Source organism: Nothobranchius furzeri, chromosome 1 (genome assembly GCF_043380555.1).
Source record: "Nothobranchius furzeri strain GRZ-AD chromosome 1, NfurGRZ-RIMD1, whole genome shotgun sequence".
Taxonomy (NCBI): Eukaryota; Metazoa; Chordata; class Actinopteri; order Cyprinodontiformes; family Nothobranchiidae; genus Nothobranchius; species Nothobranchius furzeri.
This window is the reverse complement of record NC_091741.1, coordinates 62,806,755-63,025,603: the sequence shown is the minus strand read 5'-3', so window position 1 is coordinate 63,025,603 and position 218,849 is coordinate 62,806,755. Positions and strand designations below refer to the sequence as shown.

The window sequence follows — 218,849 nt, the reverse complement described above, 5'->3', positions numbered from 1 at the left end:
CACTCAGAAAGATCTGAAGATGCAAAGTTTCAACCCTTAAATATATTATTGCGGGTTGTTTTTACTTTCAAGTGGTTTCTGCAATTTCTGGTTAGTGCACACAAGTGGACAAATATGGCCAGAGAATAAAGTCAAATATGACTTTCCCTTCTTTTGAGAGAGGAAATGTTTCATTAGTGGCTGCAGACCAGTCAGATGTAGATAACAGATAAATCTAGTCTAAAAATACTGAAAGACAACTTTTACTTTGTCGAGATGGAAAGTGTGGGCTGGACATACAGATTGAATAATGGATTACCAAGTGATTAACATAAAGAATGACATTTGGAGCTGAGAGCGAAATGAACATAATGAAGTCAGATTGCTCCTCTCACATCAGGCATTTGCATTCTGAAGGTTATTGCTGCCATAAAAATGTCACTTAGAGGAAGAATCCAGCACATTACAAGTGGTCTGATGGGAGACGGAGCAGCTGAAAAATAAAAAAAAATGAAAGATGTAGCCAAATGAACTGCCTTGAAGCCGTTTGTTTATGTCAGATTATGTCGTTAATTCACATACTAGGAGTGAGTTACTACAGTAGTTTCATTCAATTGGGCTACATAGGTTTTTGAAGCTCTCATTCACACATCACATATTTGCAGTGGTCTCTAGTTTAAATAAATAAATAGTTGGAATGGGGCTTGAACGACTCCTTGTGAGAAAAAAACATGATTCTGTTATAATATCTACCGAAGTATCACTGTTTTATGATTCTTGCCTCTTTACTTTATGCAAATATACACCCAACAGCCACCTTCTAAGGGACACCTGTCTAATTCTTGTTAACACAAATGTCTAATAAGCCACCCACAGCCAGCTCAGTGTATAGTGATTAAGTTCAAACTGAGAATCAGAGTGACGAAGATAAAAAGAACAGTCGTGTTTCCTTCCTGACATCAAAGGCATTGATTTATTCACCTGTTCTGGTGAAATCAAAGGTCTTCTGAGCAGACCAGTTGGTTACCACAGGTAATTTGGGCTTTGTCATCTCCTGGACACCTTGGCTATTTTAAAATTGTTTCTACAGACACTGTAAAAAAATCGCCAGGGCACTCAGTCAGTTAAAAACCAAATATTTTTAAAATTTGAATTTCTACATAGGAAAACAGGCCTAACAGTTCACAGGTATCTATAATAAACACATGCAGCAGTGTAGAAATGCTCTCGTCACAGCCAAAACTACTCTGATTTCATCTCATTGTAGGAAGAAAATACCCATTAACACCTTCTCAAGACCACCTGAAGCTCTTCCCCGTCTGTACTCAGCTTCTCAGTTTAATCATTTAATTTATCTTAATAACCTAGGTAGATAATATTCACCAGCAGATTCTATCTTTTGCTGACATTAACATACTCATACTCCCTTCCCATTCCTCTCTGATCTTGTATTCCCTGTGCTTCAACTCCCAACTGTCAATGAAATTTCCAGTCTGCTGAAAACCCAAATCATCACCTTGCAAGTTCCACCCGCAAAATTCAAACTCTGTATTTCACAGAGTTTGAATTTTGTGTGTGCGTGTGTTGCACGCGCACATGCGCAGGCACACGCACACGCACACGCACACACACACACACACACACACACAATTAATGTAAATAAATTAGTTTAGCTGATAAGAAACATCTGTGTCCATTACTTTGTATTTGTTTCAGCCATTTTTTCACCTGAGAGTGAAAAGTTTTAACATTTGTTAACAGTTTTATTGCTGAAGGTAGATGCCAAATCTGAGGTCCTCTAAATGAGAATGAGGATTGACTAAATGATGTTTGTATTTTGGTGGTATGCAGTCTCTGTTGGCTGCTCCTCTGGTTGTAGCTCCTCTGCTGCTGGCTTTTACGATCAGTCTGCTCAACAGCTCTGGGACAAGGCAGTTTAAACATTTGAACGTCAGTTTTACAACAGAGAAGTTTATAAAGTTATCGACATTTAGGAGATTGTGTTTCTGTATTTTGTAATGGTGCCACTCTATTTGTTTTTAGTCCTATCCCTTTCTGAATATGTCTATTGCTTTATGACCACAGTGGACCCATCTTTTGATGGCTACGTCCATAGGATAATGCACCATGTCACAAAGCTCAGATGATCTCAAACTGGCTTTTAGTGCATGATGATGAGCTCATTTTTCTCCAACAACCTCCACAGTCAGCAGATTTCACTCCAGTTCAGAACCTTTGGGATGTAGTGGAGCAGGAGATTCACATCATAGATGTACAGCCAACAAATCAGTGGCGACTGTAATGCTGCAACGTCAACATAGACCAGATCCTCTTAGGAATGTTTTCAATACCTTGATGAGTGTATGACATCAAAAATGGATCTAGTTCTGAAGGCAGAAGGGTTCCAACCTGGTGCTACCTAGGGCTACCTAATAAAGTGGCCACTGTAAAATGTCTAGTCTACTTTACTAATGCCATGCTACAAAGATCTACTTACCCGTTCATTTAAAACAGAGAGCGGGTTCAGAGTATTTAATGAGATCATTTTAGATGTTATCCTTGAGTAAAGTAGAATGGAAAAACGCCGCTCATCTGGGTTGAGGTGCTGGATCAAAAGAAGAAAAACAGAATCCGCACACTTCAAGCGTTCGCTCCCAGTTCCTGATGAAGGTCTTGGGACCGAAAGCTTGAAGATATTATCCCTGAAAAAGTTATTTTTCAAGTTTTCATTACTTTGGTCCGAGTATGTTGTTGTGTATCCTACTCCCTCCTCTCAGATGTTTCTTGTAATTGCATTATGAAGGCTAAAAGACATGAACGCTTTTTATGTTGTAGACCCTCTGAACTTAGCTTGAAAGGGAATTTTTAGACAGCTTTATGACTCAGTAAAGAATGTTTATGGACAGATTGTGTGTTTTCCTCCGGTAAACAACACACACGCTGCTCTCCATGTTTTCCACAGCCTTTATTAAGCCTCTTCAGCACTTCAGCCTCTTCTCCAGTTGTGCTTAATGTTTGAAACTAGTTCTCCGAATAAAAACGCCCCCTCCCAGTAAACACAACCATTAGTAACCTTTGACACTAATAATTATGCAATTATTTAGTTGTGCTACGTGCTTTTACATCTATGTTTCTTATTAATAAAATGTCAGTGAAAATTCAGCTGAAAGCCTGCAGTTATAATGGGTCATCAGAGCGTTTTAAACACCCATCATGCTGCCACAATAATAAACCTCCATGACTAAAATCTCAGAGCATCGAGTGCCTCAGCACTTGAATATTTACGGTAGCTGCTTTGAATATTGACCTCAAGTACATAAAAATTGTTTTACAACTGTGTTCTAAAGTAATGTTTAGAGCTGTGTGTGTGTGTGTGTGTGGGGGGGGGGGGGTACATACATTTTTGTTTTAGGACTAGAAGAGCTGTCGTGTGGAATGTTTTGCAGACTTGAGGATTATAAGGAGTTGATGAGATCCTCTGAACCATTTTTCTCTTTCTGCCTCTGTTTTGTTTGTGTCCATCTGCATGCACTTGTCTGAACACCTGGGGCTTGGCTGATGGGCCCACAGGCCTCTGGAGAAATCTGTTTCCAATTATGTTGTGCATGAAGCGTCTATTGTCTTCTGCAGCACCCCAAGGAGGTGGTGGGGGGGGGAGGCCTCTACTGCCGCCAGACCCCCCAGACTCCCCTTCCAGCTGACAGTGTCACATTAATAGCCTCGAGAGTGGTTGGCTCAATCATGGTGACAGAAGAGGTAGTGAGGAAGGGAATGAGTGTGTGTGTGTGTGGGGGGGGTGGGGGGTGGGGGGTTACTGCTGCTCAGGTTCTGTATTGACCTGCAGATTTGTACCTTCAACGCTTTTTTGAACAAAGCTAGTACGCCTACATCAGACTTGTTAAAAATAAACCGTCTAGACTCTGACAGAGGTCTGTTGTGAGACATGGAATGAACTCAGATCTCAAGGGACTATTTTTTTTATAAACATTATGATCCAGAAGTGCCTGGGGGCATGTCTGCTCAGCTGTTGTTACAGGAAGTTGCTCTCAACTCATCTGAAACCAAATGAACTCACAGGAACGTTTCTTCACTGTGAACGATGAGAACCGAGTTCTCGAAGGAAACCCTTCACACTTTTTCATCAGCAGGACTTTGAGTTTCACTGTTTCCTTCAGTATAAATAATGAAAAATGACCTTTTCTGTTTTCAGTTATCTTTCATTTGTTTATTGGTCTTTTTGTTTTTATTGATCTTTGTGAATTTTCTTTGGTGATAAGTCGTGTATAAATAAACTTAACTTACTTGCTTCTTATTAAAATGCTGCAAAAATGCTTTAGCTTGGAAAATAAGAAAATATATTTTTTTAAATTGCAAGTCTACACATATATATTTCATATAATATGGCATGTTGTTATGCTGATATTTGCATTGTGACAGTGCTGGCAGTAGATCATTCTGACCTAGAAGAGCATCTTAGAGAAGTGGTGATGCTCCAGCACATCTAAACATGATCGATTCATCGTATCTCATGTAATTAATAACAGCACAATGCATGCCTGGCACTGCCAAATAAACAAGGGTTCCTCCTTTTTTGATGTGATGTTGTTATTCAACACAAACCTTGTGAGAAAAAGAAAAAACTTTAAAGCATCTGAATCTCCTAGCTGGGAGAAAAATCCATCAGCATGAATTATGTATGTGTACCTCTTCAGCTTTGATCACACAAGAGGTGAGAAAATCTATCTGACAATGTGAAAAAGTTGTGGATTTTTTTTTGTTTTGTTTTATCTTAAAAAAAAATTTATATAATCAATCAGATACATGAGCCAGGACCTTGAACCCCACCCCCCCATCATTCTGATCCTCTGTCTCTTCTGGTCACCAACACATGCTTTAATGAAGTCCAACGTGTCCTAAAGATGCTGTTGAAGCTACTTTCCTTGGTTGAGGGAACACACAACTTACTGTTCTTGCACCAGTCTGCGCTTGTTTATAAGCCAGTTGTCACCTGACACTTAAAGCACCCAACACCAGAAAAAACTGGGACCAGAAACTAATTTGCTGAAGAAAATGAATAAAGGTAGATTCAAAACAAGAGTTCAAACAACTGATCTAAAAACCAATTCAAAGGCAATTCAATGCAAACCATTCATGAAAAACAACTATGAGCACACAACTTCTTACTAAAGCCTAATTTATACTTCTCTGTCAGCTCCACGATGGAGATGACTTGCCCTCGGACTTCTAGGTCTCCTGGTGAGTGGTGCAAAGAAATTCCCCGCCAGGACAACAGAGGATGTAGCGCCGTTCTGTGGTATCCTGTCATGTATCCGGTTCAAGATAATGTGTTTATAATTGTTTTTTTTTTTTTTTGTATTAAGACTTAACACACACAAATTTGTCCCTCATCCTCCTCCACCTCTTCATGTGCTTGCCACCTCTAAACGACGTTTCTTATTTCCGTTCACAAATAAAATACTTGCTGTGCATCTTTTTACTCCTCCAGTCACGGGGGAATAAGACGACATTCTTCTAGCTGCTCCGTGTCTGCCACTAGGTATCCTCGGCTGTCTATGTTTTTGAGGGCGCAATGGCGGCGCTGGGAAGATCCCGCTGGCTGATTCTATCAGCCAATCAGAGGCCCCCTAAAAGTAGATGTGAATTTGAACTGGCCAATCAGCTGGCAGTTGGACCAGTTCAGCTCGAAGCAGACCACCTTGGAAAGAGGGCTGAAAAGATGACCGGTTGCACACAAAACAAAATCCAGGCTATGCAAATGTGAACACCTCCTACCGTATCTGGGCAGAGTAGAGCGGGTGCTGGTGTGGAAGCCCTATAACAGAAAAAACAGACTCTATATCTGCAACCTTTTTCAGGCAAACAGGGAAAAGATGGCTAATTTCTATTAGGACTCCTGACCACTTCAAGTTTCCAGCTGTAGTAGAGCTAAAGGTCAGGTGTGTTTCTCTCTCAGGGTGGCCACATCCACTGCAAAACCCTCTAACAAAAAGTAAATAAATAATAAAACTACTACCAAATGTGAGGTTCTGTGTGTGTGTGTGTGTGTGTGTGTGTGTGTGTGTGTGTGGTTCCTCACCTCTTCTCCTCAGGTGTGACAGGCAGGCCGCACCAGGTGCCATTGATCAGAGGCAATTAAGGTGGAGCACTTAAAGCTGGCCGGAGGAGGAAAGCAGATGCCAGATGATTAAGCCACACAGCTTGGTAATCAGGTCAGCGCTGTGTTTCCTTGCGCTTCCCAGTGTTTCTCTCACAAGTAATGTTTTGTCTCGCAGTAGTCCCGACCTTCTGAGTTCCCAGGATCTCCCAGCGTCTTCCCTGAACCGTGGTGTCTGCTTCACCCAGTGCTCCTCCTGGCTGCGGTGCTTCAGCCTTTTCATCCACGCCCTGTTGGATCCTCCTCTTCTCCACCTGCCTGTCCACCCTCGAGCCTCCAGCAAAATCTCAACCTCAGCCTGCCACACTCCCACACTGGACCTCACCTCCTCTCCAAACACTCCTCGCCACGCAGACCAGTAAGCTCACCCCCTTCAATTCTTTTATCGGAACAGTCTCCTTGCTCCTCGACTCACCTTCTGTTTCCCCTTCAGAACCGCCTCTGCAAACCCGTCCAGAGTTCCTCCACCATTTTGAGAACCCGCTGAACTTTTCAATAAAACTGTTAAACTTTCTCCTGTGTCCGGGTGTGTTCGCTCCAGAGTCTCTTAGAATCATGACAGAATCATCTGGCCCTTCAGACTCTGCGGCACACCTGCGCACTGCTCTGTCCGAACAAGGCATCCTGTTGGGCCGACACGAAACGGCTCTCCAGAACATGTCTCAGCAACAGGATACGTTACTCCAAGGAATGAATCATCTCACTAAACTCTTTCATGATCTGAGTTCTAGGCTCCCCTCATCTGATCCACAACCGTCGGCACCAGTCCCGGTCCGCCGTGATCCTTCAGCATCGTCCGGTTTCCATGATGCGGTTTCTCCGACTCCTAATCCGTTCTCTGGCGAGTTAGGTAAGGCAAAGGGCTTTCTATTGCAATGTTCCTTAGCTTTTGACCGCAGTCCCCACTCTTTTCAGACAGATGAGAGTAAAATTTCATGTCATCTCCCTCCTTAATGACAAGGCTCTGCTTTGGGCCCAGGCTACTCTTGGCTCCGACAGTCTTTCAGATCACTCATTTGACTATTTTCTCGAACAATTTAAGCAGACTTTCTGCCCAAAAATTAGCGAGGAACAAGCCACCAAGAGATTATGGAATCTAAGACAGGGTAGTAGATCAGTAGCTGAGATGACAGTCGATTTCCGCATTTTGGCTGCGGAATCAGGTTGGAACGGTCCCGCGCTGAAAGGGGCGTTTCAACATGCGCTTAATGAGAATCTGAAAGACGAGTTGGCCAGCAGAGACGAGCCCGACACCTTGGATGAATTAATCAATCTCGCTATAAGGATCGACAACCGTCTTAGAGAGCGAGCAAAACTTAGAGGTCCGGGTCCCCGATTCCCTGCTCCGCGTCGGGCTGAACTAACTGCATCGCCGTCTCCTCTCGGGGTTTCGGCTCCGCCCCTTGTGTCCAGCGCACCGCCAAACTTGCCTCCCTCTGAGCCCATGCAGATCGGCCGTGCTCGGCTTTCTCCGGCGGAGAGACAGCGTCGTATGGAAGCTCGTTGCTGCCTATACTGCGGTTCCCCTGACCATTTCATTGCAGCCTGCCAGCTCCGCCCAAAAGAGTTTGCTCGTCAGTAAAAGTGGGGGTACTGACGGGCAACCTAAATAAAAGTAATCTTCGCCTCACGCTTTCCGCCACCATCCAAATTAATTGTCTTCAGGTCCAAACTAGTGCCCTCATAGATTCTGGTTCAGAGCAAAATTTAATTAGTGCAGGTTTTGTTCAACAACATTGCATTCCCATCCTAGAGCTCGATCATCCAGTGCAGTTTTCTGCATTAGATGGTTGTTCTCTTACTACAATCACCCATCAGACTGAAACGGTTAACCTAGTGGTTTCTGGTAACCACTGTGGAAAAAATTACATTTTTGGTTTTCCCAGTCAATGATTCACCTGTAGTTTTAGGTTACCCCTGGTTGTCCCAGCACAATCCCTCCATCAATTGGTCCCAGGCCCGTGTGGAATCTTGGAGCCCTACCTGCATTCGCAAATGCCTCCATTCTGCCGTTCCCGTTCAGGTTTCCTCCGTCCCAGAACATTCTGAGCCCACTGATCTCACTAACGTCCCCACAGAATACCATGATCTTCACAGGGTTTTTAGTAAGGAGCGTGCCCTCTCCCTTCCGCCTCATCGGCCCTATGACTGTTCCATAGACCTTCTCCCAGGGGCCCCTCTTCCCTCCGGTCGTCTGTTTAGCCTCTCAAAACAAGAACGTGAGACTATGGAGGAATACATTAACGATTCATTAAAAGCAGGCATCATCCGACACTCCACTTCCCCCATGGGAGCAGGTTTTTTTCTTCGTGGGGAAAAAAGATGGAACCCTGAGGCCCTGCATTGACTATCGTGCCCTGAACAACATCACCATAAAGAACAGGTACTCCCTCCCTTTAATTGCTTCTGCTTTCGAGCCTGTCCAGGAAGCTCTATTTTTTACCAAGCTTGATCTCAGGAACGCTTACCATTTGGTCCGGATCAAGGAAGGGGATGAGTGGAAAACAGCGTTTAAAACACACATTGGACATTTTGAGTACCTGGCCATGCCCTTCGGCCTTTGCAACGCCCCAGCAATATTCCAAAATCTGATAAATGATGTACTCCGGGATTTTTTGAATGTCTTTGTTTTTGTCTATCTGGACGACATTCTAATCTTCTCCAAATCATTCTCAGACCACCAGGTCCACGTCCGCCGAGTCCTACAATGCCTCCTGGAAAACAACCTCTTTGTGAAAGCTGAGAAATGTGAGTTTCACACACGTACCATCACTTTCCTTGGTTACGTCCTCGGGGGTGGGCAGGTGAAGACAGATCCAGAAAAGATCAAGGCAGTAAAGGATTGGCCCATTCCAGAGTCGAGAAAACAACTGCAGCGATTTTTGGGTTTTGCTAATTTTTATAGGCGGTTCATTCGCAATTTCAGCATTCTGGCAGCCCCATTAACTGCTCTCACCTCCACTAAGCAGATTTTCCGTTGGACCAAAGACGCAGACCAGGCTTTTCTGTCCCTTAAGCAGAGATTTGTTGATGCTCCCATTCTGGTTACACCTGACAGCAAGGCCCAGTTCATTCTGGAAGTAGATGCCTCCAACACTGGCGTGGGGGCAGTCTTGTCTCAACGTTCATCTGCTGATCAGAAGCTCCACCCCTGTGCCTTCTACTCCAAGCGTTTCACCCCCACTGAAGGCCGGTATGACATAGGGGATCGAGAGCTTCTGGCCATCAAGCTTTCCTTTGAGGAGTGGAGGCATTGGCTCGAAGGTACCGAGTTACCAGTAATCGTTTGGACTGACCACAAAAATTTGTCATATCTACAATCGGCCAAGCGTCTAAATCCCCGACAGTTTCGTTGGTCACTGTTCTTCTCCCGTTTTAATTTTGTTATCACTTACAGGCCAGGCACCCGAAATGTCAAGCCAGACGCTCTTTCACGCCAGTTTTCACCCGACGATCCCTCTGAAGCCCCAGAACCCATCTTACCGGCCACATGTTTGGTGGGCAGTCTCACCTGGGACATTGAGAGACAGATCCACAAGGCCCAGGAGACTGAACCAGACCCGGGTGGGGGTCCCCCTAACCGACTCTATGTCCCCGCAAGTGTCCGGTCCCAGGTCATCCGGTGGTTGCACTGCTCCAGGTTCTCCTGCCACCCAGGGGTGAGTCGTACCATAGCCTTTGTTCGCCGTTACTTCTGGTGGCCTGGCCTGAATAAGGATGTCACGAGCTATGTTACTGCCTGCACTACTTGCATTCGTAGTAAGAACTCTCACCGTCCACCTGCTGGGCTCCTGCAGCCTCTTCCAGTTCCAGCCCGACCATGGTCCCACATCGCGCTGGATTTTGTAACAGGTCTCCCCATCTCCAAAGGCAAGTCAGTCGTCCTCACTATAGTAGATCGTTTTTCTAAGGCATGTCACCTGGTCCCGCTGTCCAAACTACCCTCAGCTGCAACTACCGCTCGACTTTTGTTTCTCCACGTGGTCCGACTACATGGCATCCCATCTGAGATCCTTTCAGACCGCGGACCCCAATTCATCGCCAAAGTGTGGAAGGACTTCTGTCGCTCCATTGGGGCTGAACCCTGTTTGTCTTCTGGCTTTCATCCCCAGACAAACGGCCAATGTGAGAGGCTCAACCAGGAAGTCGAGGACACCCTCCGTTGCCTCTGTGCCGATAACCCTACATCATGGAGCCTCCACCTTCCTTGGGTTGAGTACTCTCACAATACTCACGTCTCTGCCGCCTCAGGTCTGTCTCCATTTGAGGCCTCACTCGGGTATCAACCACCTCTCCTTCCTGGCACCTTCCCCGATTCCATCACTCCCTCTGTCCGTTCTCACATGATGGCCTGCAAACGAGTTTGGAACCATACTCGGTCCGCCCTGCAGCGCACCTCAGCCCAAAACAAGAGGTATGCTGACCGGCGTCGCATTTCAGCCCCCGCATACTCCGTTGGTCAGGAGGTCTGGCTGTCATCCCAGCATTTCCCGCTCAAGGGCGCTCCCAGGAAATTGTCTCCCCGGTTTCTGGGCCCTTTCCCTATTGCTGCTATCATCAGTCCTTCAGCTGTCCGTCTGAGACTCCCTAGCCACCTTCGTGTTCACCCAGTTTTTCATGTTTCCCAGATCAGACCGGTATCCTCGAGCCCCCTGTTCCCTCCTGCCGATCCCCCTCCGCCCGCCCGGGTTGTTGATGGCCATCCCGCCTTCTCTGTGTCCCGGATCCTGGACGTCCGACCTCGGGGACGTGGTCGCCAATACTTGGTCGACTGGCTGGGTTATGGTCCTGAGGAACGCTCCTGGGTTCCTCGTTCTGCTATCCTGGATCCGTCCCTCATCCGTGACTTTGAGCGGTCTGTTGCCTCGACCTCTCGGGGTCGGCCGCCGGGTGGCGTCCGTTGAGGGGGGGGGTACTGTGAGGTTCTGTGTGTGTGTGTGTGTGTGTGTGTGGTTCCTCACCTCTTCTCCTCAGGTGTGACAGGCAGGCCGCACCAGGTGCCATTGATCAGAGGCAATTAAGGTGGAGCACTTAAAGCTGGCCGGAGGAGGAAAGCAGATGCCAGATGATTAAGCCACACAGCTTGGTAATCAGGTCAGCTCTGTGTTTCCTTGCGCTTCCCAGTGTTTCTCTCACAAGTAATGTTTTGTCTCGCAGTAGTTCCGACCTTCTGAGTTCCCAGGATCTCCCAGCGTCTTCCCTGAACCGTGGTGTCTGCTTCACCCAGTGCTCCTCCTGGCTGCGGTGCTTCAGCCTTTTCATCCACGCCCTGTTGGATCCTCCTCTTCTCCACCTGCCTGTCCACCCTCGAGCCTCCAGCAAAATCTCAACCTCAGCCTGCCACACTCCCACACTGGACCTCACCTCCTCTCCAAACACTCCTCGCCACGCAGACCAGTAAGCTCACCCCCTTCAATTCTTTTATCGGAACAGTCTCCTTGCTCCTCGACTCACCTTCTGTTTCCCCTTCAGAACCGCCTCTGCAAACCCGTCCAGAGTTCCTCCACCATTTTGAGAACCCGCTGAACTTTTCAATAAAACTGTTAAACTTTCTCCTGTGTCCGGGTGTGTTCGCTCCAGAGTCTCTTAGAATCATGACACCAAAGTGGCATGCCTTTTACGCTGTTTATTCAACTGTGTTCACAGCAGATTTTGGATTATTTAAGCCACAAAATCAAAGTTTATTTCACTTTTCTGTCATCTCAGATGATCTCCCAAATTCCACATGTGGCAGTAAAAAAAACTGCTTCATAAACAATGAAACTGAAAAGAAAAAACATAGATTTGAGTATAAAAGTGCAGTAGAAACGAACTTGCATTGAAGGTATGACACAGAAAACCCACGTCAACCACGTTAAGAGGCACAAACAGAAGTTAAGGAGAACCTTTAGCTGTGTTCCCATGAAGACAACAGGTAAGCCTGTTAGGATGAGGTGTTTAACTGACCCAGCATTAGAGCTGGGATCATTCTAGCCAGAGTCAGGACTGATTTCAACCTGTGGCTAATAAATAATCTCCAATGGAGCTGGTTTGGAAAATGTGACTTATGACAAACACAAATCTGGCTTTTAATTAAGTTGTGTTATTTAACTACACGTTTGTTTATGCTAGCTGAATCTACGCGCGTGTGTAAACAGGATGCTAGCATCAAACGAGTCATCCTCCCCCATGTAAACCTCAACACCAGACAAGCAAACAGAATAAATATAAACAAGAGGGTTGTTTAAGTATAATCTGAAGTACTCCATGATTGCCCGTAAAAGATCAAAATAGGTTGTCCACCAGCCAGCAAACAACTGCTGCAGACATCATCGTGATGCTCAAGTACCTCGCTCCAGTTATTATCTCTGGCTTACTGAATCACTTTGGGTTCTTGGTGTGAACAAATAACTTTAACCCTCAAATGTGATGTTAAAGTCAGTTGTAGAAAAGTTGATCCAAAATACAGAATTTTGCTTCTGAAATCTGGCTGTAAACATCTGAATACATCAATGGTTTGCCTTTCATTTCATTTTTAGCCTCCCAGAAAAACATGGAGGATAGTGTTCATTGCCAAGCTTAACCGAAAACCAATAAGGCCAATTTATTTGAACCCTGATCTGTTTTGTATGATTTAGGGTGAAAATATAAGACAACAGAAACAAAACAGAAACATCCCGATAACAAAAACACAAACTGATCACAGTCATCAAGTGTTGTAGGAATGATCCGAAACAAAACAAGGATTTTTGTCCTTCGCTCCTCTTCAGGCTCCACCCACTGACTCTGATGCTAAGCTACACAAAGCAGAAAGGCAGGTAGCAAATTCTAAAACACAGTTAGCGGTAAGTTCCCTAAAAAGAGTCCCAAAAAGTATAAAATGTAGTTTCAGGAGAAGATCTACAGCTAATGCTTGGCTGGTAAATAGCACCGCCTTCATGTTTATGTTTTCCTGTTTCTCTTCATAAAACCAGAGTAAATTATCCAGATGCTTTAGTACAAATGATGCAGATCAGAACAGCTACTGAGAACAGTCTTGTTTGAAGAATGTAATGCCTTCAGGGTGTAGGAAAGAGTCTGCTGGTCAGCGAGAGGAAGCACTCAAGGTCCCAGGTTAGGAGAACTCAAACTCCAGGATGCCCGGAGTCACTGCAGCGATGCTCTCAAAGGCCTCTTCAGTCACCCACGTCACTGTCCTGGTCTCCGATGAGCCACAGGAAGTGGAAGCTGATAGCCAGCAGGCCAGTGCCTAACAGATCACCCAGAGCAGTCAGGTACGGGATGGAGAAACTGTCCGGATCTTTGCCGCTTCGCCACATGGAATGAACCATCCAGTCTGCAATACACAGCAGCAGCAAAACCTGGAAGAAAAGGACACAGAACGTTCCAATTTATACATGTTAAAGAGAGCCTGCTGGACGGGAGTTTTATGATTGGTCTTGGTCTCGTCTTGGTATGGAGGGCATTTTTACTGTATTGTCTTGGTCTTGGCAGACTTGTTTGTTTTTGAATGACACCTGTCAAGACCATTGCTGATAGGCTTTTTGTCCACACCTCACAGATAACCCTCTCAAAACAAGAAAACAACCTTTACGGGGTTATTGTTGAGCTCAGACTTTTAGGGGTGTTTTGTTACCACATGATGTTCAGGCTTGGTGCTGTGACATCACCTTTAGTTGAACTGTTCCTGATTAAGGTTGTAACATTATGAAGGGAAGACCGATGTTCAAGAATGTTAACAAAAACAGGTTACTGAAATGTCAGCATTTTCACACAGCTCATTAAACTGACCCTCCTCTTTTGCTCTGAAATGAAAAGTTTATTGTGACTCGCAGGTCAGTTCGGTTCTGATAATATGAACTTTTTCAAGAAGTGAAACACGACACATTTGCTACCATCTGAGATTTGCTTAATTCATTATGCTGCTTTAAAACAACCAAGCAAACACCATTATTGTTGTCACATTTATGACACTTACACTCTAGCATCAGCTCTACTCAGCCTGGAATGGAATTGGAGTGTTCTCAGCTTGAAATCTGGATTTGCATGTAACGAGTCCATGTCGTACACTAGTTTCTCCTTTAAAGTTGAATTACTGAAAATAGATGATTGGTACCAACACTGTCAGATTCAGATGGATAGAAAACAGAACTCCGTTCACACAGAAGCTCTTTATATAGCAGAACCCTGAACCTGCATCCAGCAATAACAGAAAATAAAAGCACAGTCCTTACAATCCATAGAAGGAATCATTTGCTTTTTTTTATCCCAGCTGTTATTTTAAAGAGTGAGCCTGATTTATTCTTCTAGAACACCAGGAAGTTAAAAATAGGTCAAACAATAACTAAGAAGCTTTTTATTCTAAGAATATATTTTAGTAAAAGCTCCATCAGCAGGTTTACCATGCTTCCTGTTTCCAAAAGGGAGAAGATGATTCTGGTATCAGAGCCTGGGGGTTAAACCCTGAGAAACTTCACTTTCTACTGGTCTTTCGTGGTTCCAAATTGCAGTTATTTTGACAAATATGTGTGGTTTTATGTTTCTTTCATGTTTCTGAAATCAATCAAATTTGCATCAAAGAAATATGAAAAAAGGAAATGGTGATGGGTCATTTGTAAATAAGGCAAAAAAAAATTCTATTAGAGAAACAGAGAAATTATTTTAATGAAAACTTAAAAACATTGGGACAAAAATATAAATAATTATCTGTTTACACTCTACATGTAAAATGGCAATTATCAAAGATGGCAATGCTGAACATCTGTAAAATAAGCTGATAAACAATTGATCTCAATGTGACTAAAGATTAATAACAGAGGAGAACAGGCTTTTTTTTGTGAGTCAGGCTCAGAAAATACCTGTGAAAGTTGTTTATAATGTTAGCAGGAATGAGCAGTCTAGAGATAGCAGTGGAGACCACAACAAAAACATCAGATGATGATAGACGCATCATGGGATACAGAGAAAACTGGATTATTTCATTGTGTGTTAATCCTGCTGCTGCTTACATTCTCACTCAGAAGTTATTGTCTTAAATAATGTTTTTGTTTTAATATTATCCTTTACTGTTTTTACTGTATGATTATGGATTTATTTAACTCCTTATTTTTATGCTTTCTCACTGCTATGAATTCTGTAGTGTTGTGAAGCACACTGAATTGCTTTACATGAAATTGGCTAAACTTTTTAATCACAAATTTTTATTTTCATGGTACTTTTTAAATCCTCTTTTTAATCTTAAAATTTTTGTTTTTGTGAGGCTTGTGATTTTTATCTTGAGGGGTGCCATATAAAAGATTGTTTCTTCGTCTTCTGTAAAAATAAAGTTTGATTGATTGTTTGATTTTATTTACAATCACTTTCTTTAGTTCCTGCTTCGTTTAAACAGTTGTTACTAAAAATGTACCTGGATTCATTCCATTTCCAAAACACTAGGGTGCATCCCTTCACCCAGACCCCAGAGACAAGCCCCGCCAGACCACCTCCACCTGCACCACCCACACCTCCTTGGTGAATCAGAGCTGTGTGGACGCGCACTTCATATTCCACACCTTAAGTGGCAACAGAACAGAGGATAATAATGTCTGACCTAAGAAAGTTGTTAAAGATCTTTTTGTTGAGCATTTCACTTCTGAACAGAGCTAAGTGATTCAAGGACCAGAAAACCCAACAGGCAGAGACGATAAACAGAAACTCTTAAAACAGCAGCAGTGAATAAATAATGGTAGGCGAGTTTCTGAGGAAAACACTTTAGAAATGTGCTTTTAATGCATCTATGAGTGTTCCTGCCATTATAATTGTAATGTGATGAAGGAGCTACTCCTCCAAGGTAATTAACCTTTATCCACAGTCCCCTTTGACACAGCGCCAGAGTGCATGAAACAGCCTCAAGGTCATGCATTCGCTTCTAAACTGTTTCATGGTCAAACTTCTTCTGCTTAAGTCTTGTTTCCTTGAGTCTCAAACAGTTTTCTGACAGCTTAGAAGTTTTTAAATTGTGATCCCTTTCAGTCGATTCACTCGGTACAGTGAAGGTACTATGGGACATCACGCCCTCGTGTGGCCTGGCTGAAGACACATCTAATCACACCTGTAAGGCAAATGAAATTGACGTTGCGTGGAGGCCCTGCTCTCCACTTATAAGTGACCACGTCACCTCAGTTCTTACGCTCTTCATCTTGCTGAGAACACACCTAAAAACTAGCTGTGCTATTGAAGGATAGCTTAACCGCTTGCTGACTGGACTCCGCCCACCGAGCCAATCGAGCGCTATTTTTCGTAGCCCTTCAGCTTCTCTGCTTTCATTCAGTCAGGTGTACCACTCCACTTTGTGTCTCGCAATGAGCACCATGTTGGACGTCGCTTCACGGAAAGCCGCTTTGCACCCCTGTCCTCAGGGCTGGGAATTTTCTTTTCATGAGAAGGACCTACATGAAGCGTGCCCAGTTTGTCTGGGAATTCTCCACGCCAGGAGAGCTCTTGTGGACCTGGAAGTGTGCAACTTCTGTCGCCAACTCCGCCGTCCCACGCTTAAATGGCGTGTGAAGTTCATACAACGTCTCCTGGGAGATGCTGCAGTTTCACAGCAGGACCCCATGCTTTCCCATTCGGCTCCGGCTTTGCCCGGCTCTGACATGGACAGCCTAGTGATCGAGGTCCCCGCTACTAGCTGGGCAGATCAGATGGAGATGATGGACAATTTAACCAGACCAGACCTAGAGGATTCTCAGTTTCCTCCTCTGTAAGAGGATGAAGGAGACATTTTGGACATTTGCCCCGATGACCTCTTATGATGAATTATATAAATGGAAACCGTGTTCCCTCGCCCGGACGTGGGTCACCGGGGCCCCCCTCTGGAGCCAGGCCTGGAGGTGGGGCATGTTGGCGAGTGCTTGGTAGCCGGGCTTTCACCCATGGAGCCCGGCTGGGCACAGCCCAAAGAGGAAACGTGGGTCCCCCTTCCCATGGGCTCACCACTCGTGGGAGGGGCCAAAGGGGTCGGGTGCAGTGTGTGACGGGTGGTAGTCGAGGGTGGGTACCTGGGCGGTCTGATCCTCGGCTACAGAAGCTTGCTCTTGGCACATGGAATGTCACCTCTCTGGTGGGGAAGGAGCCCGAGTTGTTGTGTGAGGTTGAGAGGTTCCAACTAGATATAGTCTGACTCACCTCAACGCATGGCTCTGGCTCTGGAACCAGTTTCCTTGAGAGGGGATGGACTTTCTACCACTCTGGAGTTGCTCCAACTGAGAGGCGCTGAGCAGGGGTGGGCATACTAGTCTAAGGAGCTTTGAAAGAAAAGCGTCTGGACTTCTTTGAGTTGAATGAAGACGTTTCACCTCTCATCCGAGAGGCTTCTTCAGTTCTAAGGTCAAATGGTGGAGAGTCCAAGATTCAAACCCAGTGGGACCTCTTTCAAATCAATGGTTTGAAAGAGGAGTAAAGGAAGCCATTTATGTCCACTGTGAGCAACCATCTTTGAACAGAGGCGGTGGTTTATGACACCAACTGTCTGCCATCTATAATCCAGTTTTGAGATCCCTTCCCAGATGCCTCAACGCCCACGCATATCCTGGGCCATCTGACCTCAGGAATTCACATGATAGGGTGGGGCCAGGCTTCACAATGAGCTCACCGGAAACTCTGGCTGAATAGGACCCACACCGACCCTCACACCTGGGCTCATGTGTTTATGTAGAAGATCATCAGGGGGTCTTTTGTTCCCTCTTCGGGGGGAAACTCCCACTGGGTTTGAATCTGGGACTCTCCACCATTTGACCTTAGAACTGAAGAAACCTCTCGGATGAGAGGTGAAACGTCTTCAAGCAACTCAAGAAGTCCAGACGCTTTTCTTTCAAAGCTCCTTAGACTACAATGACCTGGATGACTGAGAACCTTCACAGACACGGTGGGCATACTAGTTGCCCCCCATCTTGGTGCCTGTACGTTGGGGTTTACCCCAGTGAATGAGAGGGTAGCCTCCCTCCACCTATGTGTGGGGGGACGGGTTCTGACTGTGGTCTGTGCTCATGCACCAAACTATAATTCAGACTACCCACCCTTTTTGGAGACCTTGGAGGGGGTGCTGGAAAGCGCTCCTTCCGGTGACTCCCTCGTTCTGCTGGGGGACTTTAACGCTCACGTGGGCAATGACAGTGAGACCTGGAGAGGTGTGGTTGGGAGGAACGGCCCCCCGATATGAATTCGAGTGGTGTTTTGTTATTGGACTTCTGTGCCAGTCATGGATTGTCCATAATGAACACCATGTTCAGACAAAAAGGTGTCCATATGTGCTCTTGGCACCAGGATACCTTAGGCCGCAACTTGATGATCAAATTTGTTGTTGTTTCGTCTGACCTGCGGCCGCATGTCTTGGACTCTGGGGTGAAGAGTGGGGCGGAGCTGTCAACTGACCACTACCTGGTGGTGAGTTGGCTCAGATGGTGGAGGAGGATGCCGGTCAGACCAGGCAGGCCCAAACGTATCGCGAGGATCTGCTGGGAACATCTGGCAGAGCACTACCAAAATTATCTATAGTGGGGACAGTGTACAGCTGACCTCTACTCAGGGCGTTGTGGATCGGTGGGCAGAATACTTCGAAGACCTCCTCAATCCCACCGACACGTCTTCCAGTGAGGAAGCAGAGTCTGGGGACTTTGGGTTGGCCTCTCAAATCTCTGGTGCTGAGGTCACTGAGGTGGTTAAAAAGCTCCTCTGTGGCAAGGCTTCAGGGGTGGATGAGATCCGCCTGGAGTTCCTTAAGACTCTGGATGTTGTGGGGCTGTGTTGGCTGATGCAGCTCTGCAATATCGCGTGGACATCGGGGGCAATCCCACTGGACTAGTAGACCGGGGTGGTGGTCCCCTTATTTTAAAAGGGGCACCGCAAGGTGTGTTCCAACTACAGGGGATAACACTCCTGAGCCTTCCTGGTAAGGTCTATTCAGGGGTTCTGGAGAGGAGGGTCCGTCGGATTGTTGAACCTCAGATTCAGGAGGAGCAATGTGGTTTTCGTCCTGGCCGTGGAACACTGGACCAGCTCTATACCCTTAGGGAGATCCTGGAGGGTGCGTGGGAGTTTGCCCAACCAGTCTACATGTGTTTTGTGGATTTGGAGAAGGCGTTTGACCGCGTCCCTCGGGGGGCCCTGTGGGGGGTACTCCGGGAGTATGGGGTACTAGGCCCTCTGATACGGGCTGTTAGGTCCCTGTATGACCGGTGTCAGAGCTTGGTCCGCGTTGCCGGCAGTAAGTCGGGTTCGTTCCCAGTGAGAGTTGGACTCCGCCAAGGCTGCCCATTGTCACCGATTCTGTTCATAACCTTTATGGACAGGATTTCTAGGCGCAGCCAAGGTGTGGAGGACAACCGTTTTGGTGGCCTGAGGATCAGGTCTCTGCTTTTTGCAGATGATGTGGTCCTGTTGACTTCATCAGAACGTGATCTTCAGCTTCCGCTGGAGCGGTTCGCAGCCGCGTGTGAAGACAGCTGGGATGAGAATCATCTCCTCTAAATCTGAGACCATGGTCTTGATTTGGAAAAGGGTAGAATGCCTTCTCTGGGTCAGGGATGAGGTCCTGCCCCAAGTGGAGGAGTTTAAGTATCTCAGGGTCTTGTTCACAAGCGAGGGAAAACTGGAGCGTGAGATCAATAGGCGGATTGCTGCTGCATCTGCAGTGATGCGGGCGTTTTACTGGTCTTTCGTGCTGAAGAGAGAGCCGAGGCTGAAGGCGAAGCTCTCGATTTACTGGTTGATCTACATTCCTACCGTCACCTATGGTCATGAGCTTTGGGTAGTGACCAAAAGGCTGAGATTGCAACCTAAGATTGCAAGTCATACCCAACAGAGAGAAACGCATGGGCCACTGAAGGGGTCAAAACATCCAAGCAGTAAAACCTCACAAAGGGATGGGGTGAAGCCCAGCTTGCAGCTGAGCACACATCACCAACTGAAACACCTTTACACAGCGCCCAAGAAGCAGCCACAGCTCAAGTAGAGTGTGCCCTGATCCCTAGGGGCAGCTAAGAGCCAGTGACACTCTAACACAGGGAAATGGCCTCCACAATCCAATGAGAGAGTCTTTGCTTCGACAAAGCTTTTCCCGTGGAGGGTTTGGCAAAACACACAAACGGTCTATTTTTCTGATACTCTGCATGCGATCTATATAAGCCTGCAGAGCTCAAACTGGGCACAGACAGTGCAGTCTCCTCTGCTCCTCAGAGGCAAAAGGAGGACTACTGAAGCCCAAAGCTCTATGATCATAGAACCATAGTTGAGCAGCATGACCTTAGGCAAATACGCAGCATTCGAATGCAGAGTGACCCTTGATCCATCTAATGACATTTTCAGACAAGAAGGGTGAACTGAAAGAGCATAAAGTTCTCCCACCCTTTTAGCCGATACAAGGGCTAAGAGCAGAGCTGTCTTATAAGACAGAAGCTTCATACTGATTGATGCAATGGGCTCAAATGGGGGACCACACAGGGTCTCCAGCACCAAAGTGAGGTCCCAAGAAGGGACAGACGATCTAATAACAGGTCTCAGTCTGCGAACCCCTTTCATGAACCAAACGGCTAAAGGGTGAGCGCCAGGACAAACTCCATTAAAAGACTCAAGGCAAGTTGAAATGGCTGCCAGGTAGACCTTTTAAGTGGAGATTGACAAGCCCTTGTCCAGCAGATCCTGTAGAAACGAAAGAATGTCCACAATGGAGCTCTGTGAGGGAACTACAGACCTGCTCAGACACCACACTTTAAAAGCCTTCCAGTAAAAGTATAAACCCCCCTAGTGGAGCATGCTCTTGAGCTCTGAATAGTATTCACCACAGCGGGGGGAAGACCTTTAGCTAACAGGTTGGACCTTTCAGTAGGTAGGCCTGCAACTTCCACAGATGTGGGCGAGGGTTGACAAGAGGTCCTGTCTCAAGGGGAGCTTCCATGGGGGGCTATCATCAGACTGATGATCTCTGGGTACTAAGACTTTGTGGGCCACAGAGGGGCCCACCAAAATCAGAGATATGCTCGATCTGTGCACTCTCTTCAGTACTGCTGGAATCCGTCCCACCGGAGGAAAATCGTAGAGTAGAAAGTTGGGCCAAGGGTGCCAGAGCATCCGATCCTATTGGAGCAGTCGGATCCGTTAGGGAAAAGAACAGGGGACAGTGTGTGTTTACGCTCGACACAAACAGATCCACCACTGCCCTGCTGAAAGTCAGTCAAATCTGGGACACCACCTCGGGGTGGAGCCTCCATTCCTTTGACAGAAGTGCGCTCCTGGAGAGCAAGTCTGCTTCATGGTTGAGGCACCCGGGGACATACGCTTCTCTGAGAAACAGGAGATTCAGATTGCACAAGTGCAGCAATGTGTGGGTCAGATTCAGTAGAGGAAGAGAGCGTGTTCCTCCCTGTCTGTTTACATATGACATCACAGTTGGGTTGTCTTTGCGCACTAGCACATGCTGTCCTCTCAAGTGATGACTGAAGTGTTTCAGGGCCAGAAACACGGTTAACAGTTCCAGAAAGTTAAAATGGAACCTTGACTGGGTCAAGGACCATACGCCCCTCACCGCTAAACCCTCACACGGAGCCCCCCAGCCTCTGAGGGAAGCATCTGTGGTCACCACTATGTGTTCTGACACCCTCCCGATAGGGGAACCCTGGCAGAACAGCCCTGGTTCTCTCTATGGGAGGAGAGCTACCATGCAGGCTCTGGTGACCGTCAACCTCTGGCAGAGATGACGTGAAGGATGAAGATTGTGAGAGCAGACCCAATGCTGGATATGTTGCATTTTAACAGTCCGAGAGGCACTACGGCTATGGAGGAAGCCATCATCCCTAGCAGCTGTAGAGCTGTGCGGAGTGTCAGTATGGCTCCCAGTTGAGAACTCTTTCTGTAGTTCACGGAAAATCCCAGGGCTTGAATATGGGAAAGTAGCCGTGCAGTGTGAGCTTCTGCCTGTGTTTGGGAATTCGCTACCAGAGCCTAGTCATTTAGGTAAGCGAGGACTGTAGTTGGTAACCCATGGCAATCTTGGGCTCGACCCAGGGGGACACTGCATGCTTGCCAGAGGTGAAGTTTCGCCGCAAGCTCAGCACCCTGGTGGGGGAGCTGCTGCCCTCTAGTGAAACAAGAGGTTTTCTGAGCATCATGTCTGCCACCGGAGGAAAGCTGCACAGCAGCCTTTTCCACTCCCAGAGTGGCTGATTGCAGACAGGATTTGATGTGAAAATTGAGGTGTCGTTCACCAGCGGAGCGGGTTGACGTAGCTTTATGGGGCCAATTTGAGAAGCATTGTTGAGACATATTGCATCCACACATTGTCGAGTGCAAACAGCAGCACTCAAATCTAACCTTTTTAATCCTTTTAGTTACTTGATTGAAATCATGCAAATAAACTACCTATTCATGTGTTCCTTAATGTTTAAAAGGTTTTCACACTCACACTCCAGTTTGCCATTTCTAACTGTAATCTTCTAACTGAACTCACCACAGACGTGATTAAATTTAAAAACAAAAACAAAGCATGTCCATGCTTTCTGGTCAGTTGGTCTCTCTCACACACACACACACACACACGCACGCATGCACGCACGCACGCACACACACACACACGTTTCCTACTTTTATTGATGAAATCTGCTGCATTCAGTCTAATAACAAGGAACTGTAAATCTGTCTGGGTTTGCACAAAAACACTGATGACACAGCAGATTAAATTGTGCAGCTCGCTTGGGTAAGTAATTCTTCTCATAGTTATAATCATATTGCTCTAAAGCAGTGTTGACACCCCCGTTCAAGGCAGAATTCAGCATCTGACTCATCAATATTCTCTCGTTAGAGCTTGTAAATGCTGAGATGTAAAAGGGGCTGGATGCAAACTCTTTTTACACGTACGACACCCCCTAACTTGCCTTGTCAGTTCATCTGAGAACAAAGCCCACCTAAAGACGGTTCAGTGGTAAAGGACCCGGTTAGTGTGGAACTTCTGAGATCAGGACAGCATCTTTATGTTACATCTCTGCGTGAAGATTTAGGGGAGTACTTAAAAGTATTTCAGAGGAAAAGACTGCATGCAGACACAAAAACAGGCCAGCAGAATTAGAAAATCATAAACATTCAGACAGATCGCAGTGAACCAGAGCTGTTCTTTATAACTAAGTCACTCCATAATTGCATTCATTGTTAATTAATTAATGGCCTGGAACTCCTCAAAACGTTAGGTTATGCATTAAACCACTGTTCCCTGAAGGAGAGGAACGAGGTACAATGAAGGTACTATGGGACATCACGCCCTCGTGTGGCCTGGCTGAAGACACATTTAATCACGCCTGTAAGGCAAATAAAAATGACACTGCGTGGAGGCCCCGCCCTCCACTTTTAAGCGACCCTTTCACTGTCATTCCTTAGTTCGATAGCAGCTCTTCACCGAGCTGGGCTGTGAAATGGGGCAACTCTGCGTTGTACCTCGTTCCTCTCCTTTAGGGAACAGTGGTTATATGCATAACCTAATGTTCCCTTTCAGTCGATTCACTCGGTACAACAAAGGTACTATGGGACTTATCGAAACGCCCCATGAGCAGCCATCAAACCTGGCCTGAGATTGAAACATAAGATAGCAACTCAGATCCTGCAGAGAGAACCGGAGGGGCCACTGAAGGGGCCAAAACACCCAAGCGGTAAAACCTCACAAAGGTGTGGGGTGAAGCCCAGCTTGCAGCTGAGCAAATGTCAACAACTGAAACACCCTTAAACAGCGCCCAAGAAGCAGCCAGACCTCTAGTAGAGTGTGCCCTGACCCCTAGGGGCAGCTGGAAGTCAGTGACACTGTAACAAAGGGAAATGGCCTCAACAATCCAATGAGAAAGTCTTTGCTTTGACAAAGCTTTACCCATGGAGGGTTTGGCAAAACACACAAACATTTGGTCTGTTTTTCCGATACTCTGAGTGCGATCTATTTAAGCCTGCTGAGCACGAAGCGGGAACAGACAATGCAGTCTCCTCTGCTCCTCAGAGGCAAAAGGAGGACTACTGAAGCCCGAAAGCTCTATGGTCATGGAACCGAAGTTGAGCGGGATGACCTTAGGCAAATACGCAGCATTCAGATGCAGAGTGACCCTAGCTCCATCTGATGACATTTTCAGACAGGAAGGGTGAACTGAAAGAGCATGAAGATCTCCCATCCTTTTAGCCGATACTAGGGCTAAGAGCAAAGCTGTTTTATAAGACAGAAGCTTCCAACTGATCGATTCAATAGGCTCAAATGGGGGACCACACAGGGCCTCCAGCACCAAAGCGAGGTCCCAAGAAGGGACAGACAATCTAATAATGGGTCTAAGTCTGCAAACCCACAGTTGTGTTGTCTGTGCGCACATGTTGTCTCTCAGGTGATGACTGAAGTGTTTCAGGGCCAGAAACACGGTTAACAGTTCCAGAAAGATGATATGGAACCTTGACTGGGCCGAGGACCATACCCCACTCACCACTAAATCCCCACACAGAGCCCCCCAGAAACTCTGACTCGGAACTAGAGAACTCTTTCTGTAGTTCATGGAAAACCCCAGGGCTTGAACGCGGGAAAGTACCCGTGCAGTGTGAGCTTCTGCCTGTGTTCGGGAACTCACTACCAGAGCCCAGTCGTCTAGGTAAGCGAGGATCGGGATGCCCTCCTCCCTGGGGGGGGGGGGGGGGGGGGGTAGTGCAGCTTCCACACATTTTGAAAAGGTGCGGGGAGCTAGAGCTAACCCAAAAGGCAGAACCATGTACTTGTAGGCCTTCACTTCGAAAGCAAAGAGCAGGAACCACCTGTGATCGGGGTGGATTCCCACATGGAAACAAGTATCTGTGAGATCAATCGTAGTAAATCAATCTCCAGGACTGACTGTATCCAGTAGCTGTTTGAGTGTTAGCATTTTGAACCTGTATGTGCACAGATACTTGTTTAACACACGCAGATCCAAAATAGGGCGAAGTCCGCCCCCCTTTTTCGGGACAACAAAGTAGCAGCTGTACCAACCTTTGTTTGTGTCCCTTGACAGGGACCGCTCGAGTAGCTCCTTTCAACAGTAGAGTCTGACTTTCCTCCCGTAACACGACCACAGCGTCTATTTACGCATGTCTGCACAACAGAGGTAAATACGGGTGGTTTGACCATGAACTGCAGTCGGTAACCCATGGCAACCGTGCGCTCGACCCAGGGGGACACTGCGCATGCTCGCCAGAGGTGAACTTTCACCGCGAGGCAACCGCTCAGCGCCCTGGTTGGGGAGCTGCTGCCCTCTAGCGGAACGAGAGGCTTTCTGAGCATCATGTCTGCCACCGAAAGAAAGGCACTGTTCTCCAGCAGAGCGGGAGAACACAGCTTGCCCAGCTCCCACAGAGGCCGATTGCAGACAGGATTTGATGTGAAAACTGAGGTGTCGTTCACCAGCGGAGCAGGTTGACGCAGCTTTATGGGGCCAATTTGAGAAGCATTGTTGAGACACATTGCATCCACACATTGTCGAGGGCAAACAGCAGTCTTTATTACATTTGTGTGCATTTGTAAACAGTACAACTCTCGCCCCCTGGGGGCGGTAAACAAAGTCTCTTTGGACTGTGGGGTCGAACTGTAGCTGAACCGGTCAGTTTCAACCATGGAAAACTGGGTTTTTGTAGCCCAACAGGGTCCAAAACCCGAACAAGGTGGGTCCCGGGATCAGGACGACTGAGGTTTCTTCTTGCGGCTCACAGAGCGTTTCTGTGAGTCCCCAGGAGGGCCTTTACTCCAGGCGGTGTGGCGAGGACAGAAGACAGGGTCCGAGCTGGGACCAAGCCTTTTGCTGCCGCTGGAGAGGCTGTCCTCTGAGGTGGAGGAGGAGAGGTCAGGTTCTTCCTGTCAAACCCAGGTGCCATGCGCCACCCTTCCCGCCTGGGGATGATGGAGCGTAGCGCCTCAGTCAGTTTTCGCTGGGCCTTGAACTTTGTCTGAATAGCGTTGAGGGACTGTCCAAACAGACCACTGGGTGAAACAGACTCATCCAGGTAGTTAGCCCTGTCCCCGTCGAGAACATTAGAAAGGGCCAGCCACAAGTGTCTCTGAGCCACTACAGTTGAGGCCATACCTCTTCCCAACAGCAGGGCGACGCCTCGGGCCGCTCGCAGGATGTAGTCTGACATGACCCGTATCTCATTGATGAGGAGGGTCAGTGGGCTGTCGGGGGGGGACCCTTGCTCCAAGGTCCACCAGGCAAAGTGCTTGGTAGGTCTGGAGCATGGTAGAAGAGCAGAGGACGCGGGCAGTGGAGGCCTGCGCATGGTAAGTCTTCTCCAGTTGTGCAGCTGAGAAGCGGCATGGCTTGGAGGGTAAATTAGTTTATCCACTTACTCCATTATTGCAGGTCGGAGCCAGGTAAGCCGCGAGAGAGGGCTCCATCAGAGGGAGGTTAACCAATCCCGCCATTTCTGCGCCGTCGAGGCCAGGACCGTGGTGCAGGTGGACAGCGGCTTGGCCCAGGATGTCATGAGCTCAGCCACAAAATCCGGGTACAGTGGCAGAAAGTTCTTTACCTCTGCTGGTTCCAAGGGGAGGTAAAATCCAGAGAAGTGGGACCTCTTTTGTGCAGGTGGAGGAGCGGGCCAGTCCACTTCTAGCCACCCCGCTGCACGCCAGCAGAGCAGGAGAAAAGAAGTGTCATCTCACAGCTCGGAGGCTGAAGTAGCGGCCGGAGCTGAACACTCAACCGCCGAGAGGACCTCTTCATCCTCAAGTAAGTGCTGACCGTCGGGGCAAATGTCCAAAATGCCTCCTTCACCTTCTGCCAGAGGAGGAAACTGAGAAGCCTCTAGGTCTGGTCCGGTTAAATTGTCCGCCATCTCCATCTGATCTGCTCAGCTAGTAGCGGGGACATCGATCATAGGCTGTCCATGTCAGAGCCACCCAACGGGAAAGCATGGGGTCCTGCTGCGAAACTGCAGCGTCTCCCAGGAGACGTTGTAGGAGCTTCACGCGCCGTTCAAGCGTGGGATGGCGGAGTCAGCGACAGAATTCGCACGCCTCCAGGTCCACAAGCACTCCCTGGCATGGAGAATTCCCAGACCAACCTGGGTACGCTTCGTGTAGGTCCTTCTTGTGAAGAGAGAATCTGCAGCTCTGAGGACAGGGGCGCGAAGCGGCTTTCCGTGAAGCGACGTCCGACACGGTGCTCATTGCGAGACACACAGCAGAGCGAAGTGGAGAAGCTGAAGAGCCACAAAAGATAGCGCTCGGTGGGCGGGAATGCTATCCAGAAGGCATTAGAGTCCTGTCAGCGAGCGGTTAAGCTATCTTTCAATAGCGCAGCTAGTTGTCAGATGTGTTCTCAGCGAGATGAAGAGGGTAAGAACTGGGGAATGACAGTGACGCGGTCGCTTATAAGTGGAGGGCGGGGCCTCCATGCAGCGGCACTTACATATGCCTTACAGGCGTGGTTAAATGTGTCTTCAGCCAAGCCACACGAGGGCGTGATGTCCCATAGTATCTTTGTTGTACCGAGTGAATCGACTGAAAGGGAACACAAGTGTAAAGAGGAAACAGCCTTCTCCCACCGAGGAAAACATCTGAATTCCATGATTCTGATGAGTATGTGAGAATAAAGTTAAAATCTAATCAGTGGATTAGGCTTATACAGACGAGCTGCCTTAATGCTCATTTTTGGTCTGGGTTGTAGCTGTTATGGTCAGATCTCAGATGAACTCACTCTTCAAATATACGTGTTAAGAGTAACTCATATAGAAAAAGACTATTACTAGTTAGAATGTGCTCACCTGCAGCAAAGCAGCAGCCAGGTAGACCGACATAAAGATGGGCGTGAGGGTGGTATGGCCACTCTTCATCAGGTGTATTGTGTACAAGAAGATCAGGTGCCCAGGAATCAATAAAAGCAGGAGCACCTGAGCCGAGCGATGATTTGCACCTGAAAGAGTTTAAACAAATTGAGAAAAGAAGTTTAAAGTTCAGAGAGTCAACCCTAATGGTTGTTTCCAGATGAGCCAGGTGGTGGAAAACAGCAGTGAGGAACAACAGTGTGATGGCTGTGTTGCTCCAGCTGCATCTTGACTGTACAGCTTTTCTGTTACCTATAGCGTACCTACATCTTTGGTCTTGTCTATGTCTCATATTACCTTTTTTTACTTCAGTTATTATTTATTTTACAAAAAACATTGGATAAAAAGAAAAACTTGTGTTATTGAATAGATATTCGTTATACACTCACTGGCCACTTTATTGGGTACACCTGTCCAACTGCTCGTTAATGCAAATGGCTAAATCAGCCAATCACATGGTGACAATTCAGTGCTTTTAGGCATGTTGACATGGTTGAGACGATCTGCTGCAGTTCAAACCGAGCTTCAGAACGGGGAAGGAAAGTGCCTTAAGTGACTTTGAACGTGGCATTGTTGTTAGTGCCAGATGGGCTGGTCTGAGTATTTCAGAAACTGCTGATCTTCTGGGATTGTCACGCACAACCATCTCTAGGGTTTACAGAGAATGGTCCAAAAAAGGGAAAACATCCAGTGAGCCTTGTTGGTGCCAAAGGTCAGAGGAGAATGGCCAGACTGGTTTGAGCTGATAGAAAGGCAACAGTAACTCAGATAACCACACGTTACAACCGAGGTAAACAGAAGAGCATCTCTGAACCCTGAGGCAGAAGAGCTACAACAGCAGAAGACCACACCGGGTGCCACTCCTGTCAGCTAAGAACAGGAAACTGAAGCTACAATTCACACAGGCTCACCAAAATTGGACAATAGATGATTGGAAAATGTTGCCTAGTGTGAGGAGTCTCGATTTGTGCTGCAAAATTCAGATGGTAGGGAAAAAATTGGGCATCAACTACATGAAAGCATGGATCCATCCTGCCTTGTATCAACGGTTCAGGCTGGCAGTGGTGGTGTAAAGGTGTGGGGGATATTTTCTTGGCACACTTTGGGCCCCTTAGTATTAATTGATCATTGTTGCAACACCACAGCTTTTCTGAGTATTGTTGTTGACCATGTCCATCCCTTTATGACCACAGTGTACCCATCGTCTGATGGCTGCTTCCAGCAGGAACGGGAGATTCACATCATAGATGTGCAGCCAAAAAATCTGCAGCAACTGCGTGATGCCATCATGTCAATATGGACCAAGATCTCTGAGGAATGTTTCCAGTACCTTGTTGAATCTATGCCACGAAGGATTAAGGCAGTTGTGAAGGTAAAAGGGGGTCCAACCCGGTACTAGCAAGGTGTACCCAATAAAGTGGCCAGTGAGTGTATATTCATTAAAATGCAGATTGAAAAAATAAAATAAAATTTGACTTGAATATATTAAACTCAGGATTCCTTCAAAGTTGCTTGTTGGGTCCTAAACTCTTTAAAATTTTTGAGATGTGCCTAAAATACTGCAGGTACTTTTGTTTGTAGAGGAAACAAAAACTCATTGCTGTGATTATTATTAACAGAACGTCTGGTTAGAGAAATAACTATCATCAACATAATGACAATAAACTACTCATGGATTGGAAAAAAATACTACATTTACAGCTTTTTGTACAAGAAATATGTTATACGAGTAAATAGATTGAAAATCAGTTGAAAAGGTTAATAAAAATTAAAAGTGTGAGTTTATTTTTTTTAAAATAAACATGATTGAATACTCCATATATGATATACAATCAGAAGTTTGTGAAACTATTGCAGCTGTAAATAAAGCTGGGTGTTTCAGAATGATCAACAGGTTTTATTTTGTATTATTCACTTGTTCCAGTCCAAGTTACTTTTTAGAGGTAACAACTGCTGATTAATCTTTACCCTTTGGTTTTTGTTAAACAGTAATAAGAACTTAATGTACTTTACATACTTTAAGCTAAGTATTAGTCTGACAAGATTCCTACAAACTACTTAATAAGTGTTAATTCAGTTTATTATCTGAAACAACCCAAAACAAATCTGTGTGAGAAGTTGGCACATCGTATGAGAAACAGTGAGCTTATCCATATTTGGTTTGGACTAACCTGTGCCACAGAAGGTGCGGCAGGGGTAGTAGCAGCCCTTGGCCTCATCAGGAACCTCCCCAGGTACACAGTGGAAATGTAAGTGGGTGGAAATCCTACTGGACTGAATGGCCACAAGGTTTCCACCAATACCTGAACACATAACAGAGATGTGTGTGTCACTTTAGTTTTTAATCATTCACCTTTTGGTTGTAGAAGATAATGTTTTAGCCTATGTCTGGTCCGATTGGTACAAATCAACAAGAGGACAGACTTGAACAAACTCTTGAAATGTGATCATGAATGGATGTTTACAGTAGGACTCAAACAATTCAGTGAGTAATTTGGTTTCAAAAAAGCTGCTTTTCATAAGTACTGGTTGGAAAAAGCTAGCTGGTATTTTAAAGAGTTCATCAAAACAGATATAACTAAAACAGACAACGAGCTTAGAACAGGAGCCTACAGGAGCTGCATTCTCACAAAGAAGCTGAAGCCTTCAATCATCTATTTTCTACATGTATTCTCCCCTAGAACACCTCTGCTTTAGGGTGTATCACTGTATCATGCAACTGTGTTGTTCATTATAAGTAAATTTCTGTTTGAATTTTTCACTAATCAATCTTTTCACAATTTTATAGTCAGTTGAAAACATACCCCTTTAAATCAGTTTTTTTCTTTATATCTTTCATTTGAAATTGTTGGCTAATACACAGATCAGTGGGATCGTGAAATGGTACATAAATAGTTTTACTTGCTTACTTTCCAACTAGGGCATGGCGATATGGCCTATAATCAATATCATGAAATACTGAGGGTGTCACCTCGATAAAGATAAATGGACGATAACTACAGGTATTCACAGAAACAAAAGTTGTCCACTAGATGGGGCTGTCACATGTATTAGTTGAGTCATATTTTTACGTGACTCAAGGTGGTGCAGCTTCTTAAAGGGACATGAACATTGCCAACCTACACACAACTTTTAATTTTTTTATTATCAAATTTATTGACATGGGAAATATTATCTCTATAAGAGTCAGAAATGTTGATAACGATACATTTTCGATTTATTGCCAAGCCCTAATTCTAATGCAATATTTTCAAAAACTATCAACCAGATAAAATGATCCTTAAAGGACAATGTGCAGTTTTTATCATTAATCTCTAAAAATATTCATCAAAATGTTGTTGAAAACGAATTAAAAGGTGCCCAGTTGTTGAAAAATATTGGCGGCTTCTTAACATAAAGCCATAAAAATAAGGTCTAGAATACATGGAGCAGGTCAAAGGGTGTTTCTTAATGCCAAGGAACCTCGATCCCGAGAGCCAAGACCTGACTCAGTTCGAGGTGTGAGACTTTCTGCTAAAAACTCTAATTAAGATGTATCTCCCGAGTGTTTTTATTGTCATGAAGAAGGACATTTCATCCGTGACTGTCCTCTCCTCCAGCAGAAACCCCGGCGGAGTGGAAACTCTCCTCCAGCTAAACCAATAGCTGCCTGTGCTGAGGAAATAAAGAGTGTGGAGAAATGTGAAGTGCCTCATGCCAGTTTTAAACCCTTTTTATCCTCTGGGGTCGTTTCACTGAAAAATAGTAAAGTCAACAAGGAAGTGGTAATTCTACGGGACACGGGAGCTTCTCAGACTCTAATAAAACGTGGTGTGTTGCCCTTCTCGGCGACTAGCCATGCTGGTTATGCCTTTCTACTACAAGACATAGAAATGGGTTCTGTACCGGCGGAGATTCATCATGTTCATCTCTCATGTCCTCTGATTACGAGTGACATAAAAGTAGCCATCTTGGATAACCTACTGACCCTAGGTGTTGATATGATATTGGGAAACGATGCTGCGGGTGGACTGGTTCTTCCCCCTCCTGAGATTGTTTCTCCTCCTGAAATCTGTGACAGCTTGGATATCTTGCCTGCTTGTGTCTTGACTCGTGCCCATCGTAAGAACGACTCGGAAGTTTCCCTTAAGGATTCTGTGTTGTTCCCGAAATTATCTGATGAAATAACCAGCCCGGTTCGTGCTGTAACTAAGCCGGAATCGGCCGCTAGAAGTCCTCAGATGGACTTACCCATTTCTTGCGAGTCATTAGCTGCAGCTCAAAGAGCGGACCCAACTCTGGCTCCTTATTTTTCTCTAGTTGACATTGCTTCATCGTCCCCCAACACTCAGGCCACTTATGAAATAGAAAATGCCATATTGTTTTGGTGTTGGACCTCATCCTCCTCCAAAGAGGCCGGTTGGGCCCGAGTTAAACAGATCATGGTCCCTGACAAATTTAGGCCTCATATTCTCAACCTGGCCCATGAAAGCGAGTGGTCTGGCCACCTAGGGATTAACAAAACCTATAATGCTATCCTACGCCACTTCTTTTGGCCCGGTCTGAAACAAGGTGTTTCTGAATTTTGTTGTAGCTGTGCTACTTGTCAGACGGTAGGGAACCCAAATCAAACAGTTCGACCTGTACCTTTGTGCCCAATTCCGGTGGTTTCTACGCCCTTTGATCATATTGTTATAGACTGCGTGGGACCTCTTCCTCCATCCCGGTCTGGACGCAAATATCTATTGAACATCATGTGTTCTGCAACTCGCTTCCCGGAAGCTATTCCTCTGCCCTCCATTTCAACCAAAAATAAAATAAAAGCTTTAAATGGGTTCTTTTCGGTTTTCTGGTTGCCTAAGGTCATACAATCAGACTAAGGGACACATTTTACGTTGCGGATCTTCTCCCAGGTAGCAAAGACGCTGAAAATTAAACATGTAACCTAGTCTATTTACCATCCCGAAAGCCAGGGTGTGATAGAAAGATGACACCGAACTTTAGACTATGCTATGGAAGCACTGCTTTTCCTCGGGTCGCTCATGGGAAGAAGGTCTTCCCTTTGTTTTGTTTGCCGCCAGGGATGCCGTGCAGGATTCCACTGGTTTCAGCCCGCATCAACAAGTGTTTGGTCATGCCCTAGAGGCCCGCTGAAGGCTTTAAAGGAAAAAATTCTCTGGCCTGTTCCTCCGGCTGGGTCCAGGTTACCCACTTCTGTAAATACCTTTCAGAGAAGACTTAAAGAAGCTAACTAATTAGCCCAGCAGCATCTGAGGATGGCAAAAGCCTCCGTGAAGGCTCGTTTTGACCTAAAGTCTCGCTCTAGAGACCTCCAAGTAGGAGACCAAGTCCTCCTCTTGAATCCCACTATGGATACTTCGTTATCTCCAAAGTTTGAGGGCCCCTTTGACGCTGTATCAAAATTAGATGACCGCAACTATGTTATAAAGACCCCTCTGATGCGCCGGAAAGCCAAGGTTTGTCACATAAACCGCCTTCAGTTGTTCCATGCTAGAGACTCCGGCCCCTCTCAGTCCGGGGTTGTGGCCACTACTGTGGTTCCTCCTCCACCTGAGGACCCTGATGTGTCCTGTCGCGCCTCCGCTGTGGGTCCTCCTACGCCCCCAATTGTGCAATTCGGAAGCATTAAAAAATGTACACGACTGCCTAACTCATCTTCCGCCTTCCCAGCAGGTTGAGCTAAAAGATTTAATTCACTCGTTTCCGGAACTGTTCTCAGATGCCCCGTCTCAGACCCATCTCATAGCCCATGACATCGCTCTTTCAGACCCGACACCCATGCGTATGCACCCCTACTGAGCCAGCTCACATGAGTGGGAGTTAATGAAATAGGAAGTGGAGTATTTACTTGAGAATGGCCTGGCGAAACCTAGCACTAGCTCCTGGAGTTCTCCCTGTTTGTTGGAGAACAAACCCGACAGTACCCATAGGTTTGTCACCGATTACCGTAAGTTGAACGCCGCGACTGTACCAGATGCGTTCCCGCTGCCTCGTGTCGATGACTGCATAGATAGTGTGGGGGCCGCCTCCTTTGTTACCCGCCTTGACCTCCTGAAGGGTTATTGACAGGTACCGTTGACCCCGTTTGCCTCTTAAGTGTCAGCTTTTGTAACTCCAGACAACCTCTTGCAATACACTGTTCTGCCTTTTGGGTTAAGGAACACTCCTGCTACAATTCAGAGGCTCGTGAACCAGGTTCTGGGTGATGTTCCTCACTGCAGTGCGTATTTGGACGACATTGCTGTTTTTACTTCGTCCTGGGATCTTCATGTCGAGACTTTGCATACCGAGTTCGATCACCTCAAACACGCTAATCTCACAGTGAACCTAGCGAAATGAGAGTTCGTGAAAGCTACCGTCCGCTACTTGGGGAAGGAAGTCGGCCATGGGAAAGTGAGAGCCTTGTCAGATAAAATCCAGGCTATGATTTCGTTTCCCCCTCCGAAAACCCGTCGTGAACTCTGGCGATTTTTAGGCCTAGCAGGGTTCTACAGGTGTTTTTGCCGTAATTTCTCTGTTGTGGCCCAGCCACTTACCAACATGCTCAGCCCTCGAATTCCTTTCTCGTGGACTCCAGATTGCCAAACTGCTTTTGTCTCCTTGCAACGTCTGTTATGCTCTGCTCCCGTTTTAGCTGCTCCTGACCTCTCCCGTCCATTTATGCTGGAGGTTGACGCCAGCCACACCGGTGCAGGGGCTGTTCTCCTCCAGGAGGATGCCGGCGGGCTTGACCACCCTGTATGCTATTACTCCAGGAAATTCAACCAGGCTCAGCGGAACTATTTGACCATCAAAATGGAAACTCTGTCACTCATCTGGGCTGTACAGCATTTTCACGTTTACCTTGGGAACAGTTCATTCACGACTCTCGTTTTTAGAGATCACAATCCTCTGGTATTTCTCCACCGAATGTTCAACCATAACCAATGACTGATGAGGTGGGCCCTACTGCTCCAAGAGTTTAACGTCCAGATCCAGCACAAAACAGGGGCCGACAACATCATCGCAGATGCCTTGTCCAGGACTTTTGAAAACAAGGCTCCCTTGTAGGCCTAAGATCCTCGCCCCTTTGGGTGGGGCTCCTTTGTAATTTTTGTAGTGTTGGGAACAATGGAGGATAGTGTTGTCTGCTTTGGCAGACATCTCGGGAACCCTCAGCGGGGCCGGGGGAGCGGCCCTGCTGATAATTTGTGTTTAATCAGCCCCCGTCCTGTGCCCATGAAGACTAGGGTGAGTTAGCTAGGCATCGTTGGACACAGATAGCGGGAGACCTCGTTTTTTTGGAATAAGTGTTGGCCCTTTTGAGACCCCCCACTTATTCTCTTAAAGGGGGGGGGGGGGGGGGTGTTATGTGTTCTGCCCCTTTTCGGCCTCAAGATGGTCTCAGTGGCTTCTGCCTCGCCTGTCTCATGCGCAGCTGTGGGTAATGGGCAATTACGGGCAGCTGTTAAAGGCTGCTCTCCTGCCTACAGTCTTTGAGAAGGTCCAGGGCAGTGAAGGCTTGGAAGAGTTTTTGCTGCTCTCTTCTCCTTGTGTGTGTTTGGCAGTCTCGGCTGTAAATATTCGATTTGGTATTAGATTTTGACTCTCTGGTAACCCCGACCTAGGAACGGCTATTTGACTTCGATTGTGGACTTTACGATTTGGAATTAGGATTAGATTTTGACACTCTGGTAACCCGATCTAGGAACGGCTAATTAACTTTGATTGTGGACTTTTCCCAGCGTCCCTACTTAACAGGGCGTCCCTCCGTACGTGCATGTCTCTCCCTTTTGGAGCTGACGGAGAAGCATGAATCAGGCTTTACTTCAACACAAAAATATAGCTTGCTTGCAACAATTTAGGTTTCTACTGCCCTCTATTGCCAGGAAAAACACACACTGGCACTTTAGATGAATGGGTGAAGTGCTTTTGAACGGATTAATCCTAATGTAGATTGTTTTTGGCTTAATCCTGTTAGTACCCGTCTCTCTACGGAACAAGTGGAATGGACTAGATGGAGTTGATGTATTCTCAATTTTAAAAAGTATGCATGTGGCTACTAAATCATCCCTTTAAAGAAAAGAGAAGTTAAATAACAAAGTGTCTCTATAGGTTCCCGACAGAAGGCTTACATACATAAATGTATGAGCAGTGAAGTAGCAGATGGGCTGACAGCTGAGTTTACAGCAGCTCAGTAGATAGGGGAGCAGTGAAATCGAGGAATATGAGCAAAGGGGTTGGTTATTTTATTTACAACTATAAATAAAATCGACATTGTAGTTTACGTATATTTTGATGTACTTTGAACTTATTTACTGAAGGTATTGTGCAATAGAAAGCAGGGACCATGACAGAAAGCAGCACATCTAGTAGTATAGTGGTGAATCTATTAGATTAGTTCCTGCCATCACCTCTGGGTGATGTCTTTTTAATGGAATTGCTTGTGTCTCTGTCTGACTGCTGACATTTTCCTGCAGATTAGCTGACCTCCCAATTGGCAGATAAACACGATATAACTGCAATCATTTTACTCGCTCCGTCTCTAAACTTTCACCTCACATTTGACCCATTGATCTTCTGCAGAGCTTAAAGGAATTAAGCCCCATACTGACAACATAAAACTCTTGTTAGGGCAAGAAAAATGGTGTTGAGGAAAAGCTGGAATACCTGCTTCAGAAATGTGGAATGCAGTTTGCACTAATAAAAAAGATGGCTGGTTACACACACACACACACACACACACACACACACACACACACACACACACACACGCACGCACGCACGCGCGCACACACACACACACACACACACACACTCACACACACATACACACACACACACACACCTCCGCTGAACTAAAGTCACTCATTATCGATAAGATGAGTCCAAATGCAACATGTATAAAAATGTTACAAAGCTTCCAGATATTGTTGTGAAGCTACACATGGTTCGTCTGAATGGATCTACATCCAGAGCAGGTTGTTCTCTCTCTAAACAGATTTAATATCCTAAATTTCCCAGCAGATAGCATTAGTACTAGACTAGCGAATGGATTTAGAACATTTTGCCCAGTGTTAATTTCATTGACAAAATATTTTTGTTTTTACTTTTTTCCTAACAAATGAAACAAAAACAAAAAAAGTCATTCTATGAAGACTAAATTATGACGAATATTGATCAACATTTGTGTTGATGATTACAAAATGACAAGTTGACAGTAATAGAAATCCAATCAGAAAAATGAAAACATGAGAGAACGAAAAAAAAGAACCAATCAGCAAATGGAACAAGTGGGACCCGATGAGAAAAGAACCAATCAGAATCTGGAGCCCGCCACTGCTTGAACAAGCTACTGGTCACAGTTGAACAATTTTTGTCTAAAATGAGAAAACATCTATGGCTGGGAAGAAAAGCATTAAAAGATGATCTGAAAAGTATTTGCTTGATGAGTACTGAGGGGTGGTAGCAGCAAGTCGAGACAGGCAAGGTCAGGATTAGATTGCTACCAGATTGCTGCCAAACCAAACTGATGGGATGATGCATTTGGTCATTGAATCATTTTTCTTTTTTGTGGTGCTACAGTCAATATTATGGGTGTTCTAGTGGTGTTTTTGTGAGGAAAACCATTCAGGTGATCCAGAAAACCAATCAGGCAGCACACCTTGGTAAATTAGTCCAGGGAAAACTCTAATAAATACACCAGAAAACAATTCTTACCTTTAGTTTACCACCTTGCATTATTAGAGTAACATCTTTTGATGTTTTGATTGCATGGTATAATTTCCTGTCATGTTTACAAATATTACTGCACAGTATACTGATTTTTTTTACTTTATACGTAAATATTGAGTGGCACAATTTGAAACTGTCACCCCTTCTTTCCACCGGAGCCGTCAGCAGCACGTTACTGCAGCAGCACGTCTTGCTCGCGTAAGCTGCTGCTTGGCCCTTCCCACGAGACACGAAGCAGCAGGGGAGCAGCTGTCACCAACAGAGCACGAAGTCATACGAGTGATTTCGTCAGTAAACACAACAACAAGCAGGAGAAAATTACAACATTGCTCCAATAGGTTTGTGTTTTATGTTCTGTCCGTTTTATAATCGCCAATACGGACCTGAAAAACAAAGGAGACCGCTAGCTAGGTGATAACTTCTCACGGGGCCGCACAGTTAATAACTTTTTTTTAAAGTAAAGCAACCGGGAGGCAGTACGTTTCTTTATTCTGAAAATCGCGGGAAGCTTCGCCCCATTTCCGCGTCCGATTTCCTGTCTTTCCTTGCACAAAAATGTCGAACTTTACCCGTTTCAGAGGCGTCGCGCGTAGAAAATAGAACCGGCGCATGAACCCTTCTTTCCACCGGAGCCGTCAGCAGCACGTTACTGCAGCAGCACATCATAGCTGCTGATAGGAACCGCTGTGGTCAACAGAACCTTTTCCGCCGGAGCCGTCAGCAGCGCGAGTCGGCCGCGTCTCAGGAGCAGCATGTCGCGGCCTTTACGCGCCGGTTCTATTTTCTACGCGCGACGCCTCTGAAACGGGTCAAGTTCGACATTTTTGGGGAAGGAAAGACAGGAAATCGGCCGCGGAAACGGAGCGAAGCTTCCCGAGATTTTCAGAATAAAGAAATGTACTGCCTTCCGGTTACTTTACTTTTAAAAAAAGTTACTAACTGTGCGGCCCCGTGAGAAGTTATCATCTAGCTAGCGGTCTCCTTTGTTTTTCAGGTCCGTATTGGCGATTATAAAACGGACAGAACATAAAACACAAACCTTTTGGAGTCAAGTTGTAGTTTTCTCCTGCTTGTTGTTGTTTACTGACGAAGTCTGCCGGTGACAGCTGCTCCCCTGCTGCTTCGTATCTCGTGGGAAGGGCCAAGCAGCAGCTTACGCAAGCAAGACGTGCTGCTGACGGCTCCGGTGGAAAGAAGGGGTAAGGCCCGCGACATGCTGCTCCTGAGACGCGGCCGACTCGCGCTGCTGACGGCTCCGGTGGAAAAGGTTCTGTTGACCACAGCGGTTCCTATCAGCAGCTATGACGTGCTGCTGCAGTAACGTGCTGCTGACGGCTCCGGTGGAAAGAAGGGGTCAGTGTGCATTTTGGTAAAACTGTTGTTATTAAAACAATTAGATAGAATTTTACTGATCCAAAGTGTGATATGTGAAATTTTCATATAACTTTACAGTTTCAAGTAAGTGTATTTATCATTTCCTTTACACAAGTTGAAAATTATTCCATCAGAAGAAATATGTATTTGTATTAGTCAACTAAAATAGCTTCCTATTTCAGTCCAATAATAAATGGAAATTAAAAAAAATATTCAGAAGATCAAGACTAAAACTAAATTAAAACTTCTTGAAAAAATGACCACCAACTCTGATACAGTTTAGCACTTCAACCAGCACAGTACCACCCTCCACCCCCACTGGATCTGGGTTTATAGTTTGTGGTGTTTTAAACCCATCCTCACCTGATTCCCTTTTCCAGCTCCTCTGTACCGTCCCAGATCACCACACCACATCATATAGTGTTGGTGTCAGTTCAGTGTTTGAAGTATAATAAACACCCTTCCAGGTCCTGAGATTCAGAAATACTCTCTAATCTGTATTTTTCCATCTAGGAGGCAGTATGACCAAATGACTGAATCACTTCAGCTGAATCATGGGTAACATGTTTCCTTAATTCAAGAATAGCATATAGAGATGAACGCCACAATTTGATGATATCTGGACAGAAAACTAAACATCCAAAGGGTTCAAATGAAGGCAACTGGACTTCTTTGGTTTCTTGAAGATGTTTTGCTCCTCATCAGAGGAGTTTTGTCAATTCTAACTAGAATATGGGAGAGTCAAGCTTATAAACTGTAGCTGTCTGTTGTTATTTAACAGTTGCCTTCATTTGAACCCTTTTGGATTACCATGACCTGGATGACTGAGAACCTTCCCCAGCAAAACTAAACATCCCTTCATTAAAACTCAGACACTGGCTGCTTAGTGCTGAGAAACATCTAAAAAAGACCCTCGGAGCTAGATAACTCCATCTATTTAAATGTCTCATTGATGCCTTTTACTTAAAGCTTATCTGGTGCCGAGGCGCCAGAACACAACGAGAGAGATCCAGTTGTGTGAACCGAAGACAGACTGCAGCTGAATACAGCCTCCATGGGTATTTATGTTCTCTGTTGAAAAACATTTTGAAACTTTTTATGCACCTTCTTCTATTTGCTGAGCAGACCTGCTTCCACCATCTCCACAGCCCCCATCATTTACATCTGGGAGCTTCACATCACAAGACCAATAGACTAAGCAGCCTGTTATCCATCTTGTGAATAAACAATTTGTCTCCATCTCTGCTCCCAGGGTCAAAGACAGCACTAATTAAAAACTCTGAGAAGGATGAATGAGACAAACAACAAGAGACCCTGTTCCTTTGTTCCCTGCCCTCTGATTTAAACAGCTTGCTACCCACCGTCTGTGTGAAATGAATTTGTGGCGTATCGATGCTGCTTATTCAGGGAAGATTTTATCAAGACAACCTTGACTAATCGCAACACTTGAGGAAGAAAAACAGCAAAACTGTGGCAGAGAGCTATTCCATTACCTTAAGTGGCAGTTTTCAGGTCAAATGACCTATTTTTGAAAGTTTTATTCTAACAACAAAAGTTAATAGAACAAAAGCACTTGTGAAACTGGGACCAACCACTTTAGACTACAAAATACACCATGTACTGTATAAGTACTGCTTATTCAATGATCATAAAACAGGAGTGCATGAGTTGATGTATCTTAAATAAATAATGGATTATATCTGCCCGGGTTTTGTTTACATCACGCAGACCGGAAAAAAGAGCTACCAGGGAAGACGAAAGGAGGTGGAATCTGCTTCTACATTAATGAATGTTGGTGTACAGACGCTACAGTTCTCAGTAAACATTGTAGCTCAAACTTGGAGACAATATTTTTGAACTGTAAGCCGTTTTACTCCCTGCGGGAAATATCTTCATTCATTTTGATTGGAGTATACATATATATATCCTCAAGCAGATGTGAGTGTTGCACTGCAGACTCTTGCCGATTAAGTTACCTCCACAGAGAACAAGTACCCAGACTCAGTGCTCATTATTTTGGGTGATTTCAATAAGGCTACAGCACATCAGATGTCCGACTAGAGGCAAAAACATATTGGATCATTGCTATACAGTTCTTAAAAGGGGCATACCACTCTGTCCCTCGTGCAGCTCTCGGCCTCTCTGACCATAATTTGATTCATCTTATCCCCACTTATAAACAAAAACTAAAATCTGTAAATCCAGCCACCAGGACAGTGAGGAAATGGACAAATGAAGCAAAAGAGGAGTTACAGGACTGTTTTGACTGTACAGACTGGAGAGTATTTGCAGATGCCACAGGCGATCTGAGCGAGCTAACAGACACTGTGACATCCTACATCACCTTCTGTGAGGAAGTGTGTGTGCCAACAAAGACTTTTCGCACCTTTAATAACAACAAGCCATGGTTTACAGCAACACTGAGCCAGTTGAGACGGGCAAAGGAGCAGACTTATAGGGCAGGAGACAGGCCTCTGTACAAATCACTCAGGAACATGTTGAACAAGGAGATCAAAGCTGCTAAGATTAAGTATGCAGCAAAGCTGAAAGACCAGTTTTCAGCCAACAACCCCACATTGACTACGTTTACATGCAGCCAATATCCGGGTTATGATCGGGTTAAGGTCGGTATTCGGGTTTCTGAGTTGATCAGAATAACCCGTTTACAAGCATAAGTAGAAAGAGTTACCCCTAACTTGCATAACCCAATTTAAATGCGGACGTTGGGGTAGCGTCATGACGTATGGACTACGTCCAGATGCAATATGTGTCATTTCCGGTTCTTCTTGTTTCGATATCCGTGAAAACAACAACATGTTTCCCAGTTCGGAAGAGATAGCGACCGCGTTTGTGCTTTAGTTTCTTCGTCACTCCAAAGTGTGGTGCTGTGCCGCGACTCGCCATTTTGCTCCCAACTTGTTGTTTACTTCCGGTGTTCTGGCGCATACAAGACGTCTCGCTACTCAAAAGACCAAGATTCCTTGCGAACAGAGCATGCGCAGAACACACGCTTTGATGGGGATATCCCGATATGCGTTTACACGACCAAACATTCGGGTTAGAAAAGGGTTACAACAGGTGTTGTAACCAGGTTTTTAAAAACCCGGTTATGAGCATATCCGGGTTTTTGGCGGTGTTTACATGGACCTGCGGAACCGGGTTATTGTGAATATTCGGGTTTTAAAAGGGTTACTGGCTGCATGTAAACGCAGTTCTGGCTAAAGGACTAGCTGTTGTTTTCAGAGACCATCTTCCATCTAGTTCTACAACCTCTGGTCACTTTGCTTCCTTTGAACTGCAGCTGATTAAAGTCGGGCGTAAGGACCCGTTCTACTGTGCTGTGGTCTATCGTCCACCTGGTCCAAAAAGTTCTTTCCTTCAGGAGTTTAGTGACTTTCTATCCTCCACTGTGAAGCTGTCCAGACTGGTGATTGTTGGTGACTTTAACATCCACGTTGATGATCCCTTCGATCTCTTTGCCATGAATTTCTCCAGCCTCATGGACACCTTCGGCTTTACCCAGCATGTTTCTGGCCCCACTCTAGACCTTGTTTTTACCCTGAGTCTAAATGCTGACAGTGTTTGTCCTGAGGATGTTTATATTTCAGATCACCATTGCATTTTCTTTAACTTGTCAGTTTCTGCGTCCCCACCTCCTGCTCGCCGTATGGTTAGTTCTCGTTTTCTTAATGAGAGCACAGCTAGCCATTTTTCTGCTGCTTTTGATCCACCCTGTTCTTCTGATAACGACCCAGATTCCTTAACTTCTCAGTTCAACGAGCACTGCCTCTCCACATTCTGGACAACATCCGTCCTGTCAGAACCAGATCAGTTCCTGCAGTGAACCCTACTCCCTGGTTTAATGACAGCCATCACAGCCTGAAGCGCCAATGCAGAAAAATTGAGCATTTGTGGAAGAAAACCCATCTCCACCTCCATCTGCTGCACCTAAAGGATCTTCTGACATCCTTTAACACTGCAGTCAGAGACGCTAGGGTTTCCCATTTCTCCAACCTGGTGTCCCAGAGCAAAGGGAACCCCAAGGTGCTGTTTAACACCATCAACAGCATCGTGTCTCCTGCCTCTCCTACAGCCTCCATCCACTCTGTTGCAGACTGTGAGAACTGTCTGTCTTTCTTTGTGGACAAAGTCAATAAGGCTAGATCTAGCATCTCTCCTTCAGCCTTATCGCTGCCTCTCCCGACTCCAACCAGGCCAATCATCCTAGATAGCTTTGCTCCTGTTTCTTTGCCTGAGTTAACCAAACTAGTAAACTCTATGAAGACCTCTGCATGCCCCCTCGACATCTTACCCCCATCTTTGTTTAAAAATGCTTTTCTGTCCATCGGTAAGTAAGTAAGTAAGTAAGTAAAAGTTTATTTATATAGCGCCTTTCACAGATATAAATCACAAAGCGCTGTACAACATGATAAAGATCAGGGCAAATGCCTCTAACCAATAAAAACATCAGAAAAACAATAACAGTGATAAAATAGAAAATAAAATCATGAGTATAAACAAAGTGAAGGTGTGAACCCGAACAAAGCCATCTTTTTGAACATTTAGGGAGGGAACGCCTGGATGAAAAGGTGAGTTTTCAGATGATTTTTAAAGACCTCTACAGTGTTAGAGAGACGGAGATTTGAAGGTAGACTGTTCCAAAGTCTGGGTGCAATAGTCTGAAAGGCCCTGTCCCCTTTGGTTTTCAGTCTGGTTCGAGGAACAGCCAGGAGGTTTTCAGATGTGGATCTAAGGTTTCGAGAGGTGATGTGTGGGGATAAAAGCTCAGATAGGTAGCTTGGAGCCTGGTTGTTAAGAGCTCTATAGGTCAGGACTAAAACTTTAAACTGTATTCAATATTCTACCGGGAGCCAGTGGAGGGACTGTAAAACTGGAGTGATGTGAGCTCGTCTGCTGGATTTGGTTAGGAGTCTGGCTGCTGCATTTTGGATGGCTTGAAAGCGTGAGAGGGAGGTTTTGCTGAGACCAGTAAAAAGAGCGTTACAGTAGTCTAAGCGTGATGACACAAAGGCATGGATGATTTTTTCCAGATCTGCAGTAGAAACCAGTTTACAGACTTTTGAAATGTTTCTCAGTTGAAAGAAACAAGAGCGGGAGATGGTTTTGACGTGTGAGTCTAAACTTAAAGCTGGATCAAAAATAACTCCCAGGTTTCTAATGTTGGCCTTGGCTGATGGGCAAAAAGAGGCAATTTCTTGCTCGATTTTTGGCTGAAGTTCCAGGGGTGCAGCGATCAGGGTCTCTGTCTTGTTAGCATTGAGGACAAGAAAGTTGCTGGACAGCCAGTTACTGATCTGGGTCAGGCAGAGTACAAGTGTGGCCAGCCTGTCCAACTGGTGTGGCATAAAGGACATATAGAGCTGGTCCCAGCGTGCTCTCTATAATTAATGCTTCTCTGGTCAGGTCCCTGCTTACTTTAAGAACGCTGTAATCCACCCGCTTCTTAAAAAACCGAGTCTCGACCCCTCTCTCCATAGCAGCTTCAGACCCATCTCTAAACTTCCGTTCATCTCCAAGATCTTGGAAAAAGTTGTGGCTAAACAACTCACAGCTGCTCTTGATGAACATAACATCTATGATAGCTTCCAGTCAGGTTTTCATAGAGCTCATTCTACTGAAACAGCTCTTCTTAGGGTCTCTAATGACCTTCTGACTCACAGTGATGCAGGGGACTGTTCTGTTCTGGTCCTGCTGGATCTGACTGCAGCCTTTGACTCTGTTGACCATCACCTGCTACTGGAGAGGCTGAGAGACTGGGTAGGCCTATTAGGATCTGCTCTGGAGTGGTTCTCCTCTTATCTCTCTGAGCTCTCCTCTTCTGTGGCCGTCTCCAAGTTTAGGTCCTCCACCACCTCTCTTACCCATGGTGTCCCACAAGGTTCTGTGCTGGGGCCTCTACTGTTCCTCATCTATCTGCTTCCTCTTCAGCACATCCTGAGCTCCATCAAAGGAATCTCCTACCATCTTTATGCAGATGACATCCAACTGTACATCTCCTTTAAGCCCCATGAGATGTCTAAGCTGCAGCTGTTACACACCTGCTTAGACTCTATCAAAGCCTGGATGGCTGGGAGCTTTTTTCAGCTGAATGAAGATAAGACTGAGATCCTCATCTGTGCCCCAGACAAGCTGGTTCCCAAAGTCAGAGACTCTCTTGGTCAGCTTGCTTCCCACACCAAACCTTCTGTCAGGAATCTTGGCGTGGCCTTTGACCCAGCTCTCACCCTGGATTCTCATGTCAGTTCTCTTGTTCGCTCTTCCTTTTTCCATCTCAGGAACATTGCTAAGCTGAGTCCCATTCTGTCCCGCTCTGAACTTGAGACAGTTCTCCACACCTTCATCTCCTCACGCTTAGACTACTGTAACTCTCTTTTCACGTGTCTGAGCAGAACCTCCCTGAACCGTCTACAGGTGGTTCAGAATGCCTGTGCTCGGCTTCTGACCAAGTCCTCCAAACACACCCACATCACCCCGCTTCTCCTCCAGCTTCACTGGCTGCCAGTCAACTTCAGGGTTCATTTCAAGATCCTGGTTCTGGTCTATAGGGCCTTACATGGACAAGCACCATCTTACATTGGTGATCTTCTTAGTCCCTACACCCCCAGCAGGTCCCTGAGGTCCAGTGATTAAAGCCTACTGGTTGTGCAGCGCACCAGGCTAAAGACCAAAGGTGACAGATCATTTGCTGCTGTGGCCCCCAGACTCTGGAACTCTCTCCCCCTGAGCCTGAGATCAGTGGCCTCAGTGGTCTCCTTCAAAAAACAGCTGAAGACTAACTTGTTCAAGCTGGCTTTTGTATGACCTTCTTCACCACTCTCTCTTTATTCTGCTCTCCCCACCTATTCCACCTTCCTCAGGATCCACTGATTTCCCTCTTTCCAATTCACACTCTCTCTTTCTTAACATTTTTTCTTTTAAATCGCAATTGCTTATTCTTGCTCATTTTAAATTTATTTTTAAACATTTTCGAAATGCTTTTTTATATTTTTACAATTTTTATATTTTTGTGAAGCGCCTCGTGATTTTTATCTTGAGAGACGCTATAGAAATGATATTTAGACCCGAGCAGCGAAAGCGCTGCGAAGGCCTCTTGTTTTTGCTCTGATTATTCTTTCTTTATTATTCCGTGCGCGAAATGAATGGCTTTTTGGGGACCTTAACATACCCCAAAACTCACAATATTTTGCAAACTTGTCAGGCCTGGTGAAAATTTTGATATTTTAAAGGTCCCCAAAAAATCGCAAAGAAAATGGCTGAACAGCGCCCCCTACAATGTGAAAAAAAACCCTCTCCATAAAGCTTAGTTGATCGTACAGTTATGAAATTTGGTACACTTGTAGTACTCAACAGTCCACACAGAAAAGTCTCTTGCAAGCATGGTGAATATCAAACAGGAAGTCGGCCATTTTGGGTTGAAATGGCGATTTTTGGCCGTTTTTGCCGGTTTCTGATTGGATTACTCGATCAATTTTCACACAATCGTCTCAAAACTTGTGCAAATTGCTCAGAAGGGATGGGCGAACAAAATGAGACAAGGATTCTGAGTTTTCGTATATGATGAAGGGGCGGGGCCAGGCCTCGAAGTTTGACTAATCGCCAAAAAAATTTAAATTGCTATAACTTCATAACTGAATGGAATAGAGTTACCAAACTTTCTGTGGTCATTTGTCATCCACCCACAAAGTAAACTGAATGGTCGGATGATGACATCACACAAGCCCCGCCCCCTCAGGACCAAAAAGGTCAAGTTTTACTATGAAAGGTCCCAAATTGCACCGTTTCACTTAATCACCATAAATTTGTAGCTGGTAACTCAAGACAAGTGGGGGTTGCTTGGCGTCACTTTATGGGAGTTTTCGGCAGAGGGCGGGGCTGCGGCGGCGCGGTGAAGTCAGGCGTACCGCCGTGGCCTTACGTTTGCCTCCCATTTCGTCATTTCTAGAGATATCGTCACGAAACTTCTTGTGAGTAATCCTAGTCTGGCCTCTCAAAAAATCTGATGTCAACATCCGGTGGGTGTGGCCTATTGTCTGAAATAGCGACCCCTAGGACCATTAAAACTGTCAGCCCCAAGCCATGCTTTGACTGAGGATTACGAAATTTGGTACACTAATGTGGTGTCTCAGGACCTACAAAAAAGTCTCTTGGAGCCAAGTGCAAAGTCGCACAGGAAGTCGGCCATTTTGGTCCAAGTACGCGATTTAGTGGTTTTCGCACACGTTGTTTGGAGAGTGATGCTCCGTCGCCCTTTTCACCAATCTCCTTCAAACTTCTGCTATATACTCTTAAGACATAGGGGAAAAAATTCAACCGTCGGATTTTTCAAAAGTTGAAAGGTGTGGGCGTGGCTAAGCCTCAAACTTTGACCTGTTGCCACGCCACTCTTTTTCACAGCTCCCTACTGGACTCCTTTTACCCAATCACCAGGATTCTGTGTCAAACAGCAGTAGACAAGTTGAGGTTACTTGGTCTCCAGTACTGGCAGGTTTCGAAAAAAGGCGGGGCTTTGGGAGCATGGCGAAAATCGCCATCACGCCATGGAAATACGTTTGCCTCTCATTTCTTCAGTTATCGTGATATCGCTACGAAACTTCGGGTGAGTGATCCTAGTCTGACTCCCAAGAGAAATAGACAGCTGAAGTTTGTGGGCGTGGCCTATTCTCTTAAACAGCGCCCCCTGGGACCATTTAATCTAATAGCCCCAAGCCATGCTTTGACTGAGGATTACGAAATTTGGTACACTAATGTGGTGTCTCAGGACCTACAAAAAAGTCTCTTGGAGCCAAGTGCAAAGTCGCACAGGAAGTCTGCCATTTTGGTCCAAGTGCGCGATTTAGTGGTTTTCGCACACGTTGTTTGGAGAGTGATGCTCCGTCGCCCTTTTCACCAATCTCCTTCAACCTTCTGCTATATACTCTTAAGACATAGGGGAAAAAATTCAACCGTCGGATTTCTCAAAAGTTGAAAGGTGTGGGCGTGGCTAAGCCTCAAACTTTGACCTGTCGCCACGCCACTCTTTTTCACAGCTCCAAACTGAACTCCTTTTACCCAATCAGCAGGAATCTCTGGCAAATAGCAGTAGACAACGTGAGGTCACTTGGTATCCAGTACTGGCAGTTTTCAAAAAAAGGTGGGGCTTTGGGAGCATGGCGAAAATCGCCATCACGCCATGGAAATACGTTTGCCTCTCATTTCTTCAGTTATCGTGATATCGCTACGGAACTTCTGGTGAGTGATCCTAGTCTGACCCCCAAGAGACATAGACAGATGAAATATGTGGGCGTGGCCTAATTTCTGAAATAGCGCCCCCTAGGACCATTTAAACTAATAGCCCCAAGCCATGCTTTCACTGAGGATTACGAAATTTGGTACACTAATGTGGTGTCTCAGGACCTACAAAAAAGTCTCTTGGACCCAAGCACAAAGTCGCATAGGAAGTCGGCCATTTTGGTCCAAGTACGCGATTTAGTGGTTTTCGCACACGTTGTTTGGAGAGTGATGCTCCGTCGCCCTTTTCACCAATCGCCTCCAAACTTCTGCTATATACTCTTAAGACATAGGGGAAAAAATTCAACCGTCGGATTTTTCAAAAGTTGAAAGGTGTGGGCGTGGCTATGCCTCAAACTTTGACCTTTCGCCACGCCACTCTTTTTTTTCACATCTCCCTATTGGACTCCTTTTACCCAATCAATAGGAATCTCTCGCAAATAGCAGTAGACAAGTTGAGGTCACTTGCTATCCAGTACAGGTAGGTTTAGAAAAAAGGCGGGGCTTTGGGAGCATGGCGAAAATCGCCATCACGCAAAGGAAATACGTTTGCGTCCCATTTCTTCAGTTTTCGTGATATCGCTACGAAACTTCTGGTGAGTGATCCTAGTCTGACCCCCAAGAGAAATAGACAGCTGAAGATTGTGGGCGTGGCCTTATTTCTGAACTAGCGCCCCCTAGAGTCATTAAAACTGTCAGCCCCAAGCCATGCTTTGTCCGATTGATGCCAAATTAACAGAAAGACATCTTGTCAACCAAAGCTGACCTCAATGGGATTTTTCTGTAGTTGGTCACAGCGCCCCCTAGATAACTTTAACCTACAATAACTTCAAAAAATGTGATCAGAAAAGCATTACAGTTGGTCTGTGTCATCACACCACCAGTGTGGTAAAGATAGAGTCTGCCCTAGTGGTGAGACGTGTAATATAATGGTGGGCTCAGAGGGGATGCTGAGTCAGGGTGAGGTACGGATGAGGTGACGGTTAGCGGTTTCTGGTGTCGGGGTGGCTGACGTTTCTGTTCCGCGGATGTGCCCTGGTGCCCCGGGCTGCCGGCCAGGCCGGAGCGGCGCGGAGCTGCGAGGGCCGAACGATGCTGCTTGCAGCTTTAATTTCTTCTTATTCTTCTTAAAAGCACTACAGGTCACCAGCTGGATCCCCTGCAGTTTGCATATAGGGCAAACAGGTCAGTGGATGATGCAATTAACATGGGGCTGCACTTCATCCTGGAACATCTTGATCAAGCAAGGATATTGTTTGTGGATTTTAGCTCTGCTTTTAACACTGTTATACCAGAAATCCTCACCACAAAGCTCTCTCAGCTCACTGTTTTCCCTGCCATGTGTCAGTAGATTTCCAGCTTCCTGACAAATAGGAGCCAGCATGTGCGGTTGAACAATGTTACATCTGGCACAAGGTTGATCAGCACCGGTACACCACAGGGGTGCGTCCTTTCTCCACTGCTCTTTTCTTTGTACACCAATGACTGCACCTCTAAGGACACAGCTGTAAAAATCCTGAAATTTGCAGATGACACCACTGTCATTGGGCTCATCCGGGATGGTGATGAGTCTGCTTATCAGCGAGAAGTTGAGAGGCTGGTGGTCTGGTGTAGTCAGAACAATCTTGAGCTTAACACCCTTAAGACTGTGGAGATGGTCGTGGATTTTAGGAAGCTTCCCACAGTGCTGCCCCCCCTCACAATATCCAACAGCCCAGTGTCAATGGTGGACTCATTTAAGTTCTTGGGAACTATCATTTCCAGGGATCTGAAGTGGGAAACAAACATCAACTCCATCCTCAAAAAGGCTCAGCAGAGGATGTATTTCTTACGGCAACTAAAGAAGTACGGCCTACCACAAGAGCTGCTGATCATCTTCTATACTGCTGCAGTCGAATCCATACTTTGCTCATCCATCACTGTCTGGTTTGGGTCAGCCACAAAAATGGACAAATGCAGACTACAGCGTATTATTAAAACAGCAGGAAAAATCATTGGTGCCCAACTGCCCTCTGCCCAGGAACTGTACATCAGCAGGACCAGGAAAAAGGCAGAGAATATTGTCCAAGATGCCACACATCCTGCATCTACTCTCTTCCATCTCCAATCATCTGGCAGACGCTATAGATCACTGTACACAAAAACTACCAGACACAAGAACAGTTTCTTTCCTTCAGCCATTTCTCTCCTGAATCTGTAGATTCTTTTACCATCCTTTTTTTTTTTTAATACTTATTCAGTATGCTTATGGATATGAGTGTGTGTGTGTGTGTGTGTGTGTGTGTGTTTACATATGTGTGTGTGTGTGTGTGTATGTGTATGCATATATGTATATGTGTGTGTGTAAATGAACATGTGTGGGGGTATACATGTTCTTATGTGTTTTTTATGTATTTTTATTCTCATTTATTGTGGTTGTTGTATGTTTTGGAGAGCGAACATCTACCAAAGCTAAATTCCTTGTAAATGTAATTTTACTTGGCCAATAAATCTGAAATCTGAATCTGAAATTGGGTTGTTGGCAGCTTATCGACATACATAGTGCATCAGCCACAGATGCACAACTCCTGGTAGTTGATGTTCAATAAATCTAAACATCAATGCGAAACAAAAACATAGCTCTTACCACTAATAACTGGGGTGTACACAACAATGCCAGCGAGGTTTGGGTCAGACACCGTTTTGTCCAGAATGAGTCCTCCAATGCTGCACAACACAAAATACAGTAATTATACATCTGAGGATTCTAACAAAGACAAGAGAAAACAGAGTTTGGCCTCATCTGGATTCATCAAAAACATGTGTCCGCCTCGGTCCTTATTGTCCTTATTAAAAGGTCTTCAGCTCCACTGATGTAACAGAGGACATGATGAGACTGATAACAAAATGATTTTTCAGCTGCTCTTAGCCAACGCTGCAGATTACCAACACTTGTATTTACTGCTTCCATCCCTCCATCAATGTGTGAAAGGGAAGTTTTATCACCTGGGCCGAGTGCAGGAAGCTAGTGCTGGAGAGAGAAGAAACTATAATTCCTGTTTTGTTGATTTCAGACGGTCATGTTCAGGAGGAAGATGGGGTGAATGTTTCTGGGAGCTGTAATCTTTTTACAGGATGATTCAACAAATAAAACAAATCAGATGCTGACAGAAGTAGACTCAGAATAACTGCCACCTTCCCTTTTCCAGACTAAACACACACCTGCTGATGACCATAGCAGTGATGACCGGCTCCCATCCGGAGTAGAGCAGCGTGCGGCTGGCTGGGTGCTTGGAGGAGATGACGATCCACAAAGGAGTCAGACACATGAAGAAAGCACAAACCAACGACGACACATAGGGGTAGGAGTCTGGAGAGGGAGGAGAGATCCACACTGAAATGACACCTCGCTGGACCACATGAAGGAGGACACGAATGAGAGTCCCAGCTTTTCTTAGACCCGTGTGGAGAATAGAGTTTGGTTTTACCTCAGATTTGACTACCGGTAGTTTATGAAAAGTACTCGTAACAATGAGCTGGTTCAGTCCAAAAAGCTTCCACCGGTTTCCATGATTGGGGTGCACCAAGAAACCTGCTATCAGTCACTCATACACTGTCACTATGTGGAACAACAGAGCGAATATATTCTCTCTGTAAGGCGTTTTAAAACCAAACGAATGGAAAAGTCTGTTAAAAGGAAACTGTATTTTACTGAGGTATATCTAAATGAAAAGGAATGCTCTGGTCTGACCTGGAATATGAGCTTGTGGCCCCCATTGAGACGTTTTTGATAGTAGAGTTACTTATCATCTCAAGTTAGCACAACATAACCGGGGAATTCCATAAAACGTGCTGGAGAGGATAGTTACAGCTCATTCAGCCCTCCCAACAGGATCAGATGGAAAACGATTTAAAGAGCAAGTCACCCCCAAATCTACTTTTTTTGTTAATAAACTATATAAATGAGTGTCTAATTGTGCTGTAGATGCGTGTAATCACTAATTTGGCACATTAGTGCATCTTAGTTAAAATTTAAATATTCTGCCTAAAACTCTCAGTGTTGCGCCATCGTCAGGTAAAAACTCTGCACTGCATTTGAATTTAAATCTTCCATCCCTATTGGCTAAGAGGTACAAAATGAAGTTAGCTGGTACATTATGATATCACAATGTCATTGTGAACCTGTGTGTGTGTATTTGTTGGCGGATTAGCCCTCTCGGTCTGCCAGGCAACAGCATTTGTTGCATTTTTCAAACAGAAGGTGGGAATGGAGTAACACTCTGGTAGGGAGTGAGTTGCTCTTTAACAAGTCCTTAAAACATACAAACTCATGTTTAAGCACAAAGGTGTACTCTGATTCGCAGCAAAATGATAAAACTGTTAAAAACCTTACAGTAATGGAGTCCAAAAGGTTCCAAAACAGTTCCCTTTAGAAACCCAGCTGGTTTGTCTCTTCTATGGAGGATCCTAGGGCTGGGTGATATGGCCTAAAACTAATATCACGATATATTGAGGATTTCACTTCGATAACGATAAATGGACGATAACTACAGGCATTCGCAGAAACAAAAGTTGTCCACTAGATGGAGCTGTCACATCATGTATTATGTTGAGTCACATTTTTATGAGACTCAAGGTGGTACAGCTTCTTAAAGGGAAGCTGCCAACCTACACACATCGTTTCAGTTTTTACTATCAGATTTATTGGCATGGGAAAAATTATCATGATAAGAGTCAGAAATTTCGATAACGATATATTTTCGATTTACTGGCCAGGCCTAGAAGATCCTGACTGCTAATTACCACCATAGAAGTTTTGTCCTGTTGAGAGGAGGCATCAAAGGTCACGCTGATTAATATTTATTTACTTTGTTTTTATTTAATTTGTGTTTTATTATATCCCATTTTATTACGAGTCAAAAATTGTAATTACCAGGGTAGTTGCGTCCAGACCTTTGACTGGTACTGTACCAAACTATAACTCTGGTAGATTATCAAATGGTTGTAAAGATGCAAAAAAATGATGTTTTTGATGCACAAACACAATGCAGAATTATCAAAATGTCAACTAATCCCACTGTTACTGAAGTAGTAGTAGACATTTCCAGCCTGGATGATGTTAAAAACACCTGAGAAGATGAGCTCACCATCATTCTGTGTCACAGAAATATGTCCATTAGAGTGTTTACAAGGGTTTCGTTGTAAAAAGAATGTCTTGTTCTGCCCAGACAAGACGAACGTGCAGTTTTAGGGTCATTTCCCATTTAAAACAGTGTGCCTGTAGGTGGGGACACTAAAAAACAAAGGAACCTTAAATGTGCCAGTACCTGGACACAGGTATGTAGATCCAAGGAACTACTTATTCATTAGCTGCATTGACATGTTAGTTAGGGCTGGGCTATATGACGATTTTAGACCGTTTTACGATCTACACATCTGACGGTCTGTCATTTTTGAGAGACCTTTTTATCACGATTCACAGCTCTGCTGTTGAAATTCTGTCTCTGAATGAAAAGGGAACTTACCTCAGGCGAATGACTTAGTTTGACCCTTAACCAATCAGAGTGAGTGATAGTAATATATTAGTGCCCCGCTTGTTTTCACCTGTGTGTGAACAAACATGGCTTCGGCCGCGGCTGAGAGCGACAACGAGGTTTTTGTTCCGAAGAGGAACGCCTCGTCCGTTATATGGAACTGGTTTGGTTTTTCACCAGATGACAAAGAGCAGCGAAACGTCATTTACAAGGAGAGCGCCAAGGCAAGTGATGGCAACACCACAAACTTGTTTAATCACTTGAAAAGAAGGCATCCCAAACAATACAACGAGAGCCAGCTGGCAGCTAAAGCTAAAAAGCCTGCGGCTGCAGCGGCTAGTGCTTCTTCCAGGCAGCAAACGCTAACAGAAACACTCACAAAACTCACTCCCTACGACAGAGACAGCAGACGATGGAACAGCGTGACAGACGCAGTGACGTACCACTTGGTTAAATATTTGTGTCCCGTGCGAACAATAGGAGCGGGATTTAAGAAAATGATAAAAACATTGGATCCGCGCTACGAGTTTTCCAGCCGCAAGTATTTTTCGAACACCGCCATTCCACGCATGTACGCTGAATGCAAAGTGAGAGTTGCAGAAAATATTCAGAATGCGCAGTTTTTTGCTACTACAAGCGATCTCTGGTCCAGCCGCACATCAGAGCCGTATTTGAGCTTAACTATCCACTACATGAGCAACTGGGAGCTACATAGTATTTTGAACAAGTTAATGTTTGCACAATACGTTTGCAATTGACATGTTTGCACTTTAAATATGTTTACGATTTTAATTTATGTTAAGTTACTTGAAAAACGAGAAAAACTGATTTTTGTAATTGTTTCTCTCAGGGCTTTTATCATGTCTGGTGTGAGTTTAAAATATAAGTGTGTTAGCACTGTGTTGATTATCCCTAATATGAATAAATGTTTATTTATTCAATGTTTCTCTTCTTTAATACGCAATTGAAGTTATGCTATTCATGGATAAAAAATCGTGATAAACTCGAAATCGTGATAAAATATTGGAAAAATCGTGATATTCTATTTTTGCCATATCGCCCAGCCCTAATGTTAGTTCAATGCAACTCCAGTCCAGTCAGTCAATCTTGGTTTCTGCAGCTTTTACACCTGTCAGTCATCACATCTGAGTCAGCTGGATTTCTTTATTTAAACAGATACAGAGCTGAACTTTCTATGACGGATCATTCACATTCTGATGATAGTTTTACCAAATGTTCAAATTTAACAAGCAAATAGCTCATCTGAAGAACTGGTCAGACAAATACAACACAGTTAGCATTCTGGGAGCATCACTGACAGCCAGTCTCACTGACCTGCCCCGGCAAGGAAACGTAGATGTACAGTTCCCAGTGCAAAAAGTTGGTTATCATACTGGTGAAAGTATGTGTGAAATAACTCAAGACAAGAAGATAAGAAAAGCAGGAGTAATGTGGAGGACCACAAGGCTGCTGGTGCAGCTCTGAGCTGAAGCAACAGTGGCCTCTGCTGGTGGACTGGGAAATGTTTCACTCAAAATGCAAAACCTAAAAAAGTCACAATTCAACCAGATGTATAATTAGTTTAACTTTAAACCAAGGTGTGTGTGTGTGTGTGTGCACGCGCGTACGTGCGCTGGGCATGTTTTTTTCTTTTATAACATTTCCTTGATTCGTGATTCTTCACAGCATCTAATATGTTAGTTTTGTTCTACACGTTTGTTATACACTTTCAAAACAAAAATATTAGAGATAAGTATAAGAGTTCCAGAGTCTGGGGGCCACAGCAGCAAATGATCTGTCACCTTTGGTCTTTAGCCTGGTGCTGCACAACCAGTAGGCTTTGATCACTGGACCTCAGGGACCTGCTGGGGGTGTAGGGACTAAGAAGATCACCAATGTAAGATGGTGCTTGTCCATGTAAGGCCCTATAGACCAGAACCAGGATCTTGAAATGAACCCTGAAGTTGACTGGCAGCCAGTGAAGCTGGAGGAGAAGCGGGGTGATGTGGGTGTGTTTGAAGGACTTGGTCAGAAGCCGAGCACAGGCATTCTGAACCACCTGTAGACGGTTCAGGGAGGTTCTGCTCAGACACGTGAAAAGAGAGTTACAGTAGTCTAAGCGTGAGGAGATGAAGGTGTGGAGAACTGTCTCAAGTTCAGAACGGGACAGAATGGGACTCAGCTTAGCAATGTTCCTGAGATGGAAGAAGGAAGAGCGAACAAGAGAACTGACATGAGAATCAAGAGTGAGAGCTGGGTCAAAGGTCACGCCAAGATTCCTGACAGAAGGTTTGGTGTGAGAAGCAAGCTGACCAAGAGAGTCTCTGACTTTGGGAACCAGCTTGTCTGGGGCACAGATGAGGATCTCAGTCTTATCTTCATTCAGCTGTAGAAAGCTCCCAGCCATCCAGGTTTTGATAAAGTCTAAGCAGGTGTGTAACAGCTGCAGCTTAGACATCTCATGGGGCTTAAAGGAGATGTACAGTTGGATGTAATCTGCATAAAGATGGTAGGAGATTTCTTTAATAGGGCTCAGTAAGTACTAAAGAGGGAGCAGAAAGAGGAGGAAGAGTAAAGGCTCCAGCCCAGAACCTTTTGGGACATCATGGGTGACGAAGGTGGTGGAGGACCAAAACTTGGAGATGGCCACAGAGAAGGAACACTCGGACAGATAAGAGAAGAACCACTCCAGAGCAGATCCTGATAGGCCTACCCAGTCTCTCAGCCTATCCAGTAGCAGGTGATGGTTCACAGTGTCAAAGGCTGCAGTCAGGTCCAACAGGACCAGAACAGAACAGTCCCCTGCATCACTGTGAGTCAGAAGGTCATTAGAGACCCTAAGAAGAGCTGTTTCAGTAGAATGAGCTCTACGAAAACCTGACTGGAAGCTATCATAGATGTTATGTTCATCAAGAGCAGCTGTGAGTTGTTTAGCCACAACCATTTCCAAGATCTTGGAGATGAACGGAAGTTTAGAGATGGGTCTGAAGCTGCTATGGAGAGAGGGGTCGAGACTCGGTTTTTAAGAAACGAGTGGATTACAGCGTTCACATTTACAAATTTATTTTAAAAAGGGTAGTGCAATACAAACAAGCCAAACCCATCAGAGCAAGGAATTACAGTGTGTTAGCTCTGTTGGACTGAAACGTCTCATGAGCTTAGCACTGATGCACGTACCCAAACATTTGTAGAGGCCCTGGCTTATCCAGGCCAGGATCGCCAAGGTGATGAGGTCACCGAAACTCGCTGCAATAGGTGTGGCTACATTGTCTGGATTGATGCCCGTCTTCTTAGAACCCACAATTACTCCAACCATGATGATACCTGGATATGACAAGATTACAGGTTCTTTTATTAACAGTCACTTCAAACACTGTTTTCTTTGGTCGTTTCTTTATTTTTAATTTTAGTCCTGACTGGGATATTTTAAAATTACAGTGCTGAAATAAATCCTACTGCATTTTGTTCACATATAGTTCAAAATGTTGGACAAGGACCAGCCCAGAGGAAACTGAACTTTAATTGCACGTGTCAAGGTGTCAAATAGTTTTAGTTTACATGAGAAATCACAAGGATCTCATCTCATTATCTGAAAAACATCAGCAGAGTTTACCGTTATTTTCTTCTTTTCCCTTCAGGAGTCTCCACAGCCAATCACCTGTCTCTATTTAGCCCCATCTTCTGCATCCTCTACCCTTACACCATCTAACCTCATGTCCCCTTTCACCGCAAAATCTCCTCTCAGCCTCCTGCCTGGTGGCTCCAACCTCAGCGTCCTTCTAGCTACGTCATCGCTGTCTCTCCTCTGGACATGTCCAAACTAGCTTTAACTTTATTACCAAAACATCTAACATGAGCTGTCCCTCTGTTGGACATTTTCACGTTTAGAATTTATTTTCAGGAGTTTTATTGTTTGCTGGTGCACGCTCATTTATCAGAACTCAAACTCACAATGAGGTGTGGTTTTCTTATTCTGGCCTTCGTCCGTGGAACACTCTGTCCCGGCAACAGAAAACAGCATTTTAAAATCAGTCATAGTCTTAAGATAAATTATAATTTTAAAGGGGAAATAAGCCGTTTTGGCTTGCTTTTAGAACCCCCTAGTGTCTGTTCGTAGAACCAAAAGCAAAACTTATCTCCTCGCTGTGCATTTGTCTTTTTACCACGTAAATCTAACAGCTGAAATGTCTCCCAGCCTTCCTTAGTACCTACAGGAGTGATTCATCACTAAATTAAACACATCAGCTGTGTTCATGATCTAAAAAGTGCTGGAAACAGACCGCAGTGGCAGGTATGTCAGCTCAATTTTTCCTACGTCCCAACAGAGCGGCCCACCAGTCTGAAGTGGAATATTCTGGCTAGTCTTATATGGTTCTAGTTTTCATCTGTAATTACGGTAATTTACTCACATGTCGGACTTGGACCTTGCCACACCTCATTCATACCTGTTCTTGTCAGCAGAGAACGGACAAACGATCTTAAATGGAACAAATACAACCCCAATATTCAAAAACAGTTACCATAAGTCCCAGTCTCACTAAGTAATACAGTCACTCCATCATCAGTACCCGTTAATGTGGGTATGGTACGACTGTGGCAATGCTTTTAACTGGTGTGGGAGGTATAGCAATAGGGGTTGTGTAGGGTCATTTTAATCTGTAAAGCTATTTGAGTTGCACTTTTTGTAGGAAAAGCGCTTTATAAATAAAGTTTGATTAATTTTAAATCAAATGTGGTTTTTCAAAGTGTTTATTTTTAGACTTCGGTAAACAAATGCTCTTATTTTTACTTCTGTTATCATCATAATCATTACCATTGTTATAATAAATGAGACGATGGTTTCTCCTGTTCTCCAGCTCAGACTGGTCCTCTCCATCATTGTTCAGTCAAGTCACTGTGGGTTTCTCTATTTACTGTTTTATCAGATGTTTGTTATTTCATTGTCTGATGTGAATCACTTTGTGTAAAAGTGCTGAATTAAAAACCACTGAAATTCTTTCTTTTTACTGCTGTTTATATAGTTTAGCTCATCACCCGTCTGACTTAGCTTGTGCTGAAGAGAAAATCAGACAGCTATGTAAAGCACCCTGGGGGACCTTCGTTATAAGCTGGCTCCATACACTGTAAATATAACTGAACTATGCTGAATTAAAGTGAATCCTCAGCGAGATCCTCATCAACAGTTTACTTTAGAGTGTGGGGCTCAGCTCACAGCGTGTTTACCTTGCAGCAGGGAGGCAATGAAGGCTGTGGCCACACTGCTTGAGCACAGCAAAACAGCGTGGCTCATCTGAAACTTCCCCTCAGGGATCCAACCGAGAACCACGGCTGCTACAGCTGCCAGGAATCCCACCACTGTGGCCTGGACCTGCAGAAGCCAGAAAAGCACTGGGATTTACCACGTTTCATCAAACGACTGCATAAAAACAAGCGTCAATTAGCAAGCATAGCGTGCAAAGCTCACGATTGTGAAACAGTAAAGAATCCCTTGTTTTATTCCCTCACTTTTTATGATGCTGTTGCATAACGTAGCTAACAAACAGCTCCTTATGAGGTGTTGACATTACATGTGGGCAGCAGAGCTTTGTACTGAACAATCACAGATCAATCAAATAATCTGAGAGAACAGCCAAGTGGGTTCTAACAGTAACAACCGCCTGCTGCAGTGTTGCAGCTTCGCTGCTGTTCATTACGTTAGAACAATGGTTCCCAACCTTTTTCCCAAGGGACCCCGTTTTTACCAGTAAAATTTTTGACGACCCCCTCCCATTCTCTCTTCCAGTACAAACAGTATTAAGAAATGATAAAATTGTTCAAGCACATTTTAATATGCTTTGATTCAATAGATAACAGTAATAGTAGGCTCCAGTACAGAACAAAGTCATTAACAAAACCAAACAGAGCATAATGTGCTTGACAGCTTGTATTACTTTTTTGAACACATTGTTTCTTGTAAACACTGATAAACAATCATTCCTTTCAATAAACGTTTGACACATAAAAAATACACTGAGGAAAATGTACTTAAATGTGTATATTACTGTTTATACTAGATTATTTACTGTAAACGCTGTGATTAATCAACCAGTCCTATCTTTAATGAACTTTTGACACTTGAAAATAAAACAGTGAGCTGAGCAAAATGTTCTTAAAAGTGTGTTACTTTTTCTGTACTAATTATTTCCTGTCTTAATATCAATAAACGTTTCACTCATGAAAAAAATGTGAGCAAAATGTAGAATATAAACAAGTAATAAATGAAGTTTTAACCCCTTAAAGTGGAGAGGTCCTGGCGACCCACTGAGAGGCTTTGGCGCCCCCTTGTGGGGGTTGGGACCCCCAGTTAGGAACCACTGCGTTAAGCCGGGCGTACACTGTAGGGCTGCAACAAACGATTATTTGGATAATCGATGAATCGGATGGGGTCTCGACACGATTAATCGATTAATCGGATTACATGGGGAAATTTTTAAAAACTGCTAGGGAAACATTATTTCTCTCCTTCCTTCACTTTATTTAACACAACATTATTAGAAAACAGTTCAATAGCAGAAAAACAACATGCCATCACCTAAATTGTCTTATAAGGTGTATAGACAGAGACCCTAAGCTACATCTATCTGTGACCTAAAATGCTTGGTCCAAGTTAAACAGCTTAAGGGCAATTCTCATCTGTTTTGTTTGATCTCATCTGTTGACATTTATTTTAAATGTAATTAAACATAGGCTGTGAATTAATCAAAATTGATCACTATTTCCAAAAATGACTGAAAAATACCAAATAAAACAAAAGTAAATGAATGCCATCCTCCTTGCGATGATGCCCTGGGCAACTGCCATAAAGTCACATCAAGAAATGCTGCTGATCATTCCAATGATCCCAAATAGACTCACATTAGGCCACATGAAAGCAACTGAACCCAAAAATATATTAACCAGTATATAACTGCACTCTCACACAATACGCCTGCAGCAACAGTTAGGACTCCTCCCTCCCTTTTAAAAGCGTTTTTGCTTCTGAGGACATTGTGGTTGTAAAACCACATGCTAGTAGTCTGGCCCCGGTGTGATCAACCAGTTTCTGCGGGAATGTGACGGCGGAACCAGGGCCAGATTAACACTTTGTTGTACCCTGGGCAACAATATTCAAGGGCTCCATCATCACGACCCAAGGATCACCATAATGTGGTCACATACAGAATATTTTACTGTAATATGCAGTAAATGTACTCAATACTTGAATGCCTGACAACACGTAACCCGCCCAGAGTAACCTTTGACCCACCTCGTGTGGACTGACCAATGAGGAGAGGGTCTTAACTTGAGGCCCTCTCTTCATTTGTCAGTCTGCATGAGACTGACTCTCAACTGACGTTCAGTCGTAGGCAGCGAAGCGTCTCTGTGCAGCGCAAAAGCTCGGGTGGACAGTTTGTTTAATATAGGGTGACCATATTTCCATTTCCAAACAAGAGGACAGGGGATCTGTGCCTATGACGTCACACTATGGCAACGCCACACAAACCATGTTGGGACCCATTTTTTGTAAGAACTAAATTAATATCAGATTCTGCCAATTAAAGGGCTCTAAAACAATTCATATGTAAATATTTTGCATATTTAATGCAAAATCTCATTTTTCTGCTTTAGTGCTGCAACAAGGTTTTATTAATAATAAATTATTATACCTTTTGTTTTACTACAGCATCGGTAAGCTTCCTGTGCACAGATTATTAAGGATGCTTGTTTCAGATGTGAGATTAGACGATAGGATCAATGATAAAATAAGTTGTCACACACTCCATGGAAACTTTCAGAGAATCCACAAATAGTGGATTTCAAATGGTTTTGTTACTTTTTGCAAGTTTAGAAAAGAAGCAGATGAGACAGCATGTCTGATAAGTTAGTTTTTCATCTGATAATATTAGAACATGTCAGTAATGTCTGAGGCGCTTTTATAAACACCGTATAACTAACACTACTGGAGAGGGCATGAATTACACAGAGGCTTCTGGGGAGCCCATTTATGGGGGGGGGGGGCATTTAGCCTTGGCCCCCAAAATGTCTTGAAACGGCCCTGGGTGTGTGACTGAGTTTTGAAGGTGATCTGAATTGTATCAGATGTATAAATATAACATGTGTATAACTTATTGTTTTTTACTGGTAAAAACGTGTAGTGGAGATAAATCTACCTACATTTTACTTTTCAACACTTTGTTTTGTTTTCTTGTTTTTATTTAACTATTTCCTGTCCTGTCTGTCTCTCATCTCCCTGCATCTCCTCTAAACTCTCCAGAAAAACTGCTGCCTGGATTCTTACTTTTTCACCTCATCAGTTACTTTTGAGCAGATCAAAGAGATCTCCTGACCGAAAAGCGCAGAGCGCGTTTTCGATGCTGCGTGAGGTGACATCACCACAGCACAGGTGATGAGCTCCGCAGTAGCGAGCTTCAGGCACAAATAAAACAGAAAATAGAGAACATGTGCGGACATGAACGATCGTGTGCTAATTATAGCTTTTTGGTTGAGCCACTTTGAGAATGGACCGTGCGCTGGAAGCAGCTGCCTGGATCGCTGCACAACAATGCGGAACCGGTTCGCAGCAGCCCAAGTCTGCAGGCTCTCCCTCGCGCTGATCTGACTTGCTCTGGTCTGCGCGCAACGGCGGGCGGGAAGGGGGGGGCGCTTTTGGAAGAGTTGTGCGACACAAAGAATCGATGACGCAATTCGTTGCCAACGCTTTTAGTAATCGATTTTCATCGAATTTATCGATTCGTTGTTGCAGTCCTAGTACACTGTGCGACTTTTTCACTCGTAGCTCTCAGCTTCAGCTCAAACTGTACGACTTCCTTGCAGGGCAGATCTCACGAGTCATGCGCTCACACTGCACGACCCAGTTCTCGGATGCAATCTGACTGCTCACACTATACGTCTGGTAGCAACACGTCGGCCCTAAAAATATGCTAAAAATAGCAGTTTTTACTCAACACGTCAGACTTTTTTGTCTTGTTTTGCCTGTTGTCCTTCGGGAGAGCTGCAGGAGGACACATAGGGATTTATGGGGGTTGGATGAGGAAAACGAAATAAAGAAAGTAAATCTGTGTTTAGTGATCAGTTTAATTTGACATGAACACGACAAACACGCTTTCTTGACAATCTTTGTGAGTAAAAAACCTGTAGAAATAAAAACGAACAACGTGTGTTATTAGGGAAATAGCGAGCGAGCGGTGTTGATGCAGGATTGCGCATGCGCCGTGAGCGGTTCTGCTACATTTTGGGTCGCAGCTGCTTGCAGCGCCGCTTCAACAGTGCAATACCCTCACGAGGGACGAGCAAAATTTTAAACACGCCAGAAGTCCGTGCGATCTCACGATTGCTGATCGGTAGCTGGTCACGTGGTGTTAATCGCCTCTCGTAACCCCCTGTACACTAGACGACGCTCGGCGCAAAACTCGGCCCGATCTCGTGGATTCTCGCACAAGTGGAAAATCGGCTCAAAAAAGTGAAAAAGTCGCACAGTGTACGCCCGGCTTTAGAATACGGAGAGAGGATGTTTTTGCAGAGTTACAGAGTTTATAGATTGTTTTCCTACTGGATGTGAAACCAAGTTAGAAAGGGATTACTGCAAACTGAGCTTATTCCAACTAACAAGAATAAAAATATATGACTGACTCGTTTCTATAAGAGTTTATCAGTGCTGCAGCTGGATTCAGACGGTGATTACCTGCTTCAGAGCCAGGTTGCCAATGATTAGATTCCACTTCTCTATGGGAGAGTCCATCTTACCCACGTTCACCTGGAGAACACAGGTAGAAAAAGAGTTTACAAAGCAACAGCTGGATTAGAAACACAAACACAAGCTTGATTTTCAGCTGCAAGAAGAAGATTGAAAACAGGTGTGAAATAAGAGTTCTGTGTTCACAAATCTCACAAATACAAAATGTTGATTCACATTTTTTGGAGACTTTTGATCTATTCTTTAATTTTCTGAGTGGGGCCATAAGGAGCTGGTGTCTAACTTTAGCACTCACTGAGAAAGAAGAGGAGGGCACCCTGGACAAATCACCAGTCCATCACAGGGACACAGGGACAAATGAGACAACCAGGCATTTACATATCCACTCCCACTAGACAGCTCAGGGTCACCAGCTAACCCGAAGTGCCTGTTTCTGGTCTGTGGGAGGAACCCAGAGCACCCAGAGGATGAGGACAGCCTAGCAGAACGTTACACAGATCAGGATAAGAAATGACATTTTGGTCCAATCGGCATAGTTATAAAGAAAATTCTATATGATTTCAACATTTAATTAATGCCTTAGCTTTGTAAAGTTTCCAGTTCAGGGAATCGTGTTACTATTATTCTGAGGAGCGTTTGCTGGTTGTTGACACAATGGTGTAAATGTGGAGCCTTCATGTAGGGAGCTGCAGCCCATCAGGGAGGAAAACACCTGGGTCTACTGGATGAGAGGTTCCCACCATCACGTTTCTCTGCTCAGCGCCTTCGACGCTCTAATCCAGTCCAGTCTGATTTAATAACAGCATGGCAGCTAGCCAAAGCGCTGTACGCGTAAAACATAAAAAGACACGCAATAAAACAGAATACTTTTCAGAATAAAAGCATGTTGGGACAGCAGTAGCTCAGGAGGTACAGCAGGTTGTCCAGTAATCGGAACGTTGCAGGTTTGACCCTGGCTCCAACCAGAGAATGCTGCTGTTGTGTCCTTGGGCAAGAGACTTAACCCCCCTTGCCTGCTGGTGGTGGTCGGAGGGACCGGTGGCGTCTGTGTTCAGCAGCCTCGCCTCTGTCAGTGCACCCCAGGGCAGCTGTAGCTACATCGTAGCTCATCACCACCAGCGTGTGAATGGCTGGTTGTGTTGTGAAGAGCCTATACAAATACAGGCCATTTACCATTTATCAACTTAGGGAGTCAGCAGCCAAAGGCTTGAGGGAAATCATGAGGCTTGAAAGTGGTTTTGAACCGAACTAGAGAAGATGACTGCCTCACGAGAAAGGGAAGCTCTTTTAGAGCAGGAAACACAGAGGCCTGTTGTTAAATAAACACCTTCTGAACATCTTCAAGTTGGGACGCAGCAAAGATCTAAAGTGGAAACATTTGAGTCATTGTTTAACCTTAAATCAAGGTGAAAGCACTCCTCCACTCATTTATAACACCACAGCCCTGTCCTGTCCTTCTTTCATGGCTGATGAGTACATGTCAGGGACCAAGGTCAGCCTGTTTTCGCTCCATGTTGTTTGTTGTTCCACCTGACGGTCAAGGACACTAGAGTGGTAGTTCCAGACTGGACAACATGACCACAGAAAGATGACGCACTTCCACAGACTCAACCTGTCTGGAATGGAACGATGACGGGACGAATTCAGAACTTTTAAAGAACACGTGGCTAACTCACCGCTGTAGAGAGCCTCGAGGCAAGAGTCATCTCCAGGTTCCCCTTCAAACCCAGCAGAGCAGGTACCAGAATAAAGATCTCAGTGATGAACTGGAAAGCTTCCCAGTGCTGCCGACACACCAAAGATGACATTTTAACTCAAATCACTTTAAGCACGTCACTGCTCTCACACCTTCTTATGAAACAGAAGTGTTCAGTTTAGGAATAAAACAAATGAGACCAGGCCCCTCTTTCTAAATCAGACCATTGCTGTTTGTTTGTTTAAAGTAAACAATGTGCAGTGCTGAGAATCATCCTAGGAAGGTCACCAAAAGTCAAAGACACAAGACCGTGTGTTTGTCTAAATAACATTTAAAACAAAAATATTTTTACATTTTTTTTCAACAGACTTAAATCCAGAATAGGAAAATATGTAAATTTAAGAGTTTCTAAAATCTCAAATGAGAATATTAACCTCAGTAAGGTCTGATGACTTTTGATGCATCAACACATTTAAATAAATAAAAAAATTAATATAATAACATTTAATTAAATGCTATTTATTTTATCTCAACTGTTCCACTAATAAATCTTTGGAAGTAAATAAACAATTATGGCAGAATTACTCAACTTTGGTATGATTTCAAAGGAATATTATTATTATTATTATTATTATTATTATTATTAACAACAACAACAGCAACAACAATAAGAAGTAAAATCTGTGTAGGTGATTGCTCTGTTATTTAACAACAGCAGAGACAGATGTGGAAACAAGAGAGTCTGAAAACTTTTTCCATTAAAATCCTTTTATGCCTCTTGATTAGTAGCTATTTCAGCATTGGACCGGGGGTGGGTGTAACACTCTCAGTTTAACCAGTCAGAAGCGAGCTACGTTGATGTCACCAGTGCAGTTTATGCCCACCTGCAAACTGACAAAATGGCAAAACCACATGTCTCTAAGTTGACAACAGTCTGTTCTGCAACAATAAAACTAATTTTCTGGTAAGAAAGTAAAAATTTTCATCACAAATATTTTTTGCGTAGTGTCCATTGTGTTATAGATGCAAATGTTTGGCTTTCAAAAGTAGTTTCTCTTCTTTGATTTGATATCTTGCACAAGTACTAGCTTTGAAGCTAAATGCTAAAAATGGTTAGCTTTTTAATGGCAACTTGGCATGGGGTGGGTTGTAACAGATCTGAAAAGGTGTCACAACCTTCCCCCACCATGTTGTCATTTTACACTGGTGTCAGTTTTACTTCATGCCTGAGCAGTGGACGCATAAAACAGCCAGCAGTGTCCCAGCAAAAGAAGAAAATGACAATCAGAAGGCCTAAGTCTGATGCCACAAAAAATGCAGACTCGTCAGATGACGATGAGAACGTCTGCGTTGTGTGCTTGGAGCACTTAAATAACTTACGGCCAAGGGAAGAGTGAATCAGATGTCACCATTGAACCTTTTGGGCTCATGAAGCCCATGAATCAAAGAGTTTCTGTACATTTGTTAGTGTGGAGAGAGTGGGGAGAGGGAAGTCTGGGCCTCTTGCCTTAAGCCGGGCGTACACTGTGCAACTTTTTCACTCGTAGCACTCAGCTTCAGCTCAAACTGTACGACTTCCTCGCAGAGCAGATCTCACGAGTCATGTGCTCGCACTGTACGACCCAGTTCTCGGATGCGATCTGACTGCTCACACTGTACATCTGGTAGCAACACGTCGGCCCTCGGTTAGGCTACTGCCCCCGCGACCCGACTCCAGATAAGCGGATGGATGGATGTTAGTGTGAATCTTTTTAAGCATAATGATTTAACTTTTACATCCATCTCCAAGTAGTGTTAAAACTCACCCCGGTACTGGGGAGGGTTGTAACAACTTTGTATTTAACAGTAATTTAACTAATCTGTGATAATGTGGTAGAAGTCCACAGCCCATATCCCGGAGTACCCCCCACAGGGCCCCCCGAGGGACGCGGTCAAACGCCTTCTCCAAATCCACAAAACACAGGTAGACTGGTTGGGCAAATTCCCAAGCACCCTCCAGGATCCCCCTAAGGGTATAGAGCTGGTCCAGTGTTCCACGGCCAGGACCAAAACCACATTGCTCCTCCTGAATCTGAGGTTCAACAATCGGACGGATCCTGCTCTCCAGAACCCCTGAATAGACCTTACCAGGAAGGCTCAGGAGTGTGATTCACCTGTAGTTGGAACACACCCTACGGTCCCCCTTTTTAAATAAGGGGACCACCACCCCGGTCTGCCAGTCCAGTAGGACTGCCCCCAATGTCCACGCGATATTGCAGAGCCGCATCAGCCAACACAGCCCCACAACATCCAGAGCCTTAAGGAACTCTGGGTGGATATCATCCACCCCTGGAGCCTTGCCACAGAGGAGCTTTTTAACCCCCTCAGTGACCTCAGCACCAGAGATTTGAGAGGCCAACCCAAAGTCCCCAGACTCTGCTTCCTCACTGGAAGACGTGTCGGTGGGCAGTAGAATGAGCTCTACGAGTAACTCCAGAGTGGTAGAAAGTCCAACCCCTCTCAAGGAAACTGGTTCCAGAGCCAGAGTCATGTGTTGAGGTGAGTCCGACTATATCTAGTCGGAACCTCTCAACCTCACACACCAACTCAGGTTCCTTCCCCACCAGAGAGGTGACATTCCATGTGCCAAGAGCAAGCTCCTGTAGCCGAGGATCAGACCGCCAAGGTCCCCGCCCTCGACTACCACTCGTCACACACTGCACCTGACCCCTTTGGCCCCTCCCACGAGTGGTGAGCCCATGGGAAGGGGGACCCACGTTTCCTCTTCTGGCTGTGCCCGGCCGAGCTCCGTGGGTGAAAGCCCGGCCAGTAGGCGCTTGCCAACGTGATCCACCTCCAGGCCTGGCTCCAGAGGGGGGCCCCGGTGACCCACATCCAGGAGAGGGAACCCGGTTTCCATTTATATAATTCATCATAAGAGGTCGTCGGGCTGCTCCTTGTCTGATCCATCACCTAGGACCTTTTTGCCATGGGGGACCCTACCAGAGGCAGAAAGCCTCAGACAACTTAGCTCCTAGGATCATTGAGACACTCAAACCCCTCCACCATGGTAAGGTGGCAGCCCAGGGAGAGATCTTAGTTGTTATTGTGGTAATGGTAAAGACACAGGTAATGGTAATGACACAGGTAACTGCAATGGTCTGCAGAGAGGTAAAAATGAACAAACATAGAAATTAAAGACTCATAATGAGCCTGTAATCCCACCCTGTCTCTACACTAAGCTGGATAAGAGCCATGTTGTAACTCTACCTACCTGAACAATATCCAGCACCATTCCAGCTGACACAGTTCCAAATCCAGCCAAAAGGAAAGGCACCAACATCTGCAAAGTCATAGCGAGCAGAGACTCCTTGGGCATATTCAGCACATGTGATCCTTGCCCTTCCACCTGATCTTCCTCCTGTTTGTTGCTGGTCTCTTCCCCAGAGAGCCTCCTCTCCGTGAGCATGGGTTCTGTCTCAGAGTAACCTCCATCCCCACAGTCAGACAGAGTTATCGAGGAGCGAGAGGCCCGGTCAAGGATCCGTCTGCCCTCTAAATGAGAAGTCTCCTGCCTGTAGCCATTCTGCAACGAGCCAGCCTCTGATTTAGTTCCGAGGTCAGCCATGACCAATCGTTCCTCCTGAAGTTTGGAATAACCAGTAGGGACCATGGTCTGGAAAATTGAGGCCATACGTACTGAGGACACAGATTTCAGGGAGAGAGAACTCCAGCTGCCAGCTGCCCCGCTCATACGCACGGTCAGGCTAGAGCCGAGCGACTCTCCTAAAGCTCCACCCAAATTCTGGATGCTCATGATGTGCTGAGCCGCAGAGTTTCATCTCGTGTCAACCGGTCCCAGAACACAGAGACAGGGTGCTTCACACAGGCTCAGGTACAGCATCTATGTCTGCTGGGTTCAGTCATGCACCAGTCAAAGCTTACACAGAAACTAAACGGGTAGAACAGGAAATACAACCTAAAAGAAAAGAAAAGAACAGGCAGGAATTAACTCACAGTGTTGGTAGAAGCATGCTTCATCAAAAGGTTAGATCAAGTCTTTGGTCATTTAATGAGAACTAAGCCTAAACTCAGTAGCTGTTTCAGGAAAAAACTGGATTTGGAATGAGGTCTGGAGTTTAATAGGATTACTGAAACACTTTCATTATTTTATTGTTCAGCTGCCTTGTTGGGATGATCTTCCTGTTTTCAGACCCAGTTTGGTCTGAACCCAAACAATCTATATATATATATATACACATCAGGGTTTCTCCATGCTGCTGTGCATTATGGGTAACCACATCCCATTTGTTCTCACTCATCCAGCCAAAGAGCAGTATTGCTGATGTGTTTATCACTATTTTTTATTTTGTGTAATATATTTTATTTGATATTTTGAAGTTTGATAATTTTTTATTTATACTCTATTTGCCGATCTGTCGTGGGGAAGAGGGAGCTGAGCCAGAAAGCCAGGCTCTCGATTTACCGGTCGATCTACGTCCCAATCCTCACCTATGGTCATGAGCTTTGGGTAATGACCGAAAGAACGAGATCGCGGATACAAGCGGCCGAAATGAGTTTCCTCCGTAGGGTGGCCGGGCTCAGCCTTAGAGATAGGGTGAGGAGCTCGGACATTCGGGAGGGACTCGGAGTAGAACCGCTGCTCCTCCGGATCGAAAGGAGCCAGTTGAGGTGGTTTGGGCATCTGGTCAGGATGCCTCCTGGACGCCTCCCCGGGGAGGTGTTTCGGGCATGTCCTGCTGGCAGAAGGCCCCCGGGTCGACCCAGGACACGTTGGAGAGGTTACATCTCCAATCTGGTCCGGGAACGCCTTGGGGTCCTGCCGGAGGAGCTGGTGGACAAGGCCGGGGAGAGGACGGCCTGGAGCTCCCTAGTTGGGATGCTGCCCCCGCGACCCGGACCCGGATAAGCGGAGGAAGACGACGACGACGACTACTCTATTTGTTTTATTCAAATGTATATGTACATTCCTGAAAAACACCAACTTAAAGCTGCAATGGTAAATTTGGAAAACCAGCTAGAAAACATGTTTTTCATGCCTCTTATAAACATTCTAACATAGTATTGCTATAAATATTTTGTAGAGATTAAAAAATAATAATAATAATAACAAAGTAGTTCTCTTAAATTTGTCTAAAACCATTCACCAATGACATTTTTCGGACCAAAAGCAATCATTTCACCATCCTGTTGTCTGTCTTACCGTACTTCCCTTCATTACACACACGCGTTTAACAACAGAACACCACTGGTGTGAGGGGTTCTCGACTCAACAATATCAGAGGAGGAGAAACAGCCGGCTGCTACCTCTTCAACTTTAGGATAAACTACCAGAGTCCCAAATAGAAAACACCATTTGAAATCACGGACAATGAAAACAAATTTGGACCTAGAAAACAGCGACTGGTGTTTAGTACTATCTCGTTTCCTCTGGCATTGTGGGTTTCCGGTTCAGGCGGAAGCATCTCTGCGTTACAATGCTTGCTTCTTTTGTAGATTTACAATAGCAGCTTTAATAAATCATAGAAAACATTAATGTAAACTGACATTTAATTTTATTCACCCGCTTTAAATATATTTGATTTGTTCAGTTAATTGATTTGTTTGATTAACTTTGGCTAAAACTTAATTTAGTTTACTGCTCAGTAATAAAGTCAAACATTTAACAGTTGGTTAAATTCAGTGGTCAAAAACTGATTCAGGCTCAGAAACGTTGCGCATCTACTGTTGTTATTAGAGACATTTTAAAATGCAGATAAGAAGGAAAACGTCTAGATGTCGGCTCAAAAATCCTCAGCGCATATCGGCCATCTGAAATAGCAAAGTAGGGCTGCAACAACGAATCGATATATTCGATGAAAATCGATTACTAAAAGCGTTGGCAACGAATTGCGTCATCGATTCGTTGTGTTGCGCAACTCTTCCAAAAGCCCCCTCCCCTCCTGCCCGCCGTTGCGCGCAGACCGGTGGAGAGCCGGCAGGTGTTTGTAAGAGGAACATGGCAGAAGCAGCGAGACCCCAAAAAAGTAAAAACTTCTAAAGTTTGGGAGCATTTTCAGTTAAATCAGGCGAAGACATGCAACGTTTGTAGGTCAGACTTAGCATGGCACGGGGATACTACGGTGATGATGCAGCGTCTTAAACGCAAGCATGTCAGAATCATCAGCGAGGAAGGAGAGAGCTCGGTGTCCGGGTAAGTAAAAAACTTTTCAAAAGTGATTCACCCAAGCCCCCAGAAACTGGTTGATCATACCTGGGCCAGACTGCTAACATGTGGCTTTACAACCACAGTGTCCTCACAAGCGAAAACGCTTTTAAAGGGGAGGGAGGAGTCCTAACTGTTGCTGCAGGCGTGTTGTGTGCGTGTAGTTATATACTGGTTAATATATTTTTGGGTTCAGTTGCTTTCATGTGTCCTAATGTGAGTCTATTTGGGATCATTGGAATGATCAGCAGCATCTCTTGATGTGACTTTAAGGCAGTTGCCCAGGGCATCATCACAAGGAGGATGGCATTCATTTACTTTTGTTTTATTTGGTATTTTTCAGTCATTTTTGGAAATAGTGATTAATTCACAGCCTATGTTTAATTTCATTTAAAAATTAGTTGTTTGACATCCCCAATTATAATAAATGTCTACAGATGAGATCAAACAAAACAGATGAGAATTGCCCTTAAAGAGCAAGTCACCCCCAAATAAACTTTTTTTTGCTGATAAACTAAATAAACGAGTGTCTAATCGTGCTGCAGACACGTGTCGTCAATAATTTGGCACTTCAGTGCATCTTAGTTAAAATTTAAATATTCTGCCTAAAACTGGCAGTGTTGTGCCGTTGTCAGGTAAAAACTCTGCACTGTATTTTAATTTAAATCTGCCACCGCTATTGGCTAAGAAGTATGCTATGATGTAAACTGGTACATTATGATGTCACAATGCTGTCGTGAGCCTGAGTGTGTGTGTATTTGTTAGCGGCTCCGCCCTCTCGGTCTGCCAGGCAACAGCATGTGTTGCATTTTTCAAACATGAAGCGGGAGTGGAGTTAGACTCTGGTAGGGGTTGACTTGCTCTTTAAGCTGTTTAACTTGGACCAAGCATTTTAGGTCACAGATAGGTGTAGCTTAAGGTCTCTGTCTATACACCTTATAAGACAATTTAGGTGATGGCATGTTGGTTTTCTGCTATTGAACTGTTTTCTAATAATGTGTTTAAGTGAAGGAAGGAAGGAGAAAAATAACGTTTCCCTAGCAGTTTTAAAAAATGTCCCTATGTAATCCGATTAATCGATTAATCGTGTCGAGACCCCATCCGATTAATCGATTATCCAAATAATCGTTTGTTGCAGCCCTATAGCAAAGCCCACATCAGTTGAGCTCTATACAAAAGTTTATAAGTATACTAATCAAGATGAGCAACTATTTTCTTTCTAAACAGTATAGGTTTTTCTTATGCAACTTTTGTAAATAATCCAAACTTCTCCCATTTATGCTGAACTTTACTTATGTTGACAGGGGCCAGAAGAGTCTGAAGTGGAGCTTTAAAGATATATTTTTAAAGATGTTTTCAAAACAGTCCCATATCAGATGGCCTCACCCTAGGGTGAATTTCTACTCCTGCTTTTCTGATATCATTGCTTTTGTCTAGCCTCCTTGGTGTTAACACACTTGCTGCTGCTCAGGTGATCGAATATCATCTGAGAAGAACCTGGCTGGCTACAGTTCACCTACAACACTTTAGCCTAGCTTAAGTTAAATATAAGTCTTGCATCATATTAATGTATCATTATAGGCTTTATTACCTAATTCTAATAACAGTAAAGAGGACACTGATTGTTGTATACACGTTGTTTCTGGACAGTAAATGAAACGCTAGAGCTCTGAGGACTGCACCTGGCTGGAGGAAATGACCGTAGGAAGCTGCTCCAGACTGGATCTAACCTTGGATTAATCGGAATCACATGAATTTAAAACAACGTATGACCTCATCTAGAACAGGAAATATCAACAAACGTTTTTTTCCGATCTAATTCAGTTTCGAGCGTAGATTTAAATAAACCGTGCAACTAGACAGGAAAAGAAAGTGGCCGCTGTGACAGATAAAGGTATGTTTTGAGAACTTTTAAGGATTTTCCTCCACCACCCAGGCCTGTACATCACATTTTAGCTCCAGTTTATGGTGATTATTCCGCTTAAGGTCTTCTAAAAACACAAGTAAGCTCTTACTGATCAATAACCACACCAAAATGTTATATAGATGTGTATAATGGTAGCTTTCTAACTCGGTGGTGCTGCTAGCTAGCTGTACAGGAATCAAAACAGAAGCAGGTAGGCTTCCTCGCGATGCGTTTGCGCGTGAGCCAGAAGAAACACCGACCGTCCGCACTTTAAATGTAAATACTTTTTAAATGCTTATTCCAGGAGTCAATTTATTTTCTTTTGTCTCAATAACGACTTACCTAATAGCGGAGGAGAATTTTCAACAAGAAGAGATACGAGTAACCTCTGACAGACAGGCAGCGAGAGCGGCGTCAGAGCAAATAGTGCCACCAAAGATGGGTAGAAAAAGAAGAGATGAGCAGCTTCGCTTTACATAAATATTGTGCCCATAATTGTTGCGTTTAAATGTTCTCTGCCACTGTGTGAAGATTTGAAATTTATATTTATGGAACAAAATACACACTTTGTCACGTGCACTAAAAACAACACGTTCGTTAGTTTTTCTTCATTAAAATCATCAAATATAATCCTAAATCAAAGTATCTGATTATTTAGAACTTTTACCTTTTACTATTTTTAATTAACCAATTTATATTATGTATAAAGTATACATATATATTTTTGATGAAGTCAATAAAATACCTTCAAATATATATATATATATATATATATATATATATATATATATATATATATATATATATATATATATATATATATATATATATATATATAAGGAGACAAGCGCCTTTTACTTCATGCAGACCAAATAATGTAAGAGTGAGACCTCTTACTATCATCTGCACTTCTAGCGTGCACTGCCAACACAGATATTTTGATGGGCGTGCGCAGGCGCAAATGAGGTCTAAAGTAAAAACAAACGCTTATTGACACAGATGTGAATGTTTTAAACCTGGCAGAAAGATAAACTGATATTTTAAACAACTGTGAATTAGTAAGTGTTTTGGGTCGCTTGCAGCCAGATGGAGCTAGTTGAAGTGGTGAGAAGTTTCTCCAACACTAGGTGGCGCTGTGGAAATGATCACACACACGTGTAGCTGTCTTGAACTGTGACCCGGATGTTGGTCTCGTCTTTCTAACACATGTACAGCAAAATAAATGCGCGGCTTACCTAAAATGGACCAAAACGCGAAGAAAACGACCTCACGGTCGCTGCTATCATGTGGCAACGAAGGAGGTTTGAATGTTTTTTCTTGTCTGAAAGTGTGGAGAGTTGTTTATTAAATATGTGCTGTATAATTGACAAACGGTGGTGTGTGTTCACCAACCCTGGTTTTATACACTATTGCCTTTGAGGAAATGTTTTAGCTTCAACTCTGTTAAGTAAAACAATGACATCTTGTCACGCTATTTTACTAGCCAGTGTTTTTAAGGATTTAGAGTTTTTCTTTGGACACCGAAGTTATCTTCTCACAATGGTGTCCAGTCCTGGTTCCCAAGGGCCACCATCCTGCATGATTTAGGCAAGGCAGCTTTATTTATATAGCACATTTCAAACGCATGCAATTCAAAGTGCTTTACAAAAGCAAGAACAGCAAACACAGTAAATCAAACAAAGAAATGTAGTAAGTAATTTCAGATTAAACAAACAGATAAAAGGCATGGTCAAAAGGGTAGCAGTTACAGTGCAGAAAGTGCAGCATAAGAAACATTTATCCAAAGGCTGATGACTACATGAATGTTTTTAATTTTTAATTAAAAGTTACTAGAGTTGGGGCACATTTGAAGTTATGAGGAAGTTGATTCAATCTGTGTGCAGCTAAAATGACCAAAAGCAGCTTAGCCCTGTTTGGTTTTGACCCGAGGTACTACCAGCTGAATGTTTCCCAAGCTTCTGAGAGCCTTGCTGGGCGTATATACTGGAAGGAGATCCGACATGTACTTTGGTCCTATACCATTGAGAGATTTATAGACTAGTAAAAGCACTTTGAAGTCAATTCTAGATGTGTATTTGATTCAGCACACCTGGTTTTAATAAGTGAGTGATCAACAGACTCCTGCAGAGTTTAATTATCCTCTGAGCAGGTGATTAAACCATTTTATCAAGTGTTTTTGAACAGGTAAACAACTAAAACATGCCTGATGGTGACTCTAGAGCGGTTGAGGGGGACTTGTAATGACTTTTAAAAAGTGAAATAAAGTAGAAAAACAACTATCAAAGCTATAGTTCTAACAACAAAATTGTCATGAATTTATAAGTATTAGCTGAAGTGTTTTTTTTATGCCCTGAATTCTTGTATCTATTCTTTTCTCATTTGTAGTAGTTTATTGTCAAATTACAGAAAACTGGGGCCACATGACTTGACAATTTCAGTTTTGTGGGTCTAAGGCCCTGTCTAGCCGGGGATCTGCCAAAACGTAGATATTTTTCTACGTTTTGGCCTGTCATCCACACGAAAACGGAGTTTTTTCACACGAAAACGGATCTTTTAAAAAACTCCGGCCAAAGTGAAGATATGCGTTTTCTCCGTTTTGGGTGTCTGCGTGTGGACAGACAAAACCGGAGTTTTATGGTCCGCAACGTCACTTTCCGCGACAGAAAAATGCTGACATCACGTGTGCGACCTGTGTTTACACTAGCCGACAGCATGGATGCCCTCAGAGCTGCGCTCGCTTTATCAATTGTCCAAGCGCTTTTAGCTTGTTTGTTTTTGCAAGCGGAATTACTGCTCCTTGCGGAAGACCACAGACGAAGGACGAGGTTAAGAACGGGGAAGTAATGCCGCCTACAGGTCTGGCATATCCTTAACAACGTATTTATCCGGGTACGTGTGGACAGTTTTTTTTTTAAAACGAGGTGGTGTGGATGCAAGTTTTTGGAGGGGCGGATATTCGTTTAAAAAAAAAACCCGGCTATGTGTGGACTAGGCCTAAGACCGGTCTTGTCTTAATTTTCTTAACTGAAGATGATTTGTTTATCTGCAACTAGCTCTCAGTGAGAAACTGCTGCTCAAACGAAAGGCTGGCAAGTCCCTGAAGACAGAGCGAGTCCCAAGAAGTAGCAGTGAGTCCTTTTATACAATCCCAACATTTGTTTGTAGGAACACCAAGCAAGGTCAACAGTTTGATAGGAACCATGACATGTCTGTCTGGTTTTGTTTGTGCGTCAGTGTTGGAGCGGCTACAGAACTTCCTGCCTCAGATGGCTGAAGCCAACATGAAGTTGACACAACAGATGGAAAAGGCTCCTCCGGGTCACTTTGATATTGAGAATGTGGACAAGGCAGAGAAGGTCATAGAGATGGTGAGTACCATTTTGCCACTCATTTAAAGTGTGACCTTTCTAGCCTCCAACAGAAGAATACATTTTGCACAAAAGCAGAATCTTTTTTTAAACAATGGCTGGGAAGATAAAGCTGGTTGTACACAGCTTCAGCAAGCCCGTTACTTCTGTCTGAACTTGTCTCGTAACCAGCTTCGGACATTCTGGGTGATAGTGCCCTGTTCTTCAGTGGATTTAAGCTTTCTTCCCTTTGCTATCGTTGGCTGAATCTACGATGCATAAGTCAGGTTTCTGTTGGAGACTTCTGAGTTTAAACATCAATTTACCAGCAATAATAATCGTTCCTACCATCCAACAGCAGATTTTCCATTTCATGGTGGTTATTTAGTGTGCGATGAGCTAATACATATAGAATTAGAACTATGGAAAGTGTCAGAAGCTTCGGTGATGCGTGTGCCATCATGTGCATCGCAGATCATCCTAAAAAGTTGAACTGGGACTGTCTAGGGCATGTCAGAATTATGTTTATTTTCTGGTTCCTGGTGTTAAAGGGTGGTCCAGAAACAATGTCCCACAGGACACCAACAGCTCTCAGCTGAAATGTTTTTTTCATAAATACCATCAACTACCTCACCAACAGGACACAGTAGGTGAGGTTGCACAACTGTACATCTGAGGTGGTTGTGTGCAATACTTGAACTCCACAGGGTATGGTGCTCATTCCAGTGTTTCCCTTACATAGGCATAGCCGTGGCCGCCCGCCACAGCAGAAATCCCAGTGCCACGCCTACAAGATCCCAAGTTTTATTGATGTTTTTTTTTTTTGGCGCCGTTTCCCAAAGAAGCAGCGGGAACTACTCTGTTGTTGCTTGTGATCACAGCCAGCAGAAAGCAAGGAGGAGGAGGCAGGGCAGGGTGGTTACAGCTAGGGATGAGCCGGATACCGGATAAAGCATTTTTGACGAGTACGAGCATGAAACGAGTAAAACTCGTAAATATCTGTAATCGTGCTGAAGGAAAATCCTCATTGGGTAACTGACTGTCTTCACGCTCTGTGATTGGCCAGTTACAGAGCGCCCGCCCCTCCCTACACACAAAACTGCAGCCGGGAGCTCAGTCCGTCCGGCCCATCCACACACACACACACACACACACACACACACACACACACACACACAAACACACACACACACACACACACACACACACACACACACACACACACACACACACTAACACACACACACACACACACACACACACACACACACACACACACAGACAGTAACGGATCTCTGTGTTTGCTTCACTGTTGCTCACGTTTCTTCAGTGCTCCCTAGGTTTTCTTCAGCTCGCCTCTTTTTCGGTTGAATATTTAAAGTTACTTTTTCGTAACATACGTGGTGCATTTGACAAGACAGAGCTGAAAACGGCTCGTGCGTGCGTCGGTCACTGCCTCTGATTTGTTCTATTCTCTGAAATGACATCAAATCAGTGCTTCTATGGGTTGTCTCTTCTCTGCACTTGAAAATTTTACTTTATTATTCTTAGGGCGACGGTGGCACAGGAGTTAAGAGCTTGCCCCGTAATCGGAAGGTTGCAGGTTCGAGCCCCGCTCAGTCTGTCGCTGTCGTTGTGTCCTTGGGCAAGACACTTAACCCACGTTGCCTGCTGGTGGTGGTCGGAGGGACCGGCGGCGCCAGTGCTCGGCAGCCTCGCCTCTGTCAGTGCGCCCCAGGGCAGCTGTGGCTACATCGTAGCTCATCCCCACCAGGGTGTGAATGTGTGTGTGTGAATGGGTGAATGACTGATTGTGTTGTAAAGTGCCTTGGGGGGTTCCAGGACTCTAGAAGGCGCTATATCAAATACAGGCTATTTACCATTTATTATAATGTTCACTGTAATGCATCTTGCAGTTTAAAACAAAAATTATTCTTGTGCAAATATTGGTGTATTCACCTTTAATACTAGTTATTAAAATGCAGCAGTTGCTGGATTGGTGCAGTTCAAAGTGGAGTGCATCAAATAAAACAATATTAACATAAAGGTGAGACGTGTCATAACTCGGCCATTGTCAGTGGTGTGTTTGAGGGTAATGACCGGGAGTACAGGTCAGTCATCATGGACTTTGCGGACTGGTGTGAGCGTAACCACCTTCACTTTAACACCAGTGAGACAAAGGCAATGGTTATTGACTTCTAGAGAAACTCTTAAGCCGGGCGTACACTGTGCGACTTTTTCACTTTTTTGAGCCGATTTTCCAGTCGTGCGAGAAGCCACGACATCGGGGCGAGTTTTGCGCCGAGCGGTCGTGTAGTGTACAGGGGGTTACGAGAGGCAATTGACACCACGTGACCAGCTGCCGATCAGCAGTCGTGAGGTCGCACGGACTTCTGGCGTGTTTAATATTTTGCTCGTCCCTCGTGAGGGTATTGCACTGTTGAAGCGGCGCTGCGAGCAGCTGCAACCCAAAAAGTGTCAGAACCGCTCACGGCGCATGCGCAATCCTGCATCAACGCCGCTCGCTCGCTATTTCCCTAATAACACACGTTCGTTTTTGTTTCTACACGTTTTTTTACTCGCAAAGATTGTCAAGAAAGCGTGTTTGTCGTGTTCATGTCAAATTAAACTGATCACTAAACACAGATTTACTTTCTTTATTTCGTTTTCCTCATCCAACCCCCATAAATCCCTGTGTGTCCTCCTGCAGCACTCCCGAAGGACAACAGGCAAGACAAGACAAAAAAGTCTAACGTGTTGAGTAAAACCTGCTATTTTTAGCATATTTTTAGGGCCGACGTGTTGCTACCAGACGTACAGTGTGAGCAGTCAGGTCGCATGCGAGAACTGGGTCGTGCAGTGTGAGCACACGACTCGTGAGATCTGCTCTGCGAGGAAGTCGTACAGTTTGAGCTGAAGCTGAACGCTGCGAGTGAAAAAGTCGCACAGTGTACGCCCGGCTTTACTCACCAGTAAACATCCAGGGAGCAGACATTGAGGAGGTGGATACCTTTAAGTACCTGGGTGTTCACCTCAACAGCAAACGCAACTGGTCCAACAACACAGATGCTCAGTATAAGAAAGGCCAAAGCTGCCTTCACCTCCTGAGGAGGCTGAGGTCCTTTGGAGTTAATTCCCAGCTGCTAAAATCCTTTTATCACTTTGTGGTTGGCTCTGTTATCCACTCTGCTGTGGTCTGTTGGGGTGCAGGCAGCTTATGACAAAGACCGGAAGAGACTGAACAAGCTAGATCACAAGGCTAGCTCTGTTCTTAGTTGCCCACTGGATACAGTTGAGGAGATGTGCGAGAGGATGGCTGCCTGGTGGCGCAGTGGTTATCACTGTTGCCTCGCAGCACGAAGGTTGCAGGTTTGAAACTCGGCTGCAGCCTTTCTGCGTGGAGTTGCGTGTTCTCCCCATGCATGCGTGGGTTTCCTCCGGGCACTCCGGTTTCCCCCACAGATCACAACATTCCCTATAGGTTATAAATTGTAAGTCGCTTTGGATAAAAGCGTCTGCTAAATAAAAACATAAAACATAAGGAGGATGCTGGGGAAGATGACCACCATCTTATAATCCTCCCACCCACTGCATTCCACTGTGGAGACCATGGGCAGCTCCTTCAGAGCCCGATTGAGACATCCCGGATGTAAATCAGAACACTACAGTTGATCTTTCATCTCCTCTGCAGTAAGAGTGTATAACTCCTAGGGCTGTAGCGACGCCTCGATGATGTCGACGGCTCGATTCTAAAAATTTGTCGACGTCAGATCCGGTAGTCGACGCACCGCGCCCACTTGTTGCATCCACAGGAGTTTGTAAATAGAAGAGGAATCTGCATGTTTTTCCTCTAGTTCGCCCTCTTCTCCACCTTCACTAACATCTCCGCCAAATACAGAAGACCCGGAATAATGTCCGTCCACTACTAGATTCCTTTCCTGTTTTGCCCGCCTTCGTCTCCTGGCAACGGACAACAACTTCCGGGGTCAGATGCGCAGCTCCGTCTCTACCGCAGATGTAGAACATCACCGGGAGCGTTTCTCCCTTCATAAGGGAGTTTCTTTCAGACATTAGGAGAGCTGTTTTGGTGGTAGCAGTCTCTCCTCCGTGCTGGTCTGTTTGCTGGGTGTTTTTGGTTCATTTAAACTTGGTAACTTGAACTTAATGTTGGTAAAGCTACTGTTAGCATTTTCGCTAACAGCTTCTTGCGTTTGGATAAGCTGTTACGTTTTGGTTTAGAGTTAATCTTTTTTGTGGCGTAGATCTCCCTTTTATTACATTTAGAGTGTCGTGGGTTTTTGGTTTCGTTTAAGATATCACCTTGAGTTTGGTTTAACCACCCAGTTTAGAGTTGGACCTTTGGAGATTCTTATTTTGGTCCAGAACCCAGTAATCTTTGCCCAGTGGGACATCCCTACTTATTTGTACTTTTGTTTTAATTCCCCACAGGCAGAATTAGTTTTATTATTCCCAACCTGTGGATGGAAAGGTTTATGTTTTTTTGTAGTTGTAAATAAACCTGATCATCATTTTAACTTTTAAATCCCGTTATTGTCCCTTCCTTTTTGCACATGAGCCAAACTCCACAGGAAGGGTCGTAACACCACTCGCCTCACGCACATAAGTGACCAAAACAAAGCAGCATGGAGACACTCCATCTCCAACCACCTCTCAGGCAGCAACCTGCACTCCCAAGTTCTACACGTCACCAGAACATAACCAACCGCAACACAATAAAAGCAGTGTTTTACAAAATGGAAGGCCTGTAGTGTTTATTCTCTTACAGTAACAATTTATCAGTTTTTTTGAGGAATTTATTAGAGATTTTTTGGTTTTTATTAACTGTGCAACAGAAAAATAATCATTAGATTAATTGTCTAAATAGTCATTAGAATAGTCGACTATTCGATAAAATAATCGTCAGAATAATCGTTTTAAAAATAATCGTTTACCCCCAGCCCTAATAACTCCTCCATTTACGCTGTACTGGCATTATCCTGTAACACAGGGATTCCCAAAGTGTGGTGCGCGCACCCCTGGGGGTGCACGAGCTGCCGCTAGGGGGTGCGCTAGGTGAAAAGTGTAATGGCTGCGGAGCTCAGAGAAGTCTGTCAAAAGTCACCATTAGCGTAGCCAGAAACTCATTTGTGGGTGGGCCTAAGAAAAAGTAAGTGGGCCCAATAAACGTAATTGAATACAAGTATATTTTGCTTGTGTGTGTGTGTGTGTGTCCTCCGCACATGCCCTAGCTCAGGAGTCGGCAATCCGTGGCTCTGGAGCCGCATGCGGCTCTTCCATCCATCTGATGCGGCTCTCTGTGCTTGTAAAATAATGAATGGATATTTAAATAAAATGCTTTATATTCTACTGCATAAATTTTACATCTGTAAGCTAATTCTAAATGTAAAGATTGTCTGCGTAAACCTGAACAGGTCCAACCCGGTCTACTGTGTGACCGGGTTGACGCGTCACGTTTGTGCGTAATCATATAGGCGCTTTCTGAGCTGAAGACGATGTGAGATTCTGGGACTCTCCTCAGACGCCACATTGGAGACAGGAACAAGCACAATTCAGCCAAAGTTTCATCATCAGGGAACATTTTCTAAGTGACAAGTCTCTCTGAGAGACCGGGTTTGGAAAACTCTCGCTTCAGTCGGAGGAATCTTCCTGCATGCGCTCTGGTTCTGCAACGCGCTCCAAGCCCCTCTCCACATCTTCAGCTCGCTGTGCACCTTATGTACGCGCTGACAGTGAGCTGCGCTGAGCAGTGTCCAGCTCCGATGTTCAGAAGGAAATCTTTTCTTGAGTGCTTTAGCTACATCTGTGATTTGCAAAACGAATAAAGTGTCAGTTCGTCTGCATGCGTCGGGGTAATTCTTTCTATTCTTTCTCTGTCAAAATAAACGGCCAAATACGGAAACTGTCCGGTCAACACAAGCCCTGCTTTTAACTGTTTTGTTTTCTTGTGAAAATAGATAAAATTAAACTTGATTAACACCGGAGCCGTTATCTCCGTCACTGTAAATGAGGGAAAAAGAAAATTGATTGGATCCTTTTCTGACCTTCCCCACCTACAAAGTTTGATTACAACAATCAAACGTGACAGAGCCTGGATTTGTATTCTGAACAGTCTAAACATGTTTTTAAAAGAAACGTATGACAAAAATGGCACCTGCTCAGTAAAACCACCAACAGGGTGAAAAATATCAAAATATTGTAGAAAGAGACGGGCTACAACTTCTGGATCCATTTTATATAAATCGTTTTATTGATTATCTTCTTATGAACGATAACTTTGATGTACACGAGCGACCGGTACCGGCTGCTGTCACCTGTTGTGAGCAGCGCTCTGATGTCTGAGGGTAGGCCCCGCCCACAACGCCGCGGCTGCTGCGGTGTTTTCTTTACTGTGGGAAACGGGTAATAATGGCTCTTTGATGGGAACAGGTTGCCGACCCTTGGTTTAGCGTGACGTCTGATTTTATATATATATATATATATATATATATATATATATATATATATATATACACACACACATATAGATAGCCATGCCCTGATGTGGGGCTGGGGGTGCGTCAACATGGTCGGGACATAGAAGCGGGTGCGCGGCTAAATAAGTCTCCTTCTGATATCATGTAGAAACAAGCAGTCTCCTTCTGATATCATGTAGAAACAAGATATATATGTCTGATATATATCACAATATATATATGCTTGTTGAATATAAATCTTCATTAAAACGTTAGAATGTTCATTAAAACATTAAAATGTTCATTAAAAAGTTAAAATGGTCATTAAAATGGTTAAATGTTCATTTTTTTAAAACGTTAAAATGTTCATTAAAACATTAAAATGTTCACTAAAATGGTAAAATGTTCATTAAAACGTTTAAATGTTCATTTTTAAAAACGTTAAATTCTTCATTAAAATGTTTAAATGTTCATTTTTAAAAACGTTTAATGGTTCTTTAAAACATTAAAATGTTCATTTATTGAAACAAGCAGTCTCCTTCTGACATCATAAATAAACAAGCAGTCTCCTTCTGATATCATAAAGAAACAAGCAGTCTCCTGACATCATAAAGAAACAAGCAGTCCTCCTCTGACATCATAAAGAAACAAGCAGTATCTTTCTGACATCATAAAGAAACAAGCAGTCTCCTTCTGATATCATGTAGAAACAAGCAGTCTCCTTCTGATATCATGTAGAAACAAGCAGTCTGCCTCTGACATCATAATGAAACAAGCAGTATCTTTCTGACATCATAAAGAAACAAGCAGTCTCCTCCTGATATCATGTAGAAACAAGATATATATGTCTGATATATATCAGAATATATATATGCTTGTTGAATAAAAATCTTCATTTAAACGTTTAAATGTTTGGTTTTTAAAAACATTAAAATCATCATTAAAATGTTTACATTTTCATTAAAACGTTAAAATCTTCATTAAAACATTAAAATGTTCATTAAAATGTTAAAATGTTCATTAAATCAATAAATTCTTCATTAAAACGTTTAAATGTTCATTTTTAAAAATGCTACAATCTTCATTAAAACGTTTAAATCTTCATTTGTAAAACGTTAAAATGTTCATTAAAACGTTTAAATGTTCATTAAAACGTTAAAATGTTAATTAAAATGTTAAAATCTTCATTAAAACGTTAAAGCCTTCATTTTTAAAAACGTCAAAATGTTCATTAAAACGTTTAAATGTTCATGAAAACGTTTAAATGTTCATGAAAACGTTAAAATGTTCATTTAAACATTTAAATGTTCATTAAAACGATAAAACCTTCATTAAAACGTTAAAATCTTCATTTTTAAAAACGTTGAAATGGTCATCAAAACGTTAAAATGTTCATTAAAATGTTTAAATATTCATTAAAACGTTAAAATCTTCATTAAAACGTTAAAATGTTCATTAAAATGTTAAAATGTTCATTAAAATGTTGAAATCTACATTAAAATGTTTAAATGTTAATTTTTAAAAACGTTAAAATGTTCATTAAAATGTTTAAATATTCAATAAAACGTTAAATTCTTCATTAAAACATTTAAATGTTCAATTTTAAAAACGTTTGAAGGTTCATTAAAACGTTAAAATGTTCATTTATTGAAACAAGCAGTCTCCTTCTGACATCATAAGGAAACAAGCAGTCTCCTGACATCATAAAGAAACAAGCAGTCTGTCTCTGACATCATAAAGAAACAAGCAGTCTCCTTCTGATATCATGTAGAATCAAGCAGTATCTTTCTGACATCATAAATAAACAAGCAGTCTCCTTCTGATATCATGTAGAAACAAGCAGTCTCCTTCTGATATCATGTAGAAACAAGCAGTCTCCTTCTGACATCATAAAGAAACAAAAAGTCTCCTTCTGACATCATAACGAAACAAGCAGTCTCCTTCTGACATCATAAAGAAACAAGCAGTCTGCCTCTGACATCATAACGAAACAAGCAGTATCTTTCTGACGTCATAAAGAAACAAGCAGTCTCCTTCTGATATCATGTAGAAACAAGCAGTCTCCTTCTGACATCATAAAGAAACAAGCAGTCTCCTTCTGACATCATAAAGAAACAAGCAGTCTCCTTCTGACATCATAACGAAACAAGCAGTCTGCCTCTGACATCATAACGAAACAAGCAGTTTCCTTCTGACATCATAAAGAAACAAGCAGTCTCCCTCTGACATCATAAAGAAACAAGCAGTCTCCTCCTGATATCATGTAGAAACAAGATATATATGTCTGATATATATCAGAATATATATATGCTTGTTGAATATAAATCTTCATTAAAACGGTTAAATGTTCGTTTTTAAAAAACATTAAAATCATCATTAAAACGTTTAAATTTTCATTAAAACGTTAAAATCTTCATTAAAACATTAAAATGTTCATTAAAACGTTAAAATGTTCATTAAAACAATAAATTCTTCATTAAAATGTTTAAATCTTCATTTTTAAAACGTTACAATGTTCATTAAAATGTTTAAATATTCATTAAAACGTTTAAATGTTCATTAAAACATTAAAATCTTCATTAAAACGTTAAAATGTTCATTAAAATGTTAAAATCTTCATTAAAGTGTTTAAATGTTCATTTTTAAAAACGTTAAAATGTTCATTAAAATGTTTAAATATTCAATAAAACGTTAAATTCTTCATTAAAACGTTTAAATGTTCATTTTTAAAAACGTTTAAAGGTTCATTAAAACGTTAAAATGTTCATTTATTGAAACAAGCAGTCTCCTGACATCATAAGGAAACAAGCAGTCTGCCTCTGACATCATAAGGAAACAAGCAGTCTGCCTCTGACATCATAAAGAAACAAGCAGTATCTTTCTGACATCATAAGGAAACAAGCAGTCTCCTGACATCAAAAAGAAACAAGCAGTCTGCCTCTGACATCATAAAGAAACAAGCAGTCTCCTTCTGATATCATGTAGAAACAAGCAGTCTCCTTCTGACATCATAAAGAAACAAGCAGTCTCCTTCTGATATCATGTAGAAACAAGCAGTCTCCTGACATCATAAAGAAACAAGCAGTCTGCCTCTGACATCATAAAGAAACAAGCAGTATCTTTCTGACATCATAAAGAAACAAGCAGTCTCCTCCTGATATCATGTAGAAACAAAATATATATGTCTGATATATATCATATATATATGCTTGTTGAATATAAATCTTCATTAAAACGTTTAAATGTTCTTTTTTTTAAAACATTAAAATCATCATTAAAACGTTTAAATTTTCATTAAAACATTAAAATCTTCATTAAAACATTAAAATGTTCATTAAAACATTAAAATGTTCATTAAAACAATAAATTCTTCATTAACACATTTAAATGTTCTTTTTTAAAAACGTTACAATCTTCATTAAAACGTTTTTAAAACGTTAAAATGTTCATTAAAATGTTTAAATGTTCATTAAAATGTTTAAATGTTCATTAAAACGTTAAAATGTTCATTAAAACGTTAAATTCTTCATTAAAACGTTAAAATGTTCATTAAAACGTTAAAATGTTCATTTTTAAAAACGTTAAAATGTTCATTAAAATGTTTAAATGTTCATGAAAACGTTTAAATGTTCATTAAAACGTTAAAATGTTCATTAAAACGTTAAAATGTTCATTAAAATGTTAAAATCTTCATTAAAATGTTTAAATCTTCATTTTTAAAAACGTTAAAATGTTCATTAAAATGTTTAAATATTCAATAAAACGTTAAATTTTTCATTAAAACGTTTAAATGTTCATTTTTAAAAACGTTTAAGGGTTCATTAAAACGTTAAAATGTTCATTTATTGAAACAAGCAGTCTCCTTCTGACATCATAAGGAAACAAGCAGTCTCCTGACATAAAGAAACAAGCAGTCTGCCTCTGACATCATAAAGAAACAAGCAGTCTGCCTCTGACATCATAAAGAAACAAGCAGTATCTTTCTGACGTCATAAAGAAACAAGCAGTTTCCTTCTGATAGCATGTAGAAACAAGCAGTCTCCTTCTGATATCATGTTGAAACCATAGGTTGAAACAAGCAGTCTCCTTCTGATATCATGTAGAAACAAGCAGTCTCCTTCTGACATCATGTAGAAACAAGCAGTATCTTTCTGAAATCATAAATAAACAAGCAGTCTCCTTCTGATATCATGTTGAAACCATAGGTTGAAACAAGCAGTCTCCTTCTGATATCATGTAGAAACAAGCAGTCTCCTTCTGACATCATAAAGAAACAAGCAGTCTGCCTCTGACATCATAAAGAAACAAGCAGTCTCCTCCTGATATCATAAACAAGATATATATGTCTGATACATATCAGAATATATATATGCTTGTTGAATATAAATCTTCATTAAAACGTTTAAATGTTCGTTTTTTTTAAAAACATTAAAATCATCATTAAAACGTTTAAATGTTCATTTTTAAAAATGTTACAATTTTCATTAAAGCGTTTAAATCTTCATTTTTAAAACGTTAAAATGTTCATTAAAATGTTTAAATGTTCATTAAAACGTTAAAATGTTCATTTTTAAAAACGTTAAAATGTTCATTAAAATGTTTAAATGTTCATGAAAACTTTAAAATGTTCATTTAAACATTTAAATGTTCATTAAAATGTTAAAGCCTTCATTAAAACGTTAAAATCTTCATTTTTAAAAACGTTAAAATGTTCATCAAAACGTTAAAATGTTCATTAAAACGTTAAAATCTTCATTTTTAAAAACGTTAAAATTTTCATTAAAACGTTAAAATCTTCATTAAAATGTTTAAATGTTAATTTTTAAAAACGTTAAAATGTTCATTAAAATGTTTAAATATTCAATACAACGTTAAATTCTTCATTAAAACGTTTAAATGTTCATTTTTAAAAACGTTTAAAGGTTCATTAAAACGTTAAAATGTTCATTTATTGAAACAAGCTGTCTCCTTCTGACATCATAAAGAAACAAGCAGTCTGCCTCTGACATCATAAAGAAACAAGCAGTTTCCTTCTGATAGCATGTAGAAACAAGCAGTCTCCTTCTGATATCATGTAGAAACAAGCAGTCTCCTTCTGACATCATAAAGAAACAAGCAGTCTCCTTCTGACATCATAAAGAAACAAGCAGTCTCCTTCTGACATCATAAAGAAACAAGCAGTCTGCCTCTGACATCATAAAGAAACAAGCAGTATCTTTCTGACATCATAAAGAAACAAGCAGTCTCCTCCTGATATCATGTAGAAACAAGATATATATGTCTGATATATATCAGAATATATATATGCTTGTTGAATATAATTCTTCATTAAAACGTTTAAATGTTCGTTTTTTAAAAACATTAAAATCATCATTAAAACGTTTAAATTTTCATTAAAACGTTAAAATGTTCATTAAAACAATAAATTCTTCATTAAAACGTTTAAATGTTAATTTTTAAAAAAGTTACAATCTTCATTTAAACGTTTAAATCTTCATTTTTAAAACGTTAAAATGTTCATTAAAATGTTTAAATGTTCATAAAAACGTTAAATACTTCATTAAAACGTTAAAATGTTTATTAAAACGTTAAAATGTTCATTTTTAAAACGTTAAAATTTCCATTTTTAAAACGTTAAAATGTTCATTAAAATGTTAAAATCTTCATTAAAACGTTAAAACCTTCATGTTTAAAACGTTAAAATGTTCATTAAAATGTTTAAATGTTCATAAAAACGTTAAAATGTTCATTAAAATGTTAAATTCTTCATTAAAACGTTAAAATGTTCATTAAAACGTTAAAATTTTCATTTTTAAAAACGTTAAAATGTTCATTAAAATGTTTAAATGTTCATGAAAACGTTTAAATGTTCATTAAAACGTTAAAATCTTCATTAAAACGTTAAAATGTTCATTAAAACGTTAAAATTTTCATTAAAATGTTTAAATATTCAATAAAACGTTAAATTCTTCATTAAAACGTTTAAATTTTCATTTTTAAAAACATTTAAAGGTTCATTAAAACGTTAAAATGTTCATTTATTGAAACAAGCAGTCTCCTTCTGACATCATAAGGAAACAAGCAGTCTCCTGACATCATAAAGAAACAAGCAGTATCTTTCTGACGTCATAAATAAACAAGCAGTATCTTTCTGACATCATAAAGAAACAAGCAGTCTCCTCCTGATATCACGTAGAAACAAGATATATATGTCTGATACATATCAGAATATATATATGCTTGTTGAATATAAATCTTCATTAAAACGTTTAAATGTTCGTTTTTTAAAAACATTAAAATCATCATTAAAACATTTATATGTTCATTTTTAAAAATGTTACAATTTTCATTAAAGCGTTTAAATCAAAACGTTAAAATGTTCATTAAAATGTTTAAATGTTCATTAAAACGTTAAAATGTTCATTAAAACGTTAAATTCTTCATTAAAACGTTAAAATCTTCATTTTTAAAAACGTTAATGTTCATCAAAACGTTAAAATGTTCATTAAAATGTTTAAATGTTCATTAAAACGTTAAAATGTTCATTAAAACGTTTAAATGTTCATGAAAACGTTTAAATGTTCATTAAAACGTTAAAATCTTCATTAAAACGTTAAAATGTTCATTAAAACGTTAAAATTTTCATTAAAATGTTTAAATATTCAATAAAACGTTAAATTCTTCATTAAAACGTTTAAATTTTCATTTTTAAAAACATTTAAAGGTTCATTAAAACGTTAAAATGTTCATTTATTGAAACAAGCAGTCTCCTTCTGACATCATAAGGAAACAAGCAGTCTCCTGACATCATAAAGAAACAAGCAGTATCTTTCTGACGTCATAAATAAACAAGCAGTATCTTTCTGACATCATAAAGAAACAAGCAGTCTCCTCCTGATATCACGTAGAAACAAGATATAGATGTCTGATACATATCAGAATATATATATGCTTGTTGAATATAAATCTTCATTAAAACGTTTAAATGTTCGTTTTTTAAAAACATTAAAATCATCATTAAAACATTTATATGTTCATTTTTAAAAATGTTACAATTTTCATTAAAGCGTTTAAATCTTCATTTTTAAAACGTTAAAATGTTCATTAAAATGTTTAAATGTTCATTAAAACGTTAAAATGTTCATTAAAACGTTAAATTCTTCATTAAAACGTTAAAATCTTCATTTTTAAAAACGTTAAAATGTTCATCAAAACGTTAAAATGTTCATTAAAATGTTTAAATGTTCATTAAAACATTAAAATCTTCATTAAAACGTTAAAATGTTCATTAAAATTTGAAAATCTTCATTAAAGTGTTTAAATGCTCATTTTTAAAAACGTTTAAATGTTCATTAAAATGTTTAAATATTCAATAAAACGTTAAATTCTTCATTAAAACGTTTAAATGTTCATTTATTGAAACAAGCAGTCTCCTTCTGACATCATAAGGAAACAAGCAGTCTCCTTCTGACATCATAAAGAAACAAGCAGTCTCCTCCTGATATCATAAACAAGATATATATGTCTGATACATATCAGAATATATATATGCTTGTTGAATATAAATCTTCATTAAAACGTTTAAATGTTCGTTTTTTTAAAAACATTAAAATCATCATTAAAACGTTTAAATGTTCATTTTTAAAAATGTTACAATTTTCATTAAAGCGTTTAAATCTTCATTTTTAAAACGTTAAAATGTTCATTAAAATGTTTAAATGTTCATTAAAACGTTAAAATGTTCATTTTTAAAAACGTTAAAATGTTCATTAAAATGTTTAAATGTTCATGAAAACTTTAAAATGTTCATTTAAACATTTAAATGTTCATTAAAATGTTAAAGCCTTCATTAAAACGTTAAAATCTTCATTTTTAAAAACGTTAAAATGTTCATCAAAACGTTAAAATGTTCATTAAAACGTTTAAATGTTCATTAAAACGTTAAAATCTTCATTTTTAAAAACGTTAAAATTTTCATTAAAACGTTAAAATCTTCATTAAAATGTTTAAATGTTAATTTTTAAAAACGTTAAAATGTTCATTAAAATGTTTAAATATTCAATACAACGTTAAATTCTTCATTAAAACGTTTAAATGTTCATTTTTAAAAACGTTTAAAGGTTCATTAAAACGTTAAAATGTTCATTTATTGAAACAAGCTGTCTCCTTCTGACATCATAAAGAAACAAGCAGTCTGCCTCTGACATCATAAAGAAACAAGCAGTTTCCTTCTGATAGCATGTAGAAACAAGCAGTCTCCTTCTGATATCATGTAGAAACAAGCAGTCTCCTTCTGACATCATAAAGAAACAAGCAGTCTCCTTCTGACATCATAAAGAAACAAGCAGTCTGCCTCTGACATCATAAAGAAACAAGCAGTCTGCCTCTGACATCATAAAGAAACAAGCAGTATCTTTCTGACATCATAAAGAAACAAGCAGTCTCCTCCTGATATCATGTAGAAACAAGATATATATGTCTGATATATATCAGAATATATATATGCTTGTTGAATATAATTCTTCATTAAAACGTTTAAATGTTCGTTTTTTAAAAACATTAAAATCATCATTAAAACGTTTAAATTTTCATTAAAACGTTAAAATGTTCATTAAAACAATAAATTCTTCATTAAAACGTTTAAATGTTAATTTTTAAAAAAGTTACAATCTTCATTTAAACGTTTAAATCTTCATTTTTAAAACGTTAAAATGTTCATTAAAATGTTTAAATGTTCATAAAAACGTTAAATACTTCATTAAAACGTTAAAATGTTTATTAAAACGTTAAAATGTTCATTTTTAAAACGTTAAAATTTCCATTTTTAAAACGTTAAAATGTTCATTAAAATGTTAAAATCTTCATTAAAACGTTAAAACCTAAATGTTTAAAACGTTAAAATGTTCATTAAAATGTTTAAATGTTCGTTTTTTAAAAACATTAAAATCATCATTAAAACATTTATATGTTCATTTTTAAAAATGTTACAATTTTCATTAAAGCGTTTAAATCAAAACGTTAAAATGTTCATTAAAATGTTTAAATGTTCATTAAAACGTTAAAATGTTCATTAAAACGTTAAATTCTTCATTAAAACGTTAAAATCTTCATTTTTAAAAACGTTAATGTTCATCAAAACGTTAAAATGTTCATTAAAATGTTTAAATGTTCATTAAAACGTTAAAATGTTCATTAAAACGTTTAAATGTTCATGAAAACGTTTAAATGTTCATTAAAACGTTAAAATCTTCATTAAAACGTTAAAATGTTCATTAAAACGTTAAAATTTTCATTAAAATGTTTAAATATTCAATAAAACGTTAAATTCTTCATTAAAACGTTTAAATTTTCATTTTTAAAAACATTTAAAGGTTCATTAAAACGTTAAAATGTTCATTTATTGAAACAAGCAGTCTCCTTCTGACATCATAAGGAAACAAGCAGTCTCCTGACATCATAAAGAAACAAGCAGTATCTTTCTGACGTCATAAATAAACAAGCAGTATCTTTCTGACATCATAAAGAAACAAGCAGTCTCCTCCTGATATCACGTAGAAACAAGATATAGATGTCTGATACATATCAGAATATATATATGCTTGTTGAATATAAATCTTCATTAAAACGTTTAAATGTTCGTTTTTTAAAAACATTAAAATCATCATTAAAACATTTATATGTTCATTTTTAAAAATGTTACAATTTTCATTAAAGCGTTTAAATCTTCATTTTTAAAACGTTAAAATGTTCATTAAAATGTTTAAATGTTCATTAAAACGTTAAAATGTTCATTAAAACGTTAAATTCTTCATTAAAACGTTAAAATCTTCATTTTTAAAAACGTTAAAATGTTCATCAAAACGTTAAAATGTTCATTAAAATGTTTAAATGTTCATTAAAACATTAAAATCTTCATTAAAACGTTAAAATGTTCATTAAAATTTGAAAATCTTCATTAAAGTGTTTAAATGCTCATTTTTAAAAACGTTTAAATGTTCATTAAAATGTTTAAATATTCAATAAAACGTTAAATTCTTCATTAAAACGTTTAAATGTTCATTTATTGAAACAAGCAGTCTCCTTCTGACATCATAAGGAAACAAGCAGTCTCCTTCTGACATCATAAAGAAACAAGCAGTCTCCTCCTGATATCATAAACAAGATATATATGTCTGATACATATCAGAATATATATATGCTTGTTGAATATAAATCTTCATTAAAACGTTTAAATGTTCGTTTTTTTAAAAACATTAAAATCATCATTAAAACGTTTAAATGTTCATTTTTAAAAATGTTACAATTTTCATTAAAGCGTTTAAATCTTCATTTTTAAAACGTTAAAATGTTCATTAAAATGTTTAAATGTTCATTAAAACGTTAAAATGTTCATTTTTAAAAACGTTAAAATGTTCATTAAAATGTTTAAATGTTCATGAAAACTTTAAAATGTTCATTTAAACATTTAAATGTTCATTAAAATGTTAAAGCCTTCATTAAAACGTTAAAATCTTCATTTTTAAAAACGTTAAAATGTTCATCAAAACGTTAAAATGTTCATTAAAACGTTTAAATGTTCATTAAAACGTTAAAATCTTCATTTTTAAAAACGTTAAAATTTTCATTAAAACGTTAAAATCTTCATTAAAATGTTTAAATGTTAATTTTTAAAAACGTTAAAATGTTCATTAAAATGTTTAAATATTCAATACAACGTTAAATTCTTCATTAAAACGTTTAAATGTTCATTTTTAAAAACGTTTAAAGGTTCATTAAAACGTTAAAATGTTCATTTATTGAAACAAGCTGTCTCCTTCTGACATCATAAAGAAACAAGCAGTCTGCCTCTGACATCATAAAGAAACAAGCAGTTTCCTTCTGATAGCATGTAGAAACAAGCAGTCTCCTTCTGATATCATGTAGAAACAAGCAGTCTCCTTCTGACATCATAAAGAAACAAGCAGTCTCCTTCTGACATCATAAAGAAACAAGCAGTCTGCCTCTGACATCATAAAGAAACAAGCAGTCTGCCTCTGACATCATAAAGAAACAAGCAGTATCTTTCTGACATCATAAAGAAACAAGCAGTCTCCTCCTGATATCATGTAGAAACAAGATATATATGTCTGATATATATCAGAATATATATATGCTTGTTGAATATAATTCTTCATTAAAACGTTTAAATGTTCGTTTTTTAAAAACATAAAAATCATCATTAAAACGTTTAAATTTTCATTAAAACGTTAAAATGTTCATTAAAACAATAAATTCTTCATTAAAACGTTTAAATGTTAATTTTTAAAAAAGTTACAATCTTCATTTAAACGTTTAAATCTTCATTTTTAAAACGTTAAAATGTTCATTAAAATGTTTAAATGTTCATAAAAACGTTAAATACTTCATTAAAACGTTAAAATGTTTATTAAAACGTTAAAATGTTCATTTTTAAAACGTTAAAATTTCCATTTTTAAAACGTTAAAATGTTCATTAAAATGTTAAAATCTTCATTAAAACGTTAAAACCTTCATGTTTAAAACGTTAAAATGTTCATTAAAATGTTTAAATGTTCATAAAAACGTTAAAATGTTCATTAAAATGTTAAATTCTTCATTAAAACGTTAAAATGTTCATTAAAACGTTAAAATTTTCATTTTTAAAAACGTTAAAATGTTCATTAAAATGTTTAAATGTTCATGAAAACGTTTAAATGTTCATTAAAACGTTAAAATCTTCATTAAAACGTTAAAATGTTCATTAAAACGTTAAAATTTTCATTAAAATGTTTAAATATTCAATAAAACGTTAAATTCTTCATTAAAACGTTTAAATTTTCATTTTTAAAAACATTTAAAGGTTCATTAAAACGTTAAAATGTTCATTTATTGAAACAAGCAGTCTCCTTCTGACATCATAAGGAAACAAGCAGTCTCCTGACATCATAAAGAAACAAGCAGTATCTTTCTGACGTCATAAATAAACAAGCAGTATCTTTCTGACATCATAAAGAAACAAGCAGTCTCCTCCTGATATTACGTAGAAACAAGATATATATGTCTGATACATATCAGAATATATATATGCTTGTTGAATATAAATCTTCATTAAAACGTTTAAATGTTCGTTTTTTAAAAACATTAAAATCATCATTAAAACATTTATATGTTCATTTTTAAAAATGTTACAATTTTCATTAAAGCGTTTAAATCTTCATTTTTAAAACGTTAAAATGTTCATTAAAATGTTTAAATGTTCATTAAAACGTTAAAATGTTCATTAAAACGTTAAATTCTTCATTAAAACGTTAAAATCTTCATTTTTAAAAACGTTAATGTTCATCAAAACGTTAAAATGTTCTTTAAAATGTTTAAATGTTCATTAAAACGTTAAAATGTTCATTTTTAAAAACGTTAAAATGTTCATTAAAATGTTTAAATGTTCATGAAAACGTTTAAATGTTCATTAAAACGTTAAAATCTTCATTAAAACGTTAAAATGTTCATTAAAACGTTAAAATTTTCATTAAAATGTTTAAATATTCAATAAAACGTTAAATTCTTCATTAAAACGTTTAAATTTTCATTTTTAAAAACATTTAAAGGTTCATTAAAACGTTAAAATGTTCATTTATTGAAACAAGCAGTCTCCTTCTGACATCATAAGGAAACAAGCAGTCTCCTGACATCATAAAGAAACAAGCAGTATCTTTCTGACGTCATAAATAAACAAGCAGTATCTTTCTGACATCATAAAGAAACAAGCAGTCTCCTCCTGATATCACGTAGAAACAAGATATAGATGTCTGATACATATCAGAATATATATATGCTTGTTGAATATAAATCTTCATTAAAACGTTTAAATGTTCGTTTTTTAAAAACATTAAAATCATCATTAAAACATTTATATGTTCATTTTTAAAAATGTTACAATTTTCATTAAAGCGTTTAAATCTTCATTTTTAAAACGTTAAAATGTTCATTAAAATGTTTAAATGTTCATTAAAACGTTAAAATGTTCATTAAAACGTTAAATTCTTCATTAAAACGTTAAAATCTTCATTTTTAAAAACGTTAAAATGTTCATCAAAACGTTAAAATGTTCATTAAAATGTTTAAATATTCAATAAAACGTTAAATTCTTCATTAAAACGTTTAAATTTTCATTTTTAAAAACATTTAAAGGTTCATTAAAACGTTAAAATGTTCATTTATTGAAACAAGCAGTCTCCTTCTGACATCATAAGGAAACAAGCAGTCTCCTGACGTCATAAATAAACAAGCAGTCTCCTTCTGACATCATAAAGAAACAAGCAGTCTGCCTCTGACATCATAAAGAAACAAGCAGTCTCCTCCTGATATCATAAACAAGATATATATGTCTGATACATATCAGAATATATATATGCTTGTTGAATATAAATCTTCATTAAAACGTTTAAATGTTCGTTTTTTTAAAAACATTAAAATCATCATTAAAACGTTTAAATGTTCATTTTTAAAAATGTTACAATTTTCATTAAAGCGTTTAAATCTTCATTTTTAAAACGTTAAAATGTTCATTAAAATGTTTAAATGTTCATTAAAACGTTAAAATGTTCATTTTTAAAAACGTTAAAATGTTCATTAAAATGTTTAAATGTTCATGAAAACTTTAAAATGTTCATTTAAACATTTAAATGTTCATTAAAATGTTAAAGCCTTCATTAAAACGTTAAAATCTTCATTTTTAAAAACATTAAAATGTTCATCAAAACGTTAAAATGTTCATTAAAACGTTTAAATGTTCATTAAAACGTTAAAATCTTCATTTTTAAAAACGTTAAAATTTTCATTAAAACGTTAAAATCTTCATTAAAATGTTTAAATGTTAATTTTTAAAAACGTTAAAATCTTCATTAAAATGTTTAAATATTCAATACAACGTTAAATTCTTCATTAAAACGTTTAAATGTTCATTTTTAAAAACGTTTAAAGGTTCATTAAAACGTTAAAATGTTCATTTATTGAAACAAGCTGTCTCCTTCTGACATCATAAAGAAACAAGCAGTCTGCCTCTGACATCATAAAGAAACAAGCAGTTTCCTTCTGATAGCATGTAGAAACAAGCAGTCTCCTTCTGATATCATGTAGAAACAAGCAGTCTCCTTCTGACATCATAAAGAAACAAGCAGTCTCCTTCTGACATCATAAAGAAACAAGCAGTCTGCCTCTGACATCATAAAGAAACAAGCAGTCTGCCTCTGACATAAAGAAACAAGCAGTATCTTTCTGACATCATAAAGAAACAAGCAGTCTCCTCCTGATATCATGTAGAAACAAGATATATATGTCTGATATATATCAGAATATATATATGCTTATTGAATATAATTCTTAATTAAAACGTTTAAATGTTCGTTTTTTAAAAACATTAAAATTATCATTAAAACGTTTAAATTTTCATTAAAACGTTAAAATGTTCATTAAAACAATAAATTCTTCATTAAAACGTTTAAATGTTAATTTTTAAAAAAGTTACAATCTTCATTTAAACGTTTAAATCTTCATTTTTAAAACGTTAAAATGTTCATTAAAATGTTTAAATGTTCATAAAAACGTTAAATACTTCATTAAAACGTTAAAATGTTTATTAAAACGTTAAAATGTTCATTTTTAAAACGTTAAAATTTCCATTTTTAAAACGTTAAAATGTTCATTAAAATGTTAAAATCTTCATTAAAACGTTAAAACCTTCATGTTTAAAACGTTAAAATGTTCATTAAAATGTTTAAATGTTCATAAAAACGTTAAAATGTTCATTAAAATGTTAAATTCTTCATTAAAACGTTAAAATGTTCATTAAAACGTTAAAATTTTCATTTTTAAAAACGTTAAAATGTTCATTAAAATGTTTAAATGTTCATGAAAATGTTTAAATGTTCATTAAAACGTTAAAATCTTCATTAAAACGTTAAAATGTTCATTAAAACGTTAAAATTTTCATTAAAATGTTTAAATATTCAATAAAACGTTAAATTCTTCATTAAAACGTTTAAATTTTCATTTTTAAAAACATTTAAAGGTTCATTAAAACGTTAAAATGTTCATTTATTGAAACAAGCAGTCTCCTTCTGACATAAGGAAACAAGCAGTCTCCTGACATCATAAAGAAACAAGCAGTATCTTTCTGACGTCATAAATAAACAAGCAGTATCTTTCTGACATCATAAAGAAACAAGCAGTCTCCTCCTGATATCACGTAGAAACAAGATATATATGTCTGATACATATCAGAATATATATATGCTTGTTGAATATAAATCTTCATTAAAACGTTTAAATGTTCGTTTTTTAAAAACATTAAAAACATCATTAAAACATTTATATGTTCATTTTTAAAAATGTTACAATTTTCATTAAAGCGTTTAAATCTTCATTTTTAAAACGTTAAAATGTTCATTAAAATGTTTAAATGTTCATTAAAACGTTAAAATGTTCATTAAAACGTTAAATTCTTCATTAAAACGTTAAAATCTTCATTTTTAAAAACGTTAAAATGTTCATCAAAACGTTAAAATGTTCATTAAAATGTTTAAATGTTCATTAAAACGTTAAAATGTTCATTTTTAAAAACGTTAAAATGTTCATTAAAATGTTTAAATGTTCATGAAAACGTTTAAATGTTCATTAAAACGTTAAAATCTTCATTAAAACGTTAAAATCTTCATTAAAATGTTTAAATATTCAATAAAACGTTAAATTCTTCATTAAAACGTTTAAATTTTCATTTTTAAAAACATTTAAAGGTTCATTAAAACGTTAAAATGTTCATTTATTGAAACAAGCAGTCTCCTTCTGACATCATAAGGAAACAAGCAGTCTCCTGACATCATAAAGAAACAAGCAGTATCTTTCTGACGTCATAAATAAACAAGCAGTATCTTTCTGACATCATAAAGAAACAAGCAGTCTCCTCCTGATATCACGTAGAAACAAGATATATATGTCTGATACATATCAGAATATATATATGCTTGTTGAATATAAATCTTCATTAAAACGTTTAAATGTTCGTTTTTTAAAAACATTAAAATCATCATTAAAACATTTATATGTTCATTTTTAAAAATGTTACAATTTTCATTAAAGCGTTTAAATCTTCATTTTTAAAACGTTAAAATGTTCATTAAAATGTTTAAATGTTCATTAAAACGTTAAAATGTTCATTAAAACGTTAAATTCTTCATTAAAACGTTAAAATCTTCATTTTTAAAAACGTTAAAATGTTCATCAAAACGTTAAAATGTTCATTAAAATGTTTAAATGTTCATTAAAACATTAAAATCTTCATTAAAACGTTAAAATGTTCATTAAAATGTGAAAATCTTCATTAAAGTGTTTAAATGCTCATTTTTAAAAACGTTAAAATGTTCATTAAAATGTTTAAATATTCAATAAAACGTTAAATTCTTCATTAAAACGTTTAAATGTTCATTTATTGAAACAAGCAGTCTCCTTCTGACATCATAAGGAAACAAGCAGTCTGCCTCTGACATCATAAAGAAACAAGCAGTCTGCCTCTGACATCATAAAGAAACAAGCAGTCTGCCTCTGACATCATAAAGAAACAAGCAGTCTGCCTCTGACATCAAAAAGAAACAAGCAGTCTGCCTCTGACATCATAAAGAAACAAGCAGTCTGCCTCTGACATCATAAAGAAACAAGCAGTATCTTTCTGACATCATAAAGAAACAAGCAGTTTCCTTCTGATAGCATGTAGAAACAAGCAGTCTCCTTCTGATAGCATGTAGAAACAAGCAGTCTCCTTCTGATATAATGTAGAAACAAGCAGTCTCCTTCTGATATCATGTAGAAACAAGCAGTCTCCTTCTGATATAATGTAGAAACAAGCAGTATCTTTCTGACATCATAAATAAACAAGCAGTCTCCTTCTGATATCATGTAGAAACAAGCAGTCTCCTTCTGATATCATGTAGAAACAAGCAGTCTCCTTCTGATATCATGTAGAAACAAGCAGTCTCCTTCTGACATCATAAAGAAACAAGCAGTCTCCTGACATCATAAATAAACAAGCAGTCTGCCTCTGACATCTTAAAGAAACAAGCAGTATCTTTCTGACATAAAGAAACAAGCAGTCTCCTCCTGATATCATGGAGAAACAAGCAGTGTCTTTCTGAGATCATAAATAAACAAGCAGTCTCCTTCTGATATCATGGAGAAACAAGCAGTGTCTTTCTGAGATCATAAATAAAGAAGCAGTCTCCTTCTGATATCATGTAGAAACAAACAGTCTCTTTCTGATATCATAAAGAAATAAGCAGTCTCCTTCTGACATCATAAAGAAACAACCAGTCTGCCTCTGACATCATAAAGAAACAAGCAGTATCTTTCTGACATCATAAAGAAACAAGCAGTCTCCTCCTGATATCATGTAGAAACAAGATATATATGTCTGATATATATCAGAATATATATATGCTTGTTGAATATAAATCTTCATTAAAACGTTAAAATTTTCATTAAAACATTAAAATCTTCATTAAAACATTAAAATGTTCATTAAAACAATAAATTCTTCATTAAAACATTTAAATGTTCATTTTTAAAAACGTTACAATCTTCATTAAAACGTTTAAATCTTCATTTTTAAAACGTTAAAATGTTCATTAAAACGTTTAAATGTTCATTAAAACGTTAAAATGTTCATTAAAACGTTAAATTCTTCATTAAAACGTTAAATTCTTCATTAAAACGTTAAAATGTTCATTAAAATGTTTAAATATTCAATAAAACGTTAAATTCTTCATTAAAACGTTTAAATTTTCATTTTAAAAAACATTTAAAGGTTCATTAAAACGTTAAAATGTTCATTTATTGAAACAAGCAGTCTCCTTCTGACATCATAAGGAAACAAGCAGTCTCCTGACATCATAAAGAAACAAGCAGTCTGCCTCTGACATCATAAAGAAACAAGCAGTCTGCCTCTGACATCATAAAGAAACGAGCAGTAACTTTCTGACGTCATAAGGAAACAAGCAGTCTCCTGACATCATAAAGAAACAAGCAGTCTGCCTCTGACATTATAAAGAAACAAGCAGTCTGCCTCTGACATCATAAAGAAACAAGCAGTATCTTTCTGACGTCATAAAGAAACAAGCAGTTTCCTTCTGATAGCATGTAGAAACAAGTAGTCTCCTTCTGATATCATAAAGAAATAAGCAGTCTCCTGACATCATAAAGAAACAAGCAGTCTGCCTCTGACATCATAAAGAAACAAGCAGTCTCCTCCTGATATCATGTAGAAACAAGATATATATGTCTGATACATATCAGAATATACATATGCTTGTTGAATATAAATCTTCATTAAAATGTTTAAATGTTCATTTTTTAAAAACATTAAAATCATCATTAAAACATTTAAATGTTCATTTTTAAAAGTGTTACAATTTTCATTAAAGTGTTTAAATCTTCATTTTTCAAACGTTAAAATGTTCATTAAAATGTTAAAATGTTCATTAAAACGTTAAATTCTTCATTAAAACGTTAAAATGTTCATTTTTAAAAATGTTAAAATGTTCATTAAAATGTTTAAATGTTCATGAAAACTTTAAAATGTTCATTTAAACATTTAAATGTCCATTAAAATGTTTAAATGTTAATTTTTAAAAAAGTTACAATCTTCATTTAAACGTTTGAATCTTCATTTTAAAACGTTAAAATGTTCATTAAATTTTAAATGTTCATTAAAACGTTAAATTCTTATTTAAAACGTTAAAATGTTCATTAAAACGTTAAAATGTTCATTTTTAAAAGTGTTACAATTTTCATTAAAGCGTTTAAATCTTCATTTTTAAAACGTTAAAATGTTCATTAAAACGTTTAAATGTTCATGAAAACTTTAAAATGTTCATTTAAACATTTAAATGTTCATTAAAATGTTAAAGCCTTCATTAAAACGTTAAAATCTTCATTTTTAAAAACGTTAAAATGTTCATCAAAACGTTAAAATGTTCATTAAAACGTTTAAATGTTCATTAAAACGTTAAAATCTTCATTTTTAAAAACGTTAAAATTTTCATTAAAACGTTAAAATCTTCATTAAAATGTTTAAATGTTAATTTTTAAAAACGTTAAAATGTTCATTAAAATGTTTAAATATTCAATACAACGTTAAATTCTTCATTAAAACGTTTAAATGTTCATTTTTAAAAACGTTTAAAGGTTCATTAAAACGTTAAAATGTTCATTTATTGAAACAAGCTGTCTCCTTCTGACATCATAAAGAAACAAGCAGTCTGCCTCTGACATCATAAAGAAACAAGCAGTTTCCTTCTGATAGCATGTAGAAACAAGCAGTCTCCTTCTGATATCATGTAGAAACAAGCAGTCTCCTTCTGACATCATAAAGAAACAAGCAGTCTCCTTCTGACATCATAAAGAAACAAGCAGTCTGCCTCTGACATCATAAAGAAACAAGCAGTCTGCCTCTGACATCATAAAGAAACAAGCAGTATCTTTCTGACATCATAAAGAAACAAGCAGTCTCCTCCTGATATCATGTAGAAACAAGATATATATGTCTGATATATATCAGAATATATATATGCTTGTTGAATATAATTCTTCATTAAAACGTTTAAATGTTCGTTTTTTAAAAACATTAAAATCATCATTAAAACGTTTAAATTTTCATTAAAACGTTAAAATGTTCATTAAAACAATAAATTCTTCATTAAAACGTTTAAATGTTAATTTTTAAAAAAGTTACAATCTTCATTTAAACGTTTAAATCTTCATTTTTAAAACGTTAAAATGTTCATTAAAATGTTTAAATGTTCATAAAAACGTTAAATACTTCATTAAAACGTTAAAATGTTTATTAAAACGTTAAAATGTTCATTTTTAAAACGTTAAAATTTCCATTTTTAAAACGTTAAAATGTTCATTAAAATGTTAAAATCTTCATTAAAACGTTAAAACCTTCATGTTTAAAACGTTAAAATGTTCATTAAAATGTTTAAATGTTCATAAAAACGTTAAAATGTTCATTAAAATGTTAAATTCTTCATTAAAACGTTAAAATGTTCATTAAAACGTTAAAATTTTCATTTTTAAAAACGTTAAAATGTTCATTAAAATGTTTAAATGTTCATGAAAACGTTTAAATGTTCATTAAAACGTTAAAATCTTCATTAAAACGTTAAAATGTTCATTAAAACGTTAAAATTTTCATTAAAATGTTTAAATATTCAATAAAACGTTAAATTCTTCATTAAAACGTTTAAATTTTCATTTTTAAAAACATTTAAAGGTTCATTAAAACGTTAAAATGTTCATTTATTGAAACAAGCAGTCTCCTTCTGACATCATAAGGAAACAAGCAGTCTCCTGACATCATAAAGAAACAAGCAGTATCTTTCTGACGTCATAAATAAACAAGCAGTATCTTTCTGACATCATAAAGAAACAAGCAGTCTCCTCCTGATATCACGTAGAAACAAGATATATATGTCTGATACATATCAGAATATATATATGCTTGTTGAATATAAATCTTCATTAAAACGTTTAAATGTTCGTTTTTTAAAAACATTAAAATCATCATTAAAACATGTATATGTTCATTTTTAAAAATGTTACAATTTTCATTAAAGCGTTTAAATCTTCATTTTTAAAACGTTAAAATGTTCATTAAAATGTTTAAATGTTCATTAAAACGTTAAAATGTTCATTAAAACGTTAAATTCTTCATTAAAACGTTAAAATCTTCATTTTTAAAAACGTTAATGTTCATCAAAACGTTAAAATGTTCATTAAAATGTTTAAATGTTCATTAAAACGTTAAAATGTTCATTTTTAAAAACGTTAAAATGTTCATTAAAATGTTTAAATGTTCATGAAAACGTTTAAATGTTCATTAAAACGTTAAAATCTTCATTAAAACGTTAAAATGTTCATTAAAACGTTAAAATTTTCATTAAAATGTTTAAATATTCAATAAAACGTTAAATTCTTCATTAAAACGTTTAAATTTTCATTTTTAAAAACATTTAAAGGTTCATTAAAACGTTAAAATGTTCATTTATTGAAACAAGCAGTCTCCTTCTGACATCATAAGGAAACAAGCAGTCTCCTGACATCATAAAGAAACAAGCAGTATCTTTCTGACGTCATAAATAAACAAGCAGTATCTTTCTGACATCATAAAGAAACAAGCAGTCTCCTCCTGATATCACGTAGAAACAAGATATAGATGTCTGATACATATCAGAATATATATATGCTTGTTGAATATAAATCTTCATTAAAACGTTTAAATGTTCGTTTTTTAAAAACATTAAAATCATCATTAAAACATTTATATGTTCATTTTTAAAAATGTTACAATTTTCATTAAAGCGTTTAAATCTTCATTTTTAAAACGTTAAAATGTTCATTAAAATGTTTAAATGTTCATTAAAACGTTAAAATGTTCATTAAAACGTTAAATTCTTCATTAAAACGTTAAAATCTTCATTTTTAAAAACGTTAAAATGTTCATCAAAACGTTAAAATGTTCATTAAAATGTTTAAATGTTCATTAAAACATTAAAATCTTCATTAAAACGTTAAAATGTTCATTAAAATTTGAAAATCTTCATTAAAGTGTTTAAATGCTCATTTTTAAAAACGTTAAAATGTTCATTAAAATGTTTAAATATTCAATAAAACGTTAAATTCTTCATTAAAACGTTTAAATGTTCATTTATTGAAACAAGCAGTCTCCTTCTGACATCATAAGGAAACAAGCAGTCTCCTTCTGACATCATAAAGAAACAAGCAGTCTGCCTCTGACATCATAAAGAAACAAGCAGTCTCCTCCTGATATCATAAACAAGATATATATGTCTGATACATATCAGAATATATATATGCTTGTTGAATATAAATCTTCATTAAAACGTTTAAATGTTCGTTTTTTTAAAAACATTAAAATCATCATTAAAACGTTTAAATGTTCATTTTTAAAAATGTTACAATTTTCATTAAAGCGTTTAAATCTTCATTTTTAAAACGTTAAAATGTTCATTAAAATGTTTAAATGTTCATTAAAACGTTAAAATGTTCATTTTTAAAAACGTTAAAATGTTCATTAAAATGTTTAAATGTTCATGAAAACTTTAAAATGTTCATTTAAACATTTAAATGTTCATTAAAATGTTAAAGCCTTCATTAAAACGTTAAAATCTTCATTTTTAAAAACATTAAAATGTTCATCAAAACGTTAAAATGTTCATTAAAACGTTTAAATGTTCATTAAAACGTTAAAATCTTCATTTTTAAAAACGTTAAAATTTTCATTAAAACGTTAAAATCTTCATTAAAATGTTTAAATGTTAATTTTTAAAAACGTTAAAATCTTCATTAAAATGTTTAAATATTCAATACAACGTTAAATTCTTCATTAAAACGTTTAAATGTTCATTTTTAAAAACGTTTAAAGGTTCATTAAAACGTTAAAATGTTCATTTATTGAAACAAGCTGTCTCCTTCTGACATCATAAAGAAACAAGCAGTCTGCCTCTGACATCATAAAGAAACAAGCAGTTTCCTTCTGATAGCATGTAGAAACAAGCAGTCTCCTTCTGATATCATGTAGAAACAAGCAGTCTCCTTCTGACATCATAAAGAAACAAGCAGTCTCCTTCTGACATCATAAAGAAACAAGCAGTCTGCCTCTGACATCATAAAGAAACAAGCAGTCTGCCTCTGACATAAAGAAACAAGCAGTATCTTTCTGACATCATAAAGAAACAAGCAGTCTCCTCCTGATATCATGTAGAAACAAGATATATATGTCTGATATATATCAGAATATATATATGCTTATTGAATATAATTCTTCATTAAAACGTTTAAATGTTCGTTTTTTAAAAACATTTAAATTATCATTAAAACGTTTAAATTTTCATTAAAACGTTAAAATGTTCATTAAAACAATAAATTCTTCATTAAAACGTTTAAATGTTAATTTTTAAAAAAGTTACAATCTTCATTTAAACGTTTAAATCTTCATTTTTAAAACGTTAAAATGTTCATTAAAATGTTTAAATGTTCATAAAAACGTTAAATACTTCATTAAAACGTTAAAATGTTTATTAAAACGTTAAAATGTTCATTTTTAAAACGTTAAAATTTCCATTTTTAAAACGTTAAAATGTTCATTAAAATGTTAAAATCTTCATTAAAACGTTAAAACCTTCATGTTTAAAACGTTAAAATGTTCATTAAAATGTTTAAATGTTCATAAAAACGTTAAAATGTTCATTAAAATGTTAAATTCTTCATTAAAACGTTAAAATGTTCATTAAAACGTTAAAATTTTCATTTTTAAAAACGTTAAAATGTTCATTAAAATGTTTAAATGTTCATGAAAATGTTTAAATGTTCATTAAAACGTTAAAATCTTCATTAAAACGTTAAAATGTTCATTAAAACGTTAAAATTTTCATTAAAATGTTTAAATATTCAATAAAACGTTAAATTCTTCATTAAAACGTTTAAATTTTCATTTTTAAAAACATTTAAAGGTTCATTAAAACGTTAAAATGTTCATTTATTGAAACAAGCAGTCTCCTTCTGACATAAGGAAACAAGCAGTCTCCTGACATCATAAAGAAACAAGCAGTATCTTTCTGACGTCATAAATAAACAAGCAGTATCTTTCTGACATCATAAAGAAACAAGCAGTCTCCTCCTGATATCACGTAGAAACAAGATATATATGTCTGATACATATCAGAATATATATATGCTTGTTGAATATAAATCTTCATTAAAACGTTTAAATGTTCGTTTTTTAAAAACATTAAAAACATCATTAAAACATTTATATGTTCATTTTTAAAAATGTTACAATTTTCATTAAAGCGTTTAAATCTTCATTTTTAAAATGTTAAAATGTTCATTAAAATGTTTAAATGTTCATTAAAACGTTAAAATGTTCATTAAAACGTTAAATTCTTCATTAAAACGTTAAAATCTTCATTTTTAAAAACGTTAAAATGTTCATCAAAACGTTAAAATGTTCATTAAAATGTTTAAATGTTCATTAAAACGTTAAAATGTTCATTTTTAAAAACGTTAAAATGTTCATTAAAATGTTTAAATGTTCATGAAAACGTTTAAATGTTCATTAAAACGTTAAAATCTTCATTAAAACGTTAAAATCTTCATTAAAACGTTAAAATTTTCATTAAAATGTTTAAATATTCAATAAAACGTTAAATTCTTCATTAAAACGTTTAAATTTTCATTTTTAAAAACATTTAAAAGTTCATTAAAACGTTAAAATGTTCATTTATTGAAACAAGCAGTCTCCTTCTGACATCATAAGGAAACAAGCAGTCTCCTGACATCATAAAGAAACAAGCAGTATCTTTCTGACGTCATAAATAAACAAGCAGTATCTTTCTGACATCATAAAGAAACAAGCAGTCTCCTCCTGATATCACGTAGAAACAAGATATAGATGTCTGATACATATCAGAATATATATATGCTTGTTGAATATAAATCTTCATTAAAACGTTTAAATGTTCGTTTTTTAAAAACATTAAAATCATCATTAAAACATTTATATGTTCATTTTTAAAAATGTTACAATTTTCATTAAAGCGTTTAAATCTTCATTTTTAAAACGTTAAAATGTTCATTAAAATGTTTAAATGTTCATTAAAACGTTAAAATGTTCATTAAAACGTTAAATTCTTCATTAAAACGTTAAAATCTTCATTTTTAAAAACGTTAAAATGTTCATCAAAACGTTAAAATGTTCATTAAAATGTTTAAATGTTCATTAAAACATTAAAATCTTCATTAAAACGTTAAAATGTTCATTAAAATGTGAAAATCTTCATTAAAGTGTTTAAATGCTCATTTTTAAAAACGTTAAAATGTTCATTAAAATGTTTAAATATTCAATAAAACGTTAAATTCTTCATTAAAACGTTTAAATGTTCATTTATTGAAACAAGCAGTCTCCTTCTGACATCATAAGGAAACAAGCAGTCTGCCTCTGACATCATAAAGAAACAAGCAGTCTGCCTCTGACATCATAAAGAAACAAGCAGTCTGCCTCTGACATCATAAAGAAACAAGCAGTCTGCCTCTGACATCAAAAAGAAACAAGCAGTCTGCCTCTGACATCATAAAGAAACAAGCAGTCTGCCTCTGACATCATAAAGAAACAAGCAGTATCTTTCTGACATCATAAAGAAACAAGCAGTTTCCTTCTGATAGCATGTAGAAACAAGCAGTCTCCTTCTGATAGCATGTAGAAACAAGCAGTCTCCTTCTGATATAATGTAGAAACAAGCAGTATCTTTCTGACATCATAAATAAACAAGCAGTCTCCTTCTGATATCATGTAGAAACAAGCAGTCTCCTTCTGATATAATGTAGAAACAAGCAGTCTCCTTCTGATATCATGTAGAAACAAGCAGTCTCCTTCTGACATCATAAAGAAACAAGCAGTCTGCCTCTGACATCTTAAAGAAACAAGCAGTATCTTTCTGACATAAAGAAACAAGCAGTCTCCTCCTGATATCATGGAGAAACAAGCAGTGTCTTTCTGAGATCATAAATAAACAAGCAGTCTCCTTCTGATATCATGGAGAAACAAGCAGTGTCTTTCTGAGATCATAAATAAAGAAGCAGTCTCCTTCTGATATCATGTAGAAACAAACAGTCTCCTTCTGATATCATAAAGAAATAAGCAGTCTCCTTCTGACATCATAAAGAAACAACCAGTCTGCCTCTGACATCATAAAGAAACAAGCAGTATCTTTCTGACATCATAAAGAAACAAGCAGTCTCCTCCTGATATCATGTAGAAACAAGATATATATGTCTGATATATATCAGAATATATATATGCTTGTTGAATATAAATCTTCATTAAAACGTTAAAATTTTCATTAAAACATTAAAATCTTCATTAAAACATTAAAATGTTCATTAAAACAATAAATTCTTCATTAAAACATTTAAATGTTCATTTTTAAAAACGTTACAATCTTCATTAAAACGTTTAAATCTTCATTTTTAAAACGTTAAAATGTTCATTAAAACGTTTAAATGTTCATTAAAACGTTAAAATGTTCATTAAAACGTTAAATTCTTCATTAAAACGTTAAATTCTTCATTAAAACGTTAAAATGTTCATTAAAATGTTTAAATATTCAATAAAACGTTAAATTCTTCATTAAAACGTTTAAATTTTCATTTTTAAAAACATTTAAAGGTTCATTAAAACGTTAAAATGCTCATTTATTGAAACAAGCAGTCTCCTTCTGACATCATAAGGAAACAAGCAGTCTCCTGACATCATAAAGAAACAAGCAGTCTGCCTCTGACATCATAAAGAAACAAGCAGTCTGCCTCTGACATCATAAAGAAACGAGCAGTAACTTTCTGACGTCATAAGGAAACAAGCAGTCTCCTGACATCATAAAGAAACAAGCAGTCTGCCTCTGACATTATAAAGAAACAAGCAGTCTGCCTCTGACATCATAAAGAAACAAGCAGTATCTTTCTGACGTCATAAAGAAACAAGCAGTTTCCTTCTGATAGCATGTAGAAACAAGTAGTCTCCTTCTGATATCATAAAGAAATAAGCAGTCTCCTGACATCATAAAGAAACAAGCAGTCTGCCTCTGACATCATAAAGAAACAAGCAGTATCTTTCTGACGTCATAAAGAAACAAGCAGTTTCCTTCTGATATCATGTAGAAACAAGCAGTCTCCTTCTGATATCATGTCGAAACAAGCAGTCTGCCTCTGACATCATAAAGAAACAAGCAGTCTCCTCCTGATATCATGTAGAAACAAGATATATATGTCTGATACATATCAGAATATACATATGCTTGTTGAATATAAATCTTCATTAAAATGTTTAAATGTTCATTTTTTAAAAACATTAAAATCATCATTAAAACATTTAAATGTTCATTTTTAAAAGTGTTACAATTTTCATTAAAGTGTTTAAATCTTCATTTTTCAAACGTTAAAATGTTCATTAAAATGTTAAAATGTTCATTAAAACGTTAAATTCTTCATTAAAACGTTAAAATGTTCATTTTTAAAAATGTTAAAATGTTCATTAAAATGTTTAAATGTTCATGAAAACTTTAAAATGTTCATTTAAACATTTAAATGTCCATTAAAATGTTTAAATGTTAATTTTTAAAAAAGTTACAATCTTCATTTAAACGTTTGAATCTTCATTTTAAAACGTTAAAATGTTCATTAAATTTTAAATGTTCATTAAAACGTTAAATTCTTATTTAAAACGTTAAAATGTTCATTAAAACGTTAAAATGTTCATTTTTAAAAGTGTTACAATTTTCATTAAAGCGTTTAAATCTTAATTTTTAAAACGTTAAAATGTTCATTAAAACGTTTAAATGTTCATGAAAACTTTAAAATGTTCATTTAAACATTTAAATGTTCATTAAAATGTTAAAACCTTCATTAAAACGTTAAAATCTTCATTTTTAAAAATGTTAAAATGTTCATCAAAACGTTAAAATGTTCATCAAAACGTTAAAATGTTCATTAAAACGTTTAAATGTTCATTAAAACATTAAAATCTTCATTTTTAAAAACGTTAAAATGTTAATTAAAACGTTAAAATCTTCATTTTTAAAAACGTTAAAATCTTCATTAAAACGTTAAAATGTTCATTAAAACGTTAAAATCTTCATTAAAATGTTGTAATGTTCATTTTTAAGAACGTTAAAATGTTCATTAAAATGTTTAAAATGTCAGTCTTCTGACATCATAAAGAAACAAGCAGTCTGCCTGTGACATCATAAAGAAACAAGCAGTCTGCCTCTGACGTCATAAAGAAACAAGCAGTCTGCCTCTGACGTCATAAAGAAACAAGCAGTCTCCTTCTGATAGCATGTAGAAACAAGCAGAATCTTCCTGACATCATAAATAAACAAGCAGTCTCCTTCTGATATCATGTAGAAACTAGCAGTCTCCTTCTGACATCATAAAGAAACGAGCAGTCTGCCTCTGACATCATAAAGAAACAAGCAGTATCTTTCTGACATAAAGAAACAAGCAGTCTCCTCCTGATATCATGTAGAAACAAGATATATATGTCTGATATATATCAGAATATATATATATGCTTGTTGAATATAATCTTCATTAAAACGTTTAAATGTTCGTTTTTTAAAAACATTAAAATCATCATTAAAACGTTTAAATTTTCATTAAAACATTAAAATGTTCATTAAAACAATAAATTCTTCATTAAAACATTTAAATGTTCATTTTTAAAAACGTTACAATCTTCATTAAAACGTTTAAATCTTCATTTTTAAAACGTTAAAAATGTTCATTAAAATGTTTAAATGTTCATTAAAACGTTAAAATGTTCATTTTTAAAAACGTTAAAATGTTCATTAAAATGTTTAAATGTTCATGAAAACGTTAAAATGTTCATTAAATCGTTAAAATCTTCATTAAAATGTTTAAATGTTCATTTTTAAAAACGTTAAAATGTTCATTAAAATGTTTAAATATTCAATAAAATGTTAAATTCTTCATTAAAACGTTTAAATTTTCATTTTTAAAAACATTTAAAGGTTCATTAAAACGTTAAAATGTTCATTTATTGAAACAAGCAGTCTTCTTCTGACATCATAAGGAAACAAGCAGTCTCCTGACATCATAAAGAAACAAGCAGTCTGCCTCTGACATCATAAAGAAACAAGCAGTCTGCCTCTGACATCATAAAGAAACAAGCAGTATCTTTCTGACGTCATAAAGAAACAAGCAGTTTCCTTCTGATTGCATGTAGAAACAAGCAGTCTCCTTCTGATATCATGTAGAAACAAGCAGTATCTTTCTGAGATCATAGATAAACAAGCAGTCTCCTTCTGATATCATGTAGAAACAAGCAGTCTCCTTCTGATATCATGCAGAAACAAGCTGTCTCCTTCTGACATAAAGAAACAAGCAGTCTGCCTCTGACGTCATAAAGAAACAAGCAGTCTCCTTCTGATAGCATGTAGAAACAAGCAGAATCTTCCTGACATCATAAATAAACAAGCAGTCTCCTTCTGATATCATGTAGAAACAAGCAGTCTCCTTCTGATATCATGTAGAAACAAGCAGTCTCCTTCTGATATCATGTAGAAACAAGCAGTCTCCTTCTGACATCATAAAGAAACAAGCAGTCTGCCTCTGACATCATAAAGAAACAAGCAGTTTCCTTCTGATATCATGTAGAAACAAGCAGTCTCCTTCTGATATCATGTAGAAACTAGCAGTCTCCTTCTGACATCATAAAGAAACGAGCAGTCTGCCTCTGACATCATAAAGAAACAAGCAGTATCTTTCTGACATAAAGAAACAAGCAGTCTCCTCCTGATATCATGTAGAAACAAGATATATATGTCTGATATATATCAGAATATATATATATGCTTGTTGAATATAATCTTCATTAAAACGTTTAAATGTTCGTTTTTTAAAAACATTAAAATCATCATTAAAACGTTTAAATTTTCATTAAAACATTAAAATGTTCATTAAAACAATAAATTCTTCATTAAAACATTTAAATGTTCATTTTTAAAAACGTTACAATCTTCATTAAAACGTTTAAATCTTCATTTTTAAAACGTTAAAAATGTTCATTAAAACGTTTAAATGTTCATTAAAACGTTAAAATGTTCATTTTTAAAAACGTTAAAATGTTCATTAAAATGTTTAAATGTTCATGAAAACGTTAAAATGTTCATTAAAACGTTAAAATCTTCATTAAAATGTTTAAATGTTCATTTTTAAAAACGTTAAAATGTTCATTAAAATGTTTAAATATTCAATAAAATGTTAAATTCTTCATTAAAACGTTTAAATTTTCATTTTTAAAAACATTTAAAGGTTCATTAAAACGTTAAAATGTTCATTTATTGAAACAAGCAGTCTTCTTCTGACATCATAAGGAAACAAGCAGTCTCCTGACATCATAAAGAAACAAGAATTCTCCTGACATCATAAAGAAACAAGCAGTCTGCCTCTGACATCATAAAGAAACAAGCAGTCTGCCTCTGACATCATAAAGAAACAAGCAGTATCTTTCTGACGTCATAAAGAAACAAGCAGTTTCCTTCTGATTGCATGTAGAAACAAGCAGTCTCCTTCTGATATCATGTAGAAACAAGCAGTATCTTTCTGATATCATAGATAAACAAGCAGTCTCCTTCTGATATCATAGATAAACAAGCAGTCTCCTTCTGATATCATGTAGAAACAAGCAGTCTCCTTCTGATATCATGCAGAAACAAGCTGTCTCCTTCTGACATAAAGAAACAAGCAGTCTGCCTCTGACGTCATAAAGAAACAAGCAGTCTCCTTCTGATAGCATGTAGAAACAAGCAGAATCTTCCTGACATCATAAATAAACAAGCAGTCTCCTTCTGATATCATGTAGAAACAAGCAGTCTCCTTCTGATATCATGTAGAAACAAGCAGTCTCCTTCTGACATCATAAAGAAACAAGCAGTCTGCCTCTGACATCATAAAGAAACAAGCAGTTTCCTTCTGATATCATGTAGAAACAAGCAGTCTCCTTCTGATATCATGTAGAAACTAGCAGTCTCCTTCTGACATCATAAAGAAACGAGCAGTCTGCCTCTGACATCATAAAGAAACAAGCAGTATCTTTCTGACATAAAGAAACAAGCAGTCTCCTCCTGATATCATGTAGAAACAAGATATATATGTCTGATATATATCAGAATATATATATATGCTTGTTGAATATAATCTTTATTAAAACGTTTAAATGTTCGTTTTTTAAAAACATTAAAATCATCATTAAAACGTTTAAATTTTCATTAAAACATTAAAATGTTCATTAAAACAATACATTCTTCATTAAAACATTTAAATGTTCATTTTTAAAAACGTTACAATCTTCATTAAAACGTTTAAATCTTCATTTTTAAAACGTTAAAAATGTTCATTAAAATGTTTAAATGTTCATTAAAACGTTAAAATGTTCATTTTTAAAAACGTTAAAATGTTCATTAAAATGTTTAAATGTTCATGAAAACGTTAAAATGTTCATTAAAACGTTAAAATCTTCATTAAAATGTTTAAATGTTCATTTTTAAAAACGTTAAAATGTTCATTAAAATGTTTAAATATTCAATAAAATGTTAAATTCTTCATTAAAACGTTTAAATTTTCATTTTTAAAAACATTTAAAGGTTCATTAAAACGTTAAAATGTTCATTTATTGAAACAAGCAGTCTTCTTCTGACATCATAAGGAAACAAGCAGTCTCCTGACATCATAAAGAAACAAGCAGTCTGCCTCTGACATCATAAAGAAACAAGCAGTCTGCCTCTGACATCATAAAGAAACAAGCAGTATCTTTCTGACGTCATAAAGAAACAAGCAGTTTCCTTCTGATTGCATGTAGAAACAAGCAGTCTCCTTCTGATATCATGTAGAAACAAGCAGTATCTTTCTGAGATCATAGATAAACAAGCAGTCTCCTTCTGATATCATGTAGAAACAAGCAGTCTCCTTCTGATATCATGCAGAAACAAGCTGTCTCCTTCTGACATAAAGAAACAAGCAGTCTGCCTCTGACGTCATAAAGAAACAAGCAGTCTCCTTCTGATATCATGTAGAAACAAGCAGTCTCCTTCTGATATCATGTAGAAACAAGCAGTCTCCTTCTGATATCATGTAGAAACAAGCAGTCTCCTTCTGACATCATAAAGAAACAAGCAGTCTGCCTCTGACATCATAAAGAAACAAGCAGTTTCCTTCTGATATCATGTAGAAACAAGCAGTCTCCTTCTGATATCATGTAGAAACTAGCAGTCTCCTTCTGACATCATAAAGAAACGAGCAGTCTGCCTCTGACATCATAAAGAAACAAGCAGTATCTTTCTGACATAAAGAAACAAGCAGTCTCCTCCTGATATCATGTAGAAACAAGATATATATGTCTGATATATATCAGAATATATATATATATATGCTTGTTGAATATAATCTTCATTAAAACGTTTAAATGTTCGTTTTTTAAAAACATTAAAATCATCATTAAAACGTTTAAATTTTCATTAAAACATTAAAATGTTCATTAAAACAATAAATTCTTCATTAAAACATTTAAATGTTCATTTTTAAAAACGTTACAATCTTCATTAAAACGTTTAAATCTTCATTTTTAAAACGTTAAAAATGTTCATTAAAATGTTTAAATGTTCATTAAAACGTTAAAATGTTCATTTTTAAAAACGTTAAAATGTTCATTAAAATGTTTAAATGTTCATGAAAACGTTAAAATGTTCATTAAAACGTTAAAATCTTCATTAAAATGTTTAAATGTTCATTTTTAAAAACGTTAAAATGTTCATTAAAATGTTTAAATATTCAATAAAATGTTAAATTCTTCATTAAAACGTTTAAATTTTCATTTTTAAAAACATTTAAAGGTTCATTAAAACGTTAAAATGTTCATTTATTGAAACAAGCAGTCTTCTTCTGACATCATAAGGAAACAAGCAGTCTCCTGACATCATAAAGAAACAAGAATTCTCCTGACATCATAAAGAAACAAGCAGTCTGCCTCTGACATCATAAAGAAACAAGCAGTATCTTTCTGACGTCATAAAGAAACAAGCAGTTTCCTTCTGATTGCATGTAGAAACAAGCAGTCTCCTTCTGATATCATGTAGAAACAAGCAGTATCTTTCTGATATCATAGATAAACAAGCAGTCTCCTTCTGATATCATAGATAAACAAGCAGTCTCCTTCTGATATCATGTAGAAACAAGCAGTCTCCTTCTGATATCATGCAGAAACAAGCTGTCTCCTTCTGACATAAAGAAACAAGCAGTCTGCCTCTGACGTCATAAAGAAACAAGCAGTCTCCTTCTGATAGCATGTAGAAACAAGCAGAATCTTCCTGACATCATAAATAAACAAGCAGTCTCCTTCTGATATCATGTAGAAACAAGCAGTCTCCTTCTGATATCATGTAGAAACAAGCAGTCTCCTTCTGACATCATAAAGAAACAAGCAGTCTCCTGATATCATGTAGAAACAAGCAGTCTCCTTCTGATATCATGTAGAAACAAGCAGTCTGCCTCTGACATCATAAAGAAACAAGCAGTTTCCTTCTGATATCATGTAGAAACAAGCAGTCTCCTTCTGATATCATGTAGAAACTAGCAGTCTCCTTCTGACATCATAAAGAAACGAGCAGTCTGCCTCTGACATCATAAAGAAACAAGCAGTATCTTTCTGACATAAAGAAACAAGCAGTCTCCTCCTGATATCATGTAGAAACAAGATATATATGTCTGATATATATCAGAATATATATATATGCTTGTTGAATATAATCTTTATTAAAACGTTTAAATGTTCGTTTTTTAAAAACATTAAAATCATCATTAAAACGTTTAAATTTTCATTAAAACATTAAAATGTTCGTTAAAACAATAAATTCTTCATTAAAACATTGAAATGTTCATTTTTAAAAACGTTACAATCTTCATTAAAACGTTTAAATCTTCATTTTTAAAACGTTAAAAATGTTCATTAAAATGTTTAAATGTTCATTAAAACGTTAAAATGTTCATTTTTAAAAACGTTAAAATGTTCATTAAAATGTTTAAATGTTCATGAAAACGTTAAAATGTTCATTAAAACGTTAAAATCTTCATTAAAATGTTTAAATGTTCATTTTTAAAAACGTTAAAATGTTCATTAAAATGTTTAAATATTCAATAAAATGTTAAATTCTTCATTAAAACGTTTAAATTTTCATTTTTAAAAACATTTAAAGGTTCATTAAAACGTTAAAATGTTCATTTATTGAAACAAGCAGTCTTCTTCTGACATCATAAGGAAACAAGCAGTCTCCTGACATCATAAAGAAACAAGCAGTCTGCCTCTGACATCATAAAGAAACAAGCAGTCTGCCTCTGACATCATAAAGAAACAAGCAGTATCTTTCTGACCTCATAAAGAAACAAGCAGTTTCCTTCTGATTGCATGTAGAAACAAGCAGTCTCCTTCTGATATCATGTAGAAACAAGCAGTCTCCTTCTGATATCATGCAGAAACAAGCTGTCTCCTTCTGACATAAAGAAACAAGCAGTCTCCTGACATCATAAAGAAACAAGCAGTCTGCCTCTGACATCATAAAGAAACAAGCAGTCTCCTTCTGATAACATGTAGAAACAAGCAGTCTCCTTCTGATATCATGTAGAAACAAGCAGTCTCCTTCTGATATCATGCAGAAACAAGCTGTCTCCTTCTGACATAAAGAAACAAGCAGTCTGCCTCTGACATCATAATGAAACAAGCAGTCTCCTGACATCATAAAGAAACAAGCAGTCTGCCTCTGACATCATAATGAAACAAGCAGTATCTTTCTGACATCATAAAGAAACAAGCAGTCTCCTTCTGATATCATGTAGAAACAAGCAGTCTCCTGACATCATAAAGAAACAAGCAGTCTGCCTCTGACATCATAATGAAACAAGCAGTATCTTTCTGACATCATAAAGAAACAAGCAGTCTCCTTCTGATATCATGTAGAAACAAGCAGTCTCCTGACATCATAAAGAAACAAGCAGTCTGCCTCTGACATCATAATGAAACAAGCAGTATCTTTCTGATATCATGTAGAAACAAGCAGTCTCCTTCTGATATCATGTAGAAACAAGCAGTCTCCTTCTGACATCATAAAGAAACAAGCAGTCTGCCTCTGACATCATAATGAAACAAGCAGTATCTTTCTGACATCATAAAGAAACAAGCAGTCTCCTCCTGATATCATGTAGAAACAAGATGTATATGTCTGATATATATCAGAATATATATATGCTTGTTGAATATAAATCTTCATTAAAACATTTAAATGTTCGTTTTTTAAAAACATTAAAATCATCATTAAAACGTTTAAATTTTCATTAAAACATTAAAATCTTCATTAAAACATTAAAATGTTCATTAAAACGTTAAAATGTTCATTAAAACAATAAATTCTTCATTGAAACATTTAAATGTTCATTTTTAAAAACGTTACAATCTTCATTAAAACGTTTAAATCTTCATTTTTAAAACGTTAAAATGTTCATTAAAATGTTTAAATGTACATTAAAACGGTAAAATGTTCCTTAAAACGTTAAATTCTTCATTAAAACGTTAAAATGTTCATTAAAACGTTAAAATGTTCATTTTTAAAAACGTTAAAATGTTCATTAAAATGTTTAAATATTCAATAAAACGTTAAATTCTTCATTAAAACGTTTAAATTTTCATTTTTAAAAACATTTAAAGGTTCATTAAAACGTTAAAATGTTCATTTATTGAAACAAGCAGTCTCCTTCTGACATCATAAGGAAACAAGCAGTCTCCTGACATCATAAAGAAACAAGCAGTCTGCCTCTGACATCATAAAGAAACAAGCAGTCTGCCTCTGACATCATAAAGAAACAAGCAGTATCTTTCTGACGTCATAAAGAAACAAGCAGTCTCCTGACATCATAAAGAAACAAGCAGTCTGCCTCTGACATCATAAAGAAACAAGCAGTCTCCTCCTGATATCATGTAGAAACAAGATATATGTCTGATATATATCAGAATATATATATATGCTTGTTGAATATAATCTTCATTAAAACGTTTAAATGTTCGTTTTTTAAAAACATTAAAATCATCATTAAAACGTTTAAATTTTCATTAAAACATTAAAATCTTCATTAAAACATTAAAATGTTCATTAAAACTTTAAAATGTTCATTAAAACAATAAATTCTTCATTAAAACATTTAAATGTTCATTTTTAAAAACGTTACAATCTTCATTAAAACGTTTAAATCTTCATTTTTAAAACGTTAAAATGTTCATTAAAACGTTAAATTCTTCATTAAAACGTTAAAATGTTCATTAAAACGTTAAAATGTTCATTTTTAAAAACGTTAAAATGTTCATTAAAATGTTTAAATGTTCATGAAAACGTTTAAATGTTCATTAAATCGTTAAAATCTTCATTAAAACGTTAAAATGTTCATTAAAACGTTAAAATCTTCATTAAAATGTTTAAATGTTCATTTTTAAAAACGTTATAATGTTCATTAAAATGTTTAAATATTCAATAAAACGTTAAATTCTTCATTAAAACGTTAAAATTTTCATTTTTAAAAACATTTAAAGGTTCATTAAAACGTTAAAATGTTCATTAAAACATTAAATTCTTCATTAAAACGTTAAAATGTTCATTAAAACGTTAAAATGTTCATTTTTAAAAACGTTAAAATGTTCATTAAAATGTTTAAATGTTCATGAAAGCGTTTAAATGTTCATTAAATCGTTAAAATCTTCATTAAAACGTTAAAATGTTCATTAAAACGTTAAAATCTTCATTAAAATGTTTAAATGTTCATTTTTAAAAACGTTATAATGTTCATTAAAATGTTTAAATATTCAATAAAACGTTAAATTCTTCATTAAAACGTTTAAATTTTCATTTTTAAAAACATTTAAAGGTTCATTAAAACGTTAAAATGTTCATTTATTGAAACAAGCAGTCTCCTTCTGACATCATAAAGAAATAAGCAGTCTCCTGACATCATAAAGAAACAAGCAGTCTGCGTCTGACATCATAAAGAAACAAGCAGTATCTTTCTGACGTCATAAAGAAACAAGCAGTCTGCGTCTGACATCATAAAGAAACAAGCAGTATCTTTCTGACGTCATAAAGAAACAAGCAGTCTCCTTCTGATATCATGTAGAAACAAGCAGTCTCCTTCTGCTGGGTTTCCCTTACATAGGCGTAGCCGTGGCGGGCCGCCACGGCTGAAATCCCACCGCCACGCCTACAACATCCCAAGTTTTATTGATGTTTTTTTTTTTTTTTTTTTTTGCGCCGTTTCCCGAAGAAGCAGCGGGAACTACTGTGTTGTTGCTTGTGATCACAGCCGGCAGGTAGCAAGGAGGAGGAGGCACGGCAGGGTGGTTACAGCTATGAGCGTACGGATAAAGCATTTTTGACGAATACGAGCATGAAACGAGTGTAAAACTCGGAAATATCTGTAATCGTGCTGAATGAAATTCTCATTGGGTAACTGACTGTCTTCACGCTCTGTGATTGGCCAGTCCGATAGAGCGCCCGCCCCTCCCTACATGCAAAACTGCAGCCGGGAGCTCCGTCAGCTCGGTCCAGGCATCAACGCACACACACACAGACAGTAAGCCGGGCGTGCACTGTGCGACTTTTTCACTTTTTTGAGCAGATTTTCCACTCGTGCGAGAATCCACAAGATCGGGGCGAGTTTTGCGCTGAGCGTCGTATAGTGTACAGGCAAGGCCGGATTAACCATATGGGCAACTGGGCAATTGCCCAGGGCCCACGAACTCGCCCAGGGCAGCAAGCGCACGAGCAAAATACTGTAGGCATGTCTGTAATCTCCCGCATTATATTAAACTAGGGTGACCGTATGTCCGGTTTTCCCCGGACATGTCCACTTTTCACTCTCTGTCCGGGCGTCCGGACTGGGGGTCCGCGGTCGTATTGATGAAAATGTCCGGCTTTTCATCCAGGAGCAGGGATCGAATTATGGGGAGCTGTATATCTTACACATCCAGGGGAGCCGGAAACAAGTTTTCTATCTATATTACATCACTTATGGACTCTTCTGAGCAGAGAGCACAGAGAGCGGCACAGCGCGTTCTTGCGCAGCGCTCCAGGCAGCTGCTTCCAGCGCACGGTCCATTCTCAAAGTGGCGCAACCAAAAAACTATAATTAGCACACGATCGTTCATGTCCGCACATATTCTCTATTTTCTGTCTTATTTGTGCCTGAAGCGCTCTGCTGCTGCGCAGCTCATCACCTGTGCTGCGCGGTGCTGCGGTGATTTCACCTCACTGACGCAGCATCGAAACGCTCTCCGCTTTGCGGTCAGGAGATCCCTTTGATCTGCTCAAAAGTAACCGATGAGGTGAAAAAGTAAGAATCCTGGCAGCAGTTTTTTTCTGGAGAGTTTAGAGGAGATGCAGGAAGATGAGAGACAGACAGGACAGGAAATAGTTCAATAAAAACAAGAAAACAAAACTAAGTGTGGAAAAGTAAAATGTAGGTCTCCACTACACGTTTTTACCTGTATAAAACAATAAGTTATACACATGTCATATTTCCACATCTGATACAATTCAAATCACCTTCAAAACTCAGTCACACACCCAGGGCCGTTTCAAGACATTTTGGGGGCCAAGGGAAAATGACCCCCCACCCCCCACCCCCACCCCATAACTGGGCTCCCCAGAAGCCTCTGTGTAATTCATGCCCTCTCCAGTAGTGTTAGTTAAACAGTGTTTATAAAAGCCCCTCAGACATTACTGACATGTTCTAATATTATCAGATGAAAAACTAAATTATCAGACATGCTGTCTCATCTGCTTCTTTTCTAAACTTGCAAAAAGTAACAAAACCATGTGAAAGCCACTATTTGTGGATTCTCTGAAAGTTTCCATGGAGTGTGTGACAACTTATTTTTTCATTGATCCTATCGTCTAATCTCACAGCTGAAACAAGCATCCTTAATAATCTGTGCACAGGAAGCTTACCGATGCTGAAGTAAAACAAAAGGTATAATAATTAATTATTAATAAAACCTTGTTGCAGCACTGAAGCAGAAAAATGAGATTTTGCAATAAATATGCTAAATATTTACATATGAATTGTTTTAGAGCCCTTTTATTGGCAGAATCTGATATTAATTTAGTTCAAAAACAAATGGGTCCCAGCGTGGTTTGTGTGGCGTTGCCATAGTGTGACGTCATAGGCACAGATTCCCTGTCCTCTTGTTTGGAAATGGAAATATGATCACCCTGTACTAAACAAACTGTCCACCCGGGCTTTTGTGCTGCACAGAGACGCTTCGCTGCCTATGACTTTGAACGTCAGTTGAGAGTCAGTCTCTTGCAGACTGACCAATGAAGAGAGGGCCTCAAGTTAAGACCCTCTCCTCATTGGTCAGTCCACACAAGGTGGGTCAAAGGTTACCCTGAGCGGGTTACGTGATGTCAGGCATTCAAGTATTGAGTATATTTACTGCATATTACAGTAAAATATTCTGTATGTGACCATATTATGGTGATCCTTGGGTCGTGATGATGGGGCCCTTGAATATTGTTGCCCAGGGTACAACGAAGTTTTAATCTGGCCCTGTGTACAGGGGGTTACGAGAGGCGATTAACACCACGTGACCAGCTACCGATCTGCAATCGTGAGCTCGCACGGACTTCTGGAGTGTTTAATATTTATCTCGTTCCTCATGAGGGTTGAAGCGGAGCAGCGAGCGGCTGCGACCCAAAAAGTATCAGAACCGCTCACGGCGCATTCGCAATCCTGCATCAACACCGCTCGCCCGCTATTTCCCTAATAACACACGCTGTTCGTTTTTATTTCTACATGTTTTATTTACTTACAAAGATTGTCAAGAAAGCGTGTTTGTCGTGTTCATGTCAAATTAAACTGATCACAAAACACAGATTTACTTTCTTTATTTCGTTTCCTCATCCAACCCCCATAAATCCCTGTATGTCCTCCTGCAGCACTACCGAAGGACAACAGGCAAAACAAGACAAAAAAGTCTGACGTGTTGTGTAAAAACTGCTATTTTTAGCATATTTTAGGTCCGACTTGTTGCTACCAGACGTACAGTTAGCACATGACTCGTGAGATCTACCCTGCGCTGAAGTCGTACAGTTTGAGCTGAAGCTGAGTGTTACGAGTGAAAAAGTCGCACAGTGTCCGCCCAGCTTATAATGTTCACTGTAATGCATCTTGATGTTCTTAACAAATAAATCAAATAAAAAATATTGGTCAATAATGCCAAATACGTAAATTTGTGTTTCAGTCATTTTTATACTGGCTTAAAAATACTTCATTAAGTCTACTAAGCAGGGGTGTAGCACGTTTTTATTAGGGCCAGCCCAGTAATGATCTTGGACCAAAATAAAGGGGGCAGAGAGTCAAATAAAGGGGGCAAAAGAAGATGTTTTTCCAGACGCCAAGAAAAATTAAATGCCAAATCCACCCTGCAAAGTGTGTCACTGAGAGTTTAAAACAGAAATTACTGTTACCCCCCCCCCCCCCCCCCGCCAACACCACCACCACCACAGCTGGAAAAATTCCTAGGGGAAACACTGTTCTGACATCATAAAGAAACAAGCAGTCTCCTCCTGATATCATGTAGAAACAAGATATATATGTCTGATATATATCAGAATATATATATGCTTGTTGAATATAAATCTTCATTAAAACGTTTAAATGTTCGTTTTTTAAAAACATTAAAATCATCATTAAAACGTTTAAATGTTCATTTTTAAAACGTTAAAATGTTCATTAAAATGTTTAAATGTTCATTAAAATGTTAAATGTTCATTAAAACGTTAAATTCTTCATTAAAACGTTAAAATGTTCATTTTTAAAAACGTTAAAATGTTCATTAAAATGTTTAAATGTTCATGAAAACTTTAAAATGTTCATTTAAACATTTAAATGTTCATTAAAATGTTAAAACCTTCATTAAAACGTTAAAATCTTCATTTTTAAAAACGTTAAAATGTTCATCAAAACGTTAAAATGTTAATTAAAACGTTTAAATGTTCATTAAAACGTTAAAATCTTCATTTTTAAAAACGTTAAAATGTTCATTAAAACGTTAAAATCTTCATTAAAATGTTTAAATGTTCATTTTAAAAAACGTTAAAATGTTCATTAAAATGTTTAAATATTCAATAAAACGTTAAATTCTTCATTAAAACGTTTAAATGTTCATTTTTTAAAACGTTTAAAGGTTCATTAAAACTTTAAAATGTTCATTTATTGAAACAAGCTGTCTCCTTCTGACATCATAAGGAAACAAGAATTCTCCTGACATCATAAAGAAACAAGCAGTCTGCCTCTGACATCATAAAGAAACAAGCAGTCTGCCTCTGACATCATAAAGAAACAAGCAGTATCTTTCTGACATCATAAAGAAACAAGCAGTTTCCTTCTGATAGCATGTAGAAACAAGCAGTCTCCTTCTGATATCATAAAGAAATAAGCAGTCTCCTGACATCATAAAGAAACAAGCATATTCCTTCTGACATCATGTAGAAACAAGCAGTCTCCTCCTGATATCATGTAGAAACAAGATATATATGTCTGATACATATCAGAATATATATATGCTTGTTGAATATAAATCTTCATTAAAACGTTTAAATGTTCGTTTTTTAAAACCATTAAAATCATCATTAAAACGTTTAAATGTTCATTTTTAAAACGTTAAAATGTTCATTAAAATGTTTAAATGTTCATTAAAATGTTAAAATGTTCATTAAAACGTTAAATTCTTCATTAAAACGTTAAAATGTTCATTTTTAAAAACGTTAAAATGTTCATTAAAATGTTTAAATGTTCATGAAAACTTTAAAATGTTCATTTAAACATTTAAATGTTCATTAAAATGTTAAAACCTTCATTAAAACGTTAAAATCTTCATTTTTAAAAACGTTAAAATGTTCATCAAAACGTTAAAATGTTAATTAAAACGTTTAAATGTTCATTAAAACGTTAAAATCTTCATTTTTTAAAACGTTAAAATCTTCATTAAAATGTTTAAATGTTCATTTTTAAAAACGTTAAAATGTTCATTAAAATGTTTAAATATTCAATAAAACGTTAAATTCTTCATTAAAACGTTTAAATGTTCATTTTTTAAAACGTTTAAAGGTTTATTAAAACGTTAAAATGTTCATTTATTGAAACAAGCTGTCTCCTTCTGACATCATAAGGAAACAAGAATTCTCCTGACATCATAAAGAAACAAGCAGTCTGCCTCTGACATCATAAAGAAACAAGCAGTATCTTTCTGACATCATAAAGAAACAAGCAGTTTCCTTCTGATAGCATGTAGAAACAAGCAGTCTCCTTCTGATATAATGTATAAACAAGCAGTATCTTTCTGAGATCATAAATAAACAAGCAGTCTCCTTCTGATATCATGTAGAAACAAGCAGTCTCCTTCTGATATCATAAAGAAATAAGCAGTCTCCTGACATCATAAAGAAACAAGCAGTCTCCTGACATCATAAAGAAACAAGCAGTTTCCTTCTGATATCATGTAGAAACAAGCAGTCTGCCTCTGACATCATGTAGAAACAAGCAGTCTCCTCCTGATATCATGTAGAAACAAGATATGTATGTCTGATACATATCAGAATATATATATGCTTGTTGAATATAAATCTTCATTAAAACGTTTAAATGTTCGTTTTTTAAAAACATTAAAATCATCATTAAAACTTTTAAATGTTCATTTTTAAAAGTGTTACACTTTTCATTAAAGCGTTTAAATCTTCATTTTTAAAACGTTAAAATGTTCATTAAAACGTTAAATTCTTCATTAAAACGTTAAAATGTTCATTTTTAAAAACGTTAAAATGTTCATTAAAATGTTTAAATGTTCATGAAAACTTTAAAATGTTCATTTAAACATTTAAATGTTCATTAAAATGTTAAAACCTTCATTAAAACGTTAAAATCTTCATTTTTAAAAACGTTAAAATGTTCATCAAAACGTTAAAATGTTAATTAAAACGTTTAAATGTTCATTAAAACGTTAAAATCTTCATTTTTAAAAACGTTAAAATGTTCATTAAAACGTTAAAATCTTCATTAAAATGTTTAAATGTTCATTTTTAAAAACGTTAAAATGTTCATTAAAATGTTTAAATATTCAATAAAACGTTAAATTCTTCATTAAAACGTTTAAATGTTCATTTTTTAAAACGTTTAAAGGTTCATTAAAACGTTAAAATGTTCATTTATTGAAACAAGCTGTCTCTTTCTGACATCATAAGGAAACAAGAATTATCCTGACATCATAAAGAAACAAGCAGTCTGCCTCTGACATCATAAAGAAACAAGCAGTATCTTTCTGACATCATAAAGAAACAAGCAGTTTCCTTCTGATATCATGTAGAAACAAGCAGTCTCCTCCTGACATCATAAAGAAACAAGCAGTCTCCTTCTGATATCATGTAGAAACAAGCAGTCTGTCTCTGACATCATGTAGAAACAAGCAGTCTCCTCCTGATATCATGTAGAAACAAGATATATATGTCTGATACATATCAGAATATATATATGCTTGTTGAATATAAATCTTCATTAAAACGTTTAAATGTTCGTTTTTTAAAAACATTAAAATCATCATTAAAACGTTTAAATGTTCATTTTTAAAAGTGTTACAATTTTCATTAAAGCGTTTAAATCTTCATTTTTAAAACGTTAAAATGTTCATTAAAATGTTTAAATTTTCATGAAAACTTTAAAATGTTCATTTAAACATTTAAATGTTCATTAAAATGTTAAAACCTTCATTAAAACGTTAAAATCTTCATTTTTAAAAACGTTAAAATGTTCATCAAAACGTTAAAATGTTAATTAAAACGTTTAAATGTTCATCAAAACGTTAAAATCTTCATTTTTAAAAACGTTAAAATGTTCATTAAAACGTTAAAATCTTCATTAAAATGTTTAAATGTTCATTTTTAAAAACGTTAAAATGTTCATTAAAATGTTTAAATATTCAATAAAACGTTAAATTCTTCATTAAAACGTTTAAATGTTCATTTTTTAAAATGTTTAAAGGTTCATTAAAACGTTAAAATGTTCATTTATTGAAACAAGCTGTCTCCTTCTGACATCATAAGGAAACAAGAATTCTCCTGACATCATAAAGAAACAAGCAGTCTGCCTCTGACATCATAAAGAAACAAGCAGTATCTTTCTGACATCATAAAGAAACAAGCAGTTTCCTTCTGATAGCATGTAGAAACAAGCAGTCTCCTTCTGATATAATGTATAAACAAGCAGTATCTTTCTGAGATCATAAATAAACAAGCAGTCTCCTTCTGATATCATGTAGAAACAAGCAGTCTCCTTCTGATATCATGTAGAAACAAGCAGTCTCCTTCTGATATCATAAAGAAATAAGCAGTCTCCTTCTGATATCATGTAGAAACAAGCAGTCTCCTCCTGATATCATGTAGAAACAAGATATATATGTCTGATACATATCAGAATATATATATGCTTGTTGAATATAAATCTTCATTAAAACGTTTAAATGTTCGTTTTTTAAAAACATTAAAATCATCATTAAAACGTTTAAATGTTCATTTTTAAAAGTGTTACAATTTTCATTAAAGCGTTTAAATCTTCATTTTTAAAACGTTAAAATGTTCATTAAAACGTTAAATTCTTCATTAAAACGTTAAAATGTTCATTTTTAAAAACGTTAAAATGTTCAGTAAAATGTTTAAATGTTCATGAAAACTTTCAAATGTTCATTTAAACATTTAAATGTTCATTAAAATGTTAAAGCCTTCATTAAAACGTTAAAATCTTCATTTTTAAAAACGTTAAATGTTCATCAAAACGTTAAAATGTTCATTAAAACGTTTAAATGTTCATTAAAACATTAAAATCTTCATTTTTAAAAACGTTAAAATGTTCATTAAAACATTAAAATCTTCATTAAAATGTTTAAATGTTCATTTTTAAAAACGTTAAAATGTTCATTAAAATGTTTAAATATTCAATACAATGTTAAATTCTTCATTAAAACGTTTAAATGTTCATTTTTAAAAACGTTTAAAGGTTCATTAAAACGTTAAAATGTTCATTTATTGAAACAAGCTGTCTCCTTCTGACATCATAAGGAAACAAGAATTCTCCTGACATCATAAACAAACAAGCAGTCTGCCTCTGACATCATAAAGAAACAAGCAGTATCTTTCTGACATCATAAAGAAACAAGCAGTTTCCTTCTGATAGCATGTAGAAACAAGCAGTCTCCTTCTGATATCATGTAGAAACAAGCAGTATCTTTCTGACATCATAAATGAACAAGCAGTCTCCTTCTGATATCATGTAGAAACAAGCAGTCTCCTTCTGACATCATAAAGAAACAAGCAGTCTCCTTCTGACATCATAAAGAAACAAGCAGTCTCCTGACATCATAAAGAAACAAGCAGTCTGCCTCTGACATAAAGAAACAAGCAGTATCTTTCTGACATCATAAAGAAACAAGCAGTCTCCTCCTGATATCATGTAGAAACAAGATATATATGTCTGATATATATCAGAATATATATATATGCTTGTTGAATATAAATCTTCATTAAAATGTTTAAATGTTCGTTTTTAAAAAACATTAAAATCATCATTAAAACGTTTAAATTTTCATTAAAACGTTAAAATGTTCATTAAAACAATAAATTCTTCATTAAAACGTTTAAATGTTAATTTTTAAAAAAGTTACAATCTTCATTTAAACGTTTAAATCTTCATTTTTAAAACGTTAAAATGTTCATTAAAATGTTTAAATGTTCATTAAAAAGTTAAATACTTCATTAAAACGTTAAAATGTTTATTAAAACGTTAAAATGTTCATTTTTAAAACGTTAAAATTTCCATTTTTAAAACGTTAAAATGTTCATTAAAATGTTAAAATCTTCATTAAAACGTTAAAACCTTCATGTTTAAAACGTTAAAATGTTCATTAAAATGTTTAAATGTTCATAAAAACGTTAAAATGTTCATTAAAATGTTAAATTCTTCATTAAAACGTTAAAATGTTCATTAAAACGTTAAAATGTTCATTTTTAAAAACGTTAAGATGTTCATTAAAATGTTTAAATGTTCATGAAAATGTTTAAATGTTCATGAAAACGTTTAAAATCTTCATTAAAACGTTAAAATGTTCATTAAAACGTTAAAATGTTCATTAAAACGTTTAAATTTTCATTTTTAAAAACATTTAAAGGTTCATTAAAACGTTAAAATGTTCATTTATTGAAACAAGCAGTCTCCTTCTGACATCATAAGGAAACAAGCAGTCTCCTGACATCATAAAGAAACAAGCAGTCTGCCTCTGACATCATAAAGAAACAAGCAGTATCTTTCTGACGTCATAAAGAAACAAGCAGTCTCCTTCTGATATCATGTAGAAACAAGCAGTCTCCTTCTGATATCATGTAGAAACAAGCAGTCTCCTTCTGATATAATGTAGAAACAAGCAGTCTGCCTCTGACATCATAAAGAAACAAGCAGTATCATTCTGACATCATAAATTAACAAGCAGTCTCCTTCTGATATCATGTAGAAACAAGCAGTCTCCTTCTGATATCATGTAGAAACAAGCAGTCTCCTTCTGACATCATAAAGAAACAAGCAGTATCTTTCTGACATCATAAAGAAACAAGCAGTCTCCTCCTGATATCATGTAGAAACAAGATATATATGTCTGATATATATCAGAATATATAAATGCTTGTTGAATATAAATCTTTATTAAAACGTTTAAATGTTCATTTTTTAAAAACATTAAAATCATCATTAAAACGTTTAAATTTTCATTAAAACGTTAAAATCTTCATTAAAACATTAAAATGTTCATTAAAACGTTAAAATGTTCATTAAAACAATAAATTCTTCATTAAAATGTTTAAATGTTCATTTTTAAAAACGTTACAATCTTCATTAAAACGTTTAAATCTTCATTTTTAAAACGTTAAAATGTTCATTAAAATGTTTAAATGTTCATTAAAACGTTAATTTCTTCATTAAAACTTTAAAATGTTCATTTTTAAAACGTTAAAATGTTCATTAAAATGTTAAAATCTTCATTAAAACGTTAAAACCTTCATTTTTAAAAACGTTAAAATGTTTATTAAAACGTTTAAATGTTCATGAAAACGTTAAAATGTTCATTTAAACATTGAAATGTTCATGAAAACCTTAAAACCTTCATTAAAACGTTAAAATCTTCATTTTTAAAAACGTTTAAATCTTCATTTTTTAAAACGTTTAAATGTTCATTAAAACGTTAAAAATGTTCATTAAAACGTTAAAATGATCATTAAAATGTTTAAATATTCAATAAAACGTTAAATTCTTCATTAAAATTTTTAAATGTTCATTTTTAAAAACGTTTAAAGGTTCATTAAAACGTTAAAATGTTCAATTATTGAAACAGTCTCCTTCTGACATAAGGAAACAAGCAGTCTCCTGACATCATAAAGAAACAAGCAGTCTGCCTCTGACATCATAAAGAAAAGAGCTGTCTGCCTCTGACATCATAAAGAAACAAGCAGTTTCCTTCTGATAGCATGTAGAAACAAGCAGTCTCCTTCTGACATCATAAATAAACAAGCAGTCTCCTTCTGATATCATGTAGAAACAAGCAGTCTCCTTCTGACATCATAAAGAAACAAGCAGTCTGCCTCTGACATCATAAAGAAACAAGCAGTATCTTTCTGACATCATAAAGAAACAAGCAGTCTCCTCCTGATATCATGTAGAAACAAGATATATATGTCTGATATGTATCAGAATATAAATATGCTTGTTGAATATAAATCTTCATTAAAACGTTTAAATGTTCGTTTTTTAAAAACATTAAAATCATCATTAAAACGTTAAAATTTTCATTAAAACGTTAAAATCTTCATTAAAACATTAAAATGTTCATTAAAACGTTAAAATGTTCATTAAAACAATAAATTTTTCATTAAAACGTTTAAATGTTCATTTTAAAAAACGTTACAATCTTCATTAAAACATTTAAATCTTCATTTTTAAAACGTTAAAATGTTCATTATAATGTTTAAATGTTCATTAAAACGTTAATTTCTTCATTAAAACTTTAAAATGTTCATTTTTAAAACGTTAAAATGTTCATTAAAATGTTAAAATGTTGATTAAAACGTTAAAACCTTCATTTTTAAAAACGTTAAAATGTTCATTAAAATGTTTAAATGTTCATTAAAACGTTTAAATGTTCATTAAAACGTTAAATTCTTCATTAAAACGTTTAAATTTTCATTTTTAAAAACATTTAAAGGTTCATTAAAACGTTAAAATGTTCATTTATTGAAACAAGCAGTCTCCTGACATCATAAAGAAACAAGCAGTCTGCCTCTGACATCATAAAGAAACAAGCAGTATCTTTCTGACGTCATAAAGAAACAAGCAGTCTCCTTCTGATATCATGTAGAAACAAGCAGTCTCCTTTTGACATCATAAAGAAACAAGCAGTCTCCTGACATCATAAAGAAACAAGCAGTCTGCCTCTGACATCATAAAGAAACAAGCAGTATCTTTCTGACATCATAAAGAAACAAGCAGTCTCCTCCTGATATCACGTAGAAACAAGATATAGATGTCTGATACATATCAGAATATATATATGCTTGTTGAATATAAATCTTCATTAAAATGTTTAAATGTTAGTTTTTTAAAAACATTAAAATCATCATTAAAACATTTATATGTTCATTTTTAAAAATGTTACAATTTACATTAAAGCGTTTAAATCTTCATTTTTAAAACGTTAAAATGTTCATTAAAATGTTTAAATGTTCATTAAAACGTTAAAATGTTCATTAAAACGTTAAATTCTTCATTAAAACGTTAAAATGTTCATTTTTAAAAACGTTAAAATGTTCATTAAAATGTTTAAATGTTCATGAAAACTTTAAAATGTTCATTTAAACATTTAAATGTTCATTAAAATGTTAAAACCTTCATTAAAACGTTAAAATCTTCATTTTTAAAAAGGTTAAAATGTTCATCAAAACGTTAAAATGTTCATTAAAACGTTTAAATGTTCATTAAAACGTTAAAATGTTCATTAAAATGTTAAAATCTTCATTAAAATGTTTAAATGTTCATTTTTAAAAACGTTAAAATGTTCATTAAAATGTTTAAATATTCAATAAAACGTTAAATTCTTCATTAAAACGTTTAAATGTTCATTTTTAAAAACGTTTAAAGGTTCATTAAAACGTTAAAATGTTCATTTATTGAAACAAGCAGTCTCCTTCTGACATCATAAGGAAACAAGCAGTCTCCTGACATCAAAAAGAAACAAGCAGTCTGCCTCTGACATCATAAAGAAAGAAGCAGTATCTTTCTGACATCATAAAAAAACAAGCAGTTTCCTTCTGATATCATGTAGAAACAAGCAGTCTCCTTCTGATATCATGTAGAAACAAGCAGTATCTTTCTGACTTCATAAATAAACAAGCAGTCTCCTTCTGATATCATGTAGAAACGAGCAGTATCTTTCTGACATCATAAAGAAACAAGCAGTCTCCTTCTGACATCATAAAGAAACAAGCAGTATCATTCTGACATCATAAATTAACAAGCAGTCTCCTTCTGATATCATGTAGAAACAAGCAGTCTCCTTCTGATATCATGTAGAAACAAGCAGTCTGCCTCTGACATCATAAAGAAACAAGCAGTATCATTCTGACATCATAAATTAACAAGCAGTCTCCTTCTGATATCATGTAGAAACAAGCAGTCTCCTTCTGATATAATGTAGAAACAAGCAGTCTGCCTCTGACATCATAAAGAAACAAGCAGTATCATTCTGACATCATAAATTAACAAGCAGTCTCCTTCTGATATCATGTAGAAACAAGCAGTCTCCTTCTGATATCATGTAGAAACAAGCAGTCTCCTTCTGACATCATAAAGAAACAAGCAGTATCTTTCTGACATCACAAAGAAACAAGCAGTCTCCTCCTGATATCATGTAGAAACAAGATATATATGTCTGATATATATCAGAATATATAAATGCTTGTTGAATATAAATCTTCATTAAAACGTTTAAATGTTCATTTTTTAAAAACATTAAAATCATCATTAAAACGTTTAAATTTTCATTAAAACGTTAAAATCTTCATTAAAACATTAAAATGTTCATTAAAACGTTAAAATGTTCATTAAAACAATAAATTCTTCATTAAAACGTTTAAATGTTCATTTTTAAAAACGTTACAATCTTCATTAAAACGTTTAAATCTTCATTTTTAAAACGTTAAAATGTTCATTAAAATGTTTAAATGTTCATTAAAACGTTAATTTCTTCATTAAAACTTTAAAATGTTCATTTTTAAAACGTTAAAATGTTCATTAAAATGTTAAAATCTTCATTAAAACGTTAAAACCTTCATTTTTAAAAACGTTAAAATGTTTATTAAAACGTTTAAATGTTCATGAAAACGTTAAAATGTTCATTTAAACATTGAAATGTTCATGAAAACCTTAAAACCTTCATTAAAACGTTAAAATCTTCATTTTTAAAAACGTTTAAATGTTCATTAAAACGTTAAAAATGTTCATTAAAACGTTAAAATGATCATTAAAATGTTTAAATATTCAATAAAACGTTAAATTCTTCATTAAAATTTTTAAATGTTCATTTTTAAAAACGTTTAAAGGTTCATTAAAACGTTAAAATGTTCAATTATTGAAACAAACAGTCTCCTTCTGACATAAGGAAACAAGCAGTCTCCTGACATCATAAAGAAACAAGCAGTCTGCCTCTGACATCATAAAGAAAAGAGCTGTCTGCCTCTGACATCATAAAGAAACAAGCAGTTTCCTTCTGATAGCATGTAGAAACAAGCAGTCTCCTTCTGACATCATAAATAAACAAGCAGTCTCCTTCTGATATCATGTAGAAACAAGCAGTCTCCTTCTGACATCATAAAGAAACAAGCAGTCTGCCTCTGACATCATAAAGAAACAAGCAGTATCTTTCTGACATCATAAAGAAACAAGCAGTCTCCTCCTGATATCATGTAGAAACAAGATATATATGTCTGATATGTATCAGAATATAAATATTCGAAGGATCTTTCATGGTGGTGAAAACGAAGAGTCGGAGTACCCGGCCCGGAGGGTTACCGGGGTCCCACCCTGGAGCCAGGCCTGGGGTTGGGGCCCGTGAGCGAGCGCCTGGTGGCCGGGCTTTCGCCCATGGGGCCCGGCCGGGCCCAGCCCGAACCGGATACATGGGCTCGTCCAACTGTGGACCCACCACCCGCAGGAGGAACATGAAGGGTCCGGTGCAATGTGAATCGGGTGGCAGACCAAGGCGGGAGCCTTGGCGGTCCAATCCCCGGACAAGGAAACTAGTTTTTGGGACATGGAACGTCACCTCGCTGGCGGGGAAGGAGCCGGAGCTTGTGGCAGAGGTTGAGCGGTACCGGCTAGATATAGTCGGACTCACCTCGACACATTGCATTGGCTCTGGAACCCGAGACCTGGAGAGGGGTTGGACACTCTACTTTGCTGGAGTTGCTCCGGGTGAGAGGCGGAGGGCTGGGGTTGGCTTTTTGTTAGCCCCGAGACTCTCTGCCTGTGTGTTGGGGTTTACCCCGGGGGACAAGAGGGTAGCTTCCTTGCGCCTTCGGGTCGGGGAACGGGTCCTGACTGTTGTTTGTGCTTATGGGCCAAATATCAGTTCAGAGTACCCACCCTTTTTGGAGTCCCTGGGACGAGTGCTAGATAGTGCTCCATCAGGGGACTCCATTGTCCTGCTGGGGGACTTCAATGCTCACGTGGGCAATGACAGCTTGACCTGGAGGGGTGTGATTGGGAGGAACGGCCCACCTGATCAGAACTCGAGCGGTGTTTTGTTATTGGACTTCTGTGCAAGCCGCAGTTTGGCCATAACGAACACCATGTTCGAACATAAGGATGCCCACCGGTACACTTGGTACCAGGGCAGCCTAGGTCACAGGTCGATGATAGATTTTGTAGTCGTATCATCTGACCTGCGACCGTATGTTTTGGACACCCGAGTGAAGAGAGGGGCGGAGCTGTCAACTGATCACCACCTGGTGGTGAGTTGGATCAGATGGCAAGGGAACATGCCGCGTAGACCTGGCAGACCCAAACGCATAGTGAGGGTCTGCTGGGAACGCCTGGCAGAAGAACCTGTCAAGACGGTCTTCAACTCCCACCTCCGGCAGAGCTTTGACCACGTCCCGAGAGCAGTGGGGGACATTGAGTCCGAGTGGGCCTTGTTCCACTCTGCGATTGTCGAGGCGGCTGTTGCTAGCTGTGGTCGTAAGGTGGCCGGTGCCAGTCGTGGTGGCAACCCCCGTACCCGCTGGTGGACACCAGAGGTTCGGGGAGCCGTCAGGCTGAAGAAGGAGGCCTACAGGGCGTGGCTGGTCTGTGGGTCTCCGGAGGCAGCAGGCAGGTACCGGATAGCCAAGCGGGGTGCAGCAGTGGCAGTTGCCGAGGCAAAATCTCGGGCGTGGGAGGAGTTTGGTGAGGCCATGGAGAAAGACTATCGATCGGCTCCAAAGAGGTTCTGGCAAACTGTCCGGCGCCTCAGGAGAGGAAGGCAGCAACTCGCTCACACTGTTTACAGTGGGGATGGGGAGCTGCTGACGTCAACTGAGGCTATAGTCGGACGGTGGAAGGAATACTTTGAGGAGCTCCTCAATCCCACCAATGCGCATTCCGAGGAGGAACCAGAGCTGGGAGGCCTGGGGATGGACTGTCCGATCTCGGGGGCAGAAGTTGCTGAGGTAGTCAAACAACTACACAGCGGCGGAGCCCCGGGGGCGGATGAGGTTCGTCCTGGGTATCTTAAGGCTATGGATGTTGTAGGGCTGTCATGGTTGACACGTCTCTACAACATTGCGTGGTCATCGGGGGCAGTTCCTAGGGAGTGGCAGACCGGGGTGGTGGTCCCCATCTTTAAGAAGGGTGACCTGAGGGTGTGTTCCAACTATAGGGGGATCACACTCCTCAGCCTCCCTGGAAAGGTCTACTCCAAGGTACTGGAGAGGAGGGTCCGATCGATAGTTGAATCTCAGATAGAGGAGGAGCAATGTGGTTTTCGTCCTGGCCGTGGAACTGTGGACCAGCTCTATACCCTTGCAAGGGTGATGGAGGGGGCATGGGAGTTTGCCCAACCAATCCACATGTGCTTTGTGGATTTGGAGAAGGCTTATGACCGTGTCCCCAGGGGCACCCTGTGGGGGACGCTCCAGGAGTATGGGGTGGGTGGCTTTCTGTTAAGGGCCATTCAGTCCCTTTACCAGAGGAGCGTGAGTTTGGTCCGCATAGCCGGTAGTAAGTCGGACCTGTTCCCAGTGAGGGTTGGACTCCGCCAGGGCTGCCCTTTGTCACCGGTTCTGTTCATCACTTTTATGGACAGAATTTCTAGACGCAGCCGTGGTGTGGAGTGTGTCGAGTTTGGTGGCAGGAGAATCTCGTCTCTGCTTTTTGCGGATGATGTGGTCCTCCTAGCTTCATCCAGCTCTGACCTTCAGCTCTTGCTGGGTAGGTTCGCGGCCGAATGTGAAGCGGCTGGGATGAGGATCAGCACCTCCAAATCTGAGACCATGGTTCTCGACCGGAAAAGGGTGGCTTGCCACCTCCGGGTCGGGGGAGAGGTCCTACCTCAAGTGGAGGAGTTTAAGTATCTTGGGGTCTTGTTCACGAGTGAGGGTAGGAGGGATCGGGAGATCGACAGGCGGATTGGTTCGGCGTCTGCAGTGATGCGGACGCTGACCCGATCTGTCGTGGGGAAGAGGGAGCTGAGCCAGAAAGCCAGGCTCTCGATTTACCGGTCGATCTACGTCCCAATCCTCACCTATGGTCATGAGCTTTGGGTAATGACCGAAAGAACGAGATCGCGGATACAAGCGGCCGAAATGAGTTTCCTCCGTAGGGTGGCCGGGCTCAGCCTTAGAGATAGGGTGAGGAGCTCGGACATTCGGGAGGGACTCGGAGTAGAACCGCTGCTCCTCCGGATCGAAAGGAGCCAGTTGAGGTGGTTTGGGCATCTGGTCAGGATGCCTCCTGGACGCCTCCCTGGGGAGGTGTTTCGGGCATGTCCTGCCGGCAGAAGGCCCCCGGGTCGACCCAGGACACGTTGGAGAAGTTACATCTCCAATCTGGTCCGGGAACGCCTTGGGGTCCTGCCGGAGGAGCTGGTGGACAAGGCCGGGGAGAGGACGGCCTGGAGCTCCCTAGTTGGGATGCTGCCCCCGCGACCCGGACCCGGATAAGCGGAGGAAGACGAGACGAGACGAGACGAGAATATAAATATGCTTGTTGAATATAAATCTTCATTAAAACGTTTAAATGTTCGTTTTTTAAAAACATTAAAATCATCATTAAAACGTTAAAATTTTCATTAAAACGTTAAAATCTTCATTAAAACATTAAAATGTTCATTAAAACGTTAAAATGTTCATTAAAACAATAAATTTTTCATTAAAACGTTTAAATGTTCATTTTAAAAACGTTACAATCTTCATTAAAACGTTTAAATCTTCATTTTTAAAACGTTAAAATGTTCATTATAATGTTTAAATGTTCATTAAAACGTTAATTTCTTCATTAAAACTTTAAAATGTTCATTTTTAAAACGTTAAAATGTTCATTAAAATGTTAAAATGTTGATTAAAACGTTAAAACCTTCATTTTTAAAAACGTTAAAATGTTCATTAAAATGTTTAAATGTTCATTAAAACGTTTAAATGTTCATTAAAACGTTAAAATCTTCAATAAAATGTTTAAATGTTCATTAAAACGTTTAAATGTTCATTAAAACGTTAAAATGTTCATTAAAATGTTTAAATATTCAATAAAACGTTAAATTCTTCATTAAAATGTTTAAATGTTCATTTTTAAAAACGTTTAAAGGTTTATTAAAACGTTAAAATGTTCAATTATTGAAACAAGCAGTCTCCTTCTGGCATAAGGAAACAAGCAGTCTCCTGACATCATAAAGAAAAGAGCTGTCTGCCTCTGACATCATAAAGAAACAAGCAGTCTCCTTCTGATATCATGTAGAAACAAGCAGTCTCCTTCTGACATCATAAATAAACAAGCAGTATCTTTCTGACATCATAAATAAACAAGCAGTCTCCTTCTGATATCATAAAGAAACAAGCAGTCTCCTCCTGATATCATGTAGAAACAAGATATATATGTCTGATATGTATCAGAATATATATATGCTTGTTGAATATAAATCTTCATTAAAACGTTTAAATGTTCATTTTTTAAAAACATTAAAATCATCATTAAAACGTTTAAATTTTCATTAAAATGTTAAAATCTTCATTAAAACATTAAAATGTTCATTAAAACATAAAAATGTTCATTAAAACAATAAAATCTTCATTAAAATGCTTAAATGTTCGTTTTTGAAAACGTTACAATCTTCATTAAAACGTTTAAATGTTCATTAAAATGTTTAAATGTTCATTAAAATGTTAAATTCTTCATTAAAACGTTTAAATGTTCATTTTTAAAAACGTTTAAATGTTCATGAAAACGTTAAAATGTTCATTTAAACATTGAAATGTTCATGAAAACGTTAAAACCTTCATTAAAACGTTAAAATCTTCATTTTTAAAAACGTTTAAATGTTCATTAAAACGTTTAAATGTTCATTAAAACGTTTAAATGTTCATTAAAACGTTAAAATCTTCAATAAAACGTTAAAATGTTCATTAAAACGTTTAAATGTTCATTAAAACGTTAAAATGTTCATTAAAATGTTTAAATATTCAATAAAACGTTAAATTCTTCATTAAAATGTTTAAATGTTCATTTTTAAAAACGTTTAAAGGTTCATTAAAACGTTAAAATGTTCAATTATTGAAACAAGCAGTCTCCTTCTGGCATAAGGAAACAAGCAGTCTCCTGACATCATAAAGAAAAGAGCTGTCTGCCTCTGACATCATAAAGAAACAAGCAGTCTCCTTCTGACATCATAAATAAACAAGCAGTATCTTTCTGACATCATAAATAAACAAGCAGTCTCCTTCTGATATCATAAAGAAACAAGCAGTCTCCTCCTGATATCATGTAGAAACAAGATATATATGTCTGATATGTATCAGAATATATATATGCTTGTTGAATATAAATCTTCATTAAAACGTTTAAATGTTCGTTTTTTAAAAACATTAAAATCATCATTAAAACGTTTAAATTTTCATTAAAATGTTAAAATCTTCATTAAAACATTAAAATGTTCATTAAAACAATAAATTCTTCATTAAAATGCTTAAATGTTCGTTTTTGAAAACGTTACAATCTTCATTAAATCGTTTAAATGTTCATTAAAATGTTTAAATGTTCATTAAAACGTTAAATTCTTCATTAAAACGTTTAAAGGTTCATTAAAACGTTAAAATGTTCATTTATTGAAACAAGCAGTCTCCTTCTGATAGCATGTAGAAAAAAGCAGTCTCCTTCTGACATCATAAAGAAACAAGCAGTCTCCTCCTGATATCATGTAGAAACAAGATATATATGTCTGATATATATCAGAATATATATATATATGCTTGTTGAATATAAATCTTCATTAAAACGTTTAAATGTTCGTTTTTTAAAAACATTAAAATCATCATCAAAATGTTAAAATTTTCATTAAAACTTTAAAATGTTCATTAAAACGTTAAAATCTTCATTAAAACGTTAAAATCTTCATTAAAACTTTAAAATCTTCATTAAACCGGTTAAATGTTCATTTTTAAACATGTTAAAATGTTCATTAAAACATTAAACTGTTCACTAAAACGTTAAAATGTTCATTAAAATGTTAAAATCTTCATTAAAACATTTAAATCTTAATTTTAAAAACGTTGAAATGTTCATTAAAATGTTTAAATGTTCATTAAAATGTTAAATTCTTCATTGAAATGTTTAAATGTTCATTTTTAAAAATGTTAAAATGTTCATTAAAATGTTTAAATGTTCATTAAAACATTAAATTCCTCATTAAACGTTTAAATGTTCATTTTTAAAAATGTTAAAATGTTCATTAAAATGTTTAAATGTTCATTAAAACGTTCAATTCCTCATTAAAACGTTAAAATGTTCATTTATTGAAACAAGCAGTCTCCTTCTGACATCATAAAGAAACAAGCAGTATCTTTCTGACATCATAAAGAAACAAGCAGTCTCCTGATATCATGTAGAAACAAGCAGTCTCCTTCTGACATCATAAAGAAACAAGCAGCATCTTTCTGACATCATAAAGAAACAAGCAGTTTCCTTCTGACATCATAAAGAAACAAGCAGTCTCCTGACATATTAAAACAAGCAGTCTCCTGACATAAAGAAACAAGCAGTCTCCTGATATCATGTAGAAACAAGCAGTCTCCTTCTGACATCATAAAGAAACAAGCAGTCTCCTGACATAAAGAAACAAGCAGTCTCCTGATATCATGTAGAAACAAGCAGTCTGCCTCTGACATCATAAAGAAACAAGCAGTCTGCCTCTGACATCATAAAGAAACAAGCAGTCTGCCTCTGACATCATAAAGAAACAAGCAGTATCTTTCTGACATCATAAATAAACAAGCAGTCTCCTTCTGATATCATGTAGAAACAAGCAGTCTCTTTCTGACATCATAAAGAAACAAGCAGTCTGCCTCTGACATCATAAAGAAACAAGCAGTATCTTTCTGACATCATAAAGAAACAAGCAGTATCTTTCTGACATCATAAATAAACAAGCAGTCTCCTTCTGATATCATGTAGAAACAAGCAGTCTCCTTCTGACATCATAAAGAAACAAGCAGTCTCCTTCTGACATCATAAAGAAACAAGCAGTCTCCTCCTGATATCATGTAGAAACAAGATATATATGTCTGATATGTATCAGAATATATATATGCTTGTTGAATATAAATCTTCATTAAAACGTTTAAATGTTCATTTTTTAAAAACATTAAAATCATCATTAAAATGTTAAAATCTTCATTAAAATGTAAAAATGTTCATTAAAACAATAAATTCTTCATTAAAACGTTTAAATGTTAATTTTTAAAAACGTTACAATCTTCATTAAAACGTTTTAATGTTCATTAAAATGTTTAAATGTTCATTAAAACGTTAAAATCTTCATTAAAACGTTAAAATCTTCATTAAAACGTTAAAATCTTCATTAAAACGTTAAAATCTTCATTAAAACATTAAAATCTTCATTTTTAAAAACGTTAAAATATTCATGAAAACGTTTAAATGTCCATTAAAACGTTAAATTCTTCATTAAAACGTTTAAATGTTCATTTTTAAAAACGTTAAAAGGTTCATTAAAACGTTAAAAGGTTCATTAAAACGTTAAAATTTTCATTAAAACGTTACAATGTTCATTAAAACGTTAAAATCTTCATTAAAATGTTAAAATCTTCATTAAAACGTTAAATTTGTCATTAAAACGTTTAAATGTTCATTTTTAAAAACGTTAAAAGGTTCATTAAAACGTTACAATTTTCATTAAAATGTTAAAATGTTCATTAAAATGTTCATTAAAATGTTAAAATGTTCATTAAAATGTTAAATTCGTCATTAAAATGTTAAATTCGTCATTAAAATGTTAAATTCGTCATTAAAATGTTAAATTCGTCATTAAAACGTTTGAATGTTCATTAAAACATTTAAATGTTCATTAAAACGTTTAAATGTTCATTAAAACGTTTGAATGTTCATTAAAACGTTTGAATGTTCATTAAAACGTTTAAATGTTCATTAAAACGTTTAAATGTTCATTAAAATGTTAAAATGTTCATTAAAACGTTAAAATCTTCATTAAAACGTTAAAATGTTCATTAAAACGTTAAAATCTTCATTAAAACATTAAAATCTTCATTTTTAAAAATGTTAAAATATTCATGAAAACGTTTAAATGTCCATTAAAACGTTAAATTCTTCATTAAAACGTTTAAATGTTCATTTTTAAAAACGTTAAAAGGTTCATTAAAACGTTAAAAGGTTCATTAAAACGTTACAATTTTCATTAAAACGTTACAATGTTCATTAAAACGTTAAAATCTTCATTAAAATGTTAAAATCTTCATTAAAACGTTAAATTTGTCATTAAAACGTTTAAATGTTCATTTTTAAAAACGTTAAAAGGTTCATTAAAACGTTACAATTTTCATTAAAATGTTAAAATGTTCATTAAAATGTTCATTAAAATGTTAAAATGTTCATTAAAATGTTAAATTCATCATTAAAATGTTAAATTCGTCATTAAAATTTTAAATTCGTCATTAAAACGTTTGAATGTTCATTAAAACGTTTAAATGTTCATTAAAACGTTTAAATGTTCATTAAAACGTTTGAATGTTCATTAAAACGTTTGAATGTTCATTAAAACGTTTAAATGTTCATTAAAACGTTTAAATGTTCATTAAAATGTTAAAATGTTCATTAAAACGTTAAAATCTTCATTAAAACGTTAAAATGTTCATTAAAACGTTAAAATCTTCATTAAAACATTAAAATCTTCATTTTTAAAAACGTTAAAATATTCATGAAAACGTTTAAATGTCCATTAAAACGTTAAATTCTTCATTAAAACGTTTAAATGTTCATTTTTAAAAACTTTAAAAGGTTCATTAAAACGTTAAAAGGTTCATTAAAACGTTAAAAGGTTCATTAAAACGTTACAATTTTCATTAAAACGTTAAAATCTTCATTAAAACGTTAAAATCTTCATTAAAATGTTAAAATCTTCATTAAAATGTTAAAATCTTCATTAAAACGTTTAAATGTTCATTTTTAAAAACGTTAAAAGGTTCATTAAAACGTTACAATTTTCATTAAAATGTTAAAATGTTCATTAAAATGTTAAAATGTTCATTAAAATGTTAAATTCGTCATTAAAATGTTTAATTCGTCATTAAAACGTTTAAATGTTCATTAAAACGTTTAAATGTTCATTAAAACGTTTGAATGTTCATTAAAACGTTTAAATGTTCATTAAAACGTTTAAATGTTCATTTTTAAAAACGTTGAAATGTTCATTAAAATGTTTAAATGTTCAATAAAATGTTAAATTCTTCATTAAAACTTTTAAATGTTCATTTTTAAAAACGTTTAAAGGTTCATTAAAACGTTAAAATGTTCATTTATTGAAACAAGCAGTCTCCTGTCATCATAAGGAAACAAGCAGTCTGCCTCTGACATCATAAAGAAACAAGCAGTATCTTTCTGACATCATAAAGAAACGAGCAGTCTCCTTATGATATCATGTAGAAACGAGCAGTCTCCATGCCCTGATGTGGGGCTGGGGGGTGTGTCAACATGGTCGGGACATAGAAGGGGGTGCGCGGCTAAATAAATTTGGGAACCACTGCTGTAACACAACACCAATGCAATATTCAGTATGTGTTCAATACTCGTGCAATACCAGATTCACATAGTATGTCCGTGTCTCTTGAAGTATGCTGCATAGTGCTAGAACCCAAGTTTTTTTTCTTGGTTTTTGTGGTTGAAGGTTACAATACTTGATTACTGCCTAAGTTTATATACATGTACCTTTATTTTTCTTCAAATTGTTCTCTTTAAGTGTTGGTGCTGCTGTAACAAGTGAATTTCCCCACTGTGGGATCAAGTATATTCTATTCCTGCACTTTTGGAAGAATGGTTTAAAAATCATTGATCGTCATTAACCTTTGGAGTTGGAGCTGATCCCACTTTAATTGGTTGATTGTGACCCATATTTCAGCAAGATGAAGTAGTGTCTTATACAAACTGTACAGTGGTTTGAAACTATTTGCCCCCTTCCTGATTTCTTATTCTTTTGCATGTTTGTCACACAAAATGTTTCTGATCAAACACATTTAACCATTGGTCAAAGATAACACAAGTAAACACAAAATGCAGTTTTGAAATGATGGTTTTTATTATTTAGGGAGAGAACAAAATCCAAACCTACATTGCCCTGTGTGAAAAAGTAATTGCCCCTGAACCTAATAACTGGTTGGGCCTCCCTTAGCAGCAAAAACTGCAATCAAGCGTTTGCAATAACTTGCTACGAGTCTTTTACAGCGCTCTGGAGAAATTTTGGCCCACCCATCTTTGCAGAATTGTTGTAATTCAGCTTTATTTGAGGGTTTTCTAGCATGAACTGCCTTTTTAAGGTCATGACATAGCATATCAGTAGGATTCAGGTCAGGACTTGGACTTGGCCACTCTAAAGTCTTCATTTTGTTGTTCTTCAGCCATTCAGAGGTGGATTTGCTGGTGTGTTTTGGGTCATTGTCCTGCTGCAGCACCCAAGATTGCTTCAGCTTAAAGCCTGGTTTATGCTTCTCCGTCAGCTCCGCAAGGGACAGACATGCACGGATTGACGGAAGCGTTTTGCTCTTTTACTTCTCCGTCTCCTGGAGAGTGTTGCAAAGCAATTGCCCGGCAGGACAACAGAGGGCGTAGCGCTGTTCTGTGGTATCCTGTCATGTATCGGTCCAAGATCGTATTGTGTTTTTTGTGTATATAAGAGACTTTTAACACGGACATATTTGTCTCTCATTCTCCCACTGCTTCATGCGCTCCCCACCTCTCAACCCACGTTTCCTGTCATTTCCGTCAACAAATAAAATGCTTGCTGCGCATATTTTCACTCCTCCAGTCACGGGAGAATTAAACGTTCATATTTTTAGTGTTTTTTCGCGAGGTATCCTTCAAGCTTCTCTGTGTCTGCCGCTAGTTGAACTCGGCTCTCTTTGCAATGGCGGCGCTGTAAACAACAGCGGTGTCCTGACCAATCACAAGCTTGCGTAATCCGTCTCGTTCGACGGATGTTTAAAAAAGTGGGCTCGACTCCGTACGTACTTGCGTGCCTGCCGGAGCCCTACGCAAGGACGGATAATGGCGTTGCGTGTCTCCGCACTGACGCAGACGGAGAAGCATAAATCAGGCTTTAGTTGACGAACAGATGGCCGGACATTCTCCTTCAGGATGTTTTGGTAGACAGTAGAATTCATGGTTCCATTTACCACAGCAAGCCTTCCAGTTCCTGAAGCAGCAAAACAACCCCAGACCATCACACTACCACCACCATATTTTACTGTTGGTATGATCTTTGTCTGAAATGCTGTGTTACTTCTACGCCAGATGTAACGGGACATTTGCCTTCCAAAAAGTTCAACTTTTCTCATCAGTCCGCAAGGTATTTTCCCCAAAAGTCTTGGCAATCATTGAGATGCTTCATAGCAAAATTGAGACCAGCCCTAATGTTCTTTTTGCTTAACAGTGGTTTGCGTCTGGGAAATCTGTCATGCAGGCCATTTTTGCCCAGTCTTTCTTATGGTGGAGTCGTGAATACTGACCTTAATTGAGGCAAGTGAGGCCTGCAGTTCTTTAGAAGTTGTCCTGGGGTCTTTTGTGACCTCTCGGATGAGTTGTCTCTACGCTCTTGGGGTAATTTTGGTCGGCCACCCACTCCTGGGAAGGTTCACCACTGTTCCATGTTGTTGCCATTTGTAGATAATGGCTCTCACTGTGGTTCGCTGGAGTCCCAAAACTTTAGAAATGGCTTTATAACCTTTACCAGACTGATAGATCTCAATTAGGGCTGCAACAAACGATTATTTGGATAATCGATTAATCGGATGGGGTCTCGACACGATTAATCGATTAATCGGATTACATAGGGACATTTTTAAAAACTGCTAGGGAAACGTTATTTTTCTCCTTCCTTCACTTTATTAAACACAACATTATTAGAAAACAGTTCAATAGCAGAAAAACAACATGCCATCACCTAAATTGTCTTATAAGGTGTATAGACAGAGACCCTAAGCTACACCTATCTGTGACCTAAAATGCTTGGTCCAAGTTAAACAGCTTAAAGAGCAAGTCACCCCCAAATCTACTTTTTATTGCTGATAAACTATATAAATGCGTGTCTAATCGTGCTGCAGACACGTGTAGTCAATAGTTTTGTACTTTAGTGCATTTTAGTTAAAATTTTAATTTTCTGCCTAAAACTGTCAGTGTTGTGCCGTTGTCAGGTAAAAACTCTGCACTGCATTAGAATTTAAATCTGCCACCGCTATTGGCTAAGAGGTATGCTATGATGTAAACTGGTCCTTATGATGTCACAATGCCGTTGTGAGCCTGTGTGTGTGTATTTGTTAGAGGCTCCGCCCTCTCTGTCTGCTAGGCAACAGCATTTGTTGCATTTTTCAAACATGAAGAGGGAGTGAAGGAAGTTTCTTGTAGGGGGTGACTTGCTCTTTAAAGAGCAAGTCAACCCCTACCAGAGTCTAACTCCACTCCTGCTTTATGTTTGAAAAATGCAACACATGCTGTTGCCTGGCAGACCGAGAGGGCGGAGCCGCTAACAAATACACACACACTCAGGCTCACGACAGCATTGTGACATCATAATGTACCAGTTTACATCATAGCATACTTCTTAGCCAATAGCGGTGGCAGATTTAAATTCAAATACAGTGCAGAGTTTTTACCTGACAACGGCACAACACTGACAGTTTTAGGCAGAATATTTAAATTTGAACTAAGATGCACTGAAGTGCCAAATTATTGACGACACGTGTCTGCAGCACGATTAGACACTCGTTTATTTAGTTTATCAGCAAAAAAAAGTTTATTTGGGGGTGACTTGCTCTTTAAGGGCAATTCTCATCTGTTTTGTTTGATCTCATCCGTAGACATTTATTATAACTGGGGATGTCAAACAACTAATTTTTAAATGTAATTAAACACAGGCTGTGATTTAATTAAAATTAATCACTACCGTATTTCCAAAAATGACTGAAAAAATACCAAATAAAACAAAAGTAAATGAATGCCACCCTCCTTGTGATGATGCCCTGGGCAACTGCCATAAAGTCACATCAAGAAATCCTGCTGATCATTCCAATGATCCCAAATAGACTCACATTAGACCACATGAAAGCAACTGAACCCAAAAATATATTAACCAGTATATAACTGCACTCTCACACAACACGCCTGCAGCAACAGTTAGGACTCCTCCCTCCCTTTTAAAAGCATTTTCGCTTCTGAGGACATTGTGGTTGTAAAACCACATGTTAGTAGTCTGGCCCCGGTGTGATCAACCAGTTTCTGCGGGAATGTGACGGCGGAACCGGTTCGCAGCGGCGCGAGCCCCCCCCCCCCCCCCCCCCCCCCCCCGCCTATCTAATAGCGTCGCGCTTACAATTTTATGGACTTTTTTTACGAGCTGAGGGCATGTCTAGCCTGTGTAATAATCCGGGGCTTGGGTGAATCACTTTTGAAAAGTTTTTAACTTACCCGGACACCGAGCTCTCTCCCTCCTCGCTGATGATTCTGACATGCTTGCGTTTAAGACGCTGCATCATCACCGTAGTATCCCCATGCCATGCTAAGTCTGACCTACAAACGTTGAATGTCTTCGCCTGATTTAACTGAAAATGCTCGCAAACTTTAGAAGTTTTTACTTTTTTGGAGTCTCGCTGCTTCTGCCATGTTCCTCTTACAAACACCTGCCGGGTCTCCACCGGTCTGCGCGCAACGGCGGGCAGGAGGGGAGGGGGCTTTTGGAGGAGTTGCGCAACACAACGAATCGATGACGCAATTCGTTGCCAACGCTTTTAGTAATCGATTTTCATCGAATTTATGGATTCGTTGTTGCAGCCCTAATCTCAATTACTTTTGTTCTCATTTGTTCTTGAATTTCTTTGGATCTTCGCATAATGTCTAGCTTTTGAGGTGCTTTTGGTCTACTTCTCTGTGTCAGGCAGCTCATATTTAAGTGATTCCTTGATTGAAGCAGGTGTGGCAGTAATCAGGCTTGGAGGTGGCTACAGAAATTGAACTCAGGTGTGAAACACCACAGTTGGGTTATTTTTTAACAAGGGGGCAATTACTTTTTCACACAGGGCAATGTAGGTTTGGATTTTGTTCGCTCCCTAAATAATAAAAACCATCATTTGAAAACTGCATCTTGTGTTTACTTGTGTTATCTTTGACTAATGGTTAAATGTGTTTGATGATCAGAAACTTTTTGTGTGACAAACATGCAAAATAATAAGAAATCAGGAAGGGGGCAAATAGTTTTTCACACCACTGTAGATCTTTAGAACATCTGGAGGCTGTGGCTGCTGTGTTCATCAGAGGATGAGTGGCACCACAAAGGCCAGACGGTGGGATTCCCTTAGACAGTATGAAAGTGTTAAGGAGGAACTGGGCACAAATCAAAGAAAGCTGCAGGAAACGACTGAGATCCAAAGTTTAACCGAATCATAGATAAATGTCCAAGAGTTTTTGTTTTACACTGTAAAGGGTGTAAAATTATGATGGCTCCTTCTCTTGTCTCCAGGACGTGGCTTTGTTGGAGCTCAATGAGTCAGACAGCTACTCTGAGGAGGATGAGGAGACATCGGACTCTGAGGAGGATTTAGACTCTGAGGATGGTACCAGAGAAATCACAGAACAGAACCTCAAGCTGCCTGGAGACCTGGGCAGAAAGCAGAAAGTCGTCATCCAGGTTCTGGAACGTCAGGGAGACTAGATGAGTCGACCACAAAGACTTCTGGAGCAGTTTTAGTCTTCAGTGTAAGTTTGGGTTTTTTTTTTTAATCGCCTCAGTGGATTCTTTAAATTCTTCTAAATGGACTAAAGAAAAGATGAAAGACTGCTGAGTGAAACAAGAGGAAAGTCTTTTTTAGTGATGGGACAGTTGACCTCTGACCTCTACATACTTCAGTGTTAACGTGAAGACTGGACTAACTTTATGTAGTCAAGTTTTCTTGTGTCACTTTATACATGACTGTCAGAGAAGCAGTTTGGTCCAAGTGGTAAAAATAAAACAATAAAACATTTTCAAACTCACTTTTCTAATTTTCCTATGTGGGAAAAAGAACCAGATCCAGGTCAGAGGAGGGAACTCGGGAGGCAGGATGTGATCTCTGTCACACAGTAAGACTGATTATGTTTGTTAGTTAAACATTTGGGGATTTGGGTGCTTATTTCTCCAGTTCTGTATCATATTAAAGGTTTTTTTAAGGTGATGTGAAGGTAATAAAGGCTGAAAATTTTGGCTTCATAAAACATCCGAAGGCAGGCTAATCTGGCACTTCTAAAGAAAAACATGCACAGGTGCAGTTTAAATGTTTGTAGTTTTGGTACAAATCATGAACTCCCAGAGGTTTGATGCTGTTTCTGTTGGAAAATGTGATGTTTTATTTAATGCAGACGTTTCTCATGATCAGAAATCTCTAGAAGAATTGGATGTTTTATAAAGCCTCAGTGTTTATCTGTTACTTCATGTTGTCACATTTATTTTGTCACTAAATAAAATGTCTGAACATGCCGGTGTGGTGAGTGAGTTGTTTTTGCAGGCCAGGAACTCCTGTTGGTTCACCACACTACAATTAAACATTCTGGATAGAAGAAGAAATGTATTTACCGTATATAACAGATAAAATCACAAAGTGCTTCAGAAAAACTATAAATATAAAAGCAGATGCAAAAAAAAAAAACAAGTTCCAAATACAGAAAATTTAGAATTTGTAAAAAATATTTAGATGAGTTCATCTCTAAATATTTTAACAATTATTCATTCATTTGATTTATTCAGTCAGAAATATAACAAAACATAATATAATCATAAAACATAAAGCATTACATTTAAAGTGACTGAAAAGGCTCAGGCAGAATTATATTAAAATAATGTCCTTGTTAATATAATAGTAAATAATTAAAACAGACTCTGTCAAACTGATATGCCCTCAACTCTGTACCTGGTATAAATGTTGTATTTATTTTTAAACAGAATCATAGTAACACATTTCCTTAATGCCCCCTCCATCCTCTTCCACAGTCTTGCTCCACATAACAAAACATAAAAGATTTTACTTGTACGTGCAAAAGGAATTCTGAAATGAAATTGTTCCCGTAATTTATAACCCCATTCTTTCTCAATGAATAATTTTTAGATGTTTTCTGGTAATAGTTTGTTTCTTGCTAGAAATAATATTTGTGCTGTCTGCAATTCCACGATGTCTCTGAATTTTAAGTGTTGACTGTATAATTTATTAGTGTGATCCCTATATCTTATCTTATGAATGATTCGTATAGCTTTCTTTTCCAAAATTATCAATTTAATTCCAAATTTACTAAAGAAATTAAGAAAAATGAAACGACTCCATGTTGTGAACTCAGTTTTTAAAGTGTTGTCCAGGTTTTTAGACGGCCACTACGAACAGAACACCACCTAGATATCTGTAATGATGGAGTTGCACCCGCTCATATCACCACGGCAACCCTGGAGGGTCCGGCATCACTCCAGGATGTGGAGTGCAAACACGCCTTTCCTTACATTTCTGTCATCAAAGGCGTGTGTCCAACCCTTTCCCACCCCAGGACTAAAAATGAGCCAACCCAGGACCCCTCCATGTTCCAGAGCTCAAGGGGTTCCCACCTTATTCCCAGTTTCCACTCAGCCTTCAGCCATCCAGGGTGATTGTTTCAGGCTGACCTCTTGGACTGTTTACCACTGTTAGTCATTGTTTCCTCTAACTCAAATATAAGCAGATGGTATGCATACTTTTAGCTTTATTCAACTTTAATAACTTTCACAGCTTTTTTTTCTTTTAGGGAACAGTTGTCACATGGCTCTGCCTTTGGGCCATTTCAGAATCCTCCCTGCTGTTTTTCACTAGAGACAAAGAGAATAGAAAGGTTTGTTGCTGTAGAAATAGGAAAAGACACTTTGCTGTTAAATACTGATTTTATTCTCATTTATTAAAAACCGTATTTACATAAAAGTCATATTTGACATTGAAGAAAAGTGGATGTCTACTTTTGGAGACTTAGAAAAAGTATAAAAAGCAGTTGTGACAAATTATTCATTTTAGTGTTTTAGAATTATTTTTGGGACAGAATTTCTTTATCATTATGCCAAAATAGAGATAAAGTCGTGTGTGTGTGCGCAAAGTGCCTTGATAGAACCAACAACAGCAAATCTACAATCGTTGGGTACAGAGGGTGATTTTCTTTTAAGACATACGTTGTTCAAAACAAGGCATCAGGGCTACCTTTAATTGCTGATCCAAGATCAGCTTTAAACATTTCATTGAAATTATTTCAAGCAGACACTGAGATATGACTGATTTATGGAGCTCTTTTAAACCTGATAGATTCCCAAATGTGTTGCTTCCATCCATGCTTTCGTTCTTTTTTAAACACAGAAACAGTTTTGTTTACCTGTTTGTAGCTACGGTTTCGCCGACAGCTGCCGGCTTCTTCAGGCTGACGCTGATGGTGGCGTCACTTCCTTCTCCGTTTATCTGCGGGCAGCAGAGGACGTTGTCGCCCTCTACTGCCCGCTCTCCCCTCTCCGACGATGCAGTCCCATGCGTGGTCCAGCGTGTAAACTCCGTCGTCCCTGTTCATGGTCCCACATCCACGTCTCCTTATCTCGATTGCTTCCTTGATCCATCTTTTGTATTTTTGTTGTTCAGTGGTTATGATCCGTGTGTTGTCCCAGTCCATTATGTGGTTTTCTCTTAAGCAATGATCTGTTACGGCTGACTTTTTTATTGTACTTTCTGCTTCTTCTTTTGCTGCTCTTGTGTGTTTACGATTTGCCTCTTTCTCGCACTCCTTTCTGTGTTCTATTGTCCGTGTATTGAGTTGGCGTCCGGTTTCTCCTATGTATGTTTTATTGCATATTTTGCATGGGATTTCGTAGATGACTCCACATTTTTGTCCAGCTGATATAAAAAATGTGGAGTCATCTACGAAATCCCAACCCTAACTGTAGCTACTAACAGGTAAACAAAACTGTTTCTGTGTTTAAAAAAGAACGAAAGCATGGATTTAGAAAGACACAGCAAGAACACACCTAAGGTGTTGCTTCCATTTTCTTCACTGACTTTGCTCCACCAGGACCAACATAACATCCCTAGAGCTACTTTGTTACAAACACGGATGAAGCCCAGTTGTTACATCACTTCCTGTGTGAGCACTCTAAGGTCCTACACCAGAATGATAAACCTGAAACATTTAACTAAACATCACCTCTGTCCAGGGAGAAAAAACTCTCAGAAAAGGTGTTGAAGTAGAACCATCATGAGATGTTTCAAGCAGAAAAAAAGAATAACATTAGGAGCGATGCTCTGTTGTAGTGTCAAACCAAATGTGTCTTTTATGTTTATTTATAGAGAAGTGAAATGTTCCATGAGACCACCAGATGTGTAAGAAAGAACATGTTAACCTTGTTTAACCCTCTGATGCATGAATTATGAAATCTTCAACCATGATTTTTTAAACAAATTTTTTTCATTCATCTTTAGGTGTGAATGAAACAAATTTCAACAAATATTTTTTGTAACATTTTGGTAATTTACAAATAATTTATTACATGTCCATCTCAGTGGACAGCGTGCATTCTGAACATGAAATATGTTGGCTTGACTTACTGAAGTCCAAATGGAGGGGCTCACATACAATAAAGTCTTCAACAGCTGTGCTTAATAGCAAAAACAAATAACAATTTTGAGTACCTGTCCACTGTAGTGACCATTATGCATCAAAGGGTTAAGATACGAGGCAAACACCTGCCCCAAGTTGTGTGTCAAAGCACCCAAACCCTGGAGCTGTTCCTACAGTTCCCGCTGACACTGTTCAGGTAGACACTGATGCTGGATGTCTGAGTTTCTTCATCAACAGATGTGTCTTAGCGGAGCTAGAAGAGTCAGGGCATCAGTACTCAATAGTCACTGCTTTGGTCTTGAGGTATTCCAGGAGGGCGTCCTCCCCTGTGGGCGGGACAGAGATGAGACTTGTTGGGTCAGATGCTTTATTAGTGATTCATGGATAAAGGAGAACATCTGTATGTGTTTTATAACTATCATTTATATTAGGGATGTAAGAAAACATCGATATGGCAATATATCGCGATTTTTCCCTCTAGCAATATTACATCGATATTCAAAAGCCGTGTATCTAATACTTGAAAGAATTTACTTGCAAACTTTTGTGTATTTTCTTTTCGTTTTGTGCAATTCAGTCGCCACCCGCTAGTTAGCAGCAGTGTGCAACAGGTTTTGTTTCCACCATTGAACTGTAAATCCCTCCATCATGGTTCAGAGACCTCATGTTAAACATGTTACGTATCAGCTTGGACTGTTTATTGAACATTCTTACAATAAATTCAGTAAAAAAAATTGCTTGTAACGTCTGACTGAATGTATCGCAATGTATCGTGATGTCGTATCGCCTCCCCTGTATCATGATATGTATCGTGTCGCCAGAATTTCAGAAATACACATCCCTGATTTATATGGTGATAGCAGCAGCTTTGAGTGATGCTGCAGTCGTCACATGCAGGAACAGCTTGCAGCAAGGCAACGAAGACCATATTTAAACAACCAAGGAGTTTATACTAACCCAGGTCTTTGCCGAATCCCGACTGTTTGAAGCCTCCAAATGGTGATGCCACGTCCGTCTTGTTGTACGTGTTAACGAACACAGTTCCTGCCTCCAGCCGTTCACTCACATACATGGCCTTGTTGATGTCACGTGTGAAAACCCCCGAGGCAAGGCCATACTCGGTGTCGTTGGCTCTCTGAAGCACACCATCCACATCACTGGCGTGTGGGAGGAGTCAACAGAGGAAGACGGGGCATGTTAGGGATTATACCGAAGCTCTGGAACAAAACGGCATTCAGACTCACTGACCCAGTTTTGAATTTAGACACCACCATGACCGGACCGAAGGACTCCTCTTTAGCAATGAACATGTGGTCCTCCACATCGGTGAACACTGTTGGCTCCATGAAGAAGCCTGAAGACAAGAAGAACAAAACTCATTCTTCATCCATCCATGCACACCCATCCATCCACCCACCCACCAACCCACCAACCCATGCAAACATCCATCCATGCATTTATCCTTGAATTTATCCATCCATCCATCCATCCACCCACCCACCCACATAGATTCTCCCTGAATAAGGAAACGTTCTACCATCCAATAATCTGAAGGACCTGAAGCAAACACATTAGATGTAGAAATGTCAGAAGGTTGAGATTCACCTGGCCTGTCCACCTGTCGACCTCCATACACCAACATGGCTCCCTCCTTCACCCCCGCCTCACAGTACTCCAGCAGTTTGTCCAGGTGGGCTTTGTGATTCTGGGGGCCGTGGTCCGTGGAGCGATCCAGAGGGTCTCCAATCTTCATTTTCTTAATCTCCTCCACCTTGTGCAGTAGAAGAAATTCATTAAAAAATACCAGTTCAAATATCACCCAGCTGTGTCATTTCTTCTTTCATTCATGTAGCACATTTGAGAGATAAAAAACACAAAGTGCTCCATCACAAAAACCTAAATACATGAAATATCTTTAGCTGCTGTGCTAACGTTTCATTCTATCAATATACCTAAAAACTAAGAGAATTCATTTAACAAAACAAGACATTTCTGCTTAAAGCAACTGGACCACTCAGGGTTTAACCCCTAGATTTTCATTCAATTAGAAATGAAAGGTTATAAGATTTACCCATTTGTTTTCTACTTTAATGATTTTACCTTTTTTTCTCATGTACCGTGTTCAGCGCCTTGGGCTTCCCGACAGGAAGGCACTTTATAAATAAAGCTTTGATTGATTAAACATTAATTTATATGTAAACAATAACCCACCACTCGACTGATGAACTCATCGTGTATCGACTCCTCCACAAACAGACGCCCTGCAGCGATGCAGTTCTCACCCTTGTTGAAGAACACAGAACTCATGCCCTATAGAAACACACACACACACACACACACTGAACAAGTGTAGATTTTTATGATCATCCACAAGCTCAGAAGACGTTTTCACAAAATCATCCAAAATCCTTAAAATTAACATCTTCATCTGTAATTTAGCCATTTGGTCTGGTAAATATGAGGAATTTTCTGTGAAAGTTTCAAGGCATTTAATAAAATGAGTATGTTGAAGGTTTTTCTTTTTATTCTGACATCGTTTTTCCAACATGTATGAACTCATAAAACCATGTGTACTTCATTAAATCTGCTGTGCGTATTTATTGGTCTATGAAATGTGAGCTAATCAGAGCTTAAGAGGACATGTCCCTCACCATACGGACAGCCTTGTCCATGTCACAGTCACTGAAGATGATGAGAGGTGACTTTCCTCCTAGCTCCAGGGAAACCTTCTTCAGGTTACTGATAGCACAGCTGTGGGAGAAAAACCACAGAGATGGAGTGAAAAATAAAGCTGGTCAGTGATCTAAACCTAGAAAGGACGAGTCTGCCTCTTCTCACCTCTTCATGATCTGCTTGCCGATCGGCGTAGAGCCGGTGAAGCCTAGCTTGCGAATGTCTGGGTGGTCAGACAAACGTTGTCCTACCATGCCACCTGATGGACACATGCAACAAAGTATTACAGACAATTTAATTAAATAAACTGGAGGAATAATGAAACTCCTGTCATGCACCAGCTCTACTCGAATGCAGTGATAGGACGGTTGGAGGTTTCTGTTTGTATCTCGGTGAATCAGAGAAAAGCAGAACATTGTGTTGAATTCTCTCGTTTACAGTCACCTGTGCTTCAAACAATGTCAGCAAAATCTAAAAACTACTCTAGACACCTGGAGGTCAGATCGAACAAAAAATAATGAGAAAACTTACCGGAAGAAGTGATTATTTGGATCATCGATTAATCGGATGGGGGCTCGACTTGATTAATCGGATTGAATGGGAAAATTTAAATCAAATCAAACTTTATTTATAAAGTGCTTTTCATTAAAAAAAATGTAACTCAAAGTGCTTTACAGATCAAAAAGACTCCACATATCCCACAAATGTCATTAAGTAAATTCCTCAGTTAAAAACTGCTAGGGAAACATTTTTCCTCTCCTTCCTTTACTTTATTTAACAACTAAACGTGATTAGAAAACAGCCCAATAGCATGCAAAACAACATGCTATCACCTAAATGTATCCATACTTAAACGATGATCAGTAAAACTATTAAGTATTTCATTAACAGGTTCAGTAGTAAACTACTGGTAATGCTAATAACATTTCAGATCTACTGCAAAACGTTTGGCAAAATACGGTTTAAATAATGTTCACAGACAGCTGTGTTAGTGAATTACATGCTACAGTGGCTTGCCATAATCCTGCAGCGGTGTTTAGAAGGGCAGACTCGAACCTGTCGGCAGTGGTTCTGCTGCATAGCGCTGCAGACAGCTAAGAATAAACAGGATGGTGAGGTCTTACGCGTGTAGAGTTTAGACGTTCTTAGTTTCACAACCATCGTGTGTTTTCTGAACCCCACTTGATCATAAGCCTGTTACCTGCTAGCATTAGCTAATCTGACTGTTCTCGCACTTTTGATCCCAAACTGTTTTTGCCTTTGTGTCTTGCTGGTTTCTGTTTTCCTCCACACCACTTAGATTAGCACATGGTGCGTCAGTAGCAGCAAATTACTGTTCTAAGTTTGTCGTTCCTCATCAATACACCGGCTTTCTCTCTCTTTCTGATCTGCCTCAGTCTGCTCTGTTGCCTCCGTGAGCTGTGCGCATTGACTGTTAAATGCGTTGCCAACACATTTCTTCATCGATTTTTATCGATTCGTTGTTGCAGCCCCATTTCTGTCAAAATGCTTTGATAAAAGCTCATTTAAGAAAAACGCGTGTTTACCTGAGCCAGGTAAAATATTGATGACTCCTTTAGGGATGCCAGCTTTCACAGAAAGCTCAGCGAATTTCAATGCAGTCAACGGGGTCACCTGTAGAAGAAGTGAATGGATTCATCCCAGAGGTCATTTTAGATTCATGTGCAAGCAGCTTTCTAGCACTGACACAGAGAAATAACACAAAACAAGAATGGTTTATATTTTTTTTTCCTAAGCAAAACATGCTTACCTGTGCAGGTTTTAGAACTAGCGTGTTTCCAGCTGCAAGACAGGCAGCGCTCTTCCAGGCCAGCATCATGAGAGGGTAGTTCCAGGGGATAACTATAGCACAAACTCTGCCACAGACCAAAAAACTGGAGTAAATGACTGTAGACAGAAACTAACAAGATGTTTAGATGATTTAAGAGTAGATCTCTACCCTAAAGGTTCTTTCCTGGTGAAGGTCAGGTTGCGGTTGGGCCTGGCTTGATTGATAGGGATGGTCTTGCCCTGCCACAAGCCAGAGAAAAACAGTTGCACTCATTTTTAACAAGATGAAGCTGATTAAACATTGTTTTGCTGTGATGATCCAAATGGAACATTATCCAACCTGGATTTTGTCACACCAGCCTGCAAAGTAGCGGAAAGTCTGGATGGACATGCCTACGTGTGTCTTCAGGGCCAATGTGTACACAGCTCCAGAGTCGATGCTCTCGATGGTTGCCAACTCCTCCTGGTGTTCCTCCATAAGGTCTGCTAGCCTGGAGGTCAGCAGCACATCAGGGGATGTTTCAGCAGCACACATGCTTACACAGGTCAACGGCTTCTAGTTTATGCAGAACAGATCTAAACACGTCTAAAACATCTCTGCACCCAGAAAGCTGCGTCCGTCTGACATGAGTGAGAGAGTCTGAGTCAGAAGCCGTTAGAGATCTAAGGACCTGAGCGCTCAAACAACAACGAAGGAATGAAAGCGTGATCCCCACGTACTTGTACAGCAGACTTCCTCTATCTCTGGGGTTCATCTTGCCCCATGGTCCATTTTCAAAAGACTCTTTGGCAGCAGCCACGGCTCGGTCCACATCTTCCACCGAGGCGTAGGACACCTTGCAGATCGCCTGGGTGAAAAAGGTTCTGTTTGTAAGGTTCAGGTTAGAGGAGAAGCACGCTGAGCCAGGTTTCGAGGTGTGCAATAAAAAAACTAAATAAAAAAGAATCCTGGGCCTTACAGATCCGTCCGTAGGGTTGATGGTATCGTAGCTCTTGCCGTCTCCTGCATCCTCAAACCTGCCATTAATAAAACACTGATAGGGCATCTTCACTGTCATGTTGTTTATTTCTTTGGTGACCTGGGCGAGAAGAAAAGCATGAATCATTTCAGATTCATGTGAAAGGACTCCACACACACACACACACACACACACACACACACACACACACACACACACACACACACACACACACACACACACACGTGTTTTCATGACATATCAGTACCTATGACAAAAAGGTGACAAATGGGAACGTGCCTTTCCGAAGGGCCTAGAGGCATGGGAATCACAAAAAGTTTGACCCATGCTTCCAGGAACACGCCCATCTGTTGAGATTTTGGCTAGGGCAAAATTTTGGTCAAACCTGAATTTAATGCTACTTGTGAGGACACTGTCAGGTTTATGTGACTTATGAGTACCATAAGGTCACACACTGATATTTCATGTTTAGGTGAATTTTGAAGCCCATGGCTACACACACAATTTTCAGGTATACATGACTTATAAGGACCTGGTAAGGCTAGCATCTGTATTTTCAGCTTGGCTCTTGTTACAGGTTTTTGAAATTACAATATAATAGGCATAGATGTACAATAGTAACGATGACCAGTCAGGTAACTTCTGACTGAAATATCAGACATTCATGGGTTAATACAACACAGTAAATCTGAGCTGTATAGAGACTTAAAAAGAGACATAGCTCAAAAATGTGGTCAGTCTACTTTTTAAGTCTTAATATTGTATTGCATTAACTCATTTTGCGGTGAATGTTTATGTGAATAAAAACATGGAACATTATCTGCCTCTCTAATTTTTATTACAAAATGCACCCATAAACAGATTTATGAGTAAGAACAACGCAATGCGGAGACCTGCAATACTGAAATAACTGTGAGAGTAACAAACTATATCCTTTGCTTGTTTAAACTGAAAACCGCATGAACTTATGATGGCAAAAACCAGGAGAAAGGACTGAGTAACTTGGTCATTAGTAACCCAAAAGACAAAGTCAAAAATGTAAAAAAATAAAATGAAAATAAAGTTAATTTTAACTGATGCAGCATTCCTGAACCTGCATTTTATAATTTTATTTATTCATCTTTCGTTTTAATGTTATGATCCTGTTGTGGATGTAATACTTTACGGCAACCCGGTCTCTGCCTTTCAGAGCTGCCGGCTCTGCTTGGATGCAGGAGTCACATTCCTTTTTGTCAGGTACTTTGCAGCTTGTTATGAAATGAAGCAAGTGCCGCTCAACAGCCTTGACTTCATCATCTGTCCACTTGCACCTCGCCTTCCCAGCTGTCATAAATGGAAACAAAAAAATATCTTAATGCGAATGTAATATAAAAGAGAAAATATTCTAGTCTATAATGTGAATACAAAATGTTCTTAAACCTTAGTTTCTAATGGAGCACTTTAAAGGAGCAATAACAACAATTCATCACAAAATGGCTAAGTGAAGAATTAGAGATGTAATTTCATCTGGAGTACAGCATGAAGTCACAATCCCCCTCTCTGTGTTGATCTCCAGCCATAGACTTCGGTTTGGTTTAGAGGCAGTGCACAACAGCACACCTAGCAATCCAATCCAATCCAATTTTATTTATAGAGCGCATTTAAAAACAGCATGTCAGCTGACCAAAGCACTGCACAGAGTTAAACCTAAAAAAGCAGTGAAAAGATATTGCTTAATGCTCCTTTAAGGATGCTTGGGATAAACCATTTGAAGTGCTGTGTTCTGCTGGGAATCAAAGAAGATGAAACGGATTATGATAAAAGCTCTTAATAGTGTCATGCCTGAAAAGAATAAAGATATCTATTGATAACAAGTATATTCACTTAAAACATTTTGTATATGGGTAACTTTACCCTTTCTTGGTGCAGTGTTGCTGATGTTTTTGCGGTCCAGGGTGGTTGAGGCAGAAGTGCCTTCCATATTGTCCAGGGTGGTTGAGGCAGAAGTGCCCTCCATATTGTCCAGGGTGGTTGAGGCAGAAGTGCCCTCCATAATGTCCAGGGAAGCTGAGTAAAGTGTCTGGCTTTGGTTCCCAGATTTCTTGGTTCTTGAGCCTTTGAAAAGTAACAGTGAAATATGAGAATTAATGCATGCAATAGGTTTGTTTGCTTTTTTGTTTGCATTGTAGGGAAAGTCAGAAGTGGGCAGTGTGTAATTTTACATTTGATATGAATATTTTACATGTGAACATAATCTACTAATAATACTCATCAATACTCAGGCATCTCCCTACGAACACATTACTTGCATGCACTACCTCTCAAATTGTGTGCCTAATCTCACAGAAGTGGACCTCCTAATCCTTGTATTTAATATTTGCCTTTATATTAATTATTTATGCATTTTGCCAGACTTCAATGTATCTAGATCTCTTAGTACCATATTAATGAATGGTGTCTACCATTCTTTCTATTTTATACACTGCTGTCCCTTAAGCCCATCTAACATGACTATCAGGAACCTAATAACTGTCTCCAGTCTCAAAACTTAAAGAAATTATCACACACTGGGCAAGTCAAGATACCTTTGTGTTGTTGAGGGTCATTCACTACAGATCATACTTGTTTCAGTGAATATTATTCACAGAAGAATCTGAGTTCCTTATATCAGACTGTATAGAAACTATTTACACTGTACAGTTCTGCTACTCAACAATATGAGGACAGTGTAACACACACACTACAGTTGTTGGTCCAACCATATGAGGATGTATTCTGAAACACACACATCTCCTTCACAGCTTGAAACAATATGAGGACATGACGACTGAATACATGTAGAGTTCATGTTCCTGACTTCTAACATCTCCTGCTGTTGTCAATAAAAGCTCTAAACCCAACACTGATGTAAAGCCATCTATTTCCCCAGAAATCCAATCATATTAACTGATCAGCTTCAGGTTAAATGGACAAAAACATGTGTAAAAGGACAAAAATATTAAATTTAGTCAGAATAAAGATCAAGCAAATGCTTAAAGGGAAAGTTTGGACTAACAAATGGTATAGACAATTTCTTTCTCTTAATGCTTTTGTTGATTTGGGGAAACCTTCACTCAAACTGATTGTTTTAAAACAATCAAAGTGCATTTCATTTATGCACTAGGCCCAACTGACTCATGCACTTGATTCCAAACACAAAAATTAATGTGTGACCTGTTGGAAGAATGAAGTGGATTTTTCACTCACTTCTTGGTCTGTAGGAGTTTGGGACATGGTCTCAACACTTGGTGTCTGCAACAAAAGACAACAATATAATGTCAGAAACATTCTGTACTATGAATCCTGACTAGTTCATTAACGACAGATCATACTTGTTTCAGTGAATATTATTCACAGAAGAATCTGAGCTCCTTATATCAGACTGTATAGAAACTATTAACACTGTACAGTTCTGCTACCCAACAATATGAGAACAGTGTAACACACACACTACAGTTGTTGGTCCAACCATATGAGGACGTATTCTGAAACACACATCTCCTTCACAGCTTGAAACCATATGAGGACATGACGACTGAACACATGTAGAGTTCATGTTCCTGACTTCTAGCTTCTCCTGCTGTTGTCAATAAAAGCTCTAAACCCAACACTGATGTAAAGCCATCTATTTCCCCAGAAATCCAATCATATTAACTGATCAGCTTCAGGTTAAATGGACAAAAACATGTGTAAAAAGACAAAAATATTAAATTTAGTCAGAATAAAGATCAAGCAAATGCTTAAAGGGAAAGTTTGGACTAACAAATGGTATAGATAATTTCTTTCTCCTAATGCAAATGTTGATGTGGGGAAACTTTCAATCAAACTGATTGTTTTAATACAATCAAAGTGCATTTCATTTATGCACTAGGCCCAACTGACTCATCTAATTGATTCCAAACACAAAAATTAATGTGTGACCTGTTGGAAGAATGAAGTGGATTTTTCACTCACTTCTTGGTCTGTAGGAGTTTGGGACATGGTCTCAACACTTGGTGTCTGCAACAAAAGACAACAATATAATGTCAGAAACATTCTGTACTATGAATCCTGACTAGTTCATTAACTACAGATCATACTTGTTTCAGTGAATATTATTCACAGAAGAATCTGAGTTCCTTATATCAGACTGCATAGAAACTATTAACACTGTACAGTTCTGCTACCCAACAATATGAGGACAGTGTAACACACACACTACAGTTGTTGGTCCAACCATATGAGGACGTATTCTGAAACACACATCTCCTTCACAGCTTGAAACAATATGAGGACATGACGACTGAACACATGTAGAGTTCATGTTCCTGACTTCTAGCTTCTCCTGTTGTTGTCAATAAAAGCTCTAAACCCAACACTGATGTAAAGCCATCTATTTCCCCAGAAATCCAATCATATTAACTGATCAGCTTCAGGTTAAATGGACAAAAACATGTGCAAAAGGATAAAAATATTTAACTTAGAACAAATATCAAGCAAATGCTTAAAGGGAAAGTTTGGACTAACAAATGGTATAGACAATTTCTTTCTCCTAATGCTAATGTTGATTTGGGGAAACTTTCACTCAAACTGATTGTTTTAAAACAATCAAAGTGCATTTCATTTATGCACTAGGCCCAACTGACTCATATACTTGATTTCAAATACAAAAAATAATGTGTGACCTGTTGGAAGAATGAAGTGAATTTTCACTCACTTCTTGGTCTGTAGGAGGTTGGGACATGGTCTCAACACTTGGTGTCTGAAACAAAAGACAACAATGTAAATCCTGACTATTTCATAAACTACAGATCATACTTGTTTCAGTGAATATAATTCACAGAAGAATCTGAGTTCCTTATATCAGACTGTATAGAAACTATTAACACTGTACAGTTCTGCTACCCAACAATATGAGGACAGTGTAACACACACACTACAGTTGTTGGTCCAACCATATGAGGACGTATTCTGAAACACACATCTCCTTCACAGCTTGAAACAATATGAGGACATGACGACTGAACACATGTAGAGTTCATGTTCCTGACTTCTAGCTTCTCCTGTTGTTGTCAATAAAAGCTCTAAACCCAACATTGATGTAAAGCCATCTATTTCCCCAGAAATCCAATCATATTAACTGATCAGCTTCAGGTTAAATGGACAAAAACATGTGTAAAAGGACAAAAATATTAAACTTAGTCTGAACAAATATCAAGCAAATGCTTAAAGGGAAAGTTTGGACTAACAAATGGTATAGACAATTTCTTTCTCCTAATGCTAATGTTGATTTGGGGAAACTTTCACTGAAACTGATTGTTTTAAAACAATCAAAGTGCATTTCATTTATGCACTAGGCCCAACTGACTCATATACTTGATTTCAAATACAAAAAATAATGTGTGACCTGTTGGAAGAATGGAGTGAATTTTCACTCACTTCTTGGTCTGTAGGAGGTTGGGACATGGTCTCAACACTTGGTGTCTGAAACAAAAGACAACAATGTAAATCCTGACTAGTTCACTAACTACAGATCATACTTGTTTCAGTGAATATAATTCAAAGAAGAATCTGAGTTCCTTATATCAGACTGTATAGAAACTATTAACACTGTACAGTTCTTCTACCCAACAATATGAGGACAGTGTAACACACACACTACAGTTGTTGGTCCAACCATATGAGGACATATTCTGAAACACACATCTCCTTCACAGCTTGAAACAATATGAGGACATGACGACTGAACACATGTAGAGTTCATGTTCCTGACTTCTAGCTTCTGCTGTTGTCAATAAAAGCTCTAAACCCAACACTGATGTAAAGCCATCTATTTCCCCAGAAATCCAATCATATTAACTGATCAGCTTCAGGTTAAATGGACAAAAACATGTGTAAAAAGACAAAAATATTAAATTTAGTCAGAATAAAGATCAAGCAAATGCTTAAAGGGAAAGTTTGGACTAACAAATTGTATAGATAATTTCTTTCTCCTAATGCAAATATTGATTTGGGGAAACTTTCAATCAAACTGATTGTTTTAATACAATCAAAGTGCATTTCATTTATGCACTAGGCCCAACTGACTCATATACTTGATTCCAAACACAAAAATTAATGTGTGACCTGTTGGGAGAATGAAGTGGATTTTTCACTCACTTCTTGGTCTGTAGGAGTTTGGGACATGGTCTCAACACTTGGTGTCTGAAACAAAAGACAACAATATAATGTCAGAAACATTGTGTACTATGAATCCTGACTAGTTCATTAACTACAGATCATACTTGTTTCAGTGAATATTATTCACAGAAGAATCTGAGTTCCTTATATCAGACTGTATAGAAACTATTAACACTGTACAGTTCTGCTACCTAACAATATGAGGACAGTGTAACACACACACTACAGTTGTTGGTCCAACCATATGAGGACGTATTCTGAAACACACATCTCCTTCACAGCTTGAAACCATATGAGGACATGACGACTGAACACATGTAGAGTTCATGTTCCTGACTTCTAGCTTCTCCTGCTGTTGTCAATAAAAGCTCTAAACCCAACACTGATGTAAAGCCATCTATTTCCCCAGAAATCCAATCATGTTAACTGATCAGCTTCAGGTTAAATGGACAAAAACATGTGTAAAAAGACAAAAATATTAAATTTAGTCAGAATAAAGATCAAGCAAACGCTTAAAGGGAAAGTTTGAACTAAAAAATGGTATAGATAATTTCTTTCTCCTAATGCAAATGTTGATTTGGGGAAACTTTCAATCAAACTGATTGTTTTAAAACAATCAAAGTGCATTTCATTTATGCACTAGGCCCAACTGACTCATATACTTGATTTCAAATACAAAAAATAATGTGTGACCTGTTGGAAGAATGAAGTGGATTTTCCACTCACTTCTTGGTCTGTAGGAGGTTGGGACATGGTCTCAACACTTGGTGTCTGAAACAAAAGACAACAATGTAAATCCTGACTAGTTCATTAACTACAGATCATACTTGTTTCAGTGAATATAATTCACAGAAGAATCTGAGTTCCTCATATCAGACTGTATAGAAACTATTAACACTGTACAGTTCTGCTACCCAACAATATGAGGACAGTGTAACACACACACTACAGTTGTTGGTCCAACCATATGAGGACGTATTCTGAAACACACATCTCCATCACAGCTTGAAACAATATGAGGACATGACGACTGAACACATGTAGAGTTCATGTTCCTGACTTCTAGCTTCTCCTGTTGTTGTCAATAAAAGCTCTAAACCCAACACTGATGTAAAGCCATCTATTTCCCCAGCAATCCAATCATATTAACTGATCAGCTTCAGGTTAAATGGACAAAAACATGTGTAAAAGGACAAAAATATTAAACTTAGTCAGAACAAATATCAAGCAAATGCTTAAAGGGAAAGTTTGGACTAACAAATGGTATAGACAATTTCTTTCTCCTAATGCTAATGTTGATTTGGGGAAACTTTCACTCAAACTGATTGTTTTAAAACAATCAAAGTGCATTTCATTTATGCACTAGGCCCAACTGACTCATATACCTGATTTCAAATACAAAAAATAATGTGTGACCTGTTGGAAGAATGAAGTGAATTTTCACTCACTTCTTGGTCTGTAGGAGGTTGGGACGTGGTCTCAACACTTGGTGTCTGAAACAAAAGACAACAATGTAAATCCTGACTAGTTCATTAGCTACAGATCATACTTGTTTCAGTGAACATTATTCACAGAAGAATCTGAGTTCCTCATATCAGACTGTATAGAAACTAATAACACTGTACAGTTCTGCTACCCAACAATATGAGGACAGTGTAACACACACACACTACAGTTGTTGGTCCAACCATATGAGGATGTTTTCTGAAACACACACATCTCCTTTACAGCTTGAATCAATATGAGGACATGACGACTGAACACATGTAGAGTTCATGTTCCTGACTTCTAGCTCCTCCTGCTGTTGTCAATAAAAGCTCTAAACCCAACACTGATGTAAAGCCATCTATTTCCCCAGAAATCCAATCATATTAACTGATCAGCTTCAGGTTAAATGGACTAAAACATGTGTAAAAGGACAAAAATATTAAATTTAGTCAGAATAAAGATCAAGCAAATGCTTACAGGGAAAGCTTGGACTAACAAATGGTATAGACAATTTCTTTCTCCTAATGCTAGTGTTGATTTGGGGAAACTTTCACTCAAACAGATTGTTTTAAAACAATCAAAGTGCATTTCATTTATGCACTAGGCCCAACTGACTCATATACTTGATTTCAAATACAAAAAATAATGTGTGACCTGTTGGAAGAATGAAATGAATTTTTCACTCACTTCTTGGTCTGTAGGAGGTTGGGACATGGTCTCAACACTTGGCGTCTGAAACAAAAGACAACAATATAATGTCAAACATTCTGTACTATAAATCCTGACTAGTTCATTAACTACAGATCATACTTGTTTCAGTGAATATTATTCACAGAAGAATCTGAGTTCCTTATATCAGACTGTATAGAAACTATTAACACTGTACAGTTCTGCTACCCAACAATATGAGGACAGTGTAACACACACACTACAGTTGTTGGTCCAACCATATGAGGACCTATTCTGAAACACACATCTCCTTCACAGCTTGAAACAATATGAGGACATGACGACTGAACACATGTAGAGTTCATGTTCCTGACTTCTAGCTTCTCCTGCTGTTGTCAATAAAAGCTCTAAACCCAACACTGACGTAAAGCTATCTATTTCCCCAGAAATCCAATCATATTAACTGATCAGCTTTAGGTTAAATGGAGAAAAACATGTGTAAAAGGACAAAAATATTAAATTTAGTTAGAATAAAGATCAAGCAAATGCTTAAAGGGAAAGTTTGGACTAACAAATGGTATAGACAATTTCTTTCTCCTAATGCTAATGTTGATTTGGGGAAACTTTCACTCAAACTGATTGTTTTAACACAATCAAAGTGCATTTCATTTATGCACTAGGCCCAACTGACTCATATACTTGATTCCAAACACAAAAATTAATGTGTGACCTGTTGGAAGAATGAAGTGGATTTTTCACTCACTTCTTGGTCTGTAGGAGTTTGGGACATGGTCTCAACACTTGGTGTCTGAAACAAAAGACAACAATGTAAATCCTGACTAGTTCATTAGCTACAGATCATTCTTATTTCAGTGAATATAATTCACAGAAGAATCTGAGTTCCTTATATCAGACTGTATAGAAACTATTAACACTGTACAGTTCTGCTACCCAAAAATATGAGGACAGTGTAACACACACACTACAGTTGTTGGTCCAACCATATGAGGACGTATTCTGAAACACACACATCTCCTTCACAGCTTGAAACAATACGAGGACATGACGACTGAACACATGTAAAGTTCATGTTCCTGACTTCTAACATCTGCTGTTGTCAATAAAAGCTCTAAACCCAACACTGATGTAAAGCCATCTATTTCCCCAGAAATCCAATCATGTAAACTGATCAGCTTCAGGTTAAATGGACAAAAACATGTGTAAAAGGGCAAAAATATTAAATTTAGACAGAATAAAGATCAAGCAAATGCTTAAAGGGGAAGTTTGGACTAACAAATGGTATAGACAATTTCTTTCTCTTAATGCGTTTGTTGATTTGGGGAAACTTTCACTCAAACTGATTGTTTTAATACAATCAACGTGCATTTCATTCATGCACTAGGCCCAACTGACTCATATACTTGATTCCAAATACAAAAAATAATGTGTGACCTGTTGGAAGAATGAAGATCTATTGAGTTGTAAGTGATCTGAACGTTTCATGATGATAGCCCCAAGCACAATTTCACATTATTCTGGGTCCAGTTCACTGAAAAAATCTTCAATCAGGCTGAAAAATCACAGGAAAGTAGAATCTATTGAGTTATAAGTGATTCCAACGTTTCATGATGATAGCTCAGTCCTAATGGGGTCAAATGATGTCACAAAGGTCACCGGATCACTTATGCCTTAAAGGCCTGCTTACAAAAACAGCTTTGGGGGCTTATAACTTGGCTTCTGAATGTCCTAGAGAGATCAGCTTGGTTTTAAATTACTCCAATTAACAGCCCCTATTAGCTCTTATGGTTTTAAAATGGGACACAGAATTATGTTGCACCAAGCACAATTTCACATATTTCTGGTTGCATATCTGTGATACAAGCTCCAATCTGTCTGAAATTAACATATGTTGGACATGTGAGGTCAAGGAGCATATCAGTTGCAAGTCTGTAGGTTGAAGAGAACCCTGTTTTTCAGCTGAAATCCATCATTTTTTCTGACCTCTGACCCAGAACAGCACCAGAACAATGAGCTACAGCTACCAAACTGCCTGGGCTAGCTCGGGGTGACGGCGGCGTGCCAAATCGACGTTTGTTTGGTGAAAATCGGTTGAGAAATGCCACTTTGCCGAGCACGGCAAAAAAGGCGAGAAAAGTGCCATCCGGCCCCAAACGGACACTTAACACGATGCGACCGACACAAATTTGAAATCTATGGTTCGGACCAGCACTGGGGTAAAACAAAAAAATGTTCGTGAGCCTCGGATCAACGATGGCCGAACGGCAGCCAAAAAGGGGCTCAAATCTTGGCCAGGCTTCATTTGGGGCCTAGGGTTTTGTCCGTTGCTTTTAATTAATTAAAAATAGTTAAATTCTACGTAGGGACATGAAATTCACATATGTTGTAAATAAGCACATGCCGAATCATAATTTCTAAGATGCGTCACGCTACGTCGCTCACTGACCGAGTTCGGCCACTAGGGGGCGCAGTCAAAAAAAATTCACTCTCTGGTTCGGAAGTCCGGTACGAGAGCAAAAATCTACTCGCCTTTTTGATAGCCCTCACGGCGCTAGAATTGCGCCATTGCAAACTTGCAAAAATCGCGCGCTTTGGGGGGGCTATATCTCCGGAACCACAAAATATTTTGCCACCAAACCACCTCGGGTGGACTAGTGCTTGGCCCCCGAACCACATATCCGAAGATGGCGCCGCTGGCACCAGCAGAACTTTTTTTTTCCACTTTGTAACAGCAAAACACAAGTCCTCTTTGAGGCATTACGTCTCAGAGGACATTTTTTGGCCTAACTCGGAAGCGACTTTTTTTTTCTTTTCAATTTTGACAGCGGATTATGATTGCTTGGCACCACGGGGACCACCTCTCCAAAAACGGGACGGATCGGGCGTTTGCTTGAGGAGCTGTGGCCAAAAAAGAGCGTGACCTCTGGCGACCTAGGGTTCAGAAAAGCACCGGAACAACGAGCTACGGCTACCAAACTGCCTGGGCTAGTTCGGGGTGACGGCAGCATGCCAAATCAATGTTTGTTTTGTTAAAATCGGTTGAGAAATGCCACTTTGCCGAGCACATGGCAAAAAAGGAGGGAACACTGCCGTCCGGCCCCAAACGGACGCTTTACACGATGCGACCGGCACAAATTCAAATTCTGTGGTTCGGGCCAGTGGTGGGATGCACCAGAAGAATTTTCGGGCGCCTCGGACCAACGTGGGCTGAACGGCAGACGAAAAGGGTCTCAAGTGACAGAAGGCCGCAAACAAAGCCTGAGCTAAATTTTCACACTTTCGGGCCGCCGTTTGAATTCAGTCAGGCGTAGCCGCACGAAATTGTTTGTGGTGCATCCCGGCTACCATCTCATCGAAGCACGTCGAAATTGCGGCCGTCGGACCTTTTCGAGGGCCCTTTCGGGACGCGTGTCCAATTGGATATAGTCAGGTAGTGTCCGGTTACACCTTTGTGGGCTTATAACTTGGCTTCAGAATATCCTAGAGAGGTCAGGTTGATTTTAAAATACTCCAAGTAATGGTCTATATCTGGAACAGAAGGAATGGAGTCATTACCACTTATGGGTTTTAAATGGCACCCAGAATTATGTCGCACAAAGCACAAATTCACATATTTCAGGGTTCAGTTCTCTGACAAAGCTTCAATCAGGCTGAAACATCACAGGAAGGTAGAATCTATTGAGTTATAAGTGATTCCAACGGTTCATGATGATAGCTCATTCCTAATGTGGTCAAATGATGTCACAAAGGTCATCGGATCACTTGTTCTTTAAAGGCGTGGTTCCTAACACACATTTGCGGGCTTATAACTTTTCTTCTGAATGTCCTAGAGAGCTCAGATCTGGTTTTTAAATGGCACCCAGAATTATGTCGCACAAAGCCCAATTTCACATACTTCTGGGTCCATTTGTGTGAAAACAAGGTCCAATCAGGCTGAAACATCACGTGAAAGTATAATCTATGGAGTTGTAAGTGATCTGAACGTTTCATGATGATAGCACATTCCTAAGGGGGTCAAACCATGTCCCAAAGGTCACCGGGCGTGGTTTCACTTGAAGGCCGGTTTCCAAAAACAGCTTTGGTGGCTCATAACTTTTCTTCCAATTTTTCACTCACTTCTTGGTCTGTAGGAGTTTGGGACAATGTCTCAACACTTGGTGTCTGCAACAAAAGACAACAATATAATGTCAGAAACATTCTGTACTATGAATCCTGTCTAGTTCATTAACTACAGATCATACTTGTTTCAGTGAATATTATTCACAGAAGAATCTGAGTTCCTTATATCAGACTGTATAGAAACTATTAACACTGTACAGTTCTGCTACCCAACACTATGAGGACAGTGTAACACACACACTACAGTTGTTGGTCCAACCATATGAGGACGTATTCTGAAACACACACATCTCCTTCACAGCTTGAAACAATATGAGGACATGACGACTGAACACATGTAGAGTTCATGTTCCTGACTTCTAGCTTCTCCTGCTGTTGTCAATAAAAGCTCTAAACCCAACACTGATGTAAAGCCATCTAATTCCCCAGAAATCCAATCATATTAACTGATCAGCTTCATGTTAAATGGACAAAAATGTGTAAAAGGACAAAAATATTAAATTTAGTCAGAATAAAGATCAAGCAAATGCTTAAAGGGAAAGCTTGGACTAACAAATGGTATAGACAATTTCTTTCTCCTAATGCAAATGTTGATTTGGGGAAACTTTCACTCATACTGATTGTTTTAAAACAATCAAAGTGCATTTCATTTATGCACTAGGCCCAACTGACTCATATACTTGATTTCAAATACAAAAAATAATGTGTGACCTGTTGGAAGAATGAAATGAATTTTTCACTCACTTCTTGGTCTGTAGGAGGTTGGGACATGGTCTCAACACTTGGCGTCTGAAACAAAAGACAACAATATAATGTCAAACATTCTGTACTATGAATCCTGACTAGTTAATTAACTACAGATCATACTTGTTTCAGTGAATATTATTCACAGAAGAATCTGAGTTCCTTATATCAGACTGTATAGAAACTATTAACACTGTACAGTTCTGCTACCCAACAATATGAGGACAGTGTAACACACACACACTACAGTTGTTGGTCCAACCATATGAGAACGTATTCTGAAACACACACATCTCCTTCACAGCTTGAAACAATATGAGGACATGATGACTGAACACATGTAGAGTTCATGTTCCTGACTTCTAGCTTCTCCTGCTGTTGTCAATAAAAGTTCTAAACCCAACACTGATGTAAAGCCATCTATTTCCCCAGAAATCCAATCATGTAAACTGATCAGCTTCAGGTTAAATGGACAAAAACATGTGTAAAGGGACAAAAATGTCAAATTTTGTTAATAAAAGCTCTAAACCCAGCACTGATCTACTCTGGTCTTCATAACTAGAATAACCATCTATGTTTTCATCTACTAATATTTAACATTTCTTGTACTGCACAATCTGTAAAGAGGATTTGCTTACCAGAGCTCGCCATGGCCACATAGATTCTCCATAGTCATGGGTGATTTCACTCTCTGCTTGGATATTGTCAATAGCAAACAAGCAGAGATGAGGTTTATCCTGGACTGCCAGCTCTTTCATCTTGCAGTTTGGGTACTTGTGGTCATCAGTAACCAGCCGGCCAAGTGAGTCGTCTTCACGGGAGGCATCAATGCTAAAAGTGAAGAAAAGAACATATGATTTCTTCACTAAAAACATAATGTTGTGAAGAACAACTGATATTGTATATGCCTTTACTTACCACCATGTGTTATTTTTCCATTTAAAATCAAATAGGAAAGCAGTTTGCTTTTCTGTGTACTTTTTCTGCCGCTTGTCCCGTTCATGTTCTGAGATAAGCTCCCCACTGTACTCGACCACAAAGGATCCCTTTTCAATTGGTTCAGAGGCAAATACACCATGTCCTAATACAAGATGTTCAATAAGTAGTGTTAAGTAATACAATCCAAATCAGGTTTACTGCAGCTGATCAGCCACTGACAAAACATGCAGAACAAACAATCATAAAATGTTTTAATTGTGAGGGGATTATCTAGATGCTTACGTTCATGGATTCAACAAATGAGTTGAAACAATAAATAAATACCAATAATAAAAAAAAAATTTAAAATATTTTGCAATAAATTTGAAATACATGGAAATGTAAAACAGTTTTAATCTAGATAGATAACTTTATTGATCAATTTGGGAGGTTCCCTCAGGGAAACTGAAACAATTGTTATATATTACTAAATATTATAATAAACATTAGTTGCAGCTCCGGTAATATTCATGCAGCAGCCATAAGGAACAACATATAACATACCTTTATAGTCATTGATCCATTGGGCCTTTAAACAAGGCTTGTCACTTCCAGATAAAATAAAGTGAGCAGCCTCTGCTTCAGAAAGGTGTCAATGGGAAGAAGTCTTTCAACCAGATGTCATCAAAAACACTGCTCCTGCGTAAGTACCCATTTTAAAATGTTCACACATTTTTCTGGGTCAACAATATGTGCTCCACTACGACAGCTCTTGCCACCAGCCAGTTCATACCTTTGCTATTCACACACTGAGGTATTGTTTCCAGCGTTTCACTTTTTATAAACGCTACACAGCGTCAATATAAACTTGTAGAGCTACTTCTTAAGCTGGTCTAATAAAAGAAGAAATATTATTCAGAGCTTTAGTTGACAAATTATTTTCTGCTTACAGAAAGATATTAGTGGAGATTGTGGCCTGTTACAATAGTAAATTGTGGTGATGGATGATGATTAAAATGTAAATCTGCTTTTGTGATTGCAGATTCTATGAGAAAAAAAATCCCATCTCCCGCAGTTCCACTGACCACGACATATGTAAACATGCTATCCGCTGGTTTAACTTGGCAGCAGATCGAGACTGCTCAAGGCGACGTAGTTGTATACAAGAAATTCAACCCGCTGACCAGCATTCATCTTTATAACATAAATTACAGTCTGGTAACAGTTTTTTAATACTGTTTGCATTACTATTATTGTACTTTATACTTTGCTTGCACATGCAACAAACCATTTTTTTATACAGTTTGTATTACTATTATACTTTATACTTGCACATGTAACACAGTTTTTATACAGTTTGTATTACTATTATACTTTATGTATTACTATTATACTTTATACTTGCACATGTAACACAGTTTTTATACAGTTTGTATTACTATTATACTTTATGTATTACTATTATACTTTATACTTGCACATGTAACAGTTTTTTATACAGTTTGTATTACTATTATACTTTGCTTGCACATGTAACACAGTTTTTAATACAGTTTGTATTACTATTATACTTTATACTTCCACATGTAACACAGTTTTTTAATACAGTTTGTATTACTATTATATATATATATATATATATAGTTTACAATTTGTAATAGGTAAAACAGCTCCTGTATATATATACTTCCTGTTAAAAGGGAGTTTTTCCTTCCCACTGTCGCCAAAGTGCTTGCTCATAGGTGGTCACATGATTGGGTTTTTCTCGGTACCTATTAAGCGCCTTGAGGTGACTTTGTTTGTTATTTGGCGCTATATAAATAAAATTGAATTGAAATTGAATTGTACTGCTGCATACTGTGATATTTACAGTTGCTTAGTTAATTAAATGACTTAATTACTCACTTTTATCTACTAATTGAATTACTAAATGAAGCTGGAATTGTGCATTCTGCAGTTTTAATAGTGTATTAGTGTTTAAAGAAACAATATGCATTTTATACTATATTGTAAAAAGTATAAGGTAAGTTGAATTTAAAATATAATTAATGAAGAGTTGACTTTTTTCATCAATTTATTTATTAACCTTTATTTAACCAGGAAGATCCCATTGAGGTTAAAAACCTCTTTTTCAAGGGAGACCTGGCCAAGATAGGCAGCAGCAGGTGTCTCACATTTACAGAGGTTACTCAAACACATGCAACAATAAGTGAAAGACTACAAATAAAATAAAATTCAATTAAAAAAATAAAAAGTCAGTTAAAATGACAGTCAATCTAATTGAAACAGTTTCATGTTATGGACTTGGGCTCAATGATTCGTAGTTTAGATTTAAAAGCACTAAATGCAATGAATTCAGTCATCTTCCAGTCCTTCTGCAGTTTGTTCCAAGCCAAGGGTGCTAAATGGACAAAAGCTTTTTTACCAAGTTCAGTTCGGGCAAATAGAGCAGAAAGCAACAAGTAACCATGCGCACAAAGAGAATACCGACCAGCATGTTTCATTGCAAGCAGGGAACATATATAAGAAGGCAGCAACCCAAGTATTGCCTTATATATAAAACTGTATAAATGAGAGTTCCTCCGACTTAACAAAGCAGGTCATCCTACCTGAGAGTATAACTCACAATGGTGAGTCTGAAATTTATGGTTAGTGATGAACCTCAGAGAAGCATGATACACAGAATCAACCATTCAAAGACATTGAGCAGAAGCATTCATATATAGAATATCACCATAATCCAGCACAGGCAAGAATGTTGCAGCAACAAGCAGCTTCTTTGTATTAAAAGAGAAACACAACTTATTTTGAAAGTAAAATCTCAGTTTTAACTTCAGGTTTTTCCACAAGATTCTCTACATGTGGTTTGAAGGTGAGCAAGTCATCAATTAAAATCCCCAGATATTTATATATGTGAACCATCTCTTGTTTTATTACCTTCAAGAGTGGTTACTGATGGGATTATTTGGGCCAAATTCCTTGATTTAGAAAACAGCATGAGCTTTGTTTTGTCTGCGTTGAGAACAAGTTTAAGCAGAAGTAATGAGTGCTGGACAGCAAAAAAGGCTTTCTGCAAGGAGTCAATGGCTTGGACAAGAGTTGAACCACAGCTGTAAATAACAGTATCATCAGCATAGAAGTGCAAGTTTGCATCTGGCACATTTAGACTAAGATTGTTTACGTAAATGATAAATAGAAGTGGTTGATAATATCCACCTTGGATAACAAGCTGCGCACATTAAGATGAACTATCTTCAGCTCAATTTAGGATTTAAATTCAGATGGTGTCTGACTACATTGCAGCTCAGGGCCTGGGTTAGGTTGTACATTACCAGATTAGAGCAGTAGTAAGACGATCAGAAGTCTATGATTTGTAACATTACTTATTGATTTTGACTTGTGAAATGTTGAAACAAAGCAGGATTTTTCATAATTAATTTTGTAATTTTACAAAGCAAGAAGGTTTTGAAGATGAGGTAAATCTTTCTGTAGTTCAAATGATAAATTAATGTCCTGTTTCAAATACATTGGAAATTGTACAGGATGTATAGCAGCAGTGACGCATGTAGATCTGCCATGTCTCGCAGAGTGGGGACACTGTTTAATGTTCTCATCTTAGAGAATTTGAGTGTCCAAAGGCCCCCCACAGCCAATAAGCAAAGTAAAGTTATTTTAAAAAGCCATTATCCAAAACACACAATGATTGTTGATGCTGAATTAAATAGGCTGCACAAACCTAGGATGGCAAGTAAGGCTCCAGCCAGAAGTTCAGGTTCTGGTGGCTTGCTAGCAGTGGGCTTCTGCTAGCACATTTACCAATGTGGTGTAGACGGCTTCAATCAACAGCACAGTACCCGATGTATTGCAGATGAGCTTTTCTAGAAACACAGGCCTTGGTGTGGTGCTGATGTCTTCCACTAGCAACACAGATGCAGTTGGTTTAGCCGGCAGCAAAGGCCCTGGTGTGATGCAGACTGCCCCAGCCAGCAGTACAGGCCCTGATGTGATGCCTATGGGTCCAGCCAGCAGCACATGCCCTGGTGTGGTGCCTATGGGTCCAGCCGGCAGTACAGGCCCTTATGTGATGCCTATGGGTCCAGCCAGCAGTGCAGGCCCTGGTGAGGCTCAGTTGGTTTATGCTAGCAGCACAGGCCCTGGTCTGGTGCAGACAACTTCTGATAGTAGCATAGGTCCCCAAAAAACCATTTCCCAATGAATTTACAGAATACTTTAGAATACTCTCTAGGAATTCACTGAGTCGAGACTGAGCTTGATGATCATACTGAATCACATGACAGCGGCAGGAATCTCTAAGTTCAACTGTAGATTGCAGATGCATTTATATTAATACAGATGAATATAAACTCTTCAAGGATCAAAATCTGCACACACATCATTCTGCATAGTGAAGATCAGACAATTTGTGCATTGATCTTGAGAAGTAAGACTCATTAAATAATAGTAATATAATTTGACAAATGTTGAAACTTTATATTTTGAGACATTTTGTCAACAACAACAAAAAAAACCCAAGATGTGCAGGCACTGATAACTGAATCTAAAGTGAATCTAAACTGAATCTTCATTTTTGTCAAGATTTGCTTGATTTAATTGTTGTTACCCTTGCTTAAGCCCCAAGAAGGGTATAACCTGGATCAAATGTGTTATTGTGTCTGACACACATACAAAATGAGGACTCGCAGAGTGACGTCACTGAAAGTGTGTTTAAAGTGTGTTTTGTTCCAAAACTGGCCAGTAGGCGGCGAAACTGAAAGTGAGCAAAAACGCTAAACACACTTAAACACACTTTTTCAAAAAATTGTGATATTTCAGGACATTCGAGATTTTTGGTTTGGGAGCATGTTGGGGGCCTCTAGAACACTTTAGAAGGCTCAGAAAAATGAGGACCTCAAAAATGTCCTCATTTTTCCGAGCGTCCTCATTTTGTGAGTGTGTTATCATAAAATTGTCCTCAGATGTCATGAAAACAAGTGCACACACACACACACACACACACACACACACACACACACACACACACACACACACACACACACACACACTGTGTGACACTCACATAGCTGATGACCAGCTCCTCCTCCTCCTCTCCTCTCAGCTTACGAACAAACATCTGGATGAAGTCCTGGAAGGTGGTGGCCATGTACACGTCCTCGTTCTGCAGCTGGACCCCAGCACACCGCTGCTTGACCTCCTCCACTAACCTGAACACACAGACGATGGCTCTTCATCAGTCTGAACAGCACCTGCAGTCACCTCCTGGCCAGAAGGGTGGACAGCTCCTAACATATAGGGACTACTATAAATGTTGGGTGGTGATATTGTTCAAAACTCCAGAGAGAGCCTTCATGATGAGCTGAGTGTAGATACGAGAGAACAGAGCTTCAACTAAACATGAAACGCCGTTACCACTAAACCAGGAAAACGTACAACTGGAAGATCTGAAAAACATCTCTGAATTGATTACCAAGTCACTTTAATGACAGGAAGACTAGCTGATGAACCGTACTGATAATGTGGCGAGGGGCTTTTAGGCCAACAGATGATGTTTATATTTGATTGTTTTGTTTGTTTCTTTGTTTACACCTGTGTCTAAAATCAGAGATGTGTCATGACAGGAGCAGAGCCCTGGAAGAAGCGGCCATTTAAACTACTTAAGTAATGTTTAACAGCTGTTCTGGGGTGGGAAGGCATTTCCCTCAGTAATACGAACACCCTTTAGTTGTTTGCACCGATATGGAAACTCGTGGCCGAAATAAATGATTGTCAGTAATAAGAACCATTCATGGCTACGATGTGTCCTGACCTCACTAAAATCCAAACCATGAAAATATTAAGTTAGCACCGACAAAACAACAATGCACAATAGAAATTAAAATTCTATATAACACGTTTTACTTGACCCCACCTGTGTACGTTAAAAAATAATGAATTATAAATAAATGTAATTATAAATGTACAGGCTTCTAACTGAAAGGTCTGCTGTGGACGACCGTAAACTCCCATCAATTACAGTTTGAAATCTGCCCCCTCGGAGGCTCCCGACCGAGCAGAGGAGGAGAGGAGACGAGTGGAGCTCAGAGAGGGTGAATATTATTATATAATAGAGAGGAGAAACCTACAACACAGACAGGTCTGAAGGGTAATATTCACCCTCTGATGATGATATTCACTCGTCCAGTGAAGAAGGTGATGTCTGTGTGCTTCATGAGAACACACACGCTTCACACACGCATGATTCACTGTGTTCAGGATATGGTGGGTGTAGAAAGAATGGTAAAAACACTGCTAGTAGTGACAGACTTGGCTGGAATGTAAAAGAAGTAAAAATAATAAAAATAATTGCCGGGCAGACGGATGGATGTGACACTGCAGGAAAAAGTACATCACATGATTGATATGAATATTCCAACAATAGTAATAAATCATCATTACCAAAGGGGGGGAAACTTTACTGTTGAAATCAGTACGAACGTAGTTTTTATGAAGCAAAAAGCAAGTTGCCACATGAGGGCGGAGCGAGAGGAAACAAAAACGGGGTTCATCTGACGGCCTGTTTCGGCCGTGTTGTTTTGGTAAATTAGGTGTTCAGCCGAAGACGGAAAATGCTCTTTTGGGTCATTTTCTGTCGAAAATATTCAGGATATGTTGCAACTAGCAATAAAATACAGACGAAGCTGAAAATGTTTGAATATGGTGCAAAAGTTAATTTAATTCAATAGTTCTACTTAAAACTGGAACTAATCTATGAGATAAACTTATTCCGTGCAAACTGAGATATTTCAAGCCTTTATTTGTTAAAACTGTGATGATTATAGCTTACAGCTTATGATAACCCCACATTCAAAATCTCACACAGTTATATATAGACAGAATATTGTGAAAAGGTTCAATATTCTAGACTCAAAGTGTCACACTTTCAGCTAATGAATCCTTAACACCTGGAAAGGATTCCTGAGCCTTTAGATGGTCTCTCAGTCTAAGCTGAATTACTGACACAAATGAGCTTTTGCACCATCATCTAATTTTCACGTTTCATTTGTATTATAATTATTTAGTGTTGGTGTATTGTAGTGAAACGATTTATATCACAATACAAGAGAAGTGATACAATATATTGCAACATTAAAGCCAAATGATATTTGCAACTTTTTAATGTAGTTTTTAAATAAAAATATGTTTAATTTAATTTGAAAAAATCTGTTCTGATGCTTCCAGGACATATCCAGTGTTATCATGAGATCTTGATGTTCAACAGGGCCGGTATCCTGCATCTTTTTGTTGTTTCCTGGCCTTTTCCAACACAGTCTATTCACCTGTGCAGAAGCTCATCAAGCTCACCAGAAACCTGTTAAAACCCTGCTGATTGAAATCAGGTGTGTTGAAACAGGGAAAACACTAAATTGTGTAGGACAGCGGCCCTCGAGGACCGGTGTCGGTACATGATCGGCACGGGGTCCTTCAACTGCCGATGACGTCACATTATTGCAAATCTACTTGGCTTTCACACACACGTTTTGGAGAAATCAGCAGTTTTGTTAATAAATTCTTGTTTGTTAACACCTAAATGTTTTCTTTATAATTGTAATTTGTTAATAAAACACCATATTATCTTTGTTTTGTAAAGAATGTGAAACTGCGTAAAACCAACATCGGACTGACAATAACTAGAACAGTTCTTATATGTGAAGCCATATCTATTTGTATTAATGTGGAGTTCGTCTGTATATTTCCTTAGTTGTTATATAAATACATTCTTTGATTCAAAATATTGCTTGGTGTCTTTCAATAAAGTTCTTATATTTTATTTTGCCCATTTCATCAACATCAAGAGCTTTTGAGGGTCACCGTTTATCATTTGCTTATATTTTACATTTCCTTTAGAAATTCAAACATATTTTCTCCAAAAAGTGTTGATTTTTGGACTACAGGAATACAACCGCTCAGACTACGACCGCAAATTTGTTCTGACCAATCAAATTCATAACGTGATAACGTCACTTCTGTAAGCTTCATGTTCAGCCAATCAACTACTTTGACGTCATCGGCAGTCGAAGGACCCCGAGCCGATCCTGCACCCGAGCAGACGATGTACCGACACCGGAGTTGGGCACCTGTGTTCAATAAGAATGAAGTCGGTTAAAACTGCTGCCACCTAGCAGTCAGAGTTTGAATTGTACCACACTAATGTTAACATGTAAATTCTCAAAGCAAAAAATGATACTTTTTAATATCCATTCAGCACCATAAAAAAAATTTATATATATATATATATATATATATATATATATATATATATATATATATATATATATATATATATATATATATATATATATAATTTTTTTTTCTAATTTTTATTTTCATTTATCTAAAAAAAAAGAAAAGCATCAACACACAAATTTTAAGTTACTCAAACCAAAACGAAAAGGGGACAGAAAGAAGAAAACTTATGTTATTTCAGAGCATCAATATTTTCTTACATCCCTAGTGTATGTTTCCATGAATATCACAATTTCCTCGAGACATTGTGATATAATGTTGATATAAGGCTGTGTCACCCACCACCACAAGGCTAGACCTTTTCCTCAAAGCCTTTCCATTTTGGCTTCATTTGTGCTCGTGGCTGGAATCAGCTGTGTGCTTTTGAACGCGTGATGTTAGATTTAAACCCATTTAAATAAATGTTAGAATCTTGTAAAGTTCAGCTCATCTTTAGTCCTGAAGCCTAAAAAGCAAACATGCCCAGGTGATGTTTTTGAACTCATGCTAAAGATGACTGGGTACAGGTGGATCCTTCTGGATCAGCTCCTCACCTAACAACATCCATGGATGCAGCTCCAGACTTAAAGAAGTCAGTGGTGTCCTCAATGGCTGCTACATTACTGAGGATGCCCTTCCAGACATTCTGTAATGAAAGAAGAAAAATGCTGTGAGGTTTTCCGTTATTAATATTATGGTAAATAAAAACAAACAGCCTGGTTTACTCGCCCTTATTTCCTCAGCCATCTTCTTCTCATCATCAGTGAGCTGCACGCTGGAGCTTTCTCCAGAGGAGAAGTATTTAGACGCAGGGATCATTTTTCCATCTTCAAACTGCAGATTCTTCACCTGGAGCTGCAGATCAAACAGACGTTCACAGTAGCACCTGCTGTGTTTGAATAACCCAGAAACCAAACAAGTCATGTGAAACTCACAGCTTTCCCATCAGTCCCAAACAGCACCAGCCCACTCTTTGTGATGAGACCAGGCTGAGAAGCACCCTCGATGTCCACGGGCTGTCCGGCTGGAACTGGACCATCCACCATGGACGAGCCATAAAGAGTCACAGCCTGATTAAACACACACACACACACACACACGATAATCTGTAACGGTTATTACATGAGATACCTGCGGGAACTTTTTTTATATTTTATGACTTTATTATAAATATTAGTGATGCACCGATATGAAATTGGGCCGATACCAATATTAAGCTCACTGTTATGGCCAATAACTGATATTTGCCCATACCGATATACTGACATTAATGCTTCTAAAATCTGCTGATTTTGTATAGAATTACATTATTAAAGCTGAATTTAAGTTATTATGTACACACACCACACACATTTACAGTTCTGAGATGATTACACTCACTGTTCACATGACTAAACAATTACACATCACCCCCTCACCCTCTGAAACAGGCAAACAAATGAAGACGAGATGGAAATATTATTGATTGTTAATATCGGCCCGGTTTTGTTTATCGAACCGATTCGATATGTTAAAAGATGACTAACATCGGCCGATAACGATATTGATGCAGATATATTGTCCATCCCTAATAAATATCTATCAGCAAAGTTCTGATCTCTTCAGCCCAAGATGTTTGATTCAGTCTCTGAGGCTTTACAATAAGATGAAATCAGGGAAAATATTAACATGCTTTTGTTTATTTTGACCAAGAACTACCTTATATTTTATATTCTTAGTAATCACATGTTTAGTTCAGGAAACAGGTTTTCCATTAAATTCCTTTTTATTTTACAATCAAACATTCACAGGACAATTTAATTTAATTTTGACATTTTTTTAAAAATAATTACAAAAACCCATCTTCACACTAAGAAACCAAAAATGTCAATATCGCTAACAGCTTCACTGTTTATTTTCTTGACTTCCAGAAAACCAACCTGGCCGTCCAGGACAGTCCAAGCTCCAGGGACTTTGTCGTGGCCCCGGATCCAGTTGTGGATGGCCTCAGCTGGCTGGACCAAGTGAACCTGAGAGACACGTGGAGACGGGAGTCAACACTGATGATGGCTCAGATTCACGTTAAACACTGGCTGCTGTTGCGGCTCCCTGGGGAGCTCATGAATACACACCATGGAAAATCAACTCCTTGACTAAGAATAACCCACTGCGACGTGCTGCTAGCAATGTGGTGCTAAGTGACGAATCAGAAAGCAGTTAAGATCAGTCCCGCCCCCTTTTCTACTTATAGACTGGACCAGTCAGCTGCTGTTTCACTGAACTGAGCTGCACCACACCTCCTTCTGTAAAAGCAGCTCAACAAGTCGACACTGAGAAGGACACACCGTGCATCAGCCTGGCTTTGAGTGGCTGTAAAACATGATCTGGTGGTGGATTCACACTCGCTGCTTCTGTTGGTGTCCACAGAGGTTTCTAACAGAGGAGCGTTAAACGGGAGAAATACAATCCTGCAGTGAGCTTTTATTATATAAATAAATCTAGCAAGTAGCCAAAATCCTACTTATACACTTTAGGGTATTTTTTAAACTTTTCCAGCACCTTGAACTGATCTTGAGTTGTGGTATTGACTAGTCGTGTGATGCAGCACAAGGTTTGTGAGGGTGCAGAAGCACAGGAGAAATGTAGGTGGTGTGGTCGCTTTTACGTTGAGTTGAAAATGTCGGGATGATATATTTGCAATATCGGTAAGTATCGGTTAACGTTCATGATAGCAATATTAATATTGGATATCGACATGAACCAAAACATTCATATCAGAGCGTCCCTAGTTTTTATTGACATTTTTGTCTTGAGGTAACTTTTAACTTCCTCATCTCATAAAAGTGGCTATGCTCTGACCAGCTTCACTTAAGAGTCTCACCACTTTATTAAAAACAGAAGCACTTTCAAAGCTCTGAGAAAATGCAAGTATTTTCATGGATTTAAAGCATCCACAGGAACTGGGAAGTTGCCCTGTTGGTCTTCCAGATCCACCACATACTCAGGTTGCTAACCTGCAGCTACTGTTTGTGCAGTTGAAGTCCCACCTTAGCATTGGACTTCCTCTGGATCCCCTCGTAGCTCGCTCCTTCCTCTGTCTGAGGAATTCGTGGAGCTTTCCCATCAGCGATGAGCTGTACCGACTCCACCTAGCCCAGGTGTGACAGTTCAGTCCACAGTATGGTGTTTCTGTAGGGTTAGTACATGCCCAGGTTAAATTACAACTAGTTACCATGGCTTTGATGCCCTCTGGGAAGAGGAAGCGGTTATATAGTGTGTCCACTGTGTCATTGGGCTCAACGGAACATTCTCTCTGGAGCAGAATGGGACCAGTGTCCAGCCCATCATCGGCCCAGAACACTGTGAAACCAGCTCTTCTGTCACCATGGATCAGGGTCCTAGAAGCACATCAAGGCTGTTTTTTTTAAAACACAAAGAACTTATTTGTAGAAAACAGACAAAGTGACAGTAAAATCTGTGGAAGACATCAGTCGCTGTGGCTACGAACCTCTACTAACACAAATCAGAATTTAATCGATGACCTTAACTTTTGAGTTGGGGTGATCCTGGAAGTTTGAGAACGTGAAACAGGAAGATATCAATTGTCTTTTGGTATCACATCAAAAGTCTTTCATGCATCAAAAGTTGATGCATGCCAATTTCCTAAGTATTACAGCACGAGCAGCCGAAATGAGCTTCCTCACAGAGTAGCCACCAACCGGGTCCAGCCTTACAGACAAGGTTAGGAGCTCCATCATTCACGAGGAAGTCAGAGTAGAGCCACTGCTCCTCCACATCAAAACAAGTCAGCTGAGGTGGTGTGGGTGTCTAGGAAGCCTACTGGTCGCTCCCCTCTGGAGATTTTCCAGGTCTTCGCCATTGAAACACCCAGATCTTGCTGGAGGGATGACCTGTCCTCTCTGGCATGGGAAAGCCTTTTGATCCCCCGGTGGGAGCTAGGGATAGGGAAGTCGGGGGTTCCTTCCAGGACCTTTTACCCCCTTCAACCCGACCTCGGATAATCGGAGGAGAATGAATGGATGGACATTAAACATTAATACTGGTGAAAGCATGGGTCTGTTGGGTCGAGTGCTGATTTCTTAAATTTACTTTTTCCTGCTATGTTAGAAAATCAAAGAAAGTTTCAAATCAACTTTTTTTTTTTTTTTACCTGTTATGAAGTCAGACAATTTAGGATGCAACAACCATAAAGAATCTCTGAGAGATACTGGAGAAACTAGGATTATATAAATTATAGATCAGGAATGAGAATTTCACGTCCTGATGCCTTAACCCATCGTATGTCTCTGTCTCAAGGCAGACTGAGGGACGATCTGTTTCCACACATTAAAACAAACAGAAGTCTTTCATTTCTGCAAAGTGAAACAGGAGCAAAGAGGTCATGAGGGTGGAGACCAGGCAGCCCAAAGGAGAGATAAGAAAACCAGCAGACCTAAACATGGATTAGGACTGAGACTTAGAAGTCAGCATGAGAACGAGAGTGGTCCACCTGTCCTCTTCCTCACCAGTTGATAGCAGAAGCTCCTCTGTGCAGAGGCAGAATGGAGGGATGATAGATGATAGAGCCATGCTCCGGATGGTCGATGACATTCATGGGGATGAACTGGGAACAGAAGGGCATGACGTTGAGCTCTGCTCCCACGGACTTATACGCCTCCACCACATCTGGGATGGGCTTCCCTTTGACCCGCCACCTTGGAAACTTGAACACCGGTGTCCCATCCTTCTCTGCTGCTGTCGCTAGGGGAGGAAATAAAAGGAGAAAATTACTAAACTTTAATGCTCTGTTATGGCAAAAATCACAATCACGATTTTTTTTACTAAAATTGAGATCTCGATTATTTAACACAATCTTTAATTAGCATTGGTAACACAAATACTCCACATACTGACAACAAGAGAGCTACTGAGTGCAAACATTTGCAATATAAAACACAGAACATATAAACTGCTATGTTGTAGTAAACCTCCACAACCTGCTGCATGATAACTATTTAGTCCTGTCCAGCGGTGCCGTAGGGGAGTGTGTGTAGCAGCACGATGCAACATGTCACCCAGAGAGATTATTATTTATCAACGTGAGAAGCTGGAGGTGTGGTGTGAGAGTGCACGAAGAGAGTAAAAATATGCGTCTTCCATTCATCGTGTGAGAGTTTGCAGCCCTGATAAAACATAAATCCACCTCATATGGCTCGCTGTATCTTGGTTTTATTTAGCTTGTAAAACAACTGGTTTTGTGAGCGAATGAGATCCACCGAGAAAAAGTTTATGATTGGTCAGTCGATGTAACCTGATCGTGCTGCACATGCACACATCCATTCCCTTTCCTAAAGGATCGGAACGCAGGTTGAGGGTTTAGCTAACCTGAAGGGAATATCGATGACAAAGTTCTACAGAAAGTAGCTACGGGTTACCAGAAATGTTTCTATGTTGTTTTCTAGGTGCTTTGGGGAAAAAGTTCAAGAAGGGGATTTGAAAAATTGTTAGAAATGGCAACAAAGTTGCTAAGTTAGAAACGCTGTGTGGGAGGTGCACTTGATTTCAATCTCGAAGCAGCACCAAAGAGGAGAAAATAATCGTCTCATTTTGTTTTTATAATCATTCAGAACCCAGACCGTAATGGTCATTAAAATTCGATCAATCGACCAGCCCTAATTTCTAGCTACATTTTTTTCAAAGGATCAAATATTATTCATGTCATTGTGTATAGTCTGTATGTAATTTGTATTTCTGACATATTTAAAATAATCAACAAAGAAGTGAGCTTTGGATATGTTGCTTATGATCGAGAACGACAACTCATATGAATGCACTCATAATCTGGGTATTCCCATTTAGGGTTGTCACGATACTAAAATTTCAAACTCGATTCGATACTTGGAAAAAACTCGATGCTCGATTTCGATACTATTTAAAAACACAAATTTATTGAACAAGTTTATTCAAAAAATAACATTCCTCAATTTATATTGCAAAAATTTAATGTTAAGAATTAAGTGTGTAAAGTGCTTAAACCTTTCAAGTATCAGCATTTTTTAAAAAGTGCATACAAAAACTGGTGAAAGTTAACACTTTAAATCATGAATTGTCTCACTATATATACACTATTTGCAGAGTGATGTTTTGCTGCTTAAACTTTGTTTAAGGTGCATTTTTGTCATAAGATGTAATGCCATATGTTTTGTTCTGTACTTTTAAACATCTCTGTTGGTCAATAAAGGGAGAAAACGAATTTCTCCACAGTAGGACAAAGGTACATCTACTGGTAATCTTAATAAAAACAGATTGGCGCACGGCAGTGACGTTATTAAAAGCGCCCGTTAGATTAGCCGCGGCTAGTCTGTTCACGCCTAGACTAGCTCCAAACGAACAGGGGAATCATGTTAATGATTCCTAACAAAACCTTTCGACATTGAGATGTTTTGGTGCAGATAATGTCTTATTTCGAGGCTGCACCATGGGTGCCCGTCCGCACCCGTTATATGGATATACACTGATGGCGATTCGCCGATGGATCTAAATACCCCGGGGAATCCAAGTAGCACCAAAGTTGTCAGCGTGAGTAAACAAACGTACTGCATGCTAGAAATGAAGTCCGGGTTGCAATAAACGGGAGTTTCCTTTAAGCTCATAAGCGTGAATATACAACTACGTGTCGGACTTGGTATGCTAATTAAGTTGGGCTGTGAAGCGCCTCCCAAATTCACTGTTGCCATTGTTAACAAAACTTGGATCGGAGACAACTCGCGTGGGAAATTGCAATGTAGCCATGCGGCGTCTTCTTCTTCTGTTTGTCTGGGAGGCGGAGGCTGCTTTACGGCATCTGGCTGTCGTGCGTGTCGGTGTACTTGAAGAAGGCTGTGAGACTCCATAATATCGATACCACAGGGATGGAATATCTAATTTAAATACCACTTTTGGTATCGATTTATATCTAGGTATTGATTTTTTTGACAACAATATTCCCATTACATCCTGGAACATGAGTGCTCCTATATACTTCCTTGTTGTTTTCCTCTCATCTAACAAGGATGTTAGCAGTAGCTCAGACTAGCATGGTTCAGCAGTTGGCATTACCGTGGGTGACCAACATTTATACATTGCTGTAGTTAAAGTGGGTTGGATCATCAGATTTAAGGTGGTGTGTCTACGCCTACATCATGTTATGCCAGCTTTTCTCAGGTCAAACCATTTCTCTGTGGCCTTTAGAAGATCACTAACAACAACATTATAAATGTGGATTTAAATTCTAGGGCACCTTTGAACATGATCATGTTCACTGGTCCTGTACTGCTTTAGTTCCTGTTTCCTTCAGAGTCAAAATCAACTAGAACAAACTCAAATCCTGCTATTAACACGTCCTCCTGGAGATGAACACATACGAATGTTTGTTCTAAGTTGCAACACAATTAAATGTAAAGCTGTATATTCTAATTTTGTGCTAGTCTCAACATCCACTACAACGTAAGGAGTTTCTGAAGTATCTCAAGTGAAGGGACCCAGGTGACCTCTGTACAGCGATCAGACTGTTAGAGGAAGTTCACTTAGATGAGGGCAGGGGTTAGGGCCAGTCTGAGCCGGATTTATCTAGACACACAGCTACAAAAACTGCAATAAACCTTATCAGCCCATGTTCTCTAAATAAGTCCCACCTCTGATGTCTGTTTATTATAAAGGCAGAAGAATTAAAACACAAGAAGACATATAAAGTCTCAAGCCTGCAGGGATGCAAAAGCCAGAAGGTAAGAGGCAGAAAAACAGACTCAAACTTCTCCAGAGAGGAAAGTAGAATATGGTCAAAATAAGGGTGTGAAGTAATGATCAACATGTGTTTGATGCCTTGTGGAATGAGTACACAGATTTGTCACCTCAGTGCTGCATATCTAGACCATGCAACACAAACAATGGAGCCAGTAGCCCTCAGCTAATACAGGATAAAGGGCCATCTTTGTCCAGGAGCACAGTACAGTCAACACGCATCTACCTCAGCCACGGCACAGGCCTCTGGGAGCCACTGTTGGGATCCAAGACAAACAATCCAAACACTCTTGGAAATAAGGGTTTAACTTATTATGGGGGGGGGGGGGGGGGGGGGGGGGCTGAGAATCAAAGGGACCCAAAGTCTTCTCCAAGCACAAACGCTTCTTTTCAATATTTATTCACAAAAAGACATTTCTCTGATAAAATGAAAGGGAACACGTGTTTTTGTGAGAAAGCAGGTATCCAACATAACTTACCCAAAGGGTCTGCCTTGCCATCTTTGTCAGGAACAGTGAAAACCCCCACGACCTTGTGACCCTGCTTCCTCAGGTTGATGTACACCTCTTGACCAAACACACTCTGACCAATTATGGCTAGTTTAAGCTTATTCTGGTAATAATGCTGTAAGGAGAACAAACAACCAGCGTTAGATTTATTCAGTGTGTATTTTTTGTGCAGGAAAATACAAAAATACATATGAAATTGAACGTCTGTTAAATCCAATTATTTTACTTGTAGCATTAAATTAGAATAAATCTGTTGGGGTAAAAGAAACAGTCATCTAAATCTTTTTCAACAGACGCAGTCATCATTTGTGGCACAAATCCATGCTACGGTGTATAAAGCGCACACATAAATCTGCATTCACTGGGTTTCTGAATTTAGCAGTTTAGACAGAAGCTCCACCTCATCAGTAACTTGGTACGGTCCCTCAATGCTAAATTCTTACATGTTTCAAATTAATAGCTTTGAAATATTTTAAATGTATCCTACAACTCAGGATTGCTAAACAAAATAAATAAATATATTAAGGGGCCAGTTTTCACTTCACAGTATGATTACATTTTAGGAATGAGGATTTAATATAGGTTTAAAGAGCGAGTCACCCCCCAAATCAACTCTTTTTGCTGATAAACTGTATAAATGAGTGTATCACAGAGCTGTAGATGTGTGTAGTCATTATCTTGGCATGTAAGTGCAACCCTAAATTCATATGTTCTGTCTAAAACCGTCGGTGTAGCCTGCTCTACAGTTGTCAGTCACTGCCGCAGCGCGACCTCCTCGGTCCACCAGGCAATCCCTTCTTTTGGCCCATTTTTCAAGCAGGAAGTGGGTGGAGTAAGACTCTGGGTCTTGGGTGACTTGCTCTTTAACAATAAGTAATAAATAAATTCTGTGTTTTCCACACTAAAATACAACGTTCTGTGCAAACCCAAATCGAGATTCAACAAATCTACTTTGAAGAGTTTTATTCTGACAAGATCGATGGGATAACAGCTAGTCCGAGAGGGTCACATGGAGGACTGCTGCCATTCTAACAAATCTCCAGTCTCAAAAAAGTCCCGTTTTATTAACCTTTACACCACCGTTCATTTCATGTTACACAGTTTAGGCTGAAGAGGCCAACTTTAAGCATTCAGAAGGGGTGAGGTGGTGTTCACCCTTGGTAAACCCAGCAAAAACATCTATTTCTGGGAATATGTCTTCGTCTTCGTCTTCCTCCGCTTATCCGGGTCCGGGTCGCGGGGGCAGCATCCCAATTAGGGAGCTCCAGGCCGTCCTCTCCCCGGCCTTGTCCACCAGCTCCTCCGGCAGGACCCCAAGGCGTTCCCGGACCAGATTGGAGATGTAACCTCTCCAACGTGTCCTGGGTCGACCCGGGGGCCTTCTGCCGGCAGGACATCCCCGAAACACCTCCCCGGGGAGGCGTCCAGGAGGCATCCTGACCAGATGCCCAAACCACCTCAACTGGCTCCTTTCGATCCGGAGGAGCAGCGGTTCTACTCCGAGTCCCTCCCGAATGTCCGAGCTCCTCACCCTATCTCTACGGCTGAGCCCGGCCACCCTACGGAGGAAACTCATTTCGGCCGCTTGTATCCGCGATCTCGTTCTTTCGGTCATTACCCAAAGCTCATGACCATAGGTGAGGATTGGGACGTAGATCGACCGGTAAATCGAGAGCCTGGCTTTCTGGCTCAGCTCCCTCTTCCCCACGACAGATCGGCTCAGCGTCCGCATCACTGCAGACGCCGAACCAATCCGCCTGTCGATCTCCCGATCCCTCCTACCCTCACTCGTGAACAAGACCCCGAGATACTTAAACTCCTCCACTTGAGGTAGGACCTCTCCCCCGACCCGGAGGTGGCAAGCCACCCTTTTCCGGGCGAGAACCATGGTCTCAGATTTGGAGGTGCCACATTCTGGGAATATGGAGAGCCAAAAAGGCCACAATCAAATAAAATAAATAATTATTCATGTGTCAAAATCTGAAACAAATAGAACATGAATAATTTACTATCTGTCATGTGAAACTGATGAAGATCTATAGGATCACTGGTGTTAGAATGAAACATGACTTTTACATGGGTAGAGGATATTGTTCCCTAAAATTATAGCTATTGTAGAAACAAGTTCACATCATACAAACGTGTTCCCACTTTCCATTTAAAATCTGCTTATAGAGAGCTACTTGTGATGTGTTATTCATGGTTACAGAGACCTAGCTCCCGTAGAAGAAGGCCACACTGGTGAGTCTGGCTGCAGAAGAACATGCGTGCAACAGGCAGAGGAGGTTTCACGTTTCCCCATCATGCACACATAAATGGTCATATGGTCTCTGGGTGCTGCACCGCGGTCTGTTCGCCTGAGAGCAGCAGACAGCTTCGGACTAACGGGATGGACGGAGCTCCACCAGGCTGCAGGGTTTAGGGTGATACGGCTCATATGATGCAACTCCTCTACTTCTTACAGTAACGACAGTAAGGACAGCCAGATATGCACTAACGTAGCAAAACACACCGAGACAGGAAGCTGCAGAGCTGCTTTAGATGACTTGTTACAACCAGAACTGACCCCGCTCTCTTACGACCCGTTGGAAATATTAATGAAACAGAGGCACCACGAATCTCTGGAGCTGCAAAAATCAATGTTACTCACGGACGAGGTGGAGAATTTCCGTAAGACTTGGCTCGCCGTCCACAACATAATGGCGGTGTTTGACGTATATTAAACAAATGGGATGACGTCCACCTGCTGTGGAGCTCTGATGCCTACCCCTTGAGTGTGTGTGTGTGTGTGTGTGAGAGAGTGTGTGTGTGATGACAGCACTGAGCGAGTCGGAGGCAGTTACCGTCGCCGTAGTTCGGGCTTGCCACAGCCAGCTTGCACTCAACACGGCTGGGAGACGGACGCGCTACGTCACAAACGTGCGCAGTCACGACGCACTCAACAGCGGCGCGTTCCCGGCTGGGAGAAACCAAACTGGCCGTAGCAGTAGGTAAAGCTGACACGCTGACACCCCCACCCACATCAGAAAACCACGTAAATAGGTGGAGTGGTTAGTGTTACGTTTGTGGTGATTTGTGCCGTTAAAATTGTCGTTTGTGCCACTATGGTTTTTAAAATATTCGACATTATTTTATAGGTCATCCAGAGGTCACCATCCCACAGTAGGTGCAATATGAACCGGACCAGTCAACGTTTTTAGTGCTACGTTTGTGCTTATTTGTGCAGTTAAAACGGTCGTTTGTGCTGCTGTGGTTTTTGAGATATATGATAAGGTGCTAATATATATAACATTTTTATAGTAATGCTTTTCAACTTGTACTTTTTAAATGACTTTGTGCCTTTGTTTGAAAATTGACGAATAAAGTTCTTTAAAAATATATTGTGCTTGCACAATTTTTAAAAATAAAAACAGAAATACTTCACTTCAAAATAGTTTTGAACGGAAAAACACTACATCCGGAAGAGTTTTTTTTATTATTTAGTAAATTTACAAACAAACATGGCACCTTGACAATGTTAAGTCCAAAACTTAAATTTAAAAGGAGCAGTTAATATAACATTTGTAAGTATCCAGTAAAAGACAACAGCAAAGAAAAAAGAACATGAACAAGTACAGCTTTCAATGAGGGTACAGCATATATAGAATTAGGAAATCACTTTGGAAGTTCAGCTAACATGTTATATAGATTTTTGCTATATTTGTTGAGGTGTTTCAGGGATTTTAAGTATAATTGAAATTCTATTAAAACATTGAAGACAGGGGATGATTGCAAAATTCGTTGTTTCTTAAAGTTTAATGGGTAGTTTGTTTATATTGTAGTCAGTTAGGAGAAGAATTTTTAAGCCACCAATTTTGTTGAAGATGTAATTGGGGATACTATACCAAAAGACGTCTGGGTGATTTAACCAAAATTTTAACCAATTAATCTTTAGGGTGTCATTAAGACATTCAAAGTCAATGACCTTTAAACCTCCATCTTTTATTTCTTTAGGCATATGAGCCTTTTTAAGGTAATGTGGTTTGTTTCTCCAAATAAAGTTAGTTTGTTTGATTTATTTTTTTAATTAGGTAGTTTGGTAAGGCAAGGTTACAGGTTGGGTAAATTAATCTTGATAAACATCCCATTTTGGTGAGAGATATGACCTAGAATAGAAAGGTCACGTTGGAGCCACAGGTTAAGTTTAGAATTTCCTTCATCAAGTTTATTTTCAAAGTTTAAGACTGAATTAAGTTTAGGGTTTTTGTTAATGGTCACTCCTAGATATTTAACCTCAGATTTTATAGGGATATTATGTATTTCTTTTAACAGTGTGTCGTGAATGGCTAGAAGTTCACATTTTTTTAGATTTAGGTTTAGACCTGAGGCCTCAGAGAAGAGTTGAATCTTTTGGATGGCTATGGAAATTTGTTTAGAATCCTTTAAAAAAAGTGTGGTGTCATCTGCAAGTTGACTTATAATTAGATCAGTGCCTAGAACATTTAATTTTGCAATGTTATCACAGTTTTTTAAATACAATGCCAACATTTTGGTAACCAGAATGAAGAGATATGGTGAGATTGGGCAACCTTGTGGGATTCCAACATTAATATTAAATCTAGGGGTGGTGTTTTTTGGTAGCATGACACAGCTGTTTATGTTGTCATATAGGCCTTTGATTAAGTGATGAAGTTGGTACCAAAACCCAGGCGTTCTAAGACTGAGAAGATGAACTGATGTTCTACAGAGTCGAAGGCTTTGTAAAAGTCTAAGAAAAGTATGAATCCATTGTCAGTAATCAGATCTTTGTATTCACTTAAGTCCATTACCAATCTAATGTTATTATGGATCGATCTGCCTTTTAGAAAACCGGATTGTGATTCACTGACAATATCTGAAATTCCTGACTGGAGGCGTAAGGTAAATATGTAAGTAAGCAATTTATAGTCCGAATTTCTAAGTGTGATGGGTCGTCTGTTTTCAATAATTCTTGGGTCTTTGCCTGGTTTGGGGATAGATATGATGATGCCTTGTCTCATCGTGGGTGGAAGAGTAGAGTTATTAAAGATTTCCGAAAAAACTTCAAAGAGTAAAGATTTTATGTCCTCCCAGAAGTGACGGTAGAAGTTACCTGTAAGGCCGTCTGGGCCAGGTGCTTTATTAATCGCTAATCGTTTGATTGCCTTATCTAGTTTGCTCATCGTAATTTCCTTTTCACAGGTATTTTGGAAGGAGTCATCTATTTCAGGGATGAAGGAATCAATATGCTTTAGAAAAGCATTAGAATTAGGGGCTGAAAATTTAGAAGTATATAAATTTTGGTAAAAGTTGAATATTTCTTGTCCTAATAATTTTTCATCTGTGGATTCAACATTTATTAGTAAAGAGTTTATAGAATTTCTTTGTTGTCTTCTTTTTTCTAGGTTACAGAAATAAGCAGTGTTTTTCTCACCTTCCTCAATCCATTTGGCTCTCGATCTAATGAAGGCTCCTTTAGTTTTTGTATGTACATGTTATCCAACTTTATTTGAAGGGTTAGGACATTTTGCTCGTCTATTTCAGATGGATTAGGTTTATTGCAATATAAGTTTAATTTTTGTATAATGTCTAATTCTAAAACCTGAAGTTCATTTTTAAGTTGCTTACTAAAAGTTGTCTGATTTTGTACTTTAAAAATTCCCATTTAGCGGTTGGACTGTTTTTTGAGTTTACAATATCTGTAATAAGTGACTTTATTTTTTTACAGTAATGGTCATTTTGGAGAAGGCAAGAGTTAAATTTCCAATATTTGTTTATTCTATAAGTGTTGTTTTTCGGTTTAATTTTAAGTGATATAAGGTAATGGTCCGTTAGTGGGGCAGCAGATATATCAGAGATGAAGTCATACAATAAAAGTAAGTCATTAGTAATAAGCCAATGGTCGATCCTTGATTTATTAGTTGAATTAAGCCATGAGAATTTCTGAGTGACTAGGTTAAGGTGTCTCCATATATCCATAAAATTATGTTCAAAACAGAAATTGGTAAATAATGGATTTGGGTAGCTTATCTCACATTTGGATGGCCATCTATCCAGAAATTCATCCTGAACAAGGTTGAAATCTCCTCCAATAAGGACATTATTGGTGGAATGTTTGGCTTTTAGATGGTCTAACCGTAAACCTATTTCTTCCAGCAATATTTTATTTTGACTTAAGATATTATATCCATATATATTTACTAGAATAAAAATAGAATTTTCTATGTTTATGGTAAGAATTAACCAATGGCCAACAATATCATTCTCAATAGAAGTAATTTTACCTCGAAAGTTTTTCAACAAGATGGCAACCCCAGCTGACCTTGAGTAGCCGTGAGAAAAAAAGGCTTCATCTCCCCATTGCTTAGTCCAAAAGTTGCTGTCTTCATGTGTAGAATGAGTTTCTTGTAAAAAGGTAAATGCGGCATTTTTCCCTTTGCAGAATAAGAAAAGGCTTTTCCTTTTAGTGATATCTCTCAACCCTCTAGCGTTGATAGAGATTAACGAAAGTTCGCTGTTTATAATAACCATATAATGAACAAAAAAGAACAACATAGGATGAGCCAACCTAAAGCAATAAGAGAACCTAGGTAGCAATCCCCAAAAATGGTAATCTGAGTGTACAACATTTATAACATTTAGCGGATCTGTGTCCACATACATCTACATAGATGTATATGTAAATAATCATATGTGGTCTCATTTTCACTTACACATGTTTATGTTAAATTGGCTAGGGTGTAACCCGCTGTCCATTGATGAAGGCATATGGACCTTTAAAGGTGGTTTTCAGCCCTGCTTTTCTCGCTTGTTCCACCCTAGGCCATACCGCAAGACATGCTTCACGGTCCTCCTTGGTGAGGTCCTCAGCGAATCGGATGTTGAGCTCTCTGCAGGTGGGATGTTGTTTAGTGGATCTCCAAAGTTCATCTCCGTAGAAACGGCTGGTGAATTGTATGATGACTTGTCTTGGGTGATCAGGGTTTTTAGGGCCGATACGGTGAACAAAATCCAGAATGAAGTCAACCTTCTCCTTCCAGCTGGGTTGTATCTTTTTAATGATGTTCGATACACTTTGTCTTCTGTCTTCCTCTTTGTCCTCTTTTAATCCTTTGAGCCGTAGGTTCCATTTTCTTTGGTATCGGTCAAGGTTTGAAGCGTTGCTTTCCAAGTTGTCAACTTTTTTGGTTAACACTTCATTTGTGGTTTTCAGCTGAGTTATCTGCTTATTTTTCTCTTTACAGTCTTGAATTTCAGCGCTGTTAAATTCAACCGCTTTGGCAATGTTAGAGATGGAGTGTATTTTGTTTAAGGTCAGCGCCAAAGCTTTCCATCATTTTTGTAGACCTTCAATGGCGGCTAGTAGCGCACTGTTGGATACATTAGAGTCGGTTTCTTCTTCTCCTTTTTTTTTGTGTGATGTTGTGGCTTTGCAGGGTGATGAAAGTGAGTTTTTATTACCTCTTGAGTTGGTGTCCATATTCTCCAAACCAAGGTAGTCGTGAGTTAATAGAGCTTTGTGAGCTTTGCTGTTAGCTTTAGCCATTTCTTCGTGTTTCATGTATGGCCTCATCCACTCTTGTTTAGCCAATACCAGTACTAGTTGTAGAGGGTAGTTTTATATTTCCGGTGAGAGGTTTCATTAATCATTAAGTAATAATAGTTCTTAAATTAGACCATTCTTTGAGGTTGCTACCGGAGCTCCTTACAGAACGTCTGCTCCTTCCGCCATCTTGCCTCCTCTCCTACATCTGGAAGAGTTAATGATCCTGCCTCTTTCCGCTTAAGGCATTTCCGGTTGTGGTGTTTGAGTGCCTGCAGCCAGATCATCGTGGGAAGTCTTTGTTTACTGTGGGAAGTCTTTATTTACTTGAATAAAAACTAACTAAATTTTTTTAGGAGGAAAAAAGTTTTGTCATTGAACTTCTACAGCCCGCGCATAATTAAGGTTTCTGGAAAATGTAAGAAGGTTAATCCTTATGCATTATGTTTACAATCAGAATGGGCGCTGGAGAGTAACAGGCCCGTCGAAGATGGCAGCCGATGTGCTGACTATCCTAGTCGACATGTGCTACTTTTGGCAAATGCGCAGACCCGTTTTTACGTGACTGGCTGTTTACCCGAAGAGACGCGCTGAGTGATTTTTATTTTGAGAGGCGCTATTTAAAAGATTGTTTTCTTTCTTTCTTACCCCCTGGAAGTTGTTATATTACTGCTTGTTGTATGTTTGCCTGACAGTTAGCTTGTAAAATGTTACTAAACTGTAAACAAGACATTTTTCGCATTGTTTGTTATTCACAGAATCATGACAAACACGGTCTTTTCATAAGTAAATCACAGCACTGTATATTTTTGCTAATTGTTTTACTATAGTTCTGTATTTGACTAATATCACCTATTTAAAATTAACTGTACTTTCAATGTGTGTTACTATACTGTAAACAAGAGCAAAACTCTTGGCTGCATGGTGGAGCAGCAGCACGAAGTTAGAGGTTTCGAAACTCGGCTGTGGCCTAAGTTGCGTGTTCTCCCCATGCATGCGTGGCTTTCCTCCGGGTACTCCGGTTTCCCCCACAGATCACAACATGCCCTGTAGGTTATAAATTGTAAGTCGCTTTGGATAAAAGCGTCTGCCAAATAAACAAAACTGTCATAACATGCTGCAGTAGGAATATTCGACGAGGAAGCACACGGTCAGGACGCCGGCCACAATACGGCATTGCCAGTATGTGTCAAGTGTTTCTTCTTTCTGTGAGGCATCTACACTTGAAAAGATTAGACTTGGCTTCACTCAGATATGTCTTTATTTGACCAGTTTCAGGATCATCTTAAGTCAGCATCAGTATCAGGTGAAAACCTTTAAATACAAAAATAGAACTTTTTATAGATCACACAGAAAACAAAACTAAATACATTTTACAGGTAACACAAACTAAAAAGCATTTCAACCAACATCTGTAAACATATTCTAGTCTTTAAATTAAACAAGAAGTTTTTTTTTCTCAAATTTTACTACCTTATAAATTTTTACTTTCACAGTTACATTTTCAGTGTTTCCTGTGTTTATTTAACCATTTTAATTAAGGTTTTAACTAAGGCTTTTTACAAAGAATTTTATTTACATTTTAACTAAATATATTCACTTATTTCAGGATTTAAACAAAGAATCTTGGGTTACCATTTCTAAATATTAAATTTCGATAAATTGGGATGAAAACCCATATTTTCTGATAAACTTAAAGAAAAACATAAACTTCCCCCCAACACATTTGTTTGCCACAAAACTTGGCTCAGAAACAAGTCCATGTGAATCACCCCAAGAGCTTACCGATAGCCTGTCAAGATCAAAGTCCTCCTCACAGCTGAATTGTTTGCTTGCCATCTCAGTTTTGTCACACACTGGTTGAATGACTGATGCATGCATTAAAAAGTCACTAGAGGTGAGCTCTTGATTGCCTGATTTGGCTCACCTGGAGGAGCACACACCAGAGTTCACAAGCCCCCTCTGGCCAGTGTGAAAATTGCATGCACAGCTCATGTGCAGACACTGAGCAGCAGAGTCAGCATGAGGAGGAGACAGTTGACAGAGTCACCTCTGCCAGGTCAGCATGACAATATGTGTGTTTACAGTTACTTCGGCATGGCAGCAGACCGACATACAGTGCCTCATGGGGTGTCTGCTTATGTAATTACTTTAAATGTGCATTTAGATTTGCAGATGAATTAAAAGAAACCATTGTCTATTTTTTATAAATTGTTTTTAATTATTTAACTAGATGCCCCGAAAGCCATCAGTGAAGAAGGAGTCCATTTTTGAAGTTCTCTGCAATTCCAAAGATGCCATTATCCAAAATGGAAAAATAGTGACCCCATCCAACACTGTCTGGTCAGAGCTGAGTCAGCAGCTGCAACAGAAGATGTCCACAAAGTCCCTTTACACTTTTGTTAAGTTAAACAGACACAACATCTGGTCAGCTTTGGAACTCAGCAATCAGGACAATGATGGTGAAAGTAGTGCCGACCCAGATTTAGATGCTGGTGGCGTTTATACAAGAGAAAAAGACTATCAGGAATTTCAGCTGGAAATACCCTTTGAGGAATGGATAAAATTTATTCCTGAAAAAGTGGAATACAAAGACAAGTTTTCTCCATCTGGAAAAAGGGAATATACTGTTTTAAAGCCTGAGATTTGGACTCATTTCATAAATGCTCAGATTTGGAAGATGATAAAACACACATGCACATTTGTCTTCCAAAGAGCAAAAGTCTATCCAACTGTGTGCAACAACTACATGGACATAAAAGGCAACTGTGAAGAATGTAATGGGCATATCAAACTGTTATGTGACATAGAGCCAACAATTAATGGCCCAATGGTGTTCCAGTGTTGCATTAAAAACAGAGATGTCTCCATGCACACTGGTTGTTCCAAACGCTTCTTGTCTGGAAGCTTGCGTAAGCAAGTTGCAAAAGAACTATGTGAGGGCAGGATGGAACCAGCTGTACGGAGATCAGCAAAGGCAGGAGAGCTGATGGATGCCGGAGATCCAGAGCCGAGCCACCTTCCCAATTTGGTCACCCTGCGGACAGTCAAAGAAGAAAAAAAGATATGGAATTAGAAGACCAAGACCCAGTTGTGTCATTGCAGATGTTAAAATACAATGCACCTCACAGTGGTAGCATTAGAGACATTGGATGGACACATTTATCTGTCACTACTGGAGTCAATCTCAGCTACAAGTGTACAAGACACTGTCCAAGAAATCTCCCTCAACTGTGTGTTTTGATGCAACTGGCTCAGTAGTGAGAAAACTGGTGAGACCAAACGGCACATCTGGCCACATCTTTCTATATCAAGGTGTTCTGACTACACACAACTGCTCCAGTGTCCCAGTGGTGCAAATGCTGTCAGAGAGGCATGATGTAAATGCCATCGCAATTTGGTTGATGGAATGGATTCGTGCGGGTGCAACCGTTCCAAATGAAGCGGTCAGTGGTTTTTCTCTGGCCATCCTTGGAGCTCTGGTCAAGGCTTTCACTCCTCATCCTGACCTGAAGAGCTACATTAATGAATGTTTCAATGTTTTACTTGGGAACAAGTCTGCAAAACTTCCCCCTTGCTTTATCAAGATTGATGTTGCACACTGCATCAGGATGATCCGCCAGTGGGACTGCCTAAGAAAAAAACCACATTGTGTCAAAGACTTCTTTGTCAGGTCAATTGCACAGCTTTTGCGGTCACAATGCTTAGACCGTGCAAAAAAGCTCTTACATGCAATCACCGTAGTGGCCCTCAGTGAGGCAGAAGGTCAAGATAGTTCTGGGGACCCTCTCGAATCAGAAGTGTGTAAAAAATATCTGAAGGCCCAGATTGCAGAAGACTCCATCATTCCTGACGAAGAGTCAGAAGACATAAAGACAGAGGATCCATGTGAGGAGATCCAGACTGACGTACGGCAGTGGGTAACAGAGATATGTGAAGAGAGCCGGTCACTTGCTGCAGCTGATGGGGATAGAGATAATATTCACTTCCTCCCAGAGATTATTCCACATATAATAAGACTGGCTAGTTACTTACCACTCTGGACAGGAATAATGGTCCCTCACTTCCACAGCACCAGCAACACAGCAAGCTCTGCCATTGTTGAAGCCCAGTTCAAAAATGTGAAACGTGGCCTTTTCAAACATGGCAACTTGCCTGTTAAAGTTGATCGCTTCATTGCTCATCATCTTTCCTTCATTGAGGGAAATATCGATGTCAGCAGCATCTGAAACAGCGAAATTACGACCACATGCTGCGTTATACACAGTGGCGTTAGCACTGATGTGCTGCGAATGGTCTCATTGCTTATGGATTTATAGTCTTTGTTATTTGGGTTCATTAGTTACATGTTCAATGTGGCTAATTAAAGCATTTCAGAGTTTCTCAAATGAAAAATTGTTTTTCACTCTTTTTCTCATTTTTTTAAGTATCCAGGGATTCCTACACAAATCTTTTTAGCTACTGGGCCCACATTTGCACTAGTGGTGAAGTTTAAATTTAATTTTTTTTTACTTAATCAGTGGTACTCGCTGGTCCTGAAGAACCAGTACCCTTCATGTTTTTAAAATTCAGTGGTTTAATCACCTGTTCCGCAGCACAAGCTTTGCAGAAACATGTTGATTGAAACCAGGTTAAAGCAGGGTTAAAATGAAAACATGCCATCCACACATACACACTACTTTATGTTGTATTTAAATATGAAAAAAAAAACTTTTTTGTCCCTGCATTCATGTTAGTGTGTGAGAGCCAGATAGGGACCCATTAGCCAACTGCCACCAAAATCCACCAAGGGCCTGGTCACAAAAAGGATGTGGCACATAAAGAACGAAATATAGTCTCTTTATATCCTTGTGTGCTAAAATACAAATTTTATTCATTAAATCCTTTTACAAATGGTTCTTAAACACAGATAAAAACCTGCTCAACCCAACCAACTCAACTGAGCAGCAGAGGAAAAACTGAAAATAAAAAAAATGCATAAATCGGCTGTACAACTGAGGTGTAATGAGAACGTTTTATCTTACCTTAACAGTCAGAAAACGAAGCTCACACAGCTAGTGGCTCAGAGAACCGCCTACAAGTTCATGTGGCTGCAGCAAAACTCAAACCTTAGCAAAATAATTTAATACATGTATAAATCATCAAACCAACAAATCAAAACATAGTGAAATTAAAACTTCACAATCAGGCGCTCACAACGCAGCATAACAACCCCCTATCAAACCAACTCTCTGGTCCGCACACCTTTTTTAAATCAGCTCATCAAGGAGCACCATAGACTGATGCCACTTACACCTGGGGGATTGTGACGTGATCGCCCCAAAATAAAACTATTAATATCTCCATAACCAAAGCAGCACAAACGACGGTTTAAACCACAAATGTAGCACTAAAAACGTAGACTGGTCTGGTTCATTCTGGACCTACCTGGGTGGATGATGACCCCTCACCTACTTCAGATAGAAGAGGTTATGACCCGTGAACTTCTGCCGGTCGAGGGTGGCTGGCGATGTCATCGCCCCAAAATAAAACTATTAACATCTCCAAAACCACAGCAGCACAAACGACCGTTTTAACGACACAAATTAGCACAAACGTAGCACTAAAAATGTAGACTGGTCCGGTTCAGTTTGGACCTACCTGGAGGGATGGTGACCCCTGGATGACCTATAAAAATAATGTTTAATATTTTAAAAACCATAGCAGCACAATCGACCATTTTAACGGCACAAATTAGCACAAACGTAGCTTTAACCACTCCACCTATTTGCGTGGATTTCTGATGTGGGTGGGGTGTCAGCTTTCTCTACATTGTCCGTAGCAGTACAAACTGAATGGAAGTCCGTTTCTGCCACTAGTACGTGATAGTTTTGACTTTCGTTTTCACTACTGCCACTTGATAGCGTTTGACTTTTAGTGATATCTCGTATTTAATCGTGATATGATAAATTCTTAATTTCAGATTTATTAGTGTGAAATAAAAATTCTAACACAGGGCTTGTGATCACCGGTGATTACGCGGATGGGTGCAGACATGTTGGCGGCCTTACTAGTGTAAACAAACCGTGAAAACAAACATGTTGCAGAGGAGAAGCATATTTGGATGAAAGAAAGTAAAAACAACATGTTAAAATCTTAAAGGGATGCGGGATACGATGTCGGGGACAAGTATGTGGACAAAATCAGCATTATAAACAGATTAGATTCATGTGAAAGACCCAAGACTGGAGCATCTACGACAACTTTGCCGTTGTAGTTCTGCATAACGAACATTTGGCTTTGTTTGTGGTGTGAGCGGAATTAAACGTCCGGATGAGAGGTAAACATTTCATTTGCTGGTTTTTCTAGTTAAACATTTAAAATTGTCTTCCCATAGAGGTGTAGCTGGAGAAGTTGTGTTGCATGTCAATGTGCCTGCATTAGCTTACCAGTGTGTAGCCCGTGTGTGTGTGTGTGTGTGTGTGTGTGTGTGTGTGTGTGTGTGTGTGTGTGTGTGTGTGTGTGTGTGTGTGTGTGTGTGTGTGTGTGTGTGTGTGTGTGTGTGTGTGTGTGTGGAGATCATTTGAAAGACAACGGTAGAACCCGCCCCACAACCGAGAGCCGTCAATGGAGCGTGGCCAGACTAAATAATACATTTATTTAAATAATACATTTATTTAGTCTGGCTTGCCAGGCTATTAGCCTAGTGAACTAGACCAAATTCTTGCTTTGCATAGTTTGGTCTAGGAACGCTCCACTGGAACCTCTGCAGCCCCTAACAGCATTCTGGCTGGCCAATCACAGCACTCTAGAGGGGTTTCAAACACATAAAGAGCTGTGATTGGTCCATAATAGTGGGCCAATCATAGTGCTCTATCTGCTTAGTGAACAAATCACAGAGCTTTATCCGCTTTGTGGGCCAATCAGGGCACTCTATATGCCTGGTGGGTGGGATGATGCAACAGAGTGAAACAAGATGGCGACAGCTTGTTTGAAACGGCTTTTACATCAATTTTGGACTATTAGAACTTGGGCTTCATTAGAATCAGGAGCAGATAGATGTATTTAAATGCTTTTGTTTAGAAAAAATTATGTGTTTTCTCCTTCTTCAACTGCGGACCGCCTCGTTTACAGATAGCTGTTGCGGTGAGTATGTCACATTCATCATCCAGTAGCATGCGGAGATCATTTGAAAGACAACGGTAGAACCCGCCCCACAACCGAGAGCCGTCAATGAAGCGTTGCCAGACTAAATAATACATTTATTTAGTCTGGCTTGCCAGGCTACCGGTCCCTTGCATTCATTTTTTCCTTCTTCCGGGGACCCATGAGCCGACCAGAAAGGGAAGAGACTTAGGCTCCCCATAGAATTTTTGATTTAAAAATTTATTATGATTTTGAAAGTGATATTCAGGACTTTTATCTTAAAAAAAAAGTCCCAATTATGAAAAAAACAACAATATCTGTACTCATACAAAAATCTGAATCATGACTTTGCTATTTCATTATGACATTTAAAAATATATTCACTATAACCCTTTAAAGTCCACACCAAGAAAGTAAAAAAGTATGCCTTTCCATACAAATTTGAAATCAAAGTTTATAATGTAAAATATTCATGATAAAAATAATACCATAATGGGAATTGTGTCATTTCTTCAAAGATCTCCATATTTTTCAGACATTTTACTTCAGAAGTTTTTTTTTGTTTGGATCAGTGATTTTAACAAATATACAGTTTAATGTGTGCTCTATCTAGCAATGGACCTGCCAGTTAATGGGGTAAGTCCATGTTTATCTCATAATTGTTATATAATTATGACTCAAATGTGTCATAAAACATTTTTACAGTGTTTGAACTGAACATCTGAATGTTATTTAGCTCGTGTTGCAGTGACACAAAGTTGACAGAGCACTAAGTAAGAGTGCTGCCGTGGCGGCAGTAATACGAGCACAGCACATCGGAAACGAACAAAAGATAGAAATTATCAGAGAAAAAGTGAACAATCACCTTCTTTGTTTTCTTTCAGTGTTGTGACTATGAGATTATTACAATGTTATATATGTCTAACTATTTAGAGCTGAAAGATCGACGTAATGAGCACCCGTGAAATTTGAAGACGTTTTCTTCTCGTCCTTAAACTGCTCACACGAGCCTCTGGTGGGTGTGAGCCCCTGATCCTGTGCCCATAATGCCCATGGATAATCTGGCCTTGCCAGGATGAGACCATTTTTTCTTTTGAAAGACCTTGGATGGTTTCAAAGTCATTTCTCTTGGATGTGCACATCAAAGACGTGACATTTTTCCGTCTTGTCTTTACTGTTGCACTTTCTAACCTCACTGTTTTCATTACTCTTCTAAACTGAAGGCTCACTGGTTGAAATGTTTGAATTAAATTTTATCCACTCATCATATCCCAATAAATCTAGTTACAGCTAAATATTAAAATGCACATTTACCCATTTTGAAATAAATATTTTGTTCGTATTTTAGAGCAACCTTTAACTTTTTCTTGTTGTAAAGGTCTGCCTGTTGGGGATTGCAACATAAGCCCAGTATACACCTGCCAGAACTCCCACATGGAAAGGCTGGAGCTGGCACCATCCAAACTCAACTGCCCCACGCTGGATCCTACAGAGCAAAGGTTCAAACTGTCAGCTGGCTGAGAGAGGAAGAGTTCACATACACACTTGTTAACAACAGGACAGAGCAGATCAGCCTCAGAGCTGCGTTAGGGTCATATTCAGCTGGCTGCACCCTGATGCTTTATCGGCATTAGCACTGACGGTCACTTTTGTCCAGTGTAAGGAAATAAAAGCAGTAGGTCAGTGACAAAAATTCAACACTGCCTCTGACTTTGTAATGAATGCAAGGATTATACTCAAAAACCTCATTGATAAATGTTCTGTTAAACACTCATTAAATACGATGAAGTCTTTCAATCGACTTTTGCTGTAAATTCTAAATATTATTTAAAAGCTGTAGCCTCAAGAACCACCTGCTGGCTTGATTATCACCTGTAAGTCACTTTGGACAAAGCTTCTGCTAAATACATAAAACAAGACAAAATCATCTTTGGTTCAAAAAAGAGGCAATACAATCTTTCCTTTTTTAATTTGGGGCAACAAGGGCTGAAAAATAAAATACTAATGATATAAAAATAATGAGATTAAAATAAAAATGATGGGATGCAATAATGTTTCACTTTGAAGCAACATCTCCATGTTTATTAATCAAAAGCTAGATTAAAAAAAACATTTAAAAATTCCTCCACGGGGCATTTAGAGGTGTGCAGAATGAAGGTTCAGTATTTCCTTTAAAAGCAAAATTTTAATAAAAAAAAATATATATATACGGTATATATATATATATAATAATTTTTTGTTCACAGGCACAACACTGGGTTTGTTTGCATCTACCAGCCAGCAGAGGGCACCATTGCGGGTTGCCAAACAGTCCACCCAGCATAGCGAGGCTGCCACCATTAAAAATGGCTGACTTGGCAAGTCAAGCCAAGTGGTTTTTTTTTTTTTTTTTTTTTTTATTATTTGTTTTTTTATTATTATTAGAAAAGGTATCAAGCCAAGAGGTGCTCGCTGCAGAACCACAAAGGCGGAGCTGCACCAGAAGGTGGAGCTGCACCAGAGTCAGCCCCGCCCATTCCAGAATCAGCCCTGCCCATTCCATCAGAGTCAGTCCAATTCCTTCCAGTTGTCAGACTTGATAGCATTCTGGAACCAAAGAGGGTGTTATAGCTAAAAAATGCAAGATTGAGGATGGAGTTGAGAAGTTAATTGAACAGTTTTTGTAAAGGTTCCATATAATTGAAAATCTAACTTTTGGAACTTTTAATCATGTTATATTGTCATTTCCTCATAAGAAGCATGCCAAAGCAATTTTTAGCCTCATTCATGCATTTTCCTCCCATCTCAGCTTCAATTTGCTCTCCTCCCCCGAAGTGGGTCTGGTCTTGGTTCTCAAATCTGGATATTCTGTGAATTTTCTGACAAATTATTTCTGAAATGACTTCTACTGAGACACCGCCAATAAACCATACAACCCATCTCAGGTTTACATGCAGTTTTGTGCAGGTTCGCCTCCCATTACTGTAAGTTTTAGGTAGTGTACAACCTCTTTTCTTCATTTCTAGCTACACTTGCCAGTACTATGTTTACAACAATTTACTGGTGTACAGTTTAACATATAATGACTAATGTGTTTTTTTATTTATTTATTCGTTTATTTAGCCAGTGTGAGTCCATTTGTGAGCAGAGTTTCAACTAAAATGCTGTTTAGGAACGACCAAATTCAAAGAACTTTTACAGACATAAATATTTTGCTGAAAATAAACATTACAACTAAAATATAAACAAATTAAATGTTTCAGCTGGCTAAATAGATTGCTGACGACCCCACCGAGAATCGAACCAGCATCAGCTGAGGGGAAAGCAAAACTTAACTCTGACAATCTCACCACTAGACTGCCAAAGCCCATTCAAAAGTCTGTAATGCTGTTATACACCATTTCTGTTAGACCGGCTGTGGGCAGATATTTGCTGAAAGAAACCTTTTCATTTCGAGATATATTCAGTCTTTGTCATGTAGCAAGTTATATTTATCTTGTTTAATTGGAGCATAGAACATAGCATTAACGACTGTAAACTAGTAACAGCCGTAATTCATGTGGGTCAGGTCAGTTTGCGATAAAGTTGAAAACAAAAACGGAAGTCAGTGGGCTAGGCTGAGTTTGCGTGAATGGGCGGGGCTGACTCTGGTGCAGCTCCACCTTATGATTCAGCTCCGCCTTTGTGGTTCTGCAGCGAGCACCCTCTCAGTCAAGCAGCTGCTTCTGAGCCCAGAAGATGTTATCCTCAGAAGAAGAGCGACCATATAAAGTCTAAAACCAGTGAGTTTAGGTGAAGCCTACAACAGATGGACCCAAATTTAAAAAAATCACAGCTGGAAACCTTGTTCTATTGTTGCAACTACAACCTCCACACACTAGATGTCTTGTTGGTGTTTGTGTCCATATTCAACCTTTAAAGGGTTATGTGTTTAACGTCAATGTGTAAAAAATATATAGTTACTTTGTTAGCTCTTAACTGGTAAAAGTACATTAAAGACACCAGAAAGGCAAGTTAAGAGACAAGGGAAGTGATTTATTTGTGAACAATTTGAACATAATCGAAAAAAGGAAGAATGATAACACCACTAATGGTGGGTGTTACTTATTTTTGCTGTAAGCCCCAGAACACTTCATCTTCAGGGTTTTTTCCTATACCTTAATTTGGATGAAAAAAATGTTGGTTTCTCCTTGTTTAACCTCCTAACTGCTTTATTGGTCAGTCATTAGCTCAATTTGCTGAGTGGTGTTCTCACTCAGGAACACTGTGCTCCTGGTTAGTAGGGACAATAGGAGCATATCTATCAGTTGTGTCCAAATGGAACATGCCTGTGAGGAACATAATCCCAGCATTGGCGGCTGCAAAGTAAGGCTAAAGAACAAAACATGAAACCATTAATCTATGGGAATAAATATAAAGCCGGACTATCAGAAGGTTCCTTGATTTTTCTGGCAGGTGGAGGGAAAAATGGACTCTAATGAGTTGATCTTGCTCGAGCCAGCACTGCTTTGTTGTTATTGAAGAATCTTTACAGGTGCATATTAAATAACATTTTGGGGAGGTCAGGCTCATCTCACCAGAGCACAGGCCCATGCTAGTGTTTCCCACAACAAGTTACAGGTGAAAAACAACTAAAACACTCCCTTTTTCACATTGAGTGCTGCTGGAGTGGTGAAGGCAAAACTGAAACATCACAGGAAGCGAATTCCAGCTCCAAACTGTACACCGTCACATATCCTACAAGGAGAGAGAAATCACAAAGAATCACACAGGCCAGATGATCCAGATCTTCTATGCACGATGGATACATTATAAAAAACAGCAGACAGTAGCACAATGATCAGACATGTTTTGCAAGATACTCTTGTTCTGTTTCAAATGCAAAGGTTGATGTTTAACTTTTCCATCTGACTTCATACTTCGTAGTCAGGAGCTGCTCTGACTTTTCATCACTACCTTGTCCTCATTCAGCTCTTTCTACCAACTCTGTCTTTCTTGGGATCCACTGATCACCTCTTTCTTATTCATTTTCTCTTTCCCTTTCCTCACATTTTTAATAATACATTTTTCATTTTTATAGTTTTTATGACTAATCATTTTTATTTTTTACATTTGTGTGAAGCACCTTGTGACTTTTATCTTGAGAGAAGATTGTTTCTTCTTCTTCTTAGACAGTAAAGAGTAATGCACTGTTTACAACAGTGATCCTAAAATTACATTTGAGGATAATTTGGACCAACTATTTTCTCAGCAGAAAGCAGGCTAAAATAATCAATTAAAAATCCCTACAGGTGGGAACTGAGTGCAAAGATGTGACTTGTGTGTGTAGGTGACGCCTGTACGTGCAGGTGGGACCTATGCATCCAGATGACACCTGTGTGTGCAGGGTGGGACCTGTGTGTGCAGGTGGGACCTATGCATCCAGATGACACCTGTGTGTGCAGGGTGGGACCTGTGTGTGCAGATGAGACCTGTGTGTGCAGGTGGGACCTGTGTCTGCAGGTGAGACCTGTGTGTGCAGGTGGGACCTATGCGTCCGTGCAGGGTGGGACCTGTGTGTGCAGGTGAGACCTGTGTGTGCAGGTAGGACCTGTGTGTGCAGGTAGGACCTGTGTGTGCAGGTGAGACCTGTGTGTGCAGGTGGGACCTATGCGTCTGTGCAGGGTGGGACCTGTGTGTGCAGGTGAGACCTGTGTGTGCAGGTAGGACCTGTGTGTGCAGGTAGGACCTGTGTGTGCAGGAGGGACTTGTGTGTGCAGGGTGGGACCTGTGTGTGCAGGTGGGACCTATGCATCCAGATGACACCTGTGTGTGCAGGGTGGGACCTGTGTGTGCAGGTGAGACCTGTGTGTGCAGGTGGGACCTATGCATCCAGATGACACCTGTGTGTGCAGGGTGGGACCTGTGTGTCCAGTGTAACATTAACTGTGAAGGTGTGAGGAGAACTTAAGCTGTGATTTTCAACTTTGATTTGAACCGTAGCTTAAAAATTGTCATGCCTTTAGCAATAACACAGGCAAAAATACTGACTATTAAAAATGAAAAAGTGGCTTTAGGGTTGTTTTCAGTGAGCTGCAGGAGCTGCTGTGAGCCTCTTTCCCAGATCACCCAGAGCCAGCCCAGTCAGACAGATCTTTTAGACCTTACTGGAATCATTGATTCCAAATAATACATCATTTAAAAACAGAAAACATTGATCTTTATAAAACTCCAGCCCACGCATTTGTAACTTCCCACCCGTATTTTGATGAACCACGGGTTAACAGGTAGTTAATAGTTTTAAACCAGTTTCAGAATAAACACAGATGCATGATTAATTTCATAAGAAAATGTTTTTTTTTGTTTCATTCTAAACTGCTGGAAAATCTTGAGTTGTTGTTTCCGTTAGTTAAACAGCCCTTTAGATCACAGAGATTTTACATATCTGAGTAAATCTTAAAATGTACCTGTCTCCACTCTGAACTCCCATCGGAACGCAGTAGTTGAGCTCAAGCCTGGCGATGTTCCCGAGCCGCAGCACGATGCCGGCTCCGTATGACCAGCGGATACACTCAGCTAGTTTCTGGAGGTGCGCCTGGGGACCTTCGCCTGCACAAAACACAGCAAACATGTCACCATGAAGCCAAATTTTATTAAGTATGTGAAGTGGCCTTTGTTAACGTGTTTTATGGTTTTCACTCTTGTTTTCAAATAGCAACTAAAGTGACACGAGGTTTGATCAAATGAAAATAAATGACATAAGAATAACAATGGACTTCTACTGGAGAAAGCTGAGAAACATCTCAGATCTAAATATTTTACATGAAAAATACCTAGTAGTTCTGTTTGATGGTGTGTAATTATGAAAGTGAGAATATGTCTGGTCATTAGGAGCTGATGAACATGAAAGTGCCCAAAACACGACAGCAAGTCAAAGTCATCAAGTAACCAGCAGCGTATTCTGCATCATCCACGTCCACCCACCATAATTTAGATTGCAGAGGTTTCCAGCGTTGAGAAAAAAGTGAGTTCTAAAAAGATCTCCAAAGCCTCCTTTGCCTGGTCTGAATGGTAGAGGGGTGTAGAGGTGCAGCCCACCCGCCCAGTATGCCTCTCCACCCAGATAGTCACCTAGGAGACGAGGAACACCCGCATCACACCGGCTTTTCTTCATTTGGATGATAAACCTCAAGTGTTTTCATCATTTCAAACATTATTTTAAAATGTATATTTCAGGTACCTCCTAAATGCTACTCAAATTTAATTCTGTCTTTAGCGCGTCACTCGCCCTCTTTTACCTTCACTTTGTGGCCCGATGCTGTACATTCCAAACCCTCGAACACTGGTGGGACCTCCAAGGTAGAACCTGGACAAAACCAACCAATCACATACTCAGAGGACAGTTTTGGTTTAAAAATGACACATTCAACCAATGAAAAGTAAAGAATGAAGGCAGAATGTTCAATAAAAGAAGTTCTGCTTTAAAATAATAAATAAAAAAATGCTGTTGGGAATTATCACACAGACCTGTCAGCGATGCAGGACGGCTGCCCTTTGATGGGGTACAGCATGCCGCCCCATAATGAGGCAGACAAGACCTGAGGGAACACAAAATACTCCAGTTTCATCCACCAAAAAGGCTCTATAGAAGCGTAACGCTGCCTCCTACAGGTCAAGGTGGGCCAAGCTAAACCACAATAGCAATAATGATGATAGCTGTGTTGTTTTAGAAGTATATGGAAAAGTTTCAGAGGAACTTATTTATGTCGTACAGAGTCCCAGAACAGCCGCCTGTTTAGCTGCAGCTCAAAATCTTCCTTCAGAAAGCTGGCGTCTCCACCGGTGTACCCTGCCAGCTCCTGCATCAGACAGACAGGGGACAACACACACACATGAAGTTTTACATTGAAATAAGCCTTTTAACCAGATGAACATATGATTTTTAAGTAGTTAGTTGTGTTTATTCCATCTTCATAAAGACCTAGTTAAATCCTCAGGCATCTAGTTAGGATGCTTCCTGGACACCTCCCTGTTGAGGTTTTCCGGGCACGTCCAACAGGGAGACGCTGGAGGAGGGACTATGTCTTTCGGCTGGCCAGGGAACACCCTGGAGGAGCTGGCCCACGTGGCTGGGGGGAGGGAAGTCTGGGCATCTGTACTTTGGCTACTGCCCCCTGTGATCCGACTCCGGATAAGAGGACGGAAATGGATTGATGGATAGTTAAATGCCTAAAAATAAGGCTTGTTTTGTGGTTTTTCAGCTTGGCTCAAGAAAAATATTATTTTGTGCTTGGGTAAATAACTGTAGCCCTAATATTGAGTCGTAAAACTTTATAAAAATGTGCGTCAGAAGCAGGAGTGTGTGCCTTTTGCTCACTGACCTGGTTGATTCGAAATAAGGCGCCTCGGCTGGGAAAGATGGCGGAGTTCCTTGAGTCGACTGACACAGTGTGCTACAAACACAACAAACAGAATGTGGTTTTAACTTTTTCGGTAGATAACACAGTCCAAACACTTTGCTTGAACTAGGAAAGAGCCTTCACGTCGTACTGAAACGGCCGATTTCAGCGAGTGTCCACTCTCCTCTCGCACAGCAAAGGAGGCGCTGCGAGCCAGGCAGCCCAGCTCCCTCCATACGCCCTCCCACTTCAGCGTGTGGCTGGTGACGCCAAGAGGAAACTGCAGAGATGGAAAACCGTGTTAGAGTAGTAGACAGGCATGCTCGTGTTCTTCTGAAAGAATATTCTGTCAAAGAGAACCTTACATTTAGTTCTGCAGAAACACCTCTGTCCGTCTCTTTTAAGGAGCTCCATGGAAACTGGCCAGTGACTTTATACAGGTTAAGGGTGAGGCTGTGAAAAAAGGGAACTTTACTTTAAAAAAAATATGCTCTCATGTTGTTTAAGGTGTGAGAATTAATCTCATGTTGTCGCTGTTGACATTTGTGTCCTCTCATCCTCTGTTCAGTACAGTAGATTCTAGTTCATGATCATATTCTTTTCTGAAAGGTGTGGAACTCTGAAAACCCAATTTATAATCATTATTTCTGATTATAATCAGTCACTCTGAGATTTCATGCAGGCTGAACACGAAAACAGTCTCCTACACCCATCCCCTGCATTTGCTTCCGATAGACAATAGATGGTGAAACTCTAGGATTTGAAAATCCTGACAGATCTACGCCACACTGTCTCATAACATTCATGGACTCACCCATTTTACTCACGATGAGGAAGGCTGGTTAGCTAATGCTAACCGTTAGCATTAGCAACTCCACCACAAAACAGAAGCTGCTCCAGTATTATATTTGTGGAGCTAAAACATCAATGTTGCAAGTCAGTGGTAGAGTCGTGCTGCTGTTAGCCAATCTGAGGCAAGATGTCCAAATATCAGGAAATAAGACTGAAATAATAATAGGATTGCCATGTTGTGCCACTCTCTGCTGCAGCAAACTTTTCTGCGCTGATTCAAGTGGTTGTGTGCCCCCCCCCCCCCCCCCCAGATATGGCTTGCAAGGCATTCATTCCTATCAGAAACTACTGCAAATGCACTGATCAAACGAGTTTCCCACACCTTTAAATAATGATAAACGATCTGCACTTGTTGATAACTCCTGGGCCACCGTCGCCCCAACACAGCTCAAGTAAACCAGCAGTTCAAGTAAATCCACATATAATCAGTTATGTAGTCACTTTGGGTCAGATTAATAGTTTTCTACTCTAATTGAGGGAATAAGCACAACCTTCTGGGATTAAACTGCAGAAAAATTAAGTAATTGACAATAAAAACACGTTTAAGTAATTTCTATGAATGTGAGTTTGATTTTAAGTTTGAGCTCTATTGTAAGGTCCTTTAGGGGTTGTGTTTTGACAAACAAACATCAAATATACGAGTGGATCATGAAACAAAGAGACGTGTCTACTATTCAGTGGAACTCTGAGGCCCTGTCCACACGTAGCCGGGGATCTGCCAAAACGTAGATATTTTTCTACGTTTTGGCCTGTCATCCACACGAAAACGGATCTTTTTAAAAACTCCGGCCAAAGTGAAGATCTGCGTTTTCTCCGTTTTGGGTGTCTGCGTGTGGACAGACAAAACCGGAGTCCGCAACGCCACTTTCCGCGACAAAAAAATGCTGACATCACGTGTGCGACCTGTGTTTACACTAGCCGACAGCATGGATGCCCTCAGAGCTGCGCTCGCTTTACCAATTGTCCAAGCGCTGTTTGCATGTTTGTTTTAGCAAGCGGAGTTACTGCTCCTTGCGGAAGACCACAGACGAAGGACGAGGTTAAGAACGGGGGAAGTACTGCCGCCTACAGGTCTGTCCTTAACGACGTATTTATCCGGGTACGAGTGGACAGAGTTTTTTTTTAAACGAGGTGGTGTAGATGCAAATTTTTGGAGGGGCGGATATTCGTTTTTAAAAAAACCCGGCTACGTGTGGACTGGGCCTGATAAGAGCATTGGCTCTTTAAGCATAAAAAGTGGACTGTTTCAGTCCAGCTGGAGACACAGGTGTGTATGTAGGACATCTGTGGACATACTTGCGTTCAAAGAATCCAGGCTGCGGCTTGAAAAAAGACAGACCATAGGACGTCTCCTTTGTCCCATATGAAAACTGGAAGGTCAGCTTCTCAGCTCGACCGAACATGTTGGGCAGCTTCAAACCCAGAACCTGGAAGACAGTTCAGAACCTTCAACACACCTTTCATTTGTCACTGCAGCCATCCTTCATAAAACGTAGTGATGGAGAAGCGCTTCCTACCATGCTTCCTTCATTGTTGCCAACCATCGTGTTGTAGCTTCCTGTCAGCCTCTTGATCTCAGTCACTTCAAAGGTGACATCCAAGCCATTGGGCAAGGCATCTGTACCTGAGGAGAAGGGCAACGAGGAAGGAAAAGAGTGAATTTAGCCAAGTCCTTCTCTGGTTACTCATAGGCAGATGCTTTCAGAAAGGGATACCTTCAGATGTGTCAATGAGAACCTCCACGTCTTTGAAGATTCCCAGCCGAAGAAGCCTCAGCCTGGCTACGTGAGCGCGTTTCATCACCTAAAACAGGTTTCTGCTTTAAACATGTACAGTGAAGTGTTGACATGCTTGTGTGACAAACACGTACGTCGATCAGACTTTTGGCGTGGAACACATCAGAGATCTCATAGCCCAGCAGATCCTCCTTGGTTCTCCCCAGACCCTCTATGTTGACATGCTGAACAACTACCTGAAGTCAAAGAGTTGCAAAAACAAAATTGTCACTTTGAAAATGAACTTTTCCTAAAATCTGTGAAAGAATCTAATTCAGAACCTAATGATACTTAGACTTTATGATGTCCAGCCACATTCCACGCTAACTGAATATAATTTAACGTGTCACATAACATTTTATTTATTAATAAAGGTGAAAAGTTTTAATTTCTCCCAGAAAACTGGAGTTGTCTGGTAATCCTTCCTTCCATGCGACATCATTATCATGATTTTTCAGTAATTCTGGCCAAGTGTGTTTTTGGTTTTAAATGATACTATTCTGTAATCTAGAAAAACCCTAACATTACCACTGCTCACATCTTTATTTTCCAGGATCTCTTGCTTGGACTCCTGTTCCTGTTCTGGGGGTTCAATCAGGTCATCAGGGTGGACACCCAGATCCCGGCCATGCATCGGGAGCGGATCCAGGCTCTGCACCAAGAAAAAGTAAAAACCTCCAACTGTGTCATCCGTAGCATCAAACAGGGAACTAACACAAACACCAATGTGTTTAAAATGCAGCTTACTTCTGAACTTCTAGCTTGTTAGCTTGTGCCTTATTTTGGATTTCAACAGCCCTGCATAGCTCTGAGCAGCAAGGTTTTTTGGTACAAAAGTATGTGCTATGTTTTTCTGTTAGCTTTGTTCTAAAATGAAAAATAAGTCAGAGTTTCTTGCTTTTAGGCATCATTGGTGGTCAGATGAATTTTATTTTTAGTAGGAGAGATGGTAAAAATAGCTTTTTCCCTTCTGAAGATTGCAGATTCCCTGGGTTACAATGTATTTACTTCATTCATTAAAAGGTACAAAAACAACAATAAAAATTAATATAGGCTTCATTTCAGGCAAAAACAATGAGGATCTGACTAAAGACTCCTGTAAGAAAGAAAGAAAGATGAAAGAAAAGTATCTTTTATATAGATAAAAATAATGAGGCGCTTCACAAGAACAAAACATTCAAATATATATATATATATATATATATATATATATATATATATATATATATAGAAAAAATGTATTCAACGTATGGTTAAAATGAGAAATAAATTGTGATTAAAATGTAAGGATGTAATGTAATGATCAGCAGTCATGAAGGAGAAATGTCCTTATATCAGAGGGTGGAGGAGCTGATGCCAACGACCACTAAAAAACATAAAGTTTAATTAAAGTATTTATTTACCACTGATGTCACCTTTAAGATCTCTAAACATAACGAGTTTTTGAAAAAGATGAAACATATGTTCTGATTTTTAATGTCTAGAAGTCTGTTGGAATGTTTGTTTGTATGTTGATCAATCTAAAGCAGCGCGTGCCCGCTGGTTTCCTTTGATGTCTGTCTTTAATTAACAAATGCTACAACAGAACATCGAGTCAGTCAGCCATCAACCCCGAAGAAGGGAGGTCAAGGCACACAACGAGACTTCAGGCAGGAGAAGGAAAAACAAATCGCTTTACCTTAGCATGGACGGTCCCCATGGTGACTACCGGCTCCTAAAAATGTTTTACACTGACTTTATTATTGTGTTCGAGAGAGAAAAGAGAGAAATGACAGCAGCTACTGTCTCAGCTACCAAGCCCCCTTCATGGGAGACGCCATGACAGTTGCTGAGGTAAAATGTTGCGTCCACGTACATTCAGTAATTTAGAGCATCTAAACTTTGACTCAGGCTTTCAAATGTCATTAAATTTTGTGCATTGAGTGAAATGTTGTTAGTGTGCTAGCAAAATGTTATATTGACAATATGAGCAGACATTGATTTAAAAAAATGCAATGAGAGGCGTAACGTTAGATGGTTATGGCAAAAAAAGTTCGGTTCCTGAAAGCATCATCATTAGAGATGTAATGACACTAAATTGCCAGCAGATGACAGTAACAGCATTTTTTACGTCTAATTTCTCTGCAGAAAAAAATGACGATAAATTTAATTTTGGCCACGCCACGGAAGCGTGTTGCATTCACCGAAAAAAAAAGCGATTTTTTTCCCCAAATTCATGAGATAATATTGACAAAGATTCAAACTTCAAGTGATCCACAGTTCAACAAAGCACACTGCTACAGGCATCAAGAGGTGCTATACATGTAAAGCACAATTTATAACAAAACATAATTAATTATAAAAACCTAAAATTCTTTATTTTTCTTTTTTACATTTTCTAATTACAAAATAACTTTTCTAGTTCAGTCTGCAAATCAGCATGAATGACTGATCAAATCCGACCCCCTGCCATATGAAGGATGTAGATGCAGACTGAAACGAAAAGGTCAACGCTGCTATTTTAGCAGTTTTAGACACCGCTGGAGCCTATCGACAAAAACAACAACAGCAAAAAAACTTTGTTGGTGATTTCAAGAAAACTACGTTATAGTAGGACCTGCAGAATCTGCTTTTACTCTACATGTTTCAGATGCTATGATGGACTTTTGCTGTTTTCATTTGACCTTTACTTCTCTAGTTTCCATGAGTGATCTAGGACAAAGAACATATAATTTGATTTATCTACACTTTATTGAATGCATGTTGCAAATACATTTAAAACATCTACTTTTAAACTTATTTTATCAGAAATTTAAAAACGGACCCAAAAGGATATTTTTGCTGATCTGAGTGGAAACATATTTTTACTAAGCAATTCACTGTGGCTATTCCTATCTGTGAAACAGAAACTCTGTCTAAAAAGATTCTTAAAAGTGTCCTTTATGATCAATCTTATCACTGGGGTTAGTTTGAGTCATCCTGACACATCCCTGTCATTCTACTGGTTCTGGTCCTAGTTGAGGATTCATCCGGTTCAAAGGAAGTTTTTCTTGACATTGCCGCCCCCTGCTGCACAGGATGGGGGTCTCATTAACTTACAGATGTGATGAAATCAGATGGGTTTCTATTATAGGGCCGATTTCACAAATGGAAATGTTCAGTTATTTTAATGTTATCATATCAATTCTAAAATGATTTATTATAATTTTGTTACTCGGTTAAATATCAACACAAAAGTTGCTCAAAAATTTCAGAAGAAATCCTTACAGTATCTTTGATTTGATTTGATTAAGAAGTGCGTGTGTCTGCGGCCCCAAACCCCAACATCACACCTGTAATGATGAAAGCTGACGCTAAATATTTTGACGCATGATCTGTGGAGGAAGGGAAGATGAACATCAATGTTGATGCTGTTTCCAGTAGCTCATTTAGGTCACCATGGAAACCACACTTGTGTCTCATACTCCCTAATGGCCCTGATGGTCACACAGGGGAATGTTGAAGTTTCTGCTGAATAAGGAAAAACCTTCAATTTCTGTTTTGAAGATGATATTTTCAGTGAAAAATTTTCAAGTCTACGTATGGAAGCTTGGGTGTGCCGTCGGCACTCTGGGATTTTAGAGATAAACATCAATCCTACAGAAGTGAGAAACGAGAGAAGTGAGAGAAGAAAAAATATGTTTGTTTCATCTCATTTGTTTGCAAATGATTCTAAAATTAGTATTCTATGGAAAAAATCCAATAGAAATCTATCAGATTCAAAAAATACAGAACAAAACCAACAAAATTGAACTGTTAAAACCACAAAACATTTCAAAACATCAGCTAAAGACTGACTTTCTGTTGCCTTTTAGCCTTGGATCGTGCTTGAGGAGGAGGCCTACCACAGCTGTGGAGCTCCTTTGTCGTTAGATGTTGGGAAATTCAAAGGCTTCATTTATTTTTGTTTTGCTAATTTTGTGGTTTCCACGTGACACACTGCAGTCACAGCTCACTGTTGCTGATCGAAGAGCACGTTTTGATGCATAATTTGCATACTGTTTTTCAGAAGAGTGAAAGAGTGAAAGTCACAGAATGATGGAAAGGATTGTAGTGGTAATGACTAAACCTTTAGACATGTGCCACCTGCAGTACTCGTACCCCCACAAGAGGGCAGACGTCATGTTGATGCAGCAGGTTTATGAGGAGGGCACTAATCCTGCTGAAGAGGTGGAGGTCTTGAAAACTAGAAAGATACTTTTGAAACGTGATACATTTGGTGTTAAAGAGTTCAAAAGGTGCTGTTTGATGCTCTTCACTTCTCAGCATCAATAAAAAGATAACAGTGATCACGTGACCCTGCTGGAGCTCTTGAAGGACATGTGAGGTTTAAATGAGGACAGAAACAATAGTTACTAATATTTAATATTAATTCTCTCTCTCTCTCTCTCTCTCTCTCTCTCTCTCTCTCTCTCTCTCTCTCTCTCTCTCTCTCTCTCTCTCTCTCTCTCTCTCTCTCTTTCTCTTTTACCGGCACGAACAAGCCAATCAATTCGCTCTGATCACCCCCCGTCCGCCCCCTTCTACCCCGCCGACCCCCGCACTCCCTCCCCTCCCCTCCTCACCCCCACCCCATCTGCAGCTGTCCACCGAGAGACGGTCCTTCTTCTCCTCTCCTGTCGGACGAACATTCACACG

The 218,849-nt window shown here is 38.6% G+C and overlaps 6 protein-coding genes across 6 annotated transcripts in view; 2 read left to right on the top strand and 4 right to left on the bottom strand.

Annotated features, from left to right (window-relative positions):
- Nucleotides 1–12,705: 12,705 nt before the first annotated feature.
- On the bottom strand, nt 12,706–73,840 carry slc41a2b (solute carrier family 41 member 2b). Its single transcript, XM_015953568.3, has 11 exons — nt 73,739–73,840; nt 68,539–69,243; nt 65,266–65,373; nt 63,578–63,649; nt 59,080–59,224; nt 57,034–57,180; nt 51,545–51,692; nt 50,970–51,049; nt 30,139–30,270; nt 27,908–28,056; nt 12,706–13,494 (listed from the first exon to the last, which is right to left on the bottom strand). The coding sequence occupies exons 2-11, from the start codon at nt 69,079–69,081 to the stop codon at nt 13,309–13,311; spliced, it is 1,710 nt and encodes a 569-aa protein (XP_015809054.3). The 5' UTR covers nt 69,082–69,243; nt 73,739–73,840; the 3' UTR covers nt 12,706–13,308.
- A 700-nt stretch (nt 73,841–74,540) lies between these two features.
- nopchap1 (NOP protein chaperone 1) lies at nt 74,541–149,014 on the top strand. The gene is made up of 4 exons (XM_054739469.2): nt 74,541–74,697; nt 76,450–76,524; nt 76,631–76,764; nt 148,303–149,014. Exons 1-4 carry the CDS (start codon nt 74,619–74,621, stop codon nt 148,492–148,494), a joined length of 480 nt encoding a protein of 159 aa, XP_054595444.2. The 5' UTR covers nt 74,541–74,618; the 3' UTR covers nt 148,495–149,014.
- Nucleotides 149,015–152,458: 3,444 nt separating this feature from the next.
- aldh1l2 (aldehyde dehydrogenase 1 family, member L2) lies at nt 152,459–191,405 on the bottom strand. Its single transcript, XM_054739467.2, has 23 exons — nt 191,195–191,405; nt 188,515–188,659; nt 184,783–185,017; nt 183,489–183,654; nt 183,304–183,405; nt 182,197–182,286; nt 181,213–181,347; nt 181,007–181,132; nt 180,832–180,923; nt 177,075–177,219; nt 157,844–157,963; nt 157,605–157,732; nt 157,225–157,375; nt 157,054–157,124; nt 156,865–156,970; nt 156,641–156,728; nt 155,259–155,352; nt 155,072–155,171; nt 154,632–154,730; nt 154,026–154,191; nt 153,669–153,774; nt 153,378–153,577; nt 152,459–152,746 (listed from the first exon to the last, which is right to left on the bottom strand). Exons 1-23 carry the CDS (start codon nt 191,240–191,242, stop codon nt 152,691–152,693), a joined length of 2,769 nt encoding a protein of 922 aa, XP_054595442.2. The 5' UTR covers nt 191,243–191,405; the 3' UTR covers nt 152,459–152,690.
- LOC139072252 (uncharacterized) lies at nt 158,992–175,611 on the bottom strand. The gene is made up of 17 exons (XM_070555853.1): nt 175,538–175,611; nt 174,935–175,107; nt 171,998–172,160; nt 171,718–171,910; nt 171,080–171,124; nt 170,333–170,377; nt 166,962–167,006; nt 166,217–166,261; nt 165,490–165,534; nt 164,735–164,812; nt 164,021–164,065; nt 163,301–163,345; nt 162,579–162,623; nt 161,837–161,881; nt 161,090–161,134; nt 159,758–159,958; nt 158,992–159,187 (listed from the first exon to the last, which is right to left on the bottom strand). The coding sequence occupies exons 1-17, from the start codon at nt 175,609–175,611 to the stop codon at nt 159,116–159,118; spliced, it is 1,404 nt and encodes a 467-aa protein (XP_070411954.1). The 3' UTR covers nt 158,992–159,115.
- Nucleotides 191,406–207,670: 16,265 nt separating the features above from the next.
- samm50l (sorting and assembly machinery component 50 homolog, like) lies at nt 207,671–216,032 on the bottom strand. The gene is made up of 15 exons (XM_015953636.3): nt 215,872–216,032; nt 214,732–214,845; nt 214,289–214,390; nt 214,134–214,221; nt 213,936–214,042; nt 213,715–213,845; nt 211,932–212,019; nt 211,718–211,846; nt 211,549–211,620; nt 210,940–211,026; nt 210,695–210,765; nt 210,466–210,533; nt 210,152–210,298; nt 209,635–209,776; nt 207,671–207,925 (listed from the first exon to the last, which is right to left on the bottom strand). The coding sequence occupies exons 1-15, from the start codon at nt 215,890–215,892 to the stop codon at nt 207,880–207,882; spliced, it is 1,413 nt and encodes a 470-aa protein (XP_015809122.1). The 5' UTR covers nt 215,893–216,032; the 3' UTR covers nt 207,671–207,879.
- Nucleotides 216,033–218,780: 2,748 nt separating this feature from the next.
- scube1 (signal peptide, CUB domain, EGF-like 1) overlaps nt 218,781–218,849 on the top strand; it is a 187,911-nt gene continuing 187,842 nt past the window's right edge. Inside the window, exon 1 of the mRNA XM_015953650.3 lies at nt 218,781–218,849. This exon is cut by the window's right edge and continues 235 nt beyond it. The gene's annotated coding sequence lies outside the window, so the exon portion shown is untranslated.

Bases quoted from the DNA above. Each gene is read 5' to 3' on its own strand.
- aldh1l2 (XM_054739467.2), bottom strand. From the start codon at position 191,242: ATGTTGTGGACGGCGAGCCAAGTCTTACGGAAATTCTCCACCTCGTCC. The intron at 157,125-157,224 runs GTTGGATAATGT...GGCTTGTGGCAG, and splicing joins GCTGGTGTGACAAAATCCAG to GGCAAGACCATCCCTATCAA. The intron at 156,971-157,053 runs GTAGAGATCTAC...GGTCTGTGGCAG, and splicing joins ACCAGGAAAGAACCTTTAGG to AGTTTGTGCTATAGTTATCC.
- nopchap1 (XM_054739469.2), top strand. From the start codon at position 74,619: ATGCGCGGCTTACCTAAAATGGACCAAAACGCGAAGAAAACGACCTCA. The intron at 76,525-76,630 runs GTGAGTCCTTTT...TTTGTGCGTCAG, and splicing joins GCGAGTCCCAAGAAGTAGCA to TGTTGGAGCGGCTACAGAAC. The intron at 76,765-148,302 runs GTGAGTACCATT...TCTTGTCTCCAG, and splicing joins CAGAGAAGGTCATAGAGATG to GACGTGGCTTTGTTGGAGCT.
- samm50l (XM_015953636.3), bottom strand. From the start codon at position 215,892: ATGGGGACCGTCCATGCTAAG. The intron at 214,043-214,133 runs GTATCCCTTTCT...CCTTCTCCTCAG, and splicing joins TCTCATTGACACATCTGAAG to GTACAGATGCCTTGCCCAAT. The intron at 211,027-211,548 runs GTCAGTGAGCAA...TGTCTGATGCAG, and splicing joins CCTTATTTCGAATCAACCAG to GAGCTGGCAGGGTACACCGG.
- LOC139072252 (XM_070555853.1), bottom strand. From the start codon at position 175,611: ATGAGAACATTAAACAGTGTCCCCACTCTGCGAGACATGGCAGATCTA. The intron at 171,125-171,717 runs GTAAGCAAATCC...CTTTTGTTTCAG, and splicing joins TGTGGCCATGGCGAGCTCTG to ACGCCAAGTGTTGAGACCAT. The intron at 159,959-161,089 runs GTGAGTGAAAAA...TACTTTTCAAAG, and splicing joins AAACTCCTACAGACCAAGAA to GCTCAAGAACCAAGAAATCT.
- slc41a2b (XM_015953568.3), bottom strand. From the start codon at position 69,081: ATGAGCATCCAGAATTTGGGTGGAGCTTTAGGAGAGTCGCTCGGCTCT. The intron at 57,181-59,079 runs GTAAACACGCTG...TGTCATATCCAG, and splicing joins CATTGCCTCCCTGCTGCAAG to GTATCATCATGGTTGGAGTA. The intron at 51,693-57,033 runs GTACGTGCATCA...CTCCCTCTCCAG, and splicing joins GGGCCTCTACAAATGTTTGG to ACTCCTACCCCTATGTGTCG.